At 39.9% G+C, this 233894-nt stretch overlaps 19 protein-coding genes and 6 non-coding genes across 53 annotated transcripts; 17 read left to right on the top strand and 8 right to left on the bottom strand.

Annotated features, from left to right (window-relative positions):
• Window positions 1-1490: 1490 nt before the first annotated feature.
• On the bottom strand, window positions 1491-4730 carry LOC137098711 (cell division cycle protein 20 homolog). Its single transcript, XM_067475237.1, has 11 exons — window positions 4585-4730; window positions 4091-4296; window positions 3850-3992; window positions 3670-3766; window positions 3445-3570; window positions 3151-3347; window positions 2959-3053; window positions 2626-2863; window positions 2306-2431; window positions 2061-2178; window positions 1491-1937 (listed from the first exon to the last, which is right to left on the bottom strand). The coding sequence occupies exons 2-11, from the start codon at window positions 4278-4280 to the stop codon at window positions 1762-1764; spliced, it is 1506 nt and encodes a 501-aa protein (XP_067331338.1). The 5' UTR covers window positions 4281-4296; window positions 4585-4730; the 3' UTR covers window positions 1491-1761.
• A 747-nt stretch (window positions 4731-5477) lies between these two features.
• LOC137098712 (uncharacterized) lies at window positions 5478-8980 on the bottom strand. Its single transcript, XM_067475238.1, has 6 exons — window positions 8673-8980; window positions 7716-7898; window positions 7356-7607; window positions 6880-6978; window positions 6631-6648; window positions 5478-6216 (listed from the first exon to the last, which is right to left on the bottom strand). The coding sequence occupies exons 1-6, from the start codon at window positions 8737-8739 to the stop codon at window positions 6131-6133; spliced, it is 705 nt and encodes a 234-aa protein (XP_067331339.1). The 5' UTR covers window positions 8740-8980; the 3' UTR covers window positions 5478-6130.
• Window positions 8981-11094: 2114 nt separating this feature from the next.
• On the top strand, window positions 11095-16748 carry ppp1r7 (protein phosphatase 1, regulatory (inhibitor) subunit 7). Its single transcript, XM_067528963.1, has 10 exons — window positions 11095-11247; window positions 11996-12091; window positions 12264-12319; window positions 12623-12688; window positions 12964-13094; window positions 13305-13467; window positions 13627-13743; window positions 13857-13961; window positions 14075-14161; window positions 14544-16748. The coding sequence occupies exons 1-10, from the start codon at window positions 11100-11102 to the stop codon at window positions 14718-14720; spliced, it is 1146 nt and encodes a 381-aa protein (XP_067385064.1). The 5' UTR covers window positions 11095-11099; the 3' UTR covers window positions 14721-16748.
• Window positions 16749-18109: 1361 nt separating this feature from the next.
• On the top strand, window positions 18110-29075 carry ubxn7 (UBX domain protein 7). The gene is made up of 11 exons (XM_067528961.1): window positions 18110-18221; window positions 20602-20755; window positions 22518-22582; window positions 22734-22799; window positions 22951-23063; window positions 23391-23537; window positions 23809-23899; window positions 24284-24414; window positions 24945-25449; window positions 26034-26113; window positions 26820-29075. Exons 1-11 carry the CDS (start codon window positions 18116-18118, stop codon window positions 26979-26981), a joined length of 1620 nt encoding a protein of 539 aa, XP_067385062.1. The 5' UTR covers window positions 18110-18115; the 3' UTR covers window positions 26982-29075.
• A 7145-nt stretch (window positions 29076-36220) lies between these two features.
• On the top strand, window positions 36221-44781 carry tfa (transferrin-a). The gene is made up of 17 exons (XM_067528960.1): window positions 36221-36381; window positions 36480-36628; window positions 37257-37359; window positions 37451-37642; window positions 38484-38613; window positions 38792-38847; window positions 39665-39828; window positions 39983-40133; window positions 40245-40411; window positions 40510-40606; window positions 40694-40714; window positions 41184-41348; window positions 42438-42588; window positions 43559-43626; window positions 43727-43908; window positions 44084-44276; window positions 44434-44781. The coding sequence occupies exons 1-17, from the start codon at window positions 36342-36344 to the stop codon at window positions 44478-44480; spliced, it is 2076 nt and encodes a 691-aa protein (XP_067385061.1). The 5' UTR covers window positions 36221-36341; the 3' UTR covers window positions 44481-44781.
• Window positions 44782-51608: 6827 nt separating this feature from the next.
• LOC137140589 (eukaryotic translation initiation factor 4 gamma 1-like) lies at window positions 51609-70767 on the top strand. Of its 3 annotated transcripts, none has more exons than XM_067528937.1 (32): window positions 51609-52000; window positions 53877-53993; window positions 54083-54169; window positions 54388-54420; window positions 56148-56168; window positions 56432-56599; window positions 57161-57254; window positions 59218-59366; window positions 59610-59702; window positions 60442-60514; window positions 60621-61523; window positions 61594-61679; window positions 61806-61995; window positions 62314-62447; window positions 63223-63342; window positions 63451-63837; window positions 64082-64228; window positions 64340-64585; window positions 64785-64889; window positions 65052-65330; window positions 65518-65635; window positions 65723-65825; window positions 65991-66283; window positions 66430-66551; window positions 66677-66849; window positions 66996-67121; window positions 67518-67599; window positions 67732-67830; window positions 68053-68193; window positions 68305-68386; window positions 68481-68621; window positions 69366-70767. In XM_067528937.1, exons 2-32 carry the CDS (start codon window positions 53925-53927, stop codon window positions 69545-69547), a joined length of 5046 nt encoding a protein of 1681 aa, XP_067385038.1. In that variant the 5' UTR covers window positions 51609-52000; window positions 53877-53924; the 3' UTR covers window positions 69548-70767. The 3 variants fall into 3 exon arrangements, with proteins under 3 accessions (XP_067385038.1, XP_067385039.1, XP_067385040.1); XM_067528938.1 differs by having other exon boundaries at window positions 51610-52000; window positions 64340-64576; XM_067528939.1 differs by lacking the exons at window positions 51609-52000; window positions 53877-53993; window positions 54083-54169; ... (2 more) ...; window positions 56432-56599; window positions 57161-57254 and adding an exon at window positions 57766-58195 and having other exon boundaries at window positions 64340-64576.
• LOC137099065 (small nucleolar RNA SNORD66) lies at window positions 64617-64693 on the top strand. Its single transcript, XR_010910704.1, has one exon. It is a non-coding gene; the product is annotated as a small nucleolar RNA SNORD66 (small nucleolar RNA).
• A 1846-nt stretch (window positions 70768-72613) lies between the features above and the next one.
• On the top strand, window positions 72614-81742 carry LOC137140591 (eukaryotic translation initiation factor 4 gamma 1-like). 3 transcript variants are annotated; one of them, XM_067528958.1, is made up of 17 exons: window positions 72614-75195; window positions 75385-75525; window positions 75599-75835; window positions 76037-76141; window positions 76291-76572; window positions 76745-76862; window positions 76956-77058; window positions 77339-77640; window positions 77719-77834; window positions 77956-78128; window positions 78275-78400; window positions 78533-78614; window positions 78759-78857; window positions 79858-79998; window positions 80086-80167; window positions 80262-80402; window positions 81086-81742. In XM_067528958.1, exons 1-17 carry the CDS (start codon window positions 74875-74877, stop codon window positions 81259-81261), a joined length of 2745 nt encoding a protein of 914 aa, XP_067385059.1. In that variant the 5' UTR covers window positions 72614-74874; the 3' UTR covers window positions 81262-81742. The 3 variants fall into 3 exon arrangements, with proteins under 3 accessions (XP_067385059.1, XP_067385060.1, XP_067385058.1); XM_067528959.1 differs by having other exon boundaries at window positions 75599-75844; window positions 77339-77619; XM_067528957.1 differs by having other exon boundaries at window positions 75599-75844.
• LOC137099064 (small nucleolar RNA SNORD66) lies at window positions 75876-75952 on the top strand. The gene has a single exon (XR_010910703.1). It is a non-coding gene; the product is annotated as a small nucleolar RNA SNORD66 (small nucleolar RNA).
• A 1132-nt stretch (window positions 81743-82874) lies between the features above and the next one.
• Window positions 82875-88858, top strand: fam131aa (family with sequence similarity 131 member Aa). 2 transcript variants are annotated; one of them, XM_067528966.1, is made up of 5 exons: window positions 82875-83190; window positions 85796-85907; window positions 85997-86173; window positions 87722-87859; window positions 87995-88858. In XM_067528966.1, the coding sequence occupies exons 2-5, from the start codon at window positions 85817-85819 to the stop codon at window positions 88546-88548; spliced, it is 960 nt and encodes a 319-aa protein (XP_067385067.1). In that variant the 5' UTR covers window positions 82875-83190; window positions 85796-85816; the 3' UTR covers window positions 88549-88858. The 2 variants fall into 2 exon arrangements, with proteins under 2 accessions (XP_067385067.1, XP_067385066.1); XM_067528965.1 differs by lacking the exon at window positions 82875-83190 and adding an exon at window positions 84401-85638.
• A 130-nt stretch (window positions 88859-88988) lies between these two features.
• On the bottom strand, window positions 88989-130579 carry clcn2a (chloride channel, voltage-sensitive 2a). 15 transcript variants are annotated; one of them, XM_067528949.1, is made up of 27 exons: window positions 130440-130573; window positions 129239-129775; window positions 110371-110539; window positions 106084-106215; window positions 104765-104893; window positions 104263-104396; window positions 103875-103955; window positions 102016-102039; window positions 101473-101551; window positions 100255-100380; window positions 100031-100115; window positions 99509-99610; window positions 99202-99243; window positions 98778-98880; window positions 97905-98060; window positions 97742-97811; window positions 97545-97655; window positions 96919-97132; window positions 96654-96787; window positions 96032-96276; window positions 95574-95685; window positions 95398-95444; window positions 94351-94416; window positions 93778-93816; window positions 93587-93691; window positions 92683-92769; window positions 89038-92588 (listed from the first exon to the last, which is right to left on the bottom strand). In XM_067528949.1, exons 3-27 carry the CDS (start codon window positions 110537-110539, stop codon window positions 92079-92081), a joined length of 3102 nt encoding a protein of 1033 aa, XP_067385050.1. In that variant the 5' UTR covers window positions 129239-129775; window positions 130440-130573; the 3' UTR covers window positions 89038-92078. The 15 variants fall into 15 exon arrangements, with proteins under 15 accessions (XP_067385049.1, XP_067385050.1, XP_067385051.1 ...); XM_067528950.1 differs by lacking the exon at window positions 129239-129775 and having other exon boundaries at window positions 130444-130579; XM_067528946.1 differs by lacking the exon at window positions 129239-129775 and having other exon boundaries at window positions 104765-104888; window positions 130444-130579.
• On the top strand, window positions 110548-117156 carry LOC137140595 (zona pellucida sperm-binding protein 4-like). Its single transcript, XM_067528964.1, has 8 exons — window positions 110548-111293; window positions 111386-111573; window positions 111900-111997; window positions 112073-112230; window positions 112698-112890; window positions 112980-113127; window positions 113212-113287; window positions 113567-117156. Exons 1-8 carry the CDS (start codon window positions 111041-111043, stop codon window positions 113686-113688), a joined length of 1236 nt encoding a protein of 411 aa, XP_067385065.1. The 5' UTR covers window positions 110548-111040; the 3' UTR covers window positions 113689-117156.
• Window positions 130580-130682: 103 nt separating the features above from the next.
• On the top strand, window positions 130683-133752 carry thpo (thrombopoietin). Of its 4 annotated transcripts, none has more exons than XM_067528968.1 (5): window positions 130683-130963; window positions 131062-131186; window positions 131359-131445; window positions 131603-131767; window positions 132852-133752. In XM_067528968.1, the coding sequence occupies exons 1-5, from the start codon at window positions 130951-130953 to the stop codon at window positions 132993-132995; spliced, it is 534 nt and encodes a 177-aa protein (XP_067385069.1). In that variant the 5' UTR covers window positions 130683-130950; the 3' UTR covers window positions 132996-133752. The 4 variants fall into 4 exon arrangements, with proteins under 4 accessions (XP_067385069.1, XP_067385070.1, XP_067385068.1 ...); XM_067528969.1 differs by having other exon boundaries at window positions 130807-130963; window positions 131401-131445; window positions 132849-133752; XM_067528967.1 differs by having other exon boundaries at window positions 130807-130963; window positions 132849-133752.
• A 12861-nt stretch (window positions 133753-146613) lies between these two features.
• On the top strand, window positions 146614-173313 carry per2 (period circadian clock 2). 4 transcript variants are annotated; one of them, XM_067474772.1, is made up of 24 exons: window positions 146615-146861; window positions 152373-152938; window positions 158933-159025; window positions 159192-159346; window positions 159897-160018; window positions 160244-160445; window positions 161302-161353; window positions 161638-161780; window positions 161903-161981; window positions 162070-162176; window positions 162299-162452; window positions 162546-162660; window positions 163031-163180; window positions 163518-163608; window positions 163745-163937; window positions 164389-164513; window positions 164631-164837; window positions 165495-165758; window positions 166205-167103; window positions 167469-167585; window positions 168176-168413; window positions 168897-169104; window positions 170329-170476; window positions 171140-173313. In XM_067474772.1, exons 2-24 carry the CDS (start codon window positions 152490-152492, stop codon window positions 171224-171226), a joined length of 4398 nt encoding a protein of 1465 aa, XP_067330873.1. In that variant the 5' UTR covers window positions 146615-146861; window positions 152373-152489; the 3' UTR covers window positions 171227-173313. The 4 variants fall into 4 exon arrangements, with proteins under 4 accessions (XP_067330876.1, XP_067330873.1, XP_067330874.1 ...); XM_067474773.1 differs by having other exon boundaries at window positions 146616-146861; window positions 163757-163937; XM_067474774.1 differs by having other exon boundaries at window positions 146618-146861; window positions 163760-163937.
• Window positions 173314-175230: 1917 nt separating this feature from the next.
• Window positions 175231-177179, bottom strand: hes6 (hes family bHLH transcription factor 6). Of its 2 annotated transcripts, none has more exons than XM_067475671.1 (4): window positions 176839-176928; window positions 176662-176748; window positions 176438-176525; window positions 175231-176101 (listed from the first exon to the last, which is right to left on the bottom strand). In XM_067475671.1, the coding sequence occupies exons 1-4, from the start codon at window positions 176911-176913 to the stop codon at window positions 175683-175685; spliced, it is 669 nt and encodes a 222-aa protein (XP_067331772.1). In that variant the 5' UTR covers window positions 176914-176928; the 3' UTR covers window positions 175231-175682. The 2 variants fall into 2 exon arrangements, with proteins under 2 accessions (XP_067331772.1, XP_067331771.1); XM_067475670.1 differs by having other exon boundaries at window positions 175232-176101; window positions 176662-176751; window positions 176839-177179.
• Window positions 177180-178690: 1511 nt separating this feature from the next.
• Window positions 178691-183774, top strand: itm2cb (integral membrane protein 2Cb). Its single transcript, XM_067474034.1, has 6 exons — window positions 178691-178901; window positions 181035-181172; window positions 181274-181465; window positions 181548-181658; window positions 181811-181961; window positions 182658-183774. The coding sequence occupies exons 1-6, from the start codon at window positions 178815-178817 to the stop codon at window positions 182747-182749; spliced, it is 771 nt and encodes a 256-aa protein (XP_067330135.1). The 5' UTR covers window positions 178691-178814; the 3' UTR covers window positions 182750-183774.
• A 357-nt stretch (window positions 183775-184131) lies between these two features.
• On the bottom strand, window positions 184132-188039 carry LOC137098142 (G-protein coupled receptor 55). The gene is made up of 3 exons (XM_067474033.1): window positions 187911-188039; window positions 186703-187438; window positions 184132-185834 (listed from the first exon to the last, which is right to left on the bottom strand). Exons 2-3 carry the CDS (start codon window positions 187429-187431, stop codon window positions 185628-185630), a joined length of 936 nt encoding a protein of 311 aa, XP_067330134.1. The 5' UTR covers window positions 187432-187438; window positions 187911-188039; the 3' UTR covers window positions 184132-185627.
• Window positions 188040-189725: 1686 nt separating this feature from the next.
• Window positions 189726-194708, bottom strand: snorc (secondary ossification center associated regulator of chondrocyte maturation). Its single transcript, XM_067474035.1, has 3 exons — window positions 194513-194708; window positions 190767-190934; window positions 189726-190657 (listed from the first exon to the last, which is right to left on the bottom strand). Exons 1-3 carry the CDS (start codon window positions 194583-194585, stop codon window positions 190548-190550), a joined length of 351 nt encoding a protein of 116 aa, XP_067330136.1. The 5' UTR covers window positions 194586-194708; the 3' UTR covers window positions 189726-190547.
• A 1017-nt stretch (window positions 194709-195725) lies between these two features.
• Window positions 195726-214526, bottom strand: gigyf2 (GRB10 interacting GYF protein 2). 2 transcript variants are annotated; one of them, XM_067474031.1, is made up of 29 exons: window positions 214416-214526; window positions 212118-212169; window positions 211800-211947; window positions 211527-211622; window positions 210597-210705; window positions 209312-209417; window positions 209137-209177; window positions 209002-209034; window positions 208649-208825; window positions 207972-208183; window positions 207680-207827; window positions 206949-207200; window positions 206654-206826; window positions 206194-206347; window positions 203478-203644; window positions 202432-202526; window positions 201973-202101; window positions 201735-201865; window positions 201181-201281; window positions 200940-201080; window positions 200675-200833; window positions 200362-200595; window positions 200107-200229; window positions 199695-199958; window positions 199337-199539; window positions 199054-199205; window positions 198755-198948; window positions 196697-196838; window positions 195726-196607 (listed from the first exon to the last, which is right to left on the bottom strand). In XM_067474031.1, exons 2-29 carry the CDS (start codon window positions 212153-212155, stop codon window positions 196540-196542), a joined length of 3990 nt encoding a protein of 1329 aa, XP_067330132.1. In that variant the 5' UTR covers window positions 212156-212169; window positions 214416-214526; the 3' UTR covers window positions 195726-196539. The 2 variants fall into 2 exon arrangements, with proteins under 2 accessions (XP_067330132.1, XP_067330133.1); XM_067474032.1 differs by having other exon boundaries at window positions 208724-208825; window positions 214416-214525.
• Window positions 214527-215625: 1099 nt separating this feature from the next.
• On the top strand, window positions 215626-215697 carry trnap-agg (transfer RNA proline (anticodon AGG)). Its single transcript has one exon. It is a non-coding gene; the product is annotated as a tRNA-Pro (tRNA).
• Window positions 215698-216021: 324 nt separating this feature from the next.
• kncn (kinocilin) lies at window positions 216022-224841 on the top strand. Of its 2 annotated transcripts, XM_067475536.1 has the most exons (7): window positions 216022-216100; window positions 216567-216864; window positions 217199-218907; window positions 220508-220576; window positions 220741-220812; window positions 221194-221287; window positions 223067-224841. In XM_067475536.1, the coding sequence occupies exons 3-7, from the start codon at window positions 218760-218762 to the stop codon at window positions 223140-223142; spliced, it is 459 nt and encodes a 152-aa protein (XP_067331637.1). In that variant the 5' UTR covers window positions 216022-216100; window positions 216567-216864; window positions 217199-218759; the 3' UTR covers window positions 223143-224841. The 2 variants fall into 2 exon arrangements, with proteins under 2 accessions (XP_067331637.1, XP_067331638.1); XM_067475537.1 differs by lacking the exon at window positions 216022-216100 and having other exon boundaries at window positions 216142-216771.
• Window positions 216796-216867, bottom strand: trnaw-cca (transfer RNA tryptophan (anticodon CCA)). Its single transcript has one exon. It is a non-coding gene; the product is annotated as a tRNA-Trp (tRNA).
• trnai-aau (transfer RNA isoleucine (anticodon AAU)) lies at window positions 217069-217142 on the top strand. The gene has a single exon. It is a non-coding gene; the product is annotated as a tRNA-Ile (tRNA).
• On the top strand, window positions 217611-217682 carry trnag-ucc (transfer RNA glycine (anticodon UCC)). The gene has a single exon. It is a non-coding gene; the product is annotated as a tRNA-Gly (tRNA).
• A 679-nt stretch (window positions 224842-225520) lies between the features above and the next one.
• Window positions 225521-228107, top strand: tmem275a (transmembrane protein 275a). The gene is made up of 2 exons (XM_067475438.1): window positions 225521-226050; window positions 226936-228107. The coding sequence occupies exon 2, from the start codon at window positions 227049-227051 to the stop codon at window positions 227667-227669; it is 621 nt and encodes a 206-aa protein (XP_067331539.1). The 5' UTR covers window positions 225521-226050; window positions 226936-227048; the 3' UTR covers window positions 227670-228107.
• The last annotated feature ends 5787 nt before the right edge of the window (window positions 228108-233894 follow it).

Below are 233894 nucleotides of genomic sequence, written 5' to 3'. Positions count from 1 at the left end.
AGCATTATTAGAAAACACTCCATAAATTTCCATTGCTATGCTGATGAGACCAGCTATATCTATCCATGGAACCAGATGATAAAATATTAATCAAGCTACAAGGCATAAAGGCCTGGGTGTCCTGCAATGTCCTACTTCCTAACTCAGACAAAACTGTAGTATTAGTATTTATATAGTATTTGAGCCCAAAAATCTCAGAAATATGATGTCCAACCATACTGTTACTCTAGATGGCATAAGTCTGGCCTCCAGTACTACTGCAAGGAACCTTGGAGTTATTTTTGACCAGGATTTGTTTTTTACCTCACATATAAAACAAATCTCTAGAACAGCCTTCTTCCACCTACGGAACATTGCAAAAATAAGGAGCATACTGTATCAAAGTGATGCTGAAAACTGGTCCATGCATTTGTTACTTCTAGGTTGGACTACTGTAATTCCCTACTTTCAGGATGCCCCACTAACTCCCTAAAGAGCCTGCAATTAATCCAAAATGCTGCAGCAAGAGTGCTGACTGGAACCAGCAGAGATCATATTTCACCTTCACTAGCTTCTCTCCATTGGCTTCCCATTAAATCTAGAATAGAATTTAAAACCCTGCTTCTTACATATAAAGCTCTGAATGGTCAGGCTCCATCATATATAGAAGACCTCTTAGCACCATATCATCCCAGTAGACCACTTCAATCTCAGAATGCAGGCCTAGTTGTGGTTCCCAGAATTTCCAAAGGTAGAATGGGTGGCAGAGTGTTTAGCTATTAAGCTCATCTCCTGTGGAACCAGCTCCCAGGTCTGATTCAGGAAGCAGACACCCTCTCTACTTTTAAGTCTAGGCTCAAAACCTTCCTCTTTGATAAAGCTTATACTTATGCAGCTATAGGTTTAGACTGCTGGGGGAACCCCCTCCTCCTTTCACTCTCTCCTCGAAATTGTAACTACTGATTGAGATTAACTGTCTTTTCTCCCGTAGTTGTCTTTCTCCTTCCCTGTCCCTTTCTGCAGGTGTCCCCAGCTTTGAAGCTGTGCAGCCACTGTTCTTACCAACCTGCCCAATGTTTTGTTGTTGCTCTTTTCTCTCTCCAATTTCCACTCACCCCAACAGGTCAAGGCAGATGGCTGCCCACCCTGAGCCTGGTTCTACTGGAAGTTTCTTCCATCAAAGGGAGTTTTTCCTCTCCACTGTTGCCTAGGGCTTGCTCCAGGGAGATTTGTTGGGTTTTCCTCTTTATGGTCTTGACTTTGTTGTAAAATGCCTTAAGATGATGTGAATTGAAATCATCAATTGAATTGAAATATATAAAAGTGAGGGAGCCTTTGTAACATTAGTTACTAGATGGAAATAACAGCAGGTATCATGTATTGCAAATTGCATTTCTATTTGCATGGGCAGATTAATTGCTAAATCTACATGTTGACTTTATCTTGTCAAAACTGATCATAGCACTGCACTTTAACAGATTAGTACAAGATCATGCTGATTAACAGAACCATACAGTAAACAAAACATTTATTTATAACCCATGACATTATACAATTGTTCCAGAATACAAAATCAAAGTTGACTACAGGTTATAAATACAACTTTAAACATGATTTAGAACTTGTGTAGAAAAGTGAAACAACAACTTATTACATCACCAACTGGAGCAGTAAGATGCCAGGTATTGCTAAAAACACCAAGTGGAAATCTTTATTGTTAAATAAAAACACTCTGCTTCAATGAATTCAGCATGGGCTGGGAGGAGTCCAAGATAAAGCAAATTATCTGATTAACTGATGAATGCTGCTAGTTGATTTGACCAGCCTCTCCTTGGACTTCTTCTTAAGAGGGTCTACTTCAAAGCTCTTCCACAGACGAATAGTCTCATCTCCAGCAACAGATGCAACGGTAGAGCAGTCTGGGCTCAGAGTCAAACTTAGAACTCTGTCCTCATGGCCTAAAATATAAAAGCATCAATTTGTTTAGAGCAGCAGAACCATTACAGCCATTTCCGCATGACTGGCTATTTTCTTTAAAGTATGTGTGAACAAGTACAGAGTCTATCTAGTTAAATAGTTACCATTGAGCTCAGCAACTCTGGTGAGAGAGGGGTATTTCCAGATCACTACATTGTTGTGGGCATATCCATGGGCAGAGACCAGCTCCTTGTAGTTTGGTGCAAACACCAGTGATGAGATCTGAAACACACATTTAGGTTATTTGAGTATAGACCTGTGTTATCATGACCAGGTCAAATTCCCAACATAGAATTAAGGTCACATTTTTAAATAAATGAAACTCTAGGATGGAGAAGTGTGCGGTCACCTGTGACTGAGTGTCAAGTGAACTGATACAGGAGCCACTGTTTACATTCCAGATACGGATGCGGCGATCACTGGTACCACCTCCAGATGCAAGGACATTTGACTGCCACGGACACCAAGCCAGTGCCTAAAACAATGACACCATAAAGGTACATTCAGACTTTACACATCTGGGGCAAAGGATTTATTTGAGAATAAACATATAAGCCATGCAATTTTATAAAATCTAGAGTTTTGCTAAATCCAAAAGTAGGGAGAAAAAAAAACAAACGAACAAAAAAACAAACACACACCACTCTGTGAGAGTATGAAGCTGCTCACCTTTACAGCTCCTTGATGTTCACTCCAACTGTGGACTGACTGGCTGCCGTTTCTGCCACCACCCTCTGACACAGATGGCCATACAGACACCAAGTTGTCATTGCCCCCACTGGCAAGGTATCTCCCATCAGGGGACCACTTCAGTCCACACACCTCCTGCGAGTGACCAGTGAGTGTAAAGATGTGATGGTTTGCCATCCTCACATCATGATGATGTATTTCTCCTGATCTGGAGCCACTGTTGAGTGGAAAGAAGAACATATTACAATAAAACCCTGTTAAAAAATATATCAGATTCAATCTCTTGTATCTGAGGTTGAGAAATAACTAGACCTAGAAAGAACGTGCTCATTCCAGCTCAAGCTTCCAACTCTAGCTGTGTGGCTGGCCATGCTGCGCAAGCGCTTCTGGTTATCAACATCCCACAACTAAGAAGACAAAAATGAACCAATAAATAAAATTTTAATCAGTTATGTCAGTGTTGTGTGCCTTTACAAACAAAATTATGTTCATCATCACACTGACCTGAACTTTGGAGTCGCTGGTGCCAATAGCTAGGTAGCTGCCCTCTTTGGTCCAGGACAGTGAGCAAATGTAGTCGTCATCATGCTCCATCTTCATGAGATGAGTGATCTCTCCTTGAGTGGCATCCCACAGGTACACACTGTTATGAAGTGCCACAGCAAGAGCATTTCGACTGCTCCAATCCAGCAGATTCAAATCTATGGTTGAGGGGGGGGGGTGGGGATTAATCTTCAGGTTTGTGAAATCTACAGTGACTAATGTTTCACATAAATTGCAGTTTAGTGCCAAACTTACAGAAATCATTTTTCAGCTCAGGAGCATCCAGAATTCGGTCAGGAGTTGATGATATGTATCTAGTTTTTTTACCGGATGCCGGTGTTGTAACTTGATTGTAGAGGACTTTTAAGTTGTTTTGATAGCCTGTAAGGTGGACAGAAATTAGACCATGGAAGAAAATCCTTACCTTAAGATTATGTAATATTCCTGCCAATCATCGTGTTGGCATGGAGCCATAATTACCTTGCGGTGCATTCAGGGGTTTCCCTCCAAGGTGCAGGATTTTTGCATCTTCAATGTTGAATCCATTTAGTGCCACAGACCACGCTCTCTGCTTTTCCTTTAAAAAGGGAGCAAGTCTCAATCAGTAAACACAGACTAACAAAGGAGTCATAAGTAAATCTACCACACAAACACTCTTACTGATGACATCGCTGTATTATTTGCCTCCGGTGGGTCATTTTCCCTTGTAAGAAGAAAACTTGCTATTTCCATTTGTCTGTTGTTTCGGACGGGGATGAAGCGGTCACCGCCCATTTTACAGGGCGTTTGTCTTTTCGTTTTGCCTGCAATAGAAAAAAATACCCCAGTGATTAACATACAGAAACGTAAACAGCAATTACTGCAGTTTCTTTAACGTTAAAACGCAATCAGCACATAATACCTGGAGTTTTGCTCGGCGTTTTAGATGAACTGAGCGACACATTGGTAGATTTTCCAGGTGACAAGCCGCTCACGGCGGATGTGTTTGAAGAACTGGTTTTTCTCTTCCACCTTAATATGGTACCGTTTGCGACAGGCAGATCCAGCTTCAGGATACTGTGGATGTCGTTCTCAAACCCAAAGTTAGCCATCTGGTGTAGTTTCTCACTGCACGTGGACAATAATACATAAATACATATGAAACACATCGTTGTTTATAATGTATTCTTGTATTATGTAAAAGTAAATAACGCTAATTACGTTTTAAATTACCCAAGTTAGCTTTCTTAGCTAAGCGAGCGATGCTGGCGTTAGCTAGAGAAATATGACCTACTAAATCTAACGTAAATGAATGAAGTCAAGTTAACGTTAGCATTAACGCTAACCTTAAAAAAATAACGTCTGTAAGTTGAATGACTGACTAAATCAAAGTTAAAACGAACAAAATTAGCTCACCTCCTCAAAGAAACGTGAAACACGGAGAAACTCAGCCAGCTTTCTCCTTCCGCTGTAAAATTTGAAATTCGTAGTTATGACGCCTAACGGCTTAAATGCTACAAAGCGCTCCTGCGATTGGTTGGCCGATGTCGCCTTGCTATAGTAACGTTTGCGAATGCTTTAATGTGATTGGTAGAAACATTTCCGGATAGCTCAACGTTGGAAAACAAACCTCTCTATTACACGAGCTCTCGCCATCTGCTGGTCAAACAAGTTGTTAGTGTTCTAATGTAACTCTGAAGTGCAGAAATAAAAACAGCAGAAAAACTACAGAGGTCAAAAGTTTCCAGTATCGCCACCTTCAAATTTTAGGTAGCTCTTTGAGATTAAATAAAAATCTGTTTTTAGTTATCTTTTTTATTAATTTTATCAACCATTCCATTAAGCCTGAGAAACCCTTTCTCCAAAGATGACTTGGTCAAGACACAGGCATTATGTTTTTAATAGATCAAGGGGTCTTGAATTTATTCTGTAAAGTGCCTTAAGATGATTTTGTTGTGAATTGGCACTATATAAATAAAGTTCAATTGAATTGAATCTTTTACATTGGTGATAGTGTACTTGAATGTTAAAATATAATATTTTAACATATTTAATAATATATATCATATTTTAAAAGAGTATTTAATTGGTAGTATTCAAATAAGATAAAATGGTGTATTGAAAGTTACAAAAGCAAAGTTTTCGACTTCCAATACACGATGAAACCATGACACATGGCCTGCTATTATAAAAATTCCATAAGATAACTATTACAGCCTGTCCAGGAAAAAAGATGACAAGGAAAGAATGTGAATTGTGATTTGCCCTAATGCCACACAATAAAGTGACCTGAAATTAACTGAAAAACATGACATAAAATACTTTTTAATAACAATTTTTACATGAACAAGAATAGATAAACATATAGACAGCAGTTCACAGAATGACAAAGAAATACCTCACACTGAACAACACAACAGAACAGAGAGACTTTTTGCATAAGGGTTAGGGTTAGTGGGACACAGTCTTTTATTGTGATTTCAGTGGAGAAATAAAACATTTGATTTGAGCAGGACTTTATGCACAGACTACAAAAAAGTTTCTGACTGTATCTTTTATAGGTCTAAGTTTTCTATTACTGCTAATAGTATGTGGTTGAAACACAACATTTGGTCAGTCAGAGCAGAAATTATGACAGATGAAAATGTCTGCATTTACAGTTACCTGTGCAAAACTGAAGGCAGTGCTGTAAGCAGTGATCAGTGTGTAGCTCTGCAGTAAAAGTGTATAAAGTGATCAGTTACAGGTAAAAAACAAAGAATCCCAAATAAAATTAAGAGCACACACACAATGTCTTTGATTGTACTGCACTGTTGGTCCTGAGGCAAGTAGCTTGTTACTGTCATTGGGTAGCACTTTCTCCACGAGCAGAAAAAAGGGTTAAATCGATAAGTAGATATTTAACAGCAGAAACTGAGTAGAGAGCTTAAATGTGAGCGTGTTATTCAGCTGGACATTTGAATTACAAGGTACTGTAACCACTGCCTTTTGTCTCTGGAGCCATTTCAGTCATGTCCTTAGGGTAATGTATAATTGAGCCAACAACACCTACAAGGTAATCCAAGAGCACAGATTAGTCCAACATTTATTACTGAATAACTCAACCAACCAAAATGAGGCTAACACTGATTGATTTGAGTACACTACTATAGAATCTCCATTTTAATAAACTTTCCTAACATTACTTTTTTTTTTTTTGAGAACTTGTTTCTTATTCTGGGTCACCTGCCAACTGCCAATAAAATCATAGTCAATAAAAGTAAGATCATATTTTCTATCATCAAGTAAAGGATGGACAAACAATATGACTGTCAAACACCTTGAAAACTAAGAACATACCCATCCAAAGGTTATGTGGCTTTGAGTTTATTTAATATTTAACCTTCTATCAAGCTCCTCAAAATACTAACTAAGAGGTGTAAAGAGACTGAAAAGAAAACACAGGGGTTGCTGTTTTCTTACCTCCAGGGTGCCTCAAACCTAAGCAGAGAGTGTGAGAAAGTCAAAGCACATGATTATGCTTTATATTCCCTATGATCATGTGACAGGGCATGTTTTAAAAGAGGCCAAGTTATACTGCACATTGTAACTAAGGTATGAAATAAAATCAGAGTTAAAGTATAAAGGGTTTCTGCTGTTATGTACATATAATATGCAACACAATAGTGCATTCCACTCTTGCTGTAAAAAGTGAAACTCATATTTACTCACCATTGTTTTTGGAGAGGAGAAGGCTGATGGTCATCAGTCCAGTTAAGGCCAGAAGTGCAAAAATTGGTATCAGAACCTGAGGCAAAGGAATCCCTGGAACTAAGGAAAACATTTCAAATTTGCAACCTGACTGCATGTCAACAAAACAGGTCACTGTTTGGGTAGTGTATGAAGAGGTACAGTTCTATCACAGGGACAAACCAATGTCTACTTTAGGATAACCCTTCATTTGATCATTGACTTCACCAGAAGACTGCTTTGATAATAGTGTTTTGGTCTTTATCATTAATCCTACGACTTTCCACTAAATCAAAATATTTTCCATAAGCGCATCAAGTCAAAATGCCATTAAGGAGGGAAATATTCTAAGTTGTTTAGGTTAGTTTTTTCAGTATTTCTATTGCATTTGTTAAGCTCCACATTTTTTAAAGCTTGATGACTTGATAGGTTGTTGTCAACATACAAACAACACGTACCGGACTGTTCTTCTGAAAGCTTTAATTCTCTCATTAGCTTGATGCATCCCTCCTGAAGGTAGCTTCTCTCAGTCCTTGTGCGTTCCTGGTCCCACAGCTGTTGGAAGGTCAGTGCTTGCGGCATGTGAGCTGTCCACATGCCATTATGGTCCAGAGTCATATACAATTTTCCATCATAAAAAACACGATCAGCCCAGTGCAGCTGAGAGCCCTCCAGTATGCATTCACGAGACCGGAGCACAGTGTGATTTCCTAAGAAGCAAGATAAAAGCTATTTACAAAAATAACTTTAGGCTCATCATGAGATAAAGCTCTGAGTTAAGTTAATACATTTTTTATGTTACATGATGATTTTCATACTCAGAACTGAAGTCTGGTTGTCACTGAAAAGAGCCGGAAGGAGAGAATCAGCTGAAATTATTTGCATAATACTGTTGACTTCCTGGCTTGTGCCAGCGAGAGCTACTCCATTAAGAAGAACTTGGTGGACAGTCTGCTGGACACCCAACTCTCCCCACTGCTGGACCTGAACTATGATGGTATCTGATGGAAGAGAACCACATTGCATTCATTAATAATAAAAACAATATTTCTAGACATCATTGTAGTCTTTGACTAATCAAGTTTTCATTTAAAGTAAAATTAGTCTTGTTCAATAATGTACATTACATAAAAATAACAAAACAATAGTGTTTAAAGGTAAAATTGAAAGTAAAAGCATTGATTCTGATGACTTTACACTTTCTGTACGAAGAACATTACTTCAAGCCCTTTTAAGCTGTGAATAGATGTTGACAGGTTTAGTAATTGTTCCTAGTGCAATCAACGTATTTAGTAATATGATTTTTTAAATCTCTAAAGTAACTAAACTGCTGTATTTGCATACATTTTGTATCTGCATCCAATCCAATATTTACATTTACATCTAGTCATTTAGCAGATGCTTTTATCCAAAGCGAGGCAGCAAGAATCTACGTCAAGGAAAAAACGTGTTCACAGTTCACGAGATGCAAGTGCGAGAAAGAGCGGAAAATAAGTTAAGTTTATAAGTTGTTGTTTTTTTAATTTATAGATTTAAGTACATAGGAACTTGCTGGATATAAGAGATGTATAAGAGATGTTGTCAGAAAGGGGTTTTCTTACTGTTTTCTGTTGAGGTATTTCTAGTAACATAGAGGCTATTCCTGTAAACATAGTGCGAAGGATTCCTATTCAACATGCTCTGGTCCCGCAGCGTCCGTTTTTAATGTACATTCAATTGCGTGTGCATTCATAAACTACCTTGGAAAAGAATTCAATTCGAGGCAAGCTTCTTACCTACTGGAGCTGGAAACCCCCGGCATAACTGGCATAACATTAGAACAAGACTGCCAAGAAAATGCATTTCTAGCGTCAAACTCGGCTTTAAATCCAACCAGCGTTCAAGCGTCAAGCAAGAGGCGAACTCAGCAAACCCTGTTATAAATAGCAGCGATTGTTTTGAACCTTTTAAATGTACCCAGTGCACTAATAACAAGTCCGGAACAACGGACAAAGGAATATAAAACCCAAAATGCGAAACTCCCTTCCTATTCTCAGGGACCCCAGGCTGACCCTCAGAATGTTTCTTTACAGTGAAACAACAGCCGCTCTCCGATTGGCTAATGGTGTGACAGCACGTGCACTGCGACGTGCTTTTGCACGCTTAGCCTGTAAAACCGGCGTCTGCTCTCAAAAAACAAATACCATCTTTAATAATTAGATAATTAGAAATTAGTTTTCTATTCAGCTCAGACTACTGTTAGTTAATTCAATTTAGCGTGGTAACCATTAGTAACCATGGCAGCGGATGAGGCTATTTGATTTCCGGTATGGGTTTACAATACGGATTGAATTAGGTTTACAGTGCAAATATCAAGTAAAAGTGTAAACATCTGCCTAAAATTAGACTCCACAAGTAAATGTACCCCTTCAAATTCTTTACTAAAACTAAAATAGGCCACTGAGTACATGGTCTAAAATGTAGTAATCTAGTTCGGGACCAAATTTTCCAGCAACCTACAAGGTTGTACATAGTATAACACAGTGGACATAGTTTAGAAAGGCACAGACCTGGAAGGTCCCACAGTTCACTCTGCATGTCAGGACAAAAACCTAGAGCACAAAGTCTAAGGAACTTTGTGTAGACCTTCACAATAATTTGGATATTTTCAGAAGCACAGTGGCCTCTAGCCAACCTGAACAACAAGGGTCTTCAGGGAGGTGACGCAGAACCCTTTAAGGCAGAAGTCCCCTCAGAGTCAGGAGAACACCCCATCCTCTGGCCAATAAACATGCTGGGGCTAGTATCATGCTACAGAGGTGATTAAATTTCCAATGACACTGTTTCCCACACGTTTTCTGTCTGTTTAACAGCAAATCCTATTCTGTTTTTTTCTTATTATTATTCTTCCTTTAAGGAGATGAACTTTAAATATTGTCTTTCTGTGAAATACATATCTGCAACAGTGTTAAGCCAGTTTTCCAGTTATGATCATTCACGGCATGTTACTGAATGTTTTACACTGTCCCTTAATGTTATCCTGACAGTTTGTTATTAATATTAATCTGAACACAGAACACTTAGTTCATTTCTTATCCAAATAACATACCTCTATGTCTCTACTTTTTTTTCACACATAATGCTTGATATAAGATTTATCAGAAACAATAACATAGGAGCACACTAATGATAGCATGTCAGTTTCTACAGTATCATTCTGTCTACTGCATTTGTGTGTGTGTGTGTGTGTGGGACATCACTAAATGTTATGAAGGATGTTATGTAATAAAGATTTATTTGAGTATAGTGTCATCTTTAGATCTTCATATACAGTGCGTGCCTCAAACATCTGCAGGCATACGCTTAAAATGGAAGGTATGCAGGGCATATGGGAAGTGACTATATAAACAGTCTGCTGTGAGATAGCAGAGACCTCCACTAAGAGAAGGGCTGTTTTAGGCTTCATGTTAGTTTGTGATTCTGCTCTTATTAAAAATATGTTTTTTGTTTGTATGTGTGATGGAAAATCAAGGATGATTAAATGATTGCATTTTACTCTTAGCATTTTACATGTTTTGTCTTGAAGTGTTTGCAGAACCGCTCCAAGGTCAGTTATAGATATTGAAGCTTCTTTACTGATTACACTTGAGTTGTCTAAGACCAGATATTGTCATTTTTGCCAAACCGGTATGTTGGTGGCTTCTTTGAATGGAGGCAAAGGGGTTAAGCGTGTGTATTTTATTTTATTTTTATTTTTTTGTTTTTGTAATCATAATCAGCTATGAAACTGGATAGACCTGCATCAGAAATTAGACGCATTTACTGTTTATTTAAAGTTTGTATTACTTACATGCTTGTATTTAAATTGTTACCTGCATTAAACTTCAAGCAAAAGAAAGAAAGAAAGAAATGCAAAAGATTTGGTTCAAACTATGGGACATTGATGCATTACTGAATGAGTCAACTTGGGCTCAGACATTAGACCCAGGGGGATCAGGGTGTCTGTTTTTTTTTACTGCAAAATGTCCCTAAAATTAAACATTACAAAATAACTAAAACCGCCTACTGCCAAAAGAGGTGCACTGACAATGAGGTGGAAAGGGCTCATTTAAGGACACATTAATAACGTAAAACACCTACAAAGAAAAACAAAATTGCAGCAAACACATAAAACAACCACAAAGTTGAATGAAATTAACTTGCATGAAATAATGCAAGTAAAGATGTTTGCGTCCATTGATCCACGCACGGTCAGCGCCCCCTCTGTGTCTCTCCGGAGTACGGCCCTCCGCGGATTGGCTGCGCGGTTGTCAGGAGTGTTTACAAGAAACATGGCCTCCCTGTCTGTTGGAGAGCTGCAAGAAATGGAAGGTGAGTGAACATGTGAAACTGTAGCTGTGACATTATTGTACTAGCGAGTTACAGCGGCATTCATTTAGACAAATGAGTGTGATTTTTGAAATACGCACATACGCAGAATCATTTTGCATTTTAATAAATAGGCCTCCATCCTTGACATGCTAGCTAGCTACACTGCTAATAACAATGCTGTTTGGCTGGCGATTCACCTCTCAATATTCCGCTGATTTGTATTTAATTTCAGGTTCTCTACCTGCGCTCTTTAATTAAATTGATGTCGGTTATTTGGGGGGTTAGACTATTTTAGCTTGGTTGCTCGTGAAGTGTATTTCAAATCTGAGCTCGTAAGCTAAACCAGACCAAGTGACATTATCATCCGCTAACATGGTTAGCAGGTAAGCTAATCTTAGCATGCAAACTCCCTAAGCTGGTGACGCTTAATATATTTCTAAGGCAGTAATTTTCCAGCAATAATGTATTAATCGCTTTGAAACTTTAAACTGGATTGTGTAAGGACAATTTTTAGCACGTTGCAGATACATAGTGTTATAAAACTAGGATTTGTAACCCGGGGACAGACACTAAAAACTGGATGCTCCACATGACATAACTTGCGTCCTCGGTGAGTGACGTAGAGCTGGGCCTTATTTTATTTTTTGTCATAATTTTACATGTGCATCAGCTAAACATGTCCGTGATACACAGTTCTTTATCTGCATGGAAAAATCAAACTTCTCTCGTCTTTGCCTGCTGACTGTAGTGGACCGAAGGGGTGAGTCCGAGGAGTCTGGTGATGATGAGGCCAGGAGGAGGAGCATCAATGGCGACATGGAACCAAATCAGCCCAGTACCACAAGTAAATCATCGTATCTACAGCACAGCCACATAGACAGGGACACAAGTTAGGCTTTGAGCTAAAGTTAGGGTTATTTTAGTACGAATAATTAACATCTAAATAACTTTCAGTCTTCTGTTACTTGATGAATTGGGCATATTAGTAAAGGTGATGAATTTTTTCTTTATTAAAGGCAAAGAAGAGTCTCCTGTTGATATGGACACCATAACCTTGGATCCAGAGGAAGAGGTAGAACGACACTTAAAAAATGCTATTGCTGTCTAGCTGTAGCTAAGTTTATTGATTGGAAAGCTGGAAAAAAGTCTGGTAAAATAAAATGAATGTTAGGTTTATTTGCAGAGCCTGAGACTGCAGACAAAGTGCAATGTGATATAATGGTTTCATGGCTGCAACTGTATTTTTGGTGTCCTTTTAAGAACGTGTTTACGCTTGACACCTGTATGTATAGGACATAGCATCAGCTGTTACATCAAATGAAAAAGTGACTCCAAGTTGTCTTTTTTTTTTTTTTTTTTTTTCTTCGCTTTCTAGGATGTTGATCTAGTTCATTGTCGTATTGGAAAAATTGAAGGTTTGGAGGTGCTACAGAAGGCTAAAGTAAGTCCCTTCAACGTCAGTATTTAGCTGGTAGTCTTAAAGTCATAAAATAATGGTAGCAGCATGATATGCAGGAACACGTTTGTTCTTTTATATTTCCTTATCAGAGAACTAGGCATAATTTTGCTTTGTATACGTTTAGTTTTCTTCTGTTTTTTCCTAATGTGTTGTTTTTTTTCTTTTGCAAACAAAGTTTCAGAGTGTATGATAAAGATTCTGTTCATTTCCTGTTTTATTTTATTTACTTTGTATTTTCATCTGTCCCTTTGAAACAGACGCTCTCCTTACGTCAGAATCTCATCAAAAACATAGAAAATCTTGACAGTTTGAGCTCACTGCGGGAACTAGATCTCTATGACAATCAGATCCGCAAACTTGAGAACTTGCACTGCCTCACAGAGTTGGAGTAAGTCACAAAGAAATTTACATATATTACAGTTCCACCAAAAAAGGGCAAAAGTGAAGGTGTTAACAGCAAACATTTTTTTAATATACACAATAAACTAGTCATATTGGGATGGAAAAGTAGACTGATTTAAAGTTTTTTTGAAGTTATGGATTATTTTTCTTATCGCAGTTATAAATAGGTATGTATGTATGTTTGACTGATCCACAGACAGCTCGATGTTTCCTTTAACGTCTTGAGAAAAGTGGAGGGTTTGGAGCAGTTGACACGCCTGAAGAAACTTTTTCTGCTTCACAACAAAATAAGCAACATTTCCAATCTGGATCACTTGACAGTCCTGGAGATGCTGGAACTGGGCTCCAATCGCATTCGGGTGAGACACAAAGGATATTTTAGGCAGAGAGCAACCAGTTAAACTTTAGATGTCATATGCTACACATTTGTAAACATGTTGTTGCAACACTGTGGTTTAGACAAGACATGTTAACTTTGCTGTTTTTATTTGAGTCGTTTTTATGTTTTGTGTTTGCAGGTCATTGAGAACTTGGATGCAATGACATCTTTGCAGAGTTTGTTTCTTGGCACCAATAAAATAACTAAACTTCAGAATTTGGATGCTTTACACAACCTGGCTGTTTTAAGCATTCAGGTATTCTAATACACATCCTCTTTTACATTTGTCTGAGTGAAAACTAGAATAAAGTTGACGTGTGCATATTGATTTGCACACATTTAGTGATGAATTTGTATACACATTTTCAGAGTAACCGGATTACTAAAATTGAGGGTCTACAGAACCTAGTCAACCTAAGGGAGCTCTATCTGAGTCACAATGGCATTGAGGTCATTGAGGGCTTGGAAAACAATGTGAGTTATATTATACAACAGACTATTTTGGAATGTCAAACTGACCATCATGTATTACATTTAATGTGCAAACATATAACAACAAAGACTGTTGTGTTTGTTTTGCTCCACAGAAAAAGCTAACCACCCTGGACATAGCAGCCAATAAAGTTAAGAAAATTGAAAACATCAGCCATTTAACAGAGCTGCAAGAGTTTTGGGTATGGAAAATTGTTAGACAAGAATGTTTAACTGTTATTGTTTTTTTTGTTTAAATATACATGTAGTTTAAATATATGTAGTAGTTGACAAATGGGAAAACACAGTAATTTTAAAATATACATTCAAAGCAAATATCACTGTTTTCTTTTTTAAACACACTGTTAACTTAATTTAGGTACTTAAAAGTATTTATGGTATAAATAATTGTTGCAATTTTTTTTTTACCTTGACTTTTAATTCTTAATTTTATTCGCTCATTATTTGTACCATTATGTATCAGTGCTCTTCCCATCTTTCATATCTTGCTAAAGTGTTCAGCCTTAAACAGCGGCACTAATGCTGGCTTCTCACTGGTTATATTGTCTTTGAATCTCTCCACAGATGAATGATAATCTGATCGATAACTGGTCAGATCTCGATGAGCTGAAAAATGCAAAGTCTCTGGAAACGGTCTATCTCGAAAGAAACCCGCTACAGAAGGACCCACAGTATCGGCGAAAGATCATGCTGGCATTGCCCAGTGTACGTCAGATCGACGCTACTTTCATCCGCTTCTAAACTGTAGTGTACAACTCACCTGCCAACATCTCAGTGTTCACCCTCACTTCCCTGCCTGCCCTGCCGACACAAGCACTTGATTTTGAAACACACCGGCCTCACTGAATCAAATAGTCATCTTAAACACTATTTCACATTCCAGCATCAAACTCACCCAGGGCTCACTTAACAAACATGTATGCATGTATGCACTTCTTCTCACTTGGATCTGTGATGTTGAGTGGAAGCTTATTTATTCTTTAAGAATGCTATAAACTGTGGAACGAAAAACTACTCAACACCAATTTCCTGTTTTGTTTTGTTTTTTTCTTTTTTTTCCCTCTGAGCTTATTTTTCTTTTTGCTTTGCATGTGAGATAAGGTATAGAGCCATTCTTATTCCTCCATCACACAGTTCCCATTATTACAATAAGTAATTAGTCTTACAGATTGCGCTGTTGATGTTGCACTGCTAACATGTGCGAGGAAAGGCTGATGTCAATATTTGAAGGGGTTTTGAGCTTATTACTTCATGTTGGACAGGATGAGTAATAGAACAAATAATACCTCCATATTTAAAGGGAAAGCCCAGAACAGATTATAATTTACAAGTAATAATCTTCAAAATGTTACTTGTGTTTTTACTTTGTTCAGGCTTCATAACTGTCCTGGATCAAGAAATGAACCTTGCAGTCCCACAAACTAAAAAATGAAGCATAAGGTGCATTTTAAAACCGTTTAGTAAGGTGACGCAAACACACACGTCTTCATAATTTTTTTAGGGAAAACATACTTTACAACAGAGACAAAGTAATAATTTCAATAAACTGGTATTATTACTGAAGTTCAGCAGCCTTGTCTATCACTTGTCAAATAGTTTAAAGACTATGGGTTAATTTTCTGATTAACAAGTGACCTCTGCAGTAAAATAAAGCTCATAAGAATGTAAAACCATTCCATGTGTCCATTAAGACTTTATTTACCTGAGTGTTAATTATTACATTCATTAATGGCCCTTTTTAGATTTTGATTAAAAGTAGGTTATTAATTTATGACTAGTGGCAGGACTGATCTCACATAAGTGATGTTTACTAATAGAAGGTAAATTACTTCATTCTGGCACAGACAATTTTTAAACACATTTAGGATGTAAAATTGCTATATTTTCATTTGGCATTTAGTGTTGACTAATAAGAAATATTGATGTATATTGTTTTGCCCTGTATATTATTGGATTTCTTATATCACCCACATTAATATGATCATCTTCAGCAAAAAGTAAATGACTTCTTGTGGTCCTTTGTGTATGATGCTTGAGTGCTCTGTATTCACTCCCTGTAAAATTTAGAAAGTAATGCACCTTTTATATGAAATGAAATTTGCAACTCAGGGCTAAAAAGTCACATCAGTACAGTACAGAATACATTGCTAGGTTTAGAATGTGCTTCCTGTGCAGGGCCAGATACTTGGCATTATGTAATTGATTCTATCTGGAATTATATTAGGTGAAAGAACATTGCAGTTTGTATTATAATGTATGTTAAGCTGACAGTTTGCTCTTTTTTTAAATAATTGAAATTGTTATCTAAATCTTTTACATCCACTTGTCCATCTGGTTTTAACAATACATTTATAAGCCCATATTAGCAGAACTGAAGGACATTATGCATCATTTATCACTACTGATACGAATGTAATGTTATTTTGCATTCAGCTTTAACCTAATTTATGCTGAAATTAACAAGTAGGTTTGTAGTGCCATTGTGTGCATTTGCAAATATAGTTTGAACATTGTAGAAAGTGCCATCATCACCTTCCATTTGTAAAGTTTTTTTATTGTTCATTTTCATGCCAGGCAACATTACAGATTTGTGTGAGATACCATAATTAAGAGAACTTGACCATGACTGGTCACTAAATGAGCAATTATTGCTACTAGCTAATTGTTGTTAGAACTGAGTCTTCAGGTTTGGGATTTGGTTGATGCTGTTTTCACTCTTTCAACTGAATGTATGATGCAAATAACAATAAAAGTACACTTAAATATCAAGTCTGTAGTCTAAATTTATAAGGTTTAATATTTGTCAGTGCAATTTTAAATGGAACAGTCAATTTGTCTTAAAGTGTAAGACCATACACAACTTTATTAATTTACAACATGGGTTCAACGATGGGAATTTACAAGAATTGTAGAAAATAGTTACACAGCAAGTGGATCAAAGTCCATTAAAGATGTCCCTTTGAATTTCAAATTCATTAAACTTATTGGACGTCTTAGTTTTATGTTGTTGTTTATTTCATGTTAAATAATGCATACGTGTCATTCTGTTTTAATTTGTGGAAGTAAAATATCACTTTATGGCACCTAACCTATGACTAATTGATTTCATTTCACAAGACACAACACATCAGTCTGCACAGCACAGCCATTTTCCTACTGTTCCTACTGTAAAACGCCATTTGTGGAAAAGCAAATGAAAAACATTTCCTTCTCTATATCTGTCACCAAAATAAACAGTCTAGGTTTTGTCTAAACATGTCTCTTAAGTTCAATGTAAAATCACTCGTTTTTGTCCAAAAAATCCACTAAATATCAGAAAATAGTGGATTCAAATGCTGTCCTGTCAGTCAAGAGAATGTATCTGAAAAGATGAAGAATTTTAAAACAGGAGAGTCGTCCAAATACCTCAAAATCTGCTATGACATTTTAGAAACACCAGAAGGCTGCTTTTGGAATAGTCCTCAGTCTACAGACCTTAGTGGAACCAAAGGTCCACGTGCTGTGTCACAGAGATGGCCAAGACACCGAACCTTAAGTTGACATCTCTGCCATCATTTGTGTGTGTGTGTGTGTGTGTGTGTGTCTGTGTGTGTGCATTTGCATGTATGAATTGGTGAAAGATGGGTCAAATTTTAAAGCGCTGGTAAGGTAGAAAAGTGCTCTATAGCCTTAGAACAGTCCATTTACCCTGCATCCTTTGATGATAATGCTGACATGCTGATGAAATGCTATACTTGAAAATCTGTAGGATTTAAAAATGCGGTGTGTGACAGCCTAAAGGTAAATGCAAAAAAGTGTGGGCAACATTTCCAAGTTGAAAACTATTATACTTATACGGACGTACTGTTTGTGTATGGTAACTTTTTTGTGCTCTTGTGCAGCGTTCGTTTAAGTGAGGTGTTTGGGCAAATATCTTTCAATGAATGTGTGCTGCAATATCTGGTGCTTGTCTTTTCGCTTCTGGAACACTAGAATTCCCCCATCTTTGGGTCAATAAAGTTTTATCTTATCTTGTCTTTTTTCTTTTCACATTTTCACGCCATTTTTGCCAAATAAACTACTTTACCCAGAGTGCAGTCCCTTGGTGACGCATGGGGCTCGCGCCGCGCCAGGCAGGGGAAAAGGACGGCTGGCGCATGCGTCACATTTATGTTGTTGTTTGTGGCGGTAAGATGGCGGCGCTCAGAGACACTTCAGCTCCGGGGGTGAACGGGTTAATACAACAATTCACAGCAATAACAGGTAAAAATAATAATATATTTAGTATTTGGTCTATCAAGGAGGTTTGGACTATCCAACATGAATACCTGCTTTGGCCAACAAATCACGAAAATAGTGCGCAGATAAGAAAAGGGACGTTAAGTCTTGCTGTGGCCCCTACGCTGTCAATGCTTTGCAGAGGGGAAAAGAACAGCCAGTTATCTGCTAAACTCAAGTGAAAAACTCGCAAAAGGGAGCACAAAGGCTCCCACTCTGAATATTATCTGTCATAGCCACTTTAAAATATCAGATATTCTTTGGGGAGCTGGTTACAGTCTCATTCTCGCCAGCCTAGGACTGATTTTCTGTTCTTTTTGCACTGGTTGTTTGATAACGTGGAATGGACGTCGCTGTGTAACATTTCCCTTCTTCATCACCAGCCGAGCTTAATGTTGTGTTACTGTCATCGTCACTCCGGCTCTACTATTAATCGCGCTTGGATGAACACACTTTCTGTCTCTGACTACTCGCTCAGATGTCCTCGGTTGTTCGTGTAGGCTTTGACAGACGGACGCTGTTTCTGTTTTAAGTTATTTAACGAAGAAAACCGGATAGTCAGTTCGGGGGCTGCTACGCTTAGAAAGTGAAACGGACATGCGCAGTGCGGACGGCAGAGATCATTGTAGCCACACGGTATTGTGCACTGACAAAGACAAAAAGTTTCTAATGTTTTATACTATTATCATAATGATCCATGGGGGAAAATTAATCTCTCTGCGTAGTTGCAACTCATAATCGGAAGACATCAAATCACATTCTTTTGCGATAGTATGTATGTTTTAGCAAGTTTAGATTGTTGCCTATCCCTCAAAGATCATCGCCTTTCGGCTTGTCCCTTCAGGCGCCGCCACAGCGGAACACGTTGATTTGGCACGCGTCCCCTTTTTATCCGGGCTCGGCACCGGCACCAAGGTCGCCCTTAGTGGTGGAGCCACACTAGGTGAGGTGGGATTCGAACATGCGGACTTCTGCATCCCAACCCATTGATATACTACTGCTTTTTGCCTATCAATAAAGTACCCAAATTTCCAAACAAAAACCCTTTTAAAATCTAGGTAGATTTTACCTGTCAACTTGCAAAATGCAATGTTGAGACTCACATGTCTAGTAGTAGTAGTAGTAGTAGTAGTAGTAGTAGTAATGACACCATTTACGTAGTATAATATATGATAATGTATTTGTTTATTAGCCTATATTTTTTTTAATGAATCTGCAAACCAAGCAGTAAATGAATCAATGCATCAAATAAATAAAGTGAAGTAAAAGTTCAATTTTTGTCTCTAAAATGTAGTTAATTAGCAAAAAAGAAAATGCTTATCATTTCTTATGTAAATGTACCTAATTGTGTTCCACAACCGGCAAAGACTTGGTGGAGTAAACATCATCTCTGCCTAAACTGGCATTGTTTGTAATTTTTATATGGTTGGAAATTATTTTATTCTGCATTTACACACAAATAGGATGTAATTCTTGGCAACCCTGTTTCAACATTGCAAAAATATGCATAGTAGCACAACAGTGACATTAGTTAAGTCCACTGATCCTCTGAAAGACAAATAATCAAAATTTAGATGTGTTTTTTACACAAATTGGTACTTTAAATTGAATTCTTAGACAACCCGCAGAAGAGCTGTCAATATCAAACTTTTCAGTGTAACAGATACTTTTTCTACCATAAAGTTTACTGTTCTGCACATTTAAATGTACTACTGTACTATATATGTATTGTACTTACAATCTCACTAACATGTAGCCATGAAACCTTTGCCCATTACTGTCATATTACAATACTAATATTACTGATGTAAATTTTGGTGAAAAAGTAAATAAAATAAGAAAAGTAAAGAAATAGCTGTACAGAAATGTAAGAATTTATGTGTGATTTATTTTGATTATTTTGATGATTTTGCATAGTTTATCCCACAGAATGACCAGTTAACTTAAATAACCAAAAAGGTGCTTTATTGTGATTCTTTATGAACCAAATTACAGGATCCTCAGCCTCATAAATCCTGTGTTAGAAAACATCTTTTCACAACATACTAAAATTAGTTAAAGGTCACCACTTATAGGCGAGTCATCAACTAAATGATTGTGGGATATTCCAAAAAACAAATATGTAGTAATATATACATGACATATATCAACAACATGCAAAATATATATACTAAGTTAAACAGTTATTTAAATATCAATAGACTATCTGCAAACAGGAGATTCTGTCATGTGAGTGACTGATAGTTTTCAGTCACAGTAAAATGTTGATACATATTTTCAGCTGGTAGTAATTTTGCTATACCTTTGAATTGAAAGTTTTCTATTCCTTTTATATCAAAATGTCTGTGTCAAACACTCTTTTTAGGAGCCACAGAGAGTGTGGGAAAACATATGTTGGAGGCATGCAACAACAACTTGGAGATGGCAGTAACCATGTTTCTGGATGGAGGGGGGATAGCAGAGGAGCCCAGCACCAGCTCCAGTTCAGCAGCTTCAAGCAGCCGAGCTCCCCCTTCAGAGTAAGATGATACTTTCTTCACAAACCTGTGTCAGAAAAAAAAGGGGGTTTCACATAGGGGTGGGCGATATCTCTAAAATGTTCAAGCATTGTGACTTGTTTTTTGTGGGGTGTATTAAATGACTATTGTACTTGTTGTACTTGTACGATTGTACTTACTTGTTCCAAGTTAAACATTACAACTGTATCAAAAAAATGGAGAATGAATTGTGTTTCAATTGTTTTAATTAAGCTGCTTTAGAGGTTTTCCTTCGGAGACTGTGTAAGACATATAGATCAGATGTGTATTTGGGAGAGAACTGGAAAAATGCCTGGCAGTGTTTCCCCGACATGTATTAAGCAGAAGTGCACCACTACTACTGAAATTTCACACAGCTCATTCAAATTCACTACATAATGTAGAGTTACCATAACTTCTTTACATGGTGTTGTTTGAACCACAGTAACTCCACAGCCCCTAACCTACATCCGTACTGAAAGTTTGAGTCAAGCCTGATGGACTTTTGCGTTGTTAAAACAGATATTTTAGTGAATGACAGTGAATGAAGGAAGTACATTTACATTTAGTCATTTGGCAGATGCTTTTATCCAAAGCAACTTTTACTTACAAGTGAGGTACAAGGCAGCAAAAATCTAAGTCAAAACATCAAAAGCAAAGTCCTATCACATGGACTGTTTCCGTTTCCTGAGATGCAAGTGCAAGAAAGAGCAGGAAGAAGTGTTTTTTATTTTTTTTACAGCAGTTTTTTGATTATTGGGAGCGAGGCTGCTGAGCGTGCAGAGTTTGGTAGCTCGTCCAGCATCGTGGGATCACTGAGCTGAAGTTTAGCTTGGTGTCTTCTGTGCGGTGCTGGGACACCAGACATCGTTCGTTGGCAAAGTGCAGCCACGGGAGGGATTGTAGACCTGAATGAGGTAGTTGAGGTAGGCTGGAGTTAACCACACTGTAGGCAAGAGACAGAGCTTTGAACCTGACGCAGGCAGCTACAGGAAGCCGGTGTAGAGATCTGAAGAGTGGTGTGACATTAATCCTTTTTGTCTGATTAAAAATGAGGTGAGCTGCAGCATTTTAGATCATCTGCAAGGGTTTGATTGTGCACTCCGTTAACCCCATTAACAGTGCACTGCAGTGACCAAGACAACATATGACCAGCACCTGCACAATGGATTAGGTTGTATAATCTGATCTTTCTGATGTTGTAGAGGGCAAATCTGTATGCCCTTAACATTGAGGAGATGTGGTCAGTAATGCAGAGTGGGTCGTTGATGATGACCCCTCACATTTCTGGCCGACTTGGTGGGGACAATCACTGCAGACAGAAATGCTGGATAAAGTCATGATGCCACAGCAGGGCTTTTCAACCAGTGGTCTGTGGTCCTCTGGTGGTCTTTAAAGTCATAGCAGGTGGCCCATGGCCATGTATTCAATAATTCAGTTTCACTGTGTTTTTATTGTTGCAGGAAAAACCAACAATAAATAATTACAAGAATGTTTTGATGCAGACTTATGTTGTAGGGATTGTACGTCATAGCGCTAAATCCAGTGTTTATGACGTGATTTAGGGGAGATTTCAAAATATCAAGATATATCGTGTATTGTGATATAGTCTATACATTTACAGTATTGTTTATTATATCGTCCAACTTTAGTTTCGGGTGTTGGTTTGAGTTTGTTTTCCTGTCAGGTGATAAAATCAGAGAATCAGAACTTTTCGAAGCTGCTAGCTTAAAAGTAATACAGTGCATGTTGCTTTATGTCTCAGTGAAGTACGAGCGCCCATTCCACAGAAGCAGGACATACTGGTGGAACCAGAACCACTATTTGGAGGTATTGGAGGTTCTGATTCTTTTCTTATTCTCCAACATGCAAAAGATCTTAAACAAAGTGGTTGTTACAACTGCCCTTGCAGTTTAGTTATCTGGTAAATATGACTTCAAATGCTTCTGTTGTTTTTTTTGTTTTTTTTTACTTTTAACAGTGCCAAAGCGAAGAAGACCTGCTCGATCAATATTCGATGGTTTCAGAGACTTCCAAACAGAAACAAGTAAGTATGTTAAAGTCTGCAAAACAGTCATTCAGAAATTTGGTATTTGGAAATGCTGGTGAATAGCACCAAACATGCTTTCTGTCTATCTCAACCATTCTGTTGCTGCTTTTTACTCTTACAATGACTCTGAATGTTTTTGTTTTTCTAGTACGCCAGGAACAGGAGCTGCGTAATGGTGGAACAGTGGATAAGAAACTGAGCACCCTGGCAGACCTTTTTCGTCCTCCTATTGAGCTCATGCACAAAGGCAGCTTTGAGACGGTGAGGAGTCACTCACAGGACACGTTAAACCCCACATCGTTATTCAATTTGTGTGAACTTTTAGTGAAATTTCAGATGGTGACCTTGTAGATCCCAATTGGGAAACCAGGTGATTTGGGGATGGATGGGAAATGGTATCTTTCCCAAAATGCTTTTTAAAATATATTAATGTATATTATATATTTGTAATATTGTAATATATATATATTCACATGCCACATTTCATTAACTTACTGAATTTAGCCTTATTATTGAATAATTAAGGCTAAATTCAGCTTTATATTATGTGTATTTTCTCAGTCTCTAAGATACATTTTGTGTTTCCAGGCAAAAGACTGTGGACAGCTAGAGAACAAGTGGCTAATGATCAACATTCAAAATGTGCAGGACTTTGCCTGCCAGTGCCTGAACAGAGATGTTTGGAGTAATGATGCAGTGAAGACCATAATCAGAGAACACTTTATATTCTGGCAGGTTTGTAGTTTATTCATTTCAAATGTGGGTCACACATGGTCGGCTTTAGTTATTGTATGTTCCTTTATAAGAATCCGGTGGCTCAGATGTTTTGTAGATTGAATGATGAATAACATATCAGCAATATATAATGTAGAGATGATACAGAGACTTTTGGGCTGACAGTGGTGGAAAGACTTTTTCAAGAAGATTTTTCAAATAAATGTAATGGAGTCTTTCAGTACATCCCTGTGATTTTCTTGAGACTAAACTGTGATTTCTTTCTTTACAGGTATATCATGATAGTGAAGAGGGACAAAGATACATCCAGTTCTATAAGCTGAACAAGTTTCCGTACATTTCCATCCTTGACCCTCGCACAGGTCAGTGTTCATGTGAACTGAGGTAGTAACGTCTGTAGTTTTTTTTTCAAAAACAAAAACACAACTGAATAGTATTTATCATATGCATGATGTTTTGTCTAAGTAGTAATTTGTGAAAGTAAATGATCCTTGCATTGTTGAAAGGGATGTGATAAATACATTACATTTTAAATTAAATAATTAATGAAGACCAACAAACTGCACTGTCATCTGTGTAACAAACTAAACAAAACAATGCTAGTGAGCAGATGTTTACATCTGCACATATTCTAAATGATTACATTTCAACACTCTTCCTTCCATGTTGTGCTTTTGCTTTTTCAAATCATGTTCTATGAATTTACTTTGTTACTATAACTGCTGTTTCATAACATCTTTTTGCAGGTCAGAAAATGGTGGAGTGGAACCAGCTCGATGTGACATCGTTCCTGGAGCAGGCGACTGGCTTCCTGGCTGAGCACGGGCAACTTGATGGGCCGTCCTGCCATGCACCTCCTGCCAAACGAGCTCGCTCTGTAGGTCTATTATCTCATGTCTTGACTCCAACTTGTAATTTTTTTGCTCTGATTAGAGCTCTTTTAATTATTTACCAGTTGTAGATGACCTATCATTTGAGACATTTGTCACCACCGTGACACAGAGGCATTTTGGTGCTTCCTAGTCATATAGTGTGTATTACATGCAAAAAAGAAACTCTTTGTCATTTTATGTAAGTCAGAGTCAAGCTGTGTATTTAATGATCGCCTCTCAAAATGTTTATATCTTATCCTTATAGCCAAATCCAAACCAAAGCCAGAGATACACATAGATACACATCTGTAGTTTTTGGCCCCGATCACGTTCTTTGAAATATCTAAAGGAAGAAATGTCTTTGTGACCAGTATTAACAGGAGGAATGATCGGAGTAAAACCTGTATCAGTGTTTTAAGACAAAAAGGGGGAACCCATCCTTTAATGTATATAAAACATTGTGGTCTTTTATATCATACACATTGACAATTTTTTGGATTGGTGACATTTAATAGCATTGTGTTTTCTGTTCAAGGAAAGTCTGATTGATGCCAGTGAAGACAGTCAGTTGGAGGCAGCAATACGAGCCTCCCTACAGGAAACCCACTATGAGTCCTCAAATGTCACAGAAACCCCCGATTCCCCCCGTTCAGACGACGAATCAGATGCTGAGCCTTTCTCGGACAGCGAGGGTCCAATTTCTGTTGATGGTTCAGACAGCGAAACACTAGTACCCCATGAAGAGAAAAGTTCTACCGGCAAACATACCCCGGTCCCTTCTGTCACTCCAGCCCAGCAGCGTCTACAACCTGACAGTTCGACTTTGTCTCACAGAAAGTCTCCATATAAAGAAAACAATCACAGTCATAAAAAGGAGGAGAGTAAAAAGAACCACCTAGAGCCCCCGGCTGCCGGACCTCATCATCCTCAGCCTGATGCTGATTCTGGAGGGAACCACTGTTCCTCAGCAGCAGAAAGTGCTGGTCCATCAAAGACCAGCATTTACCAAACGTGTGATGTGGAGTGTCCTGATGATAATGGTAAGACAACATGTGACTTAAAACCAAGACAGTTGAGATGAAAGTTAAGACATGAGGCTGCGTGTGTATTTGAGAGTGCAGTCTAGAGGATCTTACAGGTCCAATAGTTTGCACATATCCTGAAAGAGTGAGCTGTATCCTGTATCCTATCTGATTAGGTTTTTTTTTGTTGTTGTTTGTTTTTATTTAAAGCTTTTTTAACACTATCCATCATGAGTTCAACCATAGTTTCGGTTGTTCAGTAACACACACGTAGAAAAGCAGTTTCAGTCTGTGATCAAGTTGCATGATTGGTTCAATGGTAAACATCTTTTAATGTGGTACATGATGGTAAAATCAAAGGTTTTCAAAAACTATGGCAGAATACTAAGGGCTGCACTCTACTGTACTCACACAAATACACTGTGTGTGTTTTTAAAATGTGCCTTCAAATAGTGATAAACAAATAGTGATAACAAATATAAATTTCAATCAAAGGGAAGATGATGCAATCACTGATCACTGTAACTGTTGCTGACTAGGACATCTGCAACATTACTGAACGATATTTACCACGGTGTTTTTTTTTTTTCTTTTCTTCAAAGGTCCCAAAGCCAGATTGATGCTTCGTTACCCAGATGGACAGAGAGAGCAAATTTCTTTGTCTTCTAAAGCAAAACTTATGGTGAGCGTGAATAAAACTATTACAACTGTATTTTAACAGAATAGTTTACATAAATCATTAGCAATTGATGATTGATTGATTAATTGGTAATACACTTTATTTTGTTGCTGAGATTTAGAAACCAGGAAATGATTTAATTAGTGTACAAACTGTAAATTGAGAGCAGCAGCTAGTTTGACAATGTGCTTATCACTACTTGTAAAACTCATTAATTAACACATTAAATGCTGTTTGTTTAATCTGTGTAAAATGCCCAGGGTGATTTCTTTCTTTGGCTGGCAGCACTTATTAGACTCTAGGAAGATATGGCTTCTGGCAAAGAAAAAGTCTGACCCATTACACCGCACAAAAGAGTGAAATGTCGTCTTAAAGCTTGAGGCTTTGTACAGATTACACAAACAAGATATAATCGATCAATATGTAAATTTAACATTGACATTGATGGGTGGATTTTTCAAAATTTTGGAGAGAGCCAGGCTATCTGTTTCCCCACTCTCAGTCTTTATGCTCACCTGAGCTCACAGTCGCTGGCTCCAGCTCCTTCATTACTCCGCCGATGGTGAGAATGGTATTAAAGGTCTCATTTAATTCTTGTAAGCATAATGTCTGACTATTGCTTTAAGTAAAGTATGACCGTTTGCAATTGTGAAACTGATTGTTGCTTAAAATGTTTCATCTCTGGTATATCACTCTGTTTGTCCTGAAGGCCCTGGTAAGACATGTCCAGTCCAAGGGTTACCCTAATGAACGCTTTGAACTCGTCACCAACTTTCCCAGAAGGAAGCTCGCTCATTTGGACTATGACATCACACTGCAGGAGGCGGGACTTTGTCCACAGGAGACTGTATTTGTGCAGGAGAGGAACTAGTCTTTTCCCCCAGACACACTCACTTATGGCTTGTCTGTATCTCTCTGGTAGACCTCACCCTTTCACCAGTGATCTGGAATGATGTTACTGGCCATGATCCCATAACCCTCTGCTCTCCAGGAATTAGGCCCCGTTTTTTTGCCAAGACAACTCTTAGTGGATGGATTACTTTCCCTGCCACTAGTCTGAATACTGATGTCTCCACTGACAACCTAATCTCTTCATAGTGCTCTACAGTTAGCTGGATTATGTACAGTGTTACATAATCCAGCATTCTTTATTTTTTTTTACAGTGAAATATTCTGTTCCTATACAGGCTTCAGATCACTGAAGCACATCATTGTAGGATACATGTGATATAGCTCTATTTCAAATAAAATTCCCACATAAGGGATCACTAATTAATGTTGAGGTACCAGGGACTTACTTACGTACAAACCTTTGCCTCCCAGAAAGTACTATGTTAAATGAGTCCGAGTTTATTTTCTAGCTCGTCTTCTTTTCTGTATCAGGGAACAGATAAAGGGAGGCTCATCACATTTATTTTAACCCAGATTTGGTCTCCCACTCTGTCATTGGTTAAACAAATGTAAATGTTTGGAAAGCAGAGGCAGTAAGAGAAGATGTCTGCAAATTACAAGTCAAGACTTGTCAGCTATCTGTGACACACGTGTAGATCTAAGTGGATTTGAGTTGATCTGCACATTTTTACTCCAGTTTCTATTAGAGACTAGATGATTGTCTTTGGATTTCAACTTTTCATACAGAAGGGAATGAATGAAGGGTGGTACATCTCACCAGTTGGACTTATACTGTACAGAGATGGCTTAGAGAGACTGATACTTAGCTGTAGTCATTGTTTCTTTTCTTTTTTTTTATATGATGCCAAGATAATATGCTGATGTTGAAATATAACCACCAAAACACAAATGGGTTCTGATTGGTCTTTTGTTAAGTTTATTTTATAAACTGGTTATTTAAAGAAACCTTTCAGCCATGACGAATTTTAGTAAAAGCCAAACTAGTATCAGAATAAAGGAAACTTGTAACAATAATCCAACAATTAAACAATTAAATTAAATCACAGACCTGTATTTTGTTATGAAAAGTGAATCCAACAATTTACTAAATTGAGTTTGACTAAATGAGTTTATTTTTCTGACAAAGTTTAAGATTAAAATATTAATCAGTTGAGGGTGACTTAGATTCTTGATTTAATGTGCTTAGAATATTTTTGAACATCCTTTCAGTTTCTTGCTAGTTTTGCAGTTAGGCCTGATGTTATGTGTGTCTCCATGCAGCAGTGCCCAGACTATGAGTGAGTGTACAAAAACATAACCGAACATTAACTAAAACTCAGTTGCAGTAGTAGTTAGGGGACCAGGAAGAGCTATAGTACCAATAGCACAAGGCCCAGTGGCTGTTTTGAAGAATTAAACTACATGCAAATCACCGTGAGCCCATCTCTGTGAAGGGTGTTTGATTGAGTGATCACACAGTATGGATATTGTATTAAGTCAACCTGCATACATCCAAGAAGAAAACTACTGCAGATCAAAGCTTGGCAAAGACCATGAAAAGATGCCTGATAAATGTTTTGCCATGTGTGGACCTGCCCAGGACTAGCACAGCAACTGCAGAGTAGCTGCCATGAAAGATGGAAATTCACACAACACAAAAATCCCGAGCTTTAAAAGACACTGGCCAAGCAAGTTCCCAGACTTGAATGCAGTACTTGCTCAGCATAATTAAACCAGAAGAACAAATCTCCTCTAAAAAGAAATGGTGAGAAAAGACAGAACATAGTTTCACAGATTTGTAATTGGCTGATATCATCCATGCATATTAGAAACAAATCTGTCAACAGAAATAAAGTCAGACGTATAAACAATGCGATCTAACGAAGGGTATACTGACATTTGTCACAGCTGTTCTTTAGGCGTTTTTTAGACTATTTGTCCTGATTTTTTACACTTTAAAAACATACAAATATTAAATTGTAATCACAATAATATATTAGTTTTTTGTATTATGTTGCTGAAAATTGAGCAGTGCACATAGACAGTGATGGTAACGTACCTTTAAAAAACAAAATCAACAATGGGGAGAAGAAGAAATCCACTGAGAGACAGACAAACAAGTTAGAGTCACCAGTTAACCTAACATGTACAGTGCATTTAGAAAGTATTCTACGAATAATACCACATAATGCCAATGTGAAAGATGTTTGTTTGAAATCTTTGCAAATGTATTAAAAATTAAAAACAAAACAAAAATCACATGTACATAAGTGTTCACCACCTTTGCGTAATACTTTGTTGAAGCACCTTTAGCACCAATTACAGCCTCAAGTCTTTTTGAGTCTGATGCTACAAGCTTGGCACAACTATTTTGGGTTGTTTCTGTCGTTCTTCTTTGCAGTACCTGTCAAGCTCCATCAGGTTGGATGGGAAAAAAAAAACAGCCATTTTCACATCTCTCCAGAGATCATGTTATGTCGGGTTCAAGTCAGGGCTCTGGCTGGGCCACTCAAGGACATTCACAGAGTTGTCCTGTAGCCACTCCTTTGTTATCTTGACTGTGTGCTTAGGGTCGTTGTACTGTTGAAAGATGAACTGTCGCCCCATTGTGAGGTCCAGCTCCCTCTGGAACAGCTTTTTATCAAGGATGTCTCTGTACATTGCTGCATTCATCTTTCTCTAGATCCTGACTAGTCTTTAAGTTCCTGCCGCTGAAAAACGTCCCCACAGCCTGATGCTGCCACCACCGTGCTTTACTATACGGATGGTATTGGCCGGGTGGTGAGCGGTGCCTGGTTTCCTCCAGACATGACACTTGACATTCAGGCCAAAGAGTTTAATCTTTGTTTCATCAGACCAGAGAATTTAGTTTCTCATAGTCTGAGATTCCTTCAGGTGCCTTTTGGCAAACTCCAGGTGGGCTGTCATGTGCCTTTTATTAAAGAGTGGTTTCTGTCTGACCACTCTACCATATAGGCCTGATTGGTGGAGAGCTGCAGAGATGGTTGTTCTTCTGGAAGGTTCTCCTCTCACCACAGAGAAACGCTGGATCTCTCTCAGAATGAGCATCAGGTTATTGGTCACCTCCCTGACTAAGTGCCCTTCTCTCTCAATTCCTCAGTTTGGCAAGAGTCCTGGTGGAGTCCTGGTGGTTCCAAACTTCTTCCACTGACAGATGATGGAGGCCACTGAGCTAAGTGGGCCTTTCAAAGGCAAAGGCCATAAATGCTATTGTACATATGATTTTGAGGAAAATAATGAAAATCCATTTTTGAATAAGGCTGTAACAAAATGTGGAAAAAGTTGTGAATACTGGATGCACTGATTGTGGGAGGAAACCCACACAAGGATGGGGAGAGCGTGCAAACCCCACACAGAAAGAACTGAAAGAATTGAACCAGGACCTTTAAGCAGCTACTAAATAACTACACCTTTGTAGGGATTTGTATGGGATTGAATCCTCCTCGTGAACAATTCGTGTAGGTAAATTTGAGGAAATCATTCTCTCTATAATGTTTAAAATAGATTCACATTTTATCTCTCGCCCTCTTAGAAACAGATTAGGCTATTTTATCAGGCATAAAACAGTAATAACCGATCTAAACCAAAAGTAAAAGATGTGACCAGTGCTAGTTTATTCAATATTTCTAATTCAAAATAGCAACAGATCAGAATCTGGTCAGCATCTTAAATAAAAAAAAAAAAATTGTATTCCCTTTAAGACAACTAATAGCAACTACATCTGTCATTTAGTTTACCTCTTCCTGCACAGGGGGGACGGTAAAAGTTGAAAGAAACGGACATACAGCTGTGCAAACACATTAGGACACTGACTCTGTTTCAGAGTACTGTGTTGATACTAAAGTACATGGGACATAAGGGACATTTCTTCACTGCCAGATGTTTTGTGTAATGTACAAAAGGTGGCGAAGAAGGTGCTGCAAAGAGCAGAATAAAGGAGGAGTATCAAATTAATTTCAACTGTATACGTTAAGCACACACTTTGTGATTAAGATTTTCCTATGCTAAGTTTAGCATTGTTTGCATAATAGCATTTAGAAGTTTTTCTGATTGTAAAATCATAGATTGAATAAATCAGGGAACTATTCACATTTTCTATGTTGATAGTTCACAGGTAAAGTTTGTTTTGGAGTTATGAAAATGTTCTGACTCCTCCCGCTCCGTTTCTGGCTTTATCAAATTCCCAAAGCAGTAAGTCTGTAAATAGTTCAAAACTCCGGCAATGAGTTTGGAGCGAGTGTAAAAAAAACAGTTGTTTAGACCAATACGTGTGAAATGTGGCCTCATCAACCAGCACATCATTAAATCCTGCTGGGCAAAATACTAAACTAATAAAATCAAGACTATGTTTCCCAAAAATTTCTCATGTCAGATGAAATTTAAATACATTTTATTTGTCACTAAAAGGTTAATGAGGTGACAGGAGAGCAGACATCTAAAGTCGCTCATTTGATGGGTTGTATGTTGCATAAGAAGAATATTGACCTCAGTCATCTATGGACCTTTCGGCTTCTCAGAACGAAATCAATACAAGTTAATTTGTGATCAGTGAGGGGATCTGAGTTTAAAGGTGCATTTCACTCACTTCCGGTGTACTTGTCACACAATGTATTACTCAGCCAGCTGTTTTCTTCTGCTATGGAGATGTTTGACTGATGGCATTTAAGATTTTTAGGATTTGGGGGGTAAAAATAAATAGATTGGATGTGTGAAGTTTGAGAAGTGAACATTTAGAAAGCAGAGAAGTTTAGTGTGAAGTGATCTCTCTGTCTTTGTACAGAATATGTCCTGTAAAAAGCTCTGTCACTAAAAAAATTTGAACTCATAAAAGCACTGCTTTGAAACAAGGTCAACAATGTCATTGTCTTATGAACTACTACATAGGTGCAGCAGCAATAATTAAAGGACCAATAACACTCAAAGAAATAAATGTAAGGAAGTTTCACTTAATCCACAACATTTATCTACTTATTTTACAATTTTGTTACTGCAGGAGAATTACTTTCTCTGTTATTACTAATACTACTGTCCTACCGTTTAATTTGACCGTGACTTGTCTTTCCCTTCTTATAGTTGCACGTGTCACAAGTGTTTTGTACAACATTTGCTTGGTTTTAAAGCTGTAATCACCTAAACTAATAGCCTGTCTGCTAAACCGTATTCCAACTAGACTGCGCAAGGAAGCTTTACCCTTAACAGATACGTTCGTATAAGATATTATTAATCTATCTTTAGAAACAGGTTATGTACCACAGACCTATAAGGTAGCTGTAATTAAACCACTACTTAAAAAACCCTGTCTTGACCAGGTGTTTTAGCCAATTACAGACCAGTATCTAATCTCCCCTTTATTTCTAAAATAACTGAAATAGCCTCACATATAAAACAAATCTCTAGAACAGCCTTCTTCCACCTACGGAACATTAGGAGCATACTGTCTCAAAGTGATGCTGAAAAACTGGTCCATGCATTTGTTACTTCTAGGTCAGACTACTGTAATTCCTACTTTCAGGATGTCCCACTAACTCCCTAAAGAGCCTGCAATTAATCCAAAATGCTGCAGAAAGAGTGCTGACTGGAACCAGCAGAGATCATATTTCACCTTCACTAGCTTCTCTCCATTTGCTTCCCATTAAATCTAGAATAGAATTTAAAACCCTGCTTCTTACATATAAAGCTCTGAATGGTCAGGCTCCATCATATATAGAAGACCTCTTAGCACCATATCATAAATGCAGGCCTACTTGTGGTTCCCAGGATTTCCAAAGGAGCAATCAAGCTCCTCTCCTGTGGAACCAGCTTCTAGTTAGATTCAGGAAGCAGACAACCTCTTTACTTTTAAATCTAGGCTTAAAATCTTCCTCTTTGATAAAGCTTATAGTTAGTTATAGTTATGCTGCTTTAGGCTTAGACTGCTGGGGGACCCACCCCTCAATGAACTAAGCTACTTTGCTCCGTTTGTCCCTCTCTCCGCTCACCCCACATTTATTTGTCACCACTATATGACATTAACTATGTGTTTTCTCCTGTAGTTGTCTCCTTCTCTCTGTCCCTTTCTGCAGGTGTCCCCGGCTTTGCAGCTGTGTGTTTTCCAGCATGCAGCTACTGGTCCTACCAACCTGCCCGATGTTTTGTTGTTGCTTTTTGTTGCTTTTGTCTTTTCTCTCTCCACTTTCCACTCACCCCAACCGGTCAAGGCAGATGGCCGTCCACCCTGAGACTGGGTCTGCTGGAGGTTTCTTCTGTTAGAGGGAGTTTTTCCTCTCCACTGTTGCTTAGGGCTTGCTCAAGGGGGAATTGTTGGGTTCTCTCTATACATCTTTATAGTCTTGATTTTATATTGTAAAAGGCCTTGAAATGACTTTGTTTTGAATTGAGGCTAAATATACTGAACTGCATTAAGGGAAACCTATTACTAAATCTTACAACAAAAAGACATTTGTCCTTAATGCTCAGCCTCCCACACTGATTTCTGCAACACAAACTAAAGAGGTGTCTGTGTGAAAGTCTGACCTCTGCATGTTTCACAAGAACAGTCATCCATGATAGGCTTATCTGTTCAGATTGAACACAGACTTACAGAGTATATCACTATCAGATATGCAGCAAGTCACAGAGAAGAAATACCACTAGTCAACTACCTCACAGCCAGTGTTTTGTCCTAGGCCAGATTTTGCTCATCAAAACTGAACGACCACAGCACAAGAACAATACCTTTGCCCGTTAACGAATTTAATGAATTAATGTGACACTAAAAGGACTAATGTGATTCAAACGTGTTTCTGCATATTCAGTGTCAGAGTTTATCACATTGTGCTAGTGTTAAAGATTTTGTCACGTTAAGCTGAAGATAAGGTCAAAGTCTGTCATGACTCAGCAAATAAAAGGCGTGTTTGAGGGAGCATCTGCTTTATGGGGACATGATCAACATTCAACTATTCAAATAAATACTTGCATCATCTGCTGAATGCTAATTAAGCAAAAATAAAATAGTTCATCTGGAGGATACAACAAGAGCGGTGTCTCATTTTTATTATTAACCTGGCAGTATCAAAAAGAAAGAAAGAAACAGCATGCAAATGTTTTTATGGTTTATTTATTAATTTGTATTTTATTTATGGATTTATTTATTTGTAGAGCTGGTCCATTTTTCCATTCTGTAGCCCCCCTTTCATTGTTAGGAAAGTCCACCCAAGCTCTATATGCAAATATTTGCTTTACACAACAAAATGGGTAAAAGTACCATCATCAGCATCTCCTGCTACAACTGAATCTTTTTTATTTTTACTGATTTATATATTTCAATGTGGTTAGGTTTTAATGAATTATTCATGCTATGCAATGAGTTAAAAGGCTGTAAGGGCAGACACATGCACAAAGATTCAGAGGGATATAACAAATACAATCACAGATATGTAGTGTACACGAATAGTGTACTAAACGGGGTACAAGAGTATAACAGAGGGAGAAAGGGCAGCAGGAAATTAAAAAACGTTTTAGCAATGGATGGAGAATAAATATAAAAGGTTTTACAACTGAATTAGTAAGCTTTGGCCTTTGGCTCTGTTCCAGCAATATCACATTTGTTTTATGATACCTGTCTCTTAAATCCCTGTTCATCTCTAAAAGTTTAAGGATCAGGACATGATGAATGAAAGTGGCCCTGACCCTGAAACTGAAATCTATCCACCCATTAATCTTCACAACTGAAGGTTTCATCACCAAAGGCAGATGAGAACTGAAAAGGAGGTGTTGCCTGTTCATCTTACAAATCAGCGTGAACCTTAACTTTTGGGTTGAGTAATATTGACTCAGCAAACACCACTCATATGTAGGCCACAGATACTGCAGCTTTTCTAATTACTTTATTTTTAAATTCTTTTCTGAACAGAAAAGAATTTAAACAGAACTCTTCTGCGTCTTCCTATGCACTTCAATCTATATTTAAAAAAGCTTCCTATCTGCGCTTTCTCGCACTTGCGTCTCATTAAATGTGAACACTTTTCTGATAGGACTTCGCTTTGATGTTTTCTCCTTGACTTAGATTTTTGCTGCCTTGTACCTCACTTGTAAGTCGCTTTGGATAAAAGCGTCTGCTAAATGAATAAATGGAAATGTATAAAATGCAATATTTAGCATTTTTCTTTTCCTCTGATAATAACTGATCCTACACAGGCTCACTCACCTTTCAGCCAGACATGGCTCTGTATTTACAGATAAGTAGGCCCCACCATTTTAATGTTCTGCAGATTTAATATTAAACAAATAAATTCATGTGATGCTTTCAACACATGCCGGCAGAAATTTTTTAAATGGATGTGTAACAAAAGCAGTCCACTTGTGGAAAACTGAATTGACATACTTTGACATACTTTAAAAAGACATATATGTGTATATATACAATCAGACGTTTAAACACTGCATGTCAGGACAAAGACATGAAGTCCATGCTGCTCTGTAGACCTCCTCAATACAATAGTGGTGAGGCATTGATTTGGGCAAAGGTGAAAATCTATTTCTGAAACTTTGAATCTTCCTAGGAGCAAAGTAGCCTTAACAACTGTGGACTGGAAAACCTTTGAAATCACCAGGATTACTAGAGTTGGCTGTCGGGTCAAACTGAGTAAACCGACAGGAAGAACCTTTGTCAGGGACATGACTGAAAACCCAATGGCAGAGCTTGAAAGGTTTCTCTGGGGAAGAGGACCACCTCAAACTGGTCCTCTGTCCAGGCCAACCATCACCTGGAAATGTTATCAGTGTTAATTAAATCTTCAACACAATACAGTGTACAAAAATGTGTCTGAATGTCTTCTGCAAATCAAACTGCATGCAAACGGATAAGCTGGTACAGGGCTAGGCCTCATTGTCAAATCCTTATTTCCTATATACAACAGGAGCATGAAGCAACAGAGGAAAATTATGTGTTTAATTCCAGTAGCCAATTTCCATTTTCTAATACTTTAAACATGGTGCTTTTACTCCAATAATTTGATCTGACAGCTTTCATTTTTCAGTCTTTGTATTAATATTTCTCTACAAAATATTACTTAATATAATTAATTTTGATTACTGTCCCATGATGTTCTCAATGATTTTTGTGCAAACAATGGTGAAATATTTTCAGTGGAGCGTCTGTGAAATTCCATTATGTGGAAATGTCGGATACGTAATCTGTTTTCCCTCACACTCACGTACACATTAGGAAACCTGAACAAACCCGTGGCATTTCGTCTTTTTTCAGCCCCTTCGGAGGTTTGCTATAAAAGCCTGAGCTGCCTCCCTGGCCCTCTGCTCCGCTGAGACCCCACCGTCCAACATGAAGTCTCTCCTGCCTGTGGCGCTGCTTGGGTGCCTCGGTAAAGACTTTTCATTTTTGCCCAGACATCCTGTAATAGCACAGATTTACCAAGCGCTCACTTTACCTGCATTGTTGTTTATCCACCTGCATTCACAGCCGCCGTGTTCGCTGCCCCCGCTGAGAAGGTGAGATGGTGCCTGAAGTCGGACCAAGAATTTTTGAAATGTTCGCATCTTGCAGCAAAATCCACTGTTTTCTCCTGCGTTAAGAGAGAAAGCACCATCGACTGTATCGTGGCAATTAAGGTAAATAAAAGTAACATTTTTTAAATAGCGCATACACCTCGTAAGATGTAAACAGATTTTTTCACAGCTCCAACTTTACCATTAATTTTTCATTTAAACCTTTAGCCCATCAACCCTGGAAACAAGAAGTATTCAGATTATGTGATGTAAAACATTTTGCAGTCAAAATCGTCAAAAAGGCCTCATTAGTGACGAAGCTCCTTTAATAAGGTAGCAGCATATTTAAAACTGAATGTGAAATATATGAAAAGTCCTAATTTGTATACTAACTACTAGCATTCAAATAAATAAATTATTTTCCCTTTTATGGGGGTAGAGGGGAATTTCTTTTTTTCCTGAACTCTAATGATGTAGAATTATAAAGAGTAAGTAGGAAAGGAAGCACCAAAGTTACCAAATAGCCTTAGGTACAAAATTGCATCAGTGCATTTCAGTGCATTTTTTTAAACAGGCATCTTTTCATCACCTTCCAATAAAGGTTCTAAAGCACATTCAGAATTTCATATACATGCCAGGGGTGTCAGTAAAATATACCTCCTGAATGACCTGAGTTTTAATTATTTTTTGTATTTTGTATTTTTTATTTATTCTGTGGAAAATAGCTGCTAAAATGTGTGTTTTATAATAGGCTGGTGAGGCAGACGCCATCACTTTGGATGGAGGCGACATATACACTGCTGGACTCACCAACTATGACCTGTATCCCATCATAGCTGAGGACTATGGCGAATGTAAGTGTACTAGTCACCTATCTTTATCGAATAAGTCGTGAGCTAAATCTTTTAACTTCTTTTCTCATACAACTATTTTGCTTACGTCCAGCTTCAGACACGTGTTACTTCGCTGTTGCCGTGGTAAAGAAGGGCACAGGATTCGGCATTAAACAACTCGCTGGAAAAAAGAGCTGCCACACTGGTTTGGGGAAATCTGCAGGCTGGAACATTCCCATCGGAAATCTGGTGTCCATGGAAATCCTTCCCTGGCAGGGCATTGAGGACAAACCTTTGGAGGAAGGTGAGTTAACTCTTTCAGTACTTCCCAGAGTCGGGGTCTTGGTGGGCTCCCTCACTGGTCTCCCTGTTGTAATGTCATTCAGATTTTGAAGATGGCTGCTCAAGGCATATTTATGCAAGCGCCACATTCTTTCCTTTTCTTATCGATGGATGTAACTGAATTCCGAGGGATACTCAGTAACTTAGAAATTGTCTTGTATCCTTTTAGGCATTTCAACAACCTTTACGCATAGTTGGTTGAAGTGTCCTTTTGTCTTCATGGTGTAGTGTTTGACCAGAATATTGATTCACCCGTAACTGGATGTAAGATTTAAAACACATTTACTGCATTCAAGTGATCATTTACCAAACTGTGTAACGTCTAAGACTAATCCACTGCAACTCTCAAAATGTAGGTGCGTTACTTTAATATGAGTAAATACTTACAGTATGCAATCATCTATCTTCAGTTTTATGTTTTTTCCTTTTCCTTTTGCAGGATCTTTTTCTCAAAGTAGACACTCTAATGTATTTGTCCTCTTGCTGATCTTCTAGCTTCTCAATTAGTTTAAAGAAAGAAAGAATTTCAATGTCTCCATTGTATTTCGGATCAACTTGATCAATTTAAGAGACAAAAAATTCAAAGTGACAGCAAACTTTTGAATGGTAACATAAATTATATACAAATAGAAAAAAAAAGAAAAAATGTTTCTTCGCGCTATAAAGCTGACTGTGTTGACGTGTATGAAATCATTTTGAAAACGATGACATTTTTGGGGGGGGGTACATTCGAGCCCTGGGACCTCGGGTGTAATAAGCTCAGTATTTAAGTCCTGACTACAGCACTGTTTTTTTCTTCGCAGCGGTGGGTGAATTCTTCTCGGCCAGCTGTGTCCCAGGGGCAATGACAGGCAGCAAACTGTGTCAGCTGTGCAGGGGAGACTGCTCCAGGTCCCAGAAAGAGCCGTACTATGGTTACAGCGGAGCCTTCCAGTCAGTATCTGACGTTCTTTGATCCTTCTCAGTCCTATGTTCACTTTTACTTCAAATTTAATAACCTGCAAGGCCTCTGACATGTTCCTTCCTAAACAGTCTGTTCAAACACTCTACACTGCTGTAGTACGAACAAACCTCTAATGCTGATGCACCTGTGCATCGCTCTGTTTAACAGGTGTCTGGCAGATGATGCTGGAGAAGTGGCTTTTGTAAAGCATCTCACTGTACCTGGTCAGTATCATCCACCCTAATGATATTAAATTATAGACAGCAGTTTGTCATAGCTATGCAAAATTAGTATTTTTTTATTCGTGATTTACAAAGCGTATAACAGAAAGAATATTTGTTCACAGTTTAACTACTGGACAAAATATAGTCCAGAATTATTTGAACAGCAATGCAGTTTTTGTGTACTACTACAATAGATAGAAAGACAAATGAATCAAGCTGCCAATTAAATTTTGACTTTCAGCGTTAATACATGCGATTTATAGGAAAACATTGTATTTATATTTTTACTCAATTTAATTCACAACTTTAGTTACATTTTCAAATAAAGATTCTTGATACAAAATCGAATTAACTAATAAAAAAAGATTATTATGTAGTAATCGCCGGTCTGTACACGATTGGTTGGTTAAAAACAGCTTGAACATTACCAGCTGTGCTGTTTTGTTCAACATTAAGTTGGTTGGAAACGTACGCCCTTATTTTTCATTCATTACAAAAACTTTGAAATAATTCTTCCTGAGTATTGACTTTGTGTAATTCTACCACCTCTGATTATTTCTGTATATAATTTTTAGAAGATATCTGTCCTTACATTCCCTCTGTTTCTAGCCTTCCAGCGATTTTGCCAAATGAATACCTATATAATGTTTTAACTCTTGAATATAAATATCATAACTGATAAAGACATGTGCAATTTCCCTGCATGTTTACGCAAACAAAATGAAAAACCTAAACAACATATGAGGGTAAAGAGTAAGAGATTGATTTGGAATTGAAAGAGAAAAATACTTAAGTCATCGCTGTGAATGTGTTTTAGACTCTGAAGCGGGCAAATATGAACTGCTGTGCAAGGATGACACCAGAAAAGCTATAAGTGAATACAAAGACTGCTACTGGGCCAAAGTACCAGCTCATGCTGTTGTCACACGCAAAGACCCACAGCTGGCCGAACTCATCTGGACAAGTCTTGAAACAGTACAGGTAAAACAGAAAATAATTCCTACAGCAAAGATCAGGTAGCAGAGTTAATTGTCTGATACGTTAGAGGTGAGAGAGGATGATGATTAATTTAAACATTTAATCACTGTGTTTCAGTGCGTTTATAATGAACTGATTTTCTTCACTGCATTTTCAGGGCTTTGACCTCTTCTCCTCTGAAGGTTATACTGCAAAGGACCTTATTTTCAAGGACACAACAAAGAAACTAGTGAAGCTGCCCGCAAACACAGACACCTTCCTGTATCTGGGTGCTGAATACATGAGCATTATCCGTTCCCTTAAAAAAGGTACTGTAATCATAAGCAGGAAAAACAGAAATGAATATACAAAGTATCAGAAAAACACTTAGAATACGCTACAGTCACTTGCTCACAGTATGTTTTTAATTCATTTTCCAGAGCCCATCCTAGCCACGTCCTCCAAAGACATTAAATGGTGCGCTGTGGGCCACGCCGAGACCGCTAAGTGTGACCAGTGGAGCATCAACAGTGTGGGAGATGGCACCACATCATCCATTGAATGCCAGCGAGCCGAGACGGTTGAGGAGTGCTTGAAAAAGATTATGGTAAAAATCAGTAGTCACTGGAAACATGTCAGTCTGAAAGGTTTGTCTTGTTTTGTGGTGTTTGTTTCTGATCATCTGTTGTCTCAATCGTCCTGCAGCGCAAAGAGGCCGATGCAGTTGCAGTGGATGGAGGACAGGTGTACACAGCTGGGAAATGTGGTCTGGTTCCTGCAATGGTGGAGCAATATGATGAATGTATGGACTGCAGAAAGCACTAAAACCATCATATACAATCCCATGTTTGGACATGAGTAACATTTACATGTTTGTCTCTCTCCACAGCACAGTGCAGCTCCACTGGAGGTAATAAACTAAGATCTTTGTAATAAATGTTTTATTGTTGGTATTGCTAAATATATATTGCATATGTATTCAATTCAAGTTTTTCCTAATAATGTACAAGAAAGTTTATTATGCAATTTGATCACATCAACATAAAAATATGAATATCTTTAAAAGTTCTTATTATTGAAAGATTTCTTTTGCATCAGGTCAGGTCACCTAGTAATCAATCAGTTAACTGAAATGAATTAATCAATTGTAAGTGTATGAAATGAATAGTATATATTTTCTCTATAATAAGTACCAAAGACTTTTTTTCAGGAATCTTGATGGATTACTGGGGAATTATTTGTAAATGACTGAACAGTAAAATAAGGAATTAAACATCTAATCTTATGTAAAGTTATGTGTATTTCTCCCTGCTCTAAGAAAAATGTAAATAACTTTGTAGTAGTTTTCTGATCAGTCTTTTATACATCTACTCTTGTAGCCTCAGCCTCCTCTTACTTTGCTGTTGCTGTGGTGAAGAAGGGTTCAGGGGTGACCTGGGACAACCTGAGGGGCAAGAGGTCGTGCCACACAGGGGTCGGCAGAACTGCAGGCTGGAACATCCCCATGGGACACATCCACCAAATAACTAAAGACTGTGACTTCAGTGAGTGACTGTTTGATTATGGAGACAAAATGCTGCTTTACCTGTATGCCAATTTTTTAACTAAAGAAGAAAGATAAATGCTGCCAAAATAATGTTTTCTCGCAATTTAACAAGAAAACATTTTATGATGTTCTGGGACATGAAGATCCACCATCCCACAGTTCATCAGTCAAATCACAACACGGCTATTTTTGGGAGGAATAATGACGAGTCAGTGATTAACCCTTTAAACAGAATTATTTTATACTTATTTTATATTTAAATTTCTACAGTGATGCTGCTGTTAACACTCCCTAATCAAGTATGTTTAGGTACAGATGGTTAGTAGGCTGGTTGTACACTCCCCGTTGCTCATGCTAATAATGAAATTAGATTACTGGATACTGCAGGTCTGCATCCCAAACTTATGTCTTTCCTGTTTTATTTACGTCCAGTCGTAGAGATAACCCGCTGATAACCAATCAATATAATGATGACATTTTCATAATCCACTCTAAAACACTCGCCTAATTTCTTCGGCATTTCCAGAATCTCTTCTCACTATCTAGACATAAAAATAACTGGATCTAACTTTGCTTGAGCTGCGGCTACAGGTCCATAACTCTGTCTATTTTCGAGGGGAAATGCAGAGGTCAGAAATATTTAATCCACTGAATTTTGCAAGGTTACTGTTCACTGTATTTAGATGTGCAATGAACACTCTTACCGGGTGAAATGACATACGATACAACATCTGCGACATTGTTTTTATGTATTTAGACAAGTCGAGGCAATTGGTTAAGTTTCGGAAAGACTTAAGTTAAATATTTAAAAGGTTCATTTAAATATTTAATGAAAACTCTTACAATAACTTATTATTGTTGCACCAACTCACTCCCAATCACCTTATTTTAACTTTCTGGACAAGAAACAAACAATGTCACTGAACACATTTCTGTCAGAAATTGTGTTCTCTTTACTGTGCAAATGGTAAATTACATAACATTTAATTGTAAATGACTGTAATTGTTCATTGTCATGATTCGTCTTTGCATGACTCTAAATTTAATACCAACACCTCTAACTGACTGTTTTTCTTCCTCTCCTCAGCCAAGTTCTTCAGTAGCGGCTGTGCCCCTGGATCAGACCCTAGCTCTCCATTCTGCTCACAGTGTGCCGGCAGTGGCAAAGCTGTGGGAGATGAAGCCAAGTGCAAAGCCAGCGCTGATGAGAAATACTATGGCTACGCTGGAGCCTTTAGGTAGGAAGTTACTCTCTGCATAAATCTTATGTGCATAATTATATAGGCATAGTCTACAATTTTGACTTACACAGTTCTGTATGTTGATGAACTACAGTTTATCTAAGCACATAGCACATGCAGGACTAGCACGTACTGTTCTGTACAGAACTGAAACCAAATTTTTTTAAATAACTAAAAGTAGAAGTTAGAAGCATTGTACTTTTTTTTACATTTTGAAGCTAGAAATGTTAGGGGGCAGCACGTTGGTGGAGTGGTTAGCGCTTAGGGTTTGGGCCCCAGCTGCCCATCGCCTTTTTGTGTGGAGTTTGCATGTTCTCCCTCCGGTTTCCTCCCACAGTCCAAAAACCTGCATGTTAAGTTTATTGATGACTCTAAATGGCTCGTAGGTGTGAATGGGAGTGCGAATGGTTTTCTGTCTGTGTGTATGTTTCTCTGTAGCCCTGCGACAGACTGGTGAATTGTCGCCTGATGAGAGGTGGGATAGGGTCCTGCCCTCCCACGACCCAAACTGGTTCCTTCCTGGCTACGTGTCACCTTGAGCACCTTGCATGACAGCCACCCCTATCAGTGTGCGAGTGTGTGTGTGTGAATGGGTGAATGAGAAGCCACATAGCGCTTTGGATAAAATCGCTATAGAAGCTGCCATATACCATCAAATGAACAGATTTGTATGTACCACTTCTTAAAGAGTGTGAGATTATTTTTTCATCTTTACTTAATTATTGCTACAAAAGCTATTTTAGACTGAGCTGCACTAAGCTAAACTACCTGCCTTCCCCAGCTCCATAATTAAAAAAACACACCCATAGAGTGATTTCAGTCTTCTCAACTTATTGCAGCAAATCAAATATGTAGCTATATTTTAAGAACTGTATCTGTATTCTCTTAATTACTGTTCTAGTGCATCCTCTTACAGTTTGAAATATCATTTTCATGTTGCCTGAGGTATGTTTGTATGTGATTATAGATGTCTTGTTGATGGTGCTGGTGATGTTGCCTTCGTCAAACACACAACTGTCAGTGAAAATAGTGATGGTAAGACATCGACACCTGCTAATGTGTATTGGCAGATCTCCTCCACGACAGCATTGTTTCCTATAAAACTGTTCTTCTATCGAACCTTGTCCTGCCAAAGGTGCTGGTCCAGAATGGGCTCGTGGTTTGAGCTCTGGTGACTACGAGCTAATCTGCCCTGGGAAGGGTCCAGTGGAAGTCTCTGCATTTGCTTCGTGCAACCTGGCGGCCGTGCCCGCACATGCCGTGGTAACTCGTCCAGAGAGTCGCCAAGAGGTGGTCCGCATTCTAAAAGAACAGCAGGTCCTTATTTTTATGGCTGCTTGCATTACAAAATTAAAAATTCAGCTTTGCAGAGGGTTGTTTATTCCACACTTTACTTATCCCATAAACATTTTGAATGCAAGGTGTTTTGACAGATTCAAAAAAAAGTGTTACTTCATCGAAAATCTTTCTTTTTGTTTTTCTTTATTTGTAGAGCAAGTTTGGGGCTACTGTCGCCGATGCCACATTCAGAATGTTCCAGTCAGAGGGAGGAAAGAACCTTCTCTTTAAAGACTCCACTAAATGTCTCCAGGAGACAAAAGCTGAAGAAACCTTTGCACAGTTTTTGGGAACAGATTACATGACTGCCATGAATTCACTCAGACAGTGCAGTGCAACTACTCCAGGTTTGTCTTTCTGTGGGCTAACTAAAGGGGAACATGACTTTAATTCAACAAATTAATAATAAAAACGTATCCTTGTAGTCTAGATATATCACACAGCATAAACATCAGTGGCTGCTCTGTGTACTTAAGTTGGTTTTTTGTTCTTTTGTCCCAATAGATCTGGAGTTATCTTGCACTTTCCATTCCTGTCAGCAAAAAAACTAGTGGTGACCCTGGATAAAGTGGTGCCTCAGCTGTACTGCAGTAATTCAAGCACCATACAGACACTTCCCAAACTCAACCCAAAAATTGCATTGTGCATTTTCCTGCTGATCTTTTTGTAGACCAGTTTTGAGAAGAACAAACAGATGCAGTGGACTAGCACAACCACTACAAATCAACCCTTACAAGATCAGGTCCACATGTCGTCATTTTCATGCTGCTCAAACTAAATATTAGACTACATTCGTTATTACACCATCTATGTTTTGCTAACACTTTTCCCAAATAAAGGCTTTTAATGCTTTTTTGTTGTGACAGCCTCCTTTTAAAATATGTGACATATGTGTATATAAATATATAAGCATTGATCCTAAATAGCAAAATTAGGGGACTATGAAAAGACTCTGTTATCAGATCAGAGTCTTGCTAAAATGTCTTTAGTCTTAGACTTGTCTTGTCTAAATCCAGGTGTAAGAAGCTTGTGGACACTTGTCCCTGCTGCCAAAAGGGTGAATACTTTTGGAAATGATAGACTTCAAAAATAATTGACATCAATTTATGTCACTTAGTGTAGACTGATTTAAGATTCATATTAAATGTACAACACAAAGTGCAAAAAGTCTAAATACTTGGCTGCTTGTCTGCATTCTTTAATACTGCCGCATAAAAAAGTAATTTGTGATTAAATTTAGTATTTTCAATTTCGTAAACTTTATACTTCTATCTATGCACTACATTTTAGAGGGAAATGTTCCACTTTGCAGTTTGAATTTACTTCATTAGGAAAATTACAGGGTTTAAATTTTAATCTGACCACTGACTAAAACACATTTTGTGGTCCCCTTTAAATTCTTTTTGACCAGAACAAAAAACAGCTTAGTCAGTTAATGAGTTGATCAGTGACTATATTTGTCATCAAAGGACACAAGCGCACGGACACACTATAGGCATGTAAGAAATGAAATAAAATGTGTCAAAATCAAAGAATAAATAAATAGAAATATATTTTTAAAAACTACCGACAACACAAGAGTGGCCTAAAGAAGGTAGACCCTTCTCTTGAAATCCACTCTCATCTCTACAGTTTTGAATTTGTTTAATTCCAGGTTGTTTGACTGCACCAAAGCACCAGCTGATCAGCCTCGCGGCAATATGCAGTCTCATCATCATCGCCGATGAGGCCAATGAGAGTTGTGTTGTCTGCAAACTTTAGTAGCTTGACAGTTGAGTCGCTTGAGGTGCAGTCGTTTGTGTTTTGTTGTCATATGTCCCAGGGCTGTTGAAGCAGTCCAGGATGTAATGCAGTCCTATGTTAACTGCTTCATCTACTGACCCGTTTCCCCTATAGGCAAACTGCAGGGGTCTAGAAGTGGCCATGTGGTTCAACACTAGTCGTTCAAAGGATTTTATAACCACAGACGTCAAAGCGATTGGCCTGTAGCATTTAGTACTGTGATAGTAGCTTTTAGCTGGAATTATGGTTGAATGTTTGAAGGTTGATTGAACACACAGCTCCAGTGATTGAGGACGAGATTGAGGCCAGTTGGTCAGCACAGGCCTTCAGACAGGAGGGGCTAACTCTATCTGGGCCTGCAGACTTGGTGATTTACTGTCTGTGGAAGAGTGTGTTTACCTCTTCTCCTGTGTCTTTCAAACCTGCAATATAATGCATTCAGACTGTCTTCCAGAAGGTGGAGAACAACTTTCTTTTTCAGCTTTACAGCATAGTTTCTTTTCGGCACTTCTATAAGCTTCCTCTTTAGTCCTGCAAAGGTCTTGGTTGGCACAAACATTTCCTCACAACAACTGACATATGACGTCAGAGCGTCAGTCAGTTCATCCAGGTTTTCAGCTGCAGACTCAAAAACAATCCTGGCATTAGAAGCAGCCCTGCAGCAGCTGCTTTGCCTCTCTGGTCCATCTCTTCACAGTTGTAACTAAATTGTGATATGTTTTCAAATTAAAGCATGTTCCTGTGTGAATCTTGTCTCGTGATCTCTGATCCAGCTGGTGTCTGGAGGGGCACCTAAAGAGTTGTTTTTTATTTTTTATTTTATTTTTATCATTTTATTTGAGATTGAGCTATGCTTAAGGAGGACACTTTAGTATCTGCATACGGTATAATCTGAGAATGTTCTTTCTAAATACACAAAAATTACACACATCTCTCTCACTGTTTTTTCACGAACAGTTTGTGTCATGGTCCTGTACTTTTGTTTGTTTCCATTTCTCTCTTCACTACCTGCTCATGGCTTTTACTCTGTAGCTTAGTCTTTTTGGTTTCTTTACTCACCTCGTTAGTCTCGATTAGTTTCACCTCTTCCCCTGTTTACTTAAACCCAGTTCCACCTCCAGTTCCTTGTCAGTTTGTTTATCTTTTTTTTTTTTGTCACACACTTGTTTATTCTCTCCCTGTGTTCATGGACAGTGAGCTATTTGTCGATTCTGAAGAAATCGGTTTGTTGGACTCTGATTCCCTTTAGAAACCTTGTTTAGTGTTTTGTTTATCCCTATTTGTTAGTTACTTTCTTTGTATTTAGGTCTGGTCCTTTGTTTTATTCCTGTCAGTTTGTTTAGCATTTGGTTTGGTTGTTGATTTGTCCACGTTGGTTTATCTCCTTTCCAGTGTGAGTTTTGGTTCTGTTTTTAACTGTTGCTTTAAGAATTTAGTTTAGTAATTTCCTTTACTTTAATCCCTCCTCTGAACCAGAGACATGTAAGAAATTAGTCACTGTGGGCTTGTTAGGGGTATTTACAGGCTTTTTAAGTTTCAGGTCACAGGTGGATAATCAGCCTAATTTCCTTGATGATTGTCTGGGTCCGCGACATAACTGTAACTGTATGTAACTGGACTTATTTTTGCAGTGGAGTTTATTGCAGTGGTTTAATTCATTAAAATTATTTATTATTATTATTAAGAAGAGTGAATCAAGGCCCTGTGTAACCATCTTGTATCAAATAAAAAATTTAATTTAATATCAACATATTTATCATATTGAAGTTAGAAAACCCAGTATCACTACACTGAGCATAAAAACGTCAAAGCCCTCCGGGACTAAATAAAATGAAGGAGGAGGAGAGAAACTCCTCGGACTTCATGGTTGGGAGCTCAATTTTGAGTCTCAGGGAAAGGAAATGAATACCTGGTATTTTGTTTTTTCAATTTTTATTTTTCAAAAAAACTTCTTTCATGTTATGAATTGTCAGGAAAAATAAATTTTGGAATAAGACTAACATAACAATGTGGATGCACTTGTATGAGCAGTAAATAAATCTGATCATTTCTGAATGTCTCATCAATACTAATATGCATGTTTTGAACTTGCAAGCTATGTTAGTTGCTTCCCCAACCTCTTTCTTTATGCTAAATTACTACCTGTATGCTAATAACTACCTGTTTCCAATCACCAACTCCATACTTATAACACAGATACACAGTTACTATTACTTTAGTTACTCTGCATCCTCTTTCATGTGAAAACATCATTTTTGTGTGTATGTTATGTTTGAATGTCTATATACGTCTTCTTAAGGTAGCTGGTGATGTTGCCTTCATCAAACACACAACTGTCGGTGAAAACTATGATAGTAAGACACTGACAGTTGCTCACATCTATTGGCACATCCCCTCTACAACATTAGTTCTTATAAAGCACCTCCTCCTTCCTATCTTAGCTTGTCAAAGGTAATGGTTCAGAAAGGGTCCAGTGGCACACTCTGAACTCACAGAACAGCAGGTCAGCAGTGAATGTTTCGGTCACTTTCCATTTGCATTACAAAGTATTTTATTTGGACTTGGATTTAAAATTTTCATTATGGAGAGGTTTTTTTTTTGCCCTATTTTGATATTTTTAGGAGAACTGTGTTTTTGCCTCAACAAATGTTGTTGAAATAAACCATTTTTTTTTCTCATTTACAGGCCATGATTAGGCCTAATGGCATGTTCTCCACATCTAAATGTTCCACTCAGGGTGGGGAAAGAACCTTCTTTTCCAGGACTCCACTAAACGTCTCCAGGAGATTCAAGCTAGACCAAACTATGGACAGATTTTGGGAACAGATTACATAAATGCCGTGAATTCATTCAGACAGTGCAGTGACACCACTCCAGGTCTGTAGTACCGTGGGCTAAATACATATGAACATATGTATTGTTATACTTAAATACCACACACACCATATATTAACTTGTTGATCTGTATTAAGTTTTTGGTTTTGTATTTTTCTCTGCCACAAACCACGTGGTGCCACAGTCAACTTGCAGTCATTTAACCAGCTTGCAAACATATATTTTGATGTGATTTTTATGATATTTTGTTGTCAGCAACTAATGATTAGTCCTGTCATTGATTAATCAGCCAAATTTCTTGATTTAATGTTTGGTCCATAATGTCCAAGATATTTAACTTTCTAACACCAAATCCTGACTTTGACACTAAATCCAGCAAGTGTTTATCTTGATATAAATCATGCTCATAACTCTAATGGCAATTCATATTTCAATTGGCAATTCAGTTTTTAATTTAGTCATACAATTTCAAAATGCATTATGCAATTGACAATTCTGTATTAGAAGTTGGAATTCAATCTTCAATTAAGTTTGAATTATTTTGATTAAACAAAATGAATGAAAGCTAAATCACCTGCATGTCATGTTACCATGGGTTCTGGTGTCTTTGTTTGCAGTAAAACAGCGCCCTCTCCCTATTTTCAATTACTTGTCACCATGCTCTGGTGGTGTCAGATCTCCAATTACAATGCAATCTGTCAGTTGTCTCGTCAAGGAAGAACCCCAGCTGCACCTACAATGACCCACCCCTGACACAACGTTTTAGGCATATCAGTGATGAGTAGTACACTGTCAACCTTTGCATTGTGTCTGTGCTTTCTTTAGCTGTGAGAACATTCACTGTGACATTTCTTTTCACCTCAGGATCAGCTGTTTCCTTTGGCCATTTCTTGACTAACTGTGGGAGGAAGTCAGGTCCAAATAGCCTCCAAGTGGCTTACTTCCATCTCTGTTACCATGTTATTATCAAGACCTTGTTTTCTCGCGTAGTTGTAAGGAGAAGGTTAACCTTTTTCACATGTAGATTGCAGCTTGTTGAGTATATCTGTGGAAAACGTGGCTGTGCTGCCAGGATCCAAGAATTTATACCTTGGCTTCTTTTATTTACTAACTCCACTAGGTTTTTAAACGTAGCCTTACGCTCGTTTTTTTCATAAACATCATAAGCCACATTCCTCCACCTCTCTTCCATCTTATATGGAAGCTTAGAAACAGTTGCCCGCACGTTGGATGCAGCATTAAGCTCTTTTATATATTCCAAATCTGCCATTGCATTTCCACAGTTGGTCAGGCAAAAAGAGCGAATGAGTTGAGTGCTTCACTATGCTCAGCTTTAATTGTTTGCCAACTTTAGGCCTTATCCATATAGGCTACAGAGATCTTATATACATTGCATAAATGCTCCCTTAAAAATTTCTTGTGCATTTTTGTATCCTTTGCTTGGTTCCATTTGAAAACAACTTTGCACCATCTCTCTAGGCTGCCACTTGTATACTGCTATAAAAAAAAGAGCGGATCATTCCTTGTTTTACACTCCACTCCATATTCACTTCCTCTGATGAAGAGTCTGTAGTCCAGAAAATCTCCACTAAAATTGGGAATATATTGGGAAGGTATAGTAGACAACATTTGGGGTTCGATAATGTCATTCTGCATTGCTTTGAACTTGTCAACCAGAGTTTCCTCTGTTTTTGTTCATGTTGCATATTGTAAGGTTAGTTAGATTAAGAAATGTATGTACAAGCATACTGGTGATGTCATCTATGACATCACATAGCGGCCTTTGAAGTTTGTTTAACTAGTTGTAAAGGAAATAATGTAGATAGAAGGTTGGTGAAAGAATTTGTGCAGCGGTGCTACTGGAAAGAACAGATACAGCTATCGGAGCTACAAGATTCTGCAATTGGAGCTAAACGATACAGCAATGGAGCTAATGGAAGGAGCTGACTACAAGGTTGTGGAGAGCAACAAGGTAGTGGTGGAAAGCTAAGTGTGCAGCTGCGGAGGTGCACGGTTTCTTATCTTGTTCAGTGGAATTGATTTGTGGGATGTTTACTGTGGAATGACTTTGCCATCAGCTCAATTGGAACATGGGATTCAATAAATGTTTAGTGGTTCTCATCAAATAATCTCTGGAGTGGATAATTTTTTGGACCACCGGACACGAGTAATATATCTATATTGCTGACAAATTAAATTTAATCCATACCAAGAACTAAATCCAGTAGTAGAACTACAAATAATCCAGTAATTTGTAAAGAAAATGTGGAGGTACTTGTATTTTTCTGGTGTATTTCCATTTTTTTGCTCTGTTTGTATGCTTTTTTACTTTTATTCTTGCAATCTCAGGGAATCATTTTAATTGTACATTTCACATTTGTTTGACAGCTGTAATTACTCTACAGAATCAAATTATCAATACAAAATGTAGTCAACTAATAATATGTTATGTATTATTATAGATTATTCATCTGTCAGTATATACAATGGTTAAAAGGAGTCGCCAGCTGCCGTTTTTTTTCATAAATGTCATAAGCCACATTCCTCCACGTCTCTTCCATCTTATTTGGAAGCTTAGAAACAATTGCCCGCACGTTGGATGCAGCATTAAGCTCTTTTATATATTCCAAATCTGCCATTGCATTTCCACAGTTGGTCAGGCAAAAAGAGACTACTGGACACTAAAGAACTGAGATGTGGACCTGGGGATTAAATAAATAAATAAGAAAAAAACCGATTCTTTACCGTTTTCCATCTTTGGATGTTTGTTTGCAGTTCACAGCGCAATAAATAATAGATATTTTCTCCTTGTTTCAGTAGTTTGTATTTCCCTTTTTTAAATTGCTGCTAACTAGAGCGCCATAGGACATTGAACTGAAATGAAATACAACTTGAGTAAAAAAATTAAATGTAACTCCTTGTATTTTTGGTGAGTACCTGCAGTTTAACTTAAGTATTGCGTTTGTATATTCCTCCATAATTCCGTAATAAGTTGATCGAAGCTCCTGTATCACATGACCAGGGAGAAAGCATCAAATTTTAATTTTACCGGAAGTTACCCATGCGACCGGAGGTGCACCGGCTCTACTATACACGGAATACATCGCATTATGGCCTCGCTCTGAGCCTCTCATGCGATAGTTGTATAAATACCTGACCGGCAATCCGTCACCATCGACGCCTTGATCATGGACCTCTGGTCCAGAGGCTTTTTTCGGGACAGTCGAAATTGCCAGTAGTACTCCCAGAGTACTATATTATTCGATTTTGAGCACTGTCACTTTTGCACACCCGGGGATTTAAACCGAAGTGACAGCAGTAGCACTCACCCCATTTGCCGGTTAGCAAACTAGCTCGCTAACTCAGTAGCCAAGAAGGACGTCTCTTTCCATTTGTATTATAGGACAAGGAAACTACAGCACCACTACTTTAACTAACAGGAGCGTGAACAGAGGTAACTTTCCCGAGTCTCCATCTTGCAGCATATTCACAATTTATACCTGGTAAGAGTAAAAACAACTAGCTACTCCCTAGTTTTGTCAAAGGCTCCTGGGCTAGCTGCCGTTAGCTGGATGTACAGGCCCTTCACGGCTGACAGTTCACACTAAGGACAGCTAGCCCGCTGATGTTTGTCAGAATACAAAAACGATCAAAACTCAATGTGAAGTGAGTATTTCTTTTATTTGTTGCTGACTCAATCTGAAGGCGTCGTTTGGAGCTGCTGAGCTCAAGTTAACCTAATGTTAGCCGACATGACTGCCAGGCTCGCTCTTTTTTTGGTGCTAATTTTTATTCGGTCTTGATAGTCTCCATGATGTTAACAGTGTAAATGTGATTTCCCGTTGTTTTAGTGTCAGTGACTTTTTTTGTAGCGGTTTGACTCAATCCCCGACCTCATTTGGCACAAAATAGCTCAGGATGATTGGTTTAATTACTCGTGCGTCCTGGTGGGCCTGTAATTAGATACGCGTCCTCGGACAGGGCTGGGCTAACGGTAAACCTTCATTAACATCACTGTACAATAACTCGGTCGATGTCGTGTAGGAATATGATTGCTTTGACATGTTAACTTGTTTAAGTTTTTTTTTTTATTATTAGTGAGGATATCGTCCAGAGGTATAATAAACATCTTAGACTGGGGTCTGTAGGTAAAGGATGAATGTGTGTTTAGCCACGTAGCCTAACTAAACGAAACGACGGTGGGACACGTAGTGTTAGCCGGCTGCTGGCTAACGGGTTAATCTGCTGCGGCCGGAATTGCTGCTTCGTCAGCGGGCCAGAAAATCGCATTTTAAGTTATTACCTACCACAGACGCAATGATAATCTTATTCTAATGTAGTGACATTCACGTGACTCTTCACAAGACACTTGTGAAGAGTCACTTGCATTTTGTATCTGGTAACTTTTTGCATCGATGACCTGAAAGAAGCATGGCATTAGCAGACTAGCAGCTAACGGCGTTAGTTCCTGTGTCAGCAGGTGAATGGTGTATGACACGTCTGCTGGCGTTAGTTTTATTTGTCAGTTTATATTAATTTCAGCATTTCTATGCAATTCCGGCACTCTAACAAAATTCTTTACCTTCCCGAGAAAACAACAGTGGATTTCGAAATCTGCTTGACGTAATTTGAAAGGATTATTTGCACATGTTTCTGATAGCTAGCACAGCCAGGGGACATGGAAGCCACTGTTCACACATTAAATGAACTTTGACCTGAGGTATCCATTTTCTTTATTCCACTCAAAACTAAAGTAATTTGATTGTTTATGAGCTAAAAGTAGATCTCTTAATCCTTTAAAGAGACTCCCATTACTGTTAACTGTTAGATTTTTGCTGATTATTTAAGCACCATCTGTTTAGTTGATGAGTTTATGGAGGTCTGGAAGAAAAAAACTGAGAGCCCCATTTTTTTTTTGGCTTGTTTCAGTCATTTTTTACTCTTACGAGTAGGCAAATATGGGCGCAGTTAAATACATCAGTACATTAGATTTATTTGAGCAAGAAATCCCCAAAGGATTTTAAAACCAATTGCGATTAAAACTGTGTTCAGCAGCAATGTACCAGTGAACAACATTGTGGGAGGGGGTCATGTTATCATAGGCAAAACTACAGACCACACCCTCCCAGTTTAGTGCAATGTTGCCACATTAGTGGTTGGTATCTTTGTGCTATCGCCTGATATCTGGAGTTTATGGTTGCTTTTGTGTTTAATGGGTATTTGCTATATCACTATTTGCTGGTAAATATTTTAAAATTGATCGTTATTTCAATGTACTTTTATTAATATTTGCACTTATTATTTGTATTTCTTGACCCTCTCTTCCTCAGGCTGGCAACACAACGCCAACCTAATGCAGAACCATAAAAGAACGTGAAATGAACAAACCACCACAGCCTATAACGGGACCCACTTCTGGTCCTGCCCCATCCCCTGGATTACAACAGGTAACACAGGCTCCTAGTATTCATGTTGTTTTGGTAGTTTGAATTTGTGTTATTTAAACAACGTATTTTTTTGTTATTTTTTCTTAAAGGCTGCCTACGGCCCTGGGCAGCCCTCTTCTATTGTTTTTGCCACCCCTCCACCTCCACAAATGAACTCTGCATCACAGCCAAGACAGGTAAAGAACGCATATTTTATCTTCCTCCTGAGGTTTTTGGTTCAATAAGTGACCTTGTGTGAGAACCCTCCCTTTCGCACTCTTTCAGTACACTTTCTGACCTGCTTTTGCTCAGGCTTAGTCCTGTTCTGTGTATGGGCTCCTGTTATTGCCTATTTACCATCTCTCTCTTTGACTTTCAATCTTGACTTCTTTCCTCTTTTCTGCTGTCCTCCCAGTTTGCTGCAGGGCCCCGTACTTTACACCAACAGGTACTAACACCTCTAATTTGTCTTTAAAAACCCCATTGTCTTCTTAGTGTAATGCATGCTTTCAATTCTACATTTTGAAAAATGAGATGAGTATGGTCAAGCAGTTGTCAAAGAATTAGCAACGACAAAGAGAAACTGCTGCATCTGCAAACGTCACCTTTTGTTTGGGCTGACACGTGACCCTCGAACACACTAAAAAGACGATAGACGATGGGCATTTAGCGAACACATTGTGCTGTTGCCTGTCATGAAGAGAAAATGGACCACCTGGGATAAGTTAGGCTCTGAAAGAAGCATTTGCTTGAACTTTTCGCACCAGTCCCTGTCTGATAAGTAGGGGTGGGCAATATCTCAAATATACTAAATGTATTGCAACTTCTGTGTAGGATGTTGTAAATTACTTTCGTAAACAATGAGTCACCTAATTTTATTTAAGCCTGTGGAATGAGACTTGCACAGTCTGCTCCGCAAATACTGCGAGCTCTTGTTTTTAGAAAATGACATTCTCAGTTTAGGACCAATCCTGTTAATGCAGTGTCTTTATAATCCAACTCACACTCGTGTTATGTGAGATTTAAAACAAAACGTTTTATAGCATTATAGGGGAATAGCATTAGAACGCTAATAGATATAAAATCAGCTATTTTTAAACAGCCATAAGTTAAAAAACATTTAATTTTCCTATGTTTTTAAAGGTCTGTTTTCAGTAGTAATGTTTGTAGACTCAACTGTCCTTCTCCATTCTCATTAGCCAAGCACAGGGCATGTAGGTCTAACCCATTTGTTTATTTTCATTCAAGAGTTCTTTTAATTTCATCTTGAATACGTATTGTTTTAACTAAATTGGTTGGAACCTTCTAATGAATATAAACAAGGATGTTTTAATGTACACGTGTTGTAGGGAGTGTTAATCATACTAGTGGTGACTGTAGGCATTACAAGGTTGAGTTGAGCATTTATAAAACACATAGACAAATATATTGTGTATCACTATATAGCCTAAAAATACCTAATTTATACATCAGTTTATAGATTTATAGAGATCACCCAGCCCCAAAGAGAAGTTATAACTTCATACATTTGGTCTCTCGTAGTGCACTGATTCAGTAAACTAAGCGGCCAATGAGGGTGATTGCTCTCACCAATGGGATAGATGCAGACTCAACAGGCAATATTGGCTTTATAACTGTCAGTGGGGTTCCGACATGTGCCAACAATGCAGGGTACACCAGAATAACAAGACCAACGGATGCTCACCATGGCCCAATGTTGGTCATCGGCCGACCTTTGGCTTGTGTGCGATGGCCTATATGACTTCCTTATTACAAAAAAACATGTTTGGTTTTTAAAGCAGAGTTTAAATGGACTTCTCTATACAGGCCCACACTTATTTTTCTGAAGCCTATACTGTCGTATACGTTTGCAAGACATCTTAAACCTTTTACTGTTAGTGACAGAATGACCTAAAAGTACTGTAATTTACTTTGTGCTTATGTTAAATTTTTAGTTTTTTAAGATGACAGGTGTAGTAAGTAAGGCTCTTACTTGGAGCAGAATTGCACATGCTGCTTCGTTTTATTGTTCATTTCTGAGAGAGATGCCGCTGCCACTCCTACTCTTCTTCCTTGCACTTTGTGATCTCAACCTTCCATGTTGTCTGTCATCATCATTTTCAATTTAATCTCACTCCTTCTCTTGATTTTTGCTTATGCTTTGTGCGGCTGAAGGGTGGATACCGAGCACTACAGGTAACAGCTTTTCTCTTCCTTCCCAACGCTTAACTTGGCCTATCCTCAGTATGGCAGGGTGGCGTAATATTCAGTAGAATTGGCTTTACTGTAATCCAAACTGGACTTTCTGTACACATTGCTCCAGCTGAGGTTAGGGTGTGTGAGTGTAAACATGGGCTTCCATAGGAAGTACATTAAATGAACACAGAAAACAAGTGTCTTGTGCTAAGATAAATTCTTCATTTATTGTTTCCCTTTATTGTTCCTCATCTGTTCTTCAGGCTTACTTTCCGAACAGACCAACCATGGCCACCAGTGCTCCAAGGGTACAGGCAAGTAGTGGAACCCGGCCTATTTACCAACCAAGCTCCCAGATGATGATGATTTCCCAGCCACCCCTGTCTTTTGCTGGCTCCCCTCAGAGCTACTTCATCCCCTCTTCTGGACAGGTTGGTTTACATTTGTGATTTTTGAAAAATGGCACACATGCTCTATACAACAATCTGCACATATATTTTCTGTGTATATATGCTGACATTTATCATATTGCCCCAAATATTTTTTCCACAAATTATTTTTGAAAAAGCAGAATTCTGACATTTACATGTGAACAACAGATGTACAGATGTTCCACTGTACTGACTTTTCTGATGGCTCACAAAATGTTTGTTGCCTGAGAGGGCTTAAATTATTGATAAATGAAAATTTGTCAAAATAATCTAGAGGTACATTATTTTGTAAATTTGGTTACACACAAATTACACAAAAATTGGATTGGATCAGTGGGCCTTTTAGCTCAGTGGTAGAGCATTGGGTTGGGATGCAGAAGGCTGCGGGTCTGAATCCCATCCCACCCCAGAGTCGCGGCAGGAAGGGCCGGAAGCTGTTGAACTCAAATATTGGAGTTAAAATTCAGATCATTCTAATAGACATCTAGCTGAAGGTCCCATACACTAAATGTGCCCCTCTTTTGTTTTTATTCCTAACTTTCATTATTTTTCTCTCCACAGTACCGGACTCAATACATGCCTCAGCAGTATCCTGTGACCAGCAGCACAGCTGGCTTCTATCCAGGAACAAGCCCTGCTGAATACCCTGCTTATGGTAATGGTCTTTCTCAACAAGACCCACTTCAACCAAGCACAACCATAAATTGAGGGGGGGGTTAAAAATATAATAAACTTAAATTTAAGTGAGGTTTCCACGTTGCAGTATCTAGAAGGTATTACTGGCTGCGTAATGGTTTTGCTTGGCTGGTATTTGTTGTTTTTGGGACGTGAAAACACTGCTGTATGTAGTGAACTGCTAGCTGCATGTGGACTGTCTTAATTCTGCTTTGGCTTGTGTTCTTTCTATCTGCAGTTTCACCTGACACTGCCTTACAGGTCCCACGAAATGGCATTGAGACCAAAATTGCATTTTCTGCTGGTTATGTTAGTTTAAAACAGGATGTAATAAAATTGATTTCAATATTAATTTGAGTTCAGAAAGGAAGTCTATAGGAACAACAATCCATAACGGAAAGCAAAAAGAAACTACTACCCTAAACACATTTCTTACTGGTGTTACTGCTGCCAATGCCGCATTTGTTTACCTACAAATGTTCTGCACTTTTTTTTTTTTTAAAGAATTAGAGAAGAATTACACCAAAACCTCAATCTGATTTGGATATTATGCACCCCAAATTTCAAGATCATTTGGTGAATGGAACTTGAATGTCTGCCATAATTTGCTTATATGCAGCCAGAAACACATGGTAGGGGTATGGACAGGGGGGTATAGGCATAGTTCATTTCATGGGACCTTTTTAACACCCTGCCTCCTCTGGATCCTTTCATTAACTCATTCTGCCTCTGTCTCTTCCTGCCCTCTCTCCTTCTTTCCTCCCTCTCCCGTTCCTCACTCCCTACCTCTCCTTTGCTGCGTTGGTTCAGAGCCCTCTCTTACTGCGAGGGAGAGGCGGGGTGGTGGGGGGAGAGGGGGTGGGCGAGAGAACGGCCATCTCTCTCTCCACGGCACTCCTCTCACCTCCCAGCGCTACCCTGGTGAGTAGTGTGTGTGCTTGTGTGGTGGTCAGCAGGCTTCAGTCGCAAAAGTCTCTTCTGCACTTCCTGTCTCTTCCTGTTTGTTTCTACTCACTTGTGTACTCTATAGATCAGGATGAAGGTCACCCTAAATGTTCTTAGTATTTTTAACAAAATAGTGAAGCTTTGTCACTTAGAACTTTTTTCTAAATGGTACCATTCATTCACCCTGTGTCAGTGTACATTCCAGTACATGTTACAAAATTATTCTTATAGTAGTGTGATGTTATATCATCCCTCTTATCTGGATAGAAAAACATAAAGCAACTAGTATCTGATGTATCAAATAAATGTCACTTTTTTTTCTGCTGGAGACAAGCAGTCCACCTACACTGGCCTGACCAGATAGAGGTCATCTTGTAGTGTGTCTCTGCTGGCCAGGCCATATCTCATTAGTTTGTTGCTCAGCTTTCGTTTTCTAGCCAAAATGCCAGTTTTCCAAATTTTTATGCAGTTAGTGAATAAAGTAAGTTTCTAGACTTATAATCAAGCTGACTGTATTCATCACACCAAAGCACTAAAAAAATGCATCTTCTCTGCAGCCTGTCCAGTCTGGATGGGAACATTATAATTCCAAAAGTTTGCATCATAACCAATGTTTTGGTAGTGTCTTTGAGACTGAGACTCCCTTCATCGTTATGGGGATACCAATTCCTGACTGAAACAGAAAAATGCACGATTTCATAGTTGCCGATTGAAATTAGTTTGTTTTAATCATGTAAGATGCCAGCTTGGGCTTTGGTTCTTGTGTTCCTCTTTATCGCAGATTTGCGTTGTGGTTGATGTATCAGTAGGGTTTCCAGCTGTGACAAAATTGAGACAGACCGTGGATTTAAGCAAACCGGGCAGTTGTCAACAAGCAAATGTTTGTAGCTGCACCTTTTTAATGTCGTGTTTTACAGCAAGTACTCTTAACATTGCATCTAGCACTTGTTTTTATTAGTTTTCTTTTTTAAATGTTTTGTTGAATTTTAACTTTACAGCAGGAGCCTACTATCCAGCTCAGCCGCAGTACCCTCAGACTGTCCAGTCTGCTCCAGTCATGATCAACACCGCCCAGCAACAACAAGCCCCACCTCCTCAGCAACAGTCGGCGCAGCCACAGGGCCCACTAAAGAGGGAACGCAAACCGGTAGTGTGTCACAACAAAAGGGCCTGTGCCTTTGGGCTGAGGGTGAAAACCATTGAATGGAGATAGAGTATTGTCTGTTCAATGTGGAACTTTCCCCATTTATTCCAAAATAACAATAGTTTTTATTATGATGGGCAGCAGCTGTAGATGAGTTGTTACAGGATTTTTACAAGCTGTTTATAAGTTAATTTTGGATACATAATTTGTGGGAACGTGGCCAACATTTGCCCTTTTTTCTGATAGATAAGAATACGAGACCCTAACCAGGGCGGGCGTGATATCACAGAGGAGATAATGTCAGGTGGAAGGTCCACCACCACGCCGACTCCCCCACAGGTAAGAATGTTTTTGGGAGTTTCTAGTGAATTATTTAAATTGATCTCAAAAAAGCACATTTGTGTAACTTTGGGATATGTCAGCTTTTTGGTATTGACTTATGTGGGTTTGTCTTTAGCGAAGCATAATTGCTAAATTATTTCTTTACTTCCTGTATGGTTAGAGTAGAAAAAACACAAATATGAATATATATATTTATTTAATTACATAAAATGACCTCAACCAAACAAACTGGTATATGGACATCAGTGAGGAGAGGGAGCGTGCTACAGTTCTCGCTGGTATCTCTTATTAAAGTGGGCTAGTGCTGAATTGCCTTCATACCAGAGTCCTACATCAATAAAAGCATACTTTTTACTAGGGTTTTTCTGGGGGGGTTTCTTGTCTGCTGCCACAGATTGAAGATTTATTTATTTTTTTAAATAAAGAAATAAAGGCTGATATTTAAACATAAATTTAAGTTATACCATTTGATAAGTATATATTTACAATTCTGTTAAGAAAGCAGACAATAAAGACATTCCGCACCCCTGTATAGTTGGAATGGAAAAATCCTTGTTTCAAAACTACATATTTTAACAATTAAACTGGGAATATCAGCTGAATCATGCTCCTTGGATCAAATCGTTCAACTGTTCAGAGTCACCCCTAGTGTAAGTGTACCTAATAAATTGGCAACCAGTGTTATTCCACTTGATTTTGTTTAAAAATTACTCAGAATGCTCTTTGGTTATCTTAGGCCTCCATATCAGATATAAGTCCTGCACAGACTAATGGTGAAGTTATACAGCCTGTCACCCCAGTGACAAGAGGTGAGTGTATTTTCTCATTATACTTTTTATCAAAATACATTTTTCAATATTCTACATTTTCCTTTTATAAATGATAAGTGATAATTTTGATTATTTCACTGCCCAGAAGAGAATGTGGAGTCTCCTCCCAGCACAGAAACCCCTCCACCTCCTGCCACAACAAGCAAAGAGCCTGTGGTGGAGGACAAGCCTGTGTTAGAGGAGAAACCGGAAGTGGACAGCCAGATAATGCCACCTGAGTCTGAGTTAGTCGCACAGTCTGTAGCCCCCACAGCTGCTACTGAGGTACCATCACCACCGACAAAGGATCAGCAGTCTCCCTCTCCCCTCCCTCCTGCAACAGTATCTACTACTGGTCCTGCTGAGGTAGTAAATGAAGTCAGCACTAAACTTGGTGATACAGTGGATGCTCCAGTTGGCCCTTCGGCATCATTGGGAGCACAAGAGGCTCTTGTGAAAAAGGAAGAATCACAGGTTGCCCTACCTCCAGCTGAGAAGAGTCCAGAAAAGGAAGAAAAGGATGAAGTGACAGAAACGGAGAAAGACGATCAAATGACCAGCACCAAGTTACAGTCTACAGCTGAGGTTGCAGCAAAGGGTACCTGTTTTGCCACGGCAAAAGAAGAAACTCCCAAAATCAGCAGCACAGCAGCTGAAGCATCTCAACCTCTACACCCCACACAGGAATCGACTGCTCCACAGACCCAGACCGCTACACAAAGCTGTGCCCCCGAAACCGAACCTTCATCACAAGAAACAGCAGAGCCTGCTCTTCCCAACGGCCTTCCTCAGGATATCGAGGAACTGTCTGAGAATATGGCATTTTCAGACACTGCATCTCCTGACAAGCCCAGCACCTCTCAGTCTCAGGAATCCACACTTGCGGGTATAGTGACAATGCCAGCCCAGGAGGAAGGGGTGGAGACGAAAGAGGATGAGGGGAAGGAGAAAATTGAAGATGCTCCTCCTAACCCTGTTAGCTGCCCACCAGAGAAATCTACTATGCAAGGTAATAACTCTATTTGCGTCACTTGGTTCTTTTGTGAGAATTTGAGGTTAATAATTTTCATCTCTTAAAGCTGCTATGTCTGTGCCAAAGAAGAAGAAGAACATGAAGGAGCTCAATAAGAAGGAGGTTGGAGACCTCCTGGATGCCTTCACAGAGGTGTGTGGCAATATAAAAGATGACACAGGTTCATGGTGTTCAAATCTCTCGGCAGTTTCAGCTGTCTCAATAAAATTCAAAGGACACAACAGTCTCTCTGTAAGTTTCTGTTGCTATTTGTTGCAGGAGCAGGGTGCCAAGCCTGTTTCTGAACCTTCTTCCACTCAGGCTGACCCAGTCCTTGTTGCTCCAGCTGAACCTCCTGCAGAGGCTGCAGATGAGACATGGGAAGAGAAAGAGGACAAGCAGAATGCAGAACCTGACAGGCCTAAAGCCAAACCTGAGCCAACTGAGCAGAAATACCAGTACAAAGAAGGTTAGTTGTCTTTTCAATAGTACAATCATTGTTATCTTACCTACACCTCATCTCATAATATCAGAAGATGAATAACTTCTGACTTGTACATTATATGTTGCAAAGAAGCAATAAAAAGGATAAGTGACGTGAACATTAATAATCAATGTATTGACCACATAGCATTATTTTCTAAATCTTTCTTTGTGTTTCATTTACCCCGCTATCTTCAGTGCTGCAAAGCTGTACCGGACTCTGAACTCTTTATTCCAAAGTTTACATTGTGATTAATTGATCCCTTAATTGTCTGCATTCACACACCTCTTGTACACCCCTCAGAACAATGGAAGCCAATAAACCCAGAGGAGAAGAAACAGTACGACAGGGAGTTCCTCCTTCGATTCCAGTTTATCAGCGCCAGTATGCACAAACCTGAAGGCCTGCCTGTCATTAGTGATGTAGTCCTGGACAAGGTTAGTGATACTTTAGTTGATTGAAAACATAGTAACTGTAAAATATACATTTTAAACTTTGATTGCACTATGGTTACTGTGGGATCCCTGCAATCCCTGCAAGACTGGTTTAAATTATTTATGTCGGATGGAGATGGAAAGATTGAGATATTAATATGAAGATGTAGTTGTTTAGTTATGTTACATGTCAAGTAGAAGTTGATTTGGAAATGTGATATTGCTAGTCAGTCCGTAAAAACGTTAGTATGAAGGATCCCTGCTGCCCCGCTGTTTGCATGCACTTACGTGGACAGTCCACTGTCTCTGAAAGCTGATTCCTAAGTGTTAAGTATACCGGAAAGCTTGTTTTTCCCAAAATCGGGTCGGAGCATTAAGCGAACCTGGTAAATTTTTGTTGGAAAACACAGATTTCTTTGCCATGCATTGTTTATATGTTTGTAATTGGGTTTCTCCAACTGAGCATTTGCATAACAAACAAAAAAAGCAGTAACGCCATCGCACCATGAAGACTTGAACACTTTAAAAAATAAAATCTGCCTGAAGTTTGACAAAAAAATTTACTAACACAAAAGTGTCTCATAGAAGTCACTCTTTGTGGATTTTTAATATTCAGACTGGCAGGTCAGAAAGTCATTTTACACAGCATGACTCAATTCACCTTCTCTAGGTCATTAGTATAATTGGCATGTTAGCTAAATTGGAATGCTCTAGTCCCAACAAGATTGTGTACTTTTGTACAAGGCCTGATGTCTTTTTTTTATTTATTTTTTTAAAGGTAAACAAAACGCCACTACGTCCTGCTGACCCAGCTCGACTCATGAGTGTTGGTCCTGATTTTACTCCCTCATATTTGGGAAATCTTGGGAGCAGATCGGTGGGAGGACCCCGAGGACCGGTGAGTAAACTTGAGTTTTTTCTGGGGTGGGTCATCATAAAAGCATATTTTTCATGGTACGGTTTCCTTCTACTGACTAAATATGCATTCCTTTTTTACAAATTTTAGCCTCCTGGGCCACGTCGATCTCAGCAAGGTCAGCGTAAAGAACCCAGAAAAATCATCAGCAGTATGTCCCTCGGTGATGATGTGCATCTCAACAAAGCTGAGAATGCCTGGAAGCCCGCAACAAAGAAGTCCAGTCACAGCCGTGGTGTCGAAGAAGTCGAAGATGAACCTGAACAAGTCAAAACTCAGGAGCTATTAAAGCGTCTCCGCAGCATCCTCAACAAGCTGACTCCTCAGAAGTTTCAGGAGTTAATGAAACAGGTTACAGAGCTGACAATAGATACAGAAGACAGGCTGAAAGGAACCATTGATCTCATCTTTGAGAAGGCCATCTCAGAACCCAACTTCTGTGTGGCTTATGCCAACATGTGCCGCTGCCTTACAGGGGTAAATTATAAGATTGCATCTGATTATTAAGCTTTGATTGTTTGGTCCAACTATTCTGTTTTGTGCCCTTTATCTGGGAACAGAATGTTTAAGATTTGTAAAGAACCTGAGGTACACCTAAATCACTGTAGTATAGTGTTTTTGTTTTCATAAATTATTAATAGTGAGATGCATATGTTGACTTATTAAATCTAAATACTAATTGTAGTCCTTTTTTATTTTAATTTTTTTTTTTAACTTTAAGCTGAAAGTTCCCACCTCAGACAAGCCAACAGTTTGTGTCAACTTCCGAAAATTGCTGCTTAACCGCTGCCAGAAGGAATTTGAGAAGGACCAGGATGATGATGAGATCTTTGAGAAAAAGCAAAAAGAGTTGGAAGCTGCCAAAGAGGTAGGAAATTTTAACTTTTGTAATCACAGTTGCAACAGTGTTTAGTTTTTTTCCTGACAAACCCAAATTTTTCAACATTAAGCTAAAACACCCACACTTATCTGCTCATAGGGGGAAGAACGTGAGCGCTTGAGGGTGGAGCTAGAGGAGTCCAAAGACACGGCCCGCCGCCGCTCACTGGGTAACATAAAGTTCATAGGTGAACTCTTTAAGCTGAAGATGCTGACCGAGGCAATCATGCACGACTGTGTAGTGAAGCTACTGAAGAACCATGATGAAGAGTCTCTGGAGTGTCTCTGCAGGCTGCTCTCCACTATTGGAAAAGACCTGGACTTTGAGAAGGCCAAAGTATGTGAAGTATGAACAGTTGATAAATTGTATATTTTGTCTCCAGTGATGAATGTTACGTTTGTGCCACGTGTCTGGGCCACTGATTGTTAGTGATGGGACTGAGGATCTGAGGAGACAGTTGTGTACACAAAAATCAGTCTCACTTATGCCTGCAGTATATACTCAACCATCAGTCATGAAATCCTCCTTTTCTGTGTCCCGTCAGCCTCGAATGGATCAGTATTTCAACCAAATGGACAAGATCATCAAAGAGCGGAAGACCTCATCCAGGATCCGTTTCATGCTGCAAGACGTACTGGACCTAAGAAGGGTGAATATTCATTATTGTATAACAGAATAATGCAGCAAAGAGCTGACAGCAGGCATTTATGGCAGTTTGTGACATAATCACCACGGGTTATGTTTTACCTGGAATCCTGAATGTAGATATTAAATGATTATTGTTGATACATCTTCCATCTCTGATTTACAGAGTAACTGGGTGCCTCGTAGAGGAGACCAGGGTCCTAAAACAATTGACCAGATCCATAAGGAAGCAGAGTTGGAGGAGCACAGGGAACAGATCAAAGTCCAGCAGCTCATCTCCAAGAAAGAGAGTGGAGGAGGCAGAATGGGTGGGAGCATGGGGGGCAGAGGCTCTCACACACCTGGAGGTGGCCGGGGTAGCCAGCCTCAGGATGAAGGGTGGAACACTGTGCCGATCTCCAAGAATAGACCCATTGACACCACTCGCCTTAGCAAGATCACTAAGGTAATGTCCAAATGGATCAGAGGTCTTCACTCTAGATTTTTATGAAAAATCTTGGTCTCTGAATCCCCCAGCTTCAGGTCAAGATCACTCAGACATTGAGCAGTGTTACATTTAACCTGAAGATCTGGGACTTGGGTGAATGTGGATATAACTTCCATCTAAATGCAAACTTTGTGTTTACCTGCAGCCTGCTGCCCTAGATTTCAACAATCAGCTGTTGGCTCCAGGTGGCAAAGGCATGTGGGGCAGCTGGGGCAAAGGCAGCAGCGGAGGAACCGGAGCTAAACCAGCAGGTGGAGAGACAGGTAGGGGGCTTCCTCAAAAACACTGTATATATTAAGATGCTTAAATGGTTGAAACACTTTTACAAATAATTATTTATTTTCTTTTAGATATCGGTCGTCCGGCTACCAGCACTCTAAACCGTTTTTCAGCCCTGCAGCAGTCGGGTTCCCTGTTGTCTTCAACAGACTCTGATCGTAGAGTTCCTCAGAGGTATTCAGAAGTTGTAAAAGTTTTTCTTACCAATCCAAAATTTTTGTCCAGCTTTTCTTTTTTTAAAAGGAAGAATAATGTACACATAGGTCTCTTAGTCTGAAATATTGACCTACTAAACACAAAGTGATTAAGTGTTACCTTGTCTCACTTTACAACCTTAAGGTCAAGCTCCAGCCGTGAGCGCGGTGGCGACAGAGAAAGGAATGACCGTGATCGCTTTGATCGCAGTGAGGGACGGGAAGGTCGAGATGACAAGAGCAGCCAAAACCAAATCACAAAGAGAAGCTACAGCAGAGAGTCACAGGAACGTGGCGGTAGGGGCGGAGACAGCCGAGTCTCAACGGAGCCTGTGCGTCGCGTCGCCAGCATGACTGATGACAGGGACAGAGGAAGTCGGGATAGAGAAAGCAGAGACCGAGGAAACAAGGACAGGGGACCAAGCAAAGATCTCACAGGTGTCCTACAGCAAATATAAATATTTAATATTTACATAACAAAATAAACTGAGTTGAACACAGAATATTGTACATTAATGAAATCAAGATGCAGAATGTTTAGAGGAATGAGCTTTAACCTAAATTGTGACCTTATTTTTCTGCAGTTAAGCGTGAAAGTGCACCCACTCCTCCTCCTTCACTTCCTAAACCTGCCCTGACTGAAGATGAGATGGAAAAGAAAACTAATGCCATCCTTGAGGAATATCTCCACATCAATGATTTAAAGGTTAAACATGGCACCATCCCCTTTGACAAACAGTGCATTTTAATGGATTGTAATGTATGCACATAAAAAGATGCTTGGGTTGTTAATCCATTCTGATGGCTGTGTCTTTTTTTTTTTTGATGTAGGAAGCATTGCAGTGTGTGGCAGAGCTCAACAGTTCCTCTCTGCTCTTTGTGTTTGTGCGGAATGGTGTGGAGTCAACTCTTGAACGCAGCACCATTGCTAGAGAGCGCATGGGCCTGTTGCTGCACCAGCTTATAAAGGCAGGGACGTTGCCCACACAGCAGTACTACAAAGGGTGAGGAATAATATTAAAGCACATCTGTTACTGATGCATGGAAAGGGCATCTTCATTGACTCTGAGCTCTCATTTGTTGGTCCAAAGTAACAAAGGTGTCTCTGTTTGTAAAATGAGACTGAGTGCTGGTTGTTTTGTGGGTTTAGGCTACAAGAGATCCTGGAGGTAGCAGAAGACATGGCCATAGATATACCTCACATCTGGCTCTACCTGGCGGAACTTATCACCCCTATGCTTCAGGAGGGAGGCATCCCCATGGGACAGCTCTTCAGGTGAGCTCCAATGACACAGTACTGGACATGCCCTTGATTTCTTTTTCAGAAACACGCAGCTCAGAAATTTGAAACCTTAGTTGGAAGGATATCTCAGTCCAAGATGTTACACTGTTGTTTAGTCTCTTGTCTGTAATTGCCCACTTTATCTTACCTGTCACTTCCTGTTTGAACAGCATTAATGAGCGTATTTAATACACCTTATGCTCTGCTTGCATATCCTGGCACAAGTGTTAGTTACCCTCTTCTCACTGCAGTACCTAAACAAAGTGCATCAGTTAAAACAATTAATCCTACAAAACTACATTAGTATCAATGATGTCAGGAAATAACACAGCTGAAAACTAATTTTGTGGAAAATTAATTGGAAACTTAATTTGGTGTAATTGTCTTCAGGGAGATCTCGAAGCCTCTTGTGTCTCTTGGTAAGGCTGGCGTACTGCTGGTACAGATCCTGAAGTTGCTCTGCAAAGAAATGGTATGTCCTACTTAAATCTCAAAGCCCACACTTTGTAGATTCATCCATGTCTATATTTGGTGCAGTCTTAAAATGGCTCTTGAACTGTTGTAATTGACTGTATGTGATGTTTTTATTTTTTATCCCCATCAGACTCCTAAGAAGGTTGGAGCCATGTGGACAGAGGCTGGACTAAACTGGAGTGATTTCTTGCTCAAGGATGAAGATGTCAACAAGTTTGTCACTGATCAGGTCTGTGGGCAACAGCAGTAACCGTTAAAAAGGAAAAACAGGCTATGATGAAGGCACATGGGAGAAGCTTGTTTTATGTCATAGAGAATTAAATACTCCAACTGATCTGCTAGTTCAGATAGAAAATGCTCACGTTGCAATATCTTCCAATCAATCATACCGTTACCCATATTTGTCTTAAATTCCATATTTAACTAAAAATATATCCTTTACATCCCCCAGAAAGTGGAATTCACCACAGGAGAGGACACTGTGTCTGCAGAAGTTGGTAAAAAGATCCTCAGTGGGGAGGAACTCTGCAAACAGCTGGACAGACTCCTTCAGGACAAGGCCAACAACCAGCGTATCAGAGACTGGGTGGAGGTGTGTGACAGCAGTAGTGACTAACTCATGTTTTTCTTGTGGGTTTTTCTTCAAGATGTATTAAAGTTCCCCCGTTGAACTGCTGTTTTTTTTTTTTTTTTTTTTTGTTAGGCTAACTTGGATGAGCAGCAAACAGCTTCCAGCCAGTTCATACGAGCACTGATGACGTCAGTGTGTCAGTCTGCCATCATATGTGAGTGTAGTCTGATACCATATGAATATTTGTAATAGAACAGAAGTTTTCTCAGTCCGTGGTTTGCCTGAACAAGTGTTTTTTTTTGTTCCAGGTGACAACCCGTACAAGGTGGATGCTCCACAGATCATTCAGAGAGCCAGTCTGCTGCAGAGATACCTGTGTGATGAGCAGAAAGAGCTGCAGGCCCTTTACGCCCTGCAGGCCCTGATGGTGCACATGGAGCAGCCAGCAAGTAAGTGTCCTGATATTAATCTGTGTCTGCTACCAGTGTGTGTCACAGCATAAAGAGGTGGACAAAAAGGAAAATGTCTTGCAATACATTAACTGTAGAAGGAAAAAAAGGCGTGGAATTTTGTTTCATGTTGATACGCTATAAAAATGTGGTCATTTCTGAAGCAATGTTTGTGGTGATGTTGAAAATATTGTTTGAAATATGTCTTTAACATTAAAGATTTTTGCTAATGAGAAAAAAACCAAGCTCCAAAATAATTAGTTTAGATTTCATAACACCTTCTAAACAACTCCGATAATTTGCTTTATTAGGGGTTTGGCCCCTTCATATCTTAAGCAAGTAATCAAAATTGTTACTTACTGCATTTACATAGATTTAAGTAAACTTGGTACTCTGAGAAATCAGCTTTCTTGGGTAATCTGAATGGCGTTTACATGCACTTAATTAACCTGGTTACGGGAAATCTGCATATACATGCATCAGAAGAGTAGCCTGACAGCGCAGGGGGAGAGAGGAAAGACACATGCAGCTGAACAATCTGAATTTTAAATATCCACAGGAGAAAGTGAGTTATTTAGACTTCTATGAGACACTTTGTGTAATTCAAATTTTCTGTCGGACCTTACTGTTAACTCCTTAGCCATCTTTTCTTTCATTCATTCTATCACTCAGTGATCAGCTTCAGTTAACCACCAAGTTTTTTTAGAGGTTAGTTTAGTACTGACTTGCGTTCTCTCCCTGCAGACTTGCTGCGGATGTTCTTCGACGCTTTGTACGATGAAGACGTCATTAAAGAGGAGGCCTTCTACAAATGGGAATCCAGCAAAGACCCTGCAGAGCAAACAGGCAAAGGTGTGGCCTTGAAATCAGTCACTGCCTTCTTTACATGGCTCCGGGAGGCTGAGGAGGAGTCTGACAAGGACTAAGACTGAACTAAAACCTGCAGCTTCCCCTTTTGGCCAGAAAAGGTCTCTGCAGGTGCCCGTGGAGAGTTTAGGACAATATTGCCTGAGAGGCAGACTCAAATCAATCCTCAGTGAGGATCAATTTTTTTTTTTTTTTTTTTTTTTTTTTTTCCTTTGAGGGATGGACTCAGAAAACAATCATTTCTCTCTGCTTTCCCTTTCCTCATTATTGTCCCACCTGCTTGTCACAGCAAGTGTCCTCATCAATAAACTTAAATTGATTCAGCAGGATTGCTTGTTAAGGAAATGTAACATATCCCACATCACTACAAAACTTTTTTTGTTCTCCACAGTAAGAAGAACCCATTGGCTGCTTTTTTTTTTTTAAGGTTCTAGATAATTATAAAGCCTAACATCCTATCTGACCTGCCAGAATAAACTAAAGGCCAAGTGGTGTAGTGAGTTTGCTAATCTGTGGGTATCATTATGGCATAATGTGTGTTCAATCCCAACACAGCTTTTCTATGTCTTTGTTCTTTACTGAGACTGTTTGCAGCATGGCTGAAGTGTTTCTAATAATGATACAGTGGATGAAACATTGACAGACAAAAGTACATCAACTAATCTTAATTTGGAGTTTTTAAAGTAAAGGTTGTGCATTTTCTCTTCCGGTTTCCTATCATGAACTTGCAGAGGACAGCAACACGGAGAACTGATGTGGACCTTGACTACTTTGGGGATGGTCTTAATGCTTCCTCTAAGCCATCCTCTCCCATCCCCAGTAGTGAACCACACTGACTTTATCTTTACCTCTTCTGTACTTCAACCTGAGCTGTTGTAGAGGACACTTCTCAATCACCGTTAAAACTTGAAATCTACAGAAAATTGACTTGATGAATTATATAAAGTTAGAAAAAAAAACAGATGATCCGAAAGCCTTTTCCACTGTAAGTGGAAACTTATTTCAGGAGCATTCTGTAAATATATAATAGTTATAATTTTTTTTTTCATTTTTTTTTTTTTTTCAGAAACGATAAATTGCTTATGTAATTGCAGTGTATCCTTTTCCAGCATTTGTCCAGATGCAGAGAGGTGATTTTGATAATTCATTGATTAGTTTTATTGGAATTTTGTAAATATTTTTTTTGCTTTCTTTATTTAAGAAATTATTGCTTCTTTTGCATCGGAAACTGGAACAATGTGGTAATGGAACATTGCAAATAAAGGACTTAAGTTGCTGAGCAGAGTTTTGTATAAGTCTGTCTGAAACACTTTAGACATCCTGGTTATTTACATTTGGCAAATGCCTTTATCCAAAGTGATTTTCAAAAGAAGCACAAAATGAGAAAAAAAAATTAAAGCACAGAAATGTGTATAGAGTTAGGAAGGAAGTTCCACTCTAGGCAACAGTGGAGAGGGAAAAACTCCCTGTTAACAGAAGAAACCTTCGCCTGAACCAGGCTCAGGGTGGGCAGCCATCCACCTTGACGGGTTTGGGTGAGTGGAATGAAAAGAGCAATAACTAAACATTGGGCAGGTTGGTAGGACCAGTAGCTTTGCGCTGGAAACCCACAGCTCCAAAGCCGGGGACACCTGCAGAAAGGGACAGGGAGAGAGGAAAAACACACAATTTAAGTCCTGCATAGGTGGCATATAAATGTGGGGTCAGAGGAGAGAGGGAAGAAAGGAGTTCAGTTCATTGGAGGCAGGGTCCCCCAGCAGTCAAAGCCTATAGCAGCATAACTATAACCTTTATGAAAGAGGAAGGTTTTTAGCCTAGACTTAAAGTAGAGCGGGTGTCTGCGGCCTGAATCTTGATAAGAACTTGATAGCGAAAGGCTCTTCATCCCATTCTACTTTTCGAAATTCTGAGAACCACAAGTAGGACTGCATTCTGGGATCACAGTGGTCTAATTGGACGATATGGTACTGTGAGGTCTTTTAGATATGATGGAGCCTGACCATTAAAAGCTGGAGGATTTTAAATTCTATTCTAGATTTTATGGGAAGCAGTATCTACTATCATACAGTGACTTAGATAATCAACTTGTACATGAGTAAAATAAAGGTGACTACTTACTATTGTATTGACACGTGGTAAAAATTATGAAATCCACTCCTACAATGTGTTCACAGCATTTTCAGAAAAACAGCTGCTGTAGTGTTCTAACTGCTGTTTGGTCCATTATTGTAAATTCAAATGTTATAAAAAATAGTCAGACAGAAGAGAATTATGAGGAAATACTGTTAAATTATCAGTTTCAATGCCATATATAAGGACATGGTCTAAAACAGTGAGTGGGTTTATTTACATTTTGGGAAAAAACAATTGAATCTAATAATGAATTAAATTCAGTGTTGTCAGCATCTACATGAATGTTAAAATCACCCACTATAATGACTTTATCTGTACTAAGCACTAAATCAGATAGAAAATCTGAGGTACACAATAACATAATAGTGGTTTTTATATTTTCCAGTTCGGGTGTTAAAAATGAGTTATAACTCGGCCTGTGCTTCTAGGAACATGATCATTAATGAGTTGGGGGCGTTTGACTCATTGAGACTGACATATTCTTCCTGTGTCAGTAAGACAAAATAAATCAATCTAATGATCATTTATCGAGTCATTTACTAACAGGGATTTAGAGGACAGAGATCTGATATTTAATAATCCACATTTGATTGTTTGTGTTTTTGCATGAGTAGTAGTCTTAACTTCTATTCGGTTATGATGATCATCGATTCTATAAACATCTCAGACTGTTCGTACCTGTGGATGTTGTCGGGGGTTGGACGGGAGGACGCAGGAGAGGTGAGCACATCAGGGCGGGCTATTGGTCGTCTGACAGGACAAGAAGACCGCGGGATGGCACTGTGTCTCCGGTTACAGAGGCAGACATCAGGGTCCTGGGTCACCGAAGAAACAGCAGGCTGGATAGAGACCGTTTGGTCCATGTAGCTTGAGGTGCTTCGCCTGTGCGGTGGCAACGGTGGAAATCTCCAAGATAAGTTCATTGTTTTTGCTTGGTTCGTTTTCCAAATGTTTGATAGTGTTTTGCAGCAACGTTAAAACGCATAGGCAGTTTGTACAAACCGCCATGACAGACTACGTAAGTGACGTCACTCAATGTTGCATGACTCAATTTCGACCCAGCTATAGCTGTCAGACAGACGGCGTCACATTTGATGCTTGAATACGTCTTAAAGAGCGGAGTTCATGGTTCACTCAGTGACCGCAAACTGCTCGGGTCATCATCAGCCCTTCACCACCACGTCAGTGGGTATGAGGGGTTTCTGCTGAAATGTGTATGGCGATAGTCAAACATCTTCATTTTGGTCTCATCTGTAGACATTAGTCTTGTGGTTTGTTCGGACGCACTTTTGCGAACTTTGGTTGCGCTTTTGTTTTCATTTTGGAGAAGAAGAGTCTTTCTCCTGGCAACCCTTACAAACAAACTATACTTGTTCAGTCTTTTTTATTTTATTTTATTCATTTTTTTAATTGTCTGGCCTTGGGGTGAATGTACTTGGACATGCACTCCAGGGAAGATTTGCAACTGTCTGGAGCAATTGGGAATAATCCCTGTCACTGCAGAACATTAAACTCCAAATTGTTTTTATGACCCTTTACAGATTTGGAGCAACAATTGCTTCTCTAAGACCATTGCTTATGTCTTTCTCTCTTGGCGCACACACTTGCATGCTCCAGCCTAGGAAACTGCCAAAACTGCTAACGATCAGTTAATCCAGGACTGATGATTAGCAGCACATGGTTACATGGAATTAAAAGGGCGCACTAATTTTTGTACATGACTGTACGCATGGACTCGTGCCCAGGGTTATAACATCCAAAGAGGGCCTCCTGGCGTGGCACGGTTTCAGTCTGCCGGGACTTCAGGTTGATCTTAAGTAGTGGTACACTGAAGGAATTTTTCTTTGCGTTTATTTATTTTATTCTGCAGACATGGTAAATGCAATTGCTGCTCCATACAACTGTCATTGCTGCAAGTTTGCATTGCTGCTTCTTTTCTTTTTGTTTTGGGTTGATCATTTATATCCCCTACCTTCACTGATTTTGCTTCTTTTGGTTCTAGTTTAGGTAGTACGCGTAAATAAATGCCAGTATACTTTTCTTTGACTTCCACACATTTAAATATGTCTCTACTTTTGTCTGAAAAATGCCGCCAGATGACATCACTTGGAGGAACATTCAGTTCACATTATGTCATAATACTATGGAGTTTGTAATCATAGTCACTCTTTTCTTAGGAACTACTAATGATGAAAAACTCCTCCGGGTGATGTCATCTAGAGGACTCTTTTAGTTGAAAGCTGATAAATATTCTGGTATAGCGGGGTCAAATAATCGAATACGTAAATACGCCAACTAAGATAATGTGCACCGACTCCTCCTAAATGGGAAGTAAGGTGGCTGGATTAGGAATGTTGCTGCACTCGATGAGTGTGCTGCCCAATATACGCAGTAAAATAGTCACAGCTCCCATGCCCTCAAACTATACATCCCTGAAATAATTTCAACATCCTTGGGTCATCACAGGGAACAGACACCATTAGTTGGAAACAGTCAAGATGTGTTCAGCCACCAAGTCAAGTTGTGCCTTACTGTCGAGGGCTTTGATTGTTTTACAGGCTTACTGAAGGCCCAGTCCTTGTCCTAGATGCTTAGGCATGGGCTTGTTTTGAACCAGGATCCTGCTGGTTTCAAAGCGGTGGTCGTCACAATGTTTACTTTTCATATGCAGCCAAAAAAACCAGGGTAACAAAGAGAAGTAAGCATTTTTAGTAATGTCTGAACAGTTAAGAACAAGGGTTTTACGAGGTTTTTAGAATGAAAGATTGGTACATTTTTTAAATATTCTTTGGATTCGTATGGTGAGAATGGTGTGAAGCACTTCAGGATTCAATAACTTTGTGCCCCGCAAACATCATAAAATATAAGATATACTGTCTTGTTGAGTCTGAACTCTTGTTACATTTTGAGAAACTGCGGTCCCTCAATCTTAAATTAATTGGAATAGTGAGGTTTTCTGCTTTGTAACGAGGTTTAGTTTGTCGAGTTTTCTTTAGGTTGCAATTATATTTAGTATATCTGTCCCATGTGCGACCCAGTGAATAATTGTGAGACGATCTACCACTCGTATACCCCTTTAAGAGACGTTTAGTTTCGTTTTGCTTGAAACCACTTTTTACTTTACTAATCAACCACCAGGGGATCGTTCGACTTCCGGTGTCTAAACTTGACTAGAGAACTGTCAAGTTCATGTTTACATACAGTGCTAAAACAGCAAGTTCAGCATAAAGGAGCCAGGAAAACCATCAGCAGTATGTCCCTCAATGACGACGCGAAGCTCAACGAGGCTGCGAATACCCGCAAACGCTCGGTGACAACCAGTCACAGCTGCGGAGAGGAAGAAATCGAAGACGACCCTGAATGGGTCAAGACTCAGGAGCTGTTAATGCGTCTGAGCCGTATCCTCCACAAGCCGTGTCCTCAGACATTTAAGGCGGTGATGAGACGGCTTTTAGAGCTGAGGATAGATACAGAGGAAAGGCTGAAAGGAGTCATAGACATCATCTTTGAGAAAGCCGTGTCAGAGCCCGCAGTCTCTGTGGTCTACGCCAACATATGTCGCTGCCTTGTAGGGGTAAGTATTTCTAAACTGATTGCTGCTGACTTAGACCACACTTAGGTCTGTGCCTCTAAATGTTTATAATGCTGAGGGAGCACACTTTAGTCACTGTAATAGAGTTTTTCTGTCATATAATTACTATTGGTGTAAAGTGCGTTTATTCATTTAGAAAATACTAACTGTACAAAATCTTTTTTTATTCAGCTGAAAGTCCCCACTTCGGACAACCCAGGAGTTTCTGTCAACTTCCGAAAACTGCTGCTTAACCGCTGCCAGAACGAGTTTGAGATGGACCAAGACAGCATCTTTGAGAAAAAGCTACAAGAGTTGGAAGCTGCCAAAGATGTAAGAATTTTTATTTTTTGTTTTCTTTCTGACAAACTGATAATTTTGCTCTAACACATATTTCTGCTCATAGGAGGAAGAGAGTGAGTACTTGAGGGCGGAGGTAGAGGTGGCCAGAGATGAGGCACACCGCCGCTCACTGGGTAACATAAAGTTCATAGGTGAACTCTTTAAGCTGAAGATGCTGACCGAGGCAGTCATGCACGATTGTGTAGTGAAGCTACTGAAGAACCATAATGAAAAGTCTCTGGAGTGTCTCTGCACCCTGCTCTCCACTATTGGAAAAGACCTGGACTTTGAGAAGGCCAAAGTATGTGAAGTATGAACAGTTGATAAATTGTATATTTTGTCTCCAGTGATGAATGTTATGTTTGTGCCACGTGTCTGGGCCACTGATTGTTAGTGATGGGACTGAGGATCTGAGGAGACAGTTGTGTAAACAGTCTCACTTATGCCTGCAGTATATACTCAACCATCAGTCATGAAATCCTCCTTTTCTGTGTCCCGTCAGCCTCGAATGGATCAGTATTTCAACCAAATGGACAACATTATCAAAGAGCGAAAGACCTCATCCAGGATCCAGTGTATGCTGCAAGATGTACTGGACCTAAGAAGGGTGAATGTCCATTATTGTATAACGCAGTAAAGAGCTGACAGCAGGCATTTATGGCAGTTATGTTGTGTTTATGCTATGTTTCACCTGGGAATCATGAATGTAGATATTAAATGATTAGTGTTGATGCATCTTCCTTTTCTGATATTTAGAATAACTGGGTGCCTCGTGGAGGAGACAAGGGTCCTCAAACAAATGACCCAATTTATAAGGAAACAGAGTTGAAGGAGCACAGGGAACAAATCAAAGCCCAGCAGCACCTCCTGTTCAAGAAAAAGGGTGGAGGAGGCAGAATGGGTGGGAGCATGGGGGGCCGAGGCCCTCACACACCTGGAAGTGGCCGGGTTAGCCAGCCTCAGGATGAAGGGTGGAACACTGTGCCGATCTCCAAGAATAGACCCATTGACACCACTCGCCTTAGCAAGATCACTAAGGTAATGTCCAAATGGATCAGAGGTCTTCACTCTAAAGTTTGGTCTAAAATCTTAAGCCTAAGGTCAGTAGCCTTCAGACATTGAGCGGTGTTAAGTTTAACGTAAGGATCTGGAACTTGGGTGAATGTGGATATAACTTCCATGTTAATGTAATGTTTGTGTTTACCTGCAGCCTCCTGCCCTAGATTTCAACAATCAGCTGTTGGCTCCAGGTGGCAAAGGCATGTGGGGCAGCTGGGGCAAAGGCAGCAGCAAAGGAACTGGAGCTAAACCAGCAGGTGGAGAGAAAGGTAGGGGGCTTCCTCAAAAACACTATATATATTAAGATGCTCAAATGGTTGAACTGTAAACATTTTTCCAAATAATTATTAATTTTCTTTTAGATATCGGTCGTCCGGCTATCAGCACTCTAAACCGTTTTTCAGCCCTGCAGCAGTCGGGTTCCCTGTTGTCCTCAACAGACTCTGATCGTAGAGTTCCTCAGAGGTTGCAAAATATTTTCTTAAATAAATATTCTCTACCTTGTGAAATTAATTGTCCTTCTGCTTAGCTAATTATATTATCTGTCTCTAATATACACATTAAGTTCTTACTCAGAAATATAAACACATTTTAAAATACAATTACTATATGCAATGTATGGAGGCTCAGAAGAGAGGATCAAACAATACCCAGAAAATATAGTTAATTCCTAAACTAGGGTACTTTTAAGATTTGATTTACAGTACTAAAATTAATAAATTTTGTCTCACTGTACAATTGTAAGATCAAGCTACTCCTGGGACCACAGTGGCAGCAGAGAAAGGAGCGATCATTACCATTTTGACCAGTGTGAGCGCGACAAAGGCTGGGAAGACTGTAACAACAGGAGCACCCGAAAACAAATTACGCAGAGAAATTTCAGCAGAGAGTCACAGGAACATAACTGGAGGGGTGGAGACAGCTCGGTCTCAACTAAGCCTGAGAGTTGCATCATCATTATGGCCGATGATGGGGACAGAAGAAGTCGGGATAGAGGAAGCAGAGACCAAAGAAGCCAAGACAGAGGTCCAAGCAAAGTTCTCTCAGGTATCTTTAGATTTGCAATGGACAAAGAAAAATTTACATTAATGAGATAACTTAAATTGTTGCCTTGTTTTTCTGCAGTTAAGCATGAAATTGCACCCACTTCTCGTTCACTTAAACCTGCCCTGACTGAAGATGAGATGGAAAAGGAAACGAATGCCATCCTTGAAGAATATCTCGTCATAAATGACTTGCAGGTTAAACGTGGCACCATCCCCTTTGACAAACAGTGAATTTTACTGGATTTTAATATATGCACATAAAAACATGCTTGGGTTACTAATCTGATGGCTGGTGTGTCTCCTTTTTTTGATGTAGGAAGCATTGCAGCGTGTGGCAGAGCTCAATAGTTCCTCTCTACTCTTTGTGATTGTGCGGAATGGTGTGGAGTCAACTCTTGAACGCAGCACCATTGCTAGAGAGCGCATGGGCCTGTTGCTGCACCAGCTTATAAAGGCAGGGACGTTGCCCACACAGCAGTACTACAAAGGGTGAGGAATAATATTAAAGCACATCTGTTACTGATGCATGGAAAGTGCGTCTTCATTGACTCTGAGCTCTCATTTGTTGGTCCAAAGTAACAAAGGTGTCTCTGTTTGTAAAATGAGACTGAGTGCTGGTTGTTTTGTGGGTTTAGGCTACAAGAGATCCTGGAGGTAGCAGAAGACATGGTCATAGATATACCTCACATCTGGCTCTACCTGGCGGAACTTATTACCCCTATGCTTCAGGAGGGAGGCATCTCTATGGGACAGCTCTTCAGGTGAGCTCCAATGCTGCAAGTCTGCAAAAAATACAGAATAAATTTAAACTAAGCACTGGAGATAGAACCTGAAATTGTAGATGCTCACATTAACCAGCGCTCAGAAAGATGTATAATTGTAATTGTCTTCAGGGAGATCTTGAAGCCACTTATGCCTCCTGCTAAGACTGGAGTCCTGCTGGTACAGATCCTGAAGTTGCTCTGCAAAGAAATGGTATGTCCTACTTAAATCTCAAAGCCCACACTTTGTAGATTCATCTATGTCTATATTTATGTCTATATTTGGTGCAGTCTTAAAATGGCTCTTGAACTGTTGTAATTGACTGTATGTGATGTTTTTATTTTTTATCCCCATCAGACTCCTAAGAAGGTTGGAGCCATGTGGACAGAGGCTGGACTAAACTGGAGTGATTTCTTGCTAAAGAATGAAGATGTCAACAAGTTTGTCACTGATCAGGTCTGTGGGCCTAATAACCGTAGGCTAGTAACCGTAAAAAAAAAAAAAACAGGCTGTGATGAAGGCACATTGGTAAAGCTTGTTTTATGGTCATAGAAAATTTAATACCCCAACAATATTGCTAGAAGCAAATTAGAATATGTAAAGATAAAGTAAGAACTCACACATGAAATGAAATGCTCACACTTGTGTAAAATATTCATCTTGTACAACTAAAGCTGTGAGATTAGCCAAGGCTGACACAACTTTTTACATCAAGTACAATGTAAATGTACGAGTAGGTAAAATAAATTGTGCTACAAAAATGTATTAAACATAAAGCAATAGTGACCTGGTGCTGATTCTGCTAAATTAAAGAATGCGTGCATCCAATCTTATTAAGACGGGGAGAATGTAATGTGGAGATTTTGACTGCTTAATGCAGACGTTGCAGCTACTATGTGGACATACTTCAGGATGTCTAGGGCACAGTTTTAGGAGTTGTTGCTGCTGATGACACTGCATCTGAAGAAGCAGAAGGTAATTTCAGAGAGCTAATTTGACCCGGAAAAGCAGCTTGCTGTGTGTCTGAGGTAAAAACTGTACTTTGATAAATAAATTAATAGGATTATCTCACAGGTGCACCAGTGTGCATGTGACACCAGTATTGCAACTTGAGTAAAACAAAGGTACCAGTGGTAGATGGTGATAAATCTGTGTTTCTAAACTCTCAAAATCCCGATTTTCCATATTTCAACTACTACTGCACTCCTTACTCTCTTGTAAGTAGGTTTATTCCCCGATCTTGAATGTTTTAGCAAAACATTGCAGCAAGCTGTATTTGGTAGGCCAAAGGTGCTAATATCGCTAACAAAAAGTTGAAGAACAACTAGGTTCGACCAGTTGTCACAACAAATTCACATTCATAATCAACCTTAAAGTTGCTAAGTGTGTGCCAACTTAAAAATATTTTATTGCTGAAAATCGGCTAGTTTAAATTAAATTAGTTTTTTCATTTTAGAAAGTGGAATTCACCACAGGAGAGGACACTGTGTCTGCAGAAGTTGGTAAAAAGATCCTCAGTGGGGAGGAACTCTGCAAACAGCTGGACAGACTCCTTCAGGACAAGGCCAACAACCAGCGTATCAGAGACTGGGTGGAGGTGTGTGACAGCAGTAGTGACTAACTCATGTTTTTCTTAAAGATGTATTAAAGTTCCCCTGTTGAACTGCTGTTTTTTTTTTGTTAGGCTAACTTGGATGAGCAGCAAACAGCTTCCAGCCAGTTCATACGAGCACTGATGACGTCAGTGTGTCAGTCTGCCATCATATGTGAGTGTAGTCTGATATCATATGAATATTTGTAATAGAACAGAAGTTTTCTCAGTCCGTGGTTTGCCTGAACAAGTGTTTTTTTTTGTTCCAGGTGACAACCCGTACAAGGTGGATGCTCCACAGATCATTCAGAGAGCCAGTCTGCTGCAGAGATACCTGTGTGATGAGCAGAAAGAGCTGCAGGCCCTTTACGCCCTGCAGGCCCTGATGGTGCACATGGAGCAGCCAGCAAGTAAGTGTCCTGATATTAATCTGTGTCTGCTACCAGTGTGTGTCACAGCATAAAGAGGTGGACAAAAAGGAAAATGTCTTGCAATACAGTAACTGTAGAAGGAAAAAAAGGAGTGGAATTTTGTTTCATGTTGATTCGCTATAAAAATTTGGTCATTTCTGAAGCAATGTTTGTGGTGATGTTGAAAATATTGTTTGAAATATGTCTTTAACATTAAAGATTTTTTGCTAAAGAGTAAAAAACAAAAAAACGTTTTTATGCCTTTAGATTTCATAACATGCTCTAAACAACTCTAATAATTTGCTTTATTAGGGCTTTGCCTGCATTTCGTATTATGCAAGTGATTTCACTGTATCTAAAACAAATCCCTTCTTCCTGGGTGGGATTTTATCTTATATATTCCTTAAAATAATCCCATGATGCTACATAAGTACTGTCCATGGCTTTATGAAATGAAGCTAACTTCAGGGTAAAGCTGTAGTTGCTGTAGGTCTCCCCCAGTTGTGATATCATTACTTATCAATTTCCAACCCTAATTAAAAGAAAAAACCTTTGTGAGAATGACTGCTAGTTACTGGGTCATAAGATTAATGTGAAAAATTTTCTTTGTGGTTTTGTCTTTCCTGCAAACTTTGGATGAGATTCAACTTTATTTAACAATCAGTTGCGTTCTCTCCGTGCAGACTTGCTGCGGATGTTCTTCGACGCTTTGTACGATGAAGACGTCATTAAAGAGGAGGCCTTCTACAAATGGGAATCCAGCAAAGACCCTGCAGAGCAAACAGGCAAATGTGTGGCATTGAAATCAGTCACTGCCTTCTTTAAATGGCTCCGCGAGGCTGAGGAGGAGTCTGACTAGACTAAGACTGAACTGAAAGCTGCAGCTTCCCCTTTTGGCCAGAAAAGGGCTCTGCAGGTGCCCGTGGAGAGTTTAGGACAATATTACCTGAGAGGCAGACTCAAATCAATCCTCATAAGGATACATTTTTTTGTCTCTTCTGTGAGGGATAGACTCATATCCCTTTCTGACCAACACTAAATTTGTTCTAGTACTGAACCAGTGTTAGAGCTGGTTCAATCTGCAAACCTCTTTGGACCTGCTTTGCCTTTCCACTTGCTAGAGAGTCCTCGTAGTGGCCCCTCATTATGTCACTGTATACATCTCCACTTTCACAGTATCAGTATCCCTTTGTGAGCCTACATTTCTATCCAAACATCACTGCTTAAACATATTTGGGCAGCACTGGATGCAGAAGGGTGATTTGATTACATTTTTTGTTTTGTTTTTATTAGTATCATTGGAATTGCAAACATCGCAAATAAAGAACTTAAGTTGCTGATCAGCGTTTTTGTATGTCTGTCTTAAAATGTCCTTATTACATCTAGTTATTTGGCAGACATTTTTATCCAAAGTGGCTTAGTGAGGTACAAGCCAGGCAGGCAGACAGTGGAAACATCAGGTAGAAAGGAGAGGAAGACCTGTGTGTCTGTGGCAAAGCAATGGTAGGAAAAGCTGTGTGAATGGATTATAGAACCGGAACGTAGCATAGATGAAAGAAAGAAAGAAGAGGACCAACTGAGCCCTGCAGGACACTGGTAGAGGGGGCAGTGAGAGTCGGAGAGTTGCCCCTGCAAAAATAGCTTTGCAGTCACAATCATCAGCAGTGTCATTTTTATGGCATAACCACATCTAAAGCCCGACTATTTATCATCAAGGAGATTGTTCAGAGAAGAAAAAGCTGAGATTGGATCTAAGACTGCTCGTTCAAGGGTCTTGTCCAGAAATGGAAGAATAGGCCTCTTAAGTAGTGGGGTAATACAAGCATGTTTAAATGTGGAGGGCAAGGTGCCTGTTATGAAAATTGTATTAATTATCAGTGTGGATACAGGCGTTTGCAGGAAAGTGGCAGGGATCCAGAGAACTGGTTGGTTTGGGAGAAGGAGCATGAATGTGATGTAAGGAGAGTGAAGAAATGTGAAGTTAGCAGGACGGCTCCATCTGGTGGAGACGACTGTGATGTAATGGCTGGTGAAGTTATTAGAGAGGTGAAGGGAGGTTACGAGTGATTTGTAAGGGGAGAAGAGCTTCCTGCATTATAGGGCTGCACTTGAAAAGTTATTTGTAGATAATTATAATTTATCCACTTACAAAATGTTCAGGTGCTTCCAGAGGGAGGCACTGACAACTGTCTCCGTTTTTAGGGAACAATCACGGTTTTGAATGAGAGTGTGTGCCCCCTGGAGATGTGGGGTCCCACAGCTGTTGTAAACAAAATTGGGAATGCAGTTTTAGGTATTAACTACATCTTAGGGATTCTGCTCAAATTAGTTGCGCTCTTTTTTTTTTTTTTTTTTTCCACCACCAGATTCGTTATCAGTGTTCTGATGATCTCGGTAAATATCAGCGGATGACTGGGATTTAAGTATTAAAAGATCCCGTTAAAGGCTCCCGTGCCTGCCAAAGAGAGAAGCGCTATAGGTTTGATGCTTGATGCTGGCTGCATGGGGGGGGAGGGAGAATGGGATGTGACACCGCCTTGCGTCGGTGACGCTCTCCATCGGGAGACATTTGGGCAGCCGATATAACTCGTATAAAGAGCAACAAATTGTGCGTGTGTGTGTTGGTGATGTAATGCTGGAGTTAGGAAGATGTTTCCGACGATTGTGTTGCATTAATGCTGCTCTGCAGACCCTGCAGCAGGAGGAGGTTTGTGCTGCGGTATCATCTGTTGATCGGATTGGAGACAATTAGGCGCATTATCATGATCCGCCGCGTTCCGACTTCCAGGTAAGTACCGAGAGAAGCTGAAGGGAAATGATTACCACACGAGCATGAGCTGTAAAAGGTGAATAAAAGAGCTGGAGGCTCTTGGTATTTCCGTGGTGTTTAGGCGATGCAGGTATTGAGCCATTGGTATGCAGATGGAGACTTCAATGGTTGCCAGGAGACCCGCTGCTGCATCCGCGCCTTATTTTCCTCATAATTATAGGCTACAGGCCCGCACCCCTCAGTGGCTGATGTGGTATTCAGCCGTCAGCGAATACTTACTGTTCACTGAATTCACCATTTCCACAAAAATAAAACCAAAAGCACTGCAACTCCCTCAATTAATGCCGGACCCAGTTTCAGCGTTGCAGACACACTGGATTTACTCGATCCCACTTGTTGTTCCTTTAGGTCAAATCACTGACTCTGGGGATGCCACTGGAGACATCACGACATGTTTAGTATCGAGGAGGTTTATGTCAGAGATGGCGCACCGCAGTCTGCCTCTGTGGGGAGCACACCCAAGTCCTCCAAAACCCTTCCTAAAAACAGGCTTCAATGAACACCAGCAAACGCTGCCACACGTGTGGGTGTCAGGCTGAATGTCAATTAGCACCAGTTGACACAGCTGCAAAACAGGCCTGACAATCAGCACGTGGAGGTGTGTGTGTTTAAAACCGAATCCCACAATTAGCAGCTCTAAGGGCCAAATCGTGTACAGGAATTGGTTATAACAGTCAATTTAGTCCATAGGCTAAGAAATAGTGAAATAGCTATTTATTGGTTAAAATTTCAGCTGCTGATTTACCAGTTGACTAATATTAAATATGAAATCTGTTGAATTATTTATATATACACATACACACGTATACTGTGTACTATACAGTGGTTTCCAATCAGGGGGCTGTAACCAGAGGTACTCGAGTAAAAGTCCACGTACTTGCTTAAAAAGACAAAACACCACTATAAGTAGAAGCATCACTTCAAAATATTTATTAAAGTTGAATTGCTAAGTACTCTAAAGTTCGCTTAACGTACTAATCCTCCACATAAAAAACTATGTATTTAAACAGTATTTGTGCTTGTTAGGCCACAGACACATCTGGATTTGTTTTATTACAATTTTAAAAATGAACATATGGCAATGACAAATGTATGGTAATTTGTTAAATAAAAGTAAAATTCTTAATTATTAATAATATATTATAGATGATAGAATTTTTTAGTTGATTATATTTTTGATTAAGCACCTTAGTCTGTAAAGTAACTTGCAACTCAAGCAGTACTTGCTGTGACCCTTCCACGGGGTCATGAGATTAGCAGCAACATGAGTAATGGAGTAAGAAAGTAGAACAAACATTGTACTTCTGTATAAATGTGTATTTCTTTCTGAAATGTCTAAAAGTGGAGGCTTGTCTAGTTGCTCAATTACATTTTGGAGGACAAATCTCACTTTGAACTCATGCAAGCTGTGATGAGATACAAAGCAGAAAAGTTGAGAACCAACAGTTTACAGCGTGAAACTACTTGTTGGTTTATGACCTGATTTATAATCCACATGTGTAGCAGTGTTTGCTGATTTTTTTTTTTTAATTCCTTCTAACTGGATTTAAGATTGTGAGCATCTGCGGCACTAAAATTCGTGAGTCAGAGTCTCAGGAGGGAGCCATGCGAAGCTGCTCATGCTGATCCTGTCCTGTTTATCAGCGCTGAGCACAGGTGACGTCTGCAGGGCTCACAGCTGCGTTTTGCAACTGGAGTTCTCCTCTGAGAAGCATTGCACAGGGTGTGGGAGCTGTTTGCACCTTTATATCAGCTCGTCCAAGGTCCCTTTTCTGCCTGTGTGACCCTGACACATTTACTGTCATTTCTGACTTTAAAGTAATCCTTTTAACCACAGCAGTCTCTTCTATCTTAGCTGCTTTTAGAGCCAATCAGCTTAAGGCCAGTTGCACCTGCTCAGAGTTGTGTTCAGGCAACATGTTACCTGCCTGTTGAACACCTGGCCTAAAAACAAGACTAATTCCAGTTGCTCTGATATATTGCAGCCACGGGGTCAGACAGCCCAACAGATCCAGTCTGAGCAGCATATATGTAACTATTTTGAGTTAGGTAGAGCTATCTATCACTTTTCAGAGAAATCAGCTGTTTAGGGCTGGAGCTGTTTACTGGAGCTGGTCAAACGGCACACACCATATGTTTGCCCAGTCTCACAGTAATGGTCACTGCTGCCCTCACCTCCCTCAGCCACATTCTAACAGTTTTCACCGGCTTACCCTGGCTTTAGCATCTGTGCAGTAAATATAGGGCAGAGCTGTCTGCTTGTCTGCCTGGTGGTTTAAACCAGTAAAGCCAAGCTGTGACATTCAGTTGTGTTGCTTTTCTGCACTGTGACAACATCTCTGCATGTTCATCATGAGGCTGAAGTCCGGGAGTAGAGAAAGAAGGGACAGACAAAGGGAGCAAGAGGTGAAAAAAATTATTATTTAAAAAAAAAAAAAAACTGTAAACAGCAGATCTGTTTGTTTTCCTAGAAAATTGGGCACAGCACAGGGAACTTTGACTGTTTTAGATTTCATGCAGTGGAACTAAACAGGGATTTTTGCAAAAAAATTCTTTCTTGCAGGTGAAATTTGAGGAGAGTGAAATGATTCCAAAGTCAGGGAAATCTGCAGGAGACTCACGGAAAAGTGTCTGCATCCACGAGTTTGCAGCACTTGCCAGATCCTCCTTAAATGGTAAAAGTCTTTCATTTTTTACTGATATGTAGTATTTAAAGTCTTGTTTATTCAGCTTTGGATTCGGATGTTTTCCTCTCTGTGTTCAGGTATCTCTCAGGCAGTGAGGGATCATGTGACAAAGCCCACCTCCCTGGCTCAGGGTCGGGTCGCCCACCTGATCGAATGGAAAGGGTGGCCCAAACCGTCGGCACCGCCGCCGGCCACCAACTTCAACTCCTATTGCCACCTGACGGAAGGCGAGAAGGAGGCCCGCTTTGCTGCAGGTATTTGTCTGTAGCCCTACGCTTTACCCTCTATTGGCCAAGGACGTGTTTGAAATGCAATTTTCCAGTCTTAAAACACACAGGTGACACAAATGCATTGTAACATGCTGGTGTCAGTATGTCAGTGTGTCAGTGGTCTGTTTTTGTGGCCATGTGCCTTCTCTTACTACGTCTGGTTTAGCTGCAAGCATCATGGCTGGCAATCACCTTCTGCCATGCATCTAATCCCCTAAAACCGCCGTCTGTCAATGGTTCGTCGCTCCCACTGAACTCTCTCTTAGAGAGAAATGGACAAAATGGACAAATAGTAATGTTTTTTATTTCATATATTATTTTTAGTTCATAATTTTTTTCTTTCTTACTGATCAGTAGTTTGTACTTGTACTTGTTTATTGTTTGGTGGAAGTTTTTTTTTTCCTTTCTTTTGTACTTTTCATGGTGAGAACAGCAGTAACAAGGCAACACAAGTTCCCTATGGGATCAATAAAGTGGTTTGAATCTTGAATCTTGAATTTTAGATGATGGCTTGTCTTGGCAGCAGATGGTGGCCTATTAGACTCTTTCTCACAACCCTTCACTGCCCACGAGTGCTACAGCAGCTCCTGTTGTTCTGCTGTGACTCCTCTGTGGCACTGGTGAAACTGGGAGGATTTAATCAGAGAGGATATTCTTTACACCGTATAGAAATAAATTTCAAAAGAATGAGCTTGTGAATCAATGGGAAACAATTAGGGAATGTAGAGATAATTGTTGTCACTTTTCAGTCAAAATGAGAAACATCACTGATTCCAGTTTATTAAATGTTATTTGTTTTTGTTATTGTAAAATACTTTTTTATGCATTTTGGACTTTTGGTCAGGAAATGATAATTTGAAAATGTATTTGGAAGCCAAATTCAAGTGTGTTTTATTTGCATGCTGACATGTTACAATTCTTGCAAGATCTGCAAACTGCACTGCAGATGTTTTCAGTTTGTGTCCTCACATCTGTGCACCTTGATAGCAGGTGGGAAGGCAGGTTTTTTTTTCATTGTTAGTATTAGTTAATCCAAACACATTACATACATATATGAATGTTAAGCATTTAAAGTGCCATGTTTGCCTTGCTGGCAATTTAAAAGATTATTTTAGATTCTGTGGAGGTTTTTGTGGACTTCCTGAATATTCCTATGCCAACTTAAGCCTTTTCTGTGATAATAGTTTTGTTCATATAGTACATTCTTTTCTTTTTCTGTTTTGTGGATAAGAAAGTAGATGAACCATTTTTGCCTTCACTGCAGAAGAGGAGGCAGGGTGAGCTGTGTATGTAGGGTAAGAAACACACGTCAGCTTAAGGTTTATACTTTGCACCAAGTTGTAGCCATTATAATGTAATTTCGACATTTTCTAATTTTCTATTTTGTTTATAGGCAAATCTTTTTTTGTGTGTGTTTTGGCTCCATTTGGCCCCAAAAGGGAAATATACAACATAAAGTTTTCTTTTGCAATATTACCAGCTCAACCTTGGGGAACCACCGCATTAATTTCCTGGACTCTGTGTCTCTGTTAGGAGTGGCAGAGCAGTTTGCCATAGCTGAGGCTAAGCTGCGTGCCTGGGCATCTGTGGATGAGGATGATGATGAGGACTCCAATGACGAAGACTCCCACAACAGTGGACAGACTCACAGCTTCTACAGCCAGAGCTCAGGTATCCAGATGCCACCATTTTGTTCATTTCATTTCATTTCACTCATCTTCTTCTCCTCTGCATAATCACTAACAAATCACCTCATCTTCCCAGCTCCTTCATCCCAGGTGTTCTGACTTTTTGCTCCTCCCTCAGACGCCGCCACATCCAATCCTCTTTTCGGAGCACCACGCCAGCCTGAGGTTGACGCTGGCGAGGCCCTGCCCTCCGAAAGCCCTCTGGGGTCCAGCAGCATGAGCAGCCTGCTTTGTGGTAGACCAGTGTCTCTCAAAGCCCCACATTCATCCCGGACCAATTCACCTACGTTACTGAGCAACTGCATGAGTCCGTTCCTAGAGCAGGACGAGGATGAAGAAGAGGAGGAGAGGCTGGATGGTCCAGAGGAACAGCTTGCTCCCCTGCCTGACCACCACAGTGAGGTCTGCATCTACCACAAGCCTGAGTGGAGGCCTCGGGGGAGGAGCAGCAGGTTTGACTCCTGTTACTCCACCTCTCACTCCGAGTCTCTGGGAGAGGATGACGAAGATGAGGAGGACGAGGAGAGTAGTGTTTTTAATGAGGTCCGTGTGTGGCACTGCAGTCCGAGGAGCTTCTTCTCTGACCGGGCTTCGTCTGGAGTAGCGTCATTCGACGAGGAGGAGGAGGAGGAGAGGGATGAAGCAGAGGAGAAGAAGGAGAGGAGTATTTGATGTGATGTGTTGTCCATCTTTGTCTAAGTCCGTGTTGAATCTGGATATGACATAACCTGTTAAGCTTATGCTGTTGACCTTTGTCACCCTCCTCCTTTTCATCATCTCTCCTCCAATGGCTGCCTTCTGTCGCTCCTCCTCCAGGCCTTTCATGCACTGATCTCATTCCACTGTTTGTCTCTGCAGTATATATATATATGGGAAAGTTCATCCAGAATGTCAGCTGTTGTTAAAACTAAGTTTTTGTACATTTCTGTGAAGAGTCATGTATTGCTGTTGCTTTGATTTTCTATAAATATTTTGTAGTGTTGTTGTACTTGTCCTGAATATATAAATATGAAGTTTTTTTAAAAGTGTCTTTTTTTTTTTCCTCCGTAAACACAGACAAACTAAAGACAAAGAGAAGAAACCGTTTCTTAGCTTGTCTTTTAAAGGTGTTTTTCTTTTTTCAATTTAATCATTCACTCGTACAAAAACAACGTCATGTTCTCTGAAAAATAACAATGGCTGATTTCAAATGCATAACTCTCCTATGTACAGAGCATGTACGATCTCGTGTATTTTCATATGTACAAAGCAAATACTGTACAGGCCAGTGCCATATAAAGGGAGATACTACAGACTTATTGCTTAACTAGATACGCTGCAAATTAGCTTACACACTCTACATTTAACTCCTTATACATTATCTTAAATGGCGAGCACTACTTCACATTTTATGAGCAAACGAAAAGCGTAGACAGTAATAAATTTGTTGCACAAACAGCATGTTTACACAGACAAAAAATGAGTTTGGTGTGCTGCAGGGAAATCGCGTAAGACTAAAATATGGCTCAAAATTGTTGCATGAAGCTAAAATATTTGTGTCAATCTGAAGGTCATAACAAGAACTCACACACACACTTTGCTCTAATACAATTTTGGGGCTTGTGACTTAAGACTGTGCTTCATACAGTAGTTACGTTTCTCAAATTTCTATTAAAGGCCAGGCTGGATTAAATGTACTCTGTCATAATGGTATGTGTCACATATGATTGTGTAAATATCTACAGGCCGGTGGTATGTGCGTGCAAGTGCGTGTGTGTATGTTTGTGTGCTCTGTACAACGGCCACGGTTTTCCTGACACTCAGAGCTCGGGTGTTGTTCATTCATCATCCTAAAAACTTGTTAAACACGGTCACACAGGAGAAGAGGCAGTTGGAATGAGGAGACCGACAGTCAGCATTGCCCTTATTGAATCAGCCCCTATAAAGCCAAACGAGGCTACATGTGCACTAAATTATACTCATGGTAATTACAATGTGCTTCACCATTATCTGGAGCCCTGAACTAAGCCGGGTGGACCTTTGGAAGCTGCCTTTATCGCTGAGAGTAGATCCCAGCTGATAGTGGATTTTTGGTGGTTGACATGGACGTGAATTCTTGGCAGTAAAATAAAAAAAATGATATGCTGTGGAATGTAATTGCAGAACATGGACACACTAAGGATGCTTTTGCTATTAAATCACCTTTTACTGCATTATTACTGTAATTTTATTGCATATGAGCTGACGTATAACCAACAACATTGTTTTTAATATTATCCAAGCCATTATTTCTGACCCCCTTTGAGGTTTTAGTTCAGTGCTAATGAATAGGTAGTTTAAATCCATACCATTGTGTGCTCATTACAATAATTTACCATGCCTTTGTTCCTCTGTGCTTTTTCCCCCCTTCAATATTTGTTCCATTTATTTTTCACCCTCCATTAATTGCTTGTCAGGTTTACAGAATGTTTGGCATGAAGAGTCAAATAATGTTTGGACCAGATCTGAGCATGGCGAGGAAAGTGTCCATAAAATTCTCTCACAGAAACACACGCCAACATGCACACACACATCTGAAAGATAAAGCTGTAGATATTCCATAAGTTTCTTAGTGTCAATAAATCCAAGAAAAAGTTTAAAAAAAAGTGTTGTTTTTGTCAAGCTAAAGCTTGATATACTGTTCAAAAGTGATTCAAAACACAAGATGCATTATTGCGCAGGTTAATATGAGCTACTTATCAAAACACAAAATCTGCATCAGAGTTCATATCAAAGTCTATGTTTGAGTAATTTTAACTAAAAACAATAGTATTCATCTGCTTTAGGAAATTGTGAGCCACGTCAAAGTAATAGGTGGCATGTTCCTTTATCACAACCATTATTGTACATACAAAGTCCTGATGCTGTATATACTCACTAAAGGGAAAAATGTCTTCGTCTACAGCTGAAAATATTCTCCAACCAACATTCTACTCTTGGAGAAAAACACTAGTTTTTGTGACATGTTTTTCCTATAAATTACTATGAGAAAAAGGGGCAACATGCAACATTCACCCACTGGCCACTTCATTAGGTACACCTTTACAATCTAATGCAATCAAATCTGCAATAAATTCCACATTTACAATGTTATAATTTCTCAGTTTTTGTCTGAAAGGTGATAATTCTACTCTCTGTTTATTATTGAGGTCACAGTGGGTGGTGGAGTCATACTGGAGTGCGTTATATTTCTAATGTTTTGAGTCCCCCACCCACTGTGACCTTAAAAACCTAGAAAAGTAGAATTCATGGCGGATCTGCTGTATTCGATTGCATTAAATTGTACATGTGTATCTATTGAAGTATCCAGTGTACACATAGAATATAACTTCTTAATTTATTAGTTACACCTAAATAAAACAAATGGCGTAAAATACAACAGCCCTGCAATAAAGCCTTCCAAAAAATCTAAAGATCATTTGTGGATCTCGCTTAAGTCTCAAGAATGACTGTTCTTTCTCCTAGTGAATTTTAGGAGGAGCAAAAAAACAAAACAAAGCATCAAACTTTTCGAGCAGTACATGCGCAAGTTTCAAGTAGTAAAATCTTGCTCTGGGAATCCACCCCAGTGACAGCCATTTTCTGCTATTTGACCTTGGAAAATTCACTCTTATCTCAGTTTTGAAGCCAACATGGGCAAAAATCAAACATCTGAAAATCTACAATAATTGACTACTGAGCAATATCCATGTGCTGATGAACAACGTGCAATATCACTCCCATACAACCACGATGTGGACTTAGTGGTGTGTTTGTTGAGAACTATATAATTACAGTTTTATGGTACTTGTACTCAAGCAGAGATGAGGAGCAGGAGTCAGCTCACTTCAGTGACACCGAACTCTTTCCAACTTGTACTCAAATGTTGATATTATGTGTAAAATAACTTTGAATATTTAAATACTTCAATTGCAACCGAGACAATTAGGAATGAAATAATAGATCATAGGACACAAGTGTTGCTTTTCATCTCACAGGATTCGTTGACACTAATAAAATACAGAATAAAACTAGTTTTATCCTTTAAACAAACATCTGCACAGTTTTAAACACTAAATGTCACATCCGCTCACTCACACCACAACATCATAAGAAATCAGGTATCTAGGCTGGATTTGAAGGTGAGCGTGACCTCGACAAATGTAAGAAACGTCAACATTCATGAGGTGACAGTATTGATCTGATCATTGATCTTCAGTGCGAGTGGGGCTACACTCTCCCTCAGGTTTTGCTTGGTCCTGGTTCAGAGACGGACTGGCCTGTTCTTGCTCTGTTTCGCCCGGCTCTGGCGTGCGGGTGGGGGGGTCATAGTCACAGGCCAGTTCTGACTCTTCAGTGTGAGAGGGGCTGCAGTCAAAAGTAAACTCTGATTGGTCCTCTGTGAATGAGGGACTTTCCTGGAGCACTAGCTCCGACGACTCGTTTGTAATGTCACCGGGGCTGGTTTCAAAATGCAAATTGGTTTGTTCTGAGAAGCTGACGGGGATTTCTTTATACTGAACATCTGCCTGGTCCTCCACGTCCGGAGGGTTGGGTTCCCTTGGCAATGAGAGCCCCCTGTGACGGATGCAGAGCTTGTGTAGTTCAGTTACCTCGGACACGCTTGTGGTGTTCCCGCTGTCGCGGAAACTGGCCAATGGAGGGCGCACTTTCACACCAGTCACTGTCACTGAGCCCTCGATGGCCTTACGCAGCTGGTGGGGAAAAGAAGACACAAAGGAGGGAATGAGAAGGTCAACACAAATGATCGTATATGCAAAATACTAACGGCTGGAAACGCACACGTACCTCTTTGAGAGAAACTACTCCAACCAGACGTCCCATGCTGGTCACATAGGCATGATCCAGGCCGAGCAGAGAGAAGATGGTGTGAGTCTGTGGAGCGGGAGAGATTGGTCATAGCGTCAATACATACTGAGTAGGGGGGGGGGATTAGTGTCATTACGATCATGTTATTTTTGCTTTTTAATATGGTCACTGTGTCAGACTAGATGATCCTAGACTCATAAATTCTCACTGCAAGGCACAACACACTGGGCACTAACCAATTATAGCTTGATGGGTTTTATAGTTTGTGTGGAGAGGACACACCAGGGACTCTAAGTGTATGAAAGAGAGAAAACCACCAAAAAAAAAAAAAGAGAGAAACCATTCGTGCAGTGATGAAGGTGGGCTCTGACTTACTCCCAGCTGGTAAACGGCTAATGTTGTGGGTGCAGGTGCACTTAATCTAATATAATGGTCCTGACTCAAGGGTGATAATAAATGGTGCCGGGTTCACTGGAATAAAATAAATCACCACTCCTCTAACTTTTTCATGCTTATCGTTTTTATAAAAAGGCCAGATTTAGCCTGAAATGGAAAAAAAGCTTTGTCGGTGTCCCAGATAGTGTGTCAGTTGTATGAGAAACTGTTCTATTCGGATCTGTTCTGAGGATTATAAATACGGCGCAAACAAATTAGGAATCTAACCTGTGGGCAGATTGCAATCCATGACAGCACTTGTGGACCTTATAGCACTTGCAGCAGTAATGATACATAGTTCATGGCTAAAGTTAAACTCTGTCAGACAACAAGCAATAGTTAGCACTTCTTTTATGGGACTTTTTTTATTGTTAAATACTCTATTACCTACAGTGATTAAAAGGTTTATTTCACATTTTTTTGTTTAGGGCTTTTGTTGATATTGTACCCTATGCAGAGACGTTTGCTCCACTAGCTGGAAAGGCGCAGGGTCAATCTTGCAGTTCTTGAAATCCACCGGTTCATCAAGCTGCTGCTCCTCCCACTCTGCTATCTGAGATCAAAATGGGCAACAAGAAACTTATACTCTATACATTTTTTTAAGATTTAAAAAATATTTTCAATGTGTGTAGGTCTCACCTCTGATGGGGTCATGCAATCTTCTACATCCGTGGATTCCTGGAAGAAAACTATGTTTAATACATCATCTGTTGCCATAAATGCATAAAGGTTTAAATACACAAACACTGCACACCAAAAATACAGTAAAGTAAAATACTGCGTTGTGTACCAAAATGTTTGTAACCTTTCAGGAAAACTCTAGTCTTACATTTACTAGATTCTCCAAGGTAAAGGAACAGGTTGGTTTATGGGTCCAACAATACCCAGTCAACCAGTCAACCAATCTTTAATAATAAAACTCCACATCACACAACCACACACAGAACAAGCAGTAACAGCAGTTAAGAGAGAAACTGATGTTGAAAAGATATTTAAACCTTTGCCACTTAACAAAGTGGCCCATCTCACTTGGTCTCTCTCTCACACACACACACACACACACACACACACTCTCTCTCTCTGACTCTCTCTGCAAAGCCACTCTAATGCTTCCGTTGGTGCACCACAAATATTTTGGTCCAGCACTCACTACGTGTGTGTTGCAAGGCAACGGTTACTAGGCAACAGTCTCTAGGCGGCAGACAATCTTACCGCCATGGAGATCCTCACTCGTTTGGGCTTGGCCTTTTTTTCAAGAGGAGCCGGCCCAGCCGGGCTCTTCCAGCCGGGGAGAGAAGGCATCAACATAGCACAATGTTAACACAGCATCAGTGAAACTGGACAAATTTTTTTTTTTTACCCTTTTAACACTGTGTTGCTGCAACATTGGATTGGGAGAAGACCCCTTGATGTGAGCACAATGTTGCTGAAAGGGTATAATTACACCACAGATGAAGGTGAGGGCACGAAATCTGTACAAGAAACCCAGTGTTCACGCAACACTAGATGATACACACTGCCAGAATAAGACCACCTCATATTTTAGCATTTTTGTTAAGTTGTCGGACAGAATCGTACAGCTGAAGCAATAACATGATCAGGAGAATTCATGTGGAGTGAAACACTAACGACACGATTAGCTGGTGTGATAACAATTTTTGGGATGTGTTAATGTTATGACCTCAACCTGTGCATATCCTGCAATTTTAAGTCATAGTGTTGGTAAAAAAAAAAGTGTGTGAATTTAATTTATTTCTTCAAAACAAAATGACACATAAATGCCTAGATGGACAAACTTTTGAATAGGAATAAAAGAAAAATAAAATCAATGGTATTCACTGAAGAAACAGGAAATATAACCAAAGCTCATCTTGCTCTTTAGGGTCTTTCCCACGCAGTGTTTTTTCTCGTGTGTCAGTGATGTTTAAGTGGTTTTGAATAAGACTGACGCCACCATACGCTGTAGCCAAAAATGCTAAAATGTAGGATGTCCTGAATTGACTGGCATTGAGTGTATTGTGTGTTGTGGCAGCAATGACTCATAGAAGAGCAAAAAAAATTAAAAATAAAAAAACCTACGACCATAGCATGAGATCACACAGGAAAACCCTGCTGCCTGTGGGCAGATCCGGCCTGTCAGCGGGATGAGGTGGACTCAGAACACACACGCCCTCGCATACGATGCATGCCACACTCTTACAGTACACCTGCACCCACACATATAAAATATCTTTATCTCTTTCTGGCTCTTGTGCTCACCTCTAGCAGCTCCTTCTCTTGGTCAGCACAGGAGAGGGTCTGAGAGCCTCGAAGAGAAAACACAAAACTGTTTCTATAAAATCTGGATTTGGAAAATGTTATAGTTGAATTCTGACCCTTTGCCATCACAACCACACAACTGTTCCTCTGCGTGCCAACGTGTGTGAAGTACATACTGTTTGGCGTCTCTGTGTCACTGATGGCAGACACAGTTTTCAAGGCAGATTTCAGTGGAAGCTGAACACTGGAAACAACCGGGCTGAAGGAGGAAGACTCCTCTGTTGAAATCTACATGGAAAAAATATTAACAGAGGAAGCCAGACAAACACACACACACACAGAAAGCACGTATAGGACAAATACGAGCACATGCATTTAAACAAACAGGACAGCGCAGGTAAGGGCACAGACGACATAGACAGAGAAGACATGTGTTAATGTAAAAGTAGAATCTCGGGACAGAAGTACAGTTTGCAGACACTTACCACAAAAGCTCCTCAAACACTCCCATCTGTGCCTTTACCTACTCTTACATGCTTTACACATGCTGTACCTGATCCACTACTACTGCTACAATCCAACCCAAGCCAGACTTCACCCCAGCCCACCCCTGGCGCCCCGGGACGCCTCACACCTGTTGGGTCCTCACCAGGAAGCGGACCCCTTGGCGGGCGTTGGTGCTGGTTGAGGCGTTGATGTGGGTATGGGCGCAGGGCGAGCTGGGGGTGCTGTCAGTGGTCAGACTGGGCAGGTGGTCATGGGTGCCGTTGTCCTGGGCCAGCTGCCGCAGGTACTCCAGCCGTCGCTGGTGGCCTAGCTGCAGAGTGAGCAGAGACTGGAGCTGCAGGCGCTCTATGGAACCCAGCAGGATCATGGTGTCTGAAGGACAAAGAGAAAGGTTCAAATGTAGAAATGGCAATGCACAAAATGATCAAGTTCAGATAATGGTGTAAAAATGTGAATTTTAATAAGGACATTACGCTTGCAGATAAATATTACACAACTAATTCTTACAAAAGGAAAAGATAGAGCTCAAAAATAAAGCAATTTAAATTTGACAGCAATTACTCAGTATTTTAGTTAAAGACAAAAAAAAACTGTATCGTTTTTTTCAGTATTGGACAAGAGCTTATTAACTGATGTTATGGACTCATTTCTGTTATTACCAAGATGATTCGAACATCAACTCTCCTTGCAAATATGTCTAAATTGATTACGTCCCTTTAAATGTATGCAAGCATTTCTTTTGCATTTACCTCTCGACTCAACCAGGGCCAGTGTTTTAAGCTGACCAGTGAGGAGCATCTCCTGCAAGTCCCGATAGGAAGAGGTAAGTGTGATGTAGCGCACATCCCTGACCATGATGTCCTCCACACGGATATTGTATTTCCTGAGGAGGAGGGAAGAAGAGGTTATGTGGAGGTAAGGGGGTTAAAAAAAGGAATGAGTGGAAATAATCACCCCCCCACCAAAGACAAATAGGCAGGTAGTACAAGCAGTGACAGAGGCAAACTGAATTACTCATGATGTCCCATGCCCAGCTCAGGCAGATAGGGAAGTTTCTTGATGCGAATGATCGAGTCGTACAGTGATGGTTGGAGCGCCTGAGCCACAGCGTTAGCCAGGATCACAGCAATCATCACAGGCAGGATGTGGGAGATCTGACCTGTCAGCTCAAACACTATGACAGCGGTGGATACAGTGTGTGTGACCGCTCCAGACAAGGCTGCAGCACCTGTGTGGGAGGGAGAAATCCTATTTGCATCTGGTCAGCCATGTTTTTTCACATTGATCCCAAATTATACTATTAATCAGAGAAGTCTACAAAGCCAAACAGGAATTTGAGGGAGATTACTTCCCAATTCGTAACATTTAACATCATCCTGTCACACTAACCACTGAGTCATGACAGCGTCAATTTTGTATTGAACGATTTTCTATTTGACTCCAGTCCAAAAAGTAATGTTCAGCTTAAATGGAATCAATTTCCATTAGTCATATTTAGATGCTTGAGTGAAGTGAAGACAAATGACTTCAGCTTCCCAGTGGCATGGATTTCCATCATGGAGGAGAGAGGAAATGTCAAAAGTGGCCTAAAAGTTCTTATCAAATTTGCTTGTATCAAAAAGAAATCAGGAGAAACCCACCAACAACAGCATAACCACCAGGAACTATGGGATACACGCTGCCGTCAGCATGTATGCCCTCAGGAAACATGGTTGCCATGATCTCTCCAACAAGTCGGCCAAATGCAGCACCTGTCCATCACACAGACACAGAAAGACGTTATTCAATGGGGTTTACACTGCTGCAGGAGAAACCAACAAAAGTGGATATTATTCACCAATAAGGAAAACGGGCATGAAGGCCCCACATGGCACAGGCATGGTGGTGGCAACAGCGGACATCCAGAACTGAAAAAAGGGGGAGACAAGTTCATTAGCGCAATCAAAAACCTCAATTCCTCATTATTGTCCTTTAAAGCCTCAAATATCTCCCAGGACTACCTTCATAACGATGAAGAGGATGAGTGTGATGAAGACGTTGACTTGGGGGTGTTTCCAGGCATGGTGGTGGCTGATGTAGTCAAACTCTTCGGCCACGCCCTGACGGCACCAGGTGCGGTTGTCAAACAGCGCAACCAGAGACTCGTGCTGCGTCAGCTGACAGGTTGACACAAGGAAAATGTTTCTGAATAACTGGGAATTATGTTTCCGTACAAGACAGACCTGTTTAAGGGGCCAAAGGGGTCCCACGTGTTTAGCAGCTCCTCTTAATCCCTGTGATTTCTTCTTGCCAGTGATGTTACCGTCTTGGTAGTGGCTCTGCGAGGCTGTGTGTGTAGTGAGGTTTAAAGTTGGCACTGCCCCGACATGAATGGCTGAGAATCTGCTCATTCCATTAGTCTTTGTTTGCCTTTCTTTGAATAATTACGATTTCAGCTTCTAGTAAAGCTCCTCTTTTTTCCAATAGTTGTAGCAAAACAACTAGGTCTTCTTTCCTGATACTATAACCACAGTCTATTTTAGGAACTCTGTGAATGAATCTGCTTCTCTACCTATAAACGCTCAAATTGTCACTTGCAGACACCATCTACATCCACATAATCTATACCTGAGGCTTACGTCTCCATTCTGGACACTGCACTGTTACATGTAGCATGTGCAGTTTATCAATCGAGACACATGTTGAAAGCGCCAGTGAAGAACAACACATTTGGTTATGTTTTCTGCTTACGTAATTACACCTGTGAGGTGTGTGCATGCTGTGACTCTGACGACTGACTCATCACAGCAATTCAGCAGCTCATATCAAATCTGAGGACCATGTTTGACCTGGCATGCTTTCATACTGTCAATAGTGTGATAGCATGTTCTCACCTGTCCAGCCATGAACTGCCCGAAGCCGGGAGGGAACGTGAGTGTAGAGACCACCAGGGTGACGAGGGCAGGATACACCAGACGCCTGACAGGAAGAGAGGGACTGTGGGGTCATTAATGGGTGCGCTTGTCAAACTGTATGCAAGTATTTGATTGAAAGGCTATAAATAGCTGCCTGTGATGACCCAACCTAAATTTCCCAGTACTGCAACAACATTGCGACATAAGGCACCGAGCCAACTTTAAACACAGAGTTAAGGTCACACGAGCAAGATTATAATCCTTCAAGGGTAATTACAGTTTAACCTGTTCACATGTTTTTTACGTGCATATCTAATATTTTTAATATTCTCTACCTATTTGATTTTCAGAGGAGAGTTAAAAGCAGATTATGATTCAACATATCAGTACGTTAACAACTTACCGAATAACAGACCCTGTTTGGTTTATTAATCCAAAGACTGAGCTGTAAAAATGATAAGTTGTTATTTTACGTGAGAGAATTTGACTCAGTCACTTCCTTAAATGTCCCATAAAGCAAAAGCTGTTGTTTTTACAGTTTAATTGTTGTACAGATTAAACAAAATACATACAACACGTTAATGTTTGAACTTAAGAGGCTAGCTGTTGAATTATGTTATGCTTTCCCAGATGCATTTCCTAAAGGTGGGTAAATGATCTAAGCACTAAAGATTACAGGTTCTGTATAACGGGAGGGATCAGATACTCACTTCCTCAGCAAGAACTTGTTAATAGTCTTCTGTTTCCTCATGCACTCTACAATCAGCCGGTTCAGGTAGACAAACAGAGCACCGCCAAAACCACAAGCAATCCTACAAACACACAAACACTCACTTGTTTGTCAGATGTTGAAGGTGAAACATAAGAAGATTCGGGTTCGGTGGGCCTGGAACCAAACCACTGAAATACTGAAATACAGCTACAGCTTTAGTTCACCTGGTTAATTTGGTCACTTTTGTGAGGCTCTTTGACTCAAAACCAGTCACTTGTTTTGTCTATTACAACATATCAAATCAAACACATCCAATTTGGCTCATGATAATCTGGGTAATTGGCAGAGTAAAAATTTAATTTTATGCCCCGTTGATCAAGTACAAATCAACCTTCAGAATGGATGTGGAGGGAGACTTCAGAGAGAGGCTGAATGAGAGCTAACAGTAACTCACGTGCCAAGTTGCTCTGGTACGAGGATCGAGTTAAATGTGGCGTCAGCCCAGAAAAAACACACTCACCCAAGGATGGCGAATGCTGGCAGCTCCTGAAGGTCAAACGGGAAGTCCAGACGGAAACGGGTCTTAAAGAGAGCAGTGATGGTCTCTGAGAAAAAAGACAACAGTTGTCATTCTGTGTAGACTGTAGACAGATTTAAATGACAGAAATGACTCGGACTTTGTTAAAAACAGTGTGATCACTGAATGAAACACGCTGAGAAACAACACTTTTTCCTATGCGTTACCTTCCTCTTGGTTCCACACTGCCAGCACTCTGAATATGAAGGCACTGAAGGTGGCAGCGAAGAAGCCCCTCCAGTAGTTCCTCACCGCAAAAAAAGTTGACGTGACCTCGATACTGAACAGCACCCCTAGATCAAAGAAATGTTGGTAAAGAAAAACATTTATTGTATATTAACTATTTCAATCACACATTTTAATTAAATAGCATCATTTTGATTCCTCACTAGAAGACCATGATCATCCGGAACTTAACTAGATAGATATTAACTAGACATGTCAACAAGTTTGGATCGTGACTGAATTTTGATTTGACAGAGGGGGGAAAAAAAGACCAACAGTATCTACAGCAAACAAGCTGTGAACATACGCCTACACATAATATCATCACTTTAGCTTTTCTTTGATTATTAATGCTGTTCGCAAATTATTGATTTGGATTCAATTCTATTACACTTGGAGTCACCTTCTGAATTTAAGTCCAGTACTATTATTCTTTCAGCTCAGTTTCCTTAGGGAAACATCTGTCTCTATAGCTGTTTAATGATGCACTACGCTCATCCACTCGTGACTAACTGTGACTGGCATTTGGTGTTGGGCAGGTAGTGCACAGTGTGTTTTAATAGCTTCGTTGCAGTAAACAGTGCGGCAGTAAGACTAAAGACAAAACAGTAACAGTAAACCAGACACTAAATAATGAGCCGAAGGTTAAATCTCCATCCAGCTCATTCACTTTTTACATCGTCTGGTGATACATTGCTGTTCCAAAAAATGTGGGGAGACCAAGTGAAATGGATGTGACCTGACAGGCTGTTAAGACTAAAGGTCACCTGGATGTACAGCAATGGAAATCACTCTATGACAAGAATATTTATGCCATATTTAAAGTTAATCAGAATAGCTGTTAATATAATCTGTATGGCCGTGCAGTGCCGGTCCAAGCCCGGTAGAAATTGGGGAGGGTTGCGTCAGGAAGGGCATCCGGCGAAAAAACTGTGCCAACTGTGCGACTCTGAACTCACGGGATAAACTGAAGGGACAGAAAAAATAGAAATAATAATAAAATAAATAAAATAATCTGTTGCTCTGAATCAAAGAGTTGGTATCATTAGACCCAGCTGTGGGGGTCGGGTGGGAGAATAGTCTACTCTTCTAATTAGCTCCATAATTATCTGCAATAATTAGATACCATTCAATCAGATGGTGCAGCCATGTTGTCTTACCTCCAATAGGAGCAGCGAAGCAGCAGCCCACACCCACTGCACAGGCAGCTGACAGCATCTCTGTGTTCCTTAACTCATTCTGTCTCACACGCACACACACACACGCGCACACACACACACGCGCACACACACACACGCGCGCACACACACAAATCATGCATTCAAGCAAATACACACTCAAATTCCAACGGGTGTACATTTATATGCAAATAACACAAACACACAATAATTTAATTTCTCATCAAAAAACTAAATTCAATCATCTATAGTGTTTTACTGTAAACTTACTGCTGTATCACATATATACCATTAAATATATGAGAGGCCATAATGATGAAAAAAGCTGATTTGAAATCATGGAATGAGATGGTTGTATTGAAGCAAAGGCAACGCGGATCGATGCTTCGCTATGATGCTTTACTTAACAGAGTCAGACAGTGCAGACAGATGGAAACTCAGTCTATCTCAGCTTTGAAAACAGACAGGATGGATTTTTAATGATGATTAAATCTGCAATGAAGCATCTGACTTGTGCATCCATACCTTGCTTCCCTCAAAGGGTTCTTCCTTTAGCAGTAGAAGTAAAAAAAAAAAAGACAGAAACATGTGTGAGTGCAATCTGTTTGAGTGTAGACGTTACCTTTTCTTTACCCTCCTCCTGGACAAAATCCAACTTCCAAACCACACAAAATCACACAAGCAGTAAATGAGCATCAGCTAACACAGTTGTGATTGCACAGATGACTGAATTAACATTTTCCCAGATGGACTGTGTTAATTGTCACACACTCGGCCTCTGCACTATGAGTCTTTCTAACTGCTGACACGAGTTTTTCTTCCTCCACATCACTGCGGTCCATCTTTCTCCGTACGTTAGCGCTGCTGGTACACAGAGGAGTTGTAAAACACAATGTCCAGAGTGGAAATAGACAGGAGCCCAGGGTGAGGCCTCACATGAGTGGAGGTGAGTGTGTGTCCTGGAGAATGGCAAAAGGTCACAGAGATGTCAAAAACTTTTCACAGTGCAGCACTGTTTGTGTGTTGTTCTTTTGCTTTCGTTAGGAAGACTATAAAACACGGAGCCTAAATGTGAAATTCTCCAAAAACTGATTGATGTTGCCTGTGCTTGTGCTTTTAATTGTACTTTTTATTTTTCCTCTGTCATATGCACTTGTATCATCTAACACTACAGTCTTTCTTCCAGATTCCTACTGTGAGCATATAGCTTCACAGATTTTATGTTGATACCATATTTCCAACTCATCTTATGTAATGTCATCAATGATAAACATCTGAAATAAGTCAGAAAATATAGTGGAGATGTGTAAAGGCCTTATGTTATTTTAAAGTTAAAACAAAAACGTCCTCCGATCAAGGCTGATCCCCAATCATGGAGGGTCAGTGAGGTTCATTGGTCAGGCTCGGTGAGATCATCGGCCTACAGGTCAGACTAAGGTCAAACCGGGCAGTTTGCAGGTGTGAATGTGTTTAGAATAATAATATAAAAAGAGATTAAATGCCCCCTAATACAAACTGGTTAAATAAAAAGATAATAACAGATTACAGCTTTGGTCTACTCCACATAAAGTCTAATAGACAACTTTAAAACAAGTTCAAGCTGGTTTTGATCTTGTTCCATTCATTATTGATTTGATTAATAAATGATTTAATCAAATGATTCATTTAAATAAATACACAGAGGTACAGATGATGTAGACTTTGGGAACTGGAAGTATTCTTTCATATTACAAATTCAATATAAAGTCCATAGCCCGATAGTGATCCGCAGAACTAAGTTAACCTGGGAAACTACGGAGTTTAAAGAATTTGACAAATTTATTAATTTATTTTTTGGTACATTTTCTGTATATTATTTTTCATTTCATTGTATTTATTAGATGCATAAGGTTCTGTCCTCTTTGTTGTGTACTGCCATCAGGAAGGCCTCTATCAGTCCTAATGTCAGTATGAAAACAAGCCAAAATAGACAGTTGTAGTCATAATCGTTACAGACGTCATATCCTTACAGACTCCCCACAAAGTCCCCACAAATCCTAAAATCATGAAGTCCATGTGCGGTTAACGAAAGAGACTAAATACACAGAGAAACTGTGTCCAAGATGCTTAGAAATCCTGCTAAATACTTTTAAACTTAAAGTTTACTTAACTGTATGTGTGTCATTATTTTCAGTTGTCGATTAGATTTCTCCTTCAATGGACACATATGAAACTATTATTTTATATTAAAAAAAGCAAAAACGTCTAATTTTTTAAAATGTCCTAAAACATTGATTTAAAACAATGATTGCTTTACTCAGAGACATAGTCGGCATGTGTCCTCAAAGTAACTTAAACTTGGTGTTGTCTCTGTTTAATAGTTTTGATGTGATTTTAATACTCACCATGTAAATCCCACCGAAAAGAGCAGCCATGAATTTGCTCAGGAGGGCAGCACACAAACTGGCAACATGAACGAAGGGTCCCTGAGAGGGAGAGAGAGACAATGTGACTGAAAGATTTTATCACTGAGTAGAGAATTCTGCACTGAAGTGCACCATTAAACTCTGCTCAGATTCAAATTTGAACAACTTCATTACCTCCCCAAATGACAAATGCAAGCATTATTAGCAGTAAATCACATTTTTAGTTTTGCAGCCATGACCTTAACGATACTAAAGGATTATTACACAATCCCAACAGGAAAATCCATCTTAGGTAATTTGTACAGCTAAGACGACCATAATAAGAAGAGATGAAAAATATAATATTAATAATGATCCAGCCCTCTACCTCCTTCCCTAGAGGCATTCCACTCCCAAGGGCACAGGTCAGACCAATGACTTTAGCCACAAATGTCTTAAAAGTCAGATACTCCTTCAGGACCACCCCCCTCAGTATTGTCTTCATCTCAGGAATACCTGAACCTGGGGAATACAACGAAAGAGATGCTAGATTGCAGAATTGAGGTGAGGATAAAGGTGAAGTTAAAAAACCCAATTATAGAGAGAGGGTTAAGAAGAATGCATAATAAGAGATGAGAAGAAATAATGAGCAGCAAAGGGGTGAAGGGAAAATCTGATGATAGTCATATAGTTTTCTGTATGCACATCTCATCAGTGGTGTATTATGGATGTCCTGCAAACATGACCACTAAGATGTATAGTGCATGTCCTTGGAGGACTACTGTTGCATTATATACATACCTTGATTATTCAAACACATAAATATGCCCATGATGTAGGGATATAAATACATATGTTTATGCATAAATTGTTTAGGTGTGTGATCTTACCCACAGCCTGAGGTGCCAGTATCTGTGTGAATCCTGCTGAGAAAGTGATGAGCACTACAGGGTAGGTGACCCAGGCGATGTACTGCAAGAGCATGTTACTGTCCAGTCCTGCATACATCCACTTCTGTGCTGCGCGCACACACACACGCACACACACACACACAGAAGTAACTTCATCTCAGTATTAATGCAGCGGAGAGCTAAACCATTTAACCACTTTCTCCACGTATCAGGATTTATCTGGTGTGAACAGATTCCCCTGAGTCCTGTGTTCATCGTTACCTCTTTGACCTTCTCTCCAGGTTTTTTTTACACCTCTGCCTTATTCATGCTTTATTCTTTATCTCCACATCCATCATTTAGCTTTTTATAGTCAAATTTACTTATCTTATAAAAGAGAAAAAGGGGACAGAGTTCTGTTTTTGCAAACCACAGTGGATACATATGAAAACAGCAGCCTTGTGGGGGACTGTGAAAACAAAAGCTTTTTCCAAAACTACATTTTAATTCCCAAAAAAAAAAAAAGAAATCACTTCACATATCCATCATCTACATGAGTTTATTTATAGGCAAAAGGCTGCCTATTATATGCAGCCTATTGACTGTTTCACTGCTGTTTGGCTTTGGAGTGCTGCCTTCAGACTGACTGTTGGCAGAGCACCAAGCTGTATTTCAATGCAGAAATGCTTTCATTTGCTTTTAATGGTCTAAATAATTGTTCCCAAACTTTTGGCTTGAAACAAATCCATTTTAATTTGCAATCTTTCTTCAGTGGCTGCACAAATTCACAAATTCACAATACTCAACTAGAAGTACCTCAAAATTGTACTTAAATGCATTGTTAGTACTGTAATTGTACTTACTTTACTTTCCACCACTGAACACTGAGCAGATTTTAGGATTAGGCAGCAAACTTTTTAATTTGTATCTTCTATCTCTAACAGGTAAACATATTTTTAATATATAAATACCCTGATGGGTTTACTTGCAACTATTTTGAAAGAAAAAAAAAACATTTTTATGTCTAAAGTTTTCTCTTTAGACATAAATGGGAGTAAAATCATATTTATTGATCCTGTGAATTGCTTAAGATCAGTGTAGCTCAGTGGCAGCATGGTAATATTTTACCATTACTCTCCATCTCACTATGCCTGAACCCTCTTAGCTGTTCATTAAAAATCTTGGCTTCTCCTGGATTAATGCTTAATGCTCTTACAAACTGACAACCTCTGTGAAAACAGTTTGATCGTTTTCAATGGTTTTCTGTGTCCCTGTGTAAGTCCTTCCTCTCTCATTCAGGCTCCATTGCTCTTTCCTACCTTCTTGGCAGAAGGCAATGGCATAGTCCATGACCCAGCTGACCAGAGCCATGAGCAGCCCCAGCAGAATGAGGAAGATCCAGTCCTCTCCCACCCGAGAGAGCAGGAACTTCTGGCAGCGAGAAGCACACACTGAAGGCCCAGAGATAGAAAGAGACAGAAAAAGCAGAAGTTAAACATGTGACGGGACTGCAGAGGGATACATGCCGGTGTCAGACTGGAACATTCAGTAGTGTCTGAGAGGAAGGAAGTAGAAGATGCAATTAGTGACAGAAGAGAAAGGAATTATGATGTAATTTAGCAGAGAAAATAATAACAGTTTAAAGTCTCCAGTTTAAAGTGGGGGGGAATTTGATGGACATACTTAAAAAAACAAAAAACAAAGATTAATTATGAGGATGAATAAAAGGAGATTAGAAACACTTCTCCTTATGGGTGGGATATTATAAACACAATGAACAGATTGGACAGGGAGATAATGTGCATTACCAGCTGAGCGTGAGGAGCAATAGAACAATAACAAACTCATCACATAATCTTCAGCCACCACAAATATGAGACAGCAAAGCTGGGTCACAGTTAGAAATGTTACTATTACATTACAATCTATGACTCTGAGCTAGGTCAGCTAAAAGAAGCATCACTGGACTCATTTCTCCTCTCTTGTCTGCGGACACTGCCAAAGCCTGGAATTCTCTTCAATATCCAGAGCATTCATAGATGTGCACGTCCCCGGAGAAGCTGAAAATGTGCTACTAACACATTTGCCAGATCCATATCTCATAAAAATGCTACAGTTCAGATATTTCAAGTTTTTTTTTCTGGGGTGGGTTGGAAGGGGGGTTTGCTTGAAAGTCATTTAGTGTCATTTGTCAAGGAGAATCAAATTTCATGTGTGGGTGACAGGGAGAGAAACAGGAAGACAGGATTCAAATAAAGTGCTGCTCCGTCACACACCACTGAGCCACCTGCTGCACTTCATGACATGTTAGAGCTGCAGCCATCATCAGTTACCTACCATCTGTTATTTTCTTTAATCGATTAATCATGTCGTATGTAAAACATGATCAAACTGTTTTCTAGAGCTCAGAGTGATGCCTTCAGATGTTTTGTCCACAGTCCAGTTTGTCCATTTAAAAGAAGATTTGAATCTTCTTTAGTGTACAAACAAACCGAAGTAGCACATTGCCTGATGTCTATTTGATTAGTAAGAGCTGATTTACATTTTGAATTCGATTCCGAATACACCAGCCATTAATACTCTCTGGTGCAACAAACACGTCTCAGTCCGGTGCTGGAAACAGTCCCCAGATGCTCTACTCCAGTTTGACTAATGTTTGCTGACAATTACAGTGTCTAGCTGTTTTAGAAAACTGTCCCAAGCCCCAAACTTCTTTAGTTCCTATCTTTACTGAATACCGGTTGGTCACTGGTGATAATTAAATAATTTCTTTGTAAATATTTTGTTACCCTTTACTTGTTGATAATTTCACATTGGTCATGTTATATTGGTACTTTTAGTAAATGTGTGGCTATGCTGCTTGCGCAATATTTTATTTATTTATTAAGTATAGGAAAGAACTTATATACAAGAAAAAGAGAGTGTAGCAGTGTTTCTGGTGCAGAATTGAGGTCAGAGGGATGCTGGGTCCATGGGGAGGTGGGGCACAACTGTGTGCACGACGGAGGGAGCTGCCCGGCAGCCAAGCCACCTGCTGAATGGCAAGTGGCCAACAGACAACATAAACATGCAGTATGCACAGAAAAACACACTCGTACACACAAAGCCACTCATTACACAGTGGACACACACCAACGTAACAAAAAACCAAACCCATTAAAAGATAGATTTATCTGGGCAGATTGGGCTGCCATGTTCTTAACTGGATCTATACTTTTTATTTCACAGTTCATTGGACATTCCCATGCGAGAGGATCTGGGTAAAATCCCATTCCGACTGCTTTCTCGCTCTGTCTTTATGCCCCTTTTTCCTCACACAGAAACACAAATTTTATCTGGCACCTGCAGAGCTGCATATATCCGTGTGCATCTTGGCTTACGCTCACATCCGCAGCCTCAGTGGCTTCCACAGATGTCTTCTTGTAATCCCATAATACAAAATCACACCCAACACTAGACACATTCTGCACTGCTCATGCTGCATGGCATCACCCAGCACAAGCAAGCTGCAATTAACAATAACGCTAAGGATTCACAGGATTTTTGTTTTAGGGGCAGTATAATCAAAGCCGTGGCCCTTTGGACAAGTGTAACATGTCACATCAATATCTATGTACGGATGCTGATCCCTGGAGTAGCTGGTAGACAGAGATCTGAAGAGTCAAAATAAACAGTGAGGCAGTGCATGTTTTTAGCTGGGCATCATGACCGGCAGTGTAGCCTTCAGCTGCATGTGTAGGCCGCCTTGTTCAAAAGCTGCGGTACCGAGGCACACACACACACACTTGTAGTCCATCACCCACAGAGATAATGTTCCCACACATACAGATGAGAGGAAAACACTAAAACTCCCTCTTCCACCAAATGTGAACATTACCTAACAAGACAACAGCAGAGCAGCCTAAACGTCTAGCTAAAGACAAGCCTAAAAATACAGAACACCTCCTGATCCACAAGAACACAAATCACTCTGGCTGGCTCCTGATGTGAGCGTGATCATTTTAAACGGCTTCCATTACAAGGAGGGAGCGAGGCTGGCCTGATATAGTGTGGCTTTCACCTGTGGTGCAATCTATCGAGCTTTAATCAGATCACTAGTCACAGGGGCAAAGAGGCAGAGCCAGAGTCTGGAAAACAGCCACGCTGGCTCACTTTTGCAGGCACGTGTGAGAGCAAACACTGTCTTTCTCTCCTGTCATGTTTGGTGAGATTGTCAAATATGCCTGTATACACAGAACTTTGTTTTTATACTGGGAGGATGGGTTGACCGTCATTTACTCCATCATTTTCAGGGGCCCACCTCATACTGCATCCCTCATAATTTGCCAGCTGCATGGACTCAATGAGTTACACCATGGGCTACTACTTCATGCCAAACTTTTACCATTTATGAGTTTGCATTTTAGTTCACGAATAAAACTACAGTAAGCTAAATCACCCATTAGCGATTCCTGTTTGCAATGTAACATCACTCTTTTAACTTGATACGGAATAAAAGCTGAATTGGTGCATCGAGCCATTACCTGGGGGTCATGGGGGGTGGGATCATTGAGTGAGACAGGGGATCTTAAAATTTATTTAGTTTATTTTCATTTAAGAGATACTTTGGCATTCGAGAAGTTGGAACCAGAGGATTTGAAGCATTAATATAAAAGGAGACAAATAATCAATTGTCCTGATAGTTTGCAAATTTTCCACCAGTTGACTAAGAAACTACACATTTCAGTTTTATTGAAAACCACATGCAGACTTATTTCCTCACTCTCTTGTAAAATGCTGCTACCAGGCAGATCATTAGGGTTCAAGTTTCTTCCCCTTCATCAGTACAGAATTCCTGTTTCTATTATTGTGGATCATACCCAGACCTCATTATAAATATATTTTACAGATTCAACCCTTCGGAAAAGCTGTAATTTTAATTTTGGTGACCTGACATTTCAGGAAATACACGGCTTCTTAGGTGACTTGCAAAATATTCCCTCTAATTCAGTAACCTGCAGAAATTAGGGTTTAAAAAGTATAAATAAGAACATTGAGACTGCAAACACACGCTGTCAGACTCCCGGTATTATTGTTGGGTACATTTATCTGAAGAGGAGCCCACTTCTGATGCCACTCCCTTATCTGCAGTCATCTGGGAAGACTAGACATGAAATAATCTGACAGTTCAGATCACAGAACTGCTCACACAAAACAAAATACACACACACACAGCAATGCAAACACACACACATAGTGGGCCACTGGCAGCCAGCAGAGGGGGCTGTCTTTGTCTGACACGGAGGCAGCCCTGTTTGTTGGAGGTCATTGCTCAGATCAGTCACTTTTAATTGTGTTTACATCCTCTCCTGCTCGCTTGTGTCCTGTAGCCGGTCTCCTGCACTTAAAGAAGTCCGTGTATTAACAGAACTCTTTCATGCCTGCAGGAGCAGCGCAGTCTGCTGCACAAAGCTGCTTCATGACTACACTCGCACACACATTATTGTGCATTAAACACAGCTTCCGTCTGACCTTCAGGACGTGTCTGTGCACCACACCACCTGCACATTATCCTTGAAAGCACATTCGGTGGAAGACTTGGGGGTTGTTTCTTGATCCCCACTTACATTGACATTTTGCACAAGGGTGTTTTTCATATTCCAGCAGATCTGCAGCGCGGCTGCGGACACTGGTGTTCCTCCGCATCCCTCCACCATCCCGTACTCCTCCATCCCGTAAGCGGGCTGCTTCCTCCTTGGCATACACACCCAGCTCCTGTGTGTACCGCCCATACATCTGTGTTTATAAGAAACAGGGAAAAAAAGAACTTTTATAGAGGTGAACAAATGGGAGTCAGTGAAGAAAACTCAGTGTCCTGCAGCAGAGTTTCACTTAAAAATGTATGTAGTGTGGAGTCACAGTAGGCTTCTGAAAACACACAGAGGTTCAAAATCAGAGTGAAACAGGGCAAGGTATCATAAAACGTACAGTCTGAAACTCACAGCTCCAAAGCACATAATTCACAGCTTTTCTCGAGTGTCTCCTAAAGAAAAAAAATCCACTCAGCTTTGACTCAACAGTCGTGTAATGACTTCTTTTCAGACAGATGAGCAGACAATAAGCTGCACCTGTCAGCAACCTGCTGATTAACTCTGCAGGGCTGCCACACAGTTGACTCCTAACAATGAGAGGTGGGGTTCTTAGCAAACTGCACAAAATCAGTCATGTATAAAGCCTGCGTTTGTGGTGCAGGGACTGTTGCAGGTTTTTACTAGTGTGTAGATACCAAAACCCATAATGGAGCCTTTTAAGTGTCTGTTTGGTGTTGTGGTGATTTTGGTTTGTGTTGTTACTGCCCAACATCACAGTATGTTGCCTTTTCTTCCTCCTCAGCTGCAACCAAAGGTCCCTCCACCTGAAGCTCCCTTTGATAAGTGCCAGGTGGAGAAGCATGAGAAGATCCAGTGTGGAAGTCCTGATATCACTGCTGAACAGTGTGTAAACATAAACTGCTGCTTCTATAGGCAGCAGTGCTACTATGGGAAAGCAGGTATCTGGTCTTTGTAGTTTCTAGTGCCCCTCATACAAACATGGTGAGTAATAAGCGTTTGAAACTTACCAATGTGCCTTCTTCTCATTTAGTGACGGTGCAGTGTACCAGAGATGGTCAGTTTGTAGTGGTCATGGCTCGAGATGCCACTCTGCCCCACATAGACATGAATTCAATCAGCCTGCTAGAAACAAACCACCCCTCCTGTGGTCCTGTTGCTGACAGCTCTGCGTTCATCATCTTTCAGTTTCCTGTGACTGCATGTGGTACAACACTCAAGGTGGGTAAGGTCCTAAATTGCTGATAAGAGCTTTAGCTCCTTTTAGTCCTTTTATTTTATTTACCTGTTTGGTTATAAATATCAAGAAGGTGAAGAAAGTTTATAATGTCCATAGTTTGTCTACACCTGAGGATCTGTGTTGCACATTACACTCCTCTCTATGCCACATTTATTCTGCGTGTCCAGTGAATGTGAGAATACAAGCGCAAATACACAAACAATGAAATGCTAATCTTCATAATTCGTAGTCTAGAAATGCTCAATGTTTACCTAACAGTCAACCAGGTTTTCGATGTGTAAATTGTTTGAACAAATTGATTCAACAGGAGGAAGATGGTTTTGTGGTGTACGAGAACCACATGTCGTCCGCATATGAAGTGGGAGTTGGCCCCAGAGGGTCAATCACTAGGGACAGCCATTTTGAGTATGTATGTTGTAAAATCTCCCCGTGTGTGTGTGACAGACTGACATCCTGAGAACTCTTGCTCTTTCCCAACAGGCTATTATTTCAGTGCAGATACTCTAGTACGGCTGTGGAGGCTCTTGTCTTGGAAGTGAATGATGTTCCTCCTCCCGTGCCGGTTGCTGCTGCAGGACCCCTCAGAGTGGAGCTCAGACTGGGCAACGGACAGTGTCCCACAAAAGGATGCGTGAGGGGTACGAGTTTTGAGAGCCAACTGATTTGACTGGTTTCACACCCTGCAGTGGTCTGTTATCATTTGGTATCAGCCTGTTATTATGGTTTTGTGGGTGATCTATGATCCATACATTTGATATTTATGTGACGTCTAGCCAATGGGTGGGTGACTAAAACGGAGGAAATGCTTCAAACTGACAGGAAAGACTTACTTCAGTAGTTAGATCCAAATTAACGGCTTCCTTTAAACCTAACTCGGATATTTTCTAGCATACAGTTAACAACATGAACTTTGTGCCTACACTGCAAAGGTTGTAGTGCTGCATTTATTGCAACCATGACAGCAGCACAGGGTCTCTACAGCTCATGATAACCTACTGAACCACAATTCAACCAATTACAGACCACTGGTGTGAAAGTCCTGATTGGGTTCTATCCAGAGCAGCATTTGTGGGTTTGTTCTCAAACTCTTCTATTATGGTTGTAGAAGAGACAGCGTACAGCTCCTTCTACACTCGAGACGACTACCCAATCACCAAAATGCTCAGGGAACCAGTGTATGTTGAAGTGAGACTGCTGGAGCGGTCAGACCCAAACATCATCTTGAATCTGGAAAGCTGCTGGGCCACATCCACCCCAAATCCCCTCAGCCTGCCACAGTGGGACCTACTGGTTGATGGGTACATTAAACATTATGGCTCATAAAAGTATTGCTATAAATCAGGAACCTTGCATTTTTGTGTTAAGCACAAGTACTACTTGGCTCCAGGTGTCCCTACTATGATGACCGTTACCTGACCACAGTTGTGCCTGTGGATGGCTCCTCTGGCCTTCTTTACCCCACCCACTACAAACGTTTCACGGTTCAAATGTTTGCGTTTGTGGATCCAAAGACCTTTACTCCTCAGAGGGACACGGTAGAGTTTTGCTCCACCTCAATAGCCTCAAATTGACCAGTCTACGTCGTTTTCTTGTTCAAATGCAACTTTAACATTCCCCAGGTCTTCATCCACTGCGCTACAGCTGTGTGCTATCCCAGCAGCACAAACTCCTGTGAGCAGCCATGTCGCCGGAAACGTGAGTAGTACTGTAACTGTCAGCTGTAACAACTTGGTGATTCCAATGAAGGTGTCGTTAAATTGAAGCAGATGAGTTGTTCTGGCCTGATGTTTCCTTTAGGAAAGATTTTATACATGAGGTATATGGAGAGGTGCACAGCCTTAAATTTGGAGTGTGAGGGGAAAATAAAAATGGAACTGGAACCAGAGTTCTTTTGACAGACCAACATCTTTTAAACTCTTCATCAGTCCTGTAAACTAAAGCAAAATGACCAATGTTAATGTCCTTCTCTTGCAGGAAGAGCAGTAGCTGCAGCGAGTAAAGTTTTCTCCAACACAAGAGCTCTCGTCTCAAGCAGTGAGGTCATCCTGATGGAGCAGTCGACTAAATCTTCTCCGACCACCAAATCTAAGAGATGACAGTCCACCGGCAGCCATATCTGGCCATGGCTTTTAATAAAACCTCTGATATACAACTGAGTTGTGTTTTGAAGGTCATTAACTAAACTATGTAATTCATCATTTTATTTTGTGCTGAGGCATTTATATAGAGGCAGTGTTGCAGAACCAGTAACATGGCCTCTTCCTGATTTGTGCTGAGAAATCCCAAGGTTTCATTACAACCGTGTACTTTGTATGTCAAAACTAAGTGATCAGCACATGATACCTTGCTAGTTATTAGCTGGGAGCATAAGGGTTACAGCTGTGAAAATGATCGTACGGGGAGGAAATCAAGAGTTTAGTCATGAGGCATGAACATGAGTCAAACCTTATTTTTTTTCCAGCTCTACTCAAACACTGCTCTCTAGAATGTCACATTAAGATGAGCAGCACGACTCCTCCAGACTCTGTGCTTGTCTGCTTCCTGCTTGCTCCCTCTTACTCTTTATTTTTTGATAAGTCCCCCTAGCTTTCTGTATACATGCTACAACTTGCAACATCTCTCCACTGCTCTGTGCACCACCTCGCTTTTTGTCCCACTCCAGCTCCTCCACCCCCCACTTCATTGTGATGGGCATCACGACTCCTCCAGACTCGCTCTTTCTGCTCGCATGAACATGAGGTGCAGAGGGAAAGCAGCACAGCCGTAAAGCTTCAGCCTGACTGATGAGCACAGAGAGGACCATGCTGTCAGGATGCTCATCTCCCTCCACTTTAACCCCCAACTTGCTGGGGAGCATCTAAGCAAGATGCAGCTATAAATCACATCAAGACAGCAGCGCTGCTTTGTCTATAAGCAACACGGCAAAATCTCAGACAATATAGGTCTGAAATAACAAAACGCTGGTTGAAAATCCTGTCAGCTAAAGCAAATGATTTAAAGCAGACTGTGTGGCATGCTGATTGTTGGGGAAAAATTTAAGCCACAGAATGAAAACCAATATTATGCACGCAACAATAGGTCATTAGATGCAGTGTGACCACAGATTCTGTATGAATTGAGCTAAATAGTTTTGGTTACGAACATTCATCTTTTGGTTTCTATTCAGTTTAAACGAACATGCTCACATTTTCTGAAAATAACATTAGCGTGTGCACACTAACGTTTACTGCTACCTGCAATAGTCCACCTTTCCAAATTAGCCAGAGGACATCTTGAACTAAAGCAAGTCGAATGAAAGGACTATATGTTTTTAGAGAGAATCTTTTGTGGGAAGTATGCTGTAGAGGAAGAACTGCCGTGACCAATAACTGTTCCATCAAAGACAAGAACATGCTGTTGAAACTTGAAAAATGTGAAACTATCCTTTAAAGCAGTTTTTAAAAAAGACAATTTATTTGCATTAGTATTCAAGTATTTGACTCTATGATGCACAGACAACATTCACCCTTCACACCACAGTGATCAGCCTAATTTCTAAAACTGCATTTCAAATATGCAGCAATCCCAAAAATGTTACACTCATAACTTATTTCATGGAGTTTTGCCTTTATTAGAAATTGTGCACATCATGCAATAACGTTCTGTGGCCATGATCAGAGATTACAGAGCATCATATGCTTTTCCATTATTAGCCTACAAGGAAGCATTGGAAATTAATTTGATATAGTTTTGTTCAATTGACTTGAAAGATGAACCATCACTGATTATATATTTTATATTATATCAATATTATATACTGTAGCAGTTCTCTTATTTTGCACACGCTACAACAGTGCCACTGTTGAAGTACACATGGCCACAACATTCAGCACTAATTCGATCTACTAATACTAATACTAATTCTATTTGTTTCCTCTTTAAGGTGCTCAATTCAGCCTATAATAAAGCACACATTATAAAATTAAGAACTCTCAGTCAGGGAAGGTTATTGGTTCATTTACTGTAAACGGTCGCTGATATAGCGCTTTTATCCAAAGCGCTTTACAATGTTGATTCCCATTCACCAATTCACACACCGATGGCGGTGGCTGCCATGCAAGGCGCTCACCTGACCCACCAGGAGCAAATTTGGGTTCAGTGTCTTGCCCAAGGACACTTCGACACACTTCGACTGGGGATTGAACCACTGTGGTCCATGGTCAACTGCCTTACCAACTGAGCTAAAGCCACCCTCAGTCAATATAAGACTTGAAAATAAATATCAAAATATCTGTGTAATGAAGACCTCTATGGCAACCTTTTTAATTTTAGGAATCACATTTTTCTCTCCACAGTTTAAAAGGCAGTTCCTCTTCAGCTAAAATTACACATTGAGGCTATGTTTGTATTTCCTAAATTAAATGACCCACATCTGTTAACCTCAAAAGATTTTGACCAGTGGAGGAGGTTTTCCCCCTTTGGTAACTGGTCTATATTTTGTCATGACTTTTAACTTCTGAATCTTTGTCCTTTCGCAAACAAGTATTAATGGTCACGCACACAGCATAGACACAAACCCACCACCAGCACCCACCAAACTCCCACGAGCAGTATAAACACGACCTTTCAGTGTTTCTGTCTTGGGTCTGTGTGAAAGCAATCACTGGCCATCTGGAGCGCGGCCCCCTGGGAGAGCAGCAGGTGGGCCCCTGTGGATTAAATGAGTTGTAACCAGTTTACCTCCCACATGACCAACTTCTGTACCTACATTAGTCAGTTTACCTCCCACATCAAAAGCATTTAAACCAGTTCAAGTTCGGCCTCCCACTGGTTGCTATTGACTGGCTTTCCATAGACTGTAATGTCTCCTGAGAATAGTTTTTCAGTTCAGCGCAAGAGTGTTTTACAAGGAAGACAAAAAGGAAAGATAATCCAACTCACAATCATCTAACTAATTCAGCTATATAATGACAGGCTGAGCAGAAGAGGAGAGAGCAGCTCTCATGGTTGACTGTAACAGACAACAGTCACCTGTCAGAAACACATGTTTCTTATATATATTATTCTAATAGAACCGGAAGACATCAATGTAACTATTGACCTTCAAAGATTACACTTGAGACGAGGCAAACCGGAGACACTGACTTTACCATTTAAGGTTGAAGCTTCTGTTCAAACTATTTAATCTGAGAATACAGGGCAACGAGCATCTTTAGAAAAATGATTAAATCAATCATTATTGAGGTTTTTCATAGATGTCATTGGGAACTTTGTGTGTGTGTGTGGAAAACAGTGCATGGTGATAGTGTCAGCTGTCAGCCTGTGGTTTACGCTTTTAATTTGTTTTGCTGTGGTGTGGAAATTGTCATTCAGGAGACTGGACGTATCATGACTTATTTTCTGACAAATGAGGCTTGCTAAGCGGTGGGGTTATTACCATGGCATTGTCCTATCAGGAGACCGTTATGTAATGTAACTTGGCTGCAAAAAAATATCTGAAAAGGTAACGTGAAAAAATACAGAGTGAGCATGGGTATTGGAATGGGATTCAAACTCGTGAACTCCTGTGTCTCAATCCACCGATCCACTGGCCCCTTCCTAGATATAGCATTAAATGAAAGAGATAATTTCATTTAATGCTATATATATATATGTATATATATGTATATATATGTATATATATGTATATATATGTATATATATATATATATATATATATATATATATATATATATATATATATATATATATATATATATATATGTGTGTGTGTGTGTATATATATATATATATATATATATATAGAGAGAGAGAGAGAGAGAGCATTAGATGAAATTATTTTTGCAACTATGGGCAATAGTTTTGACTCAGCATTTATTTTAAGTTAACTTTAGAGCATTTATAAAAAGCTCAGTGTAAAGGGAAACAGACTTTGATGCAAACAGAACAGGCCGGACTCCTTCATCTAGATGGTGGAAGCAGCCAAATATATGTGGACAACCTCACCTATTTATGGATAGATGACACATTTCCCCTTTTGCATGTTCACTGACAGTCTGAAATATGAACCAAAGACCACCCTGACTACCCTGATTTGTATCATTATTTTAAAAAAGTCAGAAAGCCTTGAAAAGCCTTGATGGCCAAAAGTAGCAAAGCCGGGTGGATGTCAGATATTAAATACTGCTGTGACAGCCAACAGCTCCACGACAAATATCCACTTTCATCAAAGCAACTGCAGATAGTTATGGAGAGATCAGAGTTAGACACTTAGAATCCAGCTTGTCTATGTTCACATGTTTGTTAATACATCAAAGTCTTCCGTGGTGCAGCTCTCCCTTAATATACATCCACGGCAATGTAGTCTTTACCTCTGTACATAAGATCTGTGAAACAGATGGAAAGCTGTGGAAGCTGTTGTTCAGCTGATGAAAACTGAAATGGGAAAACTAGGTTTTGGTTCCTTTAGAAATAGTGTCTCCATAACACATAACGTTTGTTGGTGAAACACCACGTTTAGTTAAATGTTTTTCATTAATAAACAGGCTATTACAAACTTCTTACATTTCATAAAGAGAAATTACATTACAATTACATCTTACATTTCCCTTTTAACAAGGGACACACCCTCATTATTTCCTTCTGCCCAACTGCAACTTGGTACATTTCACTCAACGCCACAACTTAGTGTACAGGATCACCCACTGACTTTTTCACAAGAAGAGAGCACACACATGTCAACCAACTTTCTTCTGGGTAAGACCCCCCACTTTACTGCTACATCACTCACTTTGTCACCTTTCTAAGTCTGACCATGTGTGAGCCTAGCACAACAGATGAGATAAATAGTTCTCTATTATTCAGCAAATCCTAAGGCACTGCAGGATAATTTATTCATTGTGAGGAGACAGCAAGGACAAATATTTGACACTGTAATGATGAAGGCTTGAACATCTATAACGTTCATCCTTGCTCCTTTTATTAATACATATTCATAAGGTGATTTTAATCTCTTCTTCTTCTTCGTAGCGAGTGTGTAGGGATCCATCACTGCGGAGAGAACGAAGGATGTTTTCGACCTTTAAACTCCCACATACTGTTGTGGTGGCGTGATTACTTAAATGTGTGCTGAGTGTTTACTGATGAAACAAGGGAATAACAGAAGGACTAACGTACTCTGAGTCCTGTGGCCTCCAGAGACAAGATCAAAAAATAAATTAGAGGAGACAGTGGATGATTTAACTCTACATCAGCATTAATATAGGTAGCAACAGCTGCTTTTAGTATATTCACCTATGAATCAGAGCTCATGCAAAACACAGTGAAATAAACATACAAAACCTTGATGCTGTCAAATGCAGACATGTGATAATACACCACGGCACACTTGTACCATATTAATAGGAATGCGGCACAAAGGATGGGGGAGTTTGAGGAATGATGTCAGAGAGACTGAAGGATCAAGCTGAGAGATTGACAGCTTGTCAGAAAAGAGACGATTGTTTCGTCTGCATCATGACACTCGTCCACAGAGATTATGTTTGCAACAGGTTTCCAAAGAGTATTACCGCGAGCCAGAACAGAAAAATCAAAAACACAGTGGTGTTGTGAATGTAAACCGTACACAACGTGTTAAAAACTGTAAAATAACAGTTTTTTACCACGGCTGGGTATCAAACGTCACTACTTTTATGGCACCAGCTAAAATGCTTAGATGCTATTAAGTAATCAAATTTCATCAGCACTCTTTTACATTTTTGTTTCTTTGTACTTTAATATCGTCAGTGTCTTTGGTTCAGGAGGTACAGCAGTTACTTTGTTAATCTGATGGTTTTACATTGGATAACCTTATACATTTTCGGTTAGTAAAAGACAACTTAAATAAATATATTTTTATCATATAAAAGTTTTATTTCTTAGTATCGAAAACTGGTACTGAAATCAAGGTGTGGGTACAGGAACCAGTATACATTATATAAATATCAAGCCCTAGTTTTTCTGAAGTGGAAAGTAACTATGTGTAAGAACGTCGAATGAAAGAACTGCACTTCAAATACTAAAGAACTATTCTATATATATTATATATATATATCTATATATATTAGAACCATCTCTCAACAGCCGCACAAACTTAAAGTCCTTAGAATCAACACCTTTGTGGAACAGTTTTAAAGCCATAGTTCTGGATCTTTCAATGTGAACTATAGAAACCTATATGTTGTTTATGAATATATTGAAAACGGCTCTTCGTCGTTCAAACCTTGTCTGCTTGTCTGTCTACACTGTAAGAAATGTGGGCCATGGTTTACAGCCCTCAAGCCCACTTTCTATCACCACTCATCTTGATAAAATGAATCAGATATGCAGCATAAGCTAATGGCTCTGTCACACTTCACATCATATGGTGAAGCACACATACAGTATATAAACCAGAGTACACAGATGAGAAAAGTAGAATACAGGAAACTAATCAAAACACAAATGCAAAACCAGTATCCCATTAGTAATTAGTTGTCCTCTAAGAAATAGTCCCCACAGTCTGCAAACAGTGTATTATGTCTATTTTATATGCTTGTAGCCCCGACGTGATGCTTTCAGCATCTCTCAGATGGAGTCTGTAACTTACTTCTGTAGTCTAACTAACTGTTACACACCATTCACACACATACTGTCCCACAGTCCTCCTCCTGCCCATAGGAGGGAATGTAAGCATAAATGGTTGTTTGTCTGTGCTTGTCTCTCTGTGTTGGCCTTGAGATAGTCAGATGACCTGTTCAGGGTGGACCATGCCTGTTGCCCTGTGACAGCTCGGATAGGCTCCAGCCCCCCACAACCTTGAACAGAATAAGATACTGATAATATGTTGATAATTCCTTCATATGTTTCGTTGAATATTTGATATTGCTTCTTTTACTGATCCTTAAAGACCACAATATATCTTTCATCAGTTTATTTCACAATAGCTCTAATGTACGTAACCATTTTTTTCTTATGAAGCATTACAAGTTTACAAGCATATATTGTTTTTAAATGACTGATGTTGTTGTTCACAAACGATGATGTTATTTTTTTAATGTATATTCACCCCGTAGAATCCAATGAACGTGGTGTATTTTAAGAGTAAACTTAACTGAGATAGTTATTTTAATGTCTGTAGAGTCTGCAGTGGCTTGTTGTTCAATGATGTGCAGGTAACAGTACTATTTGGAAGTGACAGGATCTGAAATGGACTTAAGCCAACTTCTGTGTGGGAGAATGGACAGAATGCTGACTATGAGGAACTGGAACCCCCTGAAGAGACAGTGCTTTATGTGTGTGTGTGTGTGTGTCTGTGTGTGTGTGTTTGTGTGGGCGTGTGTGTGTGTGAGAGAGAGACAGTGGCAGAGGGAGAGAAAGATGCTGAGATAATACATAAATCTATTCAAATATCTGTGTTTTCTCCCTAAAGCACAAGAAAAGTTCTCAAGCTGTACCAAATGGCAGTTAGAGTTGTGGCACCACTTCTGAATTTTAAAAGCCAGAAACGCTTAAAGGTGAAAAGGAACAAACTGCAAAAAGCATGCGAATATTTACCAGCTTAACTGCTCTGTAAGCAAGACAACATATCTCTGGGAAGTCCAGGTTTGCTTGGACTCAATGCACTGCTACTGCACTAATGCAGTGCGCTGCTATTGCAAACCAACATTATGCAATATTACTGTGAGTATGCACACTGTACTGTATGTACAACTGTACTCATCATACATGCAAACATGTATGCAGGATATGTAAGATATTTTGTATTTTCTCAGTGGTTGGGAAAAGGTCTATAATCAATACAAGGATTTTAATCGGGCGAGCCAGCTGCCAATACTTTGACTGACAGAACAAAAGACTAACTTCTCCTCTGCTGCACCAACAAATGGGTATTTTACATAAAAAATGTTGTAGCAGTGTGGCTTTAAATAATTATCAACCACAAACATATGAAAACAGATACGGACGAGTGAGAATTTGGTCTTCTCAGCGATGTCTCTTGATAGTCGGTGCAGCAGATTTCGCCGAAAGAAACTGCATATACAATCAGAAAGACCAGCAGCATGTGTACCGTACTGTATATCAATTACGTGGTGCTGCAGTGCCCTGTGGTGGAGGCGAGGTGTGGGGGGAAGGGGAGGTATGGGTTGGCGCCTTTTCCTCTTCAGGTGGATCATGACTTTGATCCCTGCAGCAGCCAAATCCTCAAGTCTCCTGCTGCTGGAAAGACATGAACATGCTGTGTCTAACAGCTGCTCTGACAGAGACTTGCCACACACTCCTTTATGTTTACGTAGGCAAGTCATATGCGTAGGTACAGTACATATCCTCCCACACACACACACACACACCAATTTTCTAAATGCACATGCAAGATCTATGGGGCAAACTTGCCCACGTTTCTGAAGAGAGAAAACACATGCACACACGCGAACCGTATGACACATCCAGACCTCCCACACCTCTGAAAAAAGCTGTTTTTTTTATGGACGGCTGCAACATTTCTGTACCGAGTCGCCACAACACTGTCTGTCTCCATCTCTTATCTTTTCAGTCTCTGATCTGCCTCTTCTGCAATGTACCTATTCCGTTGCCTCATCCCATGTGAGGCAGAGGAAGCAGATACCCACTGCCTGCAGCACGCACTGCACCTGACAGCAGTTGCACAGGTCTGTAACCCATTTGCAAGACCATTGGTGCCTTCTGACTGCCAGTCAACATCTCCACACATGAGATAAAACAATATGGCTTTGTTCATGAAAACCTTTTTTTTGGGGGGGTTGGGGGTTCAGGGTCTTGCCGCGGGACACTTCGACATGTGGTCGGGAAGAGAAGGGCGCGAGCCTTCGACCCAATGGTCGATAAGGCTGCCACTCTACCAACTGATCCCCCTTGTTCGTGAAAATCTTCATGTTATAAATAGTTTCTTTACTCTCCGTTTTTATTATTCCCTTGGGGTAATGAGTTCAGAGAGCTTCGTAAGAACTGTGAAATGCTTTGCAAGAAATCTGCTTGGTGCAGTAAAGACAGAATGAATGCACAATATTATTTACATATCAAAAAAAACATTTTCTTAAGCGCTGATTTTCCACAGAAGAAACTGTAATCATGGCCATTTGCAATTTAATTATATCAATTAATCAGCCAGTAGCTCATTCATATTATAAACAGTAATGCTCACTGACTGTAAAACTCATCAACAAGAGTAGCTGTATATTAACTGATTGGTTTTGTTTCATATTCTTGGAACTACAATCTATCGGCTGCTGGTATTTTAAAGAGTTTATTTCCTGCATTGTCTAAATACTAGAGGCGATGCTGCATCGCTAGCAGAGTAGCTGTGAATGAGGGAATGACATTTCTGTGCTGCTTCCTCCTAGAGAAGTAATCAGACAGATCTCTATTTTTCTCTATCAGCTCCATGTGATCTGCACGGTCCGGCTGCAGCATCAGTGTGTCTGTGCTGCCAAAATCCAAGCAAGCGAATGTCTGAAAATCCTCTGAATCTTGCCGATGGCAAACAATGAAACACTCAGGATCCTTTTGTCAACATGAGAATCCAATTTTAGACTGCAACTACTACTGCAAAAAAAAAAAAAGTGAGCCTTCTCTTATCTGATTTAAAGGGTTTTGATTAATATCCATCTCTGAATGTCATTCAATTTTCCAAGAAGGAAACACAGATGCTTTTGTTTCACCTAAGGGAAGGCATTTGATGAATAGTGCTGCCACTTTGTACTTAAGAAGCATAAAGACACAGGCTGCACAATCGCTTGCAAGTGCAAACACATACACTCACGCACACACACACACACACATCTATTTTTGGGTAATGGACTGGTATGCGGGGCATGAATGATAAAGCCATTGATCTGAGCGCTTTGGTCAGAGAGGGAGGGGGCAGCACGTTCCAGTCCTCAGAAACCTGGACTGCCATTTTACATTGCTATTGATCTTTACACTGAGACACAGCACAGCATCGATCTTCACACCAATAAGAGCTGAAAAACACCTCTGTTGCCACCTGGGTCCAACACAGCTGCATGGAGATGGACTAACTGATAGATCTTCCATAAAATAAAACACAAAAAGGAGAAAGAGAAGCGAGACAAAACTGCAGTCACAGGCACACAAATCAAGGTGGAAGGCTACTTTAACCCACTGGTTTGACTGAACGGCTTCCTATCTGTCTGTCTCTCTGTCCCTTTATCTGAATATAGATATCCCTGCATGTGCTCCAGGGTATCACTGTCACTCCTGTGATGACATGAGAGGGGGAAACTGGTGCATGAAGCAATTAATTTAGAAACACTCCAGTTTTAGTTCATGATAGAAGGTCTCTAACAAACAAGAAGGGCTGAGGGGAGGATGAAGGGACAAGAGCTTAAGGAGCAAAAGAGAAGAAAAAGATTAAAGAGTACACGGGATACGACAGAAATAAATTCAACACTCATCTCTTTCAAGGATATTAACATCTTAAAAATGACCCATTGGGCCATAGATTAAGTGATCTTAGATAGCCCTACATGCACTTCTTCAAGCTGAACCAATTAGTCTGACATGGTTTGGTGACACCTAAATAGATACGAATTAAATATGAGAGTGAAGAAGCTGTAAGTGATGCAACACCTGTGGATCAAGGTGAGGTAACAGGGAGGGATGCCAAATAACACAGCAGCAACTGGAGGGAGGGAGAGGGGGTCATCATAGTCCCTGACAAAAGACTATTTCATTATAAAAAGCTGCACATAGTCTTCTCTTGCAAGACACAGTCGAGTAACCAGCAGCTGAAGCTCTGCCCTCCGGCCACACGAGCATCCACAATGAGCCTGCATGCCAAACACATGACTGGAAACATCTATGACCTCATCCGAAACTCACCAAAGTTTGCTGATACTGAAGCGTCTGGTCTTCGGCCTTGTCCTTCACCATTGTCGCAATATCCTCATTAAGATCCGAGACTTTCATGTCGCCCTCTAATTAATCTGCGGAGGAGGACTCGGCGTGGATGCCATTAGGCGGCCCCTCCCGCATGATGCAGGGAGCGCCGCCGCCACCGCCGGTGTTTGTGAGTGTGTGTGTGTGTGTGTGAGTGTGTGTGCCAGATGAGAGTACGGCTGGATGTCGCCTCGCAGCAGCGCTGGTGCGGCTTGACTGCAAAACACCGCCGCCCTCCTCCACTCTCTCTAAGCTGCTGTCTCTCTCGCTGGAGTTACTCCACTTTACGATGTTTGGGATTTTTGTGCGTTGGTGCGGAGGCAGGTGTAATAAACGACTGGCCAAGTTATGATGTGTTTTTCTTTTTCTTTATTTAATTTCTGCACGGTGTTTGTGAAGCTGCCAGCTGCCCTTTGCTCCCGGTTTGAGTCATCTGTGTAAGTGTGATGAGTAATTCACAGGGTGAGGATGGGCTTGGGCTTCATGGCTTCGTCAATCTTTACAGTAAAGGACGGTGTCTATGCTGCCATCAGTGACTTAATGGACATGTTTTGCCGCCATTATTTCATCTTTTATGCAGTCGGGATGTTGAATTTATGCATACAGAAAATCAATGTGATAATCTACCCCCCCAATAACGTGTCCACTCTTTAAAGTTTAAAAGACCCCTTTATCTTATCTGTGTTTATTTGTTCCTTAATGAACAGTTTCGTTTTCATGAGTAAAAATGATTTGTTTTACTGTGTAACAGTTTTTAATTTACTGGTTTCAGATAACCTTTCCAAAGGTTATTAGCCTGCAATATTTTCCTTCTTGTACCCTTTTGATTTGATCTTGAAAAGGTTACTCCAATAATTTCGTACTGTACTAAAGATGCTGTCTTGGTACTGGTGAAGCACCACAAACTGGCTCCCATTGCATAGTATCTCCTACCTGGTAAATGCTCTCGTTCTCGTGACGTCAGAGAGCTCGTTCTAAAGCTCCAAAAAAAAAGCATCTTTTTTCACAGCACTTCATGTGCAAGAGCTGGGCAAGGCCTATTTAAAATGTATAATCTTCTCTTGTTGATGCAATCTGAACCAGGGGGAGTTAATGAACGATGGAGTTTCAGGGCTTTTTGTATTCTCCCACAAATAAAGACAACATCAGCGTTTTCTTGCGACAGTAGAAAACTACATCAGTAGAAAATAAATGAAAAAAGATCACACAAGCAATGTGACTAATTAAAGTAAAAAGTAGATAAGAGTCTCCCTTATTTAACAGGGGCAGTAGTCACGACTGCTTTAATGAGTATGAAGGATGTGAATTATATGGCCCATAATTGCCAGGTTTAATAAAGTTGTTCTTGACATCCCTTCTGGTTCAACATCTTGAGATGCTTTCCGCTGTTCTTTCCCTTAATTTGTTGTGTGCTTGCAGCTGAACACCAAAGGAAAAGGATTTTCCTTCCCATTATATTAAAATGTTTTAAACATGGACTTTACAATGACATCAACTATTCACAGTGATGTGTGCTGCTCAAGGTCACCACGACAATCACTTTTAGGTGCGTGTTAGTTGCTCATCAGTCATCTCGGTGTATAAAACTCTCCGGTGTGTTAACAATGTTTGTGAACTCCTTTTGCATAAATAAGCGTGATCACATTCTCACAAGTCATAATACAAGAAAAAAAGATGACCACACAATAAATGAGACAAAAACGATCAGGTGTATGATCGTTCATTTACTAAGAAACATTGTCCAATCTTCAATATATATGGGTGGCAAAAGTTTGTGACTGTCAAAGTCTGGTCATGAAAACAGGTTTGTACAAGTGTGTTATCGCTCGAACAAAGAGCATTTCAGAAGACTAAAGAAATGTTCTAAAAGCAATTGGACTACACCAGTTGCACTGCCAGGAACATTATTAATAGTCAGAGGTCACGATAAAATAAAATCGATAAAATCTAACCTGTTGTTCGTTTTCCCCGAATCATTGGACCAGTGTGTAAACTAGGTGGTTTTTCCCCTTGGTTCAGTTTCCTTTAACACACTGAAGAATCCAAACAAACCAAAATGCATCAAGAGAATTCATGTAAGAATTGTCTTGTTCGCTCATTAGTTTAAATGGATATGGGGCGGGAACACGAGAGCACTTTCTGCTTTGCAGGTGAATATTCATGTGAGTAAAATATTGCTAATAAATGTCAATATATAAACGTGTTGATTATCTGGGCAACAAACCAAACTAAATACAAATAATGCTGAGTGCAACGTCATTGATGAAGCTATTAATTTTAATGGTATTAAGACCTTGCTGTAATTTCTACAATAAAAATTTCCAATAACTCCTTGTACGGGAATTTTACAAAGTTTAACTGTATATTGCAACCCATTATTGGTTCAAAACAGGCTCTTTTTTTACCGTAACGTACTGTAAAATTAGAGGCAAGTTAAATACTATTAATAATGGGTCACAAGGCAGTTTGAATGGAGAGGAGGGGGAGCTCTTTGAATAGTACAATGGGCAAACATTAAGCTCTCCAGTGGGACGAATCTAGTTTTGCAGGAGTAACAGCTAAACAGCAGCATGAGTGAAGCTAAAGCTATAGCCACATGCATTAGCCTAACTGACTGCAAACACAATGCTGGTAAATGTCTACTCCTTCTCAAGATAATTCTAAAGAAAAACCTGCCGACTAACTTAATGTGAGTCTAAATCTTGCAAGTTTTGCATCATTTTGCTACTGGTGAAGAGAGAGCCCTGAAGGCATAGTGATCACTGACACAGTCATCAGTGGAGATGATTTTCAAATTAAAATGTTTGTCATTTACTTGACAGTATGTTTTTCATCTAACCATGTAATTACTTTCTGTGGAAATTAAAGCACAATAGGTTTTTTGATTCCCACTGAGCTCCTTTGGTAATTTAGTAGTTTAATTTGCTCAAGTAAGTTCCGTTTGTTTGATTGCTAGACTGCAGAACATTTGAAACGTGGGTACATTAGAACTCTAGTCTTCAGGTTGTGGCTCCAATTAGTGTCACAGCCAGATGGGGTGAGTTGGGACAGTGCTTATTGTTTTGTGTTGTTGTTCAATAAGACATAAGCTTAATTACTTTTTCAGTTTTTTTGTATTTTATTGCTCTTCTTAGCTCAGAAATCTGAAATTTGTTGGCAATTTTTTACCAAGTATTGTAAATTCTACATTAATTCTTTACGATGCACCTGAAAGGACAGGTTCACATACTGCACCGATATTGAAAACTGGATAATTCTTCACAACAAATACATTTGAATAATAACACTGTAGTACAGGTGTCTTTTTTGTCTGTAGGCTTAAACTTTGAGATCAGTTCCTTTCCTAAAATGACACCTCTATGAAAACACCGTGAGCTCATCTCTCTGGGCTTTTACTAAAGGCTTTTCAGAGGTGCTACTCTCTGGCAACAAAATCTATTGCAATGAAAGATGTGGTGCCAAGTGAGACTCACACCTAAAAGATAACCACTGTTCCGAGGATTCACTGCTGTTTTGTCAGGAGCCAAACATCCTTCATGTTTCCTATATTGCTTTGGATGATAGAAATTTCAGGAAGCTCAGTTTAAAAGTGTCAAGACATCTCTTAGGCCAAAGCAACCCATCTAACCAATTACCCATGTTGTACCACCATTGGCAGCATATCACTAAGAATTTCCAGCTTTGAGATGGCATCACATTAAATAATTTAACTGGTCACAGTTCGGTATGTATTTAAATATCAAAGTCACTTTAGGGTAAAGGAGTTAATTCCTGGGAGGCTGACAGATACAGCGGCCCTGCACGAGGCTGCAGTTGATTGGCTGTTGACAAGGCAACCAGTTCAAAGCACAGGACCACAGGCACCAGAATGAACCAGGACCTCTGAGACCACTGAGGGATTTCCCCCGAAAAACACTCTCACAAACACACACTTGCTTTCACACACTTTTGAGGTTCATAGGCACCTTGGGCCTACAGACTGTCCTCACATCAAATCCCTCTCCTATAACTGAGGGTAAACGGCGTCACTGGCTAATTTTACCAGAAAGCTGTCAGACACTGACAGGCAGAAGTACCTTGGACCCGGCAGCAGAGGAACTGGGTGCTCTGCAGCCCTGAGCACAAGCACATTGACCCACATCTCTCCATCTCCACCGTTTTTTAGCAGTACATCACCCACGGCTGCTGGAGACCGATGTGGGTCCAGTATACACAAATACATAAACATGTGCAGTAAAGGGATGTGATGAGAACTAAGTTAAGGTTGATTTAGATTCAGGTCATTCTAAATTTTGTGCCATTGTGTCAGGATTTTTATGACGGACAAAGTAAAAATAAAATCTAGCATACTACAAACAAATGTATGCATTTTCCCACGTATACATTTTACTGCAGTGCATCTACAGTACTAGAAGGACCTGAAGTCCTTGATGAACATTAGGATGTACAACCACCTGTACCCCCACCCCCCCTCCCTCTGTTTTATAAAGCAAGGTTCTCAATTGTCAGAAATTCTTGTTGACAGCATCTTGCAGAAAAATACTTATACGTGTGAAATAACCTCAAATTAACAGCAAACAAACCACAACCCCGATAGACCTTCAATGGCCATTCGCCCTTGAGCCAGTTATGGACAAACTTCAGAGGTTACGCATGGATTTGGATTTTAAAGAAAAGATATAGAATACTCTTGTGAGGACGCTGCATACTTACGGTTTTCCCTGGGGCTGCTTTCCTTCTCTTTTTCTTTTATCCTCCTCGGGCTACAGATTCAGAACCGTCAGCTGTGTCCCTCCATTGCGCCTTAGTGGAACAATGACTGAATTAAAGGGCACACAGCTACAGGTTGCAGCGCACTCTTAATCGATGATAATATTGGGCTGCAGATGACTCCCAGAGATCACACTTCACTCCACCGGAGAGAAATCTCAGTAGATCCTAGACAGTGGCCTGTTGCTGATGCGCAATCAGCACCGCGCCAAAGTTGTCAACACGGCGCGTAATTACCGGCTTTGCGCCTCCGGAGCTGCGCACGGCGGAGCGGGGAGCTGCTGGCTTTGGAGACGAGGAGCGTGAACTGAAATCCGTTTGCGAGCGCTGATGCATGTGGTTGTGTGTCAAAGAAACTCTTGGATGAGATGCTACAGTATCCTCATCGGCTCCAGTTGAGGTGGGAGGGAGACAGTGGGGAACCGGGTGTCGTGTCCGTGATGCAATGCGGGTACCGTCAGTGCCATAGCCCGCAGTTTTCTCCCTGTGTGCAGAAATCCAGGCGCTCCGGTCATTATGTGCGTAGCCGCGGCGCGGTCTAAATTACTAGATTGACTGCAGGGGTAGGAGGTGGTTTGGAGGGAGAAAATACAACATGTGTGTTCACGGCTTCTCCTTCTCCGCATCTCTCTGTCTCTCTCTACGTGTGTGTGTGTCTGTCATTGTATGTGACAACACACACGGGGACACGCACACTTTAAGGTCTAATGTTAGTCGCCGTGTGCTTCAATCGTGGAATAAAAGAAGAAGAAGAGGCCAGGGGCGCAGTCCGTGTCCAAGCTGGGCCAACGCAGGGAGCACGTGTTTAAAATGAGGATAGATGGTGCATTCCATGGTGCTTGGCGCTTCCCCTTACAATCTCTACACTGTATCTCCTAACCCCCTGAAATGGCAGTCACATGGACCAACTGTTTTTCCTTCACCCCATTGTTCACTTCTCCTTCTTAGTGATGAACACAAACAGGATATTAAATGCTGCGATTTCACCTTGTTCTGCTTGCTGAGGCCATTGAAAATACATGAAACACATTGGTCAATATTTTATTGGAATTATCAATAAAAGTTACAAATTAAAACGACAATTACGTTTAAACCTAATCTCTAGCATACGCCTTTGTGGACCTAAATTTAAAAACAATCTGACTTGCCTGATGTAAGGTTGTTGATGTCTAAAATCCATGTCCCTTACGTTGTACTTAAAGATCAGTCGCGGTCTTTACACATACACCCACAGTATGTAAAAGCAAATAGCCTCCAGCAGTAGTTACTGGATTTGGTGTCAGCTGAGTAAATGGAGTCTTTCACAATAATAAATGATTAACCTTTTTGTCAGCAAGAATGCTGTCCCCTAACGCCCCAAAAGCCAACTTTGCTCCAAACAAGGAGTAAAATAGTCCTGTTAATAACAATGAAATGCCATTTTCAGTCTAACATTTTGTTATGCTGTGCAACAGGGAAGTTGGAGCACATCCTGCTCTCAGGAAAGATAACACTCGCACTTCCCACTACTGAATGAGAAGGTGGGAAATCAAGTGGTGAGAAGATAAAAAGGACACGCAGCCCCTCTTTGCACCACAGTGGACACACAGTGTTTTCCACTTGGAAAATCTCTTAATGGAACAAATGTGGACTCATCAGGAGTGGTCGAGCAGGGCATGGCTTTAAGGAGTGAGTACTGGACCTAAACTAATGAAAGTTTAGCTTATGAGGATATTGGTCAAGTCCTTCTGTTGCATAGGCTGGAGTGTGTTCATGTGTTTGCCCAGGAATCCTGCTGCTCTGTATGGTAGCCTCCGAGGTGTGGGATGCTGAGCCCAAACCCATAGACTTTGTGTGTAATAGGGCTGCCAGAAGGGCTATGAATACTGTGGCAGAGATGGAGAGTGCCCTGGTAAGAGGGTTTTCCTTGAGCTAAACTTTACATACATTTGTCTCCCTCCTACTTAGTTGGTGAACTTAATCCTGTTGTCTGTCTCTGTAGTCTTCCATCAGTCCATCTTGCTGTTGTCCATCTGTTTGTCTGGATTCTGTCACCTGTCTTTTCCATGTCTCCTTCTTGGCAGACTGACTGTAATGGCTCAATGACTCTCTCCTCACCAATTCAGCTACCGTGCACAGAGCTTCATGTAGAATCTTGGGAAAATAAATCAGTACGTCGGCGCATGTTTGAATCTAAAACACTTTTCAATATGTATTTATTACCCCCACATTGCTTACATTTGGTTTGAGGGCTTCATGTGGTTCGTGATCATTTCCCTCTAAAGCCGTTTTCACTGCCTCTGTTTTCCTGTATGTGTGTTACTGCAGCACCAGGAGAAGAGAGGAGAGATAGTTGCATCCTTGAAGCTTCTTACTGAAGGTGTGAAGGCTCTGAAGGGCCTAAGTCTACCGAGATGTGCTTCTTTGGTACTGCAGAGACTGGAGATCAATGTCAACAACTACCGGCTCATTCTAACGAACCTTAGGCTCAGTGTGAGTAACTGTCCCTGTTACAAACTGGATACAATGTATTGGTCAGAGGGCACGTTTCAAGGATAAAATACCCGGAAATATCACTGCAAAACCTCAAAATGTTGGATACATAAAACCAATTCATTTAGTATTTATTAACTGGTAAATTAATGGTACCTTGAATAAACCTTGGATTGGTAAACTATGTTTAAATACTTTTTGACGTGAAAATTAACTCATCAAAAGTAGCTGGGCGCAGTCTGTCTTTATTGCTCATGACAAAGAGCCGCACCAAGCAAAATTCATCACTGTGCCCATGAAAATGCACACGTAGTGTGGTCGTTTGCATTTGAGTCAGAGGCAATATCAGTTCCCCCTTGTGTGGAAATATCCTGGTTCTCATACATCTGTGGTTTATGGTACATCTTTTCTTTAAGAGTGATTACGTCATGTGACCCCATCTCTTCCTTCCTCAGGACAAGTAGAAGATAGCATTGCAAACTTTTCCAGTAAAACACTAGTTCCTGAGTCACGGGTGCAAGATTCTGCCCTGCGATTTGTCCAAGCAAACACTGTTCCGACAGAAACATTGTGTCCGTGGCTTAATGTGTTTCAGGTTATTGTGAAAATGGGATTTATTCTTGATCCATCTCTTTATTCTTTTAATTTATCTTTTACAAAATCTTGAACAAAAATCAACCTTTGGAAAAAAGAGAAATGTGTCTGCAAGCAAAATTATACCATCTTTATGGTGTGTGTGCTACAAATTAGATTTTTGCGGCAAAACATCCAGAAGCCGACACAGGGACACACAGAAAACGTGGAATGTGGGGAGCAGGTAACAACAAACAAGTCTGAAAAGGTCGACCTTCATCTGAGAACCTTTTTTCTAACAGTTATCTGACTTCTTGGAATGACGTTTATTTAACTGTTGTTTTGCAGGACTTTAGAAGTGAATTTGTGGATTTCTGTTGATCAGTTTCCCTCATTAAGTAGTGACATTTGGTTTAATAGTCATTCTCATTTCTAAACTTTTGTTCATTGTCTTCCTATTGTTCATTTTTTAAAGTCATTATCATTTTGTGCTTTCTGTTTGGACCAGCAGGGGCCAGTGGTGAGTCCATCATTGTCTTGTGTTCCTATAAGCACCAACAGTTTGAGCACTTTCCTGCTGAAATACAACCAACTGATCATAGGCAAACTGGAGAGGTTCCTGGTCAAGCTGGAAGACACATGCACATCCCAGTGACACAAGAACAACTTCAGTGGACCCAGGGTTCTTCTTGAATAGGTGGGGTGAATCAACCTCTTTAGTCAGAGGTCAATTTAAAAAAACGAATGAAAGTCCACCAGAGGAAAACAGAAGGACAGGTGGAAGGATTTTCTCCATAGACTTTCTCAAAAATTCCCTGTGTGAAAAGCATGTTTTGGCTAGTGTGACTAAATAAAAGGCAGCAAAATGTCATGTAACGGCGAGTATCATGGACATATACAAATGTATCATAGGGGGGCAGTTTTTAGGAAGCTATCTTTTTTATTGTAGGCCCACAGAACACTGAGAGCCTGCAATCTGCTAAAACGTAGATACAGTAGCCTTTCTGTTTTTTTTACAGTGCACAGTGTACCGGCACTCAGTTCCTTGCACATCAGCTGAATGTAAAAAATAAATCATATAACCTACTTATCACACACTTACTGAAGAATAATGAGATTAGAAAATATATTGCCATGAGCAAATTCCGTTTATTCTCCTTGCACTTTTAGATCATAGTTTTGTTTACATTTTTCGTATTGTAAAGCTCACTGATTTAATGTAAATATGTGCACGTGTTGCTTTCTACCTGGGTTTGTGTAAATACAAGTCATTTTTGCAACAATGCAATTCTACCTGACGACAGTCATTGTAACAAACGTATTGGAAGTGTTAATGCCTGCAGGCTTAACTATTAGTGCCAACTGAGTTTTTCTATTGCTGCTCCTACACATTAAAAGTCTTTGGTGTCTACTGTGACGTCTTGTTTTTCCAAACTCAACAGGGGGCAGAAACATTGAACAACACATCTGAGCTCTGAGTGATCTTTGGACGGAGTCCCAAATTTATAGTTTGCATTCTATGGTCCTGCAAGAGGAATTGGTAGTGGAGAAATGGTTCTAAACAAGAGCAAACTTATTAATCGATCAATTATTCCATCAATCATGGCCAGCCCAGGCCAGCCCAGGTGGACTCCAGCAGCTGGTTTAAATGTTGGTACATGTCACCACCATAGATATGGATAGATAAAATTATAGACGTCCAAGGAAAACACAACTTGCTGTCTTGGTCATACTATGCTGAGGTTAACAGACCAAATTACAGTTATGTTAGCCAACTATCTTGGTGTGCTGACACATGGGACTAGTAAGATATTTAGAGATCAACCAGGTGTATTGTTTTTGGTGGATCCTGCCCTTGATCTTATGACACAGTTCAGGGGATACTCACCTGGGGAAGGCAGAGCTTTCACCAAAGATAGTGTTAGTAGATGCGGTTGGATTACAAAGAAGCTTTTGTGATGCAGCTTCTTACAACTTCACAGCTCTGCACAGAGGAGTTCAAGTTTCCATAGGCTCCACAATGTCTGAAATTGATGGTCACTTGCTTCATGGTAGGAAATGTAGATAAAAATTAATCATCAATAAATTGCAATGCAATATAAACTGTTATAGTTTCAGACTTTATTTTCTGTAATTAACATGCATCAAGTGATTTATAAATGCACTGTGAACTGACTCATCTCATATTTGGAGTTAACAAAAAGAATTAATTTGACCTCTGGCGATTTCTGTAATGAGGGAGAATTAATAACTAATCTTTGCCTGTTTAGGTTATAATCAGGCATAAATAGTTGAGCTAGAATATATGAAAGCATATCCAACTCCAGCTGGTCTTCTATAAAGCTGAGTCAACATTTTAATGACCAGCCATCTGTTGAAAGAGCCCTCCATCTCAAATGTGAGATACTGACACTTGTTATTAATTTCATCATGTCTCGTTTTCCTTGTGGAGGCATGTTAATTTGGAAAGCATCATTTGACAACAGATGGCTTGCAGTGTTGACTTTCTCAGAAAAAAAGGATCTTTGGTTGTGTGTTTGGCTTAAAGACATGCAGCATGACTCAGTTGTTTATCTGATTTAGAGCCATAAGCAATAATAGACAGATACTGATTTTCTTTTTGTTAAGGTTTTAAAACTCTGCAGCTGGTGTCCTGGCTCTGGTGAGAAAACCATTTTCCAAGTGGGAACCTCTGCAGCGCAGCACTTGTCTCCTGGTTGCTGTAGCACTTGTCTCCTGGTTGCAGGACATTACATTGCGTGCAAGGAGTGGTTACAGTTTTTCTCTGTACAGACACTTTGGAGGGTTCCTGCTTGAGACAAATCTCCTTGTCCCTACTCTCAACCTTTTAGAATGTAGTAGAATTACACGCACTAGCAAAAATACACAAAATGATTCCATGAGTGTGACTTCTTGTCATTGGAAGTTAGCGGTCACTCCTTATAAATACCTGATGAAAAAACATGAAGGATGATAATGCAACCTTGAATTAACGTTAACAGCTAAAGATGGAAACGTTATATAGCTTTAAAACCAAATTGTTGATCTTTGGTAGTATTTCGGTTCATTTAGCTGTTTCGCCCTTTCATTACCGGAAAGGAAAAGCTGGACAAAGTTTGAACAATCTTGCCACAGTCACATAATTAGGTTTGTTAAAAAGTGTGTGTCATCACTGGTATTGTACAGTATAATGCCACTGCTTATTAAACTTTCTTTGGTCTAGTATTTTGGACCCCTGGTCTGTTATACTGCTGTTCCTCAAGAGAGGTGTCACTCACTTCCTCCTAAGTGGTGTTATGAACTTACAGAATGGTGTAAACCTAATCAATGTGGCTTATTGTTTCCACTGGGTGGTGCTGTTTGCTGGTAAATTAAATGGCCATAGCAGTGTCTTCTTGTAGCTCAGTGCTGCTGTAAAAAGCCCTGTTTAACTTTTGAATGTATCAGCACTTGCATCTCATGAAATGTTAACACTTTTCTGATAGGACTTTGCTTTAATGTTTCCTCCTTGACTTTGATTTTTGCTGCCTTGCACCTCACTTGTAAGTCGCTTTGGATAAAAGCGTCTGCTAAATGACTAAATGTAAATGTAAATATTGTTTGGCCATGATTATCTGTTATTGTATCTGCATCAGCACGGCTGTTAACTTTCAACAGGTGTGCAATCACAAACCTACAGTTTTTCTCACACAGATCGATGCGATGCAAAGTATTTATTACTATATCATCACATCTGTCCTTTTAATCCCCTTTTAATACACGTACCCACTGAAACTGAATGTACAGAAAAGACTACTGTATGTTGAGATCTCAAGGCCCAAGGTTTGTGGTGGCAAATGTTGCAGCTGTGAAAAAAAAAAAATGAAAGCAAAAATCGGAACCTGGTAAAATAATGCTGTAGAAGTGTATATTCTGAGTTTAGACAAACAACAACAAAACTATCTATAACCCCAACTCCATAAAAGTTGGGAAGATGTGTAAAACCTAAATAAAAATTCAAAAAGAGCTAATATTTGACAGTTTTAACATCTCATATGTTGTTTATTTTCTATTGTGAAAAAATATGGGTTGATGAGATTTGCAAATCATTGCATTCCGTCCCAACTCTTTTGGAATCGAGGTTTTAAGTAACAGGATAAAAACAAGTAAATAACCAGGATTCCTCTCTCTGGTGACCTACAACAAACAAACGCAGGCTGTCTAATGTTTACCATTATGAGTATGGTTGTGGAGAGTTAGTGCTGCTGACTCAAACCGATAAGGTCCCTAAATCCATCTGCCAGCTGTGGCCTTTGTGTGGAGTTCAATTACTCCGATTTCCTCCCACAGTCCAAATACATGCAAACTGGTGACTCTAAATTACCTGTAGGTGTGAATGTACGTAGGTAGTACAATGTACCCTGCCACTTGCTGACGACAGCTGGGATGACAGATAGGCTGCAGCAGCCCCACCTTGTTTTGGGTTCTACAGGTCATGCCTTGGGTAGATCCCGATGGCTTCAGGCTTTTTGGTCATCACTGGAAACAATAGTGACACACTGTTTAATATGCACTGAGCAGCCATAAGATCAGACCTGTAAGATCTAATACAGCAGCTTTGCCCTGAATTCTACTGTTACAAGGTTATAATTTCATAGTTTTGAAGTGTACACGGACTGAAAGGTGATAATACTACTTTGTGTTTATTTTTAAGGTCATAGTGGGTGATAGAGTCAAATGTTTTGGCCACAATATTTGAAATGAATGAGGGGCTGCTGTACATGGGTACCTAATGTTGTGAGTGATGAGTATAGAGGTCGCTCATTATGCAGGGTGAAAAGAGCAAGATTGTTGGAGTTACCACTTACTGTATGTTCTATCTAAAATGTATTTGTTTGTTTGTTTTCAAAAAAAGTTCGAGCAGAGAAATGCTTCAAAAACTGCTTTAAATAAACTGCTATTCTTTAGCCTACTTTTACAAAGATCTCTTTATATCCATCTTTTGACCTTTGTCTATTTGGAGCATGTCTGATGAACACCTGTGTCATGCCTATTAACCGCCTGCAGATGGGGATATATGCACATTATTTTGTCAGTGGTAACTGTTGCTATACCAAGTCTGCCTTTCAATGTAGTGTAGCAATGTTAGTACTGCCAAGTACAGTAATGGTACAAATCATTAAACTTTCTTGAATTTGTATCTTGGCACATGTAAGATTTCTGCATTTCAATCTAGCAGCCACTGACTCATCATAGACTTATTGACTGGATATCATGGTCAATTGAACAATATTTCAGTCATGCTGAGATTAAGTTAACATTTCACGAGCTGCAAGTGCAAGAAAGAGCAGAAAAAAAGTTTTTTTTGTTTTGTTTTGTTTCATATAGATTTAAGTGCATAGGAAGATGTGGAAGAGTTCTTTTTTCATCAGTTTTTTGAATATTGGGAGAGAGTCAGCTGAGTGTGTAGAGTTTGGTTTGGTTTGTGTTTTGCTTGGCGTCTTCTGTGCGGTGCTGGGACCATCAGACGTCGTTCGTTGGCAGACCACAGTGGAGGGGAAGGACTGTAGACTTGAATAAGTAACAAAGCGTTTCAGTAATCAAGACAAGATACGATCAGCACCTGTACAATGAGTTGGGTTGTAGATTCTGTGCTGTAGGGTCTGATCTTCCTGATGTTGTAGAGGGCAAATCTGCATGCCCTAGAGACTGAGGAGATGTGGTCCTTAAAGTTCAGTTGGTCGTCAATGATGACCCCCAGATATTTGGCCGACTTAGTTGGGACAATCACTATAAATCCAATGTTGATGTTGATCCTGATGTTGTGTTGTGTCGAAGGTCTGGCTGGGAAGACAAGGACTTCTGTCTTGGAGAGGTTGAGTTGAAGATATCTCTCTGTCATCCAGGCTGAGAGACAGGCAGAAATGCGCGATGAAACACTGGAGTTGTCCGGTGGAAACTGTTGCAGTGATAGGAAAGACCACGTGAGTGAATGATGGAACCCAGGGATGCAGTATAGACAGAAAAAAGAAGAGGACCAAGAACTGAGCCCTGCGGCACACCGGTAGAGAGGCTATGAGAGTGAGAAAGATGCCCCCGCCAGGATACCTTGAAGGTTCGTCCCGTTAGGTAAGAACGAAGCCAGTCTAGAGCTGATCCAGAGAGATGCCTAAGTCAGAGAGTGTGGACAAGAAAATCTGATGGTTCACAGTGTCAAAGGTTGACGATAGATCCAATGGAATTAAGACAAAAGACTGACCTGTGGCTTTTGCAGCTCGAAGATATTCCACAACAGTCAGGAGTGCCGTTTCTGTGGAGTGACCCCACTTGAAGCCAGACTGGTTGACATCGAGGACGTTGTTCTTGGACAGAAAGTCTGAGAGTTGATTGAGAGTTGATTAGTGCGGGTGTAACTGCTTGAAGGAGAATGGAAGGGACTGGATCAAGAGAGCATGTGGTCGGATGGTTAGAGAGGAGGAGGGTGGATACGTCATCCTCAGTCAGAATTGCGAATGATGAGAGCAATGCATAAATCATTACACAGAGTTATTTCCAAGATTAAAATATTCTGAACATCTGTGTGTGAGGTTTCTTCCTTTCCATAGCATTATCACCTGCAGTATTATCCACATAACTTACATTTGGTTTATATGAAACCCACGGTTATACCAAAGAAAGCTTAGTTCTAATACTGTGCCGCCTCATTCTTCATTTAGACTTTTGAGGCCACGCAACCTCCTGACATTTTCAGCGAGCAGACAAATGAATTTCCAAGGGTGCAGCACCTGGGCTCTGAGTAGATTTCAGAATTAGACCAGAATTTAGTGCGCCCACATGTAGGTCTCAAATAGGACAATAAGCACCACCAGCTTTTAGTGTAGAGCTGAATGTATAATGTATTGACAGTGAAGCAGTGTGTCATCTTGGCTGTTGTATTATTTGAGATTAAAAGTTTTGGTTATAATGCTATGAACATTACCTGAATGACGCAGTACATCCGGCACAGGAAGTGTGTGGTAGGCAACATGTACCTGCGTTATATGTCACGTTTCTTTAGAGAAAATTACATTCGTTTGTGTAGAGGAGTATTGACACCGACCTACACATCATTGACACGCTGCAAGTGGGAGGGAGTCTGTTAACAGATTGGGCTTATAGTACTATTAAAGGACATCACATTCTCAGCAAGAAACACAGATATCTAAGTCTATGTATCTAAATGACATAGAAGCAAAAGTAAACCTGTCGATGATCAGATCAGTTTCTGTGTCGGATTGAGGGTTGTCCTACTCCTCCTCATTAATGGACACATGGAAGGACTGAATCACTTCCGGCAGACAAGTGGCTGGGAGGAGTTAAAAATAACTGAATATTTTTTAAAAGTGTCTCTTTAACAGGCTGATACTCTAAAAAGACAAGTGTTTTTGTCTAAAATCAAATGGGAGTATTGAAAATGTGAAATGTATTGGGCATTAGTTCAGGGCACTCATGCAGTCATCAGTGTTTGGACACTTTAAAAAATTACGAGGATGAAAGTCTTTTTTTACACTTTAGTAAATGGTAAATGGCCACATATATACAATGTTGAGTCCCATTCATCCATTCACACACCGATGCCAGTGGCTGCCATGCAAGGAGCTCACCTGGCCCACCGGGAGCAACTTGCAGTTCAGTGTCTTGCCCAAGGACACTTTGAGATGTAGCTGAGACTGGGGATACAGCCGCCTTTTGTCTACATCAACACCTCAGAAAGTAGTTCAATAAGAAGTATTTTAAATTTGTCTGAGCCATCAGTTTCCTATATCTATTTTGATGGGATGAAAACCACTTGTGCTTCAAAATTAAGGCCTCATCTGTTATAAACAAACATTTTTCACCTTCACCTTCATAATAGAGGAGGGCCTGAACAGGAAGCCAGATTGAGGTGTGAAGTGGGGGCTGTAGCCTGCTGACAGATATATTTAGTTTCCATTGTTCTTATTTTTTGGTGCAACTGTGAAACCAGGTTACCAGGTTTAGGTTAACTCTGGCACATTTACAGCAATGATCATAAATGTGCACTGCACCTCCCTGTGAATGAAACTAATAAACTAAACCAAACTAAACACATCATAGCTCATCTAATCTCTACTAGAGGGAAAATCTTAGATTACATTTGGGACTCAGCAGTTTAACACCTTTTAATGTTGAAGTGTTAATGCTGTGTGAATGTCTTAAATATGGGAAGACTAACCCACGCGCCCATGTCACGCAGACCCACCAACTCTGCCCAGATTTGGATTTTCTGGTTTCTTGACTGACAGGATTTTGGCAAACAGTACCAGTAACACCATGTTCCATACTTCCACAGTTCACTTTTTACAGTCGGATGTATCAGCTGTCAGCTGGTTTAGTTTGGCATGAAAGATAACTTTTTGGATGCCGTTCGTTGTTGGCAGTCAATCTTCTGACGAAGAGACAACACCATCTGTGGCATACGTCACATTTGCTGCAGAATACGGAGAGTTTTCATATAGGAATACATTCTCACCTACACGTCACTGACACACTGCGTGTGGGAGGGAGCGTGTTCACAGACGGAGGCGGCTTGGTCTCCAAGTACTATAACGAGATACCACATCCACTGTCATGAAAGTAAGCTAGACTCCTGTTTAAATCTATTGGGCTAAATTCACTACACAGCAGTCCTACATGCTTCCTACACAAGCCAGAACTTTTGTTGCACCTCAGAAACATCAGTCTACAATTTCTCTACAGCTCATTTGAGGTCGATCCGTCCCTGCCCACAACATGAAGGAACTGAATCACTTCCGACTGACTGACTGTTAGATGGGGGCTTGTTGATGTTTGAAAAGAGATGAAAGATGCTTGTGTTCAGTTGTACAAAACAATATTGACAGTTATTTTGTGTTAAATGGAGGATGCATTTAAGCCCACGTGACACGTAGTAAGCGGTAACAGAACTGCCATATCGTCCATGAAACAATATAAGGGTCAGTGAGGGTTAGTGGACAAGTGCCAGGTTACTTCAGTGTTGCTGGTTTTAGAAAAGTGCTGGATTTAATCTGAGATGATAATCAGTCATCTTGTCTCTGTGTTTGGTTGGTTTGCTTATGTCTTCACTTTGTATAGCTTTCTATTGTGCTTTTACACCCAAACGTACTATAGCCTTGTCATTTGTTTCACATAATTAAGGAGCGAAAACAAAACCCTTCAGGATAACATTGCTCAAGCCCTCGAATAATGATCTTAGTTTGTTTTACTGAAGGCTACTGAAAAAGAAAATTTGTTTGGTGTGTGTGGTGAGTCATATAATCATGTGCCATTATTGTTTTCTGAACAATGCAATGTGGCTCAAACTAAATTTGCTCAATGGAAATCTGTAACATTACTGTAACTATCTTGGTAGGAGGCCGTGCTGCAAATGCATGTATGTGTACAGTCCACCCCCACACTGCAGTACCCTCAAATAATTAACTACATATGTAATGTAGCTCTGCACTCTTGAAAACACTTTAAATAGCTTATCCAGATTTCACCATCTCCATGGCGACCAGGATACATTTTTGTGTTTTCGTCATTACTGTCCTTGTGTGTCCAATGAATGAATGAACAGTGAATCACTTGCTGTCCCAAGCATGACTTCGGTGAGGAAATAACTCGCACTTTGTTTCTAATTTCAGAGTATTCTTATCTCTTGCCTCTTTTTTGTTTCTGAAAAATATGTTTCCAGCCTTCAGTATGAGAACCACTAAAAAAAAAAAAGTGGAGTGGTGGCCTGACAACAGGCCATTTCAATAGGCTTCTACTATCTATAGCCTGAGGTGAAACTATTCCACATCATGTGCCTCTGCACTCTGGATCTGTACCAGTGACGTACAGTAGTTCAAACTGTGGTTACTGTAGAAATAGATCCACTTCATGTGAGAGTAGGAGGGAGACTACTGACTGATTTATTGTTTGGGAGTGTGAGCTTCAATCTCCCACTGTACACACAACCCTAAGTTATTATTTGTGGACTAATGGCAATGTAATGATTGTGCCACTGACCACGTAATTAATATCAGTTTTGTAAAGATTGACATTACCAGCATACAATTTATTCTAAATTGAGATTCTAATTATGTTGTTAAAAAAAAGAAATGTGCCTTTTCTTGTATCCTCTTTCTTTGTTATAGTATACTGAGCCCCTCAATGTTTTATAAATGTTCTTTACAAGTCATTTAAATCCAAGGAGGTCATGTCTTTGTCCCATTAGTCAGTTAGCAAAATATTAACAAAATATTGACTTAACATTAAGTCAGCAGAAATGGGCAATATACCAAGGAATAGCTTGTTAGCTTTAGATGCAGATGGTGCCAACATGTGGCCATTTATAAAGTACGTAAAAACTCCGTGTGATATATTGGTACAATAGAGGCACCATGGCCAGCAGGTCATTGTGAAAAACTTCCTTGGTGCGTGTTTGCAGATTCTAAATGCTTTGTGGTCTTTTGTTTGACCAATTACAATAAATGTCAAATTGTATTGCTTTAATTTGTGCACACAGAGTGCTACACTGAGTTTAAAGGTGATCCTGGGGTTCAGTGCCACAAGCTCAGCTACAACTTCTGGTGCTTTAGGATGAGCACAAGTGTTCAGTGCGGCCAACTCAAAGGATCTTACTCAACTCAGTTTGAGCTGCCCTCAGCATGCTGTCTGACTGATGATGATCATACATGGTAGCTGTCTCCCTCCACCAACTCATAGCAGGGAGGCCCTTCTTTTCAGTGAGGCCCTGATGACGACCAGGAATACTGGGCTGATTTGCGTCACTCTCACACTTTTACTTGCATCAAACAAGGGGAGCACTTACATTGCATCACCATGTCTCGATGTTTTTCAGGCATCAGTGGTTTACATGGATATTATTAGTCCTACTTCAATGACATACTAGGATGTCTGCGTCAGCACAGAGTAGCAGGAGGAATGTGAGGCTTGTACTGGAGACTTGTTTTAGGAAGACTTATTTTGTAATCAATGCCTTCTCTCTGTTCAATTGACACATCTAAATGTACACCATACAGCCACAAGGTTAATACTGGTGGTCTTAACAATGTAATGGAGGTCAGCTGAGCTGTTTGCAGCTTCACAGCAAAATGTGATAAACTGCAGAGGTTGTAGGACACAAAGTTCCACTTCAGATCTTTTACTGAAGTAAAAATACTAAGCAGATTATTTACATTTTACGTAAAGTACAAAAGTACTCCACTAAGAAAACAATGCATTTAAAACAACACTAGTGTGGTAATTATCACAAAACATAATTTAAAAAAAATAAGGGTCAAAGATCACTAATAGTAAAGGTAGAGCTGATTTTAACCCCTTTATGTGACCTATGATTACACATCAACATTTATTAGTTTATTGTATTTTTACAAAAAAATATATAATTTTGTTATGTAAAAACTACAAGGTGGTATTGTGGCTTGACTGTGTAGGTCTTTCTTTGCGTTAGCCCAACAGCAGTATCATTATGTGATGCTATGAAGCCACTTGTCAAAATTAGATGGTTTGTTTGACCATTATATGCATATTTTCTTTCTATCCCCATACGTACCTCTGTTCATTTCACATGAACGTATCAGTGGAAGTGGATGTGACTGGGTTGGGAGTCTAAACATATGACGACCCTACCAGTTCTGCAGCTACACGTGTTTGGCCTGCTTACCTGCTTTCTCAGCTTTTCATTGTGTTGGCTCAGTGTGACTCAGAGAACAAGGCAACACCCATCAAGACTCGGTCGTTCTATCTGCCCTCTGTTCCTAATGTGGAAACTTGTTTCTCTGTGCAAGTAAAAATCACACTACAGACTCTGCTCCATCTATGGTCCCACAAAATGCTCAACTAGATGATGTGGGAATCTAAACAACAATCTATTTAATTATTTTTGTGGAGATTATGTTATATTTAAACAGTATGTCACTTGTTTAGGATGTCTATCAGTGTTTATATGCTCACTGCCCTACTCATACAGATCATATATGTTCAGTATTTTCTCTTTGGCTTTGTTTCTGTTCTAAAATGTGGTATAAAATTGCGTTCTGCAAATAAAACACAACAGGTTAGTTTTTTCCATTAATCACTGTCTTGTATTGACATTCAGTTGATAAAAAAACATCTCTCATTAAAGCATAAGTTTCACAGCTGTTCTCTGTGTGAAATGACGCCAGTATACTGTAAAGTATGTGTTAGTTTTTCACCAGGGTGTCAGGTGGGAGATACATATGGCTGGTTAGAGACAAGGTGTTTTTGGCTCATGCTTTATACTTCATATTTACATTTATTTTCATGAGTGAATTTTTCGCTCAGTAGTTAGTGATGTCTCTTGGGTTTGAATTCAGACAGCAGATGGGCTTTTCCGGGCAGAGAGCTGATTTGCATGTAAACAATCTAGAATTAATCTAGGATTCCTTACAAACTCCAGAAAGGCAGAGGTTTATCTATATGTGTTAGTTCTAGTTATGTGATTCCCTGAGTTTTTGAGTGAGCTGGAATATGCTCGGGTCCCTCACAAGTCTAATAAAAATGAGTGGATATGATAAGGCAGATAGAGGTATCACACATGTGAAGAGAGGTGCTGGCTACTTTATTTTTATGTACTTAGGTTCTTTCATTTAGTTCAGGTAGTAATTTATGCAGTTATCACTTGCGAAAACAAATTGCAAAAGTTATTACAATATGCATTATTAAGTGATATTCCAAGCAAAGTCTTCTCAGCAACATACCTTACCAAAATGATGCTCAGAGCCAACACAAACATTGTTTGAAAGATGTCCACATCATGTTTTGAGCATGGTAAAACTGACTTGCTCTTATTTTTTATTTTATTTTATTGCATTTTTCTATTTTTATTTTACTTTACTGCATGACATTTATTGTGGACGTCAAAGTAAGAATTTCAGTGTGCAGGGAAACATGCTTTCTGTCTGTGCATATGACCGTAAACACTTTGAATCGTGAATCCTGAAAATACATTTGACCTGTGGGTTGTTCAGAAATGTCCAGGGTTATTCATAAAAAACACACTCTAATGTGAGCTCTAACTATGGGACTGTTTGTTGAAGTGCAGCCAGTGTCAGGTATCTACCTAGAAAAACCTTTCCACAGGGCTCCCACTAAATCAGTACAGATTAAGCATGAAGCCACAAAAATAACTTTTGGTTGAGTGTGAACACAAGCATGTAGTAGGCTACTGAGAACAAAAGCAGCTACTTCAATGCAACACATTTTAGATTTGATACCATTTCTCATGCAGCGTTTATTACACATTAATACAAACAGGACAGAATGAAACGTTACAATACAAGTAAACACAACAACACATAATGATAAACAGGGACACGTCAAACTCACATATCATTAGACTGTGTCATTAGAGTGATAAGTGTAGACACTAGTCAGCAAACCTTTGTGGCCAAAGGCAAGTCAATAAATCCGCCTTTGACAAGTGGTTTCAGCAGCCGACACAGGTCCAAACCCAACCACTAGGGGGACAATGTGACTTTTGAATGACTCCTCTGAAGAACACAACTCATAACCTTTACTGAGCTGTGATTACATATAGCCTGTTTTCCACATACTTTACAACACAATCCGGAGTTCAATCGCAACTATAAAACAACTGATAGGAAAAGAAGGCACTGGACATAATTGTGCCAAATATTGTCAATATTTATCCAGTTCTCCAGTCTCTTGTAATAACACTGCAGTTGGCACACAGAAGAGCACTCACACACATACACATATGTGTAAAGTGTTTCTGATATGTACTGTCGTGCAGCCTATTAGACACAGTGCAGCCGCTGCAGCAGTGACAATACAGCCACTTTTATGTAAGTCTATAAGTATAAATTAGATAACAGCCACGGTCAAAGATACCTTGTGTTATATCACATTTCTAGAGTCAAGGAACTTTTATGCTTACGCGAATGATTGCGCGCTCTAACCAGTTCAACCACATTGGCCACACACACACTTGTATAACCGTTTAGATAACAGCCAGCCGTGCTGAGCCGCTCAGAGCCAACCATCGGCATCGCTTCATTCACAGGCAGCTGCCTCGTAGTGATTTGCTCTCGCCTCATTCACTCCGGCTGTAGCCGTGGTTTTCCACGTGAACAGGACGACACCCTTATGTAAAAGGACTGACGGTGCCACGGACCAGTTGCAATGCGGAGCGGCACTAACCCTCGCCGCCCTGTTGCATGTAAGACACGCTGATTGGCTAAGAGCTCCGTGACGCGGCGAGCGACGGTTCTGTGGGCCTATCGGCGCACAAGCTTGGGGAGGCGCCCATCATGAGGTCACTGCCTTCGCTGGAGATTGAGGGCAGAGTCCCGGTGTTTGGAAACCTGAAGTGGAGAGAGACCAGTGTGTCAGAGCAGACCGGCACCGGAGGATCAGCTCTATCTGTCTTCGGGATCCTACTCAAAGGAGGTCTGAAAACAAGGCTTGATTCTGTGGAGACACCCAGACCAGTAAAGGATCTGCCTTTTGTGAGGTTGGTGGACTATTTTGCCTGTGTGTAGCGAGCAGTATCTGTACGGTTGTTTTTAAAAGCTGTTAGAAGGAGGTAACATCGCCACAATGACCTGTATTCTGGATGTGCACAATGTTTTTTCACGAACGTGAAGCGTGAGTTGCATAACTGTGTCACTGTTAGGGTCAAGTTCGGTCACTAGACTACCTTCCAGTGCAGCAAATGACCGGAGCTGCCCACATGACAGATATGACGTGAGGAAGTAACTTATCGTCCGTGAGCTAAAATACCTGATCTCAAGGATCTTAGATTTACACGATGGCAGCAGATGTAAATAAAGTAAGTTTTACAGCGCACCAGGACGTCGCACCGCTGACAGGTCTCGACCGTGGTGGAGACGCCTCCGTCACATAGTATAGTGGGTTGTAGATGCGCTTTCTGGAGTCACCGTCACATGAAAACTCAGCATAACGACTTACATAAAGAGTCCACTGCAGCAGCACATGCAGAGGTTCACATGCAGCATCGGTATGAGAATTTGTGAGATATGGTTTTTCCTCTGAACAGTCATCATGCTGTTGATGTTTGAGGCAGGTGATTTGCACAGTTGTCTTAACTATGAAGTAAAAAGCATTTGATAAATGATACACTAACGTTCAGAGGACTGGTTTATTAAAACGTGCTCTGACAGTTATGTTTAGCCTCTGCTGATGTGGGAAAATACTAAGCACTTTGGTTTTAGCTCCTATTTTTTAGGGAGAGCGGAAGTATTTCCTTTTTTGGAAGCCTAAGGTTTGACGCTGCTGTGCAGTTGTCTCTATTCCAATCGACATGGGAATCTGAAAGGACAATTAACTACAGGCAAAGAAACAGACCACACTCCTCAATCTGCTGCCAACTAAAAAGCGTTTTCAGCTTTTCAGGAAACGTGGGAGGATGAAAAATACTTGAAAAACTGGAGCTTTAAACTCTCTGTAATATCAGGCATTGCTGAAATGTTGATTAACCCAAATGCTTATTCTTTATAGTTTTTTGTTTGCTTTCACTTAAAGGGAAAGTTTAAAATACTTGATCATTTTCAACTTTACATAATAAGGCTGGTGAATGAGAAGTCAGTAGATCTGTTAACTTTATTGTGGCATGTTTGGCTCAGTGTCAGGCATAAACTTCTCCACCCACAGTGGTGAGCACACAGTGTTTCTTACTGCTTCCTTCAAGGATTAGTTGAATAAAGCAGTTGGTTAGTTAGTTAGTTGGTGTTCTCAAAGGAGATCATGTTGCAGGATAGACTAGTTACTTCAAATTGTAGCATGGCCCATGTGCCTGCAAACTGGGGACAAATGGGAAACTTTATCTTCCCTCAGTAACGGGACAGTTTAATCTCATTCTGACCATAAACGTCTGTATTAGCAACTTAGAAAATTAATAAAGTGAGTACAGTGTGTGGTGCAGTTGGAGTCTGACACGTTAAGATGTACTTGAAGACAACCTGAGCCATGTCTGAATACTAAAGAATTCACAGGCCATTCCCCTAATGGTTCAAATATTACACCTTCTTTTGTGTCCAGACAGGAATTCAGGTTACTGTGAGAAATCATATTTAAGTAGGAAAAAGAGCAAATATCAGATTGGCAATGAAGGACTGATACATTACATGATGATGAAGCAGTAGCTTGAAGTACAGTAATAATGATAATGGTCAGGTTTTAAAGTATAGACACTTTCACAGATTTGGTTAAAGGTTTAGTGACCAGTAGGAGTCAACTTATTAGGGTATAAGCTAAGGTCAACCAGTATAACTTTTAAAGGTTAAAGAGGATCATCAACAGATTTTTAAAATGTACTTTTTAGACTGAAGATGTGATTCATGCTGTTATGTGTGGTGCCTGTCAGACTGGGTAGTTTTGAAATCATGAATTTGCTCAGATGAATTTCATGTTAACTCTTCATATGAAATTGATCAGAATAAATTTGTATTTTTGTAAGTTGTCCTGCAACTTGAATCTATTGTCCAAGGTGATTACTACACAGTCTGTAATTAATACAATTAATGTTTCCAACATGGTACATAGTTATAAAACTGCAGCTACTGCATGGTTGCATGGTTTGAGATGGCACAGTAGATTATATTATCAGGGTACTGTAGTTATTATTAGGAAGAAGAGAAGATTCTATGGTGTGAAGTTTCAGAAAAATCATGTCAAGATGAGGTAGCAGCCTTTACTACTTCATTCTGAGGTCTTTTATTTGGCTGTGTGATCTGGATATTTTCTTGAAATAAAAACAACTAAGTACTGAAATATGGTGAGCGGGATAGTGACAGCCAATAGAGTTAAGAGGTAGAACTTTCTGTGTTTGTTCCCTAATTTCTAATCTCACATCTTAAAAACCAAAGTTAGGGCTGAGGGATTTCTCCGTGTATTTGATGTAAATTACTAAATTATTAATAAATGCAGTAACAAACGTATTGAAAATAAGTGGATATTGATATCTTGTCACATCATTTCTACAACACATACCCGATTGATTTCTTTTTTATTTCTCTTACCGACTGTGATCAGTGAATTGTACAACACAAATTACAGATTCATTTGTCTCTGTAGAACTTTCCGTCAGTAAGTTTTACATGTTGTGTTTAGAAAACATTTAAAGCAACCATGTTTCTTACAACATAATTTCATGAAAACATGGCTATTTCTTCCACTCAGGAACAACTTGTTGAATATCTCAGACAGAATGAGATTATTCAGAAATATTGCTTCTTTTCACCAGTCTAGAAGAAAAGTGTTCACCACCACTGCTTTGGAGAAAAAAACTAACCTTTTACAATTTATTTTCATTTAGAAACCTTGGCTTTTATTGGTTTGAGGCCATTTCTGAATTGGTTGTTTCATCCTTTTTACAAAGAAAACACGATTTCTTTCAAATGATCTCTTTTAAAAAAGACCCCTTAGATTCAAAAGGGGAAGTGAGCAACATGTTCCCAACAACCCAGAATGAGTCTCTGATTGCATTAAAATGACTGAAATTGCCCAAATATACAACTTTTAATTATGTTAAGGTTTCCGATTTACCCTTGTTAACCGCCAGTACCTTGACGTGCCCACCTTATTGGAGAATGTAATAGGTTCCTAAACCCGTTAAAAGGCACTGTGCAGTTTGGAAAGCTTAATAATTAATTTAAGTGCGTCACAGCCTGAGTGCTGAGATCATTTAAAACCAGTGAATGTCACTAACTGAAAAGTGACACTGTAACAGTGTTAGACGCAAGACAAGGGTACATGAAACTCCCTGTAAGGTAACTTAGTTGAAGGTGTAATGATTAGTTTCTTAGTGGGGATCCAAGAAGTCTATGTAAAATCCCTTCTGCCTCCTTCCCTGCAGCTCAACAGGATGAAGTAGGTTGGTTGCAAACGTTTGGATCCCCCTAATTTTGCTATTTTAAAATTAGGGCACGCAAACTTTTGCACCAATGGTCGAACATTTAGAAACTAATATCAGAAATAGTAACAGGTGGTTTGCAAAAAGATATATGCTCACTATAAAACAGGAGTTTTATTGCATGCTGTGTATTGACTGTTGTTCTTTTAAGCAAGCAAAAGGTGAGTGTTTTCTGTGCATTTGCAATAATAGAAATGCAGTGGGTCTATGTAATAAATAACCTCGTAACATTTTCAGTCTTCCTAGGGTTAATATTTGATTATCCATTCATGGTGCTGGAACATTATGCACAATAAAAGATACTGACTTAACAAGCTGCAACTGCAATTTGTTCTTCTTATATGTTTATCTTTTTCTTTTTAGATTCATTCAATTTTATTTTAATTGTATAGCAACAATTTACAACAGAGTCAACTCAAGATTAGTGAAGCCCTTACAGACAAACACAGCAAACACTCCTTGAGCAAGCACTGGGAGACAGTGGAGGGGAGGGATTCTTTAATAGTAGAAACCTCCAACCGAATCAGGGTGGGCCGACAACAGCAATGTAGTCAGGGAAGGAGATGAGCACCAACCTCCAGCTTAACGGCTCTTGTGTCTCTTTTTGACTCTTCTGGTACTTGCCGTGATAGCGTTAGTCAGTTCAGTTTTGTCCTTAGCTTTGGACAATAATTTGAGTAGCAGTTGCTTCTTGTTTAACGAAGAAAAAGTCTCTGTGGTAAAAAAGAACACCAAGTCAGCCCTTTATGCAGTGTACAGTATGTAATATATTGGATGAGTAATATCTCTTAGTTAGATGGCCACTATCCATAAAAGGGTTTCTGTGAAGCGTATTCTATCTTCTACTCACCAAGTTGTATCCAAATTGTACAGCACCGCCTGCTCATTTGTGTGTTCATGTTTGTCTCGCTAATGTTGTTACCATGTGCTGTCCCACTTCACATAGCAACAGGGATTTAAAAAAAAAAAAACTTTTGGCAGGTTAGTGATAAGCAGGCTAATGATTGTGAGCTCACTGCTCTCTGTCATTTTAAAACACATCACCAGATTGGTTACTTATTAATATAAATATTTTACTACTAACACTATTTATCATACATTTTGTACAAAGTCATGACCGTTGTGTCATGTAGTCTAATTCATGCAGCATTCTAGTTGTAGATGGTAAATGTTTGCATTTTTTGCTTCATTTCAATGTGAAATTGCACTTTACACACATTGATTCTACAGTGAGCTACCATGCAAGTTGCTGATGATTGGGATCAATTTATGGTTCCATTTATGGGATAATTAAGGTTGCAGACTGTGTTGGTGGTAACCTTTCAATCTCTGCTCTTAAATTTGAAACATAATTGATGTTTGGAATGTTTGGATCACAAAATAAAATGTAATCATATAAATTGTCCGCTTAGTGCTGCACACAGAGACTATGGTATAATTACCATGATTATAAGTTATTTTGGGTTGAAGCTGCACCAATTCATGTCAACGAAATGGGTCATTCACTTAGCATCATTATCTGAGATGACAGTGGTTTTGTCTAGGGCAGTATGTTGAATACGCTGCATGCTCCATCACATGAGAACTGGAAACAGGGCCAAAGGTTTCAAAAACCCCATGGTGGCATTCAGTGTTTTATGTATCCAGGAGTGGATGATCCTTTGAAACGGTTGGATCGCTCAGATGGGACAGACCTGCTGTTTTTAACGGCTGCACTGTCTGTAGCAAAAAGCCTTTTAACTGTACATCAGAGAAGCACCTGCAGGGCTCTTCAGAGGTCAGGGGTTAAACCCTGCTATGTGCTCTGATATTTGAACAGACAAAAAAAACCTGACACCTTTTTAACGGAGGATTGGTGCAGCATTGATGCATGTCTCGCAAACTCTTTTAACTGTGTACATACTTTTGTGTGTGCATCCAAATGAATCCCTGTATTAAAGAACCTTGCCAGTAAAATGCATTTAACAACTGCAATTAGTTTTAATTATTTCTTTAGCAGTCCTTCATCTTTCCCACTCCCTACATATACTCATAACTTGCATAACAGTCATTACTTCATTACTAAGATGTACAATCTCTTTCTTTCAACAGATAAATTCACTGAGCGTCCTATTTCCTCTTTCAATGCCCTTGTCAAAATGGGGTGATTGTGTTGTTTAATCATCCAGTTAACTAACCTGGAACGAGCCCAGGGCAGCACTCCTCCTGATGTCAGAATATACAGACGCCAAACCGTCCTGCTTCCCAGTACTGGAGGACCAGGATGGAGCCTTGGGATGCAGAACTTCCACTTCATGCACCTCTGTGCCAAGGGGGGCCTCAGGATGCAGTCCAATGGCACAGCTGCACCGGATGGGTGGCTACAGCCAAGGTGGGCCTGACTTAGGTCTACCCTCAGAGGGCAGTGACAGCAGTGGCCAGGACCCTCCCGGCTCACCACAAAACCATTGCAAGAATGGTCGGTCCCGGACCCTCCCCGAGGAGGACATGGAGATGAAGAGTAGCAGGTCCAGTGGGAGTGGGACCGAATCCCAGGGCAACGAAAGCCAAGGCAATGAGAGTCATGGCAACGAGAGTCTCGGCCATGAATCAATGGGCAGCTCTAATGGGAACAGCAAAGATTCTGCACTGCTGGAGTGTTCTGAAAGCAACAAGAGGTTAGTGGTGGGTGTGGGAACACTGAAGTCATTTGCAGGCCTGCCTATATCTGGCACCAGTATATTGCACAAGAATTCTTCATGTGATATTTTGGTTGGTCACTTCTTTCTGACTCTCTTGAGTGGCCATGAAATGTTCATTTAATTTGTTTTACTCTATTAAACATGACAACTGTTCTGTTGGGAATTTTATGCTCCTTGTTGATAAAGAGCTTTGTGTGTTAATAAAATAGGTGCAATTTGTATAAAATTACAATTGTGTTGGATAACAAGATCAAAGTAATTATATGAACAGTTTTAGAGATTGCCTTATCTCACAGTGGTGTTATGCAGCATAGCATAATAGTTGATGTCTTTTCGTATTTTACTTTTGGATTTACATACTTTTGGTTATATTTAAAGACACATCTTTGAAATGATTACATTTAAACGTTCTTTATTTGGAAAGCTAGGCTCATGGTGATTTTTCCCAGTATACTGTTTCCCAAATATTCTAGCACAACCTATAGAGCCACAATAGGCCCAATGATAAGAAATACACCAGTGTGAAATAAATAGGAAATATCTTTTAAGCCAAATAAGATATATTATAGAGAATCATTCCATTTGATTACATCTTGTTCTCATATTTTTCCTGTGGTAGAGGCAGTGGATGGTGGATTTTTGGTTTCTTCTGGTTTTTTCTTAGTAGAAGATTCATTTTGTTTGGCATAATGACAAATGTCTTATTTGTATGTAGGACAACCAGATTCTTGATGATGCAGAGTGGTTGCTTTTAAACACAGATAACATGCTTCAAGCTACAGGGAGAAAACAAGCAAACAACTCTTACGAAGAGTTTTTTTCAGCAAACTTTTGGCTTTAGCTGCTTCTCTTAAAGTGTTGTGGCTTGTTTTTTGCTTGTGTTTGCTGTAGGGTGAAGAGAGTAAGACTGGATTTCATTTCATGTGCCAATTGCGAATGGTCATTTTTCTTATTGTCTCAAGTCCCATCAGGTCTTCTGAATGTAGTGTGTGTGTGTGTGTGTGTGTGTGTCTGTGCCAGATGATTAAGACTAACGATGATTTTAATATGATGAATTTAATAATACAGCTACTCAAATTAACTTTACTAAGCTTGAAGCAAGCGTAGCAGCCTTGTTGGGCCTGTTAAGTGTGTGTACAGACTCATTGGTGATATTATTTATAGAGTAAACTGTACCAAGCTGACGGGTTTGTTAGCCACTTGTAGTTTTACAGCACATTAACTCTACTACAGAAATCAGAATTTGGTTCAGTTACAATTGCAGTTTCCGGAACTCCCAAAAACTGCTTGGACGTGATAACTGTGTAGCTGGGAATAGGGTCAGACAAACCCAGGCCAGGAGATTGCCAGAGCGTGTTTTGAGCAGTGGAAAAAAAAAACAATATGACTGTTTCTTCCAGGAGGAAGACTGGATTGATGTCATCTGGTAGGCTGGAGGCTGGCTTTCTCCTAATGCCAGACGGGTTGGGTCATGCTCTGCAACTGTTTGTTATTGATTGCCATGGCAACGCAGTCTTTGTCATGTTTGTGACTGGGTTGTGTGATCAGAGCTTGCGAACTCTCTATTTATCTTCTGACTTCCCAAACCTTTTAAATCCAAATCGCCTTTTTAAAACACTCCCTCTTTCTGCTTGCAGTGCACCCACCTCAGCTTCCTCCCTCATCTGCCAGCAGCATGACTTTATTAACTTCTCTCACCTTGTGTTACTCACTTTCTCATCCCTTACCTTAGTTGAACTTCTAGCCTTTGTACCCATTTTTGTAAACCAGGTCTTTTAAAATCACTTTTCTTACTATTTTTAGCTCCCTAGTTTTATTTCTATTTCATCCTATGCATATGTGCTTTCACTGTTTTCCCTTTTCAGTCAGATAAAATAGTTTGTTTAAAAGGCCAAAGATTAAGAACATGTTGCTTGACAACCACAATATTGCCCCTTTTAGGCTCAGATACGGCCTATTCATCAAGTGACAATTGTCCAGGCAGAAACACATTTTGGATAATTAAGCCACCATGTGGTATTTAGCATTTTTGTTGATTTTGGTGGCTTCTGTGGACAAAAGCCATTACATCCGCTATCAGCACCAGTTCCTCTTGGCACAAAGATCCCACTTCACCCATCTGTGGCCCTTAGCTGTACATTTGACAGAGGGAGATGGGAGAAATTTGTATTAGAGAAAGAGAATGGCTGTATTGTTGGAATGATGTAGACTAATATACCTCCTAACGAAACAGTATCACATTTAGGAGATTGTGGTTGATGACCATTAATTCCACAGTCTCATGAGACTTATATCAATCACAACATTTAGTACAGAGATGCTTGTGACATGTTTAGAATGGGAAAACCATTCACTTTTATTATGCTGATGAAAGGGACGCTGTTTTACCCCTTTACATTTACACTTTACACTGAAGGCTTTAATATCAAGGTTAAAATTATTGTTTAAACTAAAATTAAACATGGTCTTTTATTATTATTTAACATCCCCACCATGGACAACGGTGTGGCCAGCATTGTGCTGTGGGGATGCTTTATTGTAACAGGCTGTGAAATGTTCATGAAAGTACAGGGCGCAAGAAATTCTGAAAAATCTGTGGTAAAAGCTGCTGTGGCAGTTTTTTCAGCAAGAAAGTGCCCCTGAAGATAACGAATAAGCCACATAAGAGAGGCAAATCACAAACATTGATTTGATCCAAAATGTGTGCCATATTTGAACAACTTAATAGAGCTTGGTCAGTTTTAAACGTAGACATAGTGTCAGCAGAAACTGAGTGTTATGTTGTACAGGTGGGCGTTACAAACTGATAACTCAGTGTTTTTGTAGAATTAGGTCTCTTGTTGTGCTTGGAGAGGCTATTTATGAACGTTGTGTCAGTAGTAAATCATATATATGACATGTATTTGAAAAGAAAGAAAGTGTCTCTTGAAAGCTGGTGATTTTACTTTATTATAGCATTGATAAGCTTGTAGGGTAACACAGCGGATCATATCACAGACTGTTGACCAAAGTGATCAAAGTACTCTATTACTCTATTAGACCTGATCAGAAATCACTTTATTTAAATGCACTGTTAGTGATTGATTAAACAGGTAAGAAAATCTAAAAGGAAACAATTTTCAACGCTGTTTACGTTAGCACATGTTGTTATGATTTATTTACTCTAAATTCATTTATAGTCATATATGTAGTCATATGCGTAATGGAAAAACACACCAGATGTTAAAGCCCAGTTGAGCTTCTGTTGCCTTATTCATATGCAGTTGATTCACTGTCTTAGTCACATCACTGTATAGCTGTAATGAGAATGTAATGAGATATCTACACATACACCTGATAAGGTAAGAGGTCAGATGTTTACAGGAGCTGTCATTGAAAGGTTCCTAATTAAATGAGGCTGCCTTCCCCTGATCTTCACCTTCAGCAGAGAAGCTCTGGGCCTGCTGCCCAAAATAGAAATCACGGACTTTTTAAAGCATGTTACGACGACTCACAGACTTACAGCAGCATTGCAAATTAGCCTACTGAACACTAATACACGTTCCGACTGTCCAGTCTAAAACCAGCTGTTGCACCCTTGAGTATTAAATGCTATATTTGTTTGAATTACAGACATGGTTATACTTGAAGAGGCTATTTGTAAAAGTGTTTTCTATTTTTAGACAGGTAAGCAGGTTATTCATAGTAACCTGAGTTGTAGCTCAGTCAGTATCTCAGAGAGCTGTTAATGATCTGGAGGTAAGCTTGTTGTCTAGTACAGTGAGCTAGTTAGTCACCACACTGTTATCAGTTAATAGGGGTTGGAGGGCTAGTTGTCATCTTAAAATTGCAACTATTTTCAGAAAAGTTGTTCATATTTGCCCAAATATTGAATCAGGTATTTTATTCTACGGCTGCAAAAGGTTCCCCTCTATATTCTGGCCCGTCAAGAGAAAAAACCTTAGCCTTGGCAGGAATGTCATAAGGTGACCTCAACCTTTTTGTTCATCCCTTTTACCCTTTGCTGAGTTCTGCTGGCCTGCAGGTGCTGGATCCCACTAAGATTATATATACCAACATTTAGAGGCCCTTTGTCTGAAATACACCTATTAGTCTTAATTGTGTTGGTACTCAGTTACAGTTGTCCTATTTTAGTAGTATATCCCATTCCAGATACTTTGTATGTAGTTTGTTTATGTCAAAAAGCAATACATTAACATGTTTTGACAGGACGTTGTGTTTACAAAACTGTGATTTCATAGCCAATTATATGTAACTGAGTGTAACTCAGCAACACACTTAAAGATTTAGTAGATTTGATATGTGTACTGACATTTGTGAATACACTTAAATACTGTATGTCCCCTTTCTGTTGAACAAACTACATGGCATGATCAAAACCTCAAACTTTAATTTGAAACTCTCAGTTATGACGAGGCACAGTTTGGGTTTTGAACACTCAAAATCACTCAGAATGTCAGTCTGTCTTCAGCTTGAGCAGAGAAAGACCCTGCACAGCGCAGAAACTGAAATAGTTCCTCTGCTCGTGTCCACAGACATTGGCACACAAACTTAGTACCACACAACAACTTTTATAACCTTCTCCTGTGTCTTATTCTTTTTGTTTTATCAGTCTTTTTTTCTTTTCTTATCTTGTATGGACCCTTATATTATTTCAGTGCTTAGTAAAACATAATTTTTCTCTGGTGAATACATAGTATAGAACAAAATATCGTATTATCTCAAATACTTAATAATGCTTTTTCTCATTTTATGTTGCATTATAATGAGTAAACTGTACACTTTGTTTTTTACTGGTATATTTCTTTAAATATTGAGGTAATTGCATATTTGCCTACTTTTTATGTATTTTTCTGGACTATTTGTTAGTTGTGTGAGAATTCCTATTTACATGTACGTCTGTACCTGTGCCAATGGCAAATTAAGAACTTGAGTTAACTGTATTAGATGCCTGCTTTTGTTTGAAGATGCTATTTGTGTAGCTGTTTTCTATTCTTAGGTTAGCTGGGTATTTATAGGAAACTGAGTTGTGGTGAGTCAGTGTCTCAGAGTGCTGTCAATTATAATGTATTAGCATAGGGTTAAGCTTGTAGGTTAATACAGTGGCTCACACACATGCAAGAAACTCTTCAGCTGCATGTCAGCCTTTCACATTAGTGGACCTTTTGGTGTGTTTTAACTGCAGATGTTTCCTGGTTTTAATCAGAACCTAAGGTACAGGAACAGACATGACAAACATGGGGCATATTGAAACCAGCACAGTCAAAACTTGACAAAAAGTATTGACTCAAGTTTCACTTACTAACTTTTCTAAACCCTAAACGTTCCCAGTGTAATGGGTCTTTCAGGAAGAAATCACAAAAACCAAAAACCCAACCTCAACCCAAACGTTTAGGTCTAGAATGATGTCTGGCTAATTATAAATAATAATTTACTTTAACCAGAATCATTGAAGGACTACCTCTCACTGCTCTGTGTGTCCATATACTGTAGGATTAAATATTACATAGACACAGGAGTGACAGGAAGGCGTCAAGAAAGTGCAGTGAAATAAAGTGCCTAGTTTTCAATTTTTTGACCTGTCATTATGTTTTGTGTACTGAGAGTCATGTTTTCTATGCCCAACAATTTCCAGTAAACCCCCTCTTCCAATTCTGTGTCACAAGTACTGTAACTATGTCAACATGCTGTTGCATCCTTTGGCTTCCAGACATGTTTAAGGAGGTGAAACAGTTTGGCTTCTATTAGCTGCTAAATAAGAGCTTGAGCTGAATTCACTGTTTCCCATTAACATTTACAAAGGCAGAACTTTGCCACCTTAGCAGGAAATGCATGTGCGTTTTATTAATTTGTGTTTCAAAGTAATTTTGTTTTGCTTAAGTTACTGTGAAAGGAATGACAGCTATGGTTTGAGTGATTTTTCTTTTTCCCCCTTTGTTTTGTTGACGCTCTCCTTCTCTCCCGCCACAGCTCAAATTCCCACAGTCCATCTCCTCCCAGCAGCTCAAACGCCTTCAGTCTGCTGAGCTCGGAGCAGGACAACCCTTCAACCAGCGGCTGCAGGTAAACACTGACCACTATTCTATAATCATAAATATCACATCAACACTGCCTCCAAAATCCTATTTTAAAAGTTCTGTACTATTTCCTTTACCCCTGTTTTGGGGGTTTTCCTCATTGCAAAATCTGACCACCAATGTGCACATGTTTCTTACTTTGCACCTTGCAGTAGTCAGGAATCTGCCAAAGCCAAGACCCAAAAGGAGTTGATTAAAACTCTTAAAGAGCTGAAGCTTCACCTGCCTGCTGAGAAAAGACACAATAACAAGTCCACAACACTGAACACCCTCAAGTACGCCCTACGCTGTGTCAAACAGGTGGAAGGTAAAGTGCATTCAGCTTCTCTCCGCTCCTGCCATGTGTTGTTCTTCAAACCTGTCATCTGTTTCTGTTCACACCTCGCAAGCTGATGTTTTCACCTACAAGCTTTCTGTACTTTAATAATTGAGTCCGCGTGAATCAGTAAATGTGTGACTGTAGCTTTGTCTCACAAGAATGTGTGAGCGGCTGAAGGTGAACAAAGAAGAACAAAAAAGATGTAATTTGAGCAGAAGGGAGCATTTCTGTGGGCGGCTCTATGGGTATTGGTCTGTAAATGCTTAATTCCACCCTGTCTAAATGTTTACAGATGGAAATGGGCGGGTAGAGCGTCAGCAGTTCAGTCTTTAGTTTGGTTGTTACTGAATAGGTAGCACTGAGACATTCTCCATCATTCCTTAAAAATCTGTGTGACATCAGTTTGAGTAGGTCACTGTTTATTGTACTCTAACTTCATCCCTGTGGTTTTCATAGATAACAATATTTAATCTCTTTTCAATGGTTTCTATTATGTTTTAATCAGACTTTGACAAAATGGCTGTATCTGTTTTTGCAGCCAATGAAGAGTATTACCAGCTGCTGATGATCAATGACAGTCAACCTTCAGGCCTGGATGTGTCTTCCTATACGATAGAGGAAATAGACAGCATCACTTCTGAATACACCCTCAAAAACAATGTGAGCCACTGAATTATGTTGATGATAGTATTGAAACTGATAGTCTTGTTGGCTGCATATATTGATAAACACTGTCATGTAGAATTTGCACAAGTCAGTAATTGAAGATTTTATATTTGATCAATCAAGACTTTTAACAAAAAATATTATTGCACTTATTGTACTTTATTGAAGCAGTTAAGTTTTCTCTCTCATCCCACTTTCTGGATTTTGTCATTTCAACAGGACATTTTCGCTGTAGCAGTATCTCTCATCACAGGACGAATAGTCTACATTTCTGATCAGGCGGCCTCCATTCTGAACTGCAAAAGAGATGTGTTCAAGAACACCAAGTTTGTTGAGTTCCTGACGCCACAGGATGTTAGCGTGTTCTACAGCTTCACAACACCGTACCGCCTGCCGTCATGGAGCATGTGCACTGGAGCAGGTACATCAATTACAAACTAGAAACCTTAGCAAGAATGGATCTCCCTCACCCAGTAGACGCTAAACATTTAGAGTAGACAGAAATACCAACAACAATATGTAGAAACAGATGGTTTAAATATATTTTAAGAACGACTAATTGTCGGAGTTAGTAAAAAAAGCTCCAAACACTTAGAGAAATGTGGTTTAGTTTCCTTTGTAGTATTTTGTATAAGAAGAAAGTGCATAGAAGCACCTTGCAACCTGCAACATGGCAGTAAACCACAGCCTCGTTTCTGTCCTCCATTAAATCAAGCTGCTTAGTCATTTGTTAAAATGAGTTTTTACCAACTAAGCTGCAATCAATAGATTGCGCTGTCTCAGATGCTGAAGCAAAAAATAGGAAAGTGTAATTGAACTATAATCCAATTTACTGAACAGAAAATCCATTTAGTTTAACTACTTATTCACTGAAGAATAAAATGTGTAACCTCCACAGGAACAGAGACAAAGGCCTCATTATATATTTTCCATCCAGTTAAAGTAATAATGGTCAGATCAACTTGTTGGTCTATTGCTTTAACCATTTTCTACTCATCAGTCCCAGAGCTGTAACAAGGTTTCCACATATGCATCTGTGCACAGAATCATTATGGAGCTGCACTTTATCTGTTGTTTTTAATACTTCATATGCCTGGAAAAAGTTTGGACAGTGAACCCAAATAAGAACCAGACTCTATTTATATTAATCTTAAGTGCATCGCTTCTAAATGAATGAATGAATTAAAGCTGACTTGCCAGCAGGAGTCAAGACCTCGACTGGCATTAGGCAGGATTGTGTTGCTCTTGAATTAATACATTTCTTTTTCCCATTTCAGAGTCATCCCCACCTGACTGCATGCAGGAGAAATCCTTCTTTTGTCGTATCAGGTGTGTGAGTTAAAATTCAGTGTCAGTCCATCTGCTGCTCATTGGTGTTTGTAGTTTTTATTCAAATTTTCATTCCACTCTTCACTTTTCAATTAGTTCCTGATCATAAACATGTAAACTAAAATGAAATGCTTTTTTAGAAAGTGTTAACACATGTAGACGTTACTGTATTTGTTAGCAGTCGTCAGTTGATTTTATTATTTCTTCATTCCACAACTTACAACTTATTCTCATTGAGGTGTAAGCAGTCACCTTTAGTAACCCCTCTTGTAACATCTTTCCAGTGGTGGTAAAGAGGGTGAGGGGGACCTGCAGTACTATCCATTCCGAATGACCCCCTATCTAATGAAGGTCCAAGACACTGTGCATGCTGAAGACCAGTTCTGCTGCCTCCTGCTGGCTGAGAGAGTTCACTCTGGTTATGAAGGTCAGATCTGAGCCCAAGTTTGAGGAAGATGTTAGGTCAAATTTCAAACAAAAAACCCATCTGGTAATGTTTGTTATGGTCTAAATGTCGGATATAGGTGGATGATTTTCTCTTCTTTAAAGCTCCCAGAATTCCAACGGACAAACGCATCTTCACCACTACTCATACACCGAGCTGTGTGTTCCAGGATGTGGATGAGAGGTGAGATATGCTGGAACTTCTTTTATGACTTTGCTGTTAGTTTGTGCTGATGGATGCTGACTAATGAAGCTGATATTTTGTGTATCAGGGCCGTGCCTCTCCTTGGGTACCTCCCCCAGGATTTGATTGGCACACCAGTCCTCCGCCACCTTCACCCCAATGACCGACCGATCATGTTGGCCATTCACAGAAAGAGTGAGTGTGCAGAATTACACAGATGGAGAAATATTTTACTGTGTGCCTACAGTTAATCTGTTAATTTATATGATCTGACTATGTTATTTTTTTAATTGGTGTGTTTTTTGTTTCCCCTGCAGTTCTTCAGTATGCAGGGCAGCCATTTGACCACTCGTCCATCCGATTCTGTGCAAGAAATGGAGAATATATCATTCTTGACACTAGCTGGTCCAGTTTTGTCAACCCGTGGAGCCGCAAGGTCTCCTTTGTGATTGGGAGACACAAAGTCCGCATGTGAGTTTTAGTCCAGTAATATTAAAATTGATCACTTAGACACTTTTTGCTTAGATTAAATCAGATCAGCTGATGTTTGTCGTTGTCTTACAGGGGCCCTGTGAATGAAGATGTTTTTCTGGCCCCACTTTCTCCTGTGAGTGAGATGAAGACCATGGCCTCTGACATCCAGGACATTACAGAACAGATTCATCGGCTCTTGCTACAGGTCTAAATGAATAAGAAATTTAATAACAAAAGGTTTAGGGGCATATGGTGTGGAGAACAGAAGAAGGTAGCTCGTTTAAGATGTAATAAATCCTAGGAGCCACTGTAGCAGCAATAAAATATTCATAGAATGGAGGCAGGTGCTAACATATAAAAATGAAGGTTTTGAGCATATTTGCTTCCAAAACAAAACTAATGAATTAAATGAAGACAACTTGGTGGAAACTGGAAGAGCATACTTCAGATCTAAGCCCCTAAATCCTAAAAGGAGCTATTACTGTGCTCAGACCTATATCCTTTCTGTGTAGTGACTCTTTCTTTTCATATTTTACTTTTAAATCTCCTTCTTCCTTCTCTTTTGCTGTGGCCAGCCTGTTCATAACAGTGGGTCCAGTGGTCACGGTAGTGTGAACAGCAATGACCACCTCCTGGGCATGACCTCCTCCTGTGAAAGCATGACCAACAGCAGTGGGAACAAGATGCGGCGAGAAGAGGAGGAAGTGAGCAGCAAGGCCAGACCAGTGAGTAGAAACTTGACCAATACCTGTACTTTAGTACTGTGGTTGTAGCCCACATTTTATACTTGGGCAGGATTATACGTTACTAGCTCGTACTGTCCACACGGTGTTGTCTTAACTTTTCAAACCCACTCTTGACGACCTGATTCTATTGGATGGCAGCATCATTTCACTTTACATTCCAAGTTAAAATCATAAACATTATCACAATAAATATAAATTTGTTTCATTTCTTCTTTAATACTTGACTATTTGGGGTAGTATTTGGAGAAGTATTTGGAGTCGAATAATGTATTTTAAAGCACATAGGAGAGTGACGCTTGGTGTTTCTATGTCACAGCGTACTTTTCAGGAAATCTGTAAAGGGGTTCACCTCCAGAAGAGCCAGGAGCAGCAGATAACTAAACCAGACAACACAAAGAGCAACGGCAGTAAGTCCAGCTGATAATTACCTGCCTATTTGTGTGCCAGTTGTAGAGACTGTGTCTAAATCAGAGACTGTAACAAAGGTCATGTGACTTTTTGTGCTGAAAGTGATGCTATTCACCATCCTGCCCCTAACTCCAGGCTTTTCTCCAGTAGAGTCTGTACAGAAGAACCCAGCTGTGGTTCGGCCCAAAAACTCATCCACTCCTTTCAACTGGAGGGAAACTGGGTCAGCTATGGACGAGAGTAGAACCTCTTTCCAGGAGGAGCTGACCTTCAATGACCAGACTAGCTACTCCTACCAGCAGATCAGCTGCCTGGACAGTGTCATCAGGTAGAAAGATGAAGAAGGATTTAAAGTCTTCGAATCAGTGTCATGTTAAGAACATAAAAGCACTGTGCTATAATACAGTTCCTTTGTAATACTCTTTGATCCTACCTAAGAGGCCATTTGGACCCAGCATTGTGAACTAGATTGCCCAATAGGTTATGTGGTCATGTGGCACATGTGAACCAGAGCTAAGACTCCTCATCAGATTAACCCCAGAATACATTTCACACAATTTCCTAAAATCTTTAGATTTTTAGGGTTGAAACCTAATATCATTTTTATTATCAGTATCAATAAAGCTGATCATACCTATTACAGTTTGGTCTCGAACCATTGCATAACATGTTTACAATAACACAGAGAAGCTCCTTCTTTGTTTCCTATTTCTTTAGATAACTTGATGATAATGATCCAATGCAGAAACTCATCTGTTATTGTGTTTACGATCGTGTAGGTACTTGGAGAGCTATAATGTTCCAATGACTATGAAGAGGAAGTGCCAGTCTTTGTCTAACACCACATCCTCAAACTCAGATGAGGACAAACAGAATGGATCCAGCAGCATGCAGGTGTCTAAAGGTATGTGGCACTTTACTTATTCATACATTTAGTCTCTGTCCTTTCTTCTGAACTTCTCTTCTGAATGGTGAATTGCCATTTCCTTGTCAGTATCTCTTATTCTCGGTCTTTTGGCAGAACCAGCCTTGTTGAAGGACGATTCTGCTCTCTCTGCTTTGGATAATCGAGACAAAAAGTCCAGTGATGCAGCCACAGCAGTAGTGGGCTCTTCGATGCCCCTGCCTGTACCTAACAAACCAGAGAGTGTGGTGTCCATAACTAGTCAGTGCAGCTACAGCAGCACCATAGTACATGTTGGGGACAAGAAACCTCAACGCGACTCAGGTAAAGTGCCAAGTATTGTCCTTCAACCTGATTTCATCTATTTTTGCATATTTATTACCCAAAAGGATCCGATCTTTAAGCAAAAATAGAATTTTTAGAAACCCAAGTAACATAGTGTTTAGGTTATAATTTTATCCAAACAGCTATCCAAAAAGCAAATGATCCATTTAAGAGGCACTGACCTCAGATTTCTCTACATTAACAGGATTAACTGCACACACTCTGTACAGGGCCCCAAATAACTGCAGTGGTGGTGATTATTATTGTAGCAAGTTGTATTCTTGGTAGTATTCACTGCTAGCATTAATGCAGACAGTTAGTGTTATGTAGACTAAAATGAATGTTAGTTGTCCAGACTTTTAGAAATCATTGGCTAAATAATTGGCTAAAATGATGCATGAGAATCATTAGTGGGAGTCAGGGAAGTTCCATTTGAGATTACAGATTACTCAATGAATTTTCTGCTGTGTCTGAGTGTCTATAAAGAAATACTCACGCAATAAATGATATTTAATTTAAATGCGAGCCAATAAAAGACCTAGTTATAACAGTTATTTATAGACATTCTTATCAACAATGTATTGTTTTATTGTGAATTAATACACCTCATGGGTTTGCAGTTTGTTAAAGTTGTTTCCCCACATGTCATCCATACAGAGATGACGGAGGACGTAGCAGGTGCAGGAGAACCAGCAGAATCCAGCCATAACGCCGGACCTCCTCCTTGTGCTGTTTCCCCTTCTAGTCAGGAGAGGGAACCCTATAAGAAGCTGGGTTTGACAAAGCAGGTTTTGGCAGCTCATACACAGAAGGAGGAGCAGGCCTTTCTCCACCGTTTCAGAGAGCTTCGCGGTCTCACAGCACTCAAAGCAAACTGCTCTCATCACCGGGATCACAGGAGGGAGCAGGCCACCACTGATGGTACCACTGAACACAACACTGACACGTCATATAAGAAGTGTAATGCTGTTTTGTTAAAATGCATGTCCGTGTCTTTATTCTGTAATAACAGACTGACACACCAAATTAATGAATATGTATGATTTGGGAAAGTGGCACCATCACTAAAAAGAAGTCAGAAAGAAGTGAACAATCAGACGAGAACAGTAAAGTTATGTCTCACACTTCCGTTGCAGTTTACAGACAGCTTCCCTGTTTGAGTTTGCATGGTCCCACATGAGATGTTTGCTAACATTTTATTTACATTGACTTTCAGTTTATCCTGTTATCAAATGTAACTAAAAAACTAAAAACTAAAATAAGACCAAGATTTTAGGTGGAAATATGATCTTACTTCTTTTGCTAAATCAAACTTATAATCAACAACTATGCTTTTCAAATTTCATTTTGTCCTCTTGAACCCCTAGCCGTACCTGCTGCTCGATCCTGTACGCAGGGTGGAGCGGGTGCAGAGCCCACCACACGGCGAGGCACACGGAATAAGAAGACCAGGTCAAAGCGAGTCAGGCAGATCGAGTCCTCAGACAGTACGGCATCTCATCACAGACAACAACAGCTGCGGCCCCCTCTTCTGAACCTGACCTCTTGGTCTCCGTCTGACACCTCACAGTCCACTTTTCCTATGGCCTACCCCTCTGTGATGCCCGGATACCCCCTCCCGGTTTACCCTAGAGCAAATTACATAGCTCCCTGCACAGATGCCAATCTAACAGCTTTTGGGGACAACCAGGGAGCTGCACCCCCTCCCTGCCCACCATCTATTCACCCAGCTTCCTACGCCACTCCCATGGTCACTCCAGTCGTGGCTCTAGTTCTGCCTAACTACATGTACCCTCAAATGGCCACCGGGCCTCCTCCACCACCACAGCCAGTGTACCGTGCAGAGTCTGGCTGCTTTCCCATGCAGACACAGCTGTTTGGTCCGAGTGTCTTTACAGGGCCGAACACCTTCCCAGCTCCTCCGTCTTTCACCGCTCAGAATCAGCTCAACTCCGAGAACCATTTAGCTCCTCAAGCAGGCTACTTGACTCCATCATTCTACTTTCTTCCATCCCCTGAAACTGCAAAGGCCGCCGGGGAGGGACAGTCTCGCTCCTCAACGCCCCAGTCTGGAGGAGGTGGAGGTCATGCATCTCCACCTTTGTTCCAGTCTAGCTGCAGCTCACCCCTTAATCTGCTGGAACTGGAGTTGTCTGTGGACAGGCAGGACAGCACAGTGCTCTCTGCTGGAGGACAAGGGAACAATACGGCTGAAAGAGAGAAAGGAGCAGGTGGCAGCCGGGCCAAGGAGAGGGAGCTGAAGCAGGTAAACAATGAAATACAGTTTCTGTTTCTTCACTTCATTTGTTCTCTTTCCTTTTCATCCTCAGGTCTCCCAGCACCTGGGACTGTTATTCTTCACCTGTAACGTTCCTTAACTGTCAGGATAAAATGTCTAAACCTTGCTGAACTGGGGAAAGTTCTGGCATGGTTCCCCCCGATGCACGCAATCATTTGTCTCAGCCTTGTGGGATTTAACACAATCAATCACAATTTATCCCAATGATTCCTTCATATTAATCACAGTAATAAAGTTCTGTTTTGCTCTGTATGTGTAATGTCAAGTCACTCTAGACACCACTGTGACCCCAGGGTGTTAACACATCATGTTATTATCCCTTATACCCTTAGCCATCTCTCAGTCTCCTTGGTCCACCTGGACCCTTGTATTACGAGGGCACGCCCTGTGTCTGTGGGCATTTGTCTTGGGATAAAGTGTGCTCTAGACTGAGAGCTTACAGCAAAGAGGTAGGCGAATCATACGAAAACCTCCGCACTATAATCCCATTCCTCCCTGATTCCATATGTCAGTTATATCTGTATGAGTTACTCCTTTTTTTAATTTTTCATGATATATTTCAAAGAGTGACACTGATTGTAAAGCATGAGACTGGGAAACTTAAAACAACAAAACAAACAAGTTGATGTATTGAGCTACTTCAAAAGCTCTACCAGGTTAAATGCATACACTCATTCAGTTTGCATGCAGGGCTTCCAAGGCTTGGACAAAACCAATACCTTTAACAGTAGATCCTATTTTAGCATCAGTGGGGACAAGTTTTTGTTTTTGGGAATGCAAACATTTTTTTTTTTAACTATCTTCTATGACATAAAATCACATACTATAATGCAAGTGCTTTGTTTATGAATGCAATGACTTGCCCTACTTTAAACCAACTGGAAAAAGATCAGGAGACGTGACACAAACCAGCTTATGACACTGCATCCGCTGCATCACAAAGATGCAAGTGTTGGAGGAACGTCTACAGTCTCTTGGCCAGTGCTATGAAGTCAGCCTCCTCTTTAAATGTGTTGTTTAATGTTTTTTGTTTGTGCAGGCAAGTTCACGTGGCGATGGGAACAACAGTGATGCCAATTCTTCATCCAGTGGCATGTTGGACATTATTCTCCATGAGGACTCTTGCTCAGGCACCGGTTCAGCCACATCAGGGTCAATGGGCTCAGGGTCCAACGGCTGTGGAACTTCAGCCAGTGGGACGTCCGACAGCAGGACATCTAAGAGCAGGACATCAGCTAGTGGAGCCTCAGCTAGTGGCACCTCCGGCAGTGGAACAGGTCTGAAAAAAATGTTCAGCCGAGTATGAGTAGCTCCACACATCCTCAGCAGTTGATTAGCAAAGTCATACAAAGTTACCAGATTCAGTTTAATTCTTTCATATTTTCTAATGTCTGTTGAGAATTGTCTCCTTAGAAGTAGGGTTAGGGAACCCTAACCTTATAGTAGAATATAGTTTCAGCCTGCTATCAAAGATATTTAGACAAATATTACACAGTGTTTTTCTTACTGGAAGGGCCACAGATTTAGCTCACAAACCTCTAACCATTATCTGCTATTCCCTATTTTCATAGCCTCACATGATGATTTTTCCATGTGTGCCGATGGATTAAGCCCTTATGTATAAAGATTAAGCAAATGTTTAAAAGGCTGCTGTAAATAAGTAATTTTGAGGTATATCTAATCTCCTAATATGAAGATTTAACAGCATATGATAAGTTTGTCTTGAAATGTAAATGTTTTTTTTCTTTGGATATTCTCAGAAAGCAACAACAGTAGTAAGTACTTCGGCAGCGTGGACTCATCCCAGAATAGCCAGAACGTCATAGGTCACTTGAGCATCAGCGAAGGAAGACCCGTGGAGATGGAGCAGAGCGAACAATTCATCAAGAATGTACTGCAAGACCCGCAGTGGCTGCTCATGGCCAACACAGATTACGAGGTCATGATGACCTATCAGCTGCCCTCGCGGTGAGTAAGACAGGGATGTAGCCAATGAGGAGTAGGATAATTGCCCGGTTGGCACTACTGTTTGATAGTTTATCAACCTCCTTATTGTTGTAGATGGGTGAGGGTAACCATGCATCCATACACAGTGTGCTCTGTTCCTCAGTAATAGACCCTTTTCCTGTTTATAGACAATGGGGGACGTGTGCAGCCAGGAGGTAGAAAACATTTTGATTCACATACTGTAGGTGTCATGGGCTTATCGTAACTATAGACAACTTTCTAGAAGACAGTAAAGGTCTGTATTTATTTTCTATAAAGAAAACGCCTTTACTGTCTACGACACTCAATGCACTGATGTTTAAACAACTATACATGGAGACCCAGAACTTAATAGTGCACTAAAGCTCCCTATTCTACATAACTTGCCAACAAAGCTTGGCTATAAAATCACACAAAAATCTACAATTCAGGGCTCCAGGATTTAATTTTTTTTCTTTTTTTTTTTGGTCTAATGGCTTAGACACCTCTTGGTGTTTAGTTGGTTAAGGTGATTTTGTTAAGGATCATTTTGAAGGCAGTTGATTCCTTGTTTCAGAACATGAGGTGAGGAGTTCAACAGGTCAACTGTGTTTTCCGCATGAAAACCATGTTGACGGCGTCCCATAGACAGTTGCCAACTGCGTAGTACCAGATATTAAACGTAGTGATGAGGAAGACCAGCATGTCTTCTGAAGAAAGTGCTCGGCAGTGTCTCAGTTATGGGTAGATAACAGAACAGGCCTATCGGGTACGTGCGTGTTGTCTCATAACCTGTCCCTCTGTGCTCCCTGGCTGCACATGCAATCTCACAGTGGTTTCTGTGGGGAAACTGGTCTGTGAGCTGCAGATATCTGATGATAGTTGGTACATGAGCTTTTTGTGTTGCTTTTGTGTCTTGCTGTCTTCAGACAACACAATAACAATGTACCTATTTCTCTGAAAAAGTAAAAAAAAAGTAAAAAACATGATACTTGTAGTGATAGTTCTTAACCACTAGATGCACCCCTACATCAACTCTGACATCAAGTGAGTCCGTAGGCAGTTGACTGTATCATCACAGTAGAATTTTTTACAAAATACTGTAGCTTTGTAGCTGAAAAATCATTATTATTCTTAATAACCTTCATGTTTTAATGTATTCTCACATATGCCTGCTGGGTACTGTATTGAATTTGCTTGCATTTGTGTATTTGCTTGGATCTGCAGGGACATCCAGAAAGTGCTCAAGGAGGACAGAGAGAAGCTGAGGCTGCTGCAGAAGAACCAGCCACACTTTACAGAGGAGCAGAAGAAGGAGCTGATGGATGTCCACCCCTGGATTAAAAAGGGCTGCCTACCTAAGGCCATTGACAAGGTAGAACGAGAATGTTTATTTGGTTTAATTTAGGTCAACTCACAATCCATTCAGTTGAATTCCCTAATAAAGATTTAGCTTATACAGTTTTCTACAATTGTTAAGGTATAATTGTTAAGTACATTACATTAGGCAGCACATACATCCCATCTCTCACTTTCATGTCAGTACCACAACCAAAGCTGTGAGAAGAGAGGAAATTATAATTGTGATGTGTTGAAATGCAATGGCCTCTGAACTGCTATATATGCTGCTGGATCAGTTGTCTCCTGGACTTTGGAGTTCTGTGGTGACTTTTCTTGGTTTGCAGTTTGTATTGCTCAATATATGCACTGCCAAAATGATAATTATGACACACAGTTTGACAAATTGTAATTATAATTACAATAATTACAAATTATAAAATCTGCATTTTATATTTTAGTTTGATCTTCCAAAAAAATAGAATCAGAAAGAGGTCTGGGGTGAGAAAGGACTGAGAAACAAACAGAAGATTCTTTTTTCTTTTTCTTTTCATCTTTTACTAATATTTATTAGTAGTTTATCTGTTTATCTTTGTCTTGACCAAAACTTAATTTCTTTCTCTTTATTTACTTTTAAAGTGCGACAGAGAGTTGTGCCCTCACCCACTCTGCCTTCTGTATACCCGTTTGTGTCTTGTAGGTCTGTTGTTGCTGTGACAGCTCTTCAGAGGCAGCTGCAGCAGCCGCGGTGGGAGCGGCAGTGGAGGATCAACCAGATCTGATATAGAGGTGGGCGAGAGGGGGGGGCTGCCAGAGAAGAGCCCTCGAACACTCCCACAGCCGCTCTTCTAGCTCTGGTTTTCAGACAGCACAAAACAGACAATAAACTGCAGAGAAGCTTGAGACATTCATCACCCATCAGCTTCTAGTTCTGCACCACTGTGAACAGCAGCTTCTAAAATGGACCTTCTGCATAAAAGATCACACCAGTTTACTCTTCACACAAAAATGTCATTCAAATCTTTGCCTTGTTTTATTTAGTTGTGTAGGTGCCACTGGAAATCTTGACTTCTGTAGAATGTAAATATGTGTGGTCAGCTTCACATTATATTTTAGTTCATTTTGATATATAATAATCCACCAGGCAGGATATTTTTTTTTTATGCTTGCAGGATTTGGTTTTCTTCATGACTACCTGTGTTTGCTTGTTTCCGTGTAACATTTAGGAGAAGCCTTTCCTTGCACTGAGAAATGAGGTGAGGCAATTTATTGTATCTCCCAATAAGGGAGATACTCTTGCACCTGGTACTACAGCAGAGGTGAAATGATATCAAGGGCTGTTTTATTTACATGCCAGGATGTGGCTGATTGGTGCACAGACTGTTAGGTTCGTGATTGAACTGAGTATTTTGTGATGTAACTTCCTCAGTTACAACAACACTACACTACGTCAGCATGTGGTGAGAACAGGTGAGGTTTATACCACCGTCATGCGTACCCTTCAAGCACTAAATGAAAGCACAAGTGCACTTTGTGGGCTGCCGTGGAAGAAGACAAAAAAACACGAACGTGACTTCTGTGCAATCTGTTGTGTTTGCTCACAATCATTTCGGGCGTTGCACATTGTCACAGGGAGGAAATTAAAGGGCAATATACAAATCTACTCGCATATTGTTACCACCTCCATCTCCACCAGTAATGAAAAAGAAAAATGCAGACTTGACACATAGTGTAAAGGTGCAGGTAGAAGCCCTGCATTCAGAACATTTGCTCAAAGTACAGAGGTATTTTATTCATACAATTGCAGTATAAAAAGAATTATTTATCCAGAAAGGTCCAGATGTTATACTGTTATTGTAGTATTTTATTGATGCATCAATAAGCAACATATTATAGTTGGCCACTGCCAAGCTATTTATTTCCTGGCCGGCTTAGTCTATGACAATGTATTGTGTTCAGTATTATTTTATATAGCATGACTTGAAAATTCTTAAGTACTTGCTGTATATCAATTGATGCCCAGGCACAATAGAGGTGGTGAAAACCTTTTTAAAAATCGTGCAATACATTCTAACCGCACTCAACAGTCCATTATCTTACATTTCTAGGACTTTATGTAATTTAATATTTAAATATTTCCTCTCTCTGATATTTGGAGCAGCATGGGTGACATATTTAGCTAATACAGCTTTACAGTAAGTTTAAATTCTCTTACTAAATGCAGCTTTTGTTTTTGAAACACCTGTGATTTTTCAGATGTCTGTCATTTAAAGAAACAGTTCATTCACATTTCAGTGCTTGTATGAATGTTTGAGCATATATATATATTTTTACATATGTTAGTTCTTATTGTACACATTTCTGTGTTTTCAACATATGGCTTAAAAAGCAAACAAAACCAAGACCATTTTTACTGTAATTGTATTCTGAAAGTCTGAGTTGTGTAACTAACAATAAGACAGTTTCCCACCATGGAACAAAATAGAGTGTTGTTTATGGTGGGTGATACTAGAATATTCCCCAGCTTAAAAGTGTGCCACCTAACACTTGAAATGCTCTGATGTTGGCCCTGGAGGAGAACATCCTGAGCACATTACTGTTCACAACAAAGCTGTGGTCTCCTCAGAAGTCAGGGTTTACGGTTATTGCACTGGTGTAAAACAGAACAGACAGATGTCAAGAAAGATGTGGAGAACTTCTCTCGACTTTTAAGCTCATGCTGTAATATAACAAGTAACTGCTTTTTAAAGATTTCCTGGATTTACCATCTGTCTGTCTTTCTATTTGAACAGACACGGACACTTTGCGTTTTATTTGTCTTTAATGTACATTATTCTTTTTGTTAAATTTCAAAATAAAATATTGCCTACTTTACAGTGAAGCTGCGTGTGTTTTTAAATGTCCGCACAAAAAAGCCTTCTGTGTTTGGCAGTTCAGCTCTTGTTTGCACAGAACGAGGCGTTGCGTATTGGGGTAAACTGGACAAAACTCATTTAAGATATTAGCTGTTAATGGGCTGACAAAAGATCACTGCAAACGACTTAACGGCCTGTTTGCAGCACATCGATGCTTGACAAATGGTAAGAAGGGAGCAAATAATTCGGGCGTGGACCTGGTGGAGATGCAGAAGCAGAAAGGTTAACTCAGCTCTGGGGAATATGTAATAGGCTCCTATAAGTCACAAAGTGCAGCCTTCGTTTTAGAGTTTGCAATTGAAAACCACACGGAATTGAATCAGTAGTCTATACATTTGCAATTAATAAAACATATGCCATGCATTTATGAATGACAAGATGAGGTTTAATACTTAGGCATTTAATACGTAGGCAAATAAGCCTATTTTAATGTGTTGCTTTGTCTTAAAGTCACGACAATGCAAATGTCTGTCCAAAAATAATACAAAACCCGAGCCTCACTCCGTAGTCTCCTCTGCAAACACGTTTTCCGGTTCAGGGCCTGATCAAAGCGACCCTCCCCCTGCCACCTCCACTGTTCACACCTTCAAACTTAATCTAAATTAAGGTCGAGGTGCGAAAACTTAGAAACCGCCCCCCTGCAGCGACATTTACACCTCTAGAGGTGCGCAAATTCAGTCACCACCCAGACACATCTGTGGACAAGAAGTTCATCATCCAGAATTGATTTCTTTCTTTCTTTCTTTTTTTTCTTTCTTTCACCAACACAATATCAATAAATCAATGCAAAATGTATGTAATCAATGAAAAATGTCCTTATTTAAAAAATTATATTATGTTATTTGTTATAATTACGTATTAGTAAGCAAGACTTTGCCTAGTAGGCTAGTTAATATGCAGTACTGTTATGCATTATATTTTATATTTGAACACACTTTTTTCCAGTATATGTGCTACATGCAAGTATATTACCCTAAAAAGTAGTAAGAAGTACCACAAAAGTCTTATACAAATACACAAATGTAAGGTTAAGTAATTTACATTTGTAGCTGCTTAAGGGCTTCTTCAGGCTACACCAAAAATGTCAAACTGGAGAAACACAAGATTTCCTGTCTGACTGTATTAATCTTTTTTTCTGGTCATTTCACAAAAGATCTTTCTCAGTAGTAGGCTTTTTAGGACAGTGGACAGTGTAAAAAGTGACACTTGGAGTGGAGATCACAGGAAAGACAAAGGAGACATTTACGATACATTGAATATTCAGGGATGGATGAATATTCAATGAGTTGCTGGCTTTTCTTATTAATTTACTGTTGGAGCAGAGGGTACAAAGGCAGAACAGTGTCTGTAACTCCACAGTGGCTGACAGGCTTCACAGAATCAGCATGAGACTCTTGACCAAATTGTCCAGCTACTAAATGATGTTTGTACAGCTTTTACAGATAGATTACTATCAAATGTGTACATATTTGGTCATATGCATAGAAAAAAAAAAAACACAGGTATGTACTGTCTTGCATGAAAGATAAAAATGCTTACAAGCCCACAGCCATGACTATGCAAGTTATTTGTGCCTATGTTATTTTAAAACTCTAGCATCCAAAAAAGCTGAAGTTATAAAACCCATTTGTCAAGTCCCCAACAAGGCCTATATAAGGAGTGAGTGGATTACTCATTTCACACCTCACAAATGCCTACGATGTGCTAAGAGATCTTGGAGAGGGAGCACACACAAATAGTCTACAATTGCAGAGTAAGAACTAATATCTTGATAACAGCCTTGGGTGGGTGGTTAGTGGGATCTTTTGTGTGAATGGTGACTTCTGTGAAAAAGCTGCTGGACAAACAGAATTTAAAAACAAGTCCATTGTCAAAAGAGATATTTATTAAAAAGTTTAAACCCAGGCAAATCATATGAGGTAGGGTACCAACATGCGTGACATAAATACAAAGTTGAAAACATCCTAAACAAGAAATAATTTACAAATGCTAAAAAAAAAAAAAAAAAAAAGCACAATGGACAATTTTACAGTCCTATTTGACAAAAAAATATTTACATGCACACACTTTAATTGAAAGGCTTTTACCAGGCCAATACACTTCCAAATGCAGAGCTTACAGGTCACCGACCTCTGCAAACAGGTTTAATCTCTCCCCATTTATTAAATACATTTTAGTTCATTGTAGTTCCACCATGAGTTTACATCGAGCTTCCCAAAACTTTCAAAATTGTCATCTCAGCAATCTTCCACTGTGGGGCCTACATCTTAACACAACGCATTAAATCCTTTACTGTAGTTTAAACCATGTCATTACTCTTGCAGCCATCTACCAGGGCCTCCACACTGACTTGGAGTAAGTCAGTGAGGGCAACACAACTTGGCTGTCTGCCTCCTCTGAAGAAGAAGAAACATGACTTTGCGCTGAGTCCGTCTCGTCAAGGTCAGAATAAAGGTCATCGGTGGAAGAGGTGGAAAGGGCAGGAGACACCAGGCTCGTGAACATGCTCTCAAACGGGGACCAAGTGCTATTACTACCGGGGTAATTCGCCACGGTTTCCGGCAGCATCATTTGGAGTCGGTCCTCGTCGGTCAGGGGCATGCTCTCAAGGAGGTGATTCAAAAGCTCCGCGGCCACTGTCGGGTCTATTCCCGGGCAGTTGGAGACAAAAGTATGCACGTCATGCATGCACTGGATGTATCCAGCGGCAAACTGCTCACTGGCCTCCCAGTTAACGGCTTCCACCTCTGCAGGGAGAGAAGAGCAAACAGCCGTTAGCTTTGGAGTCTGTAAAACCCAACGGTTTTCACCCTCCTCTCTCCTCTGATTGGCTGAATCTCGGTCAAAGAAGCACACACGCACCTGTGTCTTCAGTGCACTTGATTACGATATTAATCCGCCAACTGCTATAAATTAATTAGTGGGCTGGTTTTAAATAACTACTTAGCTCGGCGGAAGAACTATTTGTAAGCGACATGCCACCTTTAACTGCCAGTTAAAAGCTTTTTTTGGCGAAAGTGAAACATTTAAAACTTTTGTTTAATGGAGTTACTCCACAGTAAACATAAATATGTGACGTTTACCTTGAACCCGTTTTTGCAGGATGCTCCCCACTCGCTTCACTGTCATCTCCAGCACTTCAGCGTTCTCCATCTTTGATTGTAACGTTAACTGCAGCGGGTGACAATATAGAGTAAGCAACACCACACGGGCACCAGAAGCTCGCTAGGTTACCACATACCCATTTATTTCATTATAATAACACTACACAAAGTAGGAGACCAAAAATGAATGCAAACGGTCTTACATCGGCGTCCGAGATGAGAACCTTGAGTTCTTGTAAACTTTCATTGATGCGAGCCCGTCTTTTCTTCTCGACCAGAGGTTTCCTCATCTGCTAAAAGAGTAAGGACAGTGGAGGTGGTCACGTTTAAGCCAAGATAAAACGGAAATGTTGACCTGAAGTGCTCAAACAGGCCTTTACCCTTCTGTCAGATTTGATCCCATTGTAGCTATCATCTCTGTCCGATCCGTTGGTGTTGTTACGGATGGGGGCCATGTTGTGGAAGGTCAACCCAGGCGCTGCCAAAAGCCCACTGGAGTGGAGGCTGGTGGGTAATGCAAAGAGCCGTTACTCCCCGTCAACGGGACAGATGGCCCAGGGATCCCGGCGGCCAACAAAGATTTGCAGGGAGAACAGGCTCCTAATGCTGCTGCAAGGCAGCATGTGCGAGTTATATATGCCAGTTAATTTACATGTGAATAGGTAAACTGGCTGGAAGAGCGAGACACATCGGGGACGCGCCATGCTCGCGCCCGCAAAAGTGGTCGCGTGACCTTTTGTTCCAACTTCTGTCTAAACTGTGGTCCTACAATAAAAAATAAAAAACCAACACAAATATGAACTACAACTGCTCTAATATTGGCAGGAGCTTCTGAAGCTACAGCTGTAACCGATGAAGTTCTGTTGAATCAGGGGATATAATAAAACGTGTATTCTGGAAGACAGCAAACACGATAAAATACTGCCTTGCAAAAGAAATAACACCCAATGGGGATAATAATTGCACTTTCCCATTAATGTTACATTTTACGATTACAATACAACTGCTTTATAAAATGTGCTCACTACCATATATCCACCAAATCTCACATTGCGTCTTTAGTCAGCTAGGCCGATTTCCTGCTTGCATGAGTCATTGGTTCATCTGAGGACTATGTGTGTGTTCCAGTGCCTTTAGCAGGAATAACTAGTGTAAGATCCTATGAGCCATTTGTCAGGTACATCATGTGTAAGGAAATATGTAATAACCCTGTAGCCTCTAGAAATTAACAGCTTTAAATAGATGTTCTGTAGTGGCGTAATAGTCAAAAAGGTTCATTGACATGTTTTTATTGTATACTCAGGTAAAATGCAAAGAAAGAGCTGGTTTGTGCATTTGTATTGTTGTAACATCAACTCAAAACTGAACGCACGCACATTGACATGTGGCTTATGTCAGTAATGAAGCATATTGACACAATGTCATGACTATTCGCACATGGTGATGAGAGTTGTGTGTGCACATTTGCATGTGTTGTGTAATCAGCATATTTGCAGGAGACATGCACATGTAGTTTGGTTTAAAGTGATTTAAACGTTACTGCGTACGATATGGGATTGAGGGCATGTAGGTGGCCATAAGCCCCTATTTGGTTTGAACATTTCAGTATTTCTTCTGACCATTTAACAATAACATGGATTCTTAAATCTGTAAATTATCTACTGCACTAAAAACCCCACTGTGTACCCACAGGTAGTGACCTATCCGTTAAGGCCCACTCACATACAATTTTATAATATTCTGTAAGTTTTACATCAAAAACCTATAATTCAGTGTGGCATACAATATTGTATGCATTACATATCTTGATCTAATCATAGGTAATTAAACATTGATATTTATTTTAATTATTTTCATCAGAATGGATCTGAGACTCCCTACATTTCCGGATGATAGTGGTGAGAAAACGGTTGGGAAAAGGAGATGCAGCTTTAAATAAAATACGGAAAGCACTACCATATCTGGCACTAGGTTTCACAACAAGGGCACAATGTATTTTAACGTCAAATAACTGCACATATAAATATAATTATATATATAATATGATATAATTCCCAGTATTCAACAGCTTTAAACGTTCCACTATGTGTATCAGTACACCAAAGAGCTCATACTCTATTTAATTTGTATTAAATTAGAGGTTTAGCCGAAGTAGTACTCTTATTTTGACAGCGGCGAGGCGGCTTTTCCTTCAGACCCACACAGCGCTTGTTCGTCAGAGAAGACGCTCTTCTGAGGTCACTGAGCCCCGGGGGCGACACCGGTCCACCGGTATAAAATCTTCCCGGCTCAGTGGATGAGACCAGCGCATTGACTCAGAAACGAGACAAAGCAAATATACACTGGACAAACAAACATGGTGAAGATCACTTTCCAGACAGTTCCGGCGCAGAAGCGTGAAAAAGAGAGCGATGGAGACAAGATTACTATACCTCAGGCTCACGTGAGTTCGCACACTTGCTCTTTCTTTGTTTCATGTTGTGGCATTTGTCGTAACTAGTGTATACTTTATCATTAATTATACTATACTTTAATGTATAGGTTATAGCTAACAAAGTAACGTTGAGTGCATGAGTTTATTCTTATTTGTTAGATTAGATTGTTCTGTTCATTCATAATCCAGTCATTTGATTTGATAGGATTTATCTTTATTAAATTTAATAACCCAAAAGCAATAACAAGAAGGTGTATAGAAATCCAAGCCAGCATATGCCTAAAATAATAATTATTATATTACGAATAGATTCTCAGTAAACAGAAAATGTTTTAATAATAATTGAACAAGGCAATAGACCAGTAGACCCACCACTGCACAGCATCCCGGCCTGGGGATGTTGACATTACGTCACCTTTGTTTGGCCAAAGTGAAGACACACTCAGATGATGGTCCCCTGTGTGTGTGTGCCTTCAGCAGAATGTGACAGACGTACTCCTGAGTGTCTTACAAACTATTAATATACAAAAGTTTGCATACTTAGGCGGTGGGTCTGAAAATGGCTTCAGTTTTGTCTTTATCATTGAAGTGTGGAAAGTGTGGATGCATTCTCTCCAGGAGATTTAAGAGATGATGCGACAAGAGGTGTTATACCACGTGCATTCTGTCGGTGGCTCGTGAGTGGCTGCGAGCCCGTTTAGAGATTGGTGATTCAGAAAGATCCTGTGTACGTATAGATCGGCAGGCAGTTTAGCTTTTTATCTTTTGGGGATTTTTAAAAAGCACTATTCAGAATTCTAATTTCTCTATAGTTTACGATATTCCTGTATCATTTGAATGACATGCAAAGGAAAATTGAGGTTAAGTTGACTTAATAGGGCTTGGTGTTTCAGAGAGGACCTGAGCATCCTGTTGTGTTTCAGTGATAACTGATGGGACTACTCCAGGTCCTTTTCAGACTTCACCTCTCAAACATAAGAGTTAGACAGTGTTGCAACACTTTGAAGAATGAAATCTAACTGATAGAGAAGCTCGTTTTGCATAGGACAATACCTCGATTGTTGAAACAAGTCTTGAATTAGCCGGACTATGTTATCCCTGAGATAAATTTGTACAATGATTTAAAACTGAATTAAATTGTTAGGAAGCCAGGGTTGTCATCAAAAGTCAGGAGTTAGACACGATTAGACCATCACCATCGCCCTCACCCTAATGTACACGTTAAATATCGCTTGACGCATTTATCAGTGCTGTACCATCATTCTTGCGTATTCTTACGTCACCCGAATTAAAACTCATGATCTCGAAAGCTGGGTGAATTGTAATTGGCTGCAATAGTAGGCTGGGCATCAGAGCCAATGTGTGTAGATCTATTAATATGTCTGCCTCTGCTGAGGGACTCCTGCTCCACGCAATTGTTCTCATTTTGACTCCCACTGAGGACTTTGGTGAACGAATTGCAAATATGGAGCATGGAAGTAGGCCTCTAAGAATAGACCCAGACGGCCACGTGCCAGTATCTTCGTCAGAGCCTGGCACAATCTGTTCTCCCTGCTTCTACTCTCCATGGCAACAGTAGTAGGGAGAGGCAGCATGTTGACTGAGAGACTGTGGGTGGGCATCTGGCATGCATCATTCCAGTCCGTCCCATGTCTACCAGATATCTTTTCCTCGTTAATGACTTGGGAACCGCGTTTTGTCAGAATTCGCTCTGTTTCAATTATACTTCAATTTATACTTTGAACAGGAAAACAAGGCTGTGTGAGAGAACATAACGTTCATCGATATTCTAACACAGAGCTAACTAATAAGATGTGTTACCAATTAAAGTAACTTTAGAGATAGATGTTAAATTACATCAATTACATCTTTACATCACATGTGACAACAAAACATCTAAGAACTACTTCTCTTAACTGTTTCCATTATACAAAATGAAAAATCCTGTGTGGCCCTGCTTTTATTTTACAAATATTTTGTATCGAAATCTTGTTTAAAAAAACCCCCAAAAAAACCGACTTAACCTGGATTTTTTTGTATGAGATTTTGTTCAGTTCATACGACAACATCCTGGATTATTAGCAGACTTTTAATTGTTGAAGCCTGACCTGATTTTTAATAAAACTTTTAATTTTATTACAGGAGCAGCTGGTTCTTCCTGTCAGGACCAAAAAGCCTTTTCCAACTGGCCTGTGCTGCCTCACTTTTGGCCTGGTGGTCTTCATGTCAGGACTGGTGCTGGCCTCAATCTATATTTATCGCTATTACTTTATACCTCAGGTCAGTTCCTTGTGTTTCTTAATTTTGCAATGCTACAGAACATTGACAACTGTTATTATCCAAAGTCACTTGCTAACTCAGCTCTGTTTGCGTCCTATTAGCAGATTCCAGAAGACAGCTTGTTCCACTGCAGGGTCGTCTTCGAGGACTCTGTGTATGCTCCTGTCAGAGGGCGGCAAGAACTCGAAGAGAATGTTGGCATCTACCTTGCCGACAACTACGAACAGATCAACGTACCTGTGCCACACTTTGGTGGCAGTGACCCTGCTGATATTGTCCATGACTTTCAAAGGGTAGGCTAAGTAATCTGGATGTTCAATATTTTACCTTCATTACATAATAAGGTTCAGGTTTTAACCTTTTTATCTTCTCCAGGGCCTCACAGCTTATCATGATATTGCACTGGACAAATGCTACATCACCGAGCTGAACACAACCTTGGTAATGCCTCCACGAAGCCTGTGGGAGCTGCTCATCAATGTCAAGGTGAGCCCCCGATGTACTCGCTTCTTTTGCCGTTCACATCGCTGTTGAAGCATTGTTAGAGATAAATAGCTGTGTGTTCCCATCATCCTCTCTGCTGTGGTCCTTCCACAGTCAGATCAAGCGAGTCATTCCTGTGTGTTTTCTTGCCACAGAGAGGGACGTACCTTCCTCAGACCTACATTATCCAGGAAGAAATGGTGGTGACAGGGAGGGTGAGGAACATGAGGCAGCTGGGTCCATTCATTCACAGGCTCTGCTATGGCAAAGAAACCTATCGTCTCAGGCGCCGCAGCCAGCACAGACGTGAGTACCTTCCTCATTTTTCTTCTCTCACCTACTCAATATGCAATATGAAACACTAAATAATGGATGATAAGTGCTGGGTCACTTCTGCTAATCTATCGCCATCATTCACGCCAACTCTTGCAAGAGGTTGAGTCGTGTGACTTTTGCTAGGTTATTACGGTCTCTATGTAGAAAGGGAGAAAGAAGGAAATTATTCCCTCAGTGAGTCAGAGGCAATCCAGTGCTTAGTTTTAGTGTGTAGGAGCAAACTAAGAGTGAGTGACCATGCAGAAAACAACTAGAACCAAATAGGGGCTTCCTATTAAAAATTTCAGACAGTGTGTCTGCACTGTAAAATCCTCCTAACAGCCTGGCAGCCTTTTATCATGTCAATATGTGTGGGCACAGCCTGGGAACTTCCTGCTATGTGAGTCACTTGCAGTGCTGTGGACACATCCACACACTGTGGAGGTGGTAGTGATGCACATGAGTGATATCTGTTTCATTGCTGCCTTTGATTGGCATGGGAGCGTTAGAAATGATGCAACAAACTTCCCCCTGAGTGCATATATGGACGTGATTTGAGGGAATCACTACTGCTGATTCAAAATGGACGATGTAGACAAGCTAGTAGAAATCGTGTGAACACTGCGAAGCTTTGCTCCACTTTCAGTACTGAACAGATTTTCTAAATGTGTTTTCTTTCTCTTCCAGGTATCGAGAGGCGCGAGACAAAAAAGTGCCACAACATTCGTCACTTCGAGAACACTTTTGTGGTTGAGACTGTCATTTGCGACAGGGTCTAAATCTGATGTGGAAATCACAGCCATCCAACACCGAAGCCAATTTCAAACCATACCTCTGAATTCTTTAGGCTTATAACTGCACTTTAAGAACAAGCGTTTGTCAGTTCAGTTTTATTTTATACTTTGTCTCAAGTTGTAAATGCCGTGCGAGTGTTTTTGTTCTACGTTACTGTCTTTTTGTGTGTATATTTTGGATCATGTTAATGTGTTTAGATATATCTGTAGTTTGTCATGTGCAAGAAGATGTTGTTGTGTGTCAATTTGTGACATTTTCATCAGTGGACTCAATTTGATTTAATTATAGACTTGTCCCTATTGTTTTTTTTAGTAACCAAGTGCACTATGTGTGATGGTAAAGATACTTGGAAACTGCTTACACTGTGCACTTTTGTTAATATTTGTTTCTTGGTTTGGTATTTAGTTTGAATGTCTAATAATGGCAAAACATACCTCATGCAGTTTAGATGTTTCTTTGCTGGTTTATCATTAATGAATGGTGTAAATAACTTTGATTGTTCCTAAGCAATATTTACTGTAAATTGATTTTCTTCGGATTTATTGTTACATGCACAGATTTGTATCTGAAACATTTTTTGTTTTGTTTTGTGAAAGATCATTTCTTTATGGTTTGTATCTTTACTTTTCTTTGGTATCACACTTTTCCTACTCCTTGGATATTAATGGCTTTAGACTGTAATTAGTAGCAGTGTTTTAGAGGGTCAGAAGGAACCAAAGTCAGCGACACTTATTGTTAAGGATATATGAAATATTTATAGTCTAGATCACTTACTGTAGATGATATCAAAGGCGAAAACCCATTTTGTCTTACTCTTCCTCCTTTTGGATTTGCCTGTTGTCTTTAGCTCTTGTCAGTCTTTCTCAATTACAACCATGAGCAAGTCGGTCTCTTTTGAGAGACACCTGTGATATGTGCTCATATTTCATTGTCTTGGAGACCATATTTTGCTGTACAGTCAATTTTTCTTGTAATATCTTGCTGCTTTAAAAATAAATTATAAAACTTTTTTCTTGTCTTTTGAATGTTAATCAGTAAAGTAGCATATGATAAATCTGTAAATTATGGATTAAAATAAATAATGATTATGCCAGTAATACCGCAACATAGTCATTAAAAGGTGAAACAGTTTATTTTTTTTCTTATAATTTCTCCACCACTGTACAGAACAAATGTAACTGGAACAAACAAAACACTTCCATTCTGTCCACTCGGGGACATGCTACACATATTTTAATATCTTAATCTGGGTTTATGTACATTTATTAATGAATAAAGAGGTTCACTTTCACTGTGGTGAATTTTATCACACAATACAATCACACTCTGTTGTGATTGTATTTCACGTTACACTTTAAGAGAAAGATTTAGTTTTAAAGTTGATGTGTAAAATGTTGAGCAGTTATTATTTCTATAACGGTCTCAAAAGGCCATTAGTCGTGTCATAATGAACAGTCAGACAGAAATATAGATTCATCAAATAAAAATACAAACATCAACAATGTGTATGCTTTCTGTTTTCTGCTAATAGGTTTACACTAAATAAGGTTCATTTTATATTTCTACATTAAAAGTATGTAAAGTTAAGTGAATACAAACAGAAGAACAGACTAAAAGGACAGCTGCAAAACGGCATCTCGGGAAGCCCTATTGCTTCACAAAAACAAATTCACTCAAATAAAAAGGAATAATAACAGAAATAAAATAACAAAACAAAATTTAATGCAAACTATCAACACTGAAACTTAAATAAAAAGAGGCAAGTACAAAATTGAACGTTAAAGACAGAAGTAATCCAAATAAACCAAAACATGACACTTTCATATTGTGGCTTTTGAAGACAGATTTTCACAAAATTTTGTTAAATTTGAAAATCTGCATTAATGTATTGACTCCTTCCCCTGTTACCAGAGGTAACTGTAATCTCAATGTATCTGAAGAATAAAGTAACGTAGGAACAATTTAAATTAAAGTTTCTGTTAATGTAGCTGTCAACAAACTTAAGAGACTTATGCGTCATAAATTATGCCCTTAGTCATATTTATGTTATATTTACAGTTACACATTATTCAGTTGTATCATTACTTAAATGGCCAGTAAGTAATATTTCTTAAACAGGTCACAATGTGCTGAAGATAAGTTCAGATATAAAACTAATTATTAAGTATTTGTTTTGAATAATTTTGTTTTGCATTTTAGGGTCACAACAGGATCTTTCTTGCTCATTAGTTAAATACCAGATTAATTTAAATTTAAATTTTGTATATGAGAGGTAAACCTATAATTATTAGATTACCATGATACTAACACCTTCTATTAAACCAAATTAATACCTTTATAGGAAATATATTGAAATATATTTTACTTTGATTCTAGAGAGTAAACGAAAAGGCTCTGTCATGTCTTGCTACTTTAAAACGTGGCATAGCCCACATCACTTTCTCATCTTTGTCAGTGTGCAGGCCCTGATGACCAGACAACGCTGTCTCACTGACTCGTCTCTGAAATCAGTCTAGAAACAAGTCACACTTTTTGTTGTTGGAAAAATTGTTTTTTGCAGCCTACATTTCGAGTATGAGTAACCTTTGAGGTTACAGAGGTGCCAACCAGTTTCCTGTCCCCGAACCAAATGATTTACAAGTGCTCAACTGATCTTTTTAGACATGTAAATGTTTTAGCCTTACTCTTTCAGCTTTGATCTTAATTGCGATTGCGCTTTGATCTTCTTCATCGCCACCAATTCCTCATAATGCATGCTACACTTGGCTTTCAGCAACACAAAGCAATCCTGGCTCTTGTTCATTACCCTCCTAAAGTCCAAACAGCCGTATGTTATATTCACTGAGAAGAAATAATGTTTACTCAGACCTCTGAAGTGCTGAAGGTGGCTCTTCTTTGGCTGATCATTGACATCCTGAAGCTATTTCTAGTGCTCCTCACCTCATGGGCAATGAAGTAGTAGCACAGAGCATCCAGACAGCAGGTGATGTTTGACAGACACATAGCAATCTGTATGAAAAGGCTGATCCGAGTCTTGTTGCCGCAATCCAGAATCAGTCCTTGGTGCACCTGGAATTAAGTGAAGGGTTACAATTTGAGGACAGATACACATCGGACGTTGCTGCCTTCATATGTGAGAATAATGTTCTTTACAATCACACGATAACATCAAATGCAAAAAACAGTGTGAACTCTGCTGTTGTCAGCCTTGAAGATATTTCCGCTATAATTGCTCATTGATTATATTTACTTAGTTAATGCAGTAATTGTTTTGTTACAAGATGAGATTACTAACATAAATTAAAAAACATACCCATCATTAAAGTATTACAGCCATAATTACTATTGAGTTATCTGTTTTAAAAAAACCTGTTGTCACTTTCAATTCTGCTGAGCAATACGCAGTAAACAAGTCAGGTCACAGACTGACCTATTTTTCCTAAATGTACACTTTGTCTAGAGTTATGGCCGAAATATATTCATTTGATAATTAAAATATATACAATTATTACTTTGTTTACTTATGCCAAAGAAAAATTTTCATATTGAATTGCTTAAGAACGTGCTTACAAGTGATCAAATTATACGTGGTGTGGTTTGTTCATTTTCTCGTCGAACCAGGCAAAAATATTTACCAATAAAATACCTCAGAATATCTGACACTGCTTGATACATTTTATGCATACGCATATATTATTTATTTCGGTATTAAAGACTTTGTTTATTGAGCCAACATGGATTAGAAGTCCTTCGTGATCTGATGAGACATGAGACAACTTCTATAATTCCAGTGGCGATAAAGCCAATCAGACCAAAAGCTACTAAATGGAACGTGAGGTGAGATTGTCATTATAAACTTTATTTGTTTTTTAGTTGAACCTGTTTTAGTGTTGTTCTTTTTGAGTTTACTTAAAAATGAATTTGCACTCTCTCTCACCAGGAACTGCAGGAGAATGGCCAGGTGACTTGGGGTGAAGGGTACCAGAAAGGCACTCAAGCTGCTGTAGATGATTTTCACACATGCACGGCTCTGGGCGCTGTGCTGGCCAGACTGCTGAAGCGCCCAGATAGTATGTGCTGAGCAGTAAATCACCACCAATGCAGGTACCAGGAACCCAAACACCAGGAGAGAGCTGATCAGCACAGGGTTCCAGCCTTTCTTTGAAAACCTGTGGAAGCAGTGAAAGTCTGTGTGCCCTCCCTCCCTAAAGCGATAGATAGTTGAAGAGAACGCTACCAGCACAAATATCCAAACTCCCACACAGGTGCACAGAGCCACTATGGGTGAACGTAGCTGCTTGGCTTTGAAGGGATGACAGATTGCCACCCATCGGTCCACAGCTATACACATGATGATGTAGATGCTGCCATATATCCCAACAAAATACAGACTTTCTAAAACTGAACAGAGAGGTTGGAGCCCAGCAGGCCAGAGGTGATTCGTAGCATGCATTTTGAAGGGAAGAGGGAAGAGGAGGAGCAGGTCCATCAGGGCCAAGCTGGTCATGTATATTGTGGATTCAGTCCATTTTCGCAGAAATATACAGAAAACCAGCAGCGCTGCAACATTAAGAACCAGACCGAGGAGGAATATGGGTATGTAGATGGCAGGCTCCAAATATCTCATTAGGTAGTCCACCTCTTCAAATGAGCAGTTGCTTGTCATGGTCTCACTGTGGGAAAATAGTTTGGTTTGATGTAATTTTAACAGTTCAGTCAAAGCTTTAGGTTGTGAAAATGGCTGTGAAATGAATCTTTGTTTCCTGTCTATTCTCTCTGTTCCCACAGAGAGACATATGTAACATTCACTCCTGTACTAAGCCACTTAAAAAGTCTCAGTTGTGTGGGCACATGTGGTGTGAACTAATTTTTTGTTCTTACTTTGTGATGTCAAGGCCTAAAACAACAACAATGCTATACCCTCCAGCTAAGGCTCAATGTGCATCTAAATAACAAGAAATATCTCGCACACTTTGGCATAAATTATGTGTACGTTTGATGTAATTGGAAATTGCCCTCGACTTCCTATTGAAGCAGACTTGTTTTTGCTGTATATAGCATGTTTCAGTGTAACTAGTTTGGCCTTTTTCTATAATTTTAATTAAACACTAATAGATATTTTAGCAAAAGAAGTAGACGCCTTACCTCACGTATGTCTCTTAAGCTGATCGTTCAGTGTGTCTGCCAGACTGTCTGTGCCAGACACTTCTGCTTTCTTTACCTTTGTTGTTTCATCACCACTTCCTGAGTCATGCCACATACAATGCATGTGTTCAGATGTATTATAGCTGTTTAAAATCAAAGTAGATTGAAGGTGAACTGGCCCAGGAAGCTTTACCTGTGTATTACTTGTTATTGTTAAAGTATATATCTGTGCGCTCTCGCTGCAGACTGCTGAAACAGCACATTTCACTTGTAGAGTTAAACAAATGAAGAGTAATACTCAGTGACATTTTTAAGTGCTGCGTGATAGATCACTGCTTAGACAAAATAGTTCAATCAATTAATGTTACAACGTAACGACACACAGCTTTCCTCAGACACATCCTTCTAAATGCAGGGAAAACAAGACCATTAAGGTAATTGAAGACATCTTCTGCTGTGTTGAAATTCCATAGCTCAAACCAATGGCATAACTCCATAATTAAAACAATTGCTAACATGCTGTTTATTAGGTACACTGTTTGAATTTTAATTTAGCACGCTAACATTTGCTCATTAGCACCAAACACAAAGTAAAACGGAGGATGGGAAGGGTATTGGTTTATGAATCAAACTGTTGGAGCACTAAAATAGAGGCGTAATAAAGGCACTAAGTCAAATTATCATCCCATTAGTGTCTGTGCTGATGTCAAGGTAAAATGCAAAAACAGTGGACTCTCACGAGTAAATCTTTTGCGTATTAATGTGAATAAACGCCATATAAGTACACACCATTAACCATTTTACTATTTAGTAAGCAACACAAGTTTAATTGGTGGCACTATACAATATCTGCGTCACCACAAATAGAATGTTGAAAATTCATGGACCATGTGCCATATAGTCTTGTATATATTGACTTCTATGCATATGTGTCAAAGACTAGTTTGTTTATAGGTACTTACCACCACCTTATCAAAGTATAAATCTAGCAGTGATTACTAATAAAGCCTGGTCTACCAATATTGTGATTTCCACACTGGTTCTTGTATTAGTAATGGTGTTAATCTGAGTGTGTCTGTGGAAATCTCCCTTCCTGTCAAAATGACTGCAAGCAAAACCATTTAAACAGTTAATTCTTTTAAGTGTGTAGAGAGCTTGAGTGGCAGATTTGGACACTGATTGTGTGTAATGGTTTCCTGGTTTCAGGTGCTGATATGACTTAGTATTCAAAGTATGAGAATTGTTTTTTGCCCCACTACACTTAAAATATAATGCTTGTATGGACCCTCATTAGTCAGCATTCATATATTTAAAAAAATAACAGGAAGGTTTAATGTACAGTAAGGTTAAATGTTACGTTCATTTTTGGGAAAAGCAAAGCTTTTTTCTGCCAATGCACAGAAAGCTGATATCCACACTGCCATCTACTGTTGTGAATGTAGGAAGACTCGTGCTGGCTAACGATAACCACACAACTCTTCCTACTTAGGTCTGCTTTCGTGAAGGGGTTTTTTTTTTTTTTTTTTTTTTAACATGTACCGAACCCTTAAAATGTATTAAGTGATGCGAATTTTAACATTACAAATATGACAAACAGCATGAACAATGCTGGTGCTTGCAGGTGTTTTGTGTTTGGATTATTGTGGATCTGTTTGTTTTGTTTGAGTGACATTGCGATATCTTTTCCGTACGGTACTAGTTACTGAGGCTTAGTAGCACAAACAAACAAAATAAATAAATAAAAGGAAATAATAATTGAAAAAGTCACTGTATTGACTCACTGGTTGTGTTAAATCAACAGACACAGAAATCATAGACACTTGACATCTTATTTATTGAATTATTTCTTCAACTTAAAAATCAAACTAAAAAGAAATAAAAATATTGGGCAGTGATATTACTATAGCAAGATCCAGATGCACAGAAAGAAACCAAAATAATTTGACTAGATTAAATTTCCCCTTGCAAATACAAAAAAAAAAAAAAAAAAAAAAAAAACACTCACAAAACACACTCACTTGAGTGCAAATGCATATTCGTTCAGGCTCTAGTTTCATATTTACGTGTGCCAGTAACAAACCCAACTTGCCTGTTTACATTCATCGAATAAGCCTTTTAGAATCTGCAAATCTTTGTAAATGGAGCAACACAAAATTTAACCAAAGAAATATTTTGGGAAATTAATTTGGCACAAGGCAAAATAATTGAGAAATATGAAAGTTCAGGTGTAGGCACATATATCTCTTAAATCTCTCTTATGGAAAGGAAAACATCACACACACACACACACACACACACACACAAACACTCTTCACTTCAAACACTCAAGACAAGTAAACATCAGAAATTAAAAAAAAGAAACTGAACAAAATAAAACATGAATGTGTTATGATTTCCACTGGAGGAACCAGCCAGTTTCTAACATTATATCAACATGATGAACAACAGTTAAGGAGCTTACAGGAGTTAGAGGACCTGGCACAATCTTCATCATCTAGAGCAAAGCAAAAGGCACAGTCCATCTTCAAAACAAGGAGAGTTAGGGGTTAAAAGATTCAACAAAAGTTAAAAGAAAAACGTTGACACACACACAAACACACACACGCAAACACACACACACAACCGTGTGCATTCACTCTAGGAGGCGGTGAACTTCCTGAGTGTGATGACGATGAGGGCAAGGAGGACAGATGCCCCTAGGAAGACGGCTATAACAATGGCTGTGATGGCCCCCGGCCCCAAGACCCCTGCAAACACAAACACACACACAAAAACACAATATTATTTCCAATAACTTAGAGTACAAACACGATTAACGGTTGTGTTTGCTAAATGGTAAAGACGTGTCAGCTTTACCCTCCTCTTTTTCTGTATCCGGGGGGTGTGTGCTATGCTCGTAGTCATAGGTGAAAGGTGGCTCTGTTGCATCCTGGAAAGGGCTTTTGGTGGTGATCTCGCTGGGTGGTTCTCCAGACATGGTGTCTTGGTGATCCCTGTCTGTTGAGGCAGACTTTGCGACTGTCTCTGCAGAATAACAAACATTTACATGTCATGCTTTTTTTAACATGGCTAACAAGGAACCATGTCAAAATCCATAGCGACAACGGCTGCCTGCTGTGCAGTATCGCCTTACTGTTTGTTTCCTCAAGGCTGTAATTTCACTGATGACGCATTGCTAATGACTCCGTTTGATTTTGCACTGGATAGTGGGGCGTTGGGGATGCGGAGCAGTACACATGCCCCCTCTGTGATGTCTGTAAAAGCCTCTTTCTTGTCTCACTGGGTTAACCGCTCAGGTCTGTGCATAAGGACGTCTTTGTGGTAGATGAACATTTCACTCTCGACGTGTTTCTCGTGATCACAACACTTAAACCAATCTTCTTTACTTTCTCAAAAGTCCTTCGGTCAGTGTTAGTTTGAATACAGGGTGATGCTCGGTTTCCATTTGAACCTGGACTCTTTCCTTTTCTGCCAGTCAATTCTCTCTTCTCTTTCCTTCTTTCAAATTATCCTCTGACGTTTCTCCCATCTGAGCATGAAGTCACCCTGAGAATTTCGCACCTCTACAGCAGCCAGAGAAACAAGAACGTGTCTTCCTGGGCCACATTTTCCGTGTCCTCTAGCACAACTCTGGCCTCTGAACACTGCTCACTTGAGGAGTGCATAGGGTCCAAACTAGTGGTAAGTGACCCGCTCTACAGATTTCTGTTTCAAATCCAAGCAAATGGGGAAATTTCATCTTCATCTCCCACGGTAAACAAACTCTTCACTAACAAGCCCACCTATTCACTGCCTCATACCAACAAAACCGTAATCCAAACATATTTACACTCCGTGTATTTAATGCTTCATATTTACTTTACAGCCTACTATGCCCCCAGTAGCTCAATAAACTCCTTCACCCTCAGATCTGTTCTCTGCCTTTATCTCTGCTCATTAACTAAACCTGAAATTTCTCGTTGCTAATAAGGCAGAAAACATGACATATACAAACCAGTGCAAATGGCACAATATCAGGTATTATCGACAGCTTGTTCACTAAAGGACCATCTAATATGTGATACACACTTCTGATGTGTTTTGATGCTGCTGTGTTTTCGTGTTGTGTGCGGCGGCTTCCTGTCCTGCAGCTGGCTGAAGGGCTGGAGACAGAGGCCTCTGGCCAGCTCAGCCATCAATGAAGCCTTCAGCCAAGGGCACAAAAGGCAGCTTGTGCGGTCACGCAGGGCGTTGGGTTGCAACCAGCAACAACCGGCCAGGCCCAAACTAGGCAGCGGCTGGGCACTGGATGTCAAATAAACTTGTTTGTTCAATAGTCCCATGAGTAAAAGGTTGTGCCTGCTGGACAGACACATTTAATAAGAAGGTAAAAAAAATTACAACATGATGTTTTCCGTAGCGTTTTGCTTTCACAAGCTTGTGATTTTTGTTTAATGGAATGAACATAACTGAAGCCTAAAATTCTTATCCACTGTGTCTGGTTCTATTATTCTACGGCAAACCACTGGCACCACCTAGTATGTTCTAAGTTATTAATAAACTGAATGTTATTGAACAATAATAATTAACAGTATATTAAGAAAAATTATTACTACTTTCACAGCTAAACACCTAACTAGTTATCCATTCATTTTCATAGGTCACCTAATATTTATTTTTTATTAATATCTGTTTATTACTTTTAAATAACTAGTTCAACTCATTTGCTAGAGTAAGTTTTCGAGCACATTTAGTTGTTACATGATTTTAATATGTTGAAACAGAACCAACATTTAAATTACTTTAACACTATTTATCATTAATGTTAATTTCTGAAAAAGTTACGCTACCATATCCTAAAAGCTGACACACCAATTTGTAACCCTGTTTTGTTTTATATTTTCCTTCACTGGAATATGTAAATATTTCTTGTATTTGTTGATTTGAGCTGTCCATGTTGGAAATGTGGTTGTGAATCACTGCTTTAGCTCAAACAATTTAAACAACTAATTACAGATGTCAATTAAGTCCCCTCTTCTCTGACACCACCTAGTTCCAGACTCAACCCAGCTCAGCAGACTGTAGGTCAGGCACTAAAAACAGACGGGCGGCCACTTGTTTCTTCCTCCTGGGTCAATATTTCGCATCATCCCGAGACACAAAAAAGCATGTAGGCAATGTGTGAGCAAGGAAGCCCAAACATGACATTAGTGGTGTCTGTGTTCTCACTTTACCCCATTAACTTCCTCTTTTAGTGGCTGCACTTTCTGTGGTACATCTGACGAATGGCCAGTGAGTTTTTCATTTTGTTGCCTTTAGGAAGTCTCGATTGTCATGCAGATCAGGTCAAGTTTGGTAATTCTCAGCTGCTGTTTCTTAATTTTCAAATCTGAAACATCACAGTTTCCCCATGGTGAGTCAGCTAACAGGGCTGCATGTCACGCGTTAAGTCACTGGGTTGGGTTGTGGGCAAGCCTGGTGCCACTATTTGAAAACATCTACTGTGTATGGCAACCACAGCACTCACAACAGATAGGATCATTCAGCGCAGTACAATCACAGAGAGCAACGTGTTCCTCTCGTCTTCGCTAGCATCCATCCAGATATTTAAACATTTAATTTCAAAAAGTTTTTCCCTGTTATGAGTCAACAAAATGAGGTTTTCTCTCTACAATCCAAATCAAGAAGCGGCTTGCTTTCGAAAGGTGTGGGCAAGATTAAGCTCCTGGCTGCTGGTTTCTGGTTCATAGTAGATTTTGTTCCCCATTTACAAGGTGACAGTTCACAGCTATGTTCTTTTTTTCACAAGGCAGAGAAAACACTCAACAGGTTCCCTCGCACTGCCCTCCTGACCTCTACTGTGACCTCTAGGCCTAAAAGCTGCTCTAGATTTTTGCAAGTTGATTTGAGAGATGTAAAAAAAGAAACCGTGAGAAATACGAGTGCCTGTAATAATCTGCATAGTTTTAAAGAGCTCATATGAGAAAGCGGCTGATGCTACAGCTTAAAATTTTCACACATGAAGACAATCTGTGCCTGCTTCTACCTCAAAAATCTCGCACATTGACATTTCACCAATAATACACAGAATTACACAGCTCTCGGTGGAGAGGACTGACTTTTCAGTTTCACACCAAAATCCGGCATAAAGAAAGAAACTGAGTCATCCTGTTTATCTAAGAACAGCTATCACATCTCTGAGCTTTAACAACTGTATCATTTACATCAGTCAGCAGACTGAGTGTGAAGGTGTGTGTGGAAAGACGGCAAAAAAACAACAGGTACGTAAACACCTTTGATTTGATGCCTACATAAGACTTAACTTGACAAGGTGCTTATCTCCACAGAACTATAGTCTTTAGAGTATTAATAATTGTTCCCATTTAAATATTTTATGCAGATGACGACATAAGGCTAGAAATTATTTTAGTCATGAGCAGTCAATTTTTTGCCACACTTCACCTGATAGCATGCAGTCAAAACTTTCAGTGTCATGAGTCACAGCTAAATTAATTTTATAAATCAGCCTGTGGTTTCAATATTGCCATAATTAGCTGTATCACAAGGACTGCAGGCTGCAGATATCAAACGCAAGTATCAGCCAGACTCAACAAGTGTTTTACCCGTGTGGGCTAGGGCCACCGAGAGCCCTAGGAGCACCAGGACGAGGCCTCTGCAGATGCTGCTGGGAAGCATGGCGGCTGTGAAGGATGAGTGGGCACAAAACTCCTGGAGCAGCGACTTCAGATGAGTAACTGAACCCTGGCAGAGGAGCAGGAGAAAAAGCGGGAGCACAGGATGGAGGAAGGCTGAGGGGTGAGGGAAGGGGTGGGACGAGGTGTGCACAGGAATGTCTGGACAGTGTGGACTTTGTGATCATTGCAGGGTCCACCCACTCCAAACTCCTCTGGCTATATAGCCTGGTGTGAGGGGTAAACATTTGGTTGTTGCTGACCTTGGTCAGGTCACATCACAAAGGTCTCTACTGGACATTTTACACCTTGTAGGAAAAATCTAGCAGCAAACTTATTTTCCAAATCTTAACATAGCAGTGGAGACAAACAGCTCACAGTAAACATGCATTACAGACTTGTTTGCAATAAAATTGTAAAATATCAAAGGTTTAATCACTCAGACAGAAAGTTCTGTTAGAAATGTCACTGTAGAGGAATAAGCCAAAGGGGCACTAAAGATTAGAAAATAATAACATTAGCGAGTGGTGTCACAAATTGACACGAGCTTTGTAGAAGCATAAAGCAGCACAAAAACTGTTTGTCACCAGGACAAACTATATTTTCTTACTCTGGCACCTGCAGCTAAAGTTCAGACAGGGTTTTAGCTTCAGTGTGCCAAATATCTAGATGTGTGCTTTTTAGTAGAAGTTAATGTTGGGTTTCATTTCCTTTTTTGAAATTCAAAAACAATGACTAATTTAATGGCACATGCTCTAGAACCACAACACATTGTTCCAGTTAAAAATTTGTTGTACAGTTGTGACACAGGTGTGGGAAAAGTGTTCGGTACAAACGGCCAATACACAAACAGAAAAAAGAGGAAATACCATCAGCATAATTTATGCTGCAGATTACAGGAAAGAGCCACGTGATGCGGCTTGTTATTTACTTTCTTCCCACTCAGACGGACTAAAAATGTTCTTTAGTTGAATTTCTCATTTCGTCATAACTGGCTTCACTTATGTTCTTTAACACCTGGTGCTTATTTTCATTTACACATTTCCAACATGTAATATCATTTTTAAAAAGATGCAATTTACTGTAGTGTGACCAGGTGAATGCATGTGGATTGTGCGTTTTCTGAATGGGTCAGACACAGGTATAAACAGCCCACACATCAGACTATTTTAATATTTCATACCGCAATAAAAAAGTATGACTCCAGCAGATCATTTTCATATATTATAATACAGATGCAGAGTTGAAAGTGTTTTTCTTTAAACAGCCTAGTATTTTACAAGAAACAGTAACTACTTGGAACTTTTGAACATGTCCTTAAAACAGGACATAAGCGGGCACGAATCCTTGAGCACTTATCTTTCCGTCATTATCCATGAACACCCAGCAGAAAGGGGGGGAGGATAAATGGGGAGGGGAGGGGGGGGGGTAAAGTGTAAGGGGAAAACTTTTAATAAATAAAACAAACAAAAAAAAAAACTATGGATATAACCTCTCTAGCCTTTCTCATAATATCCCAACCATATATCCGTGCTTACAAAATCTCATACAATGGAGGCCAATTTTGTTATCTGTTGTGACTGTGACTTTATGCCTCAGGATATTATAGAGAATAAAGTAGCTAATGCCAAACAGACATCAATGTCTTTTCAGATCTCCTCAGACTGTTCGGTTGCCCGGTTGGATTTTTCGTGTGTCAGTTTACTCCGATCCGTTACTGTCAAGGATTCTTGTCAGATTATAGGTCCATTAGCAACAGGAAAAAAAAACTGCCTCAGAGATCCCTGTTTGTTCACAATTTGGAATTTATGAGGGAATACCAGATTATGTCTGATGAATGGGAAACTGAAAACAAAGGTGAATGTCATGGAAGCAGTTGGGGATGGGGCAGAAATTTGGGTAACACAGCTGCTGTTCAAATCGAATACAGTCAGTGCGGTTTGCTTGGCTGCAGTCCCTTAAAAGTCTTCCAGAGTCTCAATCTCTCCCATATTCAATCTCTCAGATGAAGCATTTACTGAAAAACCTAAAAGTTGAAAGGACACAAACATTTAATTAGCACGTGAGACCTGAAAAACACATCACTGCAACATTTTCTACATCTTGCAGCCTCACCTAGAAGACTGGGGTCTGCACGGACCATCTTCTGCTTTTTTTTCTTCTTCCCTGAGGTGACGGTCTCAAAGCGCTGCTGCTGACCACTTGTATGGTTGCACTGGTAGAGCGATGAAGATCCTGTTCCACCCCAAACAGAATCCTGGGCAGGAGATAATGTGGATTTAAAAGACATCCGCCAAGAATGTTGTCCCAGTGAATTTTGATGATGTTTACGCAAATTACAAGTGTTATTGTTTTCATGAGAATGAACAAAACACTTTTCCCACTAACACTGCGCCCAGTTAAAATCGTTTGAAGTTATGCTAACAGTAATTTACTGGTACAATGAAATCTACACGACAGACAGAGAAACTGGGACAAGTCACTGGGACTACAGACATTTCATTATTGTTAATTAGCTATTATTTTGTCCATTTATCAATTAGTCTTCAACAGGTCAGGTTAACAAAAAAACAAACAAACAAAAAAACGAGTCACAACTTCTTCAAGGAGACCTCTGGAAATTACTTGTCTGATTGACAGTCTGAAACCCAAAACAATACATTTAGTATCATATCCAAAAAGAGAAAACAAATCCTGAAATGAGAGAAAATGGCACCAGACAATGTATTAACAATTATCAGCTGTCAAAATAGTTGCAATGTTTTAGTTTTTTCTGCTTAAACTCCTAGAAATAATCACTGGGAAGTTTCTTTGCCAATAAAAGGGGCTTAGACAAACAATACTTTTCCAGTAGAATGAAAATGTCCACTGTTAGGGTTTGTTAATTGTTTCCAACATTACATGTAACGCTTGCATGTGTGTGTAATGTAATGTATGTTTGTGATGTGTCTATGTACTTATGATGTCATTAGTGACGCCATGTAGCTTTGGTAGTTTGCCTTTGATAGTTGCCTTTGTAGTTTACCTTTAAAGTCTGTTGACAGTGGTCGAGGAAACAATGCAACGCTATATTATCATTATGTGATGAATTGCATTTTTCATTGGCCTATTACTTATAAGGAGTTGTTTTTCTGCTTTGATCTCTGTTTCCCAATAAATAGTGTGAACAAGGAAGAGCCCGGTGGAGTTGGCTGAGTTCGTGTCACTAAGACCCCGCCGGGCTCCCCTTGTGCAAGTAAAACACAAAAGTCGACTCTTGTGTGTTATTTCACTGTTGTTGAACTGTATTTCCAGGTGTAATCAGCGGTGTTGTGGTTGTCAGAACCCAACATCCTCTGTGTGGATTCTTTTTAAGTCCAATTTATCAAACTGACTTTTGGCTAAACTAAGGAAAATGATGGTTACATGTTTCAGTACCACTATTCAAACATGCACTGAAATCCTGACTTTTTGAGGAGGGGGGATATGTGGGAACGAAAATGTCCGAGTGAAATGCTGCAGACAGTATCCAGACTATATCTCTGTCCCGAGTTGTGTGGAGGATTACATGCAGTCAGTGGGCATGTTGATGACATATCTATCTCTCAACTGGCGTTGCAGTCGAGTGATAGAACCTTTTTAACAGTTGAGTGCCTTTTTAATTAGATACACGTCTCCAATGTCCTGTTAACAAAACCCTACATTTTAAATATATCATTCTGTGCCTCCTGTGCGCTGATCTGATCGATCTGATTTTCAAGGTTCTTTCTCGGATGATCTCCCGCTGCGAGTTAAATGTTTGAAAGGCCGCTCAGGACACTCTGAGGCTTATTGTGGTCGAACAGACTACACTGATGTGGAAACTACAGACAATGCTGCATTCAGGGACACAATCTTCTAGGCAAGTGTGTGATTGTGTAAGATGATATTCATCATCATGTTGCCTGACGCATATTTCAACTTTGAAAGAAAGACAAATAGATGATCACTAAGGACGACTAAATAAATCATAAGTAGTTTTGCAACAGATCATATGGAGAGATTATAGGCAGTGAAATATTTTGGAGCTGATCCAAAGCAGTGACATATGAGAGAAATGTAAATAGCAGCGGTGACCATAATGGCAGAATCGCATCACTTGCATGTCACAGCTATGTGCTTAATAAGAACTGACACCACTTCAGTCTCGCTCACCTGCTGCTGTTTGAGAACTTGCTGGGGGTTTTGTGGTGCCGGTTTCTGTTGGTTAGTGTTCTGTTTGGCACGACGTTCCAGGAACTGCTTGGCAAAGTCCTTGGCCTCGGGTGTGTCCCCCAGGTAGGCCCTGACATAGTCGTGCACCTCGTATGGAGAGTCCACCTCTTTGAGGAAGGATGCAAATGTAGGAACTGGCAGGGAAACAGATGTAGGATATTTGGAGTTTGGCTTCCAGAAATGGTCCATCAACGTTTGTGGGTGAATTTGCCTTTGCTAAACATATTTTAAAAACTTACCATCCAGATTGTTGGCTGTGTTGAGGGTGTGCAGGGTTTGCTCACACCATAGCATGAATGTGTCCTGTTGGCTCTTACTGACCCCCTGGAACAATTTTAGCAGCTTCTCCTCCTCCTCTACCTTCTTGTTGGCTCGGCCACTTAAAGAATTACTTAATGTGGAAAAACAATTGGGGAAGGTAGAAAAAAAGGCTCATTTAGTGAAATATCACTCAAATCCTTTATATGGTAAATTAAGTGTTTCAACAAAGGTTTTGAATGAGACATTTGCCTTTATAAATACCTGAGGTTGGCGTTTCCCTTGTTGTTCTTCTGCGTACTGCCTTTCTTGGTTTGGGGAGGTTGCTGAACAGCCTCCTTCACAGCCTCGTCCCAGAAGCCCATGTTAGAATTGTGGGTGTCCCCCCAGATACTTCTGGAGTCTGAAGCCCAGTTAGTGCAGGTGCTGGTATTTACAGACCCCCACACCGAGCTGCTCAGAGATGTCTGTGAAGACAACAAGACACTATTATTGCTCTAACATTTGTTTATAGGGCTGCAAGTGATTATCTGTACCCGTTTTTTTTTCCCTTCCCCAAACTAGTTGTTCAGTCTTTAAAAAGGTGAAAATCAGAACCAATGGAAAACTTAACACCACATACAGTTCTGTTTTGAGTGCGGGTCTGTTGGGTGACGATGGGGTGGTGATGTGTTGGTGGTGGTGGTGGCTGCTGCTGTTGCTGCTGCTGCTGCTGCTCCTTTCGCTGTTTCATCTGTTGGGCTTCTTCCCTCTGAATCTCCAGCAAAGACTTGGTAACAACTGGCTGTTTGGACACATTGCCCCAACCTGACAGCTTAGCTTGAGGTTGCTGAGCCTGTTGCAGGGCCTGCTGCTGTAGTTTCAGGAGCTCTTGTTGCTGACGTCTCTGGTGTGGGGCAAGCAAGGAAAAGATGGATCAGGTGGGACAACAATAAGCTGTAGTGCGGTTTGTGTAACAGCACAAAATGGCAACTGAAGACAGCATAAGTGGGGATAGTTTGACATTCAAAAGCCCTGCTGCTTTGTGTCCGTACCTCCTCCCGTGCCTGTCGCTCTCTCTCCTCTTCCAGTTTCTGGATCTCAGCCAGTGACAAGGCGTTAGGAGTCTGGTTTGCAGCATTGGTTGACTGCTGGCCCCACTTTGAAGAGGATGGAAGCTACCAAAAGAGGAAGGAAGAAATAAATAAATAAATAAATATAGATAGATAGATAGATAGATAGGAGAAAAAAATTTATTTATCTAACTTCAAATACATTTTACATTGTCAAATATAACAACTAATCCTCACCTTCATCTGTGCAAGCTGCTGCTGCTGCTGCTGTTGTTGAAGTCTTCTAAGGGCCTCTTGTTGCTGCTGCCTTTGCCTTTGCAGCTCCTGCTGTCTTTGGGCCTCCTGCTCTCTCCTCTTCTGCTCCTCCTGTTGCTGTTGGGCCAGAGCAGCTGCTGCCTCTTCCTCTGCTAGCTTCTCCTCCTCTCGCCTCCTCAATGCTTCTAGTTCTTCCTGCTTTCTCCTCTCCTCTTCCTGGTCAGACAGTCAACATCACAAATCAAAGAGACATTCCTTATGGAAATAAAGCGTGTGACTTTTTTTGTTTGCTTACTTGTTTGCGAAGGAATTCTTCCCGTTTTTTTCTCTCCTCCTCTTCCCTCCTTCTTTCTTCTAATCTTCGGAGAGCTTCTTCCTGTGCTAGTCTCTCTTCTTCTTCCTTTTGCCTGCGCTGTGCCTCTTCTTGCTCTCTCTGCCGTCTTAAAGCCTCCTCCTAAAGTTGGACAACACCAAGTCAGTTTCAGGGTCATCAATGAGAAATGACTCACAATGAAACAGCAGCTCAGGTGCGTGTGATTAATACTGTTCAAATACTCAACCTGTTTTTGCCGTGCCAGCTCCTCTTCTTCCAAGCGTTTCCGTTCTTCCTCTTGCCGAGCTCTCAGGACCTCCTCCAGGCGTTTCCTCTCCTCTTCCTCTCTTTTGGCTCTCATTTCTACCTCACGCCTCTCCAGGTCCAACTGATAGGTAATGTCAGTAAGACAACAAGAATGTAACAATATTTATCTTGCAAATTTGTATATAGTCTGGACACACACACAAAAAAGGAAAACTTATTACCTTTGCAGTCTTTGCCTTTTCTAATTGTTGCATCTGCTCGATAGTTGGAGCCTGTGCCATGGAGTCTATAGGTAAATCCCAGACACTGCTGCCATCCCATGCTGTTGAGAATGACAAAATATGATGCAACTATGGCTGCTGGGCAATATGGCCTAAAAATGTCTTTTTTTCCCTGCTCTATTCAATTACAATTCTAATCGATTTTGTTTGCTAAATAAACTTAAAAAAATAGATTTAACTACTAAAAATCATATGCCAATGTGTTATCCTACAATTTATATTGTAAACATTACAGCATAACAGTGACGGATGACATTTCTGTCATAACTCCAGAGAACTGCTGGCACTCTCAAATGAGTGACGGCAGAGGAAGTAACAATCTCAACTTTTTGATTTAGGCATTTGTGTCAGACATTTAAAAAGCAAGTTTTTGCTTTAATCAAACTGACTCTATATACTGCCCTGCACTAGATACAATACATCTTCTATAACCTGAAAGACCTTTGGTTTTAGGTGTGTTACAAAGACACAAGTCACTGAATGGAGAAACTTACTGCTTGGAGCAGCTTGCTGAATGTTTGGTGTGCAAGAAGCCTGAGAAGACGCGTTCTGCATTTCCCACACAGAACCAGAGTCTGGTACTGATAGAGACCGGGTAACGGGAGGTAGGAGGCTCTCAGATGCTCTACAGAAACATAAGCAAACAACCACTGATAAACCACTGCTTCCTTGTCAATGCAAGGTAAAATTTCTCGACAGGCATGTTTGTGCAAGAATGCAAGTATCATCAACCTTATCTTGAGTGCCTGGTATTGCTGTAGAAGCAGGTTGATCTGCTGTTGGTGCTGCTGCTGCTGTTGAACAGGAGCTGAGCTAAGAACTGCAGCTTTCTGCTGGGCCAGAACCTGAGCATACTGCTGCCTGAATGATGAAGATAAAAATTAGAAAAAATAAAATAAAAAGACATTCATGAATCCCATTAGACTAATTATTTACACCAAATTCTGAATATTAAAATGCCTGTAACTAAAAATGTTTCAAGATTGGTCTAGAGGTTGTGTAGAATGATGCTAATTCTAAGTTAAACAGCAACTTTAAGAGAGCAGTGTACAAAAGTCTACTTGAATATATTTTTTCCTTACAAAAGTGCAATCAACTGCAAATTAAAAATGTCACCGATTCTAAACACAATAGTCTGTTTCCACTTTTAGGTGAGTGGCACTGATAAATTGCCTGATTTCACTGGCATACCTGAGGAGGTATTGATATTGAAGCTGCTGTAACTGATAAAGGTTGAGAGCAGTGAGCTCTTGCTGCCTCTTCAACCTCTCTTGATCACCATCACCCTGCATTACATCAGGAGACACAGAGTCAAGATAAGTCAGCACTGTCAAACAAGTAAAAGAAACACAAATATCTGACAATGAACAAGAGAGTCTAAACTTTAAACAGCAGTGTCAAGTGTAAAGCAAATATAAATGTTTATATAATGAGCCATGGCTGCAATTGCTACTTAAGGTATCTTTCCCGAATATTAGGCAACCGATTATTTACTTCTTAAGATCAATCAGTAAATATTTCTTAAAAGTCAGTCACTCCTATCCAAATTTTTAAAATGTTGTTATTATTATGAAAAATGTTTGTTTAATTGTGGCAATGTCTTTTTAAGAAAGGAACGATTTTAAAGTAAAAAAGGAGGGTCCTGAAAGACCTAACAAATTCACCTAACAACTGAAAAAAGACAGACACATAACACCACCTACAGGTCATGGACAGTACTAGCAACTAAGGCTGAGGGATATTAATAAATGCTGAACAATACAAAAAATACAATAAAACTGAATTGCATTTTTAATCGCTACACTACAATTGCAGTATAATGTTTCTTTTTCTGTATAAAATGATGAAAAAAGATACCAAGAAAAAAACAAAACAAAACAAAAACAGCAGTGAACAGAATACCACAACCATAGAAACTACTCAGCGGAGTGTCATGCACACATCAATGAGAAAAACTCAATTTAACCAATTTTTTTCTAAACTGAGTTTCCTTGTATATTTTTTCGTGCCAACTTTCTCCATTTCTTTCTTAACCCACCACTCCCCTTGTTTTTTTAATTGACAGATTGCCAAACATGGCTGGGTGGTACCGCAGCAAATTTGTGATTTTACCAGCTTTTGCAATTTGAAAGTTGCATACTCTTTTATTAACTGTTTTATTGATTTGAAAGCGATTCTTCGTTCAGCCGTATTACAGGTAAAAGATAATATAAGGAAAGAAAGAGCGAAACACATACCTGTAGAGGTGGGGGTGCAGGGCCTGGAGTAAATGGCACCCTTCCCCAAATCTTCATGATCTCTCCCAGAGCCTGAAATACTTCATCACATCCTCGTTTGACCAACAGAGACATAGTGAAGTAACCAGCCTGAAACCACTCAGTCATTTCATGATTACTGAATGGACCTGGAAGAGCAAAGGAAAAGCACAGCAGGTACATAGTAGATTAGCATTAAGCAGTTATACCAGTTCACCTTGGACACCAATTTTCATTTTACAGGTGGTTTGCATTTCTCATATAGCACCATACCATCATATCAAACGCCATATGGAATAATTGAATAGCAGATTGCATTATATTACTAGCGCCTAAAATCACTGTAGAGCGCTTTTAAATGAGCATGGGGAGGAACTTACTCATGGTTTTAAGTTTTAACTCTGGGTTTTAAACCTCTTCAAAACCTCAATAGACCGCTGTAAAATAACAGTCACAGTTTGGGTCCTCGTCATGGACAGCGATTTGTTGACAAGCTGAAGTTGTTACTGAACCAGAAAAGGAAGCATCAGAAGCCAAACAATGACTCTGATGGACTTGTTAGAGTAACATTACTGAATTTTTTACAGACATCAATCAGTAACTCTAGCGCAGCCGTGACATAACAATGTAGTTAAACATAATGTGCATGCACCACAAACAAAACTGTGCTGTGTTACATCTTGAAGTATATATTCGGGCTCAGACAATTTTATTCCTTTGTACCAGTCAAAGTTCCCTGAAGCAGGAAAACAACAGCAACAACAACAAAAAAATAAACTTGGATTACCTTGAAAAAAATTTGGGTGGGAAGCTAAAACAACATAGTTATACAGCAATCAACACAAATACCCTTTTTATGCAGAACCCTGCCTTGATGTTAATGTTGTTCAGCTGGCCATTTAAGCCTATTCTGCCACTTCACAGATTTAAAAACTAACAAACAAACAAACAAAAAAAGCCACTCTAATGCTGCTAAAGTGGTCATTTTAAACTCGTACTGGCACCCCAGTATCAGCTGTGTGTACTTTAGTGTGACGTAAAACACAAAAGAGTTGTGCTTAAATAGGGATGTTCTTTTTTTGTTTTGTTTTGCAGATTTGAATTTAGATTCAGCTTCCTGCAGAAACATGCGTGTACAATGAGAAGCTGGAGGGGAAACAGGATCTGGTTAAGCATAACAACATGCGACTGACTGAACGACGTCACCAAAAAACTGACCACCTTTTTCTGCTGTCTCCATCCAACCACATGTACATGTGCCCTTTGTGCGTCTCCCAGTTTCTCCTCCATTTTAGCGTTTCGTTTAAACAAATACAATCTGACCTTAATCGTGGATATGTTTTACACGATCCATGACTACTTTACTTAAGTCTGAATCATTTCATAAATTGTGCATCTCTTTGCCTCAGTGTTACACAGCTCTTGCAAGAGAGTTGTTCCATAGTCCAGGATTCAAGAGACCAAGCACACTGAGGGCATGGCAGAGAAGACATTTATCTTATTGTAAGTCAGAGTACCATCAATATGATTTTAAAGCTGTTAATTTAATGTTAAAATGTTAATTACTGGGGCTTTAACAAGGCAAAAGTGCCATGGCACATAATTTGAAACACAAAGAATTTGTAACACTGTGAAATGACAATGCTAAAGGGCATGCTGGGTAGCTGCTTGCTAGTTACCCAGGCAGCATAATAATTTTCCAACAGCTGGGGGCGGTTTGCAACGTCACTATGGTAAATTAAAAAACTGAAAATAGATGGTGGATAAAGAACGTGTAACTAGAGATGCACCAGAAGAACCTGTGCCCAAGAATAGAGCTGTGTCTGCAGATGTTTTTTGGTTTTAAAAACTTCCAAGCAGATCCAAAGTTTAGACTTGTAGCAGCTTGTACTAACACTAGCAAGAAGGTATTGCATTAAAAAATGCATTGGAATACCAGGAGTAGAGTACAGTTGAGTGCCAATTAAACTGTGAAGTATTACTTCAGACATCTCGCGAAGAGGCACTTTTTTAAGGCTCTGCTTAAGCAAGCAGGGCAGTGACAAATCAAATGGAGTAACATTATCTGTACAAACTGCTTTGTACCTTTAAGAATAATAAAATAATAGCACATTAAAATTTAGAAAACTGTATTTGTTAAATGGAGAACCAAGAGAATAATGTCTGATCAATAGATGTTTTAATACTTGCATACCTTGGCTTGACCACGGTGTACCTTCACAGATATACCACAAACACTTGCACTGTAGGTATTTTTCTTATTGTCACTTTGTTTCCCTGTTATTCCCCAAAGTTTGCTTACTGTTATCAAGTAAGAACAAATATGTATCCATAGGTACTCTGGAGGTACACCTTAGTTACACAGATAAGTACTCAGTAAGTTGACTGTACTTACCCTGTAAGTCACAGGCTGTAATCTAAAGCGTACTTGTTCAAAAGAACATTTGAGAAATATATTTCTTACTTTTATATTTTATGTACTCTTGACAATAGAATAAGGCACAAACCTATTTAAAAGGCCTGGACATGCATGAAAAAGAAAATGTTATATACCATGAAATCATCACATTAATAAAAATACTACAATATAGATTTTCGTTCATACGGTCCAGCATTACGTTAAATCGGGGTAGTTTTAAAAATAAATGTCCAGTATTTAAGTCACACTCTGACCACATACAATATCCTCCAGTCTCACCCTGTATCTCCCCCTGAGGGTCTTTGTAGAACCACTTGAGAGCAGCTTCATGAGTGAGCGGCAGGCCTGGCTTCTGCTTTTCTGAAGTCTTAGCTGCAAGTCTGTCATCATCCGCCACACCATCCTGTAGATATGCTACCATCTTCTCTGCCTCCTGGAGAAGAATAAAGTCAATACTCATTAACTTTAAAATGTGTATGAGTAGGTGAGCTGTCCATGTTGTGTCATCCTGGCTGATCAGTAAAATATTACTGCTCTGGCTTAAAAGAATAGTTTTAAAAACTAAATTTTTAGACATGAACTATTTATTATGATTATTATCATCAACAACATACTTTCCTCTACAAGATTTTAGGAGGTACTTAAAATCTTAGGTCAGAAATCTCAGGACTGTTGGAATTATTTTTGACAGTTTTACAGCTTAGTGACAGATTTTTATATTGAACCTCTCCAAATCTACCTGCTCAAAGTGTGTCAGTCCTTCATCTTCATCAGTGTCATGTGGAACAGTGGTGGGCCTGCCAATAGGTGTTATAACAGTTGAAGGGAAGGGCAAAGGATTTTTCATTGCCACATGCACCTCCATGGGCTTTTGCTGTGGCAACTGGACGCTGGGTGATGGAGAAGACACTTCTGCACACAACAGGGAATGGAAATAGCAGATATTAGTTGGGTTTTCATGGTAGTTACAGCCAAGTGCTACAAGTCAAAGCTAAGTCCTTCCATTTACTGTAAATGAAAAACCCAAACCCCACCTGCGAGAGTGGTAGAAATGTGGGTCATAGGAAGGGTTTCCAGCATGCTGTTAGACAGAGGGACATGCAGGGGGACTTTGCAGGGCTCTGGTGGGAGTTCCAGGGGCGGCTGTCGTTCAGCTGGCCTCTCTGTTTCTTCTGTTCTGCTGGGCTGACTTGGGGACAAGGATTGGGCAGGAACCAGGGCTTCCGAAACTGGTAGAGCAACAGGTGGAGCAAGAGGTGGAGCCTCCTCTGACACTCTGGCCAGATCTAAAAAAAGAATTAATAATAATTATAATATAAAGCATAACCAATAATATGATTGTTTATAAATGCTATGACACTTTCTAGATTTTGTTCCAGTTTTACTGGGATGTTACAGTACATCAGGTTCATTTAGAAAAATACAGCAAGTTAGGTGTGGAAGCTGCAGCATGACAGAGTGACAGAGTGCGCTATGAAAACAACATTCAGCCAGAGGACTTTGGTTAAAATCTGTTTCAGGAAAATATAAGCATAGAAACAGTGACTCAAACAGCAAACAGCCTCAGTGGAGCTCTGCTGTAGCTAAATTCTGCCCACGATGAAAAGGGACAGCAATGGAAATGTTTTCATACTATATTAAATGTTTATAAAGTAAAAACTAATATGGGACCAAACTTTTTGTTTTCTAATTTCAAACTGAATTCTTAACCAAGCCTGCAATTCATTGCTATTCACAAGGCTTTTGAACTATCAAAGTGAAAGACCTTTTCGGTCAAGTTCTCTCTTGGCCTCCGTTTCTGTTTCTTTGGTCTCCTTGGGCTGACTTTCCTCTTCCTCAAGGCCCTCTTCACACTCATCCAGAGGTCTGAATTCAAGCTCTGCCTCTTCCAGGATTGGCTCCTTGGAGGCTTTCTGATAACAAAGCAAATACACCAATGGTCTTACCCCAATGACGCAAATAATCTTCTCTACAACGATGACTGAACATGAGCCATTTAAATAATGGCACATTAGTGCTTTACATTATTTATTCTAAACCTTTCTCAGGGCTCCTACCTTGAGAGACAGAAAGGCCCCTGATGAGTCAAAAGTGCCTGCCTCCTCGTCTGCGTCCTCCAGACACCACTCCGGGAGACTGTCCCTCTCGTCCTCAAGGCTGCCGCTGCCTGACCGTGGTCTCCTGTACCCACGCTCATCTTCTCTTGCATCAAAAGGAAAACGCCGACGCTGGTCTGGGTGTTCCCGCCACCCTGCTGACCGAGGCCCATCTAGAGAAAAGTAGAAAACAGTCGGTATTGTACAACCAAATCCAATCTCATAATGAACCCTGGCTTTACTAAGATGGACAAGTAATATTTTGGCCACGCACAAAAAAATCGAAATACAATAAACACGTAATAACAATTTTTTTTTTTAAGTGTGTGCAAGTCAAGAGCGCATGAAAGAAGGAATAAAAACATCAATGTACCTTCAATTGATATTTGTTGTAAGTAATATTTTTCTGGTAGTCAAGCTGACAAAGCAGTCGCTACCCCGAAAGAAAATTGGAAACTCGACAATGCCCTGTAATTGAAGTTGGTCATATAGTAAAGATAATATAATCCAGTTTACAGGCTGTGACACACAACTGTGGCTTATTCTGAAGCGAGCCATACAACAAACACCACAGAGTGACACAAATACATTTATCAAAAGATAAATGCATCAGTAATGTGGGTCAGTGCACTGCCCACCTGGGCTCGGGGGGCACCACCGGTCACTGTCCCGTCGAGAACCAGCCAGCCGCCAACCCCCCTCATCATCCTCACCATTCTGATCATCACGAGAAGTACGCCAGTTCTCACTCTCTGATCGCGTGAAGTCATGCTTTCGTGGTAGGACTGTCCCACTTTCCTCGTAGTTTCCTCGGACTGCAAAGAGCAAGGAAAATGATTAAAACAGTGCCACTGATAATCAAAATTTAAAGCACGTCAAAACGCTCACTTTAAAATGACTTCATACATAAGCCGTCACTTGGAATGTCCATTTACTGAAAATCTGAACTTCCTAAACGTCAACAATTAAATGCATACGAAAGCAAACTTACTGTGGTTGATCTGAAAATGTCCTGGAGCAACATCTGCAAGATTTTCAAACCAGAGAGAAACATGTAAATAAGCCTGTGAAACTGCTAATGTGCATAAATTGTTTTAACTATTTAGGAGAATAATTTAAAACCAACCTGGCTCTTTTCGACCTGGCTTTTCAAACCTTCTATCTCCCCTGGTTCAGAAAAAGAACAACAATGAAGTAAAGCGAGGACTACAAAGATGTTTATTTTACATCAACTAAAACTCATACTGAGCATCTATACATGGTCAGAACTAAACCTGACACCACACATGGGTATTTAGTACCTTTCTTCCCAGCTCTGGGAACGATGCATTTCTCTTCCTCCACGACCAAAACCTTCCACATCATCAAAACTTCTTTGGTAAAATCCTCCATCTCCTCTTCCCCGGCCTGAAAACAATCACAGGTTAACATAACATAATTAGATCTAATGACACAGTACAACTATCTGACATAGTAAGCAGCCTAAAGGTAGAATATTTCTCCACAACAGATGATCAGAAACTCACTTTTTTTTGTAACCAGTGGCCATGGGTGCATATGTGAGTTAACTGGCTTTATTTTAAATACTTTGTTTTTTCTGTTGTGAATACACAAGTATAAGTTGCCAGTCATAATCTGTTGTACTCCCTCTATCCTTTTTCCAAAATCCAATTTAGGTAATTATAATTAAAATATTTTATTTAATAACCCAATAGTCTGTGTGTCAACGTGCATTTAAATCATGGAGAAGGCCTCACCTAAAAAGGTGCTGCTGATTTGAATATGAAGTTGGGATTTGCGAATCAAACATTGAAAAATCCTTTAGCAGCAAAACACATGTAAATTTAAATAGTAAGTGTTTTATATGTGCATTGATTCCTAATGCTTTATTAAGCAGTTTGCCTTTGAATTGTAAGCTTTACTTGGAATCAACTATTAAATGGTAAGTATTAAAGGCCATGTTTTCAATAGATGTGTATTCATGGAAAATTTGGTTTTTAATGTACCATTTGAATAAAAGAGCAGAAGGTGTGAAAAAGTTTATTTGTCTTCCTCATTAAAAGGGGACAACAGTCACTTAGCAGAATGGTACATGTGTAGCCAGGCACTAAAAGATCATAATCTCGTTTATTAACAAATAGGCTGGACACTGAGTTTAGTATTTCTGTAACTTTTCAATCATATTTGAAACATTTGAATTGTCTCTGTCCAGTTATGTGTATGACATTAAATATGTCAATTTTAACTGAGTGCATATTATATATAGATGAGTTTGTGAGTGTGATTGGGCAAACAGTGGATTTCAAGTAAGGCTTTTCATATTTGAGGTTAATCAATTAGAAGATGAGCAGGCAGGGTCAAATAATGCTGATTAAGCACAACACCTATAGAGTACCAATGTCTTAGATGGAGCTAAACTGGTAGGATTCTTTAAAAGGTGACCTGAGTATCTGCAGTTGTGATTCTGAAACTGCATGGACAGAACATGAAAATAGCTGCATTAAAAGACTGAAACGAAACTGTGCTCGAAAATCCATATTACAGGAAACATGACACATTCAGACATGATCTTAGTTAGATTCTTACCTCTACCCCTTGAGGTACTTCGGCCTCTTGGAGCCCCTGCTATTGGACCACCTCCTCGCCCTGTCAGCCTTAGTACAGCTGCACTGTTCACAGACATGGAAAAATTTCTCTGCAAATACAAATCGTGGGGGAGGGGTGTATTTTAATAAACGACAATGAGAAGGCAAGTAAGTAATTCACTTTGGTCATATTGATAAGTCAGAAGTAGGGAGTCAGAAAAATAGAATGAATGGTGGCTTGTTCTAAATGGGATTTTGTACATTGGTATATTGTGAACATTAAGTACAAATGGTCACTTAATTTTTTTAGCTGCTCGCATGACACTTGGCCTTTTGCGCTTCTCAGTCTGCTCTACAAATTCTGGGAGTTCTTGTTTATGGAACATTACATCCCAATGTAAGGCCCTATTCCGTTAACACAGTGCCACTACCAATCTGCCCCCCCACTTTTAAACAAACACACTCTTCATGCTACTCTAACAAACTGAAAACACTAAAGTGATTGCTGTCAAGGAGGGGAAGACTTCAGAGGAAAGACATGACATGTTAATGGAAAAGAACAATATGTTAAAAGAAACATCACAATGTAAGTAGCTTGTTATTAGCCCTTTAATCTCACTCAAGTCATTTTACATAGCATTGCTTTAAATGTTCAATGTGTCGCTTTTAATTCTCCCAACAATCGGGACAGAGCAGCATGTTGCAAGCACGCGTCACACACATATTACAGACGTTGCACTTGGGGGGGGGGTCCAAGGATAAAGTCCAGATAATGTCAGAAGTGTCTCACTTGGACATTTGCGTTCACACATGCATCCCCTTCTGATAAAGTCAGGAGACTGTCAGCATTCCAGTGCATGTCTGAAAAGGGATTAAATAACCTGGCTACTTAGGTGCAAGTAAACATAGTCATTACGACGAATGTTCCTACCTGTTCTTCCTCTGTAAAAGACACAAGTGCCAGAGGTGGCAAGGGCTCTTCTTGCAAAATGGGCAAGAACTCCTTATCATGTAGGTCTATAGGGATCTAGAGGGAGAGAAATAAACATTGACTGGCTTCACTGATTAGATGCATAAGGCTTCGAAAAATGCATAATAACACAGCAAATGAGAACAATATAAATTTAATCTCTGCAGTAACATAATTTGTATGCAAATCATGTAGAGAACAAGCCTTCATCGAGAGTTAGGAGGTTAAACTTACCTTGTTATCCTTTACATAAAGTGCTAACATTTCTTCTCTCCCATAACGATAGTCTGCAAGTTTATACTTTGGCAATGCAGGCGAGAGGGGTGGAGAGGCAACAGCAGTGCTGCTTCCACCGCCACCACCTCCGGACAGGGCACGGAGCCTGGATAAGAAAAGGATAATAAAAGTAGAAGGGTTAGCAGGAGCTGAAGTGGCAATTAGCATGTCTGAACATGCTTGGAAAAGCTGCATTAGGACGCAAAAGAAAACCAGTTTCACAATCTCCAACTCACTTCCTTCAGACTAATCAGGAATTCATTTTAGTTCAATTACCATTCTGGTCCAAAGTTAAGTGTCTGGGTTTCGGCCATTTTTCCTTTAAATTCTACAAATATGAAAAGAGAAGGAAACATTTAGTACAAGTAAACAAATGTGTGCATCCACACTATATTGTCGTTGTTTTCCGAAAACCTGTACAAAAAAAATATCCTTACAAACTCTTGTAGCCTGCTTTGCTATACATAGTTTAAGGTGGTTAATATGCTAAGAATGTAACAATTAGCTCTATTAATTGTATCTATATGTTTATGATTAACTAGAAAAATTCGATTAGGGGTAGAGATAAAGTTATGAGCAGTTATCAGTTACATACTGATCTGCTTAATCCACAAAACATTAAATTGTGAATAAACACCCCTTAAAGTTTCACAGAGACAAGTGACATTTCCAAATATCTTTTGTCTTCCCAACAATCCAAAGTCCAAGCATATTCGGCTAACAATGATAGATGATTCAGCAAATGCACTTAATTAAGCAACTGAACCAAGAGAATCCATAGCCTCGTTTTCACTAAAAGTAATTAATTGATCATTAAAAATAATTGTAGATATTTTGCGATGATCAACTTATCTTTTACAAAAATATTAACTAAACCATAATGGCTTACTTCAACGGATATTTGACTGAGCCAATTGATAATACCATAGCACAGTTCTGCTGAACAGAATGTGAAAAAAATATTTATTTCGCTTGCTTTTATGTATTCCAACTGCTCAGAATACAGCCCATCCCACTAGCACACATCCAGTGTACAATTTCAATCTGGTAGAGCTATTTTAGGAAGTCTCTCAGCCTGCAAGGAGGGTACGTCTGACACCTGTAATTGACAACAGAGGTGGCCTTTACTTTAGCAGATCAATTACAAAACATAATATACCAACACGATCTGTTGTTTATTTACGTGAGTGTTTTCACAGCTGAGACTTTACCTTACATTTGTGTTGAAATAAATAAATACATAAATAATAGTGCTGATTGGTAGCCAGGCTTCCTCAAATATGGACCACAAAAGACGACAGTAACCTCACAATACTACTGACCATATGGAGGCCAGGATAAGCCACGTGTAAGTTGGCCGTTAAAGCAACACAACCGTAGGTTCGCCACACTTTGACAACTCTCTTGCGGGCTTTGCACATCTGCCAGTGAGAACGTAAAGTCAAATTCAAACGTTTACACAACTTTTATTAATCTGAAAATCTTAAGTCAGTTCTCGCCAGCTGGCCAACTTGCTCACAACACAACTTTTGCCGGTTTGGTTAGCTTTAATTCAGGTAACGTTACACATTTTAATAAATGAATCCACTAAAGTCAGAAGGAAACATTAACTGCCCACTTAATTCTAAAAACGTCTCTATTGATACTGTATGAAAATCTTGAGTGTAACTTTACTGCTAATTCAAGATCAAAGCAAAAATACACATTAACGTTATTTAACATGAGTCAAGTCGACCCATGCTAATAATAACGTTACAAAGCCAACACTAGGCAACTGAATGTTAGAGTTGACTTCTAACACCCACACAAGCCGTAAAAGGTTATGAGGAAAATCACCCTGTTACCAATATTACGTTTGCTAAAGTAAGCTAGCAAGCTAACCGGTCAAACAAACTAATATGGTTAAGCTAAGTAACTGAGCCATTTACAGGACATAAGTAGCTGACATTACAACAACATGATTTCTAGCTAACAGTTAAAGGTTGGTAGTAGAGTTAGAGTAGGGTAACTCTGATTAATGATGACAGCAAAGTTGTCTTTAAAGTCTCCCTTGCTACATGCCTGGAGCCACACCAGAATATTTTCGCTAACGAGCGAGGCGACAGCCTATGGGGGCTATGCTAACATGTTGGTGGCTGCAGTTGGCTAACGGGCTAAGCCTGACGTGCATGGAGGTGTAATGCTATACAGGTGCTGACACTGATTTAGGATCATATAGGAGTAGATGTGTTGTCATATATTATATCTGCCAAACATGTCACTGGTCTGACATAGGTTAATCCGTATCCTCAACACATGTAGTTTGCATGGTAACAGGTTAGCTAACTAGCTACACGCGGCCTTCTGAGAAGCCTGAATACACAACAGCGTTTCCTTATCAGTCGGTCCGTACTCCCCACGACCCGGACCCGCACAAAGGAACAGTAGATCCCGGTGCTGCAAGGCCAAAGTAAACATGGTAGTTTAACAACAGTCCCAAGCACCCCAGCGGATCATAATATGCCCCTCTGACACTGCCCTTCACGTAAATGTACGATCTATGTTGACTACTATATTAAACTTGGGCTGTCTTACCTCTGCTTGTTCTGACAGCACAAGGTTTGTGTGCGAGTTCTCCTTCTCTCTCTCTCTCTCTCTCTCTCTCTCGCTCGCTCTCTCTCTCTCTCTCCCTCCCTCTCTCTCTCTCTCTCTCACACTAACTCTATCTCACTTTCTCTCTCTGTCTCTCTCTCTCTTCGTTTTGCACAAGATGGCTGAGTATTGGTCACATGACAGCAGATAAAAGCTGTATTCAGTGGAAGGATTCACTGACAACTAAGTGAATTATACTAATGTATTGATTATTATTATACTAATGTAATGGTTATTTTCGTAATAAATTGTGTCGTGCATATTACACTTAGACGTGACTGAATAAATGTGAATTTATGTTTCAATAAAGTGGGTATTACCTTGTTGTGACACATCAAAAGTATGAAAGAGGTCTTATAGTAGAAGCTTCTCATACCCGCCCCCAGAATCCAATAGTGATGTGAGCTTCTTAAACACATCACCTAAATGGGACTTTAGGATTCATATGCCTACTACTGTCTTAAGCAACATAATCTGTTTAAATCAAAACAAATAAATAAAAACAACGGACAAGTCTGTCAAAATCGTATTAAATTTCATTTTAAATATACCATTATTTTTATATTTGTGTTTGAGAAAACACACAGCATCAACAGAAGCTTATATTTAGAGTATTTCGATCAAACACAAATTACAAGAGCACTTTAACGTTATTTGGCATCAATATAATAAGCATTTTCCCATATGAGTTAATGTATTGCATCTGTGAAGGAAATTTATAGTCAGAAGTTGGAATATAGTTGGAGGAAATATATGCCTCAGTGGCCTCTTATCAAGTTAATTCTGTTCAGTTTGCAGCACACTAGTACTAATATCTGTGGCTACGTCATAATAACAGTGGTCATACGTTTAGTTAGCAGCTGCTTGTTGGTATAAACAGCGCAAACCGCCACATTTAAACCTAACTTATAGTCAAAGCCTAATAATTTTTAGGCAATGCTTACCCACTGCTGTAAACTTAGCTATAGTCAATACGGTCGAAGAGATACGTTTTCCAAGAAAAACTGGTTATGTTTTTATACGGTGTACTGTATTATTACAGGCTTTTGGTGAGACAATCAAATCACGTAAAGCAAAACACTATAGCTAATCATAACGTATTTGAAGCGGTAGGACATTTTCTGAAGTTTTAGCGGTAAGTAGCAAGCGTATTGGCTCGTTGGTCTAGGGGTATGATTCTCGCTTAGGGTGCGAGAGGTCCCGGGTTCAAATCCCGGACGAGCCCGGCTTTTTTTATTTTTTTATTTAGATGAATAAACTCACGGTACACAGATATATTTAACATGAAAGGTAAATATTTTTAAATAATTATATATAATAACTGTTGCAAAAATAGAAATAAACAAAAATGTTCTACTCTACATTGTAACCAGGTGCGAACACTTCCGAAAGAGGTCCGAACACTTCCTAACGGAGGTCCGAACACTTACGAACGTGGTCCGAACACAGAGTCGAACACTCCGAACAAACGGGGCAAAAGAGCCAATCAATTCCTAACAGAAGCTCGCCCGTTGATTGGACGTTTCTTCTCGGTGGGAGGGTCGTAGAGCTCATGACGGCCAAGCTTCGAGAAGTTGCCGTTCTAAATCAAAAATTGATCACGAATTCCGGGTGGAGGGAGGTTACAGGTAAAGTTTGTCAAACACTGAATGAATTATAGAGAAAGTTTTAACTTATTTATTACATTGAGTAAAGTGTGGGAAATCCTCAGTAGTCTAGCTGTCATATCATTGGTTAACGTGTAGTTACTAGTTACGTCACTGTTACATATTTTCTGTATGAGTGGAGATGAAATTGTGGTTAAAGTATTTGTTGGGTTTCATTTGTTAAAGCAGAGCTAGCTTCTAAATGCACTAGCTTACCTCTAACATTACAATGCTAAAGGCCGTGGGGTGAATTGTGGGATATCTTGGCAACATCACAGTGAAATTTACCTCTCTGACATAAATTGTACTTTTACAAGGTTATACTACTGCTGATTGTATTAAGAGTTGGTTTTTGATGGTCACAGACCCTCAGTATGTTAAATACCCTATGTTACAAGTGACAACAATTATTTGTTTGGCTGTGCTAACAATTTATTTCTTACTGCAGCTATGATTAAAACAGGGAAGTCCAACTCCTACTGGATGGACATCTGAGTACCATTTCACTACTGGCAAAAAACCTAGCAGGAAATGGAAAGAGGCCCTGGAGCGTATTGATGATTTTATATAGAATTTTTCTCCTTTTCTTTCTCTTTCTCAACCCCCCTTAGCAGATGAAAGGAACGTCATTGGCCATTGTGATCAGAGTCATAGTGAGTACAAAAACAAAAAGATACTGACCCCGACGTGATTTGAACACGCAACCTTCTGATCTGGAGTCAGACGCGCTACCGTTGCGCCACGAGGTCTGTCGCCTTGATATACATGGTTGTTTATATAAAGATATTAGATTGTTGTTATTTGTTTATTGTTGCTTACTTTTTGTAAGCGTGCCAGTTATGAAGGACTAAAATATTGAGGACTCAAAATTAAAATTTTAAAATAAATTAACCTTAATATGATATCATTAATGTTGATTATATTTAAATACTGCCCCATTTTGTGTACATGGCCGGTTAGCTCAGTTGGTTAGAGCGTGGTGCTAATAACGCCAAGGTCGCGGGTTCGATCCCCGTACGGGCCACTCTAATTTATTTTTACATTTGTGTTCTTCTTTTCCTTTCGGCTGTTAACTTTCAGGTGTCGTCACAGCGAATCATCTACGTCATCAAGTCTCTTGGTCCACTTTCCTCTTTCCAGATGACACACCGAGTACCCTCCTACCTGTCTCCTTGATTACATAAGCTGTAGTGTTCCAGTCATCTGGAAGCACCTCCAGACCACCCAGAGTCTGTCTCACTTCCTCCCTGAAAACTACACGTTTCTTACTTTTTCCACCACTTCGTCCTTCGTGCCTTAGTTCTCTTCCTTTTCCTCACCACTAGAGTCATTTTACACACCACCATTCTGTGTTGTCTGGCTACACTCTCTCCTACCAACACCTTGTCACTGATCCTCTTTTCTCTTTGTCTATGAACACAATTTTACGTACTATGTGGCGCTGATACAGTTGTACGCTTTTCTTGAGACGATTGATAAGCCGTGATGTAAAGCGTTGGTGGTATAGTGGTTAGCATAGCTGCCTTCCAAGCAGTTGACCCGGGTTCGATTCCCGGCCAACGCAGCTTTTTCAGCTTTTGCTGCTAACGATGAAGAACACCTATACCATATAAAGTAAGATAGTTGTTAAACTTTAATGTTATAATTTATGTGGCAACTATTAAATGTGGTTTCACAAGTGACACTGAATAATTTCAGTATTATAGACAGACTGGTAGTGTGCAGCAATGTCACCAGTCACTGTACTGTAACCTTTAAAAAGGAATCACATGTTAACTTCACTTCTCTCAAAAGGGTCTAAAGCCACAGAGGCTATTGTAATTTAAAAAAGTGTGAGCCCGTAGGTCACATCCACACACGTACACATCAGCAGCACTGATAAAAAATAGATGTGGAAATGAGGCTGTAGAGAAAGATAGAAGTAGTTCACTTGTTGAACAGGTAATGTGTTACTGTTTCTCCTCTACAGCAAGTTCATTTGTTATCCTATTCACTGGCGTTAATCCTTCTTACCCTATTTTCCCCTCTGTTGCTATGGATATGCTATTCCTATGGCAACCGCAGGCCTTTGTGGATGGCCTCGGGCCCCCGCCATAGAGGAGTCTCTAAACCTTTCATTACAAATTTCCTTTAAGCTCACAGACAATCACACAAGTAGCAAATACTGTAAGTCTGTCTCTGGGTTTTCTTTGTCACTCTGCCGTCCCCTCTCTGTGCAGCTCTGGAATTCTTGTCATACAGTGCAACTTTGTCTTGGCACATTCCATAGAAGATCATGTATTTCTTGTTTTAGTCTTAATTTCTTGGAAAATACACTCAATGAATTCACTGGTACAGGAAGAAGGAGGCTGCGATCAGATTTGTAGCACGTGTATCAATGTCATAAGAGCAAGCGCCCCAAGCTTTCTAAGTTTCAGTGGCAATGGAAACCAGAGATCAATCTTTAAAGATGCATGAGACGTCTTGAGGAACAGAGAATAGAGATGAAGCCACAGCTAAAGAAAGTGTTTCTTTGTTAGAGAGAGTTAAACAAGGGGGGGCTGAATCTGCTGCAGATGACAGTCAAATTGAAACTGGCAGCGAGGTCCTGGAAAGTCAGTGTCAGTGCATTGGGGGCAGGTGGGGGGCCTGCACCTGCTGAATGAACCAAGTCAACGTTGGGGAGTACCATGGGCTACGAGTGGGCTCAGCCGTGCTCAGCATTGTGGCAGGCTGCATCATCATCGGGGTGTCCAGGGAGTGTGACGCCGATGCTGTAGGAGGTATCTTTCTGGGAGCAGGAGGCCTCGGTGAGTGATTGCGAAACAAATTTTTTTAAACAATTGCTCTTCGTTTTGCTTACAGCTACTAATATTCTACTTCAATTTTCCAGGTGATGGAAGATTTGTTAGTGTGATAATAAGATGGAATAACTGTAACCATGGTAATTGGGGTCCTTGACATCCTGGCGTCTGTTTAACAGCTTAAATAATGTAATAAATAAATAATTTCTTAAATTTGGTTTTATCACAATAGTACATAACTTTCCCTAATTTTACAGTAACTGCTTACGTACATGCTTTGAACTGGCAGAAGGTTTCTGCCAATCTGTCTGCCAATACCAATTTATTTTATCTCAGAGACCCCCCCCCCTCTGTAAACCTTTTATGTCATTGCATGTATCACTAAATATGATGACATGCTGTAAATACCTTTGTGAATTACACATAATGTAGCTCGTATCCTTCTTTGGGTGCAGTAACAAGTGGGTACTGTCCATATTTTTTCACCTTCAAATCTAGGAACTCATATTGTGGCAAAAGTAATGGCTACTACTTTTCTACATATAGGGTTTGATAATTCAGAAAAATAAACTGTTGTCTGGTATAAAGAAGACACAATGATGTACATTTGTCAGAAAGAAAAAGTAAAAAACACAGGCAAAAGATCAGTGGCCTGTGACTTTTCCACCCACCTTTCCACCCATGTGATTATCTGATACAACAGCGTAACTAGAACCATCTGATATCCGGACAAGCTGCACTGCCTAGGTTGCTTTCCTGAAATGGAAGCGCAAAGAGCAGGGCTTTTAATCTAAGGAAGACAACATTTGCATGTATACTTAATGTAAAAGCCATTGATTATTTGATAAGCTTACAATTGTTAATTTGTTGTTATTCTGAGCGCAACAATTTGTCAGATTAAAACTGTGCACAGCAATTTGATAAAGACTTTTACTCTGGCAGCACTTGTGCAGCTAAGTAGCATCTAATTATGTGTTTTAGGGCTTTTATGCTATGATGCCTCCTCCAACACATAGGCTGACTAATGAGTATGAACTGAGTGTTCTCGGCAGATTTTTTTTTTCACTCCTTCTGCAGTTTCATGACATTTTAAGCACAGACATGCATCACAGACAACGGCAAGGCCTGTCAGGTTTTGATGCCAGCTCTCAGAATATGAGCAAGGTGCCACTGAGAGGCAACCACATTCTGTGGATCAGTATACTTGGAGAACATCATACACTGTGTCAATTATCACATTAAAAGATTGGGAATAACATCAAAAAGCCTTATTTTTGGTTATTTGTACAATTACCTCACAAGCATTAATAGCAGTTACAGTTGATACTGTATTTTTACTAAAACACAATAAATCAGCAGATTGCCTTGAATGCGAATGTGCAGATGAATAGAATAATGCTTTTTAAATTAATTTATTATTATAGAGAGAGAAACTGCAGTACACAACATTTTTTCCCACTTTTACAGAAAGTCTATATAGGATTTAATAATTATTATTTATTTTGTATTGTGACAAATACAGAAATTATTATGCACAATAATGACAAGAACAAAAACGTAAAAGTAGTGGCACAAAATCTTTTATTAAATACCATTTGCTTTCCAGGGCTTCTCATATCAATCTTTCCCTTCATAAAAGCCTGGCTAAACATCAACCACATTCTTCCATCCTTTGGTAAGTTGTTTCGTTGTTCCAACTATTCCTTATTGGATAAGTCTTGGAGAAAATTAAAATCTTTTTCTTTCAGCACAGATCTTGTTGCAATAATGATTAAAACTAACTAAATATTTATTTTACCCATGAAACGTTCTGGCTCTGACCATCTCTTAATTTCCCAGGAAATGTCAGAGTGCAACCCACACCTGCCAATCCCGTTCCCGAACAACCGATAGAGACACTAAGACGAGAAAGTGAGTATGAGTGTGTGAGCTAACCTTTCCCTAAAGTGAAAAACCACTAATCGATAGAGCTATCATGTAACATTAAAAGTGTTGTGTTCAGCTCCTTAAAGCTGAGCCGCTGAGTCCATAACAAACCCGACACTGGTAACAGTTAATGTCACAGAAAGAGATGCTGTGTCTATATTCATTTGTTTGTTGCGTGTGATGTCTGATGCTCTTTGCAGTAAATGTTGAATCAGCTACAGCTCCACTTAATGAATGTCTTTTGCCTCGAAAGTTCGTTTTCTCTTTTCTGTCAGCCGTCATTGCACGAGACAGATTTTAGATTTGAAACATATGACAATATAATGCACATTATGTGTGTTTATCTGCTCTGTTGTGGTTTTACAGTGACTCAGACACAACTAAATCTGGAACGTTCTAAGAGTCGTATGGGAACCTTTGTGGAGGGTGGACCAATGGCTGAAACCAACCCAGACGAGGGGTATGAAAGCAACACTGTCCCTTTCAAGTCATGTTTAAATGCATTTGTAGATTAGTGGTTTACTTTCCTCAAATATCTGCACACAGTCCAGACATTTCAGAGCAATGTCTGACTCTTAGTTAAGATGTGACAAACAAATAAATTATGTTTTTATCAGCAACTTCTTTTACATTAGTTCTGAAGCAAGTGTCAGAGACCCAGAGTCAGGCTTGTACGTCCTCATTAATATTGCAAATCCTGAATATTGCAAATCTGTCTATGTTAACTTGCAGCTAATATAAAATGCAGCAGGGAGACTCCTCACTGGCATAAGGACAAGAGACCACTCTCTTCTGTACTGGCCTCTATTCACTGGTTAGATAAAGTTGACTTCAGGCTTAGCTTATGTGATTGTCAATGACTGCATGACTTGGTACCAGCTGATCTCTTCCTCCAGTATGCTACATCCAGAGCCCTCACATCATCTGATGATCTGATCTTCGCTCCCCTCTCTACTGTTTACTCCAGCCTCTTCCACTCTCACAGCCTAAATCCTTTCCCTTGCTGCTCCCGGACTGTAGTTTATCCTTCAGAGTCAGATCTTCCACTTTTCTTGCTAATTTTAAATACAAAATAAAAACTCACCTGTGTGCAACATGTTTAACATAATTACTCTAACTATCTTGTTTATTAACTTGAATTGTATTTTTATTACTCTAAGTAATAATCATATACATACTTCAATAAATACCACAGGATCTCATTTTTATGCCTGCAAATAAATTACCAGGATTTTTAATTGACATGTGAAAAAAAGTGTGTCTTATCACTGGGCAATCATCAACTGGAACATCACGTTTACTTACTTTTGTGCTTTATTCAAAATCAATGTATTCATGCTTTTATATCAATGTCACAAGACTATGTTAATTTGCAAACAAGACAATAGAGTGTGATTTCTGCTCAGATGTGTTTTAAAGTCTTACTTTAGAGTTATGGAAGTAATTTTGGATTTGGGGCAGCGACTGCAAGGCAGCGGTTGAAACTGATTGATGGGTGCATGAAGCAGTGGTTAATTAATCTTTTGCATGTTCTGTTTGTCATATGCCTAAAAATATGTCACCGTAAAAAACTGAATTTGATGTGATAGGATGACAAAACGAACCCATTTATGGATAAAATGATTAATCACCTAATAAAACAGCAGGATGTTGGTAAAGTCATGCTATAATGAAAAGTTGATGGTATCAGGACATAAGAACATATTCTTTGTTGTTGTATGTCCAAGTCATTTATCAGGGACTTTTGCAAGGCATCACCTCCTTTTCATAATCAAACAATTTTGTTCATTGTTGTTGCTATGGTAACCTAAATACTAGATAGATTTCAGTCAGCTCATTCTCAATCATTCATCAACCTTGCGGCCACGGGCGGACACAAACATACATGCTGTATATGTGCTGAACGTCATAACTAAGGTTTTTTACAAACTCCTGAATGAGTCATCAGAGAATGTCTTTGTTTAATCTTGCTACTCAACCTGAATATATTTACATGAAAACATATATATGTGTCAGTTTAACTGAGGCTTTATACAGCCTGCATACAAACAATCCAAACTAGACAGAAAATACATTAAAGTACTTTATGTAGTTCAGTCATTTTACAGCTGTGTAAAATTCTTTTTTGGTTGGGAGATGAGGTTATAGTTTGTTGCATATTCAGTCAACACGCTAACAGATCATTTATTGCATTTTTAGCTCTGCTTTATCAGCTTTATGCTGGTTTGATCTGTTGCAGGACTTCCATAGACATGCCAGATGTCTTATCCAGACGGAAACTAAAGCAGTCCCCTTCTGATCAAGACCTGCCATGATGCCTTCACGTGACCTCAGCAGTATTATTCAGCTTTCCTTGTTACCATCTTTCAAGAGATTATCTTCAAAACATGGGACAGAACATGATGATCTGAATCTGTCTAATTTATTATTTTTGAGTTGTTGCATCATCTGTCCTATTTGTTGCAATGTTCTCATGATATTGTACTTATGTGGTCTAATAAACTTATCCGAAGATTAAATTCTGATTGTTTCTAAAGCATTTCCTCCCTTCCTGATACTAGGTGAATCATATTGAGCCCAATAGTCCCACTTATGTGAAACTCATCTCATCATCAATGTTCTCAGACTCCAATTAAAAAATTAATATGGTCGTTATGTGTTGATGGGATTCGGTTCAATTCAGCTCAAGTTCCCTGGCTTGTATTTATCATAAGCTGAACAAATGGGAATGCATTCACACATACACATGTTCACTGTATGCACACAGTGAACTGCACCCCCGCAGTGAAATAAAATATATTGATATTCAGGAAAGAACAGCTGCATGGGAAGTGGTGTGGTGGGGAAGAACAGTGTGATCTGGCAAAAAGTGTGACGTGCTGTGAGCCTGAATGTTGTTGATGGGTCTCGGAAACAGGAGCCTGAGGAGTCTGTGGAGGCTTGATGACAACCAGCAGTTTGATTGTCAGGCCTCAAATCACAATGGTTCGTCACAGTCCCTCTGTGTCTGAGTGAAGTTAGATAATGGAGGGACACATATTGAATTTTTAATTGAACATTATCCACAAAGGAAGGAAGTGATTGACATTTTACATATGAATATATAGAGAATTTCATTATAAAAATCAAGTGAAAAGCTGCACTGTTAAAGTCTACAGTTTTTCTCATATTTAAACCATCCATCAATAGCCAGTTCCCCAGGAGCTTACACCTAATGATGCCCCAAAAATCATCCTGATGGTGTCTAGTCCAATTTTAAGACATTATTAGGTGTCCTTCAAGTGGCAATTAATGTTATATATATATGGTCTGCACTTATATAGCACTTTTCTACCTATCGGCACTCAAAGCACTTTACACTGCTTCTTATTCATCCATTCACACTCACGATCAAACACACACTCACACACCGGTGGGGGAGCTGATATGCAGTTGGCCAACACTCATCCAGAGCAGCTAAGTTGGGGTTCAGTGTCTTGCTCAAGGACACTTCGACGTGTGACCGGAGGAGCTGGGAATTGAACCAACAACTGCGAGATTGGTGGACAACCGATCTAATATATGTTCCTAGAAGCAGAGGCCGAGGTGGAGGAGTAGCAGCAATCTTCCACTGAAGGTTACAGATAAACCCCAGACCTGAAAATGCTGTAAACAAATTTAAAGACACAATTCTTTCATCTTTTGCTTCACCATATGTTAATACAATAGAAAGTAGCCACCTTAATGTTACTCCTGCACAAGTAGATTATCTTGTTGACAGTTCTGCAGCTTCACTAAGTACAATAGTCGATAGTGTTGCCCCTCTGAAAAAGAAGGCCGTAAATCAGAAGAGGTGATCTCCATGGTGTAGTTCGCAAACACGCAACTTAAAAACAGGTAACACAAAAGTTAGAAAGGAAGTGGCGTTCTAGAAATTTAGAAGAATCTCATTTAGCTTAAAAATGTACAAAAAATCTCTCTGTGATGCCAGAACAACATATTATTCATCATTAATAGAAGAACAACAAGAACAAGCCCCGGTTTCTGTTCAGCACTGTAGCCAGACTGACTAAGAGCCAGAGTTTTGTTGAGCTTACTATTCCCTTAACTCTGAGCAGCAATGACTTCATGACTTTTTTTATGAATACAATTGTAGCTATTAGAGAAAGAATTCACCAGATCCTCCCCCCAAATATTACAGATAGATCTTCATGTACAGCAGTGCTAGAGTCATCGATAAGGCCCCAACCCCTGTTAGACTGCTTTTTACCCATAGATCTCTCTGTGCTAACTTCAATTATTACCTCATCTAAACCAACAACCTGTCTGTTAGACCCTGTTCCAACTAAGCTGCTCAAGGAAGCTTTATCCTTAACAGATACATTCATATTAGATATCATCAATCTATCTTTAGAAACAGGTTATGTACCACAGGGTAGCTGTAATTAAACCACTACTTAAAAAACCCTGTCTTGACCAGGTGTTTTAGCCAATTATCCTATTACTACTTACTGCTTTGTATATTATACAGTAGTAACGAAAACCAACTTTTGTTAATTAGTATGACTGAAAACAAGTTAACAAGGACACCGGGAGACTTTGCCATCAGAGGGTTCATCAGACAGTTGTAGAGTACGACACTAAATCCGGTAACGAGAAAAAATGACCCCACCCCCCCCCCCCCCCAAGTCTCTCGCTCCCTGACACACACACACACACACGTCAGTATGGGATGGATCAGTGTGGTGGGAGCAGACGCATCCAGAGGTCCGCAGAGGACGGACGATGCTCAGCGCAACAGATCACAAATGAAGCAGTGACAAATGACGACTTCACTCCAGCTGCTGCACAGATTCCTCCCGTATGTCTGCTCCATGTCCGCTGCGATATGACCAGTCAGGTGCTGCATGCGTCTCGGTCCACATCAGGATCGGCGCACGGTGATGCGTCTGCGTGTCAACTCAATAGAAATGCCATCTCACCTAAGTGATCTTCTCTCCTCTCTCGGATTTCCTGCTCCTAAGAAGATGGGATCGCCAGACCCAGTGCTGTGGTGGTCACTGATTGCACGGCTGTAATGACTTGTGCCCTCAGGATTGTGAAGATACGAAAGCAGAGTGAAAATCCCTGGTATGGTGCGTCCTCTCAACCTCTCAGTAATCACAGCCGGTAATTAGACTGAGAATCACCTTGAAAACCTACCGACTAAACAATGGAAAGACCTTCAGTATGTCGCCATAAAGGGTAAGATTCTTCTGTATGGTTTCATTTTACAGGTATTCACCACATCAGTGCAGCAGACATGCATCCAAACGTGTTCTGAGCACACGCCAGTTCACGCTTAAGCCTACTGTTTGTAATTTAGATGATGGATTTAAATGACACACACATTTTTACATATATGTTTAAAAAAAGGCTCGTTTCCCACTTGCTCTCTCATTTGCTCCGTGTGCTCTTGAATGGGCTCATGCTGCAATGAAAGGGCTGATTTTATTGCAACTAAATAATCCAATGTTATTCTCCAGTGGCTCAGCTGGCATGAAGAAAGGAGCCGCTGTAGAACTGCACATATTCTTACTCCAAAAATCAACAGGACATGGGATTAATCATGTTTTATCATCAATTTTAAGTGGCATTGAAGAGTTGCAGTATTTGTACTGTACTTACACTTCCTTGTACTGCCATGTAAACAGTACAATTGGGTGAACTACGCTTTTCTCCATGTTTATTTCACCTTTTTCTTCTTTGACTTACATGTGCTTTGTACTCCTGTTACATTTAGATGTTCCATTTGAAAGAGCTTAAGGCCGACGTATATTTAAAATAGTTGAACATATTTACATTTTAGCCATTCTTTGAGATTATGTGGGACAAGCTAAATAAAGAGGTACACTGTGAGTGCCATCTGGTGCCAGTTGGGTGACTTGGAATCTGTGTTATGGGGATATTTATCCCAACATGTCAGATCACAGTATCTCTGAACATTTGTATTTTAGAGGGGAAGCAGATCAGAGGGATACTGACACAGAACAGCACAGAACAGCGTGAATACAACTGGTTGGTTTTTCTTTCCTTCTGTGTTTTCTAAAACAATAAACTCTTACATATGTCGTGTGTGATCATCTGCAGACAAAGATATTTCCACACAGCTGGGCACATTCCCATGGGGAGGAGCTCAGACTGAAGCAAGATATAATAACACAGAGGAAAAAGAAGGAAAGAGAGAACCCGGAGGTGACGACATGGTCATCACTGACAGAAACACTGCCACCCCTGTACCTAAAAAGGAGCACCAGAAGAAGAAGAGGAGGGTGTCTCGCCCTCATGGCCTGCCTTCTCCGGCGCTCTGCTGTGCCTGTGGCCTATGCATCATGCTGGCTGGACTCAACATCACTCTGGTAGGAGCGTTCGCCTTCAGCACATTGGTGCCTTCTGCCAACCCCCCCATCATCATCGGACCAATTCTACTGCTGGTGGCCTTCTCCTTTTTTGGGGCCTGTTGTGTGTGCAGCCGCCTCCCCCCTCCCAACAGCTCACGCAGATCTAAGGTGGGTGGCAGGGGCACAGGTTTAATGGGACACGGTGGGCTGGGTGGTGGGGCAGCATTTGAAATAGAGACCAGCGAGCACACACTGCAGGACACTACAGCCGTGCAGCTCAGCCCCACATCCTCCCCTGGATCATCCCAGGCGTCTAGCCCAGAAAGGGAGGTCCCTGATGCCGTCCAACCAGGACCCTGCAAGCTCTTCACCATGGAGACCAATGGGCCTTCTTGTGTTTCCGCCACCGCAGTCTACTCAGCCTCCACAGCAGCAGGAGGGGAGGTGAGGCTCAACCTGCCAGGTGAAGATGTAGTCGCCTAACATCGCAGAAACTCCTCTGAGGCTCGAGGCGTAAGCAGTGTAAATATCCTTCTGGGTTGAGGGCATGCTCACTGTTTTGTGTCATCTAGTTTATGTACAGTGCCATATTTCTGACTGTGACAAGTCCTACACAGTATGCTTTTGATTTCTCTGGTAATTAGCATGCAAAACTATTGATACACCCTAGTATTTGTGAATCTTAGGTTGTGGAATTCAAATTCCTACCTCGTGCTGTTTTTCTGCAGGTCTTTGTTTTTGTTTTTTTAACGTGGGGCATTATGAACAGTTTTTATGTAGTGATGAAAACTTGTTGCAAACCACAAACCTTTATCTGTCACTGCTGCTCTGGTCGGTGGAAACCTTTGTCAGCAGGGATTTGAGAGGGCTCGGTGAAAATGTGGTTGCTGACGTGTTTAAGTTAAAGGATTACATGTCAAAGTTCAGTAGAGGGGAAAAAAAAATCAAAGTTGAGCTGCGCAGGTATGTGGGGACATTTGGCATTTGCCTGCCATTCTCAATGATGAACTTGTTTTGGGGACATTAAATATTAAAGGCCACAGTGGTCCCAAAGCAATATTCTCTCACTCAATTCTTGACATTTGTCAAAAGTGTGTTACAGTATATTTACATGCAACTTTGTCAATTTTGGCAGGTGGAAACATTATTCTTGCAGTGTAACAAACCTTAGTTGTCAATAACACTGTGAATATTATTTCTCACCAGTGTCCTAATGTCTAATTTCATGCAAACATTTTCGTGGTTGCTACTTGCTGAAGTCATAGATGAAAGGTCACATTTACCATATTTTTTACTTTCAGCTTGTTATGCAGTTTAGGTCATGAATCGGGTGGAACAGAGACATTCCTCCCCGTAAGACCTAAAATGTGTTATCAAGAAATTGAATTCACAGTGGGATGTGACAAAAAAGGGGCACAGTGTCACATAAATGTGAACACTCTCATTTTTCTGTCTGATATAACACACATTACCTTCACATTCAGACAAATCTCCACTAGACCTACTTATGATAAAGGAAAAGCCAAGACTGAGTTTAGCTATTAAGATAGCATAAAAAAGTATCCCCATCACTGTGATGTCTTCTCGGTATAATCCTGAGTAGTCAAAAAAGAGACACGTAAACCCTGATTTCCTTTGAAAGGAAAATTGCCTTAGACTGAGATATCAGGATCAAACTAATGAGGGCTATATAAAAGTGCACAATAGCATTTTCCTTCAGAATGCCTTTGTTTGGCTCTGCATTTCTATTCCATATCATTAGAAAAGCCTGAACAGGTTTCAGTTATTGTAGATATAATCAATGCATGCAAATGGCTTATAAATGTTTCGGCTCAGAAATTTCTACAAGAGTGAACTCCTGCACACAGATATGCAGTCATTGACCAGAGCATTCACTCGCTACATTATTTTACTTCAATATTTGTGACACAGACCCCAAAGGGAGCAGTTTGTCTGTCACTGACACTCTCCAAATTAGACAGCTGAACTTAATTGTGCATGTTCAGAGGACTGATTTATGAAAATGCAAACACCTTGTTGTAAACCGTCGGTGTTATTAGTGTATTTTCACTTGTGTAGCATTTTTGTAGCACAAAAATCGGAGAAATGTAAAACATAGAATATTTTTGTGAAGACTATAATTTAATTGATTTTAAAGTAACCAATCCAAATGTGAATTCTTCAAAAGACAAAAATAAAAAGCCTCTTTCAGCAGAACATGAGGTTGCTCATTGTGTGTGCGTGTTATGACACCTTCTTATTTCATTGCACTTTGTGTCATCATGAAGAGAAAAAGTTATTAAAGACTAAAAACTGTAAAAACTGTATTTGTTATATATTAACATTTTCAAGCATGTTGAGTGTGATGATCTATATGATAACAGTTGCTTCAAGGAGCATGGTGATCTTTACATCTGTTATCCACTCCAACTATTTAAAGATTATTTCAGAGCAGTTTGTCGGAAGACCACGAGACATAAAGTTGGAATGATTTCCCAGATGTCTGGACGTTGGTGGACTTAAGGACAGTTGGTGACTTTATGGCTCAGTAGATTTTTAAAGCCAAACCTATAAAAAAAAAAAAAAAACTCCTCCTATTGCCACATCTAGGGGTGTAATTGAAGATTAAGTATATTCTTGTTTGGCCCATGTGTTGGGTTTATTAAAAGTCATAAAACACAAGTTGCAGTCTCCTAATAGCCAAATGGTGTCTGTAGTTTGCATGTGCGATACTTTCAAACAGAGAAAAACAGCAATAACATGTTTGCATGTGAGAAGCACTTTTGCGTGACAAATTACTTAAACAATCTAATCAGCACATACTTTTGCAGTGTACTTTTTTGACAAATGGAGTCATTAACGGATGCTTTTTGGTTCTAGTCACTTCAGCTCCTGGTGTAAAAACCTCAAGGCGGGATGACAGAAAATCTGGTCTGCAGAACAAGACTGGTTCTTCTGTCCCTTAACACGTCACATCAACATGGCCTTGAGCAAAGGACTCAATATGAGCTCCATCTGCCTCCTCTGCCAGTGTTTACCACGGAGTTTCACACTGCTAACACTGGGTGGCGCTAAAACCACACTAATAATTTCCCTTGAAGTTACATAAAGCTATGCAGTCAATTCGCTTATCAAACCAATAGATGTCAGTAGATCACTGGGGGCCTCTCCTGGCTATTCTTCAGGCCAAGAGAACAAATAGTGTCATAAACATATGTTATTTCTGATGGCATTGCAACTAAAGATTTTGGGTGTGGAAAATGATGAGACTTGTTTCAACCCCCCCCCCTCGTTTGGCGTGATTTCAAAACCATCATTCTTACAAGTTTTCATGGTCTATATCATGCTTCAAAAACATTTCTTATCTCTGCATGAAAACACAGCGGCCTGTGTTTGACAGTCCAAGCTGATAACACTCATTACATCAGTGTAAGGAGAGACTCATTTGGCAGAACGCTGATAACGCTCCCTTGTGCTCGTGAGATGACCACAGATCTGGGGTGTCCTACTTTCCAATGCAGACACAAAGGATCTGAATATTTGATTAATGATTCTATTTAAATTTGCAGAATGTCTTTTACACCTAATGAGTCAAGTTAAAAAAAAAAAGTGAGGTTATAGCATTTTGGGTGCAGGGATCTATAGGGATGCTGTGTTACTCTGGTTTGATAGTATGAAAATAACAAAAACTAAAATATCTATCATTTCCTGATAGGATTACAGTAAGGAGGAAGTGAAACACTGTCAGTAAGAGACTGAAGCAGCAGATGGTGGGTTGAGGCTGGTCACTGTTACTAGATGAGCCAGGCAGGGATCTCATCCAATACTCTAAGACTTTTATATACTGGCAGCAAATGGGAATTCCTGTAATTATTCTAGTAGCAGAATGGTTAATTAAAAAATAAATAAAACATTTCTCCTTCTCTCCTCAACCTCCCCTCAACTGCTTCCAGGTTTATAGTTTGTTGCACAAAATATTTCCCACGGGCCACTGTCAAACATGCTTATGTCCTGTGTCTTTTGCCTGGTGGCCTTGACTGAAGAGGCTCATAAAACATATTAATTGTTTAGCCTGCTGAAGTCTGGAACATTTACTGCGTTTTGGAGGTGAACAGGTTTGTAGGGAAGCTGCACCCTGTGGAGAACATATACAGATTTATACTCTTGCTGGGCAAAGTTCAAGGAGAGAGGTCATTGTTCAAAGCAGCAGATTATCTAGTGACAAAAAAACGGGGACCTTTGACCTATGAACCCTGGTGTCTCTCTCTGTCCTCTGACAGCTCCTCAGATCTACCTTTCAAAGTACTTCAAACCACTTTTGCTTGGCCTTTCTATTTTTTTTTTTAGCGATGGCTCAGTGACCGTTTTATAGATCCAAAGTACACAAATGGAAGCTTCCTTATTGCTAAAATCAATTCTAAGATGCAATTCTGGGATAGATCACTTAGCATAAATGTTCCATGTCACATGATATGTAATGATATAATATCACAGCAACCATCACATGTAACAGTTGAGCCCAAAAATATTGAGTGTATTATGTTTGATTTCTGCGTGAAAAGTCAAAGATAAAGTATGAATAAGTCTAAAGATGCAAATCAGTTTTAGCAAATGGTAAAACTACCAGTTTGCATCTTTTGCAATGCTCTTTTTGCATGTTGCATACATGTTGAGAAAATATCAGCCGTTTCCACTTTCTTTCTATCTCAAAGCCAACGACAAAGTTTTGGATATGAAAAATGATGACGGCACAGTCTATTTTTGTTGAGATCTTCAAGGTAATTTTGCATTACATAATAATTTTTTACATTACTCTTGTTCACAGAAATTTCAAGCTCCAATCGAAGGTCAACTACAGCACAACAAGATGGTCTGGAAATGTCAGGCATTAGGTTGACGAACACGTTCACAGCTAACCTCATATATAACCATTACATTTCTACTAGTTTGTCGTGACAAAATGATGCACGCCGACAAAACACTTCACATACACACTTACACCTGCAATCACAAGCATCCCGTCCGCTCTAAACCGGAGCGCGGCGGATCCTAACGCTCAGTCCATGTGTTTCTGTGTGGATCTGCTTGTGTGTGAGAAAACTAACTTGAATGAGTAGGCAGAGGAGGGGGATGGAGGGTGTAATAGAGCTGAAAAGATTAGGGGAAGACGAGCTGCTGAGGATGTATGAGAGCAGACACTGGTTATATAACCCTAACCCAGTTCACTCTGCTTCCAAAGACAGTCTGGGAGGGAGAAGTATTTACTGAACTGGGGTGAATCCTTGTACTTATACTAAAATGAACCAGGCAATTGGTGTTTTGCAATTCAGATGACTGGAGGTGTCAAATTCTTATTCAAACACTGTTTGAATCAAACACTGCTTACACTTTGCCGTGTCAAAATAAAAGCCCTGATACAATGCAAATGATTTGATTGCAAAGTCTGCCTTTGGTTCGCTTCGGTTAAGTACAGCAACATATTTCAGGCTCTCAACTGTTTACTCCAGATTTGTCTCTGAGTACCTTTGAACACATAGTTTGATCAGAAAACACATGAACACAGGTTTAATTCATGTGAAGTGTTGATAGTGGTGTTCTGAGTTTCCATGTGCTCTGCTGACAGGCCTTGTGACTGCTGGGCTATTGGCATGACAGGAACAGTCTGAGACCCACATGGAGAAGAAAAACACCTCACAGATCAGCTGGGGCACTAATCGTAATGCTGCAGTGCTCTGCATACTAACGATTGACGACAATTGGGCCTTCTCCATTCTTAACTCCTCAATTCACACTCAGGAAATGGCATTTTATTAGAGGGGCCAGCCAGTTGCATAACTTAGCTTTTCACAAGTCTATACGTCGGTTCTGGGAGAAGGAAACATACACAGTAGAGACAGAATGGCACTGCAGTTCCAGGAAAATAAAGAAAACTGCGAAATACAATATGAGCACCAGGGCTTAGTTTACTGTGAATGGCATCAATGCAGAGGCTGTCAGATCAATCACTCTGTCTCTTAACCAAGCGGATCAATAAAGCTTCTGGTTGTTGCAGTTGTGTTCAGCTACTATGCACACAGAGCACATAGTTAGGCCCTTTTCTCTTTGCTTCATCTGAGCATTTTTGACCTGTTCTGTGAATGTTATCATTTTGCATGTGGTCCCCTGTTTAATCAAACAAATCAATACACAGGCTGAAAATAGACTGGTGAGTCACAACTGGTCAAATATGCATGAGTCCAACAATTCAAAATAATATGTAGTAGTGAGCACGTTGTATATTATTGTATCCTATGCCTTTTAAAGCAGTGTGAATACTACATCCCTGGGGTTACCGTGTACAGCATTTAGGGATTAGTTTGATGAGACAGCCGCATAAGGTGGTTTCCGAACAGGATGAAGTGCATTGTGAATTAGGAAATCCTGGGGAGCCGATAGGTTTGTAAACAACATGTGGTACCTGGCAATTCCAGCAGAGGTCCCTGTTTTTTAAAGAAACAAAGGGACACTGAGTGGAAAACACTTCAACTTCAGCAGACTGCTTCAGACCGGTTTCTGTGCTCCACTTTCACTGGAGGTTGTCATATGTTCTTAACATTACACATCAGCTGTTTCACCGTTTTCGATTGCCTTACTGCGCAATAGTGATATAGCCACTATTGGCAAGGGAATTACCTTTAATTGTTTTATATGCGGCAACTGAACTTACAA

The sequence above is a fragment of the Channa argus genome, chromosome 14 (assembly GCF_033026475.1).
Source record: "Channa argus isolate prfri chromosome 14, Channa argus male v1.0, whole genome shotgun sequence".
In the NCBI taxonomy this organism is placed as follows: domain Eukaryota; kingdom Metazoa; phylum Chordata; class Actinopteri; order Anabantiformes; family Channidae; genus Channa; species Channa argus.
This window is presented reverse-complemented; position numbering and strand designations above follow the sequence as displayed.

Excerpts from the sequence above, each read along its gene's own strand:
- LOC137098711 (XM_067475237.1), bottom strand. The coding sequence starts at position 4,280 with ATGGCTAACTTTGGGTTTGAGAACGACATCCACAGTATCCTGAAGCTG. Across the intron at positions 2,864-2,958 it reads AATGAGCACGTTCTTTCTAG|TGGCTCCAGATCAGGAGAAA; the intron begins GTCTAGTTATTT and ends TCCACTCAACAG. Across the intron at positions 2,179-2,305 it reads CACTTGACACTCAGTCACAG|ATCTCATCACTGGTGTTTGC; the intron begins GTGACCGCACAC and ends TGTGTGTTTCAG.
- LOC137098712 (XM_067475238.1), bottom strand. The coding sequence starts at position 8,739 with ATGCATTTTCTTGGCAGTCTTGTTCTAATGTTATGCCAGTTATGCCGG. Across the intron at positions 7,899-8,672 it reads GGGGTTTCCAGCTCCAGTAG|ATACCATCATAGTTCAGGTC; the intron begins GTAAGAAGCTTG and ends CTCTTCCATCAG. Across the intron at positions 7,608-7,715 it reads CAACCAGACTTCAGTTCTGA|GAAATCACACTGTGCTCCGG; the intron begins GTATGAAAATCA and ends CTTGCTTCTTAG.
- ppp1r7 (XM_067528963.1), top strand. The coding sequence starts at position 11,100 with ATGTTTGCGTCCATTGATCCACGCACGGTCAGCGCCCCCTCTGTGTCT. Across the intron at positions 11,248-11,995 it reads AGAGCTGCAAGAAATGGAAG|TGGACCGAAGGGGTGAGTCC; the intron begins GTGAGTGAACAT and ends TGCTGACTGTAG. Across the intron at positions 13,962-14,074 it reads TTGAGGGCTTGGAAAACAAT|AAAAAGCTAACCACCCTGGA; the intron begins GTGAGTTATATT and ends TTTGCTCCACAG.
- ubxn7 (XM_067528961.1), top strand. The coding sequence starts at position 18,116 with ATGCGTCACATTTATGTTGTTGTTTGTGGCGGTAAGATGGCGGCGCTC. Across the intron at positions 18,222-20,601 it reads ACAATTCACAGCAATAACAG|GAGCCACAGAGAGTGTGGGA; the intron begins GTAAAAATAATA and ends CACTCTTTTTAG. Across the intron at positions 23,538-23,808 it reads AACACTTTATATTCTGGCAG|GTATATCATGATAGTGAAGA; the intron begins GTTTGTAGTTTA and ends CTTTCTTTACAG.
- tfa (XM_067528960.1), top strand. The coding sequence starts at position 36,342 with ATGAAGTCTCTCCTGCCTGTGGCGCTGCTTGGGTGCCTCG. Across the intron at positions 41,349-42,437 it reads AACTAAAGACTGTGACTTCA|CCAAGTTCTTCAGTAGCGGC; the intron begins GTGAGTGACTGT and ends TCCTCTCCTCAG. Across the intron at positions 44,277-44,433 it reads GTGCAGTGCAACTACTCCAG|ATCTGGAGTTATCTTGCACT; the intron begins GTTTGTCTTTCT and ends TTGTCCCAATAG.
- LOC137140589 (XM_067528937.1), top strand. The coding sequence starts at position 53,925 with ATGAACAAACCACCACAGCCTATAACGGGACCCACTTCTGGTCCTGCC. Across the intron at positions 53,994-54,082 it reads CATCCCCTGGATTACAACAG|GCTGCCTACGGCCCTGGGCA; the intron begins GTAACACAGGCT and ends TTTTTCTTAAAG. Across the intron at positions 59,367-59,609 it reads TAAAGAGGGAACGCAAACCG|ATAAGAATACGAGACCCTAA; the intron begins GTAGTGTGTCAC and ends TTTTTCTGATAG.
- LOC137140591 (XM_067528957.1), top strand. The coding sequence starts at position 74,875 with ATGTCCCTCAATGACGACGCGAAGCTCAACGAGGCTGCGAATACCCGC. Across the intron at positions 76,573-76,744 it reads GCCTTAGCAAGATCACTAAG|CCTCCTGCCCTAGATTTCAA; the intron begins GTAATGTCCAAA and ends GTTTACCTGCAG. Across the intron at positions 78,858-79,857 it reads ACAAGTTTGTCACTGATCAG|AAAGTGGAATTCACCACAGG; the intron begins GTCTGTGGGCCT and ends TTTTCATTTTAG.
- fam131aa (XM_067528965.1), top strand. The coding sequence starts at position 85,576 with ATGTTCATCATGAGGCTGAAGTCCGGGAGTAGAGAAAGAAGGGACAGA. Across the intron at positions 86,174-87,721 it reads GGAGGCCCGCTTTGCTGCAG|GAGTGGCAGAGCAGTTTGCC; the intron begins GTATTTGTCTGT and ends TGTCTCTGTTAG. Across the intron at positions 87,860-87,994 it reads CTTCTACAGCCAGAGCTCAG|ACGCCGCCACATCCAATCCT; the intron begins GTATCCAGATGC and ends CTCCTCCCTCAG.
- LOC137140595 (XM_067528964.1), top strand. The coding sequence starts at position 111,041 with ATGGAGCCTTTTAAGTGTCTGTTTGGTGTTGTGGTGATTTTGGTTTGT. Across the intron at positions 111,294-111,385 it reads GTGCTACTATGGGAAAGCAG|TGACGGTGCAGTGTACCAGA; the intron begins GTATCTGGTCTT and ends CTTCTCATTTAG. Across the intron at positions 111,998-112,072 it reads ACTAGGGACAGCCATTTTGA|GCTATTATTTCAGTGCAGAT; the intron begins GTATGTATGTTG and ends CTTTCCCAACAG.
- clcn2a (XM_067528940.1), bottom strand. The coding sequence starts at position 124,555 with ATGAAAGTCTCGGATCTTAATGAGGATATTGCGACAATGGTGAAGGAC. Across the intron at positions 106,216-110,370 it reads CCCTTGTGCAAAATGTCAAT|TGTGTGCTTCTCGCTGCCAG; the intron begins GTAAGTGGGGAT and ends CTGGGCCTTCAG. Across the intron at positions 95,686-96,031 it reads TCCTGGTGAGGACCCAACAG|ATTTCAACAGAGGAGTCTTC; the intron begins GTGTGAGGCGTC and ends TTTTCCATGTAG.
- thpo (XM_067528967.1), top strand. Across the intron at positions 131,187-131,358 it reads CAGAGATGGAGAGTGCCCTG|ACTGACTGTAATGGCTCAAT; the intron begins GTAAGAGGGTTT and ends CCTTCTTGGCAG. Across the intron at positions 131,768-132,848 it reads TAACGAACCTTAGGCTCAGT|CAGGGGCCAGTGGTGAGTCC; the intron begins GTGAGTAACTGT and ends TGTTTGGACCAG.
- per2 (XM_067474772.1), top strand. The coding sequence starts at position 152,490 with ATGTCAGAATATACAGACGCCAAACCGTCCTGCTTCCCAGTACTGGAG. Across the intron at positions 163,609-163,744 it reads CAACACAAAGAGCAACGGCA|GCTTTTCTCCAGTAGAGTCT; the intron begins GTAAGTCCAGCT and ends CCCTAACTCCAG. Across the intron at positions 168,414-168,896 it reads CACCTCCGGCAGTGGAACAG|AAAGCAACAACAGTAGTAAG; the intron begins GTCTGAAAAAAA and ends GGATATTCTCAG.
- hes6 (XM_067475670.1), bottom strand. The coding sequence starts at position 176,913 with ATGGCCCCCATCCGTAACAACACCAACGGATCGGACAGAGATGATAGC. Across the intron at positions 176,526-176,661 it reads TTCTCATCTCGGACGCCGAT|TTAACGTTACAATCAAAGAT; the intron begins GTAAGACCGTTT and ends CACCCGCTGCAG. Across the intron at positions 176,102-176,437 it reads CCTGCAAAAACGGGTTCAAG|AGGTGGAAGCCGTTAACTGG; the intron begins GTAAACGTCACA and ends CTCTCCCTGCAG.
- itm2cb (XM_067474034.1), top strand. The coding sequence starts at position 178,815 with ATGGTGAAGATCACTTTCCAGACAGTTCCGGCGCAGAAGCGTGAAAAA. Across the intron at positions 178,902-181,034 it reads TTACTATACCTCAGGCTCAC|GAGCAGCTGGTTCTTCCTGT; the intron begins GTGAGTTCGCAC and ends ATTTTATTACAG. Across the intron at positions 181,173-181,273 it reads GCTATTACTTTATACCTCAG|CAGATTCCAGAAGACAGCTT; the intron begins GTCAGTTCCTTG and ends GCGTCCTATTAG.
- LOC137098142 (XM_067474033.1), bottom strand. The coding sequence starts at position 187,431 with ATGACAAGCAACTGCTCATTTGAAGAGGTGGACTACCTAATGAGATAT. Across the intron at positions 185,835-186,702 it reads CCATTCTCCTGCAGTTCCTG|GTGCACCAAGGACTGATTCT; the intron begins GTGAGAGAGAGT and ends ACTTAATTCCAG.
- snorc (XM_067474035.1), bottom strand. The coding sequence starts at position 194,585 with ATGCTTCCCAGCAGCATCTGCAGAGGCCTCGTCCTGGTGCTCCTAGGG. Across the intron at positions 190,935-194,512 it reads GGTGGCCCTAGCCCACACGG|AGACAGTCGCAAAGTCTGCC; the intron begins GTAAAACACTTG and ends GTTATTCTGCAG. Across the intron at positions 190,658-190,766 it reads GGATACAGAAAAAGAGGAGG|GGGTCTTGGGGCCGGGGGCC; the intron begins GTAAAGCTGACA and ends TTGTGTTTGCAG.
- gigyf2 (XM_067474031.1), bottom strand. The coding sequence starts at position 212,155 with ATGGCCGAAACCCAGACACTTAACTTTGGACCAGAATG. Across the intron at positions 207,828-207,971 it reads GGGCCTTTCTGTCTCTCAAG|AAAGCCTCCAAGGAGCCAAT; the intron begins GTAGGAGCCCTG and ends CTTTGTTATCAG. Across the intron at positions 201,081-201,180 it reads AAAAGGCAAAGACTGCAAAG|TTGGACCTGGAGAGGCGTGA; the intron begins GTAATAAGTTTT and ends ATTACCTATCAG.
- kncn (XM_067475536.1), top strand. The coding sequence starts at position 218,760 with ATGAACCAAGTCAACGTTGGGGAGTACCATGGGCTACGAGTGGGCTCA. Across the intron at positions 218,908-220,507 it reads TCTGGGAGCAGGAGGCCTCG|GGCTTCTCATATCAATCTTT; the intron begins GTGAGTGATTGC and ends TTTGCTTTCCAG. Across the intron at positions 220,813-221,193 it reads AGAGACACTAAGACGAGAAA|TGACTCAGACACAACTAAAT; the intron begins GTGAGTATGAGT and ends GTGGTTTTACAG.
- tmem275a (XM_067475438.1), top strand. The coding sequence starts at position 227,049 with ATGGTCATCACTGACAGAAACACTGCCACCCCTGTACCTAAAAAGGAG.